At 41.0% G+C, this 246,004-nt stretch overlaps 1 protein-coding gene and 2 long non-coding RNA genes across 8 annotated transcripts; 2 read left to right on the top strand and 1 right to left on the bottom strand.

Moving 5' to 3' along the window:
• The first annotated feature begins 7,779 nt into the window (after positions 1-7,779).
• Positions 7,780-14,116, top strand: LOC139084497 (uncharacterized). The gene is made up of 4 exons (XR_011541918.1): positions 7,780-7,911; positions 8,374-8,860; positions 9,030-9,147; positions 12,357-14,116. It is a non-coding gene; the product is annotated as an uncharacterized lncRNA (long non-coding RNA).
• Positions 14,117-29,856: 15,740 nt separating this feature from the next.
• Positions 29,857-216,139, bottom strand: ARHGAP28 (Rho GTPase activating protein 28). 6 transcript variants are annotated; one of them, XM_070629464.1, is made up of 18 exons: positions 215,679-216,139; positions 114,408-114,610; positions 103,166-103,383; positions 95,174-95,266; positions 88,417-88,506; positions 80,432-80,516; positions 78,264-78,406; positions 73,679-73,844; positions 73,483-73,574; positions 71,067-71,144; positions 65,039-65,201; positions 60,303-60,385; positions 57,220-57,417; positions 56,777-56,890; positions 46,475-46,531; positions 44,274-44,398; positions 35,628-35,692; positions 29,857-33,513 (listed from the first exon to the last, which is right to left on the bottom strand). In XM_070629464.1, the coding sequence occupies exons 1-18, from the start codon at positions 215,849-215,851 to the stop codon at positions 33,419-33,421; spliced, it is 2,241 nt and encodes a 746-aa protein (XP_070485565.1). In that variant the 5' UTR covers positions 215,852-216,139; the 3' UTR covers positions 29,857-33,418. The 6 variants fall into 6 exon arrangements, with proteins under 6 accessions (XP_070485565.1, XP_070485560.1, XP_070485564.1 ...); XM_070629459.1 differs by lacking the exon at positions 215,679-216,139 and adding an exon at positions 187,852-188,041; XM_070629463.1 differs by lacking the exon at positions 44,274-44,398 and having other exon boundaries at positions 215,679-215,976.
• A 2,661-nt stretch (positions 216,140-218,800) lies between these two features.
• On the top strand, positions 218,801-228,699 carry LOC139084794 (uncharacterized). The gene is made up of 7 exons (XR_011542547.1): positions 218,801-220,278; positions 221,102-221,273; positions 223,713-223,836; positions 225,586-225,771; positions 226,537-226,675; positions 227,188-227,253; positions 228,477-228,699. It is a non-coding gene; the product is annotated as an uncharacterized lncRNA (long non-coding RNA).
• The last annotated feature ends 17,305 nt before the right edge of the window (positions 228,700-246,004 follow it).

Below are 246,004 nucleotides of genomic sequence, written 5' to 3'. Positions count from 1 at the left end.
CACTATAGAAAACAGTATGGAGATTTCTCAAAAAGTTAAAAATAGAAATACCCTATGACCCAGCCATCCCATTACTGGGTATCTATCCTAAGAACCTGATATCAGAAATCTCAAGAGTCCGTTGCACCCCTATGTTCATCACAGCATTATTTACAATAGCCAAGACGTGGAACCAGCCTACATGCCCAGAAACTGATGATTGGATAAAGAAGATGTGGTATATATACACAATGGAATACTACTCAGCCATAAAAAAAGACAAAATTGGCCCATTCACAACAACGTGGATGGACCTCGAGGGTATTATGTTAAGCGAAATAAGCCAGTCAGACAAAGACGAACTCTATATGACTCCACTCATAGGTGGAATTTAGTATATTGATATGGAGATCTGATCGGTGGTTACCAGGGAAAAGGGGGGGTGGGGGGAGGGCACCGAGGGGGAAGTGGTGTACCCACAACATGACTAACAAAAATGTACAACTGAAATCTCACAAGGTTGTAATCTATCATAACATTAATAAAAAAAAAAAAAAAGAACACTCTGGAAGGAAATTTTAAAAAATAAATACAATTCTTCCTGGACCTACCTCATAGGCCCACGCTGAAGCCAGGAGAACTGCCAGTGTGTGAATCTTGAGGATTTCAGAAGGGGTGGGGCTGGGAGAGAAGTGACAGAAGCCTGGCTTAAAGAGTGATTGTTGCTAAGTGGGCACTTTCCCACAGGAAAATAAAACATAGTTCTTGATAGCAGTTATATATTTTTTTTCTCTTACCAGTTTGATCTTAAATCACTGAGAACTTATTTCAGTCATTTCAGGTCATCAATCATTATCACTCTTAATATTATACATCTTTGATCATTATAGAATAGTCTTTAAATACCAAAATTCCATTTTTGCTGTGACTTAACACTCCACAGACATTTAGTGTTCTTCTCAAAGGAGTTTCAATATATTTCACTTCCAATCCCCTAAATGTGGATGCTCCCCAAATTTCCAACATTGACTTTGGTTTTCTGTTTTTCCTGCCTTAACTTAGATCCCATCTATGTCTAAGGTTTAAACCACAACCTAGGTGCAAAGGTTTCTAAAAGATTCAACAAATCAGTATTCACAGTCCTGACTTCTTCAAAATCCAGTTCGTGTGGTTCACCTGGCATTTCCACTCGGATGTGTCACCCAGCACCTCAAACTCACCTCGTCTAAATATGCGTATATCCTCCTCCCTCTAGCCCTCCTAACTGCCTTTGCCTCTGGATATCCCTATCTTTATTAGTGCCACCATCGTTCTCTCAATAGGTTATAAATTCTCCCACTGTTAGAAATGTTAGCATAATCTTGATACTCACATCCAATAGTCACTCAGTACTACTGCTTTTTCCTTCAAAATGTTTTTTGCATTCCCAACTTTATTTCCATTTGCTCATTTGTCTTTTTTCATTCATTCACTAAATAATTATTGAGCACCAACTATATGAAAGGCACTGTTCTTGGCTCTGGGCATAGGCGAGTGAACAAAAAAGACCAAGTCATGCCCTCCTGACTTCATCTGTCCTCTTACCTTGGTGCCAGTCTCTTTCCGCTTGAGGGCTCTCTGCACCATGCAGCCGGTTTGTACTACTAAAACACTCCTTTGATCCTATCAGTACACCTCTCTAGCCCCTCAGGAGGTTCTGTAAGATAAGTTCCACCCTCCTGGAGTTCCAGTCCCCTACACCTGGAGAGGACCATCTCAAACTCTTTATCTCCCCGAGCCCTTTGTCCCAGCCAAAATGGGCTCTTTGCTGTCCATAAATAGGTCTTGGCTCATTCCCACTTCATTACTCTTGCATGTTCTACTTTTCCATCCATAATTTATTCCTCTCATCTCTCTGCATGTGAAATTCTAAATTCCCTCTCTTCTGTGAATTCCCCCCAGCCCACATCAACCTTTCTCTTTCACGTCTGAATTATTTCATCACATACGCCTGGCAATTAACCATGGTTTACCTTAGGGCGTCTCTTTCATTGCAAAGAGCTCCTTATCGATTACACTGTTGTTTATCTTTAGATGTTTGTCTTTTCCTCAGTCTTAAGCAGTGCTTCTTAATTAGTGATAGTTGATGCAATATATTGCAAGAACTTGAAATGACTCCTTTGAGCAATCATTAGTTCTGGCGCAGTACTTGTGTTCTTTGTGTCTCTACTGTGCCTTTAACCACCACATGGTTAAAAAATAGAAGAGGCGGGAACACTTCCTAACACATTCTCTGAGGCCAGCATTACCCCAATATCAAAGCCAGGCAGAGACACCACAGACCAATAACCCTTATGAAGACTGGTGCAAAAATCCTCAACAAAATACTAACAAACCAAATTCAACAGCATATTAAAAGGTTTCTACAACATGACCAAGAGGGATTTATGGATTGCAAAGATAGTTCAACACATGAAAATCAGTCAATTTACCACACCACATTAACAGAATGAAGGGGAAAACCCACAGTCATCTCAAATTGATGTAGAAAAGCATTTGACAAAATTCAAACCCTGTCATGGTTAATTTTATGTGTCCATTTGACTGGGCAACAGTGTTCCCAGATATTTGCTCAAACGTGATCTTGGGTGTTTCTGTGAGTGTGTTCTTGGATGAGAATAACATTTAAATTGGGGAACTTCTGGGTTGGTCAACATATGGAGATTTGGGGAGCATGGCTTGCCTGGAAAGGGCATGGAAGCTCCAAGCTCCTTCCCACATACCTTGCCCTATGCATCTCTTCCATCTGGTTATTCTTGTTATATCCTTTGATAACAAACCAATAATCTAAATCATGAATCTCTGATGCCATCTCCACTGTTTATCAAATCTTACTTCAGTTCTTTCCTGAATGATGTAATTCCTCCGCTCACACTTAAGTGAGAGAAATCTGATGAAGATGAGAACATGGAAGGGGAGGCTTTAGAAGTAAAAGAAATTCTGGATACTTCAAGGCCAATATACACGTCATGCAACAGCAGCAGCCTTTGCTGGACTCAGAATTTTAACACGGCTGCTGAGATCGAGCCTCAGAATGCAGACGTTTATTACCACCAAAGACAGCTGAAAATGCTGCTTGATCAAGTGAAAAACAGTGGCAGATTTTGATGAATGTATTAGATTAAGACCTGAGTCTGCTCTGGCACAAGCTCAGAAGTGTTCTGCACTGTATCACCAGGCACATGTAGGAAACAGTTCTTGCCAAATCCAAGCAGATATGAAAGGGTTTGAAAAGGTCATAGTGAAATTTCCAAGATGTGCTGAAGACTGCATGCCCAGGCAATGACAGATCAATGACAGTTTGGTAAAGCTAGTGAAATGTATGATAAATGTATTGATTTGGAACTAGATAATGCCACAAAATATGTTCATAAAGGTTTACTCAACTTCAGTGGAAGCAAATTCTGAACAGAGGTTTGGAGCTTATAAGCAAAGCTACTGAAATTGACAACAAATGTGATTTTTGCATATAAAACCATGGGAGCTACTGAAGTGCAAAGAGGAAACACGGAGAAAGTCACTGACAGGTTGACCAAAGCTATTAACCTGGTCAAATCGGAAATGGAGGGCTCTTCTATCCTCACTCTGTGATGCTGCCCATGCCCAGAGAGAAGGTGCAATGAGATGGGGATTAAAACCACCACCATTATAAAACAGGGGAAAGGAAAATGACCCTCTTTTTAGAAGTTTACCCCCTCTTCAAGGACCCCTAAAGACACGGTCATGAGCTGTGCTCAATGGTGGAACTCAGTGTTCCCACTCGTGCCTTTGTCTTGCCCTATGCCTGTTTCATGTTCAGGTGGGCAAAGGGCTGTAGAAAAGCTGTAGTTTTTATTCCCTGTGCAACAAAAGCTTAGAACCTGTCAAAGGGATATTAAAATAAAGATGCACGCAGTACAAATGATGATTGGCCACACAAATAAAAACTTCGATTTGTTAAAAAAAAAATTTAATTGGTAGACAGTAAAGCAGATGGCCCTCCCTAATGTGGGTGACTACATCCACTCAGTGAGGCCTGACTACAACAGAAAGTCAAAACCTTTACAGCTTTTCTGAGGCTAGCATGCTTCGGGGCTGCTAATAAGATGTTACAGCAAGTTCTACTTCACTAGTCATTATAAGACTGAAGGAAAAGGTAAGAAAAACTCCATGAGCCAGTGAGCTAGATACAGGCGATGCCCATGCTCTTGGTCTCAGGAAAGAGCCAAGGTTGTTAACATTTTGTTAGAAAGCAGAGGAGGACTTCAGTCAAAGGGGAAACTATCCATTGAGGGTATACTCTAATAGCTTAGCTGATTTCTTAAGAAAAATAGAAAATACCCAATTCCCCCACTCTTTAAGACACAAACGCAAATAATAAAAATATTCTTTATTTCCTTATTGAGGTTTTATTGTTTAGAGAGAAGGGAGAGGAAGAAAAAGACTTGTAGGTTCCCAGAAATAGTGCGAAGATGACAGACACCAAGGGCCAGAAAAGGCCATCTCTTCAAGCCTAAGCCCAAAGATCATCCCTAGACTAGAGCTACCATAAAGAACACATTTCCTTCAACTATTCAAATTATAAATATTTAGTAACACTATCCACACAAGTTCCTTTGTACTTGTCCACAAGTTCTCACGTTTTTGTTAGGAAAATACTGTCACCTACTTTTACCCAGGCCTCAGATTAATGCCTATTTGTTCCAGTTTCTCCCACCTGCTGAATGGTTGCCAAAGTGACCCTTTGCTTACCTTTGCTCTTACCCCTATCCACCCTCCCCCACACTAGCCGAACAAACTCCCAGCCCTAACCTGTTCAGGCGATGCAGCTCCCACCCTCCCACCCCCTTTTCTCTGGGACATTAGCACTTTCCACCTGGCCAGTGTTCACCCTCCCTGCCTTGGATTAAGACGTTTATAGGCGTTAACTAACTTGCATTTACTTAGGTAGCAGAGTAAAACTTGTATAGAGGTCTTTACATCTGTACACCTCTCCCCGCTCCCTTGCTCTTCATTACCACATTAAGTACGATATTGATATATATATATCCATTTACAAAGGGAAATTATAAAGTAATGAAATGGATTTTTCTGTGTGGCTTGTGAAAAACCTATAGGTACCGGGTATATCACGTAAATGAGAATAGATACGTAATACTTATGCCTGATTAGAAAGATTTCTCATGGGTTTTGTCAGGTGAGCACTGGCCAGCATTCTGCTGAAACACTTCAACTTCTATGTGCTTTAAGATTTTGTGTTTTGACTAGTCAAGAATGGCACATTTTATACCTAAAGATTCCAATCCACAAATGAATTATTTTCTTGCCATTGAGTGGTAACTAGACAAAAGAAACGTGTGTTGCATTATATCTAATATAGTATTCAAATAAAACACTAGAGAGTTTAGCTCCTGTACAGACAATGAAAGGATTAATTGCATCTGTAAGTACCTTTAATAAGAAACCAAGTATCTTTAAGAAGAAACAAACTTAAAAGGGAGGAGAGCAAAGGAGTGTATTTTCATTGATCCATATGGGTAATGTGAGCTGTAAACGAACCACAAGGTGGAGAGGTGGGGCCTGGATCAATTAGTGGAAAGGAATAAATAACAAAAATATTTCTTTAAGTTTCTAGAGTTTTAGAGTTCTAGAAAGGGGTCTAAAATTTTCAAAGTCCTCTTACATACGTGATCATTTTACCATAATGATCCCATGCAGGAGGTAGATAAGTGTAAGTTTTCCCATCATACAGAGGAGGAAATTGAGGTGCAGTGTCAAAATTTTTTACAAAACATTTTGTACCTAATAACAGAGAGCACAAGTTACCAGAACGTCGTTGTGAAACCTTTGGAAACAGTTCCCTGGCTCCTGAACGGCAGCAGTGACCTGACAAGTGAAGTTTTCCCTGGATGATATAGACCAAAAGTGATTGACAGGGGAGTATTTTCAGGCCAAATTATTAATCACGACAATCCTGATGGGGTTTTGTATATTACATAAATAGCTCTCTGGGATCATATGTAGATAATGAACAAGAGAAAAAAAGAACGTAGCCACAAGATCTTATTATACTTCCAAGGGGTTAAAGACAATGTTCATGCATTGCACAAATATTTATTGAGCAACTTCCATATGCCAGCCACTGTGTTAGATGTCAGGGATCCCACGGTAAACAAAACAAGTATCTGCCCCCTCCTCACAGAGGTTACTATCCAGGGTGTAGGGAGTCGGGTGAGTAAGATATATACCAAGTTTTAAAAAGAAATCTCTATATGATTACAAACTTTGAAGAGCACTACGAAGAAGAGAGTGCTGCTATGGTCTGAATGTGCACCCCCCCCCCCCGTTCCTATCATTAAAGCTACCCCCTAAGGTGATAGTATTGGGAGGTGAGGCCTTTAGAAGGTGATTAGGTCATGAGAGAGGACTCTCATCAACGGGATTAGTACCTTATAAAAGAGGCCCCCGGAGAGTTCTCTTGTCCTCTTCCACCACGTGAGGATACAGGAAGTCTGCCGCCCCCCAGAAAAAGGACATCACCCAACCTAGCTGGCATCCTGATCTCGGACTTCCAGCCTCCAAGACTGTGAGAAATAAATGTTGTTTATACCCCACCCAGTCTATGGCATTTTTGTCATCGCAGCCTGAAGGGACTAAGGTGCTACAGAAGCCTGTGAAAGGAGCACCCGATCTAAGCTGGGGAAGAAGAGTAAGCCTCTTTGAGAAAGTGACGTTAAGTGCTGAGATCTGAAGGATGAGCAAGAAGTTGAGGGCAGGACGTAGGCGAAGGACTAAAAGGTTGTTAAGCAGAAGGAAGAGATTGTGCATAAATTCTGAAACGGCGGTGGGGGGGCGCGGGAGGCACAGCACATCCTAAGAAACGTGGAAGCTGTTTCTGGCAGCTGTCTCCACTTCCCTCCTCCCTTCTCCAGCTTACTTCGATTGAGTTTCCATCTTCACAGGTCCACGCCTTACGGTTACCAACGAAGGCCACGCTGCGCCAAAGCTCAAGGGCCACAGGCTGTGCGCTCTGGAGCAGACGTGCTCGCCGACGCGGACCATGACCCCAGGTGCCACGGGAGGCCCCGCGGCTCCCCCTGAGCGCCCTCTGCCAGCCCGCGCTGGGCGCTTGCGGCCCTGGGGTAGGCGCTGCTCCCCGCTTTCGGTCGCTGACCCCGAACCTCCCCTGAAGGCCCCCCGTCGCCCTGAGCCTGGTCTCTGCTCAGATCTCAGCCCTGGCCCAGCCTGGATCCCTGGACACGATTCCGGTCATTCCTATGGAGACCCGTGGGTATCAGTTTACCCAGGGGAGGAGGGGACAAATGGGAGGGAAGCACGGTGGTCGTCTGGCCCAGATGGCGGTCGGGGTGGCGGGCCGAAACGCCGCCAGCCTGGGCTTCCATTCAGCCCAAGCTCGGGGCCCCTGACCGGCCTGCCCGCGCCCCGGGGACTGGTCTCCAGAGTCCAGGGTCGCCGTTGTTACGACCGCCCTCTGCCATCAGGGGCGGCTTTCTGGGGCTGTAGGAGGAATCCCCAGCCCACTGGGTTCGCTGCCCCACGCGCACCCGCCCCTTCCGGCTCCTCGACCGGACAGAGCGCGAAGCTCCGGGCGCAGTTCCCCAAGGCCACGTGGCGGGGCGGTACCAACCGCGCGCAGGCGCAGAAAGCCTGCACTTTCAGGCCCACCGCGCGGTTGGCCGCGGGGAGGCTGCTCGCGGGCACTGCGGGACGGGCGGGGCGGGGCTGCGGCGCCGGGGGCGGGGCCTGAGGCGGGGCGGGGCGGGGCGGGGCGGGGCGGCCGGGGCGGCTGGGCCGGCTGCGTGGCGGTTGGGAAGCATCGGGCCGGGCGAGTTGCTCCTGTCGAGGCTGCGTCCAGCCTGGAGGAAGCAGAAACCCGCGGCTCCGCGGGCTAGAGTGAGCGTCTGCTCCTACGTGGGTTTTCCGTGCAGAGGCCGGGCCGCTGCGGGGCCGGAGGGGCGGGGAGACAGGCTGGGAGCGCTGGGTTGTCACCTAGAGACGCCGAAAGTGATTGCTGGGGAGCCGCGGGTGTTTGTGGTGCAGCTGGGTGGCCTCCTTTCGTGGTACCTCCCTTAGGAAATGGGAAGGCGGAGGACACTAGTTGTGGTTGTCCGGAGTGGGCTTGGGGCGCCGAGCCCAGCCGGAGGGTCGGCGAGCGTGTGCCTTCGCAAGGCCGCCGCAGCGTGCCCTCTGATGGGCTCCCTGGAGTCCCGGGGGCGGGGGCGCAGGGGCAGGTTGAGAACGGTGGGCGCCCGGCTGCGGCCCCGCCCGGGGGAGGCTCTGGCTTTTCCTGTGGGGTTGGGGCGGGCGGCTCTCTTCTAGACAAAGCATGTCGAATGCTCTTTTTTTGTCCTCCAGCTTCCCAGAGCATGGCCAAGCCCAACAGGTGGAAGCCACAGGGAGGCCCGTCTATACTTGATTGAAGGCGAGGGCCCGCTGCCGGAACGGTGGTTGGTGGACGCACGTCCCTGCGACCCGGCAGCCATCTGCCGAAAGGCTGAGCTTTGTAGGGTTAAGAGCGTGGGTCTGGAAATGAGCAGTCGCCCTGCTTAGGATTGGAAGAGGTCATTTAATTCTCCAAGCCTGTGTTTCCTCGTATTCAAAATGTTGATAAGGACATTCTCCCCGCTGCCTCATCGAGTGTGGCAGAAGTTCACTTTGATAGCAGCATGTGAAAGGAGTTGACAGCAGTGACTCCATTTTGTACCCTGGACTCCATCTTGTTAAAAACAGGAAACTGTGCTGACCTTGCTGACTTGCCAAAAGGGAATTATTTTCTGAGAAAGGACTTTCTGAAGAACCGTGCAAAAAATATACTTTTCTGGTAGCAGCAAGATGTCTTCGGGTAAGCCAATGAACTGTATGGTAAATTGACCCTCCCTAACAAACACCTGAGGGCGTTCTCACTTTTCAGGGCAAAACTTGTCTGGCTGCTGCCAGCACCTGTGTTCCCCGAATTGCAATTCTGAGACCCCAAATAAATGCTCTTCTTTTTTCGCTTGCCTCTGTTGTAGGTTGACAATGCTTTGCGCAGTAATGACAAGAAGCGCTAACAATTATTGACTCCATCCCAGTACTACCGAGGCACTTTCCATGTGCAGTTTCATTTAATCCTCACAGCAACTCTTTGTGGTAGGTGTTACTGTTATTATCCTCATTTTTCACATGAAGAGCATGGCAACTATGGCAGAACTGAAGTAATTTGTGCAAGGTCCTACTGTAGGTAGGAGCAGAATCGAGCTTGAATTTCCGCAGACTGACTCCAGAGTCTGTCCTCTCACCGCTGCACTGGAGAACCTGAGTCCAGCGTTCCTTTTCTATCAGTAGATTATAGAGCCAACTCGGAATTTGGGCAAGACGCTGAGCTGTCTTCTCAAGTCCAACAGATTTGCTGACTCTGATCATCGGCTCTACCTACAGGCCTTTCATAATTGCAGCTTAGTTTCTCTGAGCCTTCAGTCGCCTTTTTACCTATAAGAGAATCCTCGCAACACACAGATATCCCTTGAAGGGTCAAAAGATTAAGGGGAGGTGCCTAGCAACACACACACCCAGATGAGTACTTGACCTCAATGAAAGAACGTGGAGGAGAGCTGTGTGAGGAGGTAATAGGAAACAATTTGCCTGTCAACTAGTGCCTCTCAAATTGGCTATGGTGAAGGGCCGGTTTGGCTTTTTAAAAAAATATTTCTTATCCATTGTGGACTTAGGTTTCTGTAAAATACTATACAAGTGATTTACTAGAAAAATGAAATGAAAAAGTAGACATAATAGAAACTCAGTTTTTTAAGTGGTTTTTTTCCTTCTTTCCTCCAAAGCCCCCCAGTACATAGTTGTATATTCTAGTTGTAGGTCCTTCTGGTTGTGCTGTATTGGACGCCGCCTCAGCATGGCCTGATGAGCAGCCCTAGGTCCTCCCCCAAGATCTGAACCCGTGAAACCCCGGGCTGCCTGGGCTGAGCCCACAGGCTTAACCACTTGGCCACGGGGCCGGCCCCCCAGTTTTTTAAAGACAGCACAATGAAACTGCATTTTATTAACTACCATTAGCATAAATATAGGGGAAAAAAGAATTTTAAAATCAATACACATTCACTGAAAGTATGTATATAGGTGATGAATACAGAGAATCCCTATTTACATTTTGTCATTCCACAATTGTGCTTATTCTTGTTAATTTATCTAGTATAATTTGGGTTTATGATGCTACTTCTAGGGGGGTAAGCTATCTAAATGACTTCTATGTTTTCTTTTAAAAACTCAGAGAAACTAGTCTCATAGAGTTATATTGATTACAATGTAAAAGGAGATTTTAAAGTAGTTTCAGATAATAATTCATTTTTAACTTTGATCCAACGTAAAACAAGTGATGGTGTGCTTTCTAAATTCATTTTCAGTCCATCAACAGTAAGTTCCACAATTTATCTCGTATAGTTACATTTCAATTACTTTTTTCAAAATTACCTTTCAATAAAAGATAGAGCCATGATTTTTCTACATGTAGATCTTAATGAAAAATAAAATTTAAAGCATTGTCAAATTCCTAAGATGTTTATAACTTCAGACTGGCAATATTAAGATAATCATCTACTTGATTGAGAGTCATTGTGAAATTATGGAACATGCCAAAACCCTGTGAAACTCTGTTCTTCCAAGCTTCTAACTTTTGTTTTTGCCCTTTAATCATATATATATTCTTGGGCAAAAACATGTCGCCGTGCTTCTTGGCGTGGAAGTGTAGGAATCATTAGATGGTGGAGAGAAGAGACAGACAAGCAAGACTATCCAGTTTACATTTTACAAAGTTAGAACCAAGCTAGTTTCTTATTTTGTAGAAACATGAAGAATTTGCCTTGTACTTCAGACATTCTTGACACAACTTTTCCACTCCGTAAAGATCCTAACGCAGCCTGCAGTACGAGCCACGATTCAGCTTCCACGCTGTTACATTAGAAAAGGCATCTTCTGAGATTTCCCACAGGTTGGGCTGTGTCACTAAGCACCCTTTGTAGTTCAGTTGACCTTGGTTTCCTGACAAGAGTTTCTCCCTGAAGGAGTTTATAAGCTGATTACACTCAGTTGCGAGCTCGCAATCTGGGTGACTCGTGCACAGTTTTCTGCTCTCACTGCAGTTGTGCCGTTGGAGCATATTTCTACTCCAAATTCAATTCCAGATCAAACGTGCTGACGATGTGACCCTTCCCAGTTTATTCAGTTCAGAGGCAGTTGTGTTTGTCAGCAATAAGGCTGGAAAAAAATTATTTTCACTATCATGTTCAAATTACATAACACTAAAAATACTGTCATTGTAGCAATCTCTGTGAGTTGTCAGGTTGCGATGAAAAGTAGGTAGCTGTCTGTGTTCTATGAGCTGGTCCTCTGTCTTCTTGGCCAGTTCCTAAACACATCAGATTAGGAAGTGGTATTTGAGCCCTATTTATTCTGGGTTTCACCCAAGCTTTCTAAGCAAACATGTCCAGTGCAATCTTTTGCTAAGCTCTCAGCAGCTATAAATGGTTTTTAGTCTTAGCAATCTGAAGAGCAATTCTATGTGAAGCCCCCAAAAGCTTTAATGGTCACATGTATAATGCCAACATCTGCCTCTATCCGCCTTTTAATTCAAACTGTTTCTCAAAAGATCGTTCATTCTGAATTTATTTGGTAAGTAAATGTCACTTAAGTAACAGTTTCATTCATGACTTCATTAGTCAGTACTCTCCCACAAATTACACTGTGGTTTTAGCACTTTGCCATAGAAATTTATTTGCCTAATGTAGCTACCAATTATGTGTGTGCATTTATGTTAAAAGTCTTAAGTAAAAGCCCAAATGATTATAAAAATATATCATAAATGAATCAAAAATGTGTACAGATTATACAATGTTGGATTATAGCTGACTGACCCTTAAGTGGCACACACTGTGAGGAGGTCCTCCTGTGCACCAGCACACAGCTCATGCCACCTGGCCCTCTTCCTGCCAGTTCCACCACGTCCAAACTGCCCTGTGCCTTATTCCGTGGGACAAGTTCACTGTTCATGTGCTGGGGCTTTGGGGACGTGTCAGATTATTACATATGCATTTCTCAAAGCTTGCTCCTGTTCTTTCTGCCTATCTTGTCTTGGACCAGTAACAGCTGACCAGCTGGCCCAGTCCACAGACCACACTTTGAGTAGCATTGCTGTAGAACTTAAGATTGGCACTTGTTGAAACTGCAGACCTCTCCCAGGTACCAAATGCTTACCTGGCAGTGGATGAAAGGATGTGCCAGTTCTTGCTCTGCTCTGGCTTAACCCAGCTGATTATGAGTGTCTTCTTTAAAGACCACATTTTGTGTTACAGATGTGGAAGCTGAGGCTCAGAGGTTGGAGATGACTTGCTGATGGGGATGGAGCTAGAACTAGGTGTCCTGAACCTCAGTCGGGAGCCAGGATGCAGTCAGCCAGCCCCCATGGCCTCTCTGTTCCTGGGCCTTCCTGGGCCAGCAGGGCGTACCCCTTACTTGGGCTTATCCTTGTGTTTTCAGCCAAAGAAGGCTACAGAGTCGCCCTAAAGATTCTCCCTCCCCAGAGAGCTGTGTGCTCCTGGGGGTCAGCAGCGTCAAAGCGGATGCCACTGGATTAGAGTGTAAATGGAGCGGCAGCTGATGAGGAAACGCCTTTCAGTGACTTTGACAGTCCAGAGGCAGTGTCCTTCCCCTGCTCCTGCTGCAGCCCAGCCCCTGACTGGGTGCAGGCAGAAGGAGAATGTGCAGTGAGCCCTCGGGTAGGACAGGCTGGCCAGAGTGAATGTTAGTGAGCACCCTTCCAAGGAGTAAATCAGCAGTCCTCAAAGGAGGAGAGGGGGCCCAGACTAGATGTGCACGACCTCACCCCGTGCTTGGGGCTCCAGCTCCTGGAGGGAAGGAATAGGTTTCTCTTACTTGTTTCTACAGTGCACTGCAAGATGGTCATGAGGTCTCCAGACACTGAAGTTACCTTTTATTTCTAACATAGATCGCATCTCTCCTTTTGAGTTGCACAGTATTGATCTGTAGGACTTGCCCTTCATCTAATAGCTTCTGGAATTTTCATTCTTATAGCTGCTCACAAAGCCTTTGTAAAAAGTACTTTGCAAGTGTACTTTCCCTTTTAGCCTTTCTGGAAACACAGGGTAAAATGATCTGCCTTTACATTTTCTAGCCTAGTGGCAAAGGCTCTGAACTCAGGCAGACCCAGATTTCTTTTCTTTACTTTTCTTTCTTTTTGGCTGAGGAAAACTGGCCCTGAGCTAACATCTGTTGCCAATCCCTCTCTTTTTGCTTGAGGAAGCTAGTCCATAAGCTAACATCTGTGCTCTTCTTCCTGTATTTTGTATGTGGGACACCACCACAGCATTGCTTGATGAATGGTGTTTAGGTCTGCACCTGGGATCTAAACCCATTAACCCCAGACTGCTGAAGCGGAGGGTGTGAACTTAACTACTACGCCACTGGGCCACCCTGTTTTTTTTTTTCTTTTTTCTCCAAAGCTTAGAAGCTTTTGCTCCAGGATGCAAAATGATAACAGCAAGGAAAGTAATTTATATGGCTGTTCCTTTTCTGGAAACAAATAGAACATGAATGGAACGTTATAGCATCAAACAGATATAACATTCACAAAAGAGATGATATGTTTAGCTCAGGGGTTCTGAACCAGGGGCAGTTTTGCCCAGAGGAGACATTTGTCTGGAAGTTTCTGGTTGTCACAACTGAGGAGGAAGGGAATCTAGTGGGTAGAGGCCAGGGATGCTGCTAAACACCCCACCACACCCAGCACCGTACCCCTCCGCAAAGAATTATCAGGCCCCGAATGTCAATAGTGTTGGGTGAGAAACCACGATTTGGTTACATCTTTAAGTTTTCGTCTAAGGTAACCTTGTAGATTCACTTAGAAATTGTTAGATTTATAGAAATTGTTATAGAAATTTTTAAAAACCTGATATTTTACTTTCTGGAGTTTAGCTGTTCTATAAGTATTTACCAAAATCAATAAAACTTTTTCCCTTTTCCTGAAAAAAGTATATTTGTAAACTGTACAATTTAAAAAAGTTAAAAGATACATAAAACTACCAACTTGAGCGTGCTGATGCTTGTACTTTCGGTGTTTTTGGAGAAGGCGATGGCGGGGGGCGGGGTGGTGGTCTCAGTTTGCAGGCCTTGTGCTGGGAGGGAGCGGGCGGCACGGGGCTAGGTCCAACGGCGGTGAGGCTGCCGCTGGCCTCCGCCCTGGGTTCGCTGTGCCGCAGGCGGGGGGCGGGGCGCGCCTCTAGCAGTGGCGCAGAGCACGTAGGGCTCCTTGCTGTCCACGTGTCCAGTTTCCTTCCCCCTTGACACTGTGTAAGGCTGCATGTGGGAATTCGCTCTTCAAGTGTGTTCAGCTGGGCTTTCAGGTTTGTGCTAGGAGCGTTGGCCGGGATGACACATTCCTGTGGAGCTCCAGGGAAGTCTGCAGTCCTCTTTTTCCCTGCACGTCCCAACAGGCTGCGTGTCCAGGGAATCTGCGGGCCTCTCGAGATCAGCTCCACTGCCCCTCCCGCCCGGTCTTTGCGGTGACCCCCGTGACCCCACAGCTGTAGCTGCACGGTGCTGAGGAAACGTGGAGGGAGCCTGCTTCCCTTTGGCGCCCCTTGGAAGTGGCTGGCTAGAGGGGTCTTGGATTGTCTGAAATGCTGTGAAGGAGTGCCTAAAGATCCAGTCTCTTTCCAGAAATTGCTCCATGGAAGCTGTCCTACTGCACGGGAGACATTCTTGATTGTCCTTGACAGTCTAACGACCTTAATGTTTTCCTCTTGGTAACTCGTCTGGTGTTCTTTTCTCAGGTGATGGCAGTGGGCACAGGATGGTTCTCTCCCAGGGGCGGGTTGGCGTGGGAATTCAGGGCACTGCCACCACCCTTTGGAGCCCGAGCACAGAGCCCAGACCTAAGTTTCATTTCTGGGGGGTTTTATACAGCCTTACTGAGGTGTGATTGACAGTAAACGTCACATATTCGAAGTGCACGGTTTGATGAGTTGTAGCACGCATGGCTCCCTGCAGAGTCAAGGTAAGGAGCGTCTCTGTTGCCCCTAAGAGTTGCCTCGTGCCCCCGTGCAGGCGCTTCCTCCGGCTCTCCCTCCAACAGGCACCGCGCTGTTTCAAAGTGCGAGACAAACAGCAGCTGCTCGACCCGCTCGGCAAGGCCGCTATAACCGCGGCTCCAGAACGAGGCAAGGAGGTTCGAGGACAATCATGGACCAGTTTTACTTTTGGACCTAGGTGTGAAAATCTTCAGTAAAATGCTAGTTAATTGAATCCATCTGTTAGGGAAAAAATATGACCCATTACAACTGCATCCCATGAACACCCCTTTTTATTCTCCAATGTGTTGTATTTTTCACTAAATCTTGGTTCATTTTTCCAGTTTTTCTTCCACTTTCCCTACCATTTTAACGTTAGTTGATGTTCTCATTTGTCCTGACATTACAAAGCAGGTTGGCTGCTTTCTCCTAAGCTGCTGTGGGGGAAATGGGTCCTAGGTGAATACAGGATGCTAGGAAGTGGCAGTCACCCACATTTCAAAATGAAAGGATCAGAAAAATAAAAGACGTATTCAATTACAATTTTCTTCATTTTCTTAGGCCCTTCTAGTGTTTGTCCATCCCTCTAGTGGGGCCCAAGAAATCCCCCTAGAGGGCCGGGTTTAGCTTCACTTTGTGTCAGAGCTTCCGAAAACAAGAGAGCGGCTTGACGTGGAGGGCAGGTCTCCTGTGATGAGGCGGTCCTTTTCTGTGTGATGCGCCTCTGCAGCCGTCTCTGACACGACGACGGGTGGTATTCAGGAACAGTGCGTGCCTGAATGTTGACATCTACTTCCCCAGTGCTAACTTCACACCTCACTGGATGTTAAGGTGAAAAGGGGGACAGTGCTCTATTGAAATGACTAGGCGTCTGTGCTCGGGAGGCACTATAAAATCAAGGGCTAAGCTTGCTGCAGCTGGAGGGAGAGGGGTGGGAGGCGTTAAGAAGGGAGCTGCCGACTGGCTGGGCAGACGTTTAGTGGCAGCTTGTGCAGAGTAACAGCCCAATTTGCAAGTGCTTTCACTGTGGTAATGGGACTACTGGGGGTGGGGTGGGGGGCTTGCTAAAACAGTGTCCCTGGTGTGGAGTAATGGGAGAAGAAAGAATACAAAGTAGGTTGGGCCTGATTATGGCAAACCCAACAAAATTACCTCATGCCCATTTCCTCTCAATCCCTTCTATAAGAGGCAACCACTTTTCTGATGTCTATCATATAGATTAGTTTTTCCTGCTTTTAAATTTCATATAAATGGAATCATGTTGTATGTACTCTTTCATGTTTGATTTTTTTCACACAACATGGTTTTGAAATTCATATTGTTGCATGTCTTTTAATTATTATTTTTTTTTTTTGCTGAGAAAGATTAGCCCTGAACTAACACCTGTGTCAATCTTTGTCTATTTTATATGTGGGTTGCCACCACAGCAGGAATGATGAGCGGTGTAGGTCCTTGCCGGGGATCTGAACCCGTGAACCAGGCTGCCGAACAGGAATGCACAGAACTCAACCTCCACACCATGGGGCCAGCCCCTTAAATTCCATTTTACTGAGTAGTATTCCATTGAATGAATTAACCATGTTTATCTCTTTTCCAGGTTTTGTCTGTTATGAATAAAACTGCTAGAACATTCTGTACGAGTATTTGTATGAATATGTGCTTTCATTTCTCTTGGGTAAATCCCTGGGAGTTGAATTTCTAGGTTATAGGGTAGGTGTGTGATTAACTTCATACTATTCTGCCAGCTTTCCAACATTGTTATCTCACTTTACCTTCCCTCCAGCAATATACAAGAATGCCAGTTGCTCCATAGCCTTGCCAACACAGTATTGTTACTCTTGTCATTTGGGGTATTCTTGTGGTTAGGGAGTGCTGTCACATTGTGGTTTAATCAGCATTTCCCTGAGGGCTGATGATGTTCACTACCTTTTCATGTATATTAACCATTTCTATACTTTGGTGGGATGTTAGTTCAAATATTTTGCCTATTTGAAAAAATGAGTTGCCTTTTTTATTATTGAGCTGTTAGAGTTCTTTACATATTCTGATCTAATACACACACACTATTTCCTCCCAATCTGTGGCTTGCCTTTTCATTTTCTTAGTGGTAAATTGCCTAACAGAAGCCTTTAATTTTATAGATCCAGTTTATCAATTATTTCCTTCTATGGCTAAGTTTCTGTGGTCCTGTTGTAGTGTGATGTAGTGAGGACTGTGTGGTGGAGAAACCTGTTCCCACAGCAGAGTCCACTGCTGTACAGTGAGAAGGTGTTATACAAATGCAGAGCAACTACTGAGAATGAGCTGTTATACCATTAAAGTTCATAAGGAAGGTGACAACGTGAAGAGCATGCGTGCAATTGTTAGCTGATAAAACGCAGATGAACCTTTGAGGAGTGCCGCTTGCTCCCCTTCCTGACTTCAGTCTAGACTGTCAGGAAAGGTGTGACTCACTTCCGGGAAGATAAGAGAAACATGGCTTATGGGAGCCCCCAGCAACCCTGGAACTCCTGATTCTTTTCACTCGCTTGTAGGCTTTGCTGTCAACCACGTTTTGCGGGCATCTGTGGAAGTGAGAGAATGCCCTGCATCACTTGGTACAGCCAGCAGGTTTCCAGATTGATCTAGCAGAGGAGCCCGCAGCTGGGCTCACGATAGGAACCTGCCAGGATGGCCAGGAGGGGACAGCATGCACTCCGTAGTCAGGAACCACGGGATAGATAACCTAAACGTGCCCCTGAAGAGTGGGTGCCTAGGAATGACAGCCTCCTGAGCCCTGGGGCAGAAAAAATACCTCACTGGAACAGGGCAAGACACTGTACTGTAGGCTGACATTTTCCTTTAGTCTTCCAATGGATCAACCAGATCCAGCAAGAAAGAGAAAGGGTAGGGAAAATACATTCACTTGGTTATCAGCGCAGCTTCTCTGTGCCAAAGGCCAGGAGCTACATCCAGGGAATAAGTCATTTGGAATAAAGCATATTTGTGTAGGGCACAGAGAGAGACTCAAAAAGAGGCAGCCTACCCCCTCTCACCTCAAGACAAGCTGGTAAGGACCACGCAGCCCTTTGGACTGCAAGGGATAGACGGCACTTCCAGAAGCATGCAGTTTAGGACTTGAGTCTGGGAAGTGAGGCCACAGAGAGAGCGTCTACCCCACTCGGGCAACCGTCCACACCGGGGCCCGGAGCCCTCTGCCCAACCTAGGGGAGACCACAAAAAGCAGGTGGAGCGCCATATGCCAGCCGAGGCTGCACCCAAGCTGCGGGGGAAGGAGTGCCGGGCGCCCTTCTTGCAAGCCTCTCTCCTCATCACCCCAAGGCCCACAAAGGTGCTGCCCGCTGCAGGGTCACGGGACGCCTGATTTCCAGCACGGCCCTGAGTCACAGGGGCCAAGCTTTAAAGGCCCCTCACTCCCCAGTCCCCATGTAGGGAGACCATCTGAAGAACTGTCCGCTGGAGCATTCCAACAGAAGATGACGACAACCCCCCACTCTGCCATCACCCCGCCCCGCCCTGCGCAGCTCAGCCTGCACGAACCAATACTGGAGTCGAACCCCGATCCTCTGCTGCCCTCTAGTGACAAACACCGGGAAAGCCGAGCAAAGTCCTCATAATCAATGGCAGGCTATTTTAAGAGGTAAAAGTGACACAATCTAAATGTTTAAAGTTCAAGGCAGAAGGACCCAGGTCTACCTATGTTCTTTTATAACTGGGGTACGACTATGCTTTCACACTCGATCACCCCGACAGTTTGCCAATGGGTTAACGTGGGCTATGACGAGAAGAAAAGACGCAAGGGACTCCAAGAGCTTTGACTTGAGAAACTAAAACGTAAATTACTCTTAACTGAAATTTTTTAAAAAAGGAAAAAAAGAAACGTGGGTAGAATGGATTTTGGCATAACGATTTAAAGATTCACTTTGAGATATGCTAAGTTTGGAATGTTTAAAAGGGGACACTTGCTAAACTGGACAAAAATTATGCTGTACTCTGATTTGATTGTTAAACTGTCCTGCACTGTTATTGGATGTAAACATGCCCATAGCTTCTAGGATACAGATGTTGGAGTCCTATTAAGATTAACTGGACATATAGCAAACGGACTGGTCAAGAGACGAAAGGAATATGACTGTCCCATGGAAAAAGTGAAATCCTAATGATCATATGTATGTTACTTTGTATATTTGCATGTTAAGTGCGTTGAACATTCATCATGGGTGGAAGGATCGTAAAGAAAAGGTTGACATAACCTCTCATCTCTCTGGAAAGATGACCTTAGTTTAACCTTCTAGTTTCTTTCCCCTGGGAACCTGGTGAGAGAACACCATAGCTGTGCTGCTAGGGGAGCACTGCTTTTACTAAGAGAACAGCATATCTTATGGTGCATTTCTATGCTTTTAAATTGTGATTTTTGTAACCTTTCCCACCTGAAATAGAAAACCATTTCCTCATATGGATGGGTATTACAGTGTATTTACATGAGGTTCTGGCTCTAGTGGGCACAGAAAGACCGAAGAGAGTAATTCCTGAGACTCATCTGTCTGAATTGCTAAGGAAGATTTCAACCTCAGCAAGGGCCTGCCTCGCTCCTTCACGAGCTCTTTGAAATCTTTGATAAAAACACGGTGTCCAAAAGACGAACGAGTTACTGCTGTTTGGTGGTGTTATCAAGGGAACTCTTGAAATGTGCGAACTCCTACACTCCTTCAAGTAGAGATGGTAAGAGCAGCGCAGGCGTCCTGGGACGCTCTGTTGGCGAACTCTTGGCAAAATGGCACGGGGCAATGTTAACTTGCTAAATTGACATAAAGGACATTATTTTTATGTTCAGTATATTTTGTGCTTCCTGTCTGCATCACTAAATCATACTTAAATTATTGCATTGCTGAAATCAGAAGTTGTAGTGTTAGAGCTAATGTAACTGATAACAGAGAATAGAATAAGCGCTGATTGCTTGTTAGAACTGGATCACATTGTAACTATTCCAAAACATCTGTTATTTAAACCTAACTGATAAATTATTTCTCTAAAACAAGGAGTCGCAGCAATGAAAGATTTTTGAAACTATAAAATGGCTTCCACAACCCTGTTTGGCAATCATTTGATTGGTGAATTCACTTTGAGTGATAGGTATGTTCTTACTGATCTGGGTACTCAGATGTCCGGATTGTTATCATGTCATTGGGCTGGGGGCCCGGGCCAGCATGGAGTGGGAGCAAGCGAGGCTCACTGGCGGTGTCGAAGCCCCGCCATCTGAGGACGCGAGCTGTCCCCTGCACCGGCCCAGCGCTGCCCGGGGAGGAAACGCGCGCTGCGCTTGCAGAGCAAACAGAATGAACTGTCGTGAGCCAGAGGTTCATAAACAAATTGTGAGCGTGCCTGTGTATTCTTGCTAGTGTCTGGTATAAGTGTATAAACATACGTATCCTGGTATGCTTGCTGGTTGATACAGCTCAGGTAAAACTTTTCGAAAGCCTACTCCTCCCTTTCCACTTGCTCCTCGCCCCCACCCAACTTCTGTCTGGAGCTATTTAGAGAAAGTGTAATTTACTGTGGGGAAGAGAAAAGAAACATGAAAGGGGAACTCCAGCATGGCGAACTCCTGATTCTCCTTAATCTGATTTTGTTTTCTTATCTAATAAATCATATTTTGAGAAAACCTGTGGAATTGAGAAAATGTCCTGCAACATCGAGTAATCCTTGCTTACCCCAAAGTCATGAACAGATTCCCCTAAGTTTTCTTCTACAAGACTTATATTTTTAGCTTTCACATTTAGGTCTGTGATCCAACTTGAATTAATATTTTGTGTGTGAAGTTGAGGTGAAGCTTCATTTTTTACAAAAGGATATCTCATTTGTTATGAAAGACTTTCTATTCCCCACTGGATTGCTGGGCTGTTTGCCAGAAAGCAGCTGACTATATGTATATGCATCTATTTCTGAACTCTAGTCTGTTCCATTGATCTTTCTGCTTATCCTCATGCTAATAACACACCGTATTGATTACTGTAGCTTTGAAACAAGCCTTGAAACAAGTAAGGTAACTTTATTGTTCTTTCTCAACACTGTTGGACTATTCTAAGTCCTTTGAATTTCCATATACATTTTAAAACTTTTTAATTTCTGTATAAAAAAAGACAGCTGGGAGCTGGGGATTTATTTCTATCTCTAGGTCTACTTGGAGAGAATTTTCATCTTAACCGTGTTGAGTTCCAATCTATGGACATGGACTCTCTCCATTTGCTTAGCTCTTGCTTACTTTCTTTTGGCAATGTTTGTTGTTTTCAGTAATTAGGCCCTGCACATGCTTCATTAAATTTACCTTTAGGTATTTTATATTTGTTGATGCTTTTATAAATAGTATTGCTTTTATCATTTTACTTCCCTGTTTTCTTTGGCTAAAATGTAGAACACAATTGATTTTTGTGATTGACCTTTCTCCTGTGACCTTGCTAAATGTGCTTATTAATTCTAGTAATTTTAGCAATAAATTCCTTAGGATTTCCTTGACATAATCATGTAGTCATATCACCTGCAAATTAAACAGTGTTACTTCCTCCTTTCAAAACTTTTTGCCTCTTCTTTTTCTTAGTATACTTAGTATACTTACTTAGTACACTTAGTGAGTATACTAACTAGGGTCTCCTGGACAGTGTTGAACAGAAAAAGCAAAAGCAGACATCCTCTCCTTGTCTGTGGTCTGAGGGCAGGGTTTCTCAACCTTGGCTCTATGGAAATATGGGGCAAGGTAATTTTTTGTCATGGAGGCTGTCCTGTGCATGTAGCATGTTTAGCAGCATCCTGGCTCCCACCCACTAGAGGCTAATAGCACCCTCTCACTCCCCAGTGGTGACAACCAAAAATGTCCCCAGACATTGCCAAGTATCCCCTGAGGGACAAAAATCACCCCCAGTTGAGAACCACTGTGTTAGGAAGAAAATGTTAATATATCACCATTAAGTATGATATTAACTGTAAGGATTCTTTTTTTCAAAATTGTACTATGGGAAATTTCAAGCATATAGAATATTACATTGAATAATGGTGTGCTCACAACCATTCTACCATAAATATTTTACTATATTTGGCCTGGTGCATATCTATCCATCTATCGTCCTTCTATCCACTCAAACACATTTTAAAATAAGTTACAGATAGCAGTACACTACCCTACATACTTCAGTATGCATATCATTACCTAGAGTGCAAAATCTGAACATTATGTGCAGATTTTGTTTTCCTTTGGGGTAACATTTTCATATAATGAAATGTAGAAATTTTTAGTGAACATTCACTTAATGCCTAACAGCTATGTAACCCAAACTCTTATCAAAATATAAAACACTGTCCCATAGAAATATAACACAAGCCACATAAATAATTTAGAATTTCCTAGTAGCCACATTTAAAAAGTAAAAAGAAACTGCTAAAATTTATTTTACTAATATAATTAAGTCAATTATCTAAAATATTATAATTTAACATGTAATGGTAAAATATTACTAATGAGATATTTTACATTCTTTCTTTCCTACTAAGTCTTCAAAGTCTGATGTGTGATTTACACTTAGAATACATCTCAATGAAGACTAGTAACATTGCAAGTGCTCAATAGGCCCTGTGGCCAGTGTTCCTGCACAGCTAAAGAACATTTCCATTCCCCAGAAAGGCTCCCCAGACCCCTTCAGCCGATCTCCATACCCACTCCCATGGAGGCAACCATTGTTCTGGGTTTTTCCTTCCATCGTTGTTTAGCTTTGCCTGCCCCAGCATTTCCTGTAAATGGAATCGTACAGTATACGTTCTTCTCTGTCTGGCTTCTTTCACTCAGCATGTTTCTCAGATTCACTCATGTTGTTACTCCTACCAGTTTATTCCTTTTGATTGCTGAGTAATGTTGCATTGTATGCATATAACACAGTTTACCCATTTTCTATTGGGTACGGTCTCAGTTTTTGGATATTATAAATAATGCTGCTATGAAGCTAGCCCACCCACCAGAGTGCTCACAGCAATCGCGGCCCAGTGGCACAGGAGGGTGCACATAGCCCACAGAGGGAACACACCTGGAGAACCTGGCTCTGGTGAATAGGGGGATTGCACTGGGCCCCACAGAACACCTTCTACATAAGCCTGCTCCTTCAAAACCTGGAGTCATAGCTGGTCTACCTAGTATATAGAAATAATTACCGAGAGTTAGGCAAAATGAGGAAACAGAAAAACGTGTTCCAAATGAAAAACACAAGACAAAATCTTAGAAAAAGAACTAAATGAAATAGAGATAAGCAATCCACCAGATAAACAGGTCAAAGTAATGATCCAATAAAGATGCCTACCAAACTTGGGAGAAGAATACATGAACACAGTGAGAACTTCAATAAAGAGACAGAAAATTTAAAAAGAACCAATTGGAGCTGAAGAATAACTGAAATAAAAAATATGCTAGGGGGATTAAAGAGCAGATTTGATGATGCAGAAGGACATATCAGTGACCTAGAAGACGGGGTAGTGGAAATCACCCAGTTGGGACAGCAGAAAGAATAAAGAATTTTTTAAAAATGAAGATAATTTTTTAAGTACACTATAAAGTGTACTAACATTTGCATTATAGGGATTCCAGAAGGAGAGGAGAGAGAGAGAGAAAGGGACAGGAAACCTATATGAAGAAATAATGACTGAAAATTCCATAATCTGGTGAAGGAAATAGACATCTAAGTCCAGGAAACACAGAAGGTACCAAAGAAGACGAATCGAAAGAAATCTACAACCAAGACATATTATAATTAAAAATTTCAAAAATTAGGGGCCGGCCCCATGGTGAAGTGGTTAAGTTCACACACTCTGCTTCAGCAGCCCAGGGTTTTGCTGGTTCAGATCCTGGGAGCAGGCCTAGCACCGCTCATCAAGCCATGCTGAGGTGGCATCCCACATAGCACAACCAGAAGGACCTACAACTAGAATATATGACTATGTACTGGGGGGGGGGGGGGGGGCGGGGAGGTTGGGGAGAAGAAGAAGAAGAAAAAAAAAAGAAGAAGATTGGCAACAGACGTTAGCTCAGGTGGCAATCTTTAAAAAACAGATGTTAGCTCAAGGTCACTATTCCTCACCAAAATAAATAAATAAATCTTAAAAAATAAAAAATAAAACAAAGGCTGTAACAACAGACAAAGAAGGGCATTGCATAACAATAAAGGGATCAATCCAACAAGAGGATATGACACTGGTAAATATCTATGCACCCAACATAAGAACACCTAAATATATAAAGCAAACACAAGGGGAGACATTGACAGTAATACAACAATAGCAGGGGATTTTAACACCCCACTTACGTCAATGGATAGATCATCCAGAGAGAAAATCAATAAGGAAACATTGGCCTTAAATTACATGATAGAACAGATGGACTTAATAGATACATACAGAACATTTCATCCAAAAGCAGCAGAATACACGTTCTTTCAAGTGGAACATTTCCCAGGATAGATCACGTTAGGCCACAAAACAAGTCTCAATAAATTTAAGAAAATTGAAATCTTATCAAGCATCTTTTCTGACCACAGTAGCATGAAACTATAAATCAGTTACAAGAGGAAAACCAGAAAAAACACAAACACACGGAGGCTAACCAACAGACTACTAAACAACCAATGGGCCAATGGAGAAATCAAAGAAGATAATGGAAAATACCTTGAGACAAATGAACAAGGAAACACAACGTTCCAAAATCTATGGGACACAGCAAAAGAGTTCTAAGAGGGAAGTTTATAGCAATATAGGCCTCCCTCAGGAAAGAAGAAAAATCTCAAATAAGCAATCTAACATTATACTTAAAAGAACTAGAAAAAGAAGAAAAAACAAAGCCCAAAGTTAGTAGAAGAAAGGAAATAATAAATATCAGAGCAGAAATAAATGAAATAGTGACTAAAAAAAAATAGAAAAGATTAACAAAATTAAGAGCTAGTTTTTTGAAAAGATAAACCAAATTGATAAACTTTTAGCCAAACTCATCAAGAAATAGAGAGGGCCCAAATAAAATCAGAAATGAAAGAGGAGAAGTTACAACTGACATCACAGAAATCCAAAGGATCACAAAAGATTACTATTAACAATTAGATGTCAACAAACTGGACAACCTAGAAGAAATGGATAAATTCCTAGAAACATATAATCACTCAAGACTGAATCAGGAAGAAATAGAAAATCTGAATAGACTGATTACCAGTAATGAAATTTTACCAGTAATCAAAACTCCCCAAAAAACAAAGTCCAAGACCAGATGGCTTCAAAGTTGAATTCTCTCAAACATTTAAAGAAGAGTTAATACCTATTCTTCTCAAGCTATCCCAAAAAACTGAAGAGGAAGGAACACTTTCAAACTCATTCTATGAGGCCACCATCACTCTGATACCAAAACCAGACAAACGCACTACCAAAAAACCCCCAAAATTACATGGGGCCAGCCCTATGGCCAAGTGGTTAAATTCACGTGCTCTGCTTTGGTGGCCCAGGATTTCACTAGTTCAGATCCTGGGTGTGGACCTAGCACCACTCACCAAGCCATGCTGAGGTGGCATCCCACATAGCAGAGCGAGAAGGACCTACAACTAGAATATAAAAATATGTACTGGGGGGCTTTGGAGAAAAAAGAAGATTGGTAACAGATCTTAGCTCAGGGCCATTCTTTTAAAAAAAAATTACAGGCCAACATCCCTGATGAACATAGATGCAAAAATCCTTAATGAAATATTAGCAAATGGAATTCAACAATATATTAAAAGGATCATATACCACGATCAAATGGGATTTATTCCAGGGATGCTAGGATGGTTCAATATGCACAAATCAATCAGCATGATACACCACATGAACAAAATGAATGATAAAAATCATATGATCATCTCAATAGATGCAGAAAAAGCATTTCAGAAAATTCAACATCCATTTATGATAAAAACTCTCAACAAAGTGGGTATGGAGGGAATGTATTTCAGTGTAATAAAGGCCACATATGACAAACCCACAGCTAACATCATACTCAATGGTGAAAAGCTGAAAGCTTTTCCTCTAAGATCAGGAACAAGACGAGGATGTCCACTCTTGCCACTTTTATTTAACTTGGTATTGCAAGTCCTAGACACAGCAATCAGACAAGAAAAAGAAATAAAAGGCATCCAGATTGGAAAGAAAGAAGTAAAACTGTCACTGTTTGCAGATGACATGATACTATGTATAGAAAACCCTAAAGACTTTACCAAGAAAATATTAGAATAAATGAATTCAGTAAAGTTGCAGGATATCAAATCAATATAAAGAAATCTGTTGCATTACTATGCACTAAGAATGAACTATTAAAGAAATTAAGAAAACAATTCCATCAAAAAGAATAAAATACAAAATTTTATTTATTTTGTTTAAAAATAAATAAATTTATTTTATTTATTTTGTCAAAAAGAATAAACCTAATCAAGGAAGTAAAACACCTATACTCTGAAAACTATAGGACATTGATGAAAGCAATTGAAGATGACACAAATAAATGGAAGATATACCATGCTCATGAATTGGAAGAATTAACATTGTTAAAATTTCCATATTACCCAAAGCAATCTACAGACTTAATGCAATCCCTATCAAAATACCAATGGCATTTTTCACAGAACTAGAACAAAGAATCTTAAAATTTGTATGGAACCACAAAAGACCCCAAATAGTCAATGCAATCTTGAGAAAGAAGAACAAAGCTAGAAGTATCATGCTCCCTGATTTCAAACTATGCTACAAAGCTACACTAATCAAAACAGTATGGTAGTATCACAAAAACAGATATGTAGATCAATGGAATAGAATAGAGAGCCCAGAAATAAACCCACGCTTATGTGGTCAATTAATCTACAAGAAAGGAGGCAAGAATATCCACTGGAGAAGAACAGTTCCTTCAACAAACGGTGCTGGGAAAACTGGACCGCCACATGCAAAAGAGTGAAACTGGACTGCTTTCTCACACCATGTACAAAAATAAACTCAAAATGTATTAAAGACTTAAATGTAAGACCTCAACCCATAAAACTCCTAGAAGAAGACATATGCAAAAAACTCTCTGACATTGGTCTTAGCAATATATTTTTGGATCTATCTCCTCAGGAAAGGGCAACAAAAGCAAAAATAAGCAAATGTGTCTACATCAAACTAAAAAGCTTTCGCACAGAGAAGGGAACCAACAACAAAATGAAAAGGCAATCAACTGAATGGTAGAAGATATTTGCAAACGATACAGCCAATAAAGGGTTAATATCCAAACTATATGAAGAACTCATACAACTGAATATCAAAAAATACAATCTGACTAAAAAGTGAGAAGAAGACCTGAATAGTCATTTTTCCAGAGAAGACATACAGATGGCCAACAGACACATGAAAAGATGCTCCACGTCACTAAGCATCAGGGAAACGCAAATCAAAACCACAATGAGATATCATCTCACACCTGTCAGAATGGCTATGATCAAAAAGACAACAAAGTGTTGGCGAGAATGTGGAGAAAAGGGAACTGTTGGTGAGAATGTAAAATTGGTGCAGCCACTACAGAAAACGTTATGGAGCTTCCTCAAAAAGTTAAGAATAGAACTACTGTATGATCCAGCTATTCCACTTCTGGGTATTTATCTGAAGAAAATAAAAACATCCAGTTATAAAATAACATATATAGAACTGGTTATTTATAAAACTGGTACATTTCACATTACATATATTTATATTAAATATATATAATATATTTTACATATGAATATATATTTATATTTTATAACTGGTACAAATTTCCAGTTATAATAAATGAGTCACGGGGATGTAATATACAGCATAGGGAATGCAGTCAATAATACTGTGGTAAGTGTGTATGGTGACAGGCAGTTGCTAGACTCATCGTGGTGATCACTTTGTAGTCTGTATAGATGTTGAATCACTGTGTTGTGTACCTGACACTGAAGGAAATCTTTGCCTATTCCCAGGTCACCAAGCTATTCTCCTTTGTTTTCTTCTGAAGGCCTCACTGTTTCAGGTTTTATAATTAACTCTGTGATCTGTTTTGGATGAATTTTTGCATACCAGGGGTCACCTTTCATTTTCCATATGGACATCCAGTTGTTGCAGTACCATCTGTTGAAAGCTCCCTTTCTCCACAGGGTTCCTTTGGCACCTGTGCTGAAAATCAAATGACCACACAAGCGGGCACCTATTTCTGTGCTCTATTTTGCTGCGTTGATGTAGGCATTGATCTTTATTCTGAATCATATTGTCTTAATAGCTGTAGCTTTATAGTAAGTCTTGAAATCACTTGTGAATCCAACTTCAGTCTCTTTTTGGTAAAATTGCTTTAGATATTCTAGACTCTTTGCACTTGCATATGAATTTTATATTTTGTCAATTTCTACCTAAAAAGCCTACTGGTCTTCTGATTGGGGTTGTGTTGAATCTATTGATCTCTTTGTGCAGAACTGACATCTTGCCAATTTTCTTCATCCATCTCTTCCCATCCAGAAAGATGGTATATCTATACATTTATTTAGCTATTCTTTAATTTCTACCAAAAATATTTTGTAGTTTTTAGCATACATGTGCTGCACATATATATATCTATGTTTTTTTGGTTTTTTTTGGCTGAGGAAAATTTGGCCCGGGCTAACATCTGTGGCAATCTTCCTCTATGTTTTAGTTAGCACAGCATGGCTGCTAACAGAGCAGTGTAGGTCTGCACCTGGGAACGGAACCTGGGCCAGAAGTGGAGCGCGCTGAACTTAATCACTAGGTAACTGGGGCTGGCCTGGCATATATTTCGTTAAGTGTTTTCATAACTACTTTGTGTATTTTGATGCTGTAGTAAATGGAAGTTAAAAAATTTCTTTTCCAATTGTTTGCTGTTAATATAAAAAATACAATTGATTTTTATATAATAATCTTGTATGCTGGGACCTTGCTAAATTATCTTATTAGTTCTAATAGTTGAAGATACGTTAGGCTTTTCTAAATAAATAATCGTATCATTTGCAAATAGAGACCATTTTACTTCTCTTCTAACTTTTAGGCTTTTTATTTTTCTAGCCTTTTGTACAAGATATACTATATGTATCTATTATACATACATATTATGACATTAAAAAATCTTGCATTTTTTTTAAATCATGAATGGGAATTGAATTTTGTCGAATGTCTTTTCTGTATCTACTGAAAAGTTGTTTTTTTTAAGATTGGCCCTGAGCTAACATCTGTTGCCAATTTTTTTTTCTTCTTCTTCTTCTCCCCAAAGCCCCCCAGGGCAGAGTTGTATATTCTAGTTGCAGGTCCTTCTGGTTGTGGCATGTGGGACGCCACCTCCACATGGCCTGATGAGTGGTGCCATGTCCAAGCCCAGGATCCGAACCAGCAAAACCCCAGGCCGCAGAAGCAGAGCGCGCAAACTTAACCACTCGGCCACGGGCCCGCCCCAGAAAGTTTTTTTTTAAGTACATATTAAAAACCTGTCCAGACAAAGCATCAACTCAAACAGATGTAGGAAATAGTTTGTGCTCATTCAATCTACCCCTTACCAACAACCATCCATCATTACCACAGTGCCATGTGGCTTTTGCACAGGCCACCACCTGGCTAGTAAGTGACCGAGACTGAGCTCAGACAGAAACCCGCTGACTTTAAAGCTCCTTTTCTTTCACCAGCACTGGGGTGCTCTCGGACTAGGTCAACACAACAATTCCTGTGACAATGCTTTTTAGTTTTTTTCTCTTTATTTTTGTGGGTAAAATGCAACATACATATTATACTTAACAATGAAAGCGGATGGGACAAAAGAATCAATATTAACTTTTGAGATGGGAGATAACATAAAAGATGACATTTCTCGTGACATTTATGATTTTTCAATCAAATCACTTAGTTTTAGAAAATAGTTGGAAAATGCCCAAAAGATAAGATGTTATTTTCAAATTCAGGGGTGTGTGTGTAAAACTGTTGGAAATGCTTGAAACATTTTAATTCATGTCATATTATTTTTTATTAAGTGACATATTTATGGAAAAGAGTTGAACATGCCTGTCAGAAACTAGGAACTATTCAATTCCATAATATGTATTCTTTTCAGGCATGTAATACATTTGTGAAGAACAGTTGAAATGCCCTTGATAGAAAGAAGGGACATTTTAATCTCATGTTACTTTCTAGTCAAGTGCAATACGGGGAAAGCAGGTGCAAAGCGCCTCAGAGAAGAGATGAACAGTAATTCCTCCTCTCGAAAACATGCATCTCCACGTGGTTAAACACACAAGACAACGACTGAGGGACACGAACTCTCTCAGGGCGCACCACAGCTAACAGATACCGAGCAGTTTGGCTTTAAAGCTTTAGCTAAAAATATTTTACATCCTTAAATGTATATTATTAAATGTACACTGAAGGCTAACTGAAGTGACTTAAATAATAAGACTCAGGGACAGGTTGTAACAACAATTGTTAAAGTCCTTAATTTTTTTCCCAAGACAGGCAAGTGAGGTAGTTTATACTGTATATACATTGCAAAGAAATTAATATTCCAGTTTCGAAGACCATTGACTCCAAAAATCACATCCCCAAGTGAGCTGCTTAACAAAGGGATTCTCTTTTGCAAAATGGAGAAAAAAATGAGCTTGTTCTAGGGTTTTTTTCCTGAATAAGTGTTCCTAAAATGTGAACTTTCTCAATCCGTTCCTGGGTGTTATTTTCCTAACTGCAGCAAGAGCACTTGGACGAGGTGAGGAGGGAGCTATCAAGAAGAGAATTCAGAAGCCCAGTATCTATCTGACTCTTTTTTTTTTTGCAAACGTACTATTCTTTTTCACTGATTACTGTAACTATTTTAAAACAACTCGTGATAAGGCAAAGATAGTTTTTTCAATACTTAGTTGACAGGTATTTGTGAATTTTAATTGTAGGAGTTTTTTTTTCTTTACCAATAAAATTATTAACAAGAATCTCTTTAACCACACAAAAATTAGTCTGTGTGTCTACTGAAAATTCTTCTCTAATCAATTGGTTAACTGTGACTAAGAATAAAAGTTATATCCAATATATTGGTAGTGACATGGCCTTCCACATTGTATAGTTATTGGACAGTTGTCACACATCCTTGAATACACTGAAGTGATTAAAGTTATTGACTCAGCTAAATTTTTGACATCTGAAACCACACAGAAGTGGATAAGAAATTCAGGAACTTATTATTTTTTACCTGTCATCTGTTAGGCATTTATTTAACACTAACGACAAGTGGAGTAAATCTTAAAACCTTTAGAACTTATGTATAGGTTCTATATGTAAGAAATGAAAATTCCAAAATAAAAAATCAAATGAATAGATGTGTCAATTTTCTGTATAAACACAATAGAATTTAACTATTCTAAATGATATGAAATACAGTGACAAAAATCAGCCATTGTTTTTATACATGCATAGACGTGTAAGGTAGCTAATTTGAAGAATTTCTTCCACGTGTGTAGGCATAAATCATTGCCATCATATGTCTTGGAACTTAGAAACTACATAACATAAAACGTTTACTCCTATTCTTTGAATTGCAAAAATGATAAAAGCAATTTTTCAGACTCCTGAAATTCATTATGTAAACTCATGTGCCATCAGTTAACCATACATTGAAAACTGATGAAATGTAGGAATAAATATATACCTATAGAGCACATATTTATCTTCTAATGGGTTTTCAGGCAAAGGAAATGAAAATTCTCAAATAAACAAATAAAATGAATGGATATTTGAGTTTTCTATAAAAATATAACAAAATCCTAATGGCCAGAAACACAATTATCTATATGTTGAATTTAAGTAGTGTTTTTATAGGCATCAAGGCATACTGCAGAATGCAAAATATTTCTTCCACATATGGGCTTAAATTATTATCTCATTATGTTTTCTGCATTTGTGAGCAACTTCATCTATCGTGTGAATTGTTTGAACTGCAAAAGAGAGTCATTTGGGCATTAAATCTCATTAAAACCGACATAAATTCATCAAAATCTCAATCTGTGGATTCTATCCAAAGCACACATGTGGGGTAAATGAGACCTCTGTCCTTATTTCTAGCTCACCCTAGAAGGACTAGGTCTGCAGTCTCAAGGTGGAAGGCAGAGCTGTCTGACCGCTCAGCGCATTTTAGATTTGCTTTCCGTTAGAATCGTGGAGAAGTGCGTGTCTGGCCAATTGCAAGTCTGGAAAACGGTCTGCAGGGTCTTGACAGAGAGAGAGCTTTCCGCTTAGCAAATATGCATCAGATTTTAAAGCCTGATGCTAATCCACAGTGGCTGGCCACATCTATGATTGATGAACAGAAACAAAATCTGCTTTTACGGCATGTAAAATCTGGATATAACAGTATTTTTCAGCACTCTTGGATAAAGAGCAATTGGATAAAGGCAGTCCTGTATTTTTATGTTGGGGCTGCAGAAGTAACTATCTACAGATGTGAAATATAAAAAGTGATATGTCTGGTCAGGGAAGGAAATCTGTGCCTGGCACATGGACAGCTATACAGTGAGCACCATAATCACGATGAGAAAATAGAGGCTCTGTGACTATTAACGACACAGAAGGTGAGGAAAGCATAAGAACACCCTTTGTCAAACTAACCTTTGCCATGGGGACCTGTAATCACAAGAGAATAAGCTTTAAAAAATATCAGTTTTCAACAGTCCATGATAGAGAAGTGTTCATTTGCACCAGAGTGCTGATACAGTATGACATACATAACAACACAGTGTTCTTTAAATGGAAGTTCCTCCTTCTCCAATTCAGGAGGAAATCAGAGCATAAATATTGTATGTGTAACTTTGGAAACTGACTCCCTTTGCAAAGTAGAGCTGAATTATTTTGCAGAGCAGAAATTATTGATATTTCTGGTATTCTTGCTCAAAAAGGTATCGATATATGTATATAAGTATAAAAAAAGAGTCTTCCATCTCTTGTGTTTGGTAGCATTTGCTACATAAAGAAGTATTTCTTATCCCCAGGTATGGGACAAGTTCATTTCTGCTGTGAAGTCAAAGTAGAAATGATTAAAGTTCACATCCTCTTGTCTTCACTCTCAGCAGGGAACCGTCAGGAGAAACCCTCAGCTCAAATGATCAACCAGCTCCTCTTCCATAATTCATATTGACAATGCTGGGAAACACCAACCAAGAGGGTTATAGGAACAGACATGTTAAAAGCAGTCTTGTTTTTTCCCCTACCAAATGTAGGATCTTCTTGACATATAATACATGATAGCTGCCATCTTGGGGGGTATTTCAAAAACTTGGTTGGGGTTTAATAACCCATTCTGCTTGAGGATTTACATGATATACATCCAACATATAAGCATCTGGATCCAAGCAATGCTGTCCTAAAGGAAAGAGAAAATCAGAGAATGTTTTCAAGAGTGCACACTTCAGTGTGGTGTGTGTGCATTTGTATGTGTGTGTGTAAGGTTCGAACAAGGCCAATATAGTTCTCTCAGTCAAAAGAAAGTAGACACATTTTAGTTTCTTAGCAAAGGCTGCCTTCCTTCCTTTCTGACTGTGAAGTACTTCAAACAAATCCCATGTAGAAAAAACAGACACGCCATCCACAGGCAGACTGCTCTCTCGACGTACCACGTCCATTAGGAGAACACGGCAGGAACTGATTTCAGGTGTAAACCGATCACTTGCATGACAACATGTGTCCTCTAATGGTTTTACAGATAGTAACTTGACCAGGACTAGAAAGATTAAGCCAAGATCATTTTAGGAATGGTCATTTCATTTCTTGCCTATGAATGCAAATGCCCATAGGCAGGAGATCTGGAAAGGATAACAACCAAAAGATCATTCTGCGGGGCAAATACATTTAAAAATGTTTATGTACAGTATGTTTGAAATGTATACTAAAATCTCAGCAAAACTACCAGGATTTGATTGCTTACTTGACTCATTCACTTATCAAATATTTCTTGAGAGTTATTATGTGCCAGGCATTATTCTAGGGGCCAGGGCTATAGCAATGCATCAGACAGTCAAAAATACTTGCCCTCAGGGCGCTTACATTCTAAAAGCGGTAAAAGGCAACTAACAAATAAGCAAGTATAATATAAAGTAAGTCTAATGGTGATAAGAACATTAGAGAACAGCAAAGCAGAGAAGGCACAGAGAGAGAGTATGATCCAGGAAGGTCTCATTGAGAAGGTGATATAGCGGCAAACACCTGAAAGAGGCGAGGGAGTGAGAAATGAGCAATGCGAAGGAGAGCATTCTGGGCAGAAGTACGAGCACATGCAAAGGCCCCAAGGCAAAATGTGCCTGGGGACTGGATATGCAAAGTTGGTGTTCGAGGCGAAGTCTGGATATAAGTTCAAGAGACATCAACATACAGGTCTAGTTAAAGCAATGAGATGGGTTGAGCTCACCAAGGAAGTTACGTGTAGAGGGGAGCTCCAAGGACCGAGCCCTCCAGCTCTCCAGTGTTAAGAGGTTGAGAGGATAAGAGGTCACAGGCAAAAAGGACTCAGAAGGAACAGCCAGGGAAGTGGCAGGAAAGCCAGAAGCTCAGGGTGTCCTTGAAACCAGGTGAAGAAAGTGCTTTTTCAAAGAAGGGAAAGATCAACTCAGGCAGTTATCAAGACAGGATGAATATTGGATTTGACAACATAAGAGTTCTCTGGTGACCTCAACAAGGGAGCAATTTTGGTGAAGTGTTGGGGATAAAGCTTAACTGAAGTTGTTTCAAGAGAGAACAAGAGGAAGAAATTGGAGTATACACAACTGACGCAAGGAGTTTTTACTGTAAAGCGGTACAGAGAAATGGAGGACACTTGAACGGGGTCAAGAGAGAGTTTTGTAAAGATGAGAGAAATTACCAAAATTTTTATCCATGTAGAAATGACATAGTTGGGAGGGAAAAGCTGACCATGAAGCAGAGAATGGAGAAATGACTGGATCAATGCCCTTACTGGGTGGTAGGGGACACAAAGTGAGCCGTGAGCAGAGGAGCTGGCCTTAAACAGGAGCATGGGTACTTCATCTGGACTGTGAGGAGGGCAAGCAGAAGATATGGACACAGACGCAAGCAGAGGGAATTTTCTTTTGATTCCTTTTTTCCCACCTCAGAGAAATACGGAGACTGAACTTGCGCTGAGAGTGAAAATAGGGACGTTAAACACAAAGGGTGTCACAGTTCCGAAAGTTCCACGAGGCTCTTTGCTTTGTTTTGCATCAATTCCAGAAAGAGATTTTCCAACTTTGAGTCACATTTAAAAGACCCAAAAGTGGAGTTCATGTCAACTAAAATATTCACGTTTAAATTTTGAAAATATTTTAGGAAAGTCATACTGTTCTCACACGAAATTTAAAAAGTCAACAACTTACTGACTTTGAATTTATATCTAAGAAACTTGTAAAATATACTTTTACAATAATAGCGTTATACTTCTTTTAGAGTAATCAGAAAATTTAGGAGTAAAAATTGTTAAAGAATGCTTACCTATATTTCCTCCAATTTCATATAATCTTTGGTTCTGAATCTTAATGCATTCTGACGAACCATGACTGTGAAAAGGAGAATGCAATGTAATTTTAACCCTCTTTCACAATCTGAGGTAAATCTATAGATTAAATAACCATGGCAACAAAGAATTCATTTTGCCTTGTATGAAATACACCCCACAAATCATTATTATGACCAAAGTTATGCTAAAAGTTTTTTCCCTGTTTTACTCAGGCAAGCATCTCAGGCACAGAGCGGATGGGGCTATTCTGAACCAAGATGGATGCTGCCACACTCGACAGCAAGCCAGAGCTCATTCTAGCCACAACTGTTGGCTCCATTTTAGAGAGAAAACTGTCACTGACACATCAAGCCATCCAAGGAGCAGCTGGATGTTTAACATTGCTCTGTCATTGTCACATTATCAGTTCAAAAGAAGTCAGGTTTCATTTCTGTATTTGCCAAAAGTTAAACAGAATTCTCTCTTCAACCCATGTCACATTTCTAAGCTTGCCCAACGCTCTGCAAACTAACATTGGCTTCATTGCGTGTCTCTGCTCTATAATAAAAGCAAGTCAAAGAAAACAATTGCCCAATTTCATTTTTCAACCCCAGATCAGAATGCTGGGGTGGAAGAGTCTGGAAAGACCATTGTTGATCTCCATCCCACTCAGGAATGACTTTCAGCTTCATTACTTCAAAAAGATTGCGCTCAGCTCTCTATTGTGAGGAAGAAGAATGTGTGCCCTCTTTTCTTTCTTTTTTGGTTAATTAAACTTTTTATTTGAGGTAAGTGTAGATTTGCATGTAGTTGTAAGAAACTATACAGGCAGATCCTGTGTACCCAGTGTCCCCCAATAGTAAAATCTTGCAAAACTCTAGTGCAATGTCAAAACCACAATGTTGGCATTGATTTGGCCAAGATACAGAACATTTCCATCAGCACAAGGTCCCTCTTGTTTTCCTGTTACAGCCTCATCTATGTCTCTATCCCTACCCCCATCCTCCATTCTACATTTTCAGGAGTTTGTCATGTTAAAAATGCTACGTAAGTGGAAAAATATAGTACAGAACTTTTTTGATACTGGCTTTTTTTTAATTAGCATAAATCCATGGAGATTCACCCAAGTTGTTGCATTTTTACTGCTCATTACCATACCATCCATGGTATGGATGTACCACAGTTCGTTTAGTCATTTACCTGTTGAAGAACATCTGGGGTTTTTTCCAGATTTTGACTATTATAGATAAAGCTGCTATAAGCCTTTGTGTGCAGGTTTTTGTGGGAACATGATCTTCATTTCTTTTGATAAATGCCAAGGAGTGTGAAGGCTGGGTCACATGGTACCTGCATATTTAGTTTTATAACAAACTGTCGAACGGTTTTACAGAGTGACTGTACCATTTTACATTCATACCAGCAATGTATGTGTGGTACAGTTTCTCTGTCTGTTTGCTAGTATGTGGTATTGTCACTATTTTTCATATTAACCGTTCCCATAGGTGTTTAATGATATGTCACTGTGGTTTTGCATTTCCCTAATGGTTAAAGATATTGAACAGGTTTTCCTGTGCGTGTTTGTCATCTGCAGATCCTCTTCTAGAAATATCTGTTCATGTCTTTTGCCCATTTTCAAATTGGATTGTTTGTTCTTTTTATTGCTGAGTTATGAGTGTTCTTTATATATTCTAGATACTAGTCCTTTGTTTGATATGTGGCTTGTAAATATTTTCTCTGAGTCTCCAACTTGTCTTTTCATCCTTTTCATACGGTCTTTCAATGTATACGTTTTCAATTTTGATGAAGTCAGATTTATCAGTTTTTCTCTCTTATGGATCATGATTTGATCTCAAGTCTAAGAACTCTTCATCGGCCCTACATCACAAAGGTTCCTCCTATGCTATTTTCTAAAAGTCTTAGTTTCACATTTACATTTAAGTCTGTGATCTATTTTGGGTTAATTTTTGTATAAGATGTGAGGTATCGATCTAGCTTCGTTTCTCATTCTTTGCTGATGAATGCCCAATTGCTACAGCACTATTTGTTGAAAAGGCTATCTTTCCTCATTGAACTGCTTTTGTACCTTTATCAAAAGTCAGTTCCTAGCACAGTCAAACTCATAGAGACAGAGGGCACAAGAGTGACCACTCTGGCTGGGGAGGGGGAGTATTGTGTAATGGTGATAAGGTTTCAGAATGGGGGCATAAAAACCTTCTGGAGATGCATGGTGGTGATGACTGCATAACAGTGTGAATGTACTTAATGCCACTGAACCATGCACTTAAAATAGTTAAAATGGTAAATTTTATGTTATGTATAGTTTACAATAAAAATTTTTTCAAACTCAGCTGGGCATATGCTGTGGTTCTGTTTCTGGATCCTCTATTCTGTTCCATTGACCTAAATGTCTATCCCTCCACCAATGCCACACTGTCTTCATTACTGTAGCTCTACAGTTGGCTTTAACATCTAGTAAAGTGATTCTCCTACTTTATTCTTTTTCTCAAGACTGTTTTAGCTATTCTAGGGCCCATGCCTTTCCATACAAATTTTTATTTTTTTAATTTTTTTGGTGAGGAAGATTGGCTCTGAGCTAACACCTGTGCCAATCTTCCTCTATTTTGTATGTGGGACACCACCACAGCATGGCTTGATGAGTGGTGCATAGGTCCACACCCGGGATCTGAACCTGCAAACCCCATGCTGCCAAAGCGGAGCACGCAAACCTAACCAGTACGCCACCAGGATGGCCCCCATACAAATTTTTAAAATAAGCTTGTGCACATTTACAAACTATCTTGCTGGGATTTTGATATGAGCTGCATTAAACCTATAGATCAAAGCAATATACTAAAAACACTATAAATAAATCAAGATAGAATCCTAAAGGATAGAACATATCCTGGGCCACAAAACAAACCTCAAAAAATTTAAAATAATTGAAATCATACAGAGTATCTTTTCTGACCATAAAGGAATCAAACTAGATGTCAGTAACAGAAAGACAAACTAAAAATCTCCAAATACTTGAAAATTAAACCACACACTTCTAAATAATCCATGGTCAAAGAGGAAGTCCATAAAGAAAGTTTGGAAAATAAATAGAATGAAAATAAAACTAAAACATCAAATTTGGTGGGATGCAGCTAAAGCAGTGCTTAGGGAAAAATTTATAGCAGTAAACATTCACATTAGGAAAGAGGAAAATATCTTAAACCAATTATTTAAGTTGCTATCTCCAGAAATAGAAAAATAATAGTAAAATAAACACAAAGCAAGCAGAAAGAAGGAAAAGATCAAGACAAGAGTAGAAATTAACAAAATTGAAAACAGGAAGATGATAGAGAAGCTGGTTGTTTTTAAAAAACAATAAAATTGATAAACTTCTAGAAAGACTGACAAAGATGAGAAGAAAGAGGGTACAAATCATCAATACTAATAATGAAAGAGGATATCACTGTATATAATGTTTCCCTCAAAAGGATAATAAGGAGATACTATGAACAACTTTATGCTCAAAATCAAAATCTTAGAAGAAATGAACCAATTCCTCAAAACCACAAATTGCCAAAACACAACCAAGATGAAATAGTCATAGCCATTAAAGAAATTGAATCAGTGCTTTAAAAGTTTCCCCAGGGGCAGGCCTGGTGGCGCATCGGTTAAGTGTGCACGTTCCACTTCTCGGCAGCCTGGAGTTGCCCGGTTTGGATCCCGGGTGCAGACATGGCACCGTGTGGCATGCCATGCTGTGGTAGGCGTCCCACATATAAAGTAGAGGAGGATGGGCACAGATGTTAGCTCAGGGCTAGTCTTCCTCAAAAAAAAAAAGTTTCCCCCAGAAAAGGAGTCTCTAAGCCCAGATGGTTTCACTGGAGAATTCTAGGAAACTTTTAAAGAATTAACACAATCTTTTCCAGAAAATAGAACAGGGACACTGTCAACTCATTTTATGAAACCAGGATCGTCCTGATACCAAAACCAGACAAAGCCAATAGAAAAAACAAGAACCACAGACTAATATCTCTTATGAACTTAGACAAAAAAATCCTCAACAACATATTAGCAAATCTAATCCAATATATATTAAAAGAATTATACACTTTACCAAGTGGAATTTATTTCAGGTATGCATGGTTAGTTCACCATTCAAAAATCTATGTAATCCACCATATCAACACAAGAAAAATCATACGATCATGTCAAGTGCTCCAGAAAAAGCATCTGACAAAATCTAACACCCATTCACGATAAAAACTCTTAGCAAACCAGGAAAAGAGAACTTCCTCAACTTGATAAAGATCATCTATAAAAACCTACAGCTAACATCATATTTAATGATGAAAGACTGAATACTTTCCCTCCAAGATTAAAAGTAAGGATGTCCCATTCGACATAGTGCGGGAAGATCAAAGCACTGCGGTAAAGCAAGGAAAAGAAAGCAAAGGCATACAGATTGGAAAGAAAGAAAGAACATTGTCTCTATCTGCAGTCTCTATTTCTCACACTTGCTTGGTTTTTGATGACCTGGACAGTTTTGAGGACTGGACAGGTATTTTGCACAATGTTTCCCATTTGGGACTCATTTACGTTTTTCTAGTCTGGAGTTAACACGTTCTTGGATGAAAGCGACAGAGGTAAATTGCCATTTTCACCATATCTTATCAAGGGTACATACTATCAACGTGACATCACCTTAACCACCTGACTGAGGTCAAATTTCTTGATATTCTTTTTACCTCTTTACATACTGTACGCTTTGGAAGGAAGTCACTATGCATAGACCACATTTAAGGAGTGGTGACCTTCCACCCTTTTTAAATATAATTGCCTTAAGCATGTCCTCTACATACGTTGAGCACCACACGAGATGGTGCTTCAACCATCAAATGTGATTTAAGAAATGCATGAGGAGCAGGCCAATCTATTATATTTACTCCTATTTGTACCTATTCTGATGTTTTCCTTTCCTTTCTGATGCTCCAAACCTTCTGTTCTCATTTCCTTTCTGTTTAGAGAACTTCCTTTAGCCATTCTTTATGGGCAGGTTTGCTAGCCAAAAAATCTCTTAGTATTCCTTCGTTCAAGAATGTCTTTATTTCCTCTCTCCTCTAGAAGGATATTTCTGCTAGATACAGGGTTTGTAGTTGACAGTTCTTTTCTTTCCGTACTTGAAAAATGTTACCCACTTCCATCTGGCCTCCCCTGGTTTCAGATGAGAAATCCACTGTAATTCGAATCAGTGTTCCCTATAAGAAATGCATTTCTTCTCTCTGGATGCTTCCAAGGTTTCTTGTCTTTAATTTTCACAAATTGAATTATGACGTTTCGGCATGGGTTTTTTTGGGTTGTCCTATTTGGGTTCATTTAGCTTCTTGAATATGTAGGTTTACGCCTTTTGCTAATTTGGGAAGTTTTCAGTCCTTATTTATTCAAATACTTTTTCAGTCCCACTGTTTTGTCTCCTTTTGGCACTCCAGCGATACAAATGTTAGCTCTCATTACCGTCCCATGAATCCCTGGGGATGTATTTATTTTTACTTTTTGGTCTATTTTCTATTTGTTGTTCAAAATAAATAATGCTATTGATATGTCCTCACATTTACTGATTATTATCTTCTGTCATCTCCACTCTACTAGTGAGCCCATCCAGGAAGTTTTTTTATTTCAGTTTTTTATCTTTTGTTCTATAATTTCCACTTGGTGCTTTTTTATAACTTCCATTTCTTTGCTGAGATTTTCTGTTTGTTTCAAGAGAACTCGTAATTGTTTTTCGAAGCATTTTTTATGATGGCTGCTCTAAAATCCTTGTCAGATAATTCTAACATCTGATTCAGTTAAGTGCTGGCATCTGTTGTCTTTTCTCATTTCGGTTGTGATCTTCCTGGTTTTAGGTATAATGAGTTTTGTATCATACAGTGGCCATTTTGATATTACATTATGAGACTCTGGATCTAATTTACCTTCAATTTTTGGCAGGCAATCCTCCTGTTGAGGTTTAGCACAAGGTCTGGCTGGGTGTGTATGTTCAGCTTTTTGCTGGGCCCCACTGACGCCTGCTCAGTGAAAGTGGGACACCAACCGGCACTGCCTCATTGCCTTCAATCAGGAGTGCAAGATCAGCTCCCTGCTGGGCTCTGCCACCACCGGCAGTGGGGAAACGGAGGGCTGACTCACACTGCTGTGTCGCTGCTCGGTGAGGGGGACGGTCAGCTCCCCTCGGGGCCTTTCGGACACTGAGGGTGAGGAGAGGCCTGGTGCTCAGTGGCCTGCCCACCTTGTGAGGTCTCGCTGCTGCTGCGGGGAGGTGGGGGCTCAGCTCTGGCAGGACCCTGCTGACACACCCCGGGTGGGAACTGGACGCCTCGGCTTGTGGGGCGGGGTACTGCAGACGGCTGCCTGCTCACCCCAGGCCGCGGGGCAGTCTGTTTGTTCATGTTTGGTGGGAGTAGGCCAGATGTTATTGCCAAGATGGATTTCTGGCCACTCTCTCCTCAATCTTTGGCTATGGGAACAGCTTTTCCTGGAGCTTTTTCTGTCTGTGCCTGTGCCAGGGTGGAGGTTTCCGCAGCACCCTGCCTGGGGTGCACGCGAGGAGATAAGGAAGCCCAGGAACTCACCACCCGTGTCGTTGCACAAGGCCCCGTGTCCCCGGCAGCGAGCCCCCTTCCTTCCCTCTCACAGCCTTCCTATGCTTGCTGTTGTCTCGTGTCCAGGGCTTCTGAGTTGCGAGAGGAAGGATCTGGGAGGAATAGGACTCCTCTCCTCTTTTTTACTTAAACACAAGAGGTGCTGAGTAGTCAGTCAGAAAATAAACTTCTGGTGAATATGCAAAAATGGGCCTGCGTACAACTTTTCAACTAAAATAGGCCACAGTTCTAACCGTGGAGAGAATGGATAGGACAAGATCTTCAGAGAAAAAGCCGGTACAAAAGATTTGAGTCTATCCACAGCCATCGAGTCCACCTTATTTTTATCAGAAACATTCTCTTTCCATGAAAGGTCTGCATGAGACTACAGAGGCAGCTTTGTACACATATAAGTAGGAATCTACTGGATGCTCAGATCCCTCCAGTGGGATTTTGAGTCTCTCCATTACTGCCGAGTGGTAACTCTTCACAGCTTCTTAGGTGTTGGGCCAGTAGCAGAGAGGAGTAAATGCTCAGGGCTCTCCCATTGGCCTCTGACTACTTTTCTTCTCTTTCTTATGTTAGTGTATATGTTTACATATATATGTATATATCATACATAAAGTACACGTCAAAAATGTATGACTTGAAGAATTTTCACAAGTGAACACACCACGTAACCAGCCCCAGATCTAAAAAAGGAGCTTAGAAGCCACCGTCATGCCTTCTTAGACACCATCCCTTCCACTCTCACAGAACTCCACCATCCTGACTCCTAACACCATGGGTTACTTTTACTGGCTACTCCTGTTTTTCTTTTAACTGAATTTTTTCTTGAGATAATTGTACACTCACATGTATTTGTGAGACATGATACAGAGAGGCTCTCCACCCAGATCTCCCAATGGAAACAGGGTGACATTTTGCAAATCTAGACTTTGATGTCACAATCCAAATACTGACATTGATACAATCCACGCATCTTACTCAGATATCCCATTTCACTAGCACTAATTTGTGTATGTTCAATACACAATAAATAAAGTTCAATAAAATTCAATAAAGTATTGAGTTCAATAAAGTTTCATAGAGGCTCATTTATTCACCACCACAGTCAAGATACTGACCAATACCACAAGGGTCCTTCATGTCACCCTCTTATAACAACACCCATCTCCTCCCCCATGATCACCCCTCCTCAACCTCTGGCAATCAGTAATCTATCCTCTGTTTCTAAAATTTTATCATTTCAAAAATGTTGTATAAATGGAATATTGCAGTGTGTAATCTTTTGCAATCGGTTTTTCTTCGCTCAACATAGCTACTCCTTTTTGATATGATTGAAACGTTTCTTTTAAAGGATATCCTCAGTTTACTAGAGACCATTAAATGGTGCCTGCTCGCTAATGAGTAGATGTAAACCAGTGCGTCTCATCTTTTGAAAAGCTCAGGGTAAATGTTTATCCCTGAATAAGCATGCTAGACAAAAGGTACCATGATTAATCTCTTTAAGGTGACTTACGGCAGATATCAAAAAGCTTTTTTGTAAATATCATTCTGATCCTAAGGTTTGTTGCTGGTACATTTTAAGGAAAGCAACGGCTATGATGTTCACTTAATTACCTAAACTCTACCTGATATAGGCATGTTCAAGCCCAAGCAAGCCTGGAAGAATGATACTCCTGGAAATCTATCAAGATATCTACACAATTAACTTGCTATATATTTTCCTAACAAGAAGTAAAACTCATTGAGTAAATGAAGCCACCAAGACAGAAGATACCTATTAAAAATCCCAACTGTAGAAATTCCTTAAAAAAAACCCACTTCTGTTATTGACAATGCTTTTGTTTACTTAACTTCTTTCTCTACTTTTATTCTTCATTCACTGGGAAGGTCCCTAAGTAACAGGTTCTAATTTTTCAAAAAGGCCCAATCTGTAAATGCCTGGAAAGTTACTCATCAGATAAAGGTCCCCTTCCTCTACAGAGAACTGCATTCACTTGCACTCACCTGTTCTCACACTGGAATTTTGCGAGTATGTCTTTGGCTTTGGTTTGACTACTGAGTTGAATGGCCATTGACACCTTCGAGAGAAGTGGCGCGTGGACCCTTATGACTCCTTCCGGCACGTCAGACTGCCAACGAAGAAAATTCAGTACATTCTGTCAAACTAGGATGACTACCAGCTCAATGACTGCACTTAAGAGAGATGAAAATCAGTAGCACTCTGAATGAGAAAAACATGTAAACAGGACCAGTATTTAACCTGAATGAAACACTGCTTTCTTTTTTTTCAAGATTGGCACCTGGGCTAACATCTGTTGCCAATCTTTTTCTTCTTCTTCTTCTTCTTCTTCTTCTTCTTCTTCTTCTTCTCCCCAAAGCCCCCCGGGACATAGCTGTATATTCTAGTTGTGAGTGCCTCTGGTTGTGCTATGTGGGACACCGCCTCAGCAAGGCCTGATGAGCAGTGCCATGTCCGCGCCCAGGATCTGAACCCATGAAACCCTGGGCCACCGAGGTGGAGCGCACGAACTTAACCACTCGGCCACGGGGCTGGCCCCATTGTGTTCTTTTTAACAGGAGATTCACGAATGACTAAACTTTAGCTGAGATTTCACTTTTGCTACACGCTTGGGTCTTACTTATAATGCCTTAAAATCATGAGAGGAGTAAAACTGGGTTATGACAAAAATCTAATGTTTCTATCAGGTCGTTTCCTTGACCAATGTCTTAAATAAGCCTACTTTAAGCAGAATTTGGTATTTCAACTTATTTCAGGAAGATCAACCTTCTGAAAACTGTAAGGATCAATTAGAAAACATGGCTTTTGAAAAATCCTTTTTCTTTCATCAGTGGACTTGAATGGCCAGCCCAAGTTGAATTCCAGATGGGCACCTGAAACCTGAGCCTCTGAGTGTCCTGGCAGCACTGTGAAGAGCAGCGGGTGCTGCTGGGGAAGGGTCCCTCTGCTCTGATGAGACACCACCAGTCGGGACTGAGTGCTTGCCTAAATGAAACCATCAAAGAATGGCACTGTCGAATTAACAGAAATTTCTGCTTTGTCAGGACTGAAGGGAAAATCCCTTTGTTTCAAAATTTTGAATGTTTTAAAAATTAAGTCTCTATCTAGAGGTAAACAGAAATAAATTTCCATTTAAGGATCTGGTTACTCCTCAGGCAATCATTTTAAATCTGTACATTCTTGAAGGATGGTGGTGTTAATGTAGAAGGTTTATGTGAATTGACTCGACATATCCCCTAGGAGAAATATATAATAGGTCGAATTGTGTTCCACTCCAAAATACGTTGAAGTTCTAAGCCTAGCACCTCAAAATATGACCTTATTTGAAAACAGGGTCCTTGCAGATGTAATTAGCTAAGAGAAGGTCATACTGGAGTAGGGTGGGCCCTTAATCCAATGTGACTGGTGTCCTTATACGAGGAGAAGAAACACAGACACACACACAGGGTGAATGCCACATAAACAAGGAGGCAGAGGGTGGACTCATGCATCTACAAGCCAGGGAATGCCACAGATCGCTGGCATCGCCAAACCTGGGAGTGAGGTCAGGAACAAATCCCTCCCTCACAGCCTTCAGAAGCAACCAACCAAACTAACACCTTGATTTCAGACTTTTAGCCTCCACAACTCTGAGAGAGTAAATTTCTATTGTTTTAAGCTACACAGTTTGTGGCACTTTGTTATACCAGGACTAGGAAACTAACAGCAAATATTGTTTTAAATGGTCAGCTCCTATAGCATGTTTCCACTATGACCAGCAAGAGCACGACAGGGGATGGCTGTGAGAGATTTGGAGTGGGGAGGGGGTAGAATGCCCCAGGTTCACTGCAGCCAAGATTATGCTCCTAAAACACTCTTGGGTCATCTCATGTCCCTCCACGTCCTCCCAGAAGCCTCTGTAAGATAAATTCCTCACTCCTGACTTCACTGAACCTGTGATCATGACCGTCACATTTTCCTTATAGCTTCCTCTAGTATTCACGCCTGGGCACAGGATGCCTAACCACACATTTTGACTCATCAGCTAGTTGAGTCCCTAGATGAATCCTTCATATGCCACACTGAAAATGTCAAGTTTGAAGGATATAGCATGACCCAAATCATACCCAGATAGGGCAGATGTAGCCAGAGAACACTGTGTAGGGGTGAATAATTAGGGAGGAATGGAGATTAGTTGTTTTCTTACCATTCTTCTTGAAGAGGATGATTTTTGTAGTACCTTCGAAGTCTTGGGGCTTGTAACCTAAACAAAACACATTTAGTCTTTAGGATGGGAAAACAAGCATATGCTGCAGTTAAAAGTGTTAAAACTGGTACAGTCTTTATGGAAAACATTTTGGTGATATTTATCAAATTATAAAATTTACATGCACTTTGACCCAACAATTCCACACCTATAAATTTATCCTACAAATTACTTTATCTGTGAGAAACGGCATATATACAAGTTTATTCACTGATGAATAAATTTTAATAGCAAAATGTTGGACACAATCTAACTGTTCAATAATATGGAAACGCTTAAATAAGTTATGGTGTGTCTATAGAATATCAGGCAAAAGAAGCAAAGAAGAAGGCTTTCTGGACCGCTGGGGAATAATCCCTGTGATTTCATAAGTCAACACAGCACTGCGCGGACCAGCTTCATGCACGTTATCATTCCTGTCGAAAAGGAGGAAGAACATACGTTCGTATTTGCTGGTATGTGCACAGTGCCTCTCTGGAAGTATACGCACCTGCACGTTCCTGCCAGCACACACCCTGTCATGGTGACATTATTTGCCTCCAGGAGGGGAAGTCAGAGGTGGCCAATTTTTATTCTATAGTTTTTCCCTTTTCAATGTTTTGAATTTTGTAACCTGTTAATGAACTGTCTATTCCAATCAAAATTAAATAAAAACACGGCAGAGTACAACAGGACTGAAGAAAGACTATGTCTTCATCTTTAAGAGCTTGCTTCCATGGTACTTATAACCTTTAAGTTCTACTTGGTTTGGTTTACAATTAAACCATGCAAATAACTGAAATTCCTATGGCATCATATAGTTTACACAGTGCTTTCCACTCACATTCTGTGAGTTGATGCTCATGACAACTGTGAAAAGGATATCATTACTTTTCCCTCCAATTTATAATATAAGGAAACTGAGGCTCAGAGAAAGACTTTAATTCACCCAGGCATATATAGTAGCAGTTGGCAAAGTGACCGGACCTCAACTCCAGCTCCACAGATAGCAAACTTACACCATTAACATTTTCCAGAATGAAAATGGCAGAATGAGGACTCCAGCAGTCTGTCCCTCCATCAAACCAACGAAAAAACTGGCAAAAACGGGCAGTATCAACTTTTTCAGAACCTGGACCCTAACTCAAAAGTTGCAACCACGGGAGTGCTTAAGAAAAGCTGTTGAATCTTGATAAGAACAGTGAACTTTGTGGCATTTTAACGTACAGTTTCCCATCTCAGTTTTCTTGCTCAGAGATGGGCTTGAAAATAACAGCCTGTATTCCTAGCATAGGTACTGGAGTGAGCAGAATAGACCACATTTCAAAGAATTCTATGTATCTGCTCTGACCTATCTGGTGGTTCCCTGGAAGCCTGGCTCAAAAGGCTCACCTTTATCTTGACTAACTTGGAACTTGACCAGTGCAAAAGTGGCATAACGTTGAAAACATTTACAGGCAAGTGTTTTAGCCACTGCTGCCTGGTGCAGTGGACAAGGGTTGGGGGAAATCACATATTAACTAAAAAGCTTGGGAGGTAAGCCTAGAGCTTGAGATGCTTTGGGTAATAAAGTCTTTGAAAAGCTCCAACGTATTCCAGAGAATCCAGAAGGCCATGTGCATGCCCAGGACCACGCACATATTCAGGAAAGACCTGAAAAGAACTTAAGCTCTCACCTCTGGCTGACCTTCAGGCTCTGTTCAAGCAGGAAGTGAAGGCTCAGATAGAGCTGTAAACTGCCTGGCTGAATGGTGAAGGTGTGTCCCAGCAAACACACGGAGCTCATCTGCAAAGACTGGGAGACTTTTTTTGGTTCCAGGTATTTAAGAAAAAATCTCTGAAAACATTAGCTAACCACTAAACTAATGGAACAGAGACTTCAGTAGCCACACAAAACAAAGAATGCAAACTTTACAAAATTAGTTCAGCAGATGGGGCCAGCCCTGTGGCCGAGTGGTTAAGTTCACACGCTCCACTTTGGTGGCCCAGGGTTTCACTGGTTCGGATCCTGGGCGCGGACATGGCACCGCTCATCAGGTCATGTTGAGGCGGTGTCCCATATAACACAACCAGAGGCACTCACAACTAGAATATACAACTATGTACTGGGGGCTTTGGGGAGAAGGAGAAGAAATAAAAGACTGGCCACAGATGTCAGTGCAGGTGCCAATCTTTAAAAAAAATTAGTTCAGCAGAAAAATCACTAAAAAAATGAACAACAGCTACATCAAGCAGCAACAACCATCCCTGGGGAAGGGGAAAATCTTATTTCCAAAGCTGTCACATTATAACATTCAAAATGGCTATCCTTCAAGAAACAATTATGAGGCAGGCAAAAAATGGAAGAAAATATGTCCCATATACAGGGAAAAAAGTAGTTTCAAAAGAAACTCTTTAAGGAAGTGACAAATAAAAATGGCAAGCAATAGGATATATTGGAGTATATGAGGAAGCCATTTGGTATAAATCTAATTCGGCCTGACTTTGTTTTTTCCCAAAAGGGCCTCACTGTGGCTGTTGAGCACGCATTGTATATCTGCTTAGACATTTCCTATGGCCAGAACAAAGGCCCTTGAGATAAACGTGCAACTTCCCCCAACATTGGCATTTCCTTAGGGATAAGCATCTTTCCTTAGGCTAGGAACTGATTGCTGCACTCACCTTTGACCACCCAGCTCACCTGTGACCACCCAGCTCAAGACAACAGACTGCCACCCTGCTGTGTTCACTGAGACAGAAGACCTCCCTGCTGTTTCCATCAATCGCAGTGCCGACAGAGCAGTCTCGCGACTATTGTAAAAGGGACATTTCAATCCTATGTGAAACATCCTCTCTGGGGGTATATAACCGCTCTGTGCACCCCACTTCTTTGGTGCCCTTTTTTCCTTCAGGAAGAAAGGCCCCAGGCCATGGTCCTCAGATTTCAGCTCAGAATAAACTCACCCAAATTGTCATTTATAGATTGGTTATGGATTATTTTCATGGACAGAAGCATAGACATTGGACTTACTAGAAAAAGCCTTCAAATCAGCTATTTTAAATACATTCTAAGAACTAATGGAAAACACGTCTAAAGAACTAAACAACACCATGAGACTGATATCTCATCAAATAGAAAATATCAATAAAGAGGTATAAATTATAAAAAGGAACCAAATAGAAATTCTGGAGCTGAAAAGTCAAATTGAAATAAAAACGAGGCTCAACAGCAGACTCAAGGAGGCAGGAGAAAAAATCAGCAATTTGAAGACAGGTCAATCGAAACTTCCAGTGTGAGGAACAGGAAGAAAAAAGAATGGAAAAAAGTGAATAGACCCTAAGGAGAACTGTGGAGCAACATCAAGTGCACCAACATACACATAACGAGGGTTTCAGAAGGAGAGGAGAAAAAGGGACAGGAAGAATATCTGAAGTAGCAATAGCTGAAACTCCCAAAATTTGCTGAAAGACATTGATCTACCTATCCAAAAAGCTCAACAAACTCCAAATAGGATAAACTCAAAGAGATCCAGACCAAGAATCTTCATAATCAAACTGTCTAAAGACAGATACAAAGAGATAGTCTTGAAAACGGCAAAAGAGAAAGCAACTCATCAGGCACGAGAGACCCTCAGTAAGATTAACAGTTGATTTTCCAGCATATAGAAGCAGGAAGACAGATGACATATTCAAAGTGCTGAAAGGGAAAAAGTGACAACCAAAATTTGATCTGGCAAAATAGTCTTTAAAAAATGAAGGTGAAATTAAGACATTCCCAGATAAACAAAAGCTGACACGGTTCATTTCTAGCAAACCTACCCTATGAGAAATACTAAAGAGAGTCCTCTAGGCTGAAATGAAAGGATAACAGACAGTAGGTGAAATCCACATGAAGAAATAAAGAATACCAGTACAGGTTACTATATAGATAAATATAAAAGACAGTATTAATGTATTTTTTGTTTATAACTCCACTTTTTCCCTATCTTACTTAAAACACAAGTGCATAAAGCAATAATTATAAATCTATGAGGATGGGCACACAATTTATAAAGCCATAATTTGTGGCAATAACAGAATAAAGTGGGGGGGGGGGCAGATGTATACAGGCAGAAAATTTTTATATACTTTTGAATTCAAGGTGGTATTAAAATGAACTAGATTGTTATAAATTAAGATGTTACTTATAATCCCCAAAGCAACCACTAAGGAGATAATTCAAAAATAATTAAAGTGGTACATTAGAAAATACTTATTTTATGTAAATGAAGGCATTAATGGAGGAATTGAGGAACTAAGACAGATAGCCAAAAAAAAAAAAAAAAAAAAAGAAAGAATTGAAGGGAGAAACAGTTCTACAATAGTTGGAGACTTCAATATCTCACTTTCAACAATGGAGAGAAGAAGCAGATAGAAGATCAGAAAGGACACAGAAGACTTAAACAACATAGTAAACCAACTAGGCCTAACAGACATCTCTGGAACATTCCACCCAACAACACCACAGTCCACTCTTCTTAAGTACACATAGACGGTTATTCAGGATAGATAATATGTTAGACCTCAAAACAAGTCTCAGTGAATTTTAAAATATCGAAATAATACAAAGTATGTTCTCCAAACACAACGGAATGAAATGAGACATCAGGAACAGAAGGAAATTTGGAAAATTCACAAATATGTGGAAATTGAATAGCATACTCCTAAATAACCAATGGGTCAAAGGGAAATTAGAAAATACTTTGAAATGGACCACAGCATACCAAAACTTATGGGATGGAGCAGAAGTAGTGCTCAGAGGAAAGTTTATAGACGTAAATGCCTACATTAAAAAAAGACATCTCTCAAATTAATAACCTAAACTTCCACCCTAAGAAACTAAAAATGGTCAGCTAAACTCAAAACAAGCATAAGGAAGGAAATAATAAAGATTAGAGTCTTAATAAGGACCAGAGAGTAAAAAACAAAAGAGAAAATCAATGAAAGAAAAATTGGCTGTTCAAAAAGATCGACAAAATAGACAAAACTTTAGTTAGACTGATCAAGAAAAAAGAGAGAAGATTCAAATTATTAATCAGGAATATAAATGGGGACATTACCACCAACCTTACAGAAATAAAAAGAATTATAAGAGAATATAGATGCTCCTTGACTTACAATGAGGTTACATCCCATTAAATCCATCATAAATCAAACATATCACAAGTTGAAAATGCACTTAATACACCTAACCTACTGAACATCAGAGCTTAGCCTAGCCTACCTTAAACGTGCTCAGAACACTTACTTTAGCCTACAACTGGGCAAAATCATCTAATGCAAAGCCTATTTTATAATAAAGTATTGAATATCTCATGTAATTTATTGAATACTGTGCTGACAGTGAAAAACAGGATGGTTGTATGGGTACTCATCCAAAAACCACTGGCAACACAGTGCACTGTAGAGCTTCGGTTGTTTACCCTCAGGATCACACGGCTGACTGAGAGCTGGGGCTGGCTGCTGCTGCCCAGCATCATGAGAGAGGATCGGGTTGCATATTCTTGGCCCAGGAAAAGATCAAAATTCGAATTTCGAAGCATGGTTTCTACTGAATGTGTATTGTTTTCTCACTATCATAAAGCTGAAAAATTGTAAGTCAAACCATTCTAAGTTGGGGACCATCTGTACTATGACCAATTGATATGCCAACAAATTAGATAACCTAAATGGAATAGACAAAATCTTAGAAACATACAAACTATCAATATTGACTCAAGAAGAAATAGAAAATGTGAATAGAGCTATAACAAGTAAAGAGATTGAGTCAGTAATCAAAAAAAAATTTGCTGCAAAGAGAAGTCCAGGACCAGATGGTTTCATTGGTGAATTCTACCACATGTTTAAAGAAGAATTAACGTTAATCTTTCACAAACTGTTGCAAAAAGTGAAGAGAAGGGAACACTTCCTAACTCATACTATAAGGCCAGTATTGCCCTGATAGCAAAGTCACAGACATGACAAGAAGTGAAAACCATAGACCAATACCCCTTATGAATGTTGATGCAAAAATCTTCAACAAAATACTAGCAACCTCTCCAGCAGCATATTAAAAAGATTATACACCTTGGCCAAATAGAATTTATCCTAAGAATGCAGGGTTAGTTCAACATATGAAAACCCATCAAGGTAATACATCATAATGATAGAATGAAGGAAAAAACCCCTATGGTCATCTCAATAGGTGGAGAAAAAGTATTTGATGAAGTTCAACACCCTTTCATGGTAAAAACACCCAACAAACTAAGAACAGAAGGGAGCTTTCTCAATCTGATAAAGGAAATCTATGAAAAACCCACATATAACATCATACTTAATGGTGAAAGACTGAAAGCTTCCCCCTTAAAATCAGGAATAAGATAAGCATCTCTGTGCTTACCTTCTTATCTGATATTCTACTGGAGTTCTAGCCAGGGCAGTTAAGCTAGAAAAAGAAATAAAAGGCATCCAGACTGGAAAGGAAGACGGAAAACTAACTCTATGCACAGATAACATGACCTTATATAGAGAAAATCCTCAAGAATTTACACACACAAAACCAAACGTTTAGTGCTAATAAATGATTTCAGTAAAATTTCAGGATGTAAGATCAATAGACAAAAAATCAGCTGTATTTCCATACACCAACAGCTAACCATCCGAGAAAAAGAAATTAAGAAAACAATTCCATTTATGATAGTATTAAAAAGAACAGAGGCCGGCCCTGTGGCCAAGTGGTTAAGTTCGCATGCTCCACTTCAGCAGCCCAAGGTTTCACTGGTTTGGATCCTGGGTGTGGACGTGGTACCGCTCATCAGGCCAGGCTGAGGTGGCGTCCCACATAGCACAACCAGAAGGAGCTACAAGTAGAATATACAACTATGTACTGGGGGGCTTTGGGGAGAAGAAGAAGAAAACAATGATTGGCAACAGATGTTAGCTCAGGTGCCAATCTTTTAAAAAATAAAAAGAATAAGATTCTTAGGAATAAACGTAATCAAGGAAGTACAAGACTTGTCCATTGAAAACTATACAACATTGCTGAAAGAAATTACAGAAAACCTAAATAAATGGAAAGATATACTTGCATGGACTAGAAAACTTAGTATTATTAGGAAGGCAATATTTCCCAAATCAATCTACATATTCAATGCAATTTCTATCAAAATTCCAACTACCTTTTTGCAGAAATGGAAAAGTTGATTCTAAAATTCATATGGAAATGCATAAGACCCAAAATAACCAAAGTTATTTGGGGAAAAAAAAGTTGGAAGACTCAGATTTTCAATTTCAAAACTTACAACAAAGCTACAGTAATCAAAACAGTGTTGTACTGGCATGAGGACAGACATATAGACCAATGGAATAGAATTAAGAGTCTAGAAATAACTCATACATCTATGGTCAATTAACTTTTGACAAGAGTGCCAGGACCATTAATTGAGGAAAGAGGTCTTTTCAACAAATGGTGCTGGGACAACTGGATAACCACATGCGAAAAAGTGTGGGATTAAATCTTTACGATCTTGGATTTGACAAAGGATTCTCAGATATGAAAATAAAAACATGATCAACAAAAGAAATAGTAGATAAATTATACTTCATCCTAATTAAAAACCTTTGTGCATCAAAGGACATAATCAAGAAACTGAAAACACAATACATAGAATGGGAAAAAAATATTTTCAAATCATACATCTGATATCTGATAATTGTATCTAGGATATATGAAGAATTCTTACAACTTAATAATAAAAAACAACCCAACCAAAAATTGGGCAAAAGAGGTGAACAGACATTTCTCCAAAGAAGGTATGCAAATGGCCAATAAGATGATGAGAAGATGCTTGACAACATCAGTCATCAGAGAAACGCAAATCAAAACCACAAGGAGATACCACTTCATACCCGCTAGGATGGCTAGAATGAAAAATTCTGATAATAGCAAGTGTTGGTGAGGACACAGAGAATTCTGAGTCCTCACAGTACATTACTGGTGGAAATACAACATGGTGCAGCTGCTATGGAAGACAGCTTGGCAGTTCCTCAATGATTCAACACAGAGTTGCCATAGGATCCAACATACATCCAAGAGAAATGAAATATATGTCCACACAGAAACTTGTATGTGGATGTTTATGGCAGCATTATTCATAACAACCAAAGGAGGAATCAACCCAAATGTCCATCAATGGATGAATGGTTAAACAACATGTGGTATATCCATATAATGAAATATTATTCAGCCATAAGAAAGAAGGAAGTACTGATACATACTACAACCTGGATGAATCATGAAAATATAATGTAAGTGAAATAAGCCAGTCACAAAAGACCACACATTACATGATTTCATTCTTTAAAAGTCCAGAATAGGGAACTCCATAGAGACAGAAAGTAGATCAGCTGTTGCTTGGGGCCGGTGGGAGGAAATGAGGTGGGAGGGGGCAGTTTAAGAGGATGATAGCCAAAGGGTATGGGGTTTTTTGAAGTGATGAAAATGTTCTAAACTTGATTGCATTAATGGTTGCAAATATCTGTGAATATACTAAAAAACACTGCATCATACACTTTAAATAGATGAACTGTATGATATGTGGATTATATCTCAATAAGGTTGTTAAAAAAAGAGAGGAAGGGCTGGCCCCGTGGCCGAGTGGTTAAGTTCACACGCTCCGGCTGTGGCAGCCCAGGGTTTCGCTGGTTCAGATCCTGGGCGTGGACATGGCATGGCTCATCAGGCCACGTTGAGGTGGCGTCCCACATGCCACAACTACAAGGACCTGCAACTAAGATATACAACTATGTACCGGGGGGATTTGGGGAGATAAAGCAGAAAGGGAAAAAAAAAAAAAAAGATTGGCAACAGTTGTTAGCTCAGGTGCCAATCTTAAAAAAACAAAGAGATGCAAAAACAAATGAAAAAAAGAAATGCAGTGCTGATCCATGCTACAACATGGATGAACCTTGAAAACATTATGCTAAGTGGAAGATGTCAGACACAAAAGACCACACATCACGTGCAATTCCATTTATATGAAATGTCCAGAATAGGTAATTTCATAAAGACAGAAAGTAGATTAGCATTTATCAGGGGCTATGGGGAGGGGGAAATAGGGTGTGAGTTCTTAATTGGTATGAGGTTTCTTTTGGGGATGGTGAAAATATTCTGAAACTAGATAGTGGTGATGGCTGTACAACATTGTGAATATACTAAAGCCAGTGAATTTTGAAATAGTTAGAATAAAAAATAATAACTAAAAATAATAACTAAATTAAAAATGGTGAATTTTATGTTGTGTGATTTTTTTCTCAATTAAAACAAACTAAAAGCATTTCTTTTCCCAGATTTAGAGTGCTGGTTCTATTGATCTGAAGTGCCTTTGCCCGTCATCAGTAAGGGAGTGCAGCCATTCACCGTGACTGTGACAGTCACAACACTTCCGCCTCACTGCCTTGGCATTTCCTGTTCCTTTCCCGGTCGAACATTCCCGTTTTCTTCAAAATGCTATCCATCCTTCAAGATGCAGCTCAAATGCCATTTCCTCCGTGAAGTCATCCAGTTTCCCATGTTGGAGCACAGTTCTTTCTCTTTTGCATGGTCCTGGCACATTGCACAACTGGTCTGGCATTTAACGCATATTCATGGCTCTTGTCTACATTTCTCTCCCACATTAGGTATAAGTTCCTTTCAGGGCAAAGTGAATTTTATGTATTTCTGCATCTATCTATCATGATCATCCTCAGATTAAATTAAAAAATAAAGATAATTCTAAAAGCTGTTTCCGTTATGCACCTCCCAAAACAACCTTGCTAAGGCAAAAGTTCTTTGGAATGCAACGAATTTACACAAAACAGCTTGAGGATTAGATATTCTTTTAGAATCCAATCGCTAAAGAAATCTCTTTCTCTATTTATTAGATATACTGGATTGCCCTTAAATCTAGTTCACAGGGACTAAAACATCGAATTCCAGCTTTTGTGAGAACCATTTTAGCCTTAAATACCTAACAGAATGTTAAACAATCTTTACAATAAGAGATATTTAAAGGACTTCAATCAAAAAGCACATAATTCAACAAAATGGAAAGGTCACAGTACTCTGTCATGGACACAATTTCCAGAATGTTTACAGTCACAGGACTGTTTGATACTTTGTGAGAATACAAAATGTTTGGTTCTAAATTGCACGCTATTTTGTGCCTCACTTTGAGAAATAAAAGCCAGGGTGGTACCAACATTTGCACGTCCATTCACTGCCGTTACCTCTCGTTCTATGGTCTTCCTCCTGAGCAGCTTTTTGACACTTGGGAGCTGCCTCTTGAACAGCATGGTGGCTTCATTCATTCTTCTGACTTGAGTGATCAAGAAAGATGGAACCTGGAGAGAAAGCACAGCTTGACTAGAAGGAAAACACTTGAATTCAATCCCCCTAATAGATTCGGTCTTCAGTAATGGTAACCAGGAACCACGGCATCTGTCCTAATAAAGATTAGAAAAATCTACTAGGATTCCTGCTTAAAAGGGAGAATGTGTTCAGGAGCAGCCCTAAAGAGTGGATAAAGATGCCACAAGCAACCTGGGATTATTTTGTCATATTTCCTCCCTGTGACTGCAGGCACTGCTTGCTCAAGGAGCCCTGACATTTCCTGGGTGCTTGTGGACTTCTGAGGAGAGGAGAACATCACAGGCATCGCATTGTTACTCACCTTCCACAAAATGTTCTGGTACTTAAGCGTCAGGCGGATGATGTGGGCTGCAGTGTTTGCTAACAGTAATTCTTCATAATCAGAATGTTTGCTTCTACTGAAGAAAAGGTTTGGCGCCATTACAGTAGAAATGTTCCATATACTCATTCGGTTTTTTGATTCGTTGGCAATCACTTTATTGAAGAATGTCATAAGGGCCTAACAAGAAACAGCACTGTGTCACACTATTGTAAATTATCAAAAGGCACCACTGGTTGCTGTCATTCATTTCTACACCCATTGACGGCACCTCTGGAAAACTGTCAGAAGTATAGAACGGTTAAATGTGTCACGTTTCCCTTTCATTGCTCAAAAACGCTAGTAAGAAATGTGAACAGCTTCTCCAATTGTCTGCTGCACAGAAGTAGCTCCATTTTTATGGAGTTCATTATACTGGAGTCTCTATAAATAAGAGTCTGCATTTCTCGGGGCTGGCCCCGTGGCCGAGTGGTTAAGTTCGCGTGCTCCACTGCAGGCGGGCCAGAGTTTCGTTGGTTTGAATCCTGGGTGTGGACATGGCACTGCTCATCGACCCATGCTGAGGTGGCGTCCCACATGCCACAACTAGAAGGACCCACAACTAAGAATATACAGCTCTGTACCGGGGGGCTTTGGGAAGAAAAAGGAAAAAAAATAAAATCTTAAAAAAAAAAAAGGGGCTGGCCCCGTGGCTGAGTGGTTAAGTTCTCGCGCTCTGCTGCAGGCGGCCCAGTGTTTCGTTGGTTTGCATCCTGGGAACGGACATGGCACTGCTCATCAAACTTTGATGAGGCAGCGTCGCACATGCCACAACTAGAAGGACCCACAATGAAGAATATACAAGTATGTACTGGGGGGCTTTGGGGAGAAAAAGGAAAAAAATAAAATAAGGAAAAAAAAAAAGAAGGAAGAGTCTGCATTACTTTATTTTCCTTTATCCTGAATAAATGTGATAAATATTAAAATTAAATAATAAACTCAGAAGAGAAAACCCTGCAGCTCCAATAAATATGAAATGCAGTGTTGTTGTGAAGGAAGAAAAGTAACTCTAAAAACACCCTTAATTTAAAGCACAACTATTGAGAACTATTTACTATTTCCTTGGGAAAGGAAAACTCTTTTTAAAAAACCTGAGTATCTCATTCCTTAGCCCAAAGGTAAACTCAAATGAGAATTTTTAAAAATTTTATTTTTGGGATATCATCTTTCTATTGCTTTTCAATTGTGGAATCTTCAACAGACCAAAGGAAAACGCTCACATGCAGCTGTTCTCAGCCTTAAAAAAACAAAAACAAAAAACATTTGAGAGAGCTTGATCAAAGTTTGGCTGAGCCACCAAAATATAGATGCTTATCAGAACGTTTTGAAATTCACCAAGAGGACTGAAATCCTAAAAGGAAAGGAAATGCTGTTCGGTTTTCCAAGATTGAATTGTGCTACAGTATTTGTAATGAGAATATGGGCAGCACATAATAGTAATAATAGGTAACGTTTATTCCAGGGTTTATTTTAAGCTGGGCATTATCCTTAGTACTTTATATAAATCCATTCATTTTATCATCATTCTAGACCCTGTGAGGTATTTCACAGGGGCTAAAATGTTGAGTTTCTTAATTATTATTAGTATGGTTTTATTAATGTCACTGAGGAAAGTAAGGTGGCAAGGGACTGAGCACTTTGCCCAGCATCAGTTAATTAAGTGGGAGAGCCAGGCTTTGACCCAAGGAAACCTGATTCCTGAGCCAGAGCTCTTCATCCGTACACCATGCTAGCTTCAATCTTCCTTCCAGCCACAATTTAGAATGGAAGAGAGAGAGCGAGAGAGCGTGTGTGTGTATCATCTTCACCAGTCCCGTGTTGTTTCTTGAGGATCTTCTATTAGAAATGCATCGAATTTGATAATTGCTGCATGCTAAGTTATACGAAAGGGTAGATGACATTTTGATCCACATATCTGATCCAGACAGTCTTTTGTTTTAGTCTTTTTTTTATAAAAGAACACTGTTCAGACAAAGCCAAAAACCAAGCAAATAAGTTTCCAGCTTTTGAAAAGTTACCAAATTGTATTAAAAACGGACATTCTTATGCCATAGGCAATCCCCATCCTTGGGCTGAGGGTACACTATAATTGACATAGACGTTTTCTCTATGTAGGAGGAAAGGTCCTCACCAAATTGAATGTCTGATAAGAGGAAGCACTAAGAATCATATTTGTTTTCAGCATTATGTTTACTGGCCTCAAAATGACAGGCTCTTTTCAATTCATCCTTACCTCAATTTCATTTCAAAGATTCCAAACACCTGTTGTACTTATGCAAATTTCCCATGTACACAGAGTCAATATCAAAATAGCAAGAGAAACTGATTTTTATCAACATATGGCAAAGAAATGAATTTGAAATAAAGGGAGAGATATTTGGGATGAAGAACTACGGAATATGATTCTATCAAATGTTCTATTTTATGTTAATGGAGAAGTCACTTTTCTGAGTGTAATTTTACTAATCCACAAAATGACAAGATCCTATTAGGTGACCTCTAAAATTCTGAGATTCTAGAATTCTTTAAATTGAATTATCTTCATAAATTGTAAGGCACGAACATTTTAGAAATTCATTTAAATCAGTGATTTCAAATTTCCTCGCCAAAGATACTGCTCGGATCTCAGCCACCAGACCCAAGTGAGCAGCTGAGGACCAACGACGACAGAGCTTTAACTCTACAACTGACATAATGGTCTCATTGATTTCTGACATCATTCAATTCAAGTCTTCCATTTGTACTTCTCCTGCTCCTAACCCCAGCCCGGTGCCTGGGATGTCAGAGACACTCAATATCTCCTAATAGATTGAATGAATGAAGCGAAAGTGTTCAAAGAAGATTCTAGGATTTAGATTCTTTCCTGTCTTCCTCAGGAGAACAGCAGTGGGAACACGGAAAGGCAAAAGGTTTGCAGCATGCTAAGCTGGCTTAGTAAATTGTCATCTCGGTTCTCATTTTTCCATCCGAGCCATCTCCTCTGATCAGTAAGAGCCAATGACAGAGCATGAGGTTGATCAACGTACCTGGGCTGTGTCCCTGTTGGCATCAGGCAGCGCCATGACCATGAGGTGTACGGCTTGGAACTGCACTTTGATGGGAGGCTCTCCTAACAAGAAAACAGAAATAACCACTCATTTGGAACAACACTGACGCATTCTGACAGCGTTTCTTGCTAACAGCTGGCAGCATAGGAGGGCTCCTGACAGCTTTCCGTGGTAAAGACTCAGGTTTTGTGCCCGACAACGTAAATTTGTTGGTTGCACAGCAGTCTCAGTCTATCAACTCCTCTTTTACAACCCACGATGCCATTGTAGAGGCAGGTAGCCAACGAGACCTTCTAAATAACTCCAGATTTGTCCAACGTTTCCCTTTTCAAAGTACTGTTACAGACCTTGCTTTACTTTTATGCTATACACAGAAGGCCTGATGCTGAATTCAAGAGAAAAGAAATCTTGCTTTCACATAATGAGGAGCAAAGTATAATTATCAGGAGCACAGATGCCAGAATCAGGCTCAAATCTTGCATCTACTACTGAGTCACTGAGTGACATGGGCAGACTATTTACGTAACACCTCATAGCTTCCATTTTATCACCTGTAAAATGGGAGTAGTCACCACACCCACCTCCCGGGGCTGTTATGCAGATTAAATGAGTTAGCCTGTGTGGAGTGTTCTCATCAGTACCTGCACAGATGTTGAAGGAAGATCTGTCTAGATCTGAGATGGACATTTGGGGAAGGTGACTGTAGTTTGATCTTTGGGGATTCTTGAGTATTTTATTCCTGACAATGACGGAAGATGGCGCCATTGGGTGGGTTTATACTTGTGTTCTCAACGCTGGCTCTTTTCCCAGTTTAAGGAAAGGATTTTAGGGATTCCAGCCACAAATGGATAATCCACAACTAGCTGTGCTGAAAATGTGAGTATAGCAGGGCATCCAGGCCTCGCTCTGTCTGTACTCTCCTCACAATGGCCTCGCAGTGGGGAGTTCCGGGCGGAAGCAGTATGTTCCAATCCTGGGGGAGTTCTCCAGTTGACAAAGCTCTATCTACTTAAATTCAAAGGATAAAAGGCAGGCAGCTGCCTGTAAAGTTACTTAGCTTTACGGTAGTGGAAACACTCTCGTGACAGGCTACTAGGTTACACGAGGCTGTGTGCACCTGAGTTAGCAGTACTTGACTGATGTATATGGCCAAGAAATGAAGAAACAGTTGGAAGGAGTATTTATAGAATCGTATCATATTGCCTCAGTACAATCCCTATGTGGATTTTTAGAAATTTATGTCAACTTTGTAAACAAAAACGACACAGGTCCAGGATGTTCTTGAAAATAGCTAATGCACATTGACATAAATTTGCCCGAATAACAGGAGTTATCAGGAGAACATCTCGGTACAAAGCATTTAGGGACAAATAAGGCATTATTTTAAAATATAAAGTGCTGGCGAAGGGCTATCTATAATCTTCCAATGCAACCCAAAAAAAACCTCTGTTGGGGGTGGACCACAGATGCAGATGCAGGCTCTGTCTTTCCACCAGTTTCAGAGGAATTATGAAGTTCTCTTTAAGATTAAAAAATCTAAACTAGCAAATAATCCATTTTCATTTTCCTTAGGAAACCTGGCTCTCCCTTGTTTTCTGGTTAATAGTTGGTAGTTAATTCATTTACTGCATCCTAGTTAAGAGTGTTTATTTTCCTGAGGTCATTATATTATTATAGTCAGGCGTTGCTTACCGATGGGGACACATTCTGAGAAATGTGTCGTTAGTAGATTTTGTCACTGTGTGAACATCATAGGGTGTACTTACACAAACCTAGAGGGTAGAGCCTACTACATGCCTAGGCCGCATGGTACTAATTTTATGGGACCACCATAAATGTCATTGACCAAAATGTTGTTATACGGCACATGACTGTATTTTTCCAGAGAGCTACTAAACTTTCATGAAAGTATCTTAAGATATGATTGATGAACTGTCCTTTAATTTTATGGGCAGTTTTTGGGCCACGTTTAAAAAGAAGAAAGAGAAAGTAATTACACGAGTGGAAATGACTCTACATTCTCCGAATTCCATTTTGGAGTACAAAGAAGGGCAGCTTAAACACACACACACACACACACACACACACACACACACGTCCACAGTTCTCCTTTCAGAAAATCTCCTTACAACTAGCGCTTACTCTAGGCGGCAAAAAGGCCATTTCCCTGCTGGGAGCAGCCCAGAACTCTGGGCTTCCTGCAGGCTTGGTGCTATCACATCAATCATTGCAATATAGTAGTTTCCACTTTCAAAATCATACAAAGAAATGTGGACTGCTCTGTGAACCTTTTCAGACTATCTTCCAGAGCCTCTCCCTTCAAGGGAATGCAGTCAGATAGGGAACAATGATGTTAAGGGGAACTAATTTCTTTGCACACTTTTCTTAAATATGATTCTCTGAACAGGTCTGGCATTAGAGGTTTGACTCCTCCTTGCATGATTTCACAACACCAAACAAAAACAATCCTCTGTGGCGGTTCGTACTGATGAATTGTTTAGTATATAAACCAGAGGCCAAGGCAAAGCTAGTAACCCGGGAGCCCATTCTCCAGGGCAGCAAAAACCTTTCTTTACAGAAAACCCTGTGTCTTTCAGACTTACAAATAAAGGAGGCAATTCTGTTTCTGGCACAACTGAGTAAGCTCCTCCACGATCAAACTCCCGAAGACAACAAACTGGACAAAGTACAAAAAACAACTACCTGAGGCAGTGAAGGATGGACAAAAGCAGGCAGACCTAGGAGAGGACTGGACGTTTCAAATTAGGGAATGGCACAGGGAGAATGTCCCATTTTTCTAGCTTTTAGTTTGAGGTCAATGCTGCATGAGGTGGCTAAAGCTCCCAAGGAAACCCCAGTCTTTCTGGCCTGAACAACTAGACGACAGAGGTCAGAGCAACAACAGCCACTGGGAAGTTATGGGAGAAGCCCAGGAAGGAGAGGTCAAGAGATGGAAGATCCTGATTCTGCACAAAATTCACCGAAATCTTAGCTGACCCATGAACCATGCATGTGTGGAGTAGCACAAGTAAGAACTGTATAACTGAAATGGGAGTGAATTGAGCTGCCGTGCAAAAGACCGTTGTTCATTTGAGTTCAGCCATGCAAACTGTCTGCTTAAAGATAAACAAGCAAGAACAAAAACAACACAAAACCCTCACTCTGTGGTGAAATATTACAGAATGCAGAGTCTCCAAAACACAGTGTTCACAATGGTCAGAATGTAATTGAAACTTACTTGACATATAAGAGTGACCCATTCTCAAGGGATAAGACAATCAACAGAGACAAACCCTGAGACGACTCAGATGTGAGAACCAGTAGACAAAGATTTTGAAGCAGCTATCATAACTATGTTCAATAATGTGAAGACAAATATGCTTATAATGAATGAAAAGATAGGCCATCTCAGCAGATAAATAGAAAATCCTTAAAAAGCACCAACAGAAAATTGTAGAACTAAAAAAATACAGTATCTGAATTAAAAAAAAAATGAAGGGAACTAGCTCCTCTCTCTTTCTCTGAAAGTTTCTCTCATAAAACAAAAATGCTACATCTTACAAAGAAAAGAGATATTGGTCACAGACAAAGCCTAGAAAAGAACTGCCTCGCTTCTTGCATTCTATTCTCTGAAGACACAAAGGATTATTTTATGAATCTGGATTAGTTAAAAATTTTAACGATTTGGAACCTACTAATTTTTAGGACAAATTTTGTCATACAACTCAGGATCTGATTCTCATTTTGTCTCACTGTGGTGTGAGGACTTCACAGTTCTGGCTGTACACAGGCAGGTGCAGTTGCACTTGTTAGGTTCACATAGTGTTTAAAATTTGCATTTGTAGCTAACATTTTCAAAAGCTGAGCAGTGGTCAACCCATTTTTTATGGGGTGTATTCTCTCAATCTGGCCACAGCCCTTTTCTGCCAATGTAGAATCACCATTTACTTAACATGCTTGTACATATTTTGGTTTGACTACTCAAGTTAGTAGTCAAAGCCCCCACTATCTAGCTCATTCTACTTTTCTAAATTTCTTTCTTGTCGCACCCTCCATAATACTCAACAGTTAGGCTGAAGCCATGCCCAATTATTCCCCTACTGCCAAACACAATACACACATTCCAGTCTCTATGATATTATACAAGTACTTCACTTAAGGCCTAATCTATATGACTTTGTAATTTTCAGAAACACTTTGATATTGTAATTTTCAGAGACAAAACACCTTCTTGCAGCATTTATTGTGTGCTATACCATCAGACTCAGGACCTTAGATTTGAAAAAGAGAGATATACTTTATTTCTTGAAGGACTGTTACACATCAGGCACATTCTAGATGTCTTCATTCAATATGCACAACCCTGAGAAGTAGTTATTATTTGTAATTTACAGGTGCAGCAATGAAGCTCAGAAAGGTTGACTGCATGGTTAACAGATGATTGAGCAGAAATTCAAACCTCAAGAGCCTGGTCTTTCTGCAAACCTCTCTACCTTTTAAGGATTATAAAACCCTCTAACTCATCTCTACCAGACTTAGATATATGAATACGGTAGAGAGATGACTGTTTACCATCGCACTCAATATTTCACCGAGCGCTGCCAGGAAATAGCAAATCTATGCCTCTATGATCACATTGGATTATGAGTCTTTCTTCTGCTCTGTGTCACTGTGTTGACCTTTTATCTTAGTCCATTCACATTTCTTCCACCTACTTTCCATTAGAGTGATGAAGGCAGGTATATATTCCACAGGGAAGAGAGAGGTGGGTAGTTCTCTGAAAAACGCTTTCAACATTACTGCAGCTTCTCTATGGCACATTTTGTCCCATTTAAATTTATCAGCATTAAACTTGGCATCCAGTTCTTCACGGTATTGCTGAAAATCAAGGAAAACAGTCAATGTTCAATGAATTTTTAGTACCAGACCCCCCTTTTCCCCTTTGAAAACTGAATTACATAAACTATTTTTGTAAATAGATTGAAAAGCCAATATCTAACTAACTTTTTTCAGCACAAGAATTAAAATAGCTCATTCTGATTGAATTTTTAAAAACTGTCTTCTAAAATCCTTTTAGAATAATGTTAATCTTGAAATAACTTGCTAATTCAACTCAAATATAAAAGTTCTTTACTCAGATCATAGTTTCACTAATGTGGTTTGGCAGAATATAACCTATCCCCACGTGATGAATGCACTGCTGGATTCTGACAAAGCCATTTCCCTTCTTTCCTGATCCTTTCCATCTGCCATCCCGTCAGCTATTTCTAAATTAGACCACGAATGCATGCCTCTCAGCTCGTGCACACACAGAATGAGAACCATCCCAGTAAGAGAACTCTGACCTCACTGCAACACGCGGACCGATGACACCCCCCAAGAGCAGGTGCAGCAAAGCTGGATGCCAAGACGTACGCGTTTCCCACGTTTGCACGCTTGCCTAATCCTTCATAAGGTTTGGAATACTGTGTGAACACTTCAAAAAATTCTCTAGGCCTCCATAAGTAGTACTTGAGTTATACATTTTACATTGTCAATTCATCTGATTATCAGTCCACCCGTTCTCCATCTCTCTTTTTCAAAGTCAAACTCCTTTTCTACCACTCCCTTGATTGACAGAGTTTACCTTTAACACCAGGCAGTCATAGTCAGTTTGACTCCCGACTGACACTAACTGCTCCAAAAAGGATACTTAAAAAGAGAACTGTGAAACCCTCAGTTTCCTTCAGGCCTCTACTTGATTCTCACGAGAACCCTAATTCTTCCAGCCTTGAACATGCACAGCCACAGTCAATTCGCACCTCTGACCTTTTCCTTCCAAGGAGTGGCCCATCCACCAGCCCACACACAAATGTTCTCATGGCTCCCAGAGCCTGCCAAACAGTGGGCTCCCTGGCAGGATGTATCTCTTACTGAAAAACGGACATGATTCTGAGCCACCCTCTAGCCCCTACTGATGATAATGAAAGGGGATTTTCTTCTTGCCCTTGAGAAGCTCTCAATCTAACAGCACTAATGCAGCTAATCAAGCAACCCTTTGCTGATAAGTACACTTTGTAATGCATTGAAGCATATATATAAAGCCCCTCCTAGAATAAAAGAGAGAGAGCATAGGCCCGGCTCTGGGAAGAGAAGGATGCATGAGATCCATTCTTTGCCTTTAGGCATCTTGTAGTCCAGTGGATGCAACTATTTCATGAACTCATAATGCTAATTCAGGGTGTCAAATGCTATAAGAAAGGTCACCGATTGGGTGTTATGCAGTCATGAAAGAGGAGAACTGAACTCTGCTGGGGCCAAGTGCTGAAAACTGGTGAGGAGCTTGCCAGGGCAAGAGGAAATAGAAGGATACTCTGGATAGAAGAAAGTGCTCAAGCAGTGACACAAACGCAAGGAGACCCAGTGGGTCTGGGAACTCCAGTTAGCTCGTGTTGCTGGAGCGTCGTGTACATGGAGGAGAGGGGAGAGAGAGAGACGGGGGAGCGGACCAGAGCACATCCTAAGGGGACTGGACTTCATTCTGAAAGCAATGAGGTAACATGGAACATTTCTAAGCAAAAGAATAAGAAGGTGGGATTTATCTTTTCTGACAGGCAAATGGAAAAGTGATTTGGAGGAGTATGGAGCTCGACGCTGGTTGGGGAGCAGGCTGGAGGCAAGGAAACCAGTTATCAGGCCAAGGCACCATTTCTGGTGACAGACAATCGAGGACTAACCTGGATAAACAGTTGTAAGATACAAAAGAGAGGTGGCATTTAAGAAATGCCCATGATGGAAAATTCTCAAGAATCAGTGATGTATTGAATTTGAGACTTAGAGGGAGAAATAACAGTCCAAGATGCTTCTCAGATTGCTGGCTGTGGTCACGGGCAGACGGAGGGGTTGTGATAGGAGACAGGAGGAGGAGCAAATGCTTTCCAGCCACTGCCTGGAACCACCGCGGGGAAGCAAAGGAAAGTTGTTTTTCAAGTGGGCAGGAAGCACCAGCGAGAGCAGAATAATCCCAGCTCATTTCCCACATCCCTCTGCCAGAAGAAGCTATCTGAAACACTAACGTGACCATCATTTGAACTGTCAGAGGTTCCCTGTCACTCAAGAGGCAACATGGCTCCAGTGACAGGAGTAGGCTCCATAACGAGGGGCTCTGAGTTTTTATCCCAATTCCACAACTGACTAGTTGAATGGTCTGTACCTCTAGTTTCTCACTGTGTAATAGGGACATTAAAATGACCACACAGAGATTAAATCGGATAATATAACTAACACTAGGGTGCAGTACCTGCCGTACAGTAAGCGCTCAGTAAATGCCGGCTGCTCTTTACTCCCCCCTCCTCTTGGTCTCTTAGAACCTTTAGTATTATTACTGTGGGAACCCCATGCGTATGTGGTGTGGATATCTGGGTAATGATAGCACTTCATCTTGTCTAGATGGCCAGTATAAAACAAGACTGAGAGAAAGAATGTCCTCTCTTGGTTTCGACCAGAGCAGATTGTGCACCGTAGGAGCAGAGCTGACATTTCCATGGTCCCAAATGTGAAACCACATAAACCAGGCATTGACTTTACCTGGCCAAAGACAGGGAGCATTTAAAGATTAAAGAAGTCACGTTTTCTGTCCAGTATTAATGAGAACACTAGGCAAGGGTCAGAAGCCATGTCCTTAAATCTCCTGTGAGCAAATATACAGCCTGCTTCTATTTCTGAGGTAGTTTTATAAAAATGACCCACCTTCAGCTTCCAAAGCCGGTTCAGGAAGGGAAACCAGCAGAGCAGGTAACGTAATTATAAAATGTTTAACGTGGCCTCAGAATAATTGAAACAAGTCAAAAAAGAAACTCTCGCACGGCAAACAGTCTGCCTTCCTCCGTAAAATACATTCCCTAGTGTTGACTCAAATTTCTGTCATTTTGGAAAAGAAAATTACTGAAAACACCAAAGCGCTGAATTGCTTCCAAATGGTCTGCGGCCTCGCACACAGGAATGGGCTCCGCTGCTGTGCGCCCCGTTGGCGAAACCAGCAGCGTCCCCTCAGGCTGCTGCCCTGCCGTCCTTCCAGGCCCCGAGCACAGACCCGGCCGGACTGTGCACAACGAGACACTAATGTCAGTGTCATCCACTTGGCACAGTTTGAGGATGACTATAATGGAGGGTTTTTTTTAACTTTCTTTCCCTAACCACATTCCTTGAAAAAATAGTCTAACAGATCAAATTACAGAAAACGAAAAAAGTTTAAAGTTTGAACAACGGAGAAAAAATAAAGACCCCTTTAATATATCAAGTTACAACATCTTTCTAACGGCAATATCCCCTGTTTCTATTCACTGGCCCAGATTCCTTTCACACTGGCTTGCTGGGGCTCCCACCATGAAAACATCTGGATTACATTTTTTGCACTAACAAGAGATGGAATAAATAGGCTGAAACTATAGAAATCTGATAGGGGAGGAAAGGGCCTTTCCCAATACGTGGTGCAGGAGCGCACGTGCCTAGAAGAACACTTGGAAGGAGTTATTAGCCTTTGATAAGCATTTTCAGTCGAAGATTAGCTAAAGAAAAGTAACTTCTGCTATGATTTTAAATTTCATGCAACAAGATATGTCGTGTGATGTTTTCTCCTTTTGATAATTTTGAAAAAGAGAATTTTACATCATACTCATTATGCTTTTCACACACACAGAAGCCAGTAAAAATACATGCACATACAGCTTGCCGACTATGGAAGGACGTTCAGAGGGATGGAGTCTAATTCTGCTCAGGAAATTCATTTCTCTGACTTCATTTTGGTTCTCTGACTCTACAGATTTAACCCAAGATTTAACCAAAACTAGCGAGAGCTTCCACCCTCAGATTTAGGCCACATCTACTCAGAAGTATATACAGCAACCATACCTACGAGAACCTGAGACAAAAAGCAGATTCATTTTAGAAAGTAAGAGTCTAAAGGAGGCATTAGAGTTTTCCTCCCTTCCAAACGAACTTATGCCAGCGTGAGCGATGTCGGCTCCCAGGGAAGTCACAGCCCCTCAGTGCCCCAATCCTTCTGCCTCTGCAGGGCGGTGCACTGCTCAGATCTCCCTTCAAAAGAGGGCGTGCTGTCCATCCGCAGACAACCCAGGTAGCTGAGTGCATGTCAGCACCTTCTCTTCTGCCTCATCACCTCTTCACAGGAAGCCCCAGCAATGACTCGTGCCGCGTGGAGGCCTGGGCCGGCCCACCCCGCCCAGGGCAGGGCTGCTCCCCAGGGCTACCCAGCAGTCCTGCCTGTGGTCTGAGGCTCGGCCTGCCCAGTCCTGCTTCCTCTCCTTTATCCTTCAGAAGCCCTATCCCCCAGCGACCCTTTCTCCTAACCCCGTTCCAGCATCTGCTTTCTGAGGATTCCAATACACACAACCTATCTATCCTGTTTCCACCTAGAAAAACACCCCATCCCACTGCTATCTAAAAACTCTGAGACTTCTGATACAAATAGAATTTCCCAAAACATGTGCCAAAATGAATTAATGAAGAGATGCTTTTCTGCCTCCACACATCTCCTTTTAATAATTCTAAATACAACCAAGTGCACTTTTCCCTTACTCTGAGACTTGTTTCTCAAAGATGCCTCATTTAGAACTGCTCAGGTTTTCATGTCTGCCAGGGAAGAACTCTTCATCGTGGATACCCACCAGTGGTATCTTAGAGAAATTTATGAGAAAGCTTTTCTTTCTAAAGATTCTTTCCTTACTGTGCTGTAGAGTTTGCCACCACATAGAAGTAAGAAAGCAAAGTAAAAGGATCACATTGCACGGGTGGTTTTACACGTAGAAACCAACATTACCTTAAATGGAACTGCTTAGAACTGCTGAGTGAGTATTCTAGTGGTTACGGCCATTCCTACAAATCCGCATAAGGCCTTTCAGTAAAAGTGGGGCCAAAAAATGTTTCTAAGTTTAAAGCAACTGATAATGGAAAAAAGGGCTCAGCTAATATTGGCTTAGTGAATTCCATGACTGAGAGGAACACAGCAAACAAAAGTGTTTAACCCCAAGACAATGATGGGACATTTTAACTTTTCCAAACTAAAGACAAGCAGCAGGGTTTTTTGTTTGTTTGTTTCTTTTGGTGAGGAAGATTGGCCCTGAGCTAACATCTGTGCCAATCTTCCTCTATTTTGTATGTGGGATGCTGCCACAGCATGGCTGGTGAGTTGTGTGTAGGTCTGTGCTCAGGATCTGAATCTGTGAATCCCAGGCCACCGAAGCGGAGGGTGCAAATCCAACCACTACGCCACCAAGCCAGCCCCCACAAGCAGCAGTTTTGTGGGTTTTTTGTTTTTTGTTTTGGTGAGGAGCTTACATTGGTCCCCATCTTCCTCACTTTGGTATATGGGACACTGCCATGGCATGGCTGGACGGGTGGTGCGTAGGTCTGTCTGCACCTGGGATCCGAACCTGCAAACCCCAGGCCACTGAAGCAGAGCTTGCAAACTCAACCACTACCCCACCGGACCAGCCCCAAGCAGCAGTTTTTGATGGTGAATCGATGTGTTATTTTGTTGTTGTCTTTTTTATTTATGTTGTTTCAATTTAAAAGGATACACGATTCAGGATCACGGAACACCATTTAATCATAGGTATTGAGGAATACTGACAAGACCAAGTGATAATACCTACAACGACAACAAAGGATTCGATACCCGAGGCTGACGTGGACTGGGTCTAGCTGGCTTAGAACTCTAACGAGGAAGAGAGAAGCGTTCGGTACCTTGACTTTGGCAGTACATCCTGAAAGTCGAAAAATTCCTTCAGATTCCAGACCCGACTCCTCAACTTTCTCAAAAAACTAGAAAGCAATGATATATTACAAAAATAAATAGTTCCTTATGATCACAAACATCTGAAATAACACTGATGATGACCACAATTGATAAATTACCAAGCATGTCTACGTGCCTGGTACTGGAACACTGTGGGAAAGGCTCACAGCCACCCGACGAGGTTCGCATTGGCCTCCAGTTTGCAAATGAGGAAGTGGGGCCTCAGAGCTGTTATATCACTTTCCCAGGACCAAGCTCAAAAGTAACGGCCCCAACTCTCCCGAGCTGTGCTCACACCATACTCCCCACTTAACTGTTTTAAGAGTGGGTTACTACGTCTCTCTCTGCAGACCGACCAGTAGGAAAAGATTCTAAATTTACTACCATTAGTTGCAACCTCTCTGGTTAAGAAACTAAAGGAATTCTAGAAATCTGACCAAGGAATTAGAAATTGTAAATGTTTCTAGCTCTCGTGAGCTCTCATGGTGGTGATAATGGTGTTAAAATAATAATAAACACTAACACGTATTGTGCACTTATTGTGCTTCAGATCTGAGCCTCAGCACTTCACATACATGTACTCAATCAACCCTCACAATAACCCTATGAGGCAGGTGCTCTCAGTACCCTCACTCCACTGCCAAGGAGACTAAGGCGTGGAAAGGAGAAATGACTTGCCCAGTTCACACAGCAAGAGCAGGATCCAGAGTTCTTGGTATTTTCCCTTCAAGAAATGATTTTCCCTTCAAGAAATGATGGAACTAAGATAGTTCTTGTAGGTATGAAGAGAAATAGATATTTAGGAGGAAGAAAAGCTTCTCCCACAGGAGAGGAGAGTAATACTTCAAGCTGTCTTAAACGAGGAACGCTTCACGTTGGCAGTAACAATGGACAGCACTTACTGAGTTGCTTGCATATATACATCCAGATGCGGTTTAACCAGCACTTACTGTGCACCTTCCATTTGCTGAGTTCTGTGCTAGGTTTTTGCATCTATATAATAATATAAATTCACGTGTTGCATCTTCTTAGTCTTAGATTTTCATGCATTTTCTTCAAACTCTGTCTTTTCCATACAGGACAAAGGGCATAATTCTGGTTCTAATTGAAGGAAGGGAAGAACCTAAGAGTCACCACAAACGTTGTCACTGGATTGCGACTCTGCTCCTTTTGGCATTACCTCTTGCGGCTACATGTCTTGGGTAAGTGATCTCATCCTGCCACGCCTCAGTGGCCTCATCCATGGACAGGAGATGATAACACTGACCTCCTTGGGCTGCTCAGGGCTGACTACAAGTGAGAGGAGATGGCTGGCCCTGGCCGGCGCAGCCCTGAGCGGGGAGATGCCCTACAGAAGCCTCCTGTGCACACTGGCCCGTCGCCGGCATGCTCTGGGTCTCTGGGGCCATCCTCCCTGCTCCCATGGGCAGCCAAACTAATCCCTGATTTGAGGAGCTCAATCTGAGGTACTGGTAGCAAAATTTAGGAAGACAGTAAAGAGAGGTAGAATTGTTACTGTGAATAAGTGAGTACATGTTTTGAATAAGTAAGTACATGTTTCCTCAGTCAATATTTTTACGTAACATTTAAAATTCAGCAAGATTTGTAGTTAGGGCTTGAAATTTTAATTGTGCCACTGGATGTCACTGTTGAATAAATGCGTATTTAGGTAAACCAGTGTAAATTGTTGGCAATAAAAATGTGACATAAAAGCAAATGAGCCGTTCCCTAGTGGTGGTCACAGAGATATTAGCATACGATAATTCAGATTATATCACTGTCAAAACTTCCCAAACAAAAAAATCTTCTTTGTCTGAATGTGTCCTATCTTCCTAATTATGCCTAAAAAACCACCAGAATAAGCTGAGTTTTAGAATTTATTAAGCTTGTTTTTGGAAAATTCATTTAAATGATTGCACATACACATTTTAAAACTCCCAACCTATTATATATCTCAGCAAATACTTGTATGATCAGTAAGTGGATTGCTGAGAATTAATAGTCATCTTTTACCCCAGATAGAATAAACAAAAACACATACAAACACAGACATACACATAAGTAACATTTTTAAAAAGTTGGAGAAAATCTAACTGAAGGGAGCCATGCAGTAGAGCATCGGTGCCCCATCACGGGATGCTTGTGGTGAGACAGTGCACCGGGCCCCAAAAGTTCACAGCAAGGCAACTGGTGCATGTGCTTGTCCGGTATTACAGGGATGCAAGGAGGAAAACTGAAAATGGCCAAGGGCCTGAGTCCTAACAGGGCTGTAGCATCTTTAAATCAAGAGGAAATTCCTCAGCCGGTTTACAAATAGCAAATTGCAGGCTCTGCTAATTCCCCATTCATTTGCATTCTACTCACTTTTTGTAATACAAGGGGAACTTTCACTCCAGGGTCTTTCTTTCGGTCATTGTCCAGTAGGATTGTAAGTGGAACTCCAAAAATCCCATTGTCTTCATTGGAAAATAGTCGAGATAGAAAAAAGAATCAGAAAAGCACTATCTTATTCCAATATGTCAAAGGGTTAAAATCAGAGGAAATCACTCTTCTTAATTACCTCGCCCTTTTACTTTCTCTGATTTGTTTCTTTTCAGTTGAATTCCAAAGGCATCAAAAAAGGCCGTCAATTCAATGAGAGAGAGATGGCGGATTTTCTTCATGTCTTCAGTAGACAGATCTCCTGCTTCAGTTAGGCCAAATCTGGTTTTCTGAACAATAAATTTCTAAAATACATATTGAGGATATTTATTTGTTATGGCAAAGGAAAATTATTATACCTTCATTCACATGCCACCTGGACATTCTAAACCTGTACAGCAAGACATGCTATTTGCAAAAAATCTCTGAGGAACATGCTTCATCGTAGAAAGATTATGAATACGATTCTTAGAACATCTGCAGATCACTACTATCTGAATTAGAACCAAACCGTGGTCTGAAGCATACTGGACATTGCCATCACAACTGTGAAAACTGCTTTCTTCCAAGGAACACTCTGTATTGTCAGAAACACACCTCCCAGGCATCACACGGAATGGACATACCACGGCATGCATGAGACACGCATACACGGCACATCATCCAAGGACTCCCAGGAGAACTTCTGACATAGCTTTTTTGGGGGAGATGTCAATCCTTATACCAGGCCTCATCTACTCTCTTCTGCCTACGTCAAAAGACTGTAAGTAACGTCCAGTTGAAATGGATTGCACATGCTTGCGGAGACAGCAGTCAGTCTACCTTAAAAATCAAATTTAGATGATGCCAAATATTCTTAAAGAAGGAAAATGCACAGAACAGGCCAAAAAACCCTACTATCATTTTGAAGACAATGATATTACTATTCTACATTTCCACACTAGAAAACAAAATATACTAAAACGACAAAAAACCCTCAACAATCCTAAAATATTGTGAAGACTATAAGAAGTAAGACCTTTTAAAAGCAAGAGCTGGTTCTTATATAATACTCAATTATTAATATAAGTACTATATATAATAATAGTAGAATATAAGTACTATACAAGCGTAATATATAATTAACATATAAGTAAAACAAAAAATATAAGTAGTATATATAAATATATATATACATAAAGTATATAACAAATACTTTGTTTTCAGAAAACCTAGTATTTTGGAAAGGAAAACTGTCACCGTTTGCAGACGATATGATTTTATATATAGAAAACCCTAAACAATCCATCAAAAATCTATTAGAAATAATAAATGAAAACAGTAAAGTTGAAGCATACAAAAGCAACATACAAAAATCAGTTGCATTTCTATACACTAACAACAAAGTAGCAGAAAAAGAAATTGAGAATATATCTCATTTACAATTGCAACAAAAAGAATAAAATGCCTAAGAATAAATCTAACCAAAGAGGTGAAAGATCTGTATACTGAAGACTTTGTTCAAAGAAATTGAGGAAGAACAAAGAAATGGAAAGACATTCCGTGCTCTTGGATTGGAAGAATTAACATAGTTAGAATCCATACTTCCTAAAGCAATCTACAGATTCAACGCAATCCCTACCAAAGTCCCAAGGACCTTTTTCACAGAAATAGAACAAAGAGTCCTAAAATTTATATAGAACAACAAAAGACTCCAAGTAGCCAAAGGAATTCTAAGAAAAAAGAACAAAGCTGGAAGTATCACACTCCCTGATTTCAAAATATACTACAAAGCCATAGTAACCAAAACAGCATGGTACTGGCACAAAAACAGACACACAGATCAATGGAACAGAATCGAGAGCCCAGAAAGAAACCCACACCTTTATGGACAGCTAATATTCGACAAGGGAGCCAAGAGCATACGATGGAGAAAGGAGAGTCTCTTCAATAAATGGTGCTGGGAAAACTGGACAGCGACATGCAAAAGAATGAGGTAGACCATTATCTTACACCACGCACAAAAATCAACTCAAAATGGATTAAAGACTTGAATATAAGACCTGAAACCATGAAACTTCTAGAAGAAAACACAGGCAGTACGCTCTTTGACATTGGTCCTAGCAGCATATTTTCAAGTACCATGTCTGACTGGGCAAGGGAAACAAAAGAAAAAATGAACAAGTGGGACTACATCAAACTAAAAAGCTTCTGCACAGCAAAGGAAACCATCAACAAAACAAAAAGACAACCTAACAATTGGGAGAAGACATTTGCAAACCATATATCAGATAAGAGGTTAATATCCAAAATATACAGAGAACTCATACATCTCATTAACAAAAAAAGTAACAACCCAATTAAGAAATGGGCAAAAGATCTGAACATTTTTTCCAAAGAAGATACACAGAAGGCCAACAGGCACATGAAAAGATGTTCAACATCACTAATTATTAGGGAAATACAAATCAAAACTACAGTGCGATATCACCTCATGCACATAGGAACGGCTATTATTAATGAGACAAGAAACAAGAAATGATGGAGAGGATGTGGAGAGACGGGAACTCTCGTACACTGCTGGGGGGAATGTAAACTGATGCAGACACTATGGGAAATAATATGGAGAGTCCTCAAAAAATTAAGAATAGATCTACCATATGATCCAGCTATTCCACTGCTGGGTATTTACCCAAAGAACACGAAAACACAAATGCATGAAGATATATGCACCCCTGTGCTCACTGCAGCATTATTCACAAAGACTTGGAAACAACCTAAATGCCCATCAAGGGACGAATGGGTAAAGAAGATGTGGGATAGATATACAACGGAATACTACTCAGCCATAAGAAACGATGAAATCCAGCCATTTGTGACAACATGGATGGACCTTAGGGTATTATGCCAAATGAAATAAGTCAGAGGGAGAAAGTCAAAGACCATATGATTTCACTCATAAGTAGAAGATAAAAACAACAACAACAAACAAACCCACACAGAGAGTAGACTCGTGGTTACCAGAGGGGAAGAGGGGAGGGAGGGGGGAGAAAGGGGTGATAGGGCACATGTATATGGTGATGGATGGTAGTTAGTCTTTGGGTGGTGAACATGATGTAGTCCACACAGAAATCAAAATATAATGATGTATGGCTCAAATTTACATAATGATATAAACCAGTGTTACCTTGATAACAAAAGAAAGAAAATCTAGTACTGAAAAAAGGCTAAAGTAGAAAAATCCCATAGTTATTTAAATTACAAAGCTGTAAGTACACATTCTCCAGAGGGGTCCCCTAAGTTAGAGCTTCCTTGGGGTTTTTAAACCATCCACCAATTCACTCATTCATTCATTCATTCATTCATTCAACAATTGTTCCTTGGAACTCCAAGTATTTAAAAGTAAAACAGCAAAATGTAGGATGTGGTTTGGGACATACCTTGTGCTGTTAAACAATTAATTTTATCTTCTTTCTCAGACCAAGGTCCCACATAACAGTAACACTTAACAACAACAATATAAACAAAAACTGCCATCATTTATTGAGCACTTACCGTGTGCTAAACGCTACGCAAAATCCTCCATGGGAGTCTGACCTGCACCCCTGCTGAGCCAAACCTTGGGGGTGGGGGCAGCATCCGCTCTTGGACAGCTCTCTCTACAGATCCAGAGGGACTCCCCCTGAAGACAGAGGCCCACTGCACTCCCTCTTCTGCCCCAGAATGCCATTGTGGTCCCCAACACAGACGCTGCTCAGGGCCCAGAAGGGGTTTGGAGACTGACGCACACGTAGGTTAGTCCTGTTTCTGCCTCTTGCTGGCAGGAGCTTCGGATATGGGGCTGTGGACACATTACTTGGCTTCTTTGGGCCTCAGTTTTCTCAGCCGTGAAATGCGAGCAATCACTAGGGTGATTAGAACCAGAACTCCCAGTGCAGCGTCAGGCCCCTGGAAGACACTCAGCGAGTGACGGGGTTCTTGCCCTGGCCTCCTCTTCTGCTCCATCATGGGGTGTTTGCCCGGGAACAGTCCAGGCCACCTGGGACAAAGACTCTGTCTGGTTCTCAATGACTTGTTCCTTTAGCTCTGAAACTGTCTAAGCCCCCAGCGCTGATCAGCACAGAATACTCAGGGCTCCACAGCATGAACGCCTCGCAAAGGCGTTTATTGAGTAGCAAAGAGGTCAATGTGACAGAGTCGCTGCAGTGGGCTTTCAGGGTGCAACATCCTGGATATATATAATGAGGCCTTCAGGGTCATCAAGTATGGAGCTCTACTTGCACAGTCCATAATAATATTATAAATTCTTAAATTTGTTTCTGATGAATTTTTAGTGTCTGTTTTATAAGCTCTCGCTTCTCCTTGTTATGCCTGTAACTTTCTGCGGTATCCCATTCTCATATGTGGCTTCTAGAGCACAAGGAGTTAGACAGAGTCTGCACCAAGTAAAGTAAGGATATAAAGTGCATGACAGCACACGAGCCAGGTGGAAATCCTATTTCATCTATAAGACAGTATTCAAGCATACACCCTCTCAACTCTTCCTCAACCAAGGGCTGCCAGGTACAGCCAGGCAGACCGTGCACGGCACACGAAATGGTGCCCCCATCAGTGTTATGCAACACTGATGCCTGGCCTCTCCCCATCCCCTTGTGTACACATAAAAAAATTTTTTTTAAATCCTAGTTCGTCCCATGGAGAAGTCACAGAAAGACAGTAGAATAATCATGAAAGGTTTTACTCACAGTTAAAACATAGTCTTCTTTCTTAAAATCTGACTTCTTAAGTTTATTCCTTTTTGAAGCCTCTGTAACCATTTCTGAATAAGATACTTCAAAGGACAGCTCTTCAGCTTCTGGTGGAATGCTCTTTTCCAGATAATCATCATCTAAAAAACAAGGGATATAGAATATTTAATATGCCATTTAATCAGTCAAAACTATTTACTATAAAATAAGTACAAAATATTTACCAGTTAATCCATAAGCACATTAGAATTTTTCCGTGCAAGGAAAAGCATCAGACCCCCCAGAATGATTTCAACTAGACAATAATGTGGTATCATCAGACTGCCTAAGAACAAATCTCTACCATCGTTACCCAAACTTTCTATTTAAACTGATGTTTTAATTTTAGATTTTTATGTCTCATGAACAGCACTGAGGATTCTTAAAGGAAAGTCTAAAAAAGGGATATTTCTATATATTCTTATCATATTAACATTAAGTCCATCTAGACCCACTGTTGCTGCTCCTTGGGAAGCAGAAGCTTAAAGCAGAGGAAGAAAAGGTGGAGTCGACACTAGGATTCCTGCCGACTTTCACTCCTCTTGGTTTTTCCCCCAAACTGCAGAACTGCACCTCCTAAGATTTGTTCAAATTCAATTTGGACTTCATCACTAGGTTTGTTCGAGCAAATAAATGCAAATTCCTGTGAGTTGGTATTGTTACTGCTCTAGGATGACAGACATCAGGAAAGAGCTGACTAGGTGACAAGGGACGTCTCCCATAAATGTTTTCCTCAAATAGTTTGAAATTAAGGCAATTCAGATTCTTTGACCAAAAAACAAGTGACATCATTTGAGTAATCCTAAAATGTGACTTCTCACTACGATTTTGGCTTGCCATCTTGTTTCATTGCCTGGCAAAATTATGCATATGTTGTGAAAAGAGCTATTTGATTACAAAGAAAACAACTTCATCTCTTTAACCTCTTCTGTAGACTGTGACTAAAGAACAACCACATAGAACAAAAGGAACAAAAGACAGACATAATAGAGACCTAATTAATCTTACCTTAAAAGGTAAATGGAGAAATCTGTAAAGCAACAAATTTAAAATTCCAAACAGTAATGCTAATCAAAAACACCGTAAGTGGACACAGCAAGAACTGAGAGAATAGGAGGGCAGAGCGATGCCTTTCACTCACACACAGGCTCGCACTCGAGGCAGAGGAAGGTTAATCGTTGAATAATCCTCCAACTTCTGAAGGGGCTACGGACAGATTCTTGGAGAGTAGTGATTACATAGGCAGATGCCAAACCACCAGACTACTCCAAGTAGACTTCAGTCTTTTAGGGGCATGATTGGAACTGAATAACAGTGTGGCAGCAAATAGAATGATGTGGAATAACTTCTGGCAAATCCTTTCTCTTTGACTTTCTTTTTTTTTTTTTTTTTGGTTTATTAAGATGTAATCCACATGCCTACAATTCACTATTTAAAAGTGTACAAGTCAACAGTTTTTGGCATGTTCCCAGAGTTGTGAAACCATTAATCAATTTTAGAACATTTTCATCACCCCAACTTATTTGAATTTTGAAGCTAAGGCTGAAAGTATGGGGTTCTGTTGCATATGAGAAGGGTGCACATATTTAGAGGAAACTTTGAAGAATCACAAAAGTGTGGCCTTAAGAGGTCTGTTTCCTACAAGGAGGATTCGAGACGCCATACTGAGCCCATGTAGAGCGCCAACTTCTCAAGTGGAAGAGGTCCAGTTAACAGCCACCCCTGTCACCTTGTATGTCACAATCTCATCTGCTTCTGCATCTACTTGAGCACGATTAGAGATTCGAGGAAGTGGCCTACTTCCTGGCCTGCTGCAACTTTTAAGCAGATCCAGATTACTTGTGAAAGAGGCCCCACGTCAAAGACAAGTGAATAGGTTCTAAATGACATGGCAGTGGTGAAGGAGGAAAAGATTCTGCTTCCAGTTTGGCTCAATTAATTGTGTCTGGTGTGACAGAATGGGGTGTTTGGAGGTGAGTGGGCAGAGTGAGTGCTGGAGTGATGGAATCAAATGTGGAGAAAAACACACTTACGCTCTGCTTTTAGAAATTCACTGCTAACTGTATCTAGTGCCAGCACAAAAGCGAGACAACCCAGCTTAAGTTCTAGGAGGCTGTGTCACTCACCACTCAGTGCATTCTGAACGGACTGTCCAGGGTCCACCAAACCATTGGCATGAGCTCGTATATCTGGAATAGTCTCAAGGATAGACTATGAAACAAAGGAAGATGAACACAAAACATTTTACTATAAATACAGTCCACCTGACATTTGAAGCTGATTTATGTTCTGCAGGGCACAAGAATTCATTTCACTGAAAAGCAATTCTTGACGTCATAAAGGACCTGCATCTGATTTCTTTGTTTCTTCATTCAGTTCAGACCTGTACACTCACACAGGTTTCTCAAAAGAGAACTAAGTCAAGTTCAAAATAACCATGTCTTCTTGGCTCTTAAATATTTGTTGCTCATCCCTTTCCTAATATGTAGAATGACGATGCTTGACAAGACATAGTTCGACAGTTACGGTAACTGTCATTCTCGATGCGGTTGGTCCCACATTTTGGTTATGAACTCGAAGTCATGATATAGCTAGATGGTTAACACAGGAACGCTGGAGCCAGACTGCTTGGATTCGAATCCTGCCTCTACCACTTACTGTGCAACTTTAAGCAAATTACTAGAACTCTCTAGTGCTTAGTCTCCTAATCTGTCAAAAGAAGAAGATAATAGAGCATATTTCAAAGAATGATTATGAATTTTAAATGACTTACCCCGTATAGTCACATGGAACAATATCTGGTAGACAGTGAGAACTATGTAAGAGTTAGCTACTATTATGTTAACATATTAATTCCTTCACTACAAAATACAGTGTGATAATAACTACTGAAAAATTATGTTTTCTAGTTCAGTTTCCTCTCTTAATTAGTTCCCTACTTTCTTCACTGAGATCCTGCCGTAGCACTGCAATCCCCTGTAGTATTATCAGAAGCTGAGGGGGCTGGCCTGGTGGCGCAGCAGTTAAGTTTGTGTGCTCTGCTTTGGTGGCCCAGCGTTCACCAGATCAGATCCTGGGCATGGACCTACACACCGCTTATCAGGCCATGCTGTGACAGCCTCCTACATATAAAGTAGAGGACGATGGGCATGGATGTTAGGTTAGGGCTAATCTTCCTCAAAAAAAAAAAAAGTTGAGTATCTACTTTTGTGGAGCCCTGTGAAGCAAGTTACTGCTTCAGGTTGGATGGGTACTAGTGAAAAATTTACACACAAATCATGCCATTTCTTCTAACATAAATTTTAATGTGGGAGTTATCATCTGGGAATATGTGTGAGGGTGAAAACCTGATATTCCATCATTCATCTTTTATATGTTCTTCACACATAAAGTCTGTTCTTTTTTCCCCAGAGCTTGACGTTTTTTCTTTTATTCTCATATTTATTTAGCAATCACTGAACACCTGCTTCATGAACATCCTTTATCACGTGCTATTGAAACTGGCAAACAGCCATTGAGGATTAAGTATCTAGGTACTGAAGTTTTTTCCTTTTTGCAATTACTGATTATAGGTTTCAGCTGTTTAACCCACCCGTCGATAACTGTGCTGTGTAGGTAATATGCTATCTGACTCCCACTTGGTTCCTATAGACAACATCTCCCCGGAGCCTGGGTCACCTCGGTAGTGGGTGTGTGAGCTGTTTTTCAGGAATTAGAACTCCTTGTCCACTTCGGACTGGTTGAGACCACCAGCTCATCAACCGGGCCCACGCAGATGTCTGATAGGCGACCTTTTGACATCGAGGCTAAAAACTCCACCCTCAGATCATGCTAATGTGCCATTTTGTGAACGTGGGTCCTATGAGGAGGCGTGGAGTCTGACTACACTTGCGCAGATCATCACTTACCTCACCTCTCCTCACCTCCAATCACCTCTCTCCACATTTCAGACCACCTTGCCTCCATCCCATAAATATCCCTGAGTCCCTATTTTTGGGGAAGCAGACTTGAGACTCATGCTTTCGCTTCCTCACATGGCTGCCCTGTGTGTAACTCTCTCTGCTGCAGTCTCGTCGTCTTGGTGTTTGGCTTTCCAGCAAGCAGGCAAAAACAAAGCTGGTGCGGTAACATTATCAATTGCACAAGGAAGTCTCGAATTCTGAGCCCGTGTTTTCTTCCTATTTTGTCTCAAAGGAGATGACATACTTCTTCTTGTATAAATGACATGTGACTATACGGCCAATTATTAAAACATAGATGCCCAATTATGTAATCGGTGGAAGAATGAAAAGACAAAATTAGTCTAGGGCCCTATCGTTCACTGCCAGTCAGATTTTGGGTGGCTCTAAAAACTAAGGCTATAGAATAAAGATTACGCATACACTTAAAAAGATGTGGACTACTTTTTAGTGGTTTCCTTAAGTTTCCCACAAATAAATGCTTTATCAAACTTTGAAATAACTCACTTATGGGAGAGAATCCTCCTGAAAATTGAAAGATATTTATGTACGGCTTCAAGCTGATCGTTTGGGATGCTTAAACCTACTACATGTCAATTTCTTAATCTGTACGTGCAGAAGTGTCCATCTGCTACACTGGTTTAACTGGCCTCCAGCCAGCCTATCGTACTGAATGAGTGCCTGCTCTTTGCAATGTAAATTACTCCAGGACTTTCTTCCGGGAAGCAGAAGTTTAAATTGTGATCTCTGCTCTGGAGCTATATATAATGAGGAGAACAGAGTACCAGTTATGGAACACTCTTAAAAGACAAGCAATCCACGGGTAAGAGCTAATTTCTACAATTCTAAGAGTTTATTGGAGAGTAACGGAGAGGAAAGAGGTGCTGCCCAGAAGGTTTCACTGAAGAGGTGGTTGAACCTCCGCTGGAACTCCAGGAACGATGAAAAGGACTTAGGAAGGCAGGGGAGGCGGGCCAAAGCATTCAGGCCAGAAATGGAAGTATAAATTTCAGGTATGGAAATATCTGAAGCATTTCCGCTCCCAAGGATTATGGAGAGACTGGTTTGCCAGGAGTTGAGGCAAGGTATTCAAAAAATATGAGAAATACACATTAGTCAAGAGGGTCAGCTCAAATTACGGAAGGTTTCAAAAGCAAGGTAGAGGAGTTGAGACTCAGACTCATAAGGGTGAAAACAAACAAGACCATTGATGCGTTAAAGCAGAGGAATGACACGGTAAAAGTGAAAAAGGAAGATCAGCCTGCCAATAAATGGACCTTGGGGTTTGAAGTCGGTTCAGTGAAGAGGCTAGGTGTTGGCATTCATAGTTTTAAAACATCCATTCACCCATTGAACACATTAACACTAGCATCATTTTTACTAAGGATTTTAATATATTTCAAACATAATGCCACTCCCACTGGTAGGACCTGCGGTGGATCCCGCCATTTCCCTGTGTGTCGCAGCACAAGAGCTTCACCCTGGGGCTCCAACAGGAAGGAGCTGGCTCTGCAGCCCAAATCACACTGCGCTGCGATTGGAGAGGAGGATGGGGATGATTATTTTAAGTTCCAAACTATAGAAGGTTAGCACTATCTGTATGAGTTCTCTTAAAACTGGACTTTGACTATTTGATATTTCTTTCACATTAAAGAAACACCACACCAAACATTTTTCCCTGTTCGTTACTTCCAGGAGAACTTCACTGACTCAGAAGATGCCCCTGATCTTCCTGACGGGCCGCTTGGTCTTTTCTCATGGCGTGAGTCTATGTGTTCTAATTCTCTGAACTAAAGCTGCCTGTGCTGGAGCTAATGCAGACAATGACGTTCCCCATTTTCTTCTTCTACACCTGAGATCACTGTGCCAAATTCCCCAGAGATGAACTTCAATAAGCCACATTCACTGACAAATGCAAAATCAATTTTGAAATAAAAAATATAATAACAATTACAAAATCTATCCAAATGTGAATGTAAAGGCATTCCAATGACATCTTGGATTAAAAATTAAATCACACCTGAAATGAGAAACTAAATGTTAAAGACAATGAGAGCATTGAATTCCAAAAATCCACAATAACCAAAGTATTATTCAGAGATTAATTCTTAAGATTAAAAATAAATGAAATATGTTTATAAACTAAGAGACTAGAAAAAATTATCCAGAATGAATAAAAAAATTAGTAAAGATTAAGTAAATTAATACAATAGAAAAATTAGCCTTAATTAATTAAAGGTAGTGACTTAAAAAATACTGCCGATATAGACAAGTATTTACAGTTCTGATTGAGATAAAAAACATACATCTTAGGAATGAAAAAGGAATAATAGCTACCTTCATAGAAAATCTAAAAATTACACACCTAAATAACTGTGTGTATATATTTGTATATATGTGTGTGTGTCTACACACACACATAACAACATATATTGAAAGTGTACATGAAACGGATGTTTTGCTAGAACAAATACACATTACCAAAATTCATACAGGTTTGGATTGAAAGGAATACAACCCCTAAACCATAGCCGTTGAAAAATTAACCAAAGCATTATGCCTACAATGATGCCAGGACTTGGAGGATTCATAAACAAATGCCAATAAAAATTTATATATGAGATTTTATAGAAGATATATTTACATCAAAGTTTAATAAATGGCTCCAAACTAAGAAAAAGATTCAATGAAGATTCAAAGTTCTCAACAAATTTGTGTCAAGATTAGCATAACTCTGGTAACAACAAAAAGAAATTATATATATATGCTAACATCAGTTATTAGAATAGTAGTTAAAAGTGCTAAAATAGTAGCAAATCATATTCCATAATGTAATAAAAGAATAATATAACATAAGGAGGGGTTATCTAAGCATTGAAATTATAGTTCAATATGGGAAAAACCTGTCAATGCAATTTCCTAAAGTAATTGCTTAAAGAAGAAAAACGATATATTCATTTTAATAGATGATGAACAATCATTTGATATACTTGAACTTCCACTCCAGATAAATGCAACTATAAGCTTCAGAAACCTAGAACAAATATTCCACTTAATGATGAAGCTTAGAAGAATTCATGAGAAAATCAAGAATTTATCCAAAGATCCTCATAATTACTATTCAATGTTACAAGTGATTGCAGTCAGTCTAATACGACATGCAAAAAAAAAACAGATGAAAACTATTTTAAAGATTGGGTAAATAAATCTTCAGTATTTCAGATGATATCTGCACAAAATACAAAATCAAATGAAAAATTCTTAGAAGTAAAAAAGAATTTTCAGAAAGTAAAGTATAAAACATACTTCTGTGTTTTGTGAAAAAGAAAAATACTTAGTTTCCTTACATATATGCAAAAATTTCTAAGAGGAAAGGAAATTTTGATTCAGAACAATGAGGGTGAACTTTAATAGATTCTAAAACACAAATGATAGGGTCATCACAGTAATTAAGATAGACTCCGTATATATAAAGATTTCACTTATCATAAAGGTGCATTTCAAATGTGTAGAAAAGATGAAAGATTGAAAAAAAAAAAAAACGGTATTGGACAAGCCAAGGTTACCCCTTTGGAAAACATAAAGTTAGATGATCTAGTTTACACCATTCTACAATGTAAATTCCAATAAGCCACGTTGCTGGGAGCCTCTGAAGTCTTAGGGACCACATAAAGTGCCCTGAGAATGTACCCCGGCAGGCAAGATTTACCCTTCCAGGCACCATGGCCAGGACTCCTGAAGCCCTTGTCACCGCTTCACTGGATTCCTGGAAGTCCCACCATCTAGAAGAGACTAGGGAACCAAATTGGGATGCCTGTGGTTCCTTATAACCAAGAAGCAGGGAAGTTAAAACGTATCTCCCTCATGGTAAGAAGGTCTAGAATGATTTCAGTACAGGTGCAGGAGGGGTTCAGTTGGCATCTCTCGGCTACTCTAGCAACTAACTAATTTGTTTAACATTTTTAAGTCAAGATATTCTGAGGAACAAACAATCCAAAGTAAGTCATGTTGGAGACTGGTGCCAATGAGATTTTTCTTAGTCTCAATCCTGCTCAAACTGTTGTTTACCAGCATTCAATCGGTTTTCAGAAAAATAAAAAGAAAACAAAAACAAAATCGGAGTGATCAACTTACCCCAGGAAGCTCTATCTATAACTGCCACATGAGATCATTTTCTTTCTCTTACACTCTTAAACTTTAAAGAATTGTGTTTGTAGACAATACATACTCAGTAAAGATGTGCTGAATCAACAAATCAGTGAACTAATGATGTGGAGAGGCTGGCAGCAAAGAATGAAGAAATAGAAAACCATGACTAGCATTGGTCTATTGGAAGTAAAATTGTGGTCCTGGAACTGCCATGGAAAAGCCTAGAAAACAGGCCTACCTGACCTCCTCTTCTTTGGCAACTCAATTGTGTAACTATCCTGCTTCAAGTTCTTCTTGGTGTGTGTATGAAACCACACGCAGTCCTTTGTCGTTGGCTCATACCATATGCCTAGGTGGTAAATCAGCTAGAGAGGCAGACAAGGGGTCAGCCATGTCAGGAGCTTTCACCTTAACTACAACGTATGGGGGAACCGCCGTGGGCAGTAAGCAAGACTTGCATTCTAAATCAGTGTTTGCAGCTGTGGGGAGGATGAGTTTGAGGGGCGTAAGCTAAAGTTAGGGAGGTCACCTAGGGGGCTCCTTCAGCAATACAGAAAGATGACAACGAGTTTCTGTTTTAAGGACGTAGTTGTAGGAAAAGAGGGAACTAGAAATAGTCTAGAACTATTTACAAGATAAAGTCCACAGAGCTCAGAGACGAGCATATAGAGGGAAGAGGGTAGATAGAGTTAAGATTAAAATTTAGGGACCCATCTTGGGCACATGGGTACCACCAGCTGAGAAGGAAAATAAAGGATCCTATGCAAGGCCTTAGAGCAGGAGTCCCCGGTCATAGGGTACAGCACAACCATGAGGGGCCTTTGCAGGTGACTCCTCACTTCCAGTACTTACCAGAGTTTGTGAATGACTTACTTGTTTTCATCAATAAGTTGGTTGGACAGGAGATAATCTCTAAAAGATAGACTTTCCCACTCATTTGCAGTCCAATGCATGGTCTTCAATGAGAAAGTAACAGTTGAGCTTATAGCCAGTAGGTCAGGCATTGTGGGTAACCCTTTGCCTATCTGTGCCATAACCTGTAGTGCTATTGATAAGTGACTCATTGGCAAAAGTCACTCACATTACTTTATGTTTCTTATATGATCACAGTGAAACAAAACAAGACAACCCCATAAACAAAAATCTAAAAACACAAGAGAAAACCTCATTTACATGGGGCTAATAGCATTATCTCCCTGAACAATGGGGATATCCTGGGAATGTGTTATGCACGTGAATGTCGACTACCCTTTGTCTCAAAATTGACAACAGACAAGAAACTACTGTGCCAAAATGACATTTGAATATGTCCCCTCCGTCTGCCTGAAGTGCTATCTTGTGCTGTCCACCAAGTTGCCATCAGAGAACCACTGCTTCATCTAACAGGGTCTCTTGCTTCTTCTGGTCCATCACGACCCTCCCTGCCAGGGCACCTGCACAGACACACCCCATGAGGATTCCAAGCAGAGACGGTGAGACAGGGAATGACGACAGTATCTGACAAAGAAAAGTACAGGTTCTGTTACTCAAGGCCAAGTAGTGAATTTGGATGAAGTGAAAGCCATACGGCTGAGTCGTGAGAACTGAGGCTGGAAATACAGGCAATAGTGGAAAGACTTCAATATCATGATGAGGGGTTGTTCATGGATCCTGCTGGTAAAAGGACTCTGGGTTAAGATAGCAGAGTTAGGCCAGCTCATCTGTGTGAACTCAGCCAATGGGACCCAAGTTAACAAATTCCTTCATACTTGATACACGTAGAGAACAACCTTTGGTCTCTGGCCACAGTGGTATCAATTTATGGAGTCCTCTTTTAAACTGAGATCTATTCACTCCTCTCCTTCTTCCTAATTGTTACAAGGTTGGGAGGCCTATTGGTAGCTGTGGTTTCCCTGCAATCTTAGTTCAAGTTTTTCCTAGCTGTTTTGAAGAAATTGCTTATTCTTGCCTTCAACTTGCACTTTTGCCCTAACATGCAGTTGTCTTGGCATGCGATGACTTACCATGGAGCCACTTCTGGGAACTGCAAAGCTCCCTTCTTCATCCTGGGACCCAACTGACAGGGTAGTACTGTTGAGAGAAGCATCATCTGGCTAAATGGAGAAACGAAAGCACCATTCTTATTCAGGCAAATACTTTCTAACGTGTTGGTGTATTCTACTATGTGTACATAGTTAGAGACACGTGGTGATCTACAAAGTTATGACTGCCTGGGCATGGACCATTGCATCCAGCCCCTCAGGGATCATTACTGTGAGCCACCTAAATGCCAGGTCCTCTCACAGATGCCTCGATTGCCTGCCACACACTCCATTTTCCTTAACGATATCTTCGTTTTGTTTCAGGGAGTTCGATGTTAAACCAAAGAACTTGATTTCCAGGGTTTTTGCAGCTAAGAGTGATCATACAACAAGTGTGGCCAAGGATGTGTAAGGGCAATTTTATCAAGAGTGCTTCCAGAAAAGCAAAGGCTTTCCTGACCAAAAAGAACAAGGTCAGCTGATATGTACTCATGATAGCACCACAGACGACGCCTGGCAATTCTAGGCAATCCAGACATCTCGGACGAATCAGGATGATCGTGGCCACAGGAAAGCATGGCAGAGACAGATGATCAAACGTGGCTGGATCCATGCTAAGGGGCATCACGTGGCAGCCCTGTCAGACTTGGCCCATGTCTGTTAAGCTTCTCCATGTGAAGCAGAACGACTCCGACTTTTCCATTTCACACAGCGAAACACAAACTTAACTCGTCTAATCTTATTTTTTTAACAGACTCTAAAACTATCTATCTTTTGCAGTGAATAGAATTCAGTAGCAATAGCACCAAGCTTTTTGCCTTTATAAAGCTGGAACTCAGAGTTTTTGCTTTAGTGTACAACGGTTTCTCTGAAATTTAAGTAACAAATGTTCCTTCCGTCACTGAAGGAACCTTATTACAAAATTGAATATAGTTGATAGTTATGAAAACATACACTGTTTTATCTTTTAAAAAACTGTCATTCATCTTGCTTGAGCATATTTTCTAAATTTTCTGTAGATAGTGTGCATTACTTTATAAAATGAACAAGGAACTTTTTTTAAAAGAAACGAATAAAACACAAGAACCAGTACAAGAAATTTAAGTGAAGATGGTGAACTGATAATTGCCTACCTCCTCTCCCAGCCCAAATCACTAAAAATGGCAGAAAACATCTATCTTTTAAAGGAACCGATTTTTAACAGCATTGGAAACCACTGAAGAATTCTGTAGCAGATCAACTGGTAGAAATCTTTAGATGACAAGCAAAAGGAAGCGGTTTGGTAAAATGAAAAGCTCTACCTAAAAGCAGAATTTAAAAGAAAATTTTAAAAGAAATGTCTAGGGAGGGAATAGAAAAACAAATAACATAGAATGTACAAAGACTAGGAAAAACTACAGGCAAATAATTAAGAAATGCTTACAAAATAGACCTACCCCCCTTACGTATGTAGACAGCTCTGAAATACAACCCTAGGAAAAACCCAAGACATACAGTCTAAATAAAATGAACTAACTGCCTTGGTGGGTGGGTGGGTGGGGGCTCCTAGTGTGAACGTAGGAGTCTAAGAGAGAGGGAACTCAGGAGGTCACAACAAAAGACACGAGACTGAAAAATGAAATCAGCTTTGCCCAGAAGTAATACATTTGAGTTCTTCATCTCCTTCGTTGGTTTTGCATTTGCAGAGAGTGTTTACTAGTCTACTTGCCCCCTCTGTGCACCTTTAAGATAAGCACACCCCACTCACTCACAACACACAATCAACAATTTTGGCCTTTGGGGAAAATCGATCTACTCAATTACAGAAGAAATATACAGAATTTCCTGTACTAATAAAGTCCTATACCATGACTCAGCAGAGAACTTCAGGGGCCCAGAAAGCTGCACTTCCACCTACAAGTGTGCTGATATCTTCTGCCTTCCGGAGCATTTTCCACCCTGCGTTACCTTGGATGGACTCTTTGGTGGGTCATCTCAGCCTCCTGCTGTGACAGCATTCTGACAGACAGGGTGTAGGGGGAGGACTAGGAAGCTGGACAGGAAAAAACACCCAGGATCCATAGTCTTGGTCAGAAGTTCTCCATGCACTGGAGGCAAAACCTACAGCCCAAGGACACTTGCTGCCACCCAAAGGGAGGTGTGCACGTCCTGACCCGATGGTACTCACACTCGGGCAGACACGTCACTGTTTGCATCACTTATTGCTACACACTACAAAAGCTTACATTCTCCACACAAGATGTTTACGTATAACTGCAATGCAACATAACTGACAAAACTAAACATTTATATCTCAGTTGATGCTGAAAATATTGAAAAAAATATTTATGTGATAGTCTGCCATTTTACTGTATGAGCTCACTCATACGCACCAAGCTTTAGTTACAATATCTCCACTTAGGTTACACATAAAAAACCAAGTTTTGTTGTTGTTGTTTCTGCCTGTAGAAACTTTTTTTTAAAGATAGAATTTAGTTATTTTTTATTTACCTATTATTTCCAGCTGAGTTTAAGAGCTATGAGTGTGGGGTTGTGGGTGGCTGTGTTTTGCCAACAATCTGAATTATGTTGCATCTTTACCCAAGAGAAGTGAACATACACATCATTTATACTATATGAATGTTCATGGCTGCATTATTCATAATAGCTCAAAACTGGAAACAATCCAAATATCCACCATTAAGGTGAATGTATTTACCAATAGTAGTGTATATATGCAGTGGATTATCATTAGTAATAGAAGGACCAAACTTTTAACACTGGTGAAAAGTGGATGAATCTAAAAATTATTATTGAGTGAAAAAAAAAACGGATACAAAAGTGCATATTATATATGTAATTCCACTCATAGGAAAGGCAAAGCCGCCCGCAGTGGTGAGAAATCACAGCAGGCTTGCTCTGCAGGAGTCAAGGACAGCTGACTGGAAAGGCCGGAGAGAAATTTCCGCGGTGATGGAAATGTTCTCTATTTTGACTGACTATGGTTATATGGCTGAAAACATTCATTAAAACTAACTGAATTATACATCTAAAATACATACTTTTATTGTTTCTAAATTAAACCGCCATTAAAAACAAATAATAATTTGATTCTTTAAAAATAGTTCTTATCTTCAGAGTGATTTAAGGGGCTATTGCTTCTATGAATCAAGAACGTACAGCTAACATAATGTGTAAATCAGAGAGAAAAACGTTCCTGGGAAATAAGGAAATGCTGAAATTCACAAAAAGAGTGAGATAAGCTAAAAAACAATGCAATCATGACCAAGAAAAAGATTACTAATCTGGGACACAAAGTTGAAGAAATCAAAGCAAACAGACTAATATGAGAGAAAATGGAGGGATATTGAAATTCAGTTCAAGCAAAGCAACCACCATCTATATATGTTCTAGAAGAGTGGGGACACAGAAGATGGGGAGAAAAAATAATTTAAGACACAACAGAAGACAAAGTCCAGAAAATGAAGCAGTGGCAAAGGTGAGTGAAATAAAGGGCAGATCCTTGTGAAAGTTCAGAACTCCAGCACTAAATTCAAAATTCAAAAATTCACAAAAGTTGCAGAGAAGATAACCAAAAAAAGATTATTTATAAAGGAATGAGATTCAGGCAACCAAAATAAGAAAAGAAAAACAAATAATGTCGTAAAAGAGTGCAACATTCGGTCAGTGGATAGGAAGAAAAATTCTACTGTGCAGGTTTTCCAGGAAAGCTAAGGTGTGCTGTTAAGGACAGTAGGTTGGCACAAGGAGGAAGATCAACACGGTATCAGGAGTTTGCTAACCATCCTGTAAGTATAAGGATTAAACTTGCATGCCTGGGTGGCAGCACGAAAGGAAAGAAGTCCGTGCTAAGATTGGCATTGCATTCTATCACAGCTGCACCAGTCTTCGTTTACCCACCATTCGTTACTTGTTTTGTGATGAAAACAAACTCCTACTTGTTTAAATCAAGGTTCCTTAGATTTTCTTTTCTATGAAGCAAACACAGATGTAACTGATAATTTTTAACAGATGGTATGATAGTATTTTTCAGTGAATTATGAATCAATAGCAAGTGTAGCTATTTGATTTTCACTTCAGACACTGGAAATAAACTAGATCAACTGCTTTGTCTCTTGAATAAACTAACATCTCACATGACATTCATTTATGTTGACCGCACATAAGGAAAATGTCCTCTCTTATCTACACAAGATGTGATTTGTAGAATAGGTTTGTGATGATTGTACATTGGGTTGCAAGCCTTCTGTAAACGCCTGAATTTAGTGGCATTAGTGATTTAGTCAAGGGTCAACCACATGTAATACACGAATAGACTATTCCTTTATTGTAAGCAGCTTATTGCAAAATAAACACATTGAATATTAATAAAATCATAAAACATTATATGGACTCTTTTTTAAAGATTTATTGTGGTATAAGTGACATACAATTAACTGCACATACTTAAAAAGTATAAAGTATACAATCTGATGAGTTTTGACGAACATAGTGATCTTTGAAACCATCACCACAGTCAAGACAATGAACAAATCCAGCACCCCTGAAAGTGTCCTCATGTCACTTTGTCATCCCTCCTTGCCCACCTCCAGGTCCCCAAGTAATCCCTAATCTTCTTTTCTCCCCTATAGGTTAGTTTACATTTCCTATAATATCATATAAATTGAATCTTTGTCTGGCTTCTTTTACATGACACAATTATTCTGAGATCCATCTATGTTGTGTATGGCGAAAATTCATTGCTTTTTATTGTTGAGCAATATTTCATTGTAGGAATATACCACAATTTGTTCATCCATTTACCTGTAGATAAAACTGAGTTGCTTCCAGTTTGGGGCTATTATGCTATAAACACTTATGGATAAGTCTTTGTGTGAATATATATTATCTATGAGTAGAATGGCTGGGTCTATGGTAGGTATATGCTTAACTTTTTAAGAAGCTACCAAATTATTTTCCAAAGTAGATGGATGATTTTACATTCCCATCAGCACTCTATGAGAGTTCCAGTTGCTCCACATCCGTGGCACCAGTTGATATGGTCAGTCTTTTTAATTTTAGTCATTCTACAGGGTAGGAAGAGATCTCATTATGGCTTTATTTGCCTTTCCATGATCGTTAATGATACTGAGCAGCTTTCATGAGATTATTTGCCATCAATAATCTTCTTTGGTGAAGTGTCTTTTCAAGTCTTTAGCCCATTTTAAAAGATGAGAAAAGACCAAACAAAATTTTACCACTGGAAAACTCAGGGTATGATCTTAAAAGAGAAAGTTGATTTGTTTTCAAAGATAGAGGATTTGTGTGAAGTTAAGGGAACTAAGGGTTGGAAATACCAGCAGGGAGCATATTGTAGATAATTTTTAATATCAAAAAAATGAGTTTACTTTATATATAAATATATATATTTATATATTTTTTTGCTGAGGAAGATTTGCCCTGAGGTAACATCTGTGCCAATCTTCCTCTATTTTGTATGTGGGTTGCCACCACAGAATGGCTGATGAGTGGTGTAGGTCCACACCTGGGATCCGGACCAGTGAACCCAGGCCAACAAAGCAGAGGGCATGAACTTAACCACTACTCCATGGAGCCAGGCCCTTATATATATATTTTAAACAACAGGGATTCTATTCTTGGATAAAATGGGAGAGTTAAGTCACATGATCAAACCTCTCTCTCCTAAAACCTAGTAGAGTCAACAAAACATAACTAAAGTTTTGGAAAAAAGAATCCCAGCAGCATTCACGTAAGTGGTGGACAGACAGAGATATTCCAGGAACAATGTGGGTTCTTTTCTAAAATCCACCTCACTCTCCATTACAACAGCACCAAGGAAGAAAGTAAATGGAGAAAATTTTGGAAATAACTACTTCTATCTCCTCCAAAGTACCAGGGAAAATGACTGAAGGTGTGAGTAACCACATCTGGGTTCAATATGTACCCCTTCAAACTAAGTCTCTCCCCAACAGCATCTCAGCAAAAGGGAGAGAACCTATTGGAATGTACCATTTTGCTTTGTTCTATCTGGGAAGAAGTTAGGAGAGGGACTATGAGGATAGAAAAACAAAAGGGAAAATAGATTAACCTAAGCTCCACCAAAGGAGAGAAAAAGATGGCTTCAGACAGGAGTACAAGCAGAAACAATGTGAAGAAAGGCTCTGGGCTAACCACAAATAAAGCAAGTTGCTGGGAGCTCTGTCCTCAGGCTCGCCAGACTTTGCCCTCCTCTGGGTGAGTGGGGACAGTGGCTCTGCGGAAAGGCAGGGGATGGGAGGGGCGGGGCACTGGACACCTAGGGTTAAAAGGATGCTCAGAGGCAAGCTGCCCAGGGTTCACCTACACTGGGGAAACTGTAGACAACCTGAGGACTCCTACGGCTCCAACGCACAGACCTGTGACTCCGTGGAACTAACGCTCTTATGAGAATTTTTTTAAATAAAAGAAAAAATGTAAAGGAACTAAAATCTGTCAAAAAGTTATGCCTACAATCATTGGTTTTGTGGGTGTGTATCTGTTTTTATAGAGCGCGCAGTTATTTGTGGATTTAACTATTAAGCTTGGGTTCATTTACTGCTAAATGTTTTCCTACAAATCAATGAGAGGCAGATATATCTGTTGACAGCTGTGGCTGTCCAGCCATCTTAATTATGTGGCACTGTTTTGATGCTGTGCATGACTGTCTTGAAGAAATGGCTCTTTCTTTCAGCCCTTCCCCAGTTCTCCTGCCGTAACTTACCAAGGAACCACTTGTTTTGGTAACTCCTGGTGGCTCTTTTTCCTCCTGAGTGCCATCCAACTGAGAAGAACAGTTGTCACAGGGATCCCCTGGCTAACGAGAGAAATGAAAGTCATCTTTATGGAGGCATATCTTTCCCAGCATGATTGTCGATTCAGTTATGCCTTACTTAGAATCTGTATAAATGTACAGTCCTGTGGAGACATACAGAGTTAATGACTACCTGTGAAATGGTCATAGGACCCACCAATTTGTCCACAATTATATTATTGATCCTCATAAATGGCGTGCACTATAATAGAAATTGGTCTCAGAAACAGACACTGCTAAATGCCTGCCAAAACCCACTTTTCTTTTCCTCTTTAACTTATGAATAAACTTATGATTTTGCTCCAATATGCTGTGTGTCTAACTAAAAAGACTAAGTGTGATCGCGTAATGGTCACATCCAAGGAGACACAAGCGGAATTCTATTTGGCAGAGCATCCAGACAGGCTAATGTTTTCTTGTTAAAGTGGATGGAATCAGCCGGTCGACACTTCTTCTAGAATATGAACATGATGCCTTTGATGCCCAGACATCCTATAAGCATTAAATATTAGCCTGTATGCTGAGTGAAGCTGGAGGGAAACATGAAGTTAGTAGAGCCATGGGAGGCATGCCAGTCATACCAGCCTCAGACTCCTTATGTTGTAAGGAAAATAATGCTCAAATTGTCTAAGTCATGTAGTTGAGCGGTAAAACTACATTACTTAAAATAAGGCTTTATGAGTGTATTTTGCAATGATTTATAAATCAATAGCAAGAATAGTCAGTTTTTTTCAATTATAACATTGGATATACAATAGATTGATTATCTCATGAGCATATATGGCTGAACCAAGTAGTTCATTCCCATTCACTGAACAGTGGAAAAGCTTGGATTTTCACGATGCAGGAAGTGTATTTGGAGACTATTCTGATCATGACGGACTGCACTGCAGGCCTCATGCATATGTTCGAAGACTTTTAGCAGCATTTGTGATACAATGGCATTCCCCAAAATAAGATACAAAATTCTATTTTATGATTGAAGCAACTTTTTGCAAAATTAAACATACGAGATATTAATGAAATAAACTTTTACATGTGATCTTAGAAACTATCTTTCATCTCCCTTTTCCATATTTCCTAGCACTTTTCCTACAAGTGTATGTATTATATTAATACAAAACACACACATCTATTTTGAAGCGGAAACAATGCTAAAGAGGTAGTACAAGAAAACAGGTTAGGATGGAGGACTGAGAGCACACACCACTCCCAATCACTCAGAATTAGAGAAAGTGCATTTGTGTGTGTGTGTGAGAGGAAGGCTGGCCCTGAGCTAACATCTGTGTTAATCTTCCCCTATTTCGTATGCGGGACGCCACCATAGCATGGCTCGATGAGAGGCTCTTGCAACAGCAAATCCAGACTAACTCTAACAATAAAGGGGAGATGAGTGGAAGAGCAGGGGTTATGAGGAATTAACAGTAGGACCACTCAACTGAAAAATCAATATGGGCTAAATTATAACTACTCACGACAAAAATTGGAATCAGGCTCTACAAAATGATGTAAAAAAATCTACTAGCATGCAGAACAAACAGAAAAAAGACATGGAAAATACGAGACAAGTTAAGAGATATGTGAGTTAAATGGAGATAATGAAATAAAGAAATAATGGGAAGACGATGTTCAGAACTGAAAGGAAAGGAACACTTTTCAGAAACAAAAAGCTGAGTGCGGTTCATGATAAAAAAAAGATTTCATATCCTGATGACAGTTCAGGCCTCCAACAATAAAGATAAAACTAAAAAGCTTCCAGAGATATAAAAATGAGAGCAGGATATAAATAAAGGAATAAGATTTAGAGAGGCATCGGACTTCTCAAAATTAACGCTATATGAAAAAGCACATAGATTAATACTTACAAATTGCTGAAAGAAAGTGATTTAGGGCCTAGCATTTTGACACTCACCAATTTAGGATTTAAGCTTTTTGGATATGAAAATGTAGTATGCAGAGCTATTTGTTGCGAGAATTGCTCAAAGGATAAAGGGTGCGGTCTGCTAAGAAGGTGTAACATTTCGCAACATATGTGATTATGCAAATTAATGCTTTTACTATTCTCCGCAGTCATTCTATTCTGCTGGCCCTCCTCCGCCTCCTGTGAGAGAACAGTCCTTGCTCTCTCATTCTATGAACTGTGGAGCAGTTGAGGGTGTGGCTGGAGTGAAACTTACATGTTCTCCTCCATCTCGGTAAGAGGTTTGCTCTCCGGTTTGGGACCACACCTGCCCCTTGATTAACCTTTAAAAGGTGATAAGACTTTCAAACAGTTGAAATAAAAGGGATCTTGATAAAAGAGAAAAGAAACAAAAGATGCCTAGACCAATCAGGAGAGGCCATGGCGAGGTGTAGGAGTCTCAGTGTGGCAGAAGGCCTAAAACAAGGCGCACTATCGTGCTGCCCTGAGATCTGGTAAAATGGGGAGAGCCATAAGCACTCTCCCCACAAGTTCCTCTCCCACTCTGCTCCCTCAGTGAAGGTCCCAAAGCCAGACAATGCTCCTCATCTACGGGACCAGACAGTCCTCACTTATCCCTGAGTAGTGGGTTCCCTGCCAGCCTGTGGAATTATTTAAACAAGCCGATCACATCCTCCCATGGCAACCAAGGGGCACCTCACCCTCTTTTTTCTTTTTTGAGGAAGATTTGCCCTGAGCTAACTGCTGCCAGTTGTCCTCTTTTTGCTGAGGAAGCCTGGCCCTGAGCTAACATCCATGCCCATCTTCCTCTATTTTATATGTGGGATGCGTACCACAGCATGGTGTGCCAAGCAGTGCCATGTCCGACCCGGGACCCAAACTGGCGAACCCCGGGCCGCCGAGAAGCAGAACGTGCGAACTTAATGAACTTAACCGCTGCGCCACTGGGCTGGCCCCTCACCCTCTTGATACTACAAAGCCTGCCTCCCACAGTCCCTGGTTGCTCACTGTGTTTCCAAGTGCATCCCAGATGTGGCTCTGTGGGATGTGTGGTGTCCTCCCTCCCAGGCCACGAGAATACGTGACTAATAAATCACTGCCAATCTTATCCGTCTGGTGTCAGGGGTCGTGTGCTGAGCCATCCCTTTAGCCCAGGGGTGGGAATCCCCCCCTCACCTACAGGGTGAAGAGAAGGTGAGTCAGGTAGGGTCAGGGGGTAAAAGGCTCATGAAAATCCATCATTTGAAAACACTGACGTGCCCCTTCTCCGGCTGCGGGGCGACGTAGCAGCTGCTGTGAAGGGAAACACCGCAGGCAGTGAGGAAGGAAGCCCTCAGGTCCAGCGTCTTGGCTGGACACAAGGTACATAGGACGCCCCGCCTGAGAGAACAACCTAAACCCTGAGGACACCTGCGGCCAACTCAACAGAAAACGCAAGACCTCCGACCAGGCGGAGTTAGCGCTCCTAGGAAGAATATAATGAAATTAGAAAAAAAATTAGAGAGAGAATCTGCAAAACAGCATTGCTCACAGCCCCAGCAGACCACACTCCACCTCCAGACCTTGACCTACCCTCAGGCAGCAGAGGCACAGCCAGAACACAAACTGACCACATCCAAACTCTCAAGCAGAATTTTGGAAGGGATCATGGGCTGGCCTGTGTTAGGACAATTCTAAGATCCAGGTAAAATATACGTAAGATGAAAATAAACTGTATAGAAACTAAACATCATCATCTTCTCCATCAGATCCAGGACGGCACAGCGATTGTTCTTAGAACAGGAAAGAATCCCTCTTCCTCTACTAGGAAGGAAAAGGAGAGCTAAAGAGAAGGAAACACACTGAAGGGAAACAGGAAAGCCCTCTTGGCGAACGTTCTGCTGCTGGGAGTGCACGTGGATGCATGCGGACGTCAGCACACGGCACCCTGCACGCCTCCTGCTCAGGGCACACCCAGGCTCACGCCAAATGGTACAGATCGTGGCGTGGGTTCATCTCACACAAATAAAGCCTTCTACTGAGATAGCTTCATTGGCACTTAAGCACTCAGATTAGCAGTCTTTGAAAGTCTGTACTAAAACGGCAAGGTGGACTCTGATGCAATGTGTTTACCTCCTGGGCTAGACAGTACACTTTCCCCCACTTACTGCTACAAATCGAAGATGCTGTGGCACTTCTCCCCACAAGATATTTACATTTAGAAAATAAGTGAAATGTCAAAATATTTCCCTTGGTGAGAATTAAATTAATATTGAAAGCTACATGGATAGTAACGAAAAGTTTTCCATTACGCGCTCAGCAAAGAGAACAAAAGTTTAACTGACAACCTTCCCCGCATTTTGATTTCTGGCTGGGGCTGTAGCTACAGCTGTGGTTGTTTTTGTTATTGTGGGTCCAGGGAGGCCATGTGGTTATCTGTGAATGTAACTATTTAATTATTCATTCCTGAGGTTAGCAGTCTCCTTTTTCTTCACTGTTACAAGGTAACTAGGCATTTTTTTCCAAGTTTTCCTGACTGTCTTCAAATAATTTCTTTTTCCAACTTCTTTAATCTCAATTCCCCTTGCTCTATTCACCAGTTGACCATTTCTGGAGGGAACTGCTGACATCCCTTCTTCATCCAGGGTTGCATCCAAAAGAGGAGTTGGGGTACGAGAAAAATCATCTGGCTATTGAGAAAAATGAAAGTGCATTTTTATTCAGGCATATTCTCCCAAAGGTCATTGCGCATTCAGTTATGTGTTGTGCATGATATGAGGACACTCGTACGTCTTTGTGGAGACATATGTAGATGTGACTGCCTGTGCACTGCTCGTGGCACTGAGCCACTTCTCAGCCAATACTTGCTGGGCGCCATGAGAGTACTGCTCTCTGCGAAAGACACTGCCAACCGCCGACCTCAAACTCAGGGGCTTGTCTTCCTTAACAGGATCTTGATTTGTTTTTCAAGAACTTTTTTGCCCAACTTAAAAAAAATAAATATCAATTTCCCAAGCTTCCTTGCAGCTAAGGAGGATCATATAACAGTCTGGACAATAAGTGTGGAATTCTACCAAGTAACATTTCCAGGAAAGTAAGGTCAGAGGGACAGAGTCAGTGGGTACAAGTTTCAAGAACTGCCAGTAACATGGATATGGTGCATAGAATAGCCCAAAAAACTTGGGCAAAGGAATGAAGGCCACTTATGAAAGAGAAAATAGAAGCTGGATCTATGCTATGGAAAAGGAATACCTATCTTCAACTTCTTCTTAAAGAGAGAAAAACAAATCTACATTTGTATAACTCGTGATTTCTTGGGTTCTCTATTCCATGCAGTCAAATGTACACATAAGCGATATAATCATGTTTTTTAAAACAGACCGTATGACTATACTTATACAGTCAATTATAAATCAGTCCCACCTTTAACTAAGTGTTTATCAATTATGAAATTGGAAATAAATTAGATTGACTATTTTGCTCAGTTAAATGCGTTACTGAAAGGAATATTTGATTCATATCTCCTGACTACTGAAACACTGGAATTCCGTTCATGAGGAACAGGACTGTAGAGTTTGTTACGTATCCAGAGGTGGATTTGTTTCTGATATTTAGTCATATAATGGCTCTACTAAAACAAGGGTTAAATATTCTATTCCTTTATGGTAAGAACTCCATTGAAAATTAAGTTTATGGTATATTTAATGAAATCATAAAATTTTATTTGGGCCCATAGAAATAGTCATTTTCCACCTTGCTTGTCCATATTTTCTAAGTTTCCAAAACATTCTGCATTACTATAATAAGGAAAAAAAAACCCACTTTTTGGAAAGGAACAAATGCTCTTGAACAATTAGCACAAGGAAACTGGATCAAGAGAGCAAAGTGCACAAACGCCTTCTCCTGCCTCTGCAAATCACACAAGTGTCAACAGAAATACCTTTTTCATAGAGTAGATCTAGAAACCACTAGACATTTCCATTAGCAGAACAGAAATTGTTGGATGTCCCTGGAAGACAAAAAGCAAGCAAGAATGGTTTGATAAAGGTAGAGGAAAACCTCAGCATGAAAAAATGTACAAGAGAAAAATGTGTGGAAGGTAAATGCTGATCCAGAAAAAGCACACAACCGGAATGAAAATAAAAAGCAGGAAGACATCTCCCAAGTAAGAAGACAATGACCAGAGTAATTGAAGAATGTTTTTCTGAACAAAGAGGCCAGGAGACCTTTCCTCCCTCTAATACTGAACAGCAGGCAGCAGCTAACTGTGATTCCAGCATAAAACCCAAGTGTCCTCTTGGTGGCAGAGTAACACCTGCCTTGGGTGGGAGTGGCTGTCCTAGGATGGGTGTGGCGGTCCTGGACAGAAAGAAAGTTGAATTGTACTTCACTGAGGCCTCTAAAAGGGCATGGACAGGAGTATAAAAAGGGAAGTTACATTTGCCTGAAAAGGAAATAAATTACAATTCTTCAGGACTCTTGTTCCTTTGGCATTGATGCCATATTATTTGTCAAAGTGAAGTGTAACAGTTGACACTGGCACACTTCACCACTCACACAGGCCCAGACTCCTATTCAAGAGAGTTTTTGGGAGAAAACAGGTGTACATAACTGCGTAGGAAATATATAGCCATTACCTATACTAATCAATCAATCACTCAATCTAGTCCTCCATTAACAAATATGAATCAACACCCAAGGATCAAAATCAATTAAACAACAGCAACGTAATGATGTCAAAAATAAGGAAGGCAAAAATAAACAGATGACCCTGAAGGAAGCAGAGAGGCCAAGGCCAAGAAGAGCGCCTTGGGATTTCAGGGTTAATTTACACCCTCAGAGCGCCGAGAGGCCACTGCAGCCAAGAAACCAGCACGGGTCGCCAAAACAAAGGGGCGCTGAGGAAAGGCGAGGCTTTCAAAAACCAACAGTGTGACTGTTAAATTATTAAAAATTAATGAAAGGCAGAAGTATGAATACAGCTATGGCCAATGTCATTAATATGTCTAAGAGAAGATATGACTTACAGGCAACCGAAAGAAACTCAAACTGGAGACTGTCTTCAACCATGCTTGCTAGCTAATATCCTTGAAGTTTCCATTTGCGTCATTGTTGACATTACAATTAAAGAGATGAGAAACCTAAATCAGAGTGATTAACTAACTTGTCCCAGGCAACTTTATCCGTAACTGCAGCAGAATATCATTTCCTTTTTTCTGTATAGTAATGACGCCCAAAGTTCCAGGAAGCTTATCCACGTAAAGCCTAATATAGGACCTTGCACAGAGAATGCATCCAGTAAGCATTTGTTGCATCAATGATGCGATTATTGCAATGATGCAATGAATGAACGAATGAATGAGTTGTAAGGCAGAGCTAGCAGTTAAACAAACAGAAACAGGAGAACATGAGTAATAACCTCAGAAGCAAAATTGTGGTCAAGGAGCTGCGAAGGGTAAGCTGGAATTTCAACCAGCCATTTCTCAGAAAACATGTGATCCTTCTCTTATGGTTTTTGAGTCATTCTCTTGCCCACTTAATTAATGCTGGGATCTCTCACTTTTTACCATTTTAATTTATTTGAACATAAAGACTACCCTACCCACTCTCCCTCCACCACATTTAGAACAAACCATCCGGACTTGCTTATAATACTACGGCCCACTCCTCCGGGACTCCTTTGCCTGTCCACAGTTCCGTTCAGCACTTACACTTAAGTAAAGGCTCTGCGGACCCTATCCACAAAGACTTGCTCCAATACCAAAGATGTTATTCTCCAGCTACAACAAAGAAGGGAATAAATTTAGTGTTGAGGGAGATTGCCATATGGGAGATAAGGAAGGATCACTTAAGTGTCATATTTGTAAAATTGCACACTGAGCTGTCTGCTTTAGTTTTCTCTAAAACCTAGAGGGTAACCAGCCTTTGCTGACGTTACTGCCACATCCCCTCCCCCTCCCCCACAATCAAATGAAACCTTGGGAGCCATGTTCATTACTCACAGGAGATTCGCTGACTCCAAAGATGTCTCTGACATCCCTGACAGATTGCTTGTTCTTTTTTCTCATGGTCTGAGTGTAAGTATTATATCTCTTTTTCACTGCAGCTGCTTGGGTTCGGGTCAGTGTAGAGAGCAAGGCTTTCCCATCCTCCTCTTCATCACCGGAGATCAGGGTTGATAAACCCACATCTTGCAACCACTCTGCCTCAAGTTCTCCTTCTGTAAAATAACATTACCAAGAAAAGCTTAGAACATTCTCTACAGGAATGGGGGACATCTGTATCTGTAGGTCTGTGCGTATCAGTGAACAAGAAATATCAGTGAACAATACACTAAGATTGTTCTTTTTTCCTTGAGGGTATTATGTTAAGTGAAATAAGCCAGATGGAGAAGGACAATCTCTGTATGACTCCACTCATATGTGGAAGTTAAACACGTAGACAAAGAGAACAGATTAGTGGTTAGCAGAAGAAAGGGGGGGTAGGGGGTGGGCACAAAGGGTGAAGGGGTTCACCTACAACATGACTGACAAACAATAATGTACAACTGAAATTTCACAGGGTTGTAAACTATTATAATCTCAATAAAAATTAAGAAAAGGTTGTCCTTTTCCCCACAGTAATTATGGGAAAGGCCTATAAGAATGAATGAAAAGTCTATATTATATTTTTTAAATAAGTCAAATTTTAAAGTATTTTCTAGTAAAGTTAATTGACAAATTTGGTAAGGTAGTTTCCCTTGCCAGAGTTAAGTATAAGCCATATCTTTACTACCGATTTCAAAAAATTATAAAATATGAATATGTAAACTAAAACCATAATAGAAAAAGAGTGGTTTAATGGTACAACAAAAGGATTTTTAAACCCCTCAAAAGCAAGTTCAAATCCCAATGCCACCATTTACTAGCTGAAGAACTTTATAAAATTTTAGGATATCTCTAGGCCGCAGTGTACTCTTGGCAAAATAGAATTAGTAATAACAAAAGTATGAGGTGGCCACGAGCATGGCTGTATCAATGTATTGGTGACAGACAGCAAAGAATCTGGAGCAGTAGTGCTCAACAGATATTCCTTATTCTGAAGATTAGGTAATCTTTCCTGTTTTCAGAAGGCAATTAAAAAACTTATAATTCATTGTAATGAAAATCAATCACTAACGTAAATTAGATGTGCAGAATCACAAAGAATTAAGAATAACAACATCTTATAACAGAAAATCCACTGCACATACATTTCTTGGGAACTATGCTAAACGGCATGGTCTGAATGAGGTTTGTTTGAAGACCGGGTTAGACTCATTTGTAAACAGCCTGTCAAACATCAGTGTGGGAGTCTCCGACTTTGCCTACACTGTTGCATCATTGGTCCCGGAACAAAGCCGTCTAAGACGCTTTACAGGCTCAATGTCTTAGCCACGTGACACTTTTATTTGCTATCTGTTTTCATTATTCATTTGCTTTAGGAGTTGTCCCTTTAACAGAAAACGCAAAAGTAAGCTTAGCAGCCCTAATCTAAAATAATAAACCTTTTAAATTAGTAAGTTATGACTTTGAAGTCTTCCTTTACTTAAGTCTTAGATAAGATTTTTCACTCCTGAAGACAAAATTTACAAATACAGACATACCTCAAAGATATTGCGGGCTTGGTTCCAGACCACCATAATAAAGCAAATAGCACAATAGAGCAAGTCACGTGAGTTTTTTGGTTCCCAGTGCACACAAAACCCACATTTATGATTTTATATATAGAAAACCCTTAAGAATCCACTAAAAAACTTTTAGAAATAATAAATGAAAACGGTCAAGTTGCAGGATACAAAACCAACATACAAAAATCAGTTGTGTTTCTCTACACTAACAATGAAGTAGCTGAAAGAGAAATCAAGAATACGATCCCATTTACAATTGCAACAAAAGGAATAAAATACCTAGGAATAAACTTAACCAAAAGGTCAAAGATCTGTACACAGAAAACTATAAAACATTGTCCAAAGAAACTGAAGAAGATACAAAGAAATGGAAAGATATTCCATGCTCTTGGATTGGAAGAATTAACATCGTTAGAATGTCCATACTTCTTTTTTTTTTTTTTTTTAAAGATTTTATTTTTTCCTTTTTCTCCCCAAAGCCCCCCGGTACATAGTTGTGTATTCTTCGTTGTGGGTTCCTCTAGTTGTGGCATGTGGGATGCTGCCTCAGCGTGGTCTGACGAGCAGTGCCATGTCCGCGCCCAGGATTCGAACCGACGAAACACTGGGCCGCCTGCAGCAGAGCGCGCGAACTTAACCACTCGGCCACGGGGCCAGCCCCAGAATGTCCATACTTCTTAAAGCAATCTACAGATTCAACGCAATCCCTATCAAAGTTCCAACATTTTTCACAGAAATGGAACAAAGAATCCTAAAATTTATATGGAACAACAAAAGACCCCAAATAGCCAAAGGATTCCTGAGAAAAAAGAACAAAGTTGGAGGTATCACACTCCCTGATTTCAAAATACACTACAAAGCTATAGTAACCAAAACAGCATGGTTCTGGCACAAAAAGAGACACACAGATCAATGGAACAGAATCGAGAGCCCAGAAATAAACCCACATATGTATGGACAGCTAATTTCCAACGAGGGAGCCAAGAACGTACAATGGAGAAAGGAAAGTCTCTTCAATAAATGGTGTTGGGAAAACTGGGCAGCCACATGCAAAAGAATGAGGTAGACCGTTATCTTACACCATGCACAAAAATCAACTCAAAATGGATTAAAGACTTGAATGTAAGACCTGAAACCATGAAACTTCTAGAAGAAAACATAGGCAGCACGCTCTTCGACATCAGTCTTAGCAGCATATTTTCAAGTACCATGTCTGACCAGGCAAGGGAAACAAAAGAAAAAATAAACAAATGGGACTTCATCAAACTAAAAAGCTTCTGCACAGCAAAGGAAACCGTCAACAAAACGAAAAGACAACCTAACAATTGGGAGAAGATATTTGCAAACCATATATCCGATAACGGGTTAAAATCCAAAATACACAAAGCACTCATATGTCTCAACAACAAAAAAACCAACAAACCAATTAAAACATGGGCAAAAGATCTGAACAGAGATTTCTCCATAGAAGATACACGGATGGCCAACAGGCACGTGAAAAGATGCTCAACATCACTATCAGGGAAATGCAAATCAAAACTACAATGAGCTATCACATCACTCTGGTCAGAATGGCTATAATCAAGAAGACAGGAAACAACAAGTGTTGGAGAGGATGTGGAGAGAAGGGAGCCCTCGTACACTGCTGGTGGGAGTGTAAACTGATGCAGCCACTATGGAAAGCAGTATGGAGCATCCTCAGAAAATTAAGAATAGATCTACCATACGATCCAGCTACCCCACTGCTGGGTATTTATCCAAAGAACTTGAAAACACAAAGGCATAAAGATACATGCACCCCTATGTTCATTGCAGCATTATTCACGATAGCAAAGACTTGGAAGCAACCTAGGTGCCCATCAAGGGACGAATGGATAAAGAAGATGTGGTATTTATACACAATGGAATGCTATTCAGCCATAAGAAATGATGAAATCCGGCCATTTGTGACAACATGGATGGACCTTGAGGGTATAATGCTGAGTGAAATAAGTCAGAGGGAGAAAGTCAAATACCACATGATCTCACTCATAAGTAGAAGATAAAAATAATGACAAACAATCACAAAGCAACAGAGATTGGATTGGTGGTTACCAGAGGGGAAGCGGGGAAAGGTGGAGGGCGAAAGGGGTGATAGGGCACACGTGTGTGTGGATGGATTGTAATTACTCTTTGGGTGGTGTTCCTAGTGTAATCTACACAGAAATCAAAATATAACAATGTACACCCGAAATTTATATAATGTTATAAACAATGTCACTGCAATAAAAAAAACAAATAATGCTAAAAAAAAAGTAAGCAAACTTACTTAAGGTATGAGAAATAGAAAGTAATAAATAATTTAAAAGAAAAACTGGAAAGTGAATTAAAAAATTAAAACCCCTATGAAAAATGTTTTTAAAAAGATAAAATGCATTAAAAAATAAAGTAAAATCAAACGTTAAAAAAGCTATGTTTATACTATACTGTAGTATATTAAGTGTGCAACCGCATTATATCTAAAATAACAATGTATATACCTTAATTAAAAGATGCTAAAAATATGCTAACCATCATCTGAGGCTTCAGTGAGTCATAATCTTTTGGCTGGGGGAGGGTCTTGTAAAAAATGCAGTATCTTGGAAGCACAATAAAACAAAGTACCATAAAATGAGGCGTGCCTGTAAAGTTTAACATGAAAGTTTTAAAAATTGGATTTTGGGGGAGCCAGCCCAGTGGCATAGTGGTGAAGTTCATGCTCCACTTTGGCAGCCCGGGGTTCGAGGGTTTGGGTCCTGGGCTCAGACCTATGCACCGCTCATCAAGCCAAGCTTCAGTGGCGTTCCACATACAAAATAGAGGACTTGGCACAGATATTAGCTTAGGGACAGTCTTCCTCGAGCAAAAAGAGGAAGATTGGCAACAGATGTTGGCTCAGGGCCAATCTTCTTCAACAACAATCAAGACTTTCCCCCTTCCTTTCTCTCTCCTGCCGCGACGCTGGCCCAGTGTCCCTCACCTGAACGGCTGCAGTTCCCTCCCAGAAGTTCTTCCCATCCCCAACTCGCCTTCCAATCCATTCCCAGACTGTAAATAAATTAGTCCTTTCAAAATGCAATATAAACCCATTACCCCTTTCTAAAATAATGCAACAATTTTTCCTTGCTCTTATGATTAAGAATAAAACCTTTACATGGCCCACAAGATACGAAGCTGCTTACCCTTCTGGCCACAACTTGTAGCACGTTCTCTTCACTCTCTCTTCCGTAGCAATACTAGCCTGCTTTGGGTTCCTCATAAGCTTCCTGCTTTATTTTGTTACAAGGCCTTTGGACATGCCAGTCCTTCTATCTGAATCCCTAATTATCAGCCATTGAATCATTCAGTTCTCAGTTTATACATTCCTTCCTCAATGAAGTCTTCTTTTCCTGAACCCCGCAGAAAGGTCAGGTCCTACTGCTACTTATCCCAATACTGTTGTATTTCTTTTTCCTTCAAATAATTTTTCCCAAAATAATATATCTAGTTATATTATTTGATTAATTACTTTCTCTCCCACTAGATTACAAATTCCATTAGAGAAGAAAACATTTTTGTTTTTGCTTATACCCCTAACACCACCATCTTGCACAGTGCCTTCACAGAGTGGGGATGCATATTTTTTAATTATTAACTAATTAAATTTCAGTTGAAATATATAATTAAGAAATTTCTATGTCATAAAATGATGAATACAAAACATCAACTTTTAAAAATGAGTAGCTATCATATGTACCATTCCATACTGAAAATCTACCACCTTAGTGAGTTTGTTGGGGAAACATATCAAAAAGGGAATAAAATCTTCCAGTAAAGGTAAAGTAGCTTGTGTAGAAATAACAGTCCGCGTACAACAATTATGGACTCTGAACTAAGTACGGAAACTAACCACTTTGACGGTAACAGAGAGGAACCAAGTGCAGGTAGGAAGTGACAAACAATTTAATTTTGATAAAAGGAAATGTACTAGGTGAGATTCACATTTATACAACTTTTCACCCGAGGTCATTGTCCAATCCCTACAGTACAGGGTGGCAAGAACCCAAACTGAAAGCCCTGCAGGGTCTGACTTATTGGAAGGGTCGGAGGACAGAGTATGGGACTGCCAGAACAGCTGGAGAGTGAGGGACACATTCCTGTTAGGAGGAGCCACACAGGAGAAAGCTGCGTATAAACTCCGACCAAACCCTTGCATAAACTTTGAACTAAAAAGCTTTATGAGAGACTCCAAGTATCCCATTGAAAACAGCAGTGACCAAAGTTACAGATGCTGCAGAGAGCAGGGAAGACAGAGTTGGGAGTGTGAGTCCAGCCAAGTTCACTGCTAGAACGGAACTTAACTCCCTTTAGAGGAAGACAATGGAATACAGAGTCTCTGAATATATCAATAATGCTACAATACTACTATATCAATGTTACAATAAAAAATAAAACAAACAAAGGACTAATTTATCAAGAGAAAAGGTAGTCAGTAATGACTCTGAGATGACTCTGATGTATGACAAGGTCTTTAAGCACCTATTATATCTATGCTCAAGGACTTACAGGAACAGATACTCATGATAAGTGAACAGAGAATCTCAGCAAACAAATGAAAAGTATGACTAAAAGAAACTAAAAGAAGTAAAATGCAAATTATAGAACTGGAAATTAAAATATAGTAAATGAAAATTTGCTGGAAGGGCTTAACAGCACAAAAAAAGAGGAAAGATTGGCAGCAGCTGTTAGCTCAGGGCAAATCTTCCTCAGCAAATAAATAAAAACAAATAAATAAATATATAAGAAGTACACACACACAATGCTGTATTGATGCATGTATAACATATGTAGATGTTATACCTATGGTGATAGTACAAAGTGCTGGACAGGAAAGGAAATGGAATTATACTGCTGCAAGATTCTTACATTTTATATGAAGTATAATAGTTACTCTAAGTAAACTGTGATAAATAAAGGATGAATATTATAATACCTAAACAGTCACTAAAAAGAAAAGAATCAAAGTAGTATAGCTAACATGTGAACAGAGAAATTATAAAGAAATACGAAAAAAGAGACAGATAGGTAGAGAGTAAAGAGATGGAAGAAGAAATACCCTGCAGAGATTAACCTTCAGAAAGCCAGAGCAACCACATTAACTTTAGACAAAGCCAACTTCAAAACAAGGAGTATTACTAGAAGCATGGAGGAGCATCATTTTTAACAACAAAAATCAATAAAATGGGCCAATTCAATAAGGAGGAATAACAATCATAAATTTAGGTGCACCTAATAACAGAATTTCAAAATACAAAAAGCAAAAACTGAAAGATTCAAAGGGGAAAAGAGACAAATCCACAATCATACTTGGAGATTTTAACAACCTTCTCTCAGTAATTGATAGAAAAATTAGACAAAAATTAGTAAGGACACAATAGATGTGATCAAATGTACAAACTGCCTCAATCTGATGGGAATTTACAGAGTAGCACAGCAGCCAACAGTGGCAGCACACATCCTTTTTACGTGCACTGGAGCCTTGACTAAGACAGAGCATATGCTGGCCATAAAACAAGTCTAAATAAATCCCAGAGAGTGAAACTTACAGACTATGTTACCTAACCATGACACAGTTAACTTAGAAACCAGTGACAATGAGACGTCTAGAAAATCCCCAAATATTTGGAAATTTAAAAATGCAGAAGAAAAACGAGAAAATACCTAAAACTGAATGATAATGAAAATATGATATATCAAGATTTGTGGGACAGAGTAAAAGCAGTGCTTCAGGGAGCCGTTCATATTCGAACAGATAAAAGATTTAAAATCAATGGTTTAGGTCTCCACATTAAGAAAGCAGAAAAAGCAAGAAAATTAAACACAAAAAAAGTAGACAAAGAAGTACAGATCTTATTCATCTTTTCAAGGAACCAAAATTCTAGAAAAGCATGTAACAAAATTCAACATCTATTCACAATATTCCCAGAAAACTAGGAATCCATGGCCCTCTGATAAAGAGCATCTATGAAAAATTTACAGTTACCACCACATTTAATAGGGAATATTGAACCTTTTCCTTACAAAATTGGAATATGGCAAAAAAAATGCGCTGTTGCCACTTCTATTCAACTTATATTGGAGGCCCTAGCCAGTACCATAAGGCAAGATAAAGAAATAAAAGCATAAAAATCAGACAAGAAAAAGTAAAACTGTCTCTATTCACAAATGACCTCTTTGTTTACATGGGACATCCTAAGAAATCTAGAAGCTGTCTGGAAAAGCTGTCCTAGAAAAGGAATTTAGGGAGGTAATGGGATATAAGGTCAAGGTATAAAAGTCAATTGTATTTCTATATACTAGCTGCAAATAATTGAAAAATGAGAGAAAGAAAGAATGAGAGAGAAAGAGAAATACTCAACTAAAAGACCCCATTAAGAATACGAATAGGTAAGCCACAGACAGTGAGAATATATTCACAATATACATATCTGACAAAAGCCTTTTATCCAAAATATATAAAGAACTCATACAACTCATTAACAAAAATACAGTTTTTAAAAATAGTCCAAGGACCGGCCTGGTGGCCTAGTGGTTGCATTCAATGCGCTCCACTTTGGTGGTGCGGGTTTGCAGGTTCAGACCCCAGGCACAGACCTACACCATTCATCAGCCATGCTGTGGCAGCAGCCCACATATAAAATGGAGGAAGACTGGCACAGATGTTGGCTTGGGGCTAATCTTCCTCCAGCAAAAAAAGAGGAAGATTGGCAACAGATGTTAGCTCAGAGCAAATCTTCCTCCCTTCCCCCACCAAAAAAAGTCCCAAAGATTTCACAAAGCAAGATATATGAGTGGACAATAAGCACAGAAAAAAATGTTCAACATCTTTAGTCATCAGTGAAATGTAATGACAACCACAATGAGATACTGCCACACATCCAGTAGAATTGTTCATTCACAAGTCTGATAATACCAAATGTCGCATGGATGAGAAGCAAGTGCACTTTGTCATACATTGCTGGAGGGCATATGAAATGGCACAACTACTTTGGAAAAATGCTGGCAGTTTCTTACGTAGTTAAACACATTCTATGAAAAATCCTATGTATCCAAGAGAATTAGAAACATATCTCCACAAAAAAGACTTTTACAAGATTGTTCACAGCAGCCTTATTCATAACAGCCAACGCTATAAACAGCCCATAAGTCTGTTAACAAGCCAATGGATAAACAAATTGTGGCATATTCATAAAACGAACTACTGCCGTTAGGGGTTGTATTGTGTCCCCTAGAAAGATATGCTGAAGCCCTAACCACCAGCCCCTGTGAATGTCACCTTATTTGGAAACAGTGTCTTTGCAGATGTCACTAAGATGTAAGTTGATATGCGGTCAAGGAGTAGGCTAGGTCCTTAATCCAGGACGACCGCTGTCTTTACAAGAGGAAGAGAGACACAGAAACAAACACAGGGAGTGGGCCGTGTGAGTACAAAGGCAGAGAATGGCATGTCGTGTCGCCTACAAGGTATGGAACACCAAGGATTGCCAGCAACCCCAGAAGCTAAGAGAAAGCGTGGAACAGACTCCCCTAGGACCTCCAGAGAGAGCACGGCCCTGCCGACACCCTGAGTTGGGATTCCAGCCTCCAGAAGCGTGAGAGAATAGATTCCCATCGTTTCGTGCCACCTAGTGTTGTGGTGCTTTGGTACAGCAGCCCTAGTAAACCAGGACAAACCACCTGATAATAAATGGGGAGGGACTTGTGGGCCACCAGATGAATCTCCAAAACATTATGATCAGTGACAGAAGCCAAACCTGAAACTAATTCATGATGTAAAAACGTGAGAACTGTGGTTGCCTCTGGCCAGGGACAGCGCATCTAGGGGAGTGACGAGATAGGGGAAAAGCACGAAAAATTTTTCTGAGTCGATTGAAATGTTCTCTCTCTTGATTAGTGTGAAACTGCAAGAAAGCACGCATTTGTCAACCCTCATTGAATTGTACACTTAAGATCTGTGCATATACTCCAAGGGAAAATGTCTGTAAATAAATATTAAACTCTAGTTAGTAGGTTTGCTTTTTGTAGTAGTTTGTTAGCAAACCTGAAAATATTGTCTGTGTCCCCCAGGCTTCAGCAAATGAGTAAAGATACTGAGGCTATGGAAGCTGGGTTTCTTACTAGGGTGGAGGGAGCTATAAATACAGAAAGAGATGACAGCAAACCCTGTGCTGTTGGATTGGAGTTAGAGGGTCTCAGTATGAACTCATGGTTTTTAGTATGGAAAGCCAGCCAGCTAGTAAGAAAAGGGGTGGAAAACAGGAGATATTTTCCTTTTCGTGTCTTTCCGTCTCTCTGGATTTGAAATGGCAAAATGTAAGGAAGTAAGTAAAAGGACTAAGAATGCACGTCACTGACAGCGGACGGTTCCCTTGAACGGATTCTCATTAAATGTGTGCTGGGACTTTTTCTTTCTAATGGTATGTGAACTATACTAATTGTGGTGCATCTAAACTATTATTTCTTAGTCCTAAGAAAGACAGACTGGTAGAAAAGGGAATAAAGAATGAAAGGGTTTTTTAAGGTTTCATTTATTTTGGTAGTTGTCTTGAGGCTAATCACTGGCTAATGAAAACATTCTTAGGTGTATAGTTACTAAACTTACCTTCAATCTTTCTTCGATATCTTATGTATTTACTTATTTATAGGCAGGACCTGGAGGAGATGACCTATATTTTTAACCCCAGATGAGTAAGTTTGGTTTTTTTAAAACTAAGGACAGGGGCCGGCCCTGTGGCTGAGTGGTTAAGTTCACGCGCTCCACTTTGGGGGCCCAGGGTTTCACTGGTTCGGATCCTGGGCGCAGACATGGTGCCACTCATCAGGCCACGCTGAGGTGGTATCCCTCATACCACAACCAGAAGGACCCACAACTATGTACTGGAGGGGTGCTTTGGGGAGAAGAAGGGAAAAAGAACCAAAAAAAAAAAATAAAAATGGGGCAGGATAAGAATATATATATTAAAAAAAAAAAACTAAGGAAAATTATACTCTTTTATTTATTTATTTTGGTCCTCAACTTTCCATTTAGTTTCACTGAAAATTAGTATATTTTCTATGGGTTTTATTTTGTAGAATACAAAACAATCCATTCTCTAAATACATTAACACTAGTAAATACTTCAAAGTCAAAATTTTTTTTCTCCAAAATTATACTGGCAGTTTTTTTTCCCGTCTCTCACTCTTTTCTTCTGGTAATTAATAGTCAAGTATACTGATGTAAAAGCCACCAATATTAGAATGTGCAGTCTGCTAGATGATGGCAAATAAAATCAGTAGGAAGGCACAGCATCCCTAGGTAGAGACAGGTGAGGGATCAGTTTGGATTTTGTTGACAGCCCTCCTTCAGGTCACGTCACCTTGGACAGACACCACCCTGAATGAGTCTAGTAGATATAAGTCAGTGGGAGCAGGTAGCTGATAGGCCGAATTCTAGTAATTAATCTGTCAAACTACTAGTAGGATGATTCCTACCTGCCAACATAACAAGAGAGGGCAGGCATACAAAGAAAGCACACAGGAGAGCAAATGCAGCACCTTACCGTCCACAGGCTTGACCTCCACCGGCACCTGCTCCTCTCGCCCCCCCATGCTGTTCTCTTTGACACTGTCTGTCTCCTGCCAGAAATCTCCCACCGAGGCACTGTCCACGGAGGCCTGCGAGTTGGAGCGGCTGACAGCAGGCGAACGTAGGGATTCACTGGAAAGCATCCTGCTAATTCTCTGGCAGCGAGGAATGGATTTTCTGAGGAAAGAATAATATCTGTGAATGAGAATCAGTCCCTTTTATGCTATAAATCGTAAAATTAAATTTATGTTGGAAATCAACAGAGAAATGGAGTTAGTGTGGTAGAGAAGGGTTTGAGGAAATAATCTCCATTCAGTGGCAGCCCATCTTTTTTATTCTCTATAATTCATAATGACTCTGTGGCCATATAGGAATTACCACGAAAATACTTTTCATAATTTTCACACACTCATAATGTGGGAAGTTATCTGTATTAGTCAAAATACATAGAGTAAAAGTTTGCCTCTGTAAAGTATCTAAGATGATGACAGAGGGGGGCGTAAAAAGTCGACTGCTCACACCTATCAGGATGGCTACTATCAAAACCCAGAAAACAAGTGTTGGAGAGGATGTGGAGAAACTGAAATGCTTGTACGCTGTTGGTGGGAATGCAAAATGGTACAGCTATTGTGGAAAATAGCATGGAGGTTCCTCAAAAAATTAAACACGGAATTAGCATGTGATCCAGAAATTTCACTTCTAGGTGTACAGTCAAAAGAATTGAAAGCAGGTTCGCCAAGAGAGTTGCACATCCATGTTCATAGCAGCATTATTCACAAAAGCCACAAGAGGGAAACAACCCAAATGTCTGCTGACAGATGAATGAGAAACAAAATATGGTGTATACATACAGCGGAATATTATTCATCCTTAAAAAGGAAGAAAATTCTGACACACGCTCCAACATGATTGAACCTTGAAGACACTATGCTAAGTGAAAAATGCCAGGCACAAAAAGACAAATGCTGTATGATTTCACTTACACTAAACACCTGGAGGAGTCAGATTCATAGAGGCAGACAGTAGAATGGTGGTTGCCAGGGGCTGGGGAGGAGGGAGTGGGTGCAGAGTTTGAGTTTTACAAGATGAAGAGAGTTCTGGAGCTGGATGGTGGAGATGGTTGTGCAAGAACGTGGATGTACTTAATACCACGGTATTGTACACTTAAAAATGGTTAAGATGGTAAATTTTATCTTATGTGTATTTCATCATAATTTTTTAAACGGAAAAAAATTTTTCAATTGGCTTTTGAGCTAATGAGAAGAAATAACCTATAACATTATATAGAAAACCCTACATTAGGATGGGGAAGTGGGGCATCAACCTTGAGCACAGAGCCCGCCGTTGAGAAGGGCAGTGTGGGCTCCTGTTATCACTGCTCCATCTAGGAGACAGACAGCTGAGTAAGGCATGAAGCAGCTTCAGGGGGCACACTCCTCGTGGGGCTGCTGCAAGGACTAAACGGATTAGCACATGCAGAGCATTTAGAACACAAGAACATTCAACAAATGTTAGTTTAAAAAACAACAGACACAGTAGGAGAGATAGATGCCAAAATGCTGAAATTCTGAGATTTTGGTGATTTATGTAAAACTAAAACAAAATATTTTTATGTAAAGTGATGGATGTGTTAACTAACCTTACTGTGGCAATCATTTCACAATATATATGTGAATCAAATCATAGCACACACCTTAAACTTACACAGTGTTACATGTCAATTATATCTCAATAAAACTGGAAAAACTTTTTCTAAATATTTGAATTCCATGATACATGACCGACAAATATTATGTTTCCTAGGAACAGAATATTTGATTAACTGGAACACTTTGGTCTCCAATCAAGAAGAATAACTGAGTTACTTTATGTAATAAAATCTTGTGTTCTTGTTCCTAACATGATGTTTTTCTTTTTGATTTTCCAACTTGGTGTGGGTACGCAACTCCTTTCAAAGAACTCCTCCACGCTTGTCTTCTCTTTGGGTTCAGGTAGAACTGGACCCAAAGACTGAGACCACCTCTTAACCAATGTGTGGTCTGAGAGGTTTCACCCAAAACAAGGACTCCTGGCTAGAAAGAGGTAACCAGAGTGATGGCACAGAAACATCCAGCAGTGGACATGATGACTCAGTGAGGACAATTAAATTTTGATGTGCACCACTGGACTGCTATCAAACTGAGCCATGTCCACAGCATATGTAAAGCACCGACATGCATGAGAGTACAAAAAGAGAGGGCAATAAGAAATAAAATCCTATGTGCTCATATTGTCTACACCTCTAGGAATCCTAGATTTCTAAATCACCTTTGGTAGAAATTTCTGGATTTTTATCATTGATCCTTTCATGGTACCGGACTGTACGTAGTTCTAGTTTTGAACATTAACTGGCAGTGAGTTAGCCAATTTATTTTTAAAATTCAAAGCATTTCAGCGGACTGGTTCAGTGGCGTAGTGGTTAAGTTCACACTCTCCACTTCAGTGGCCCGGGGTTTTGCTGGTTTGGATCCTGGGCCACCCCACTCATCAAGCTATGCTGTGTTGGCATCCCACATACAAAGCAGAGGAAGACTGGCACAGATATTAGCTCAGGGACAATCTTCCTGAAGCCAAAAAAAAAAAAAAATGAAAGAAAATCTCAGGAAAATATGAAATATCCATTTTTATTTTGTATGCTGTGCTGTATGATACAAATAATGTTAGGCAGCTTTGTTTGATAATTGAGTGATAAGAGTTTTTCACTGAATTCTTTATAGTTTGAGAAGACAGACACATTCTAGTGGTTGAATACATACAAAATCAACAAAGGTATCAAGACAGTTACTGTTCTCTTTATTATTTTTAGGCTTTTAAGCCTTTTCCCTTTAGCAACAAGACCTATACTAAAATCCACTGACAAACTCATACAATACTAGCGCAAACATCTACTGCTTATAAAATTGTGGTTAACCACCACTGCTCACACAGCTGCTGCCCTCCATGCACCATTCTCAGAAGAGCTATAGAGATGCCCCAAACTTCTTTAATTCTGGATTTTTTCAGGTTTATTTCTTTAAAAAATAATATGCTTGACTTGTAAAAAATTTACAGTCTCCATAGCAGACAAGAAGCAAGTTTTTAAAAATTATAATCAGGCATATTCTAAGTATAAAAGTTTAAATAATATGCAATTGTACAAAGCAAAAACTGAAGGGGTCCTGCCATCTGTATCACATCAACATGATTCTACAAGCTGCTCTGTTTTCCCCCCTCAAAAACATGTCATAGACATCTTTCCCATGCCAATACAAAGGGAACATCTCAATGGCTGCATGGAGTAGCATAATTGATCTTAGAAATTAAGCAAACATGCAGATATGCCCAAGCACTGAAAATGTTTGAAGAAGCGAGAAATTTGGGAAATAATAAGTGAATCTTAGATAGATGAGGAGCAGAAACATTTGGGGCTAATAATGATAATTTCAGTAGGAGCACACAATTTCTTACTCATGCAAAGGGTACAGTGATGGAATCTCAGAGAAGAGATCATCATAAAACTCTGCTGGGGGCAGGAGGATCAGACATGAAATACATGTCATGAGCATCTGACTAACACACTGGTCAGACACAATCCGCCCAAAGAATCCTTTCATGGCAGTGGTCAACTATGTTTTTTGGCAAAGAAGTCAGACAGCATTTTTGGGACAAGCACAGTTGGCAGAGTTCTTACTTTTTTAGTTAGGGATCCAATATGTCCCCCTTCACCCAGGGTGGGGTAGGGACCATGACCTTGCAGTCTCGAAGCATCACACAACTGAGATCCTCAGGCTTATCCAACACTTCGATGAGCCTTAACCTGCATCTTCATACCTTTCCATATTAGGACAAATAGGGCTTAAGCTTCGTCAGCTGTTTGTATTTTTTTATTCCAAAACAATAGCAGGAAAATGTTACATGAAAAGCAGAAGGCAATTGTATTTCACAGCAATTTTTGTTGGGAAAACAACATTAGGTTTAAAATTAGATTTTAAGTGCATGGTAATTACCATAAATTCTGGAGTGGCATTAAAAGAAGATTTTATTATTCCATTTTTTCCCTCTATTATCTTTCTAGAAATAACTTGTATTCTATTTTAATGATTACTGGAGATCTATAATTTATTACCGTCAACCTTGAATTCGATTTTACAACTTCAGACAATGTAAACACCTTACAGGAGTGTAATTTGCCCTCCACTCTTTCTGTTCCCATCGTCACATTTGCTGCTTCTTCACAGGTTTACAGCCCACAATAGTGATTATAGTTGTTGCTTTAAAAAAAGTCAATGATCTTTTAAAAAATTAAATAGTCTTTTTTTTTTTTTAAAGATTTTATTTTTTCCTTTTTCTCCCCAAAGCCCCCCTGGTACATAGTTGTATATTCTTCGTTGTGGGTCCTTCTAGTTGTGGCATGTGGGACGCCGCCACAGCGTGGTTTGATGAGCAGTGTCATGTCCGCGCCCAGTATTCGAACCAATGAAACACTGGGCCGCCTGCAGCGGAGCACGTGAACTTAACCACTCGGCCACGGGGCCAGCCCCTAAATAAGTAGTCTTTTATATTTATCTTTCATGGTACTTTTTTTCCTTCATGTATGTCCCTGTGTCCGTCACAGATCAGCTCCAACCAGCTTTGAGAACTTCCTTTAGGGTTTCCTCTCTCTTTCCTCAGCACTTCCTTGTGTGTGTGTGTATGTGAGGAAGATTAGCCCTGAGCTCACATCTGTGCCTGTCTTCCTCTTCTTTGTATGTCTGTGAACCAGAGAACCTGGGCCACCGGAGTGGAGTACACGGAACTTTAACCACTCAGCCTTGAGCTGGCCCCTCCTCAGCACTTCTTGTACTGTGGATCTGCTGGCAACAAATTTCCTATGGTTTTTTAATGAATATGTCTTTAACTCACTTTCATTGTTGACAAATGTGTTTACTGGGCATAGAACTCCAGGCCAGCGGTCTGTCTGTCTGTCTGTCTGTCTTGCAGGGAAGATGTGCCCTGAGCTAACGTCTGTTGCCAATCTTCTTCTTTTTTCCTCCCCAAGCCCCAGTGTGTGGTTGTGTATCTCAGCCATAAGTCCTTCTAGGCTTCTACGTGAGCCGCCACCACAGCATGGACACTGACAGATGGGTGGGGGGTTCCGTGACCAGGAAACAAACCCGGGCCGCCAAAGTGGTGAGAGCGCGAAACTCTAACCACTAGGGCACCGGGGCTGGCTCGAGGCCGGCAGTTTTTACTGTTGTTTTGGAAATCTTTGAAAGATGTGGTTCCATTGTCATCCAGGCTCTTTAATTCTGATGAGAAGTCAAGTATAATTCTTATTGACATTCTTGTAAACATAATGTCTTTTTTTCTCTACCTGCTTGTAATAGATTTTCTCTTTATCTTTTGTTTTTATCAGTTTACTTAGGAAATACCAGGACTGTGACTTTCTTTGAATTTATTCTGCTCAAGGTTTGCTGAGCTTCTTGAATCTGTGGGTTGATCTTTTTCACCAATTTGGGGATATCAATTTTCTCTTCAAATATTCCTTCTGTCCCAGTCGCTCTCTACTCTTCTTCTCAAACTCCAATAACATGACTGTTGGACCATCTCATACTGTCCCAAATGTCATTCACATTTGCTGTCCCCTCACTCTATATGCTTCAGTTTAGGGAACTGCTATCACTCCGCCTTCAGGTCACTCTTCCTTTCTTCTACGTGTCTGTCCAGTTTGCCGTTGGTCCATCCAATGAATGCTTTAATTCTCATACTGTTTTTTCATATCAAGAATGTCCAACTAGTTCTTTATAGAGATTCTATTTCTCTGTTGACATTATTCATCCTTTAACCATTTTGTCCATCTTTTCCTCTAGTCTCTTGAACGTATTTATCACTGTCATTTGAAAGTTCCTGTCTCTTACTGCCAACATCTGTGTTGTCAGTGTGTCTGCTAATATTGATAAAAACAGTCAATTTTTTATGGGTCACACTTTCCTTTTCTTTTACAAATCTCATAACTTTTGGTTGTGTGGCAGATATAAGTTTTTAAAAGAACTCTAGAAAACTAGAGTAAATAGTAATTTCCCCCAGAAGGGCAAGACTTTTTCTCTGGTAGTTGGAGGAAACACACATCACTTCAGGCCAATCAAGAGTCGAGCTGGGTCTGGGCTGGGTAGCAACTTTAATTTAGTTTAGGTTACTGCAGGTTTCAAACGCTGTGAGGGAGAGATCTGTCCTATTTGTATTAAAGGTCCCTCCCTCTAGGAGGGCTTGGGATAGACGCATGGGACCACAGAAATCGCTCTCTGCCTTGTACTGAAGGTCCTGCCTCTAGGAGGGCTTGGGATAGACGCATGGGACTACAGAAATCGCTCCCTGCTTTGTTCCTAAGGTGCTCCCTCTAGGAGGGCTTGGGATAGACACATGGGACCACAGAAATGGCTCTCTGCTTTGTACTGAAGGTCCTCCCTGTAGGAGGGCTTGGGATAAACACCATGGGACCACAGGAATCGCTCTCTGCCTTGGAGCCTAGCCCCAGCCTCCTGTGTTGCTGGGCTCTCAGCAGAAATCCCAAAGGAAAGAACTGTCAGGTATAGCGAACCTGCTCTGCTTTTGGGGCTTCAACTGATTTCAGTTTGCTGTGCCCATACAGGCAGCCATTAACAGCTCCGTGGTGTCTCCCCGCCCCAGCAGCGTCCCTCTGCACAGCAGGCACCCTTTTTCCCAGCAGTGCACAGACTCAGGGAGAGAGCCACAGCCAGAGAGGGAAATGAACCCCGAGCTCTGCTCACCTAGCAAGGGCTCTTCCCTCCCTGAAATTTAGTTCCTTTAGATTTCTGTGTGTCCGCAGCACTCCGCTGTCGTTTTTAAAACAATGATTTTTACATTTATTCTTTTTTCGCTAGTTGTTACAGTGGGAAAAACAGTTGGCCACCACCTAGTCTCTGCCCTAACCAGAAGTGGAACTCCCACAGAACACTGTAAACATATCACACTTTTTAACATTGTATTTGCTAATGAACTGCTTGCTCTGTCTAATCACAAGTTCAATTGTTCTAGTATATTCCATAGCATATTTTAAAAAGACATTCTTCCTGCTAAGAAATACTCTTGAGCCTTTACTGTCTCTTATATTAAGAAGAATTTCACATACAACAATTTACTATCATACACATTACATCATTTGGTACTTACATTAACCCCCCGAAGTAGCCAAAGCAAGCATTACACATCTCATTATACAATGAAGGAAACAGTTACTGGGAGGAAAGTGGAGACTTGTAACTTCCCATTGCAAGCACAATAAGATGCAAATTCTTTTCGATAATGTCATGGCCCAGAATGTGGACATTCTGTCCTCAAATCTCTTCTCCAGTTGCATCTTATACACATCACTCTCCCTGGCATTAGCATGAGCCATGCTAATCTTCTCTCAGTTTCTCGAAAAAGTCAAGCTCTTTCTTCATCAGGAAATTTTGTTTTTTCCGCCTGGAACATTCTCTTGCTATTTCCACGGCAAGATGCTTCTCATCATGCTGCTCCCGACGGAAATGTCACCTCCTCAGGGACTCTTTCCTATCCCCTAACGCAGCACTCCTCCGGTTACCTGCTGCTCAGCTCTCTGCACCTCCTTCTCCCCATTCATCAACCATATTCACTTCATCTATTTGCCTACTTCAGTTTTGGGGGACGATTTTCCCCAATAGAATATAAAGGAACCATGGCTGTCTTATTTTCACAGTATCCAGCCAATCTACTCAGAAATATGACTGAATGAGTAGCGACACTGGAGCCAGGCTATGAATTCAAACCTTTTCAATCCTGTCCAAACGCTTTCCCTATACTAATCTTCCTTACTTTCAAAGGCCCGCTCAGGCCTTTGTGCATCTGTGTATAGCTATGTATGTTTTTATACCACAGAAAGACTATAATGTAGTGATTTAGAGAAAAACTCTGAAGTCAGTCAGCCCAGGTTTAAAGGTGCACTCTGACACTTTCTGGATCTACGATCTTGAGCAAGCTATTGAACCTCTGTGCCTCCATTTCCTAATCTATAAAATGGGAGTAGTAATTATATATACATCCTGGGGCGATTATGAGGATTAAATGAGGTATATATGTAAAATGCATGGCATGTGGTAAGCCCACGTGTTAAGCGGTTACTATAATTTAACTAACTTGTTGGCATGCCCACAGCTAGATCTAGGGTCAGGCAATAATGGGTGGTAAAATACGACAGGGGCACTAAAATATCACTAGAAATGTAATGAGATAAATAAAACTGCATTTATCAGAACTCCTCTCTGACTCAACTCCATTCCCGATGCTTGTTTTCCTAACTCCCTTATACTGGAAGTAACTATCTGACACAACCTGGCCAACGACACATAAGAAAAATTGCTCTCCGTGGTTTCAGTGAAATCTTTTGTGTTAGCCCTTTCTCTTCCTCCTTCTCTCTTCTCAGAATGTAGACAAGATGACTGGTGCTTCAGCAGCCATCCTGCAACCATGAGAGAAAAGCCAAGAAAACTGCAGTGCTCAGCCTTGATATTTCTGAGAGTCAGAAATAACAGCAGACGCTGCCTATCTCTGGGCTTCCAGAAATGTGAGAAAAATACACTTCTGTTTTTAACAACTACTCTAATCTGTGTTCTTGTTGTTGTTATTGTTACTTGCAATCCAAATTATTTCTAACTTATAATTGGAAGGAATGCTTTAATAAGCCACTTGAGGTGGGGTGAGATGTGACACCCCCTCCACCCCACCAATGGGAATATTCAAGTAAGAAGAGATAGTCAACATCCTGCCTCCTAAAGGAAGGTGGGGTCTAACGCAATGATTTTCCGTTGTAAGGGTTGCCAGATTACTAGCCTAGCCCCATGTCTCAGTCGGGCCTGGATCAGCATGCGCACTACAAAGTTAAACTTCATTCCCGCTGAAGGTTTCCCTGTAAATGTACAGGGAATGCGTTCGCATTGCTCTCAAATTCAACACATTCCAAGAGCTTTGCGAGGAAGACACCAACACCAAAGCTCTCCCACTCTCCTTCTGAGAGAGAAGGGTGGAACCCCAGGGCGCTGTCTTGGAGGGAAGCTCGTGGCAGCACAGCGTGGCCGTCTGGAGAAATGGTCTGGGACGCTGAGTGCAGGGGGCCTTTGCAGCAGGGCTCTTGCGAGAGAAGTCGCTCCCATCTGCGACAGACCCTGGGCACAGCCCCAGAGAGGCAGCTGTCTGCCCTCCTAGCTTCCTCAGGAGGCCGTTCTGATAAAGCAAGATGACAAATCCCTTGTTTTTATGCTCTGGTTTCTCAGTAATCCTTGGATTCAAACACACTTATAAACAAGCTCAACTTGGATGTCTTGCAAAAAGCACTTGAAAGGCACTGGTGATAAAAGGAAGCTATAGTTTCAGAGTAATGGAAGTAAGAACACAGAGGAGGTGCCTGCCCTCCTTCTCAGGCTCCCTGGCTCTTTCCACAGCATTGCAGCGTCCTCTCATCCCCCTCCCGCCTTCCCAGTCCTCTCCATTCCGCTCCTGGCCTGCCTCACCCCTGTTAGGGGCACAAGGAGAAAGCTGATGAAGCCCTTCTGTCAAATGTAAACAGGGCTGCCTGAGCCTCTCTTTGGGCAGTAAAGGATACAGAAAAATGTGTTTGTAGATTAGGGGGAGTCTTAAAACAGCAAGCAAATCTTAGTCACTCAGCAGGGAACATTTGAAAACTGGATTTTTTTTTTTTTAACCAACTGAAGTTCACACCGACAATTAAATTCTTTTGCACTTATCTATCACTTCTGAGTACATGCCGTGTGCTAGGAATGGGAAGCGTGGCCGTGAGGAATGGGCAACTTCAAGCCATTAAACACAGAATCCCAGTGATTTCCACAGGAGGAGGCTTAAACGCGGCCAGAAGCTCTCTTGCAAGAGGGAAGGACAGAGTCTTTTTCTGAGGTTGGGGAGGACAGCATATTCTTCTCTACTTCTTGCTATGAAAGAAACGCAACTCCATATACTTGACTTTGAAAATAATCAATGCTATCTTCTGTCTACTATATTACCAAAAAAAGGCCACTAAACAGAATCAATGCTTGTATAGTTGCCACCTAATTAAAATACATCAATTATATAGGTATATATAGACATACACATGAAAAAATCAAAATACCATGTTTCTTAAATTTCCCCTCCTTTGGCTGAGAGGAGGGGGAAATGGAGACCGACTGCTAATGGGTACGGACTTTCTTTTCGGAATGATGAAAACGTTCTGGAATTAGATAGTGGCAATGGTATCACAACTTTGTCAATATACTAGAACCTAGTGAAATGTACACTTGAAAAGGGTGAATTTTATGTTATGTGAATTACATCTCAATAAACAATCGTATGAGAAAAAATTAGCTTCCTACAATTTTTTTTTTTAATTTTGATAATTAAAAGCACTTTGACAACACCAAACGCTGGTGAGGATATGGAGCAAGAAGAATTCTCATTCACTGATGGTAGGAATGCAAAATGGTACAGCCACTTTGGAAGACAGTTTGGCGACTTCTTATAAAACTAAACATACTTATCATATAACCCAGCAAACACTCTTCTTGATATTTACCCAAAGGAGCTGAAAACTTACGTACACACAAAAACCTGCACATTGATATTTATAGCAGCTTTATTCATAATTGCAAAACTTGGAAGTAACCAAGAAGTCCTTCAGTAGGTGATGGATAGATAAACTGTGGCACATGCAGACAATGGAATATTATCCAGAGCTAAAAGAAATGAGCTACCAAGTCATGAAGAGACATGGAGGGACTTAAACACATATCACTAAGTGAAGAAGCCAATCTGAAAGGCTATGTACTGTATGATTCCAACTATATGACTCTGTGGAAAAGACAAAACTATGCAGACAGTGAAAAGATCAGTGGTTGCCGGGGTTGGGGGGTAGGTGGAAGGGGAGGAGGAGGGATGAACACATGGAACACAGAGGATTTTTAGGACAATGCAACTATTCTGTATGATACCATACTGATAGATATGTGTCATTATACATTTGTCCAAACCCATAGAATGTACCACACCAACAATGGACTCTAATGTAAATTACAGACTTCGGATGATTATGATGTGACAGTGTAGGGTCATCAAAGTAACAAATATACCACTCCGGTGGGAGATGTTGCTAATGGGGTAGTCTCTGGGGGCAGGAGGTATACGGGAAATCTCTGGACCTTCCTCTCAATTTGCTGTGAACCTAAAACCGTTTGGAAAGAAAAGAATCTTTTTCTAAAAAAGCACTTTGCGATTTCAAATAACTTAGGAAAAGGCAAAAAAGAATCAAATTTTCAAAGAGGGCCATGGGTTTAGAAAGATGGAAAGATACTTTTATGAAAGGCTACTGGCTACTTTGAGCAAAGGGTAGGAGTCACAGGTGGGAAACGGTCTTACCTGTTCAATTAATCATCTAAATAAATGACAGGCTAACATGTCAGCTTTGCAGGCAAAGGAAGTCACCATGTGTGAATGTTTTATGTTCTGTCTGTTTTCAAACTAACATGCAGTTTTTGAGCTTAATGTATATATTGATTCTGGTGAAGCTCAGTCAATCCCACAAGTGACTCTTACCACATTATCCTCAAAGATAAGCTAAAATTATGAGTGGAAAACTGGTTTGGTGACACCTAACCATGGCTCAGAGGCTCATATTTTTATTCAAGTAGGAGATACCCAGGAAAGAATCTATAAAACAGAATGTGAGCGAAAAAAGCTTTTTCTTGCTTTTAAATAGAATTCTATCCTTTACCCATTCAGCAACATACACTATTATAAGAATCTTGGTGGTCTATATGTTTTGTGCTTCTGAAACTACTCTGCTCCAAGTAATCTGGATAAGCAGTTTTTAAAAGATTGACTTTTATTTCAAAAGTAAGTGACATATTCTCTCTATTGTTTAGCACCAAATTTCAGTGTACATTTTTATCACATGGTTTTGAGGGGCCCTGCTGTGGCTGGTACTGCTATGCATGACTTTCAACGTGACTGGCCCCATCCTGGCACCATCTGAGGGTCTACCTCGGTTTTCCAGCTCCCATCGCCTCTTGGGTGCTGTGAGGATTTGCTGGAAAGCAACCGTGTCACTTCTGTTTCCTCCACATCTCATTTTCTACTTATTTTCGTTATTACACAGTCATTAAATGCTCAGCCACAAACATGAAAACTATTCTATTGTATCCTTGTACTGTTTTTCAATTTCTTTTGTCTGTTGCCCCTCTTTGGCTCCAAAAATCCGATAATAGCAGGACAGAATACAAAAAGGTCAAAGGGATTATCAGGCAGTCTCTCTGTCTGGTGTCCAAGAGGGTCATTCTCACATAGATGAGCCTTAAAAAGCTCTGTGGTCCATCCTGCCAAGGCTTTCCACTGGCCTTCTTCCTCCCGGGACAATAGCATCAGCTCAGCTTTAAACTCTTCAGTATAAAATCCCAAGTGAAATGTAAATCCAACTTATTAAATTCTGGCAGGAGTAAGTTGGCCATTTGAGGATTATCAACATTCCTTGATTTCTCTCCTCTCACAATATACGTTTCCATGCTCAGACGTTCTCCATGACGGCCTTAGTTGTTCAGGGTCTGCTTGAGCAACAACCACTTTGGATTTCATTTGTCAACACTGGCTAACTTTGAGATGGCTGCTTCCAAAATTCAATATAAATAATTTCGCATTGGAAAGCCACAAATAGCGTTTACAATGAAACAGGAGATCCCAGAATCGTAGAGCTGAGAGGAAATTTGAGAAATGAGGCTACTCTAGAATGCACTCACTCCACTAAAAATCCACAAATAAGTGTCTGCCAAAATAAATCTGGAGACCCTTTAAAAAAAATACAACAGGAGAGTAATGTCAGCATCACGGTGGAATGAACTTGCCTAGGACTCTCTCCCTTCCAATATACAACAAAAAGGGGCATCCATACTCCAGGAGAGGATATCCTAACATAACACAAAAATGTTAGAGAGACACACAGCCACAGGACAGAGGGTGGAGAGGCTGGAACCCCCCTTGGAGGAGCTGGAATGGGGTAAGAAAGATCTTTGCTCCCTCTCCTAAAGACTGCGACTGAGGGAGGATCCCTGAGGGAAGGAGAGGGTGAGGGGAATGCTCATTCATGGGAACAAGGACTCCCTAGGGCCCTTGCAGCCAAGAGGCAAGCCCTCCTATAGGGCAAAAGCTTTCACAGGGGTGGGGCGTTGACCTCATCAAGCCAACACCCCAGGAGACAAAATAGCGAGAGTGAGAAGGCCCCCAAAGCATGCAGGAGAAAGCACCCTGCCCTGCTCCACCACCTGGGATCTCAGCGGAAGGCAGAGGGATCAGAATATAAGGCTCTCGAGCCCAACCCAGTGGCAATAGGCAGAAACTGCCACCAAATAATATCAGAATGTGTAAGACCTACCCTACTTCTAGCAATATCAGACACGACATCAAATCTCCAGACCAGAGAGAAAACAACAAAGACCCAGAATTCAGTCCTGAAGAGACAGAAATATGTCATCTAAATGACAATGAATTCAAATTAGCCAGCATCAAAAAACTCAACGAGGTAAAAGACAACGTAGAGAAACGTTCAATGAGTTCAGAAGCTACTTCACAAAAGAGATTGAAACTATAAATAAGAATCAATCAGAATTATTAGAGATGAAATGCAATAGAAGAGATAAAACAAAATACGGATTCCATGAATGCTGGAGTGGATATCATAGAGGAGCATATCAGCATAACCGAAGAGAAACATGTTAAAATGCTCCAGACAGAGGAGGAGAGAGAACTAAGACTAAAAAGAAATGAAAAAAGTCTCCAAGAAATACCTGACTCAATGAGGAAATGCAACATAAGAATTATAGGTATTTAAGAAGGAGAATGGAGCAGAAAGCGTGCTCAAAGAAATAATAGCAGAGAACTTCCCAAACCTAGGGAAAGAGAGGGAAATCCGTGTGGAAGAGGCTTCCAGATCGCCTAGATTTGTCAATGTAAAAAGACCTACTGCAAGGCAGATAGTAGTGAAATTGGCAAAAGTGAATGACAAAGAAAGAACACTCAGGGCAGCAAGGAAGAAGAAAATAACCTACAAAGGAACCCCTATCAGGCTATCAGTGGATTTCTCTACAGAAACTTTACAAGCTAGGAGAGAGTGGAATGACATATTCAAATCTTTAAAAGACAAAAATCTTCAGCCAAGAATATTCTATCCAGGAAAAATATCCTTTAGATATGAGGGAGAAATTTAAACTTTCTTAGACAAACAAAAGCTAATGGACTTCGTAGGCATGTGACCCTTGTCTACAAGAAATCCTCAAGAAGGACCACATACCTGAAAAAAAAAGGGGTGTGGGGAGAAAGGAGTCAAAAAACACAGAGTAAGGAGATAAACAGGTAGACAGAATCAGAATAGGATAGCAAATATTCAACTATAGCATTAAGCTAAAGTGAAGGAAAACACCAAAAACAAAGATAAGCCTGTCATTTTAACCACAAACTCACAACACAAGTTGGAATAAGATATGAGAAAAACAACTTCAGAAGGGAGGAGGAAAGGGACTGAATCAGTTTAGACTAAGGAAATAAGAGCCCATTAGAAAAGGGACCATCTTATACACAAGATTCTGAATACAAACCTTATGGTAATCACTAAAAAAAAAAACCCAGAACAGAGACACAAAGAATAAATAAGGAAAAAAATATGAAGCACATCATAAAAAACTGCATAATTAAATGGGTGACCAAAACACACAGGAAAAGAATCAAAGGAAATGCAGGAAAACTGGAAAATGAGTGACAAAATGACAGCATTAAGCCCTCATACATCAATAATCACCCTAAACATAAGTGGAATGAATTCTCCAATAAAAAGACACAGAGTGGCAAGGTGAATTAAAGAACAAGACCCAACAATTGGCTGCCTGCAGGAAACACATCTCAGCTCCAATGACAAACACAGGCTCAGGGTGAAGGGGTAGAAGAAGATATTCCAAACTAATGGCAAACAAAAGAAAGCAGGTGTCGCAATACTTACATCAGACAAAGTAGACTTCAAGATAAGACAGGTAAAGAGAGACAAAGGGGGCAGTATATAATGATCAAAGGTATACTCCATCAAGAAGAAATAATGCTTATATATAAATATCTATGCACCCATACGGGAGCACCAAAGTTCATAAAGCAACTATTAAAAAACCTACAAAAAGATATTAATAATAACACAATAATAGTAGGGGACCTCAACACTCCACTCACATCAATGGATAGATCATCGACACAGAAAGTTAACAAGGAAACAGTGGAATTAAATGAAAAGCCAGACCAGTTGGACTTTAATAGACATATATAGAACACTCCATCCAAAAACAGCAGGTTACAGAGTCTTCTCAACTGCACGTGGAACATTCTCAAGGATAGACCATATGTTGGGAAACAAGGCAAGCCTCAATAAATTTAAGAAAATTGAAATGATAACAAGCATCTTTTCTGATCATAATGCTATAAAGCTAGAAATTAATTACAAGAAAAAAGCTGAGAAAAGGACAAAGATGTGGAGACTAAACAACATGCTATTGAACAAGCAATGGATCATTGAAGAAATTAAAGGAGAAGAGAAAAAATATCTGGAGACAAATGAAAATGATAACATACCATTCCAACTCATATGTATGCAGCAACAGCCGTATTAAGGGGGAAATTCACGGCAATACAGGTACACCTTAACAAACAAGCAAAATCCTAAATAGCAATCTCAAACTACACCTAACTGAATTAGAAAAAGAACAGACAAAGCCCAAAGTTAGCAGGAGAGAAATAATAAAAATCAGAGCAGAAATAAATGCTATTGAAACAAAAAGGTAGTAGAAATGATCAATGAAACAAAGAGCTGGGTCCTTGAGAAGATAAATAAAATTGACAACCCCCTAAACAGACTTACAAAGAAAAAAAGGGAGAAAGCTCAAATAAACAAGATCAGAAATGAAAGAGGAGAAATAACAACAAATTCCACAGATATACAATGGATTATAAGAGAATACTACGAAAAACTATATGCCAACAAAATGGACAATCTAGAGGACATGGATAAATTCTTAGATTCTTACAACCTTCCAAAGCTGAATAAAGCAGAAATAGACAATCTGAATAAACCAACCACAAGGAAAGAGATTGAAACAGCAATCAAAAGCATCCCAAAGAATAAAACCCCAGGACCAGATGGCTTTCCTGGGGAATTCTACCAAACCTTCAGAGAGGATTTCATAACTATCCTTCTCAAGCTATTTAAAAAAATTAGAGAAGATGAAACACTTCCTAACACATTCTATGAAGTGAACATCACTCTAATACCAAAGTCTGACAAAGAGAGCACAAAAGAGGAAAATTACAGGTCAATATCACTGATGAACATAGATGCAAAAATCCTCAACAAAATTTTGGCAACCCAAATTCAGCAATACATCAAAAAGATTACACATCATGATCAAGTGGAATTCATACCAGAGACACAAGGATGGTTCAATCAACGTGATACAGCACATCAACAAATTGAGGAGTAAAAACCACATAATCATCTCAATAGATGCAGAGAAAGCATTTGATGAGATCCAACAGCCAGTTAGGACAAAAACTCTTAATAAAATGGGGATAGAAGGAAATTACCTCAACATAATAAAGGCTACATATGACAAACCCACAGCCAACATCATACTCAATGGGCAGAAACTGAACACCATCCCTCTGAGAACAGGAACAAGACAAGGATGCCCCTATCACCACTCTTATTCAACACAGTACTAGAGGGTTTTGCCACAGCAAAGAGGGAGGAGAAAGGAATAAACGGAATCCATACAGGAAGTGAAGAAATGAAACTCTCACTGTTTGCAGACGACACGATCTTATATATAGAAAACCCCAAAGAATCCATGGAAGACTATTAGAAATAATTAACAACTACAGTAAAGTTACAGGGTACAAAATCAACTTACAAAAATCAGTTGCATTTCTATACTCCAATAGCAAATTTACAGAAAGAGAACTCAAGAATACAATTCCATTTACAATCTCAACAAAAAGAATAAAGTACCTAGGAATAAATTTAACTAAGGAGGTGAAGGACTTATACAATAAAAACTATAAGACATTACTGAAAGAAATTGATAATGACATAAAGAGATGGAAAGAGATTCCATGCTCATGGATTGGAAGAATAAACATAGTTAAAATGTCCATGCTACCCAAAGCAATCTACAGATTCAACACAATCTCAATCAGAATCTGAATGACATTCAGCAGGGAAATAGAACAAAGAATCCTAAAATTCATATGGGGCAACCAAAGACCCCAGACTGCTAAGACAATCCTGAGAAAAAAGAACAAAGCTGGAAGCATCACAATCCTTGACTCCAAAATGTACTACAAAGCCATAGTGATCAATACAGCATGGTACTGGTACAAAAACACACACACAGATCAATGGAGCAGAACCGAAAGGCCAGAAATAAAACCACACATAGACGGACAGCTAATCTTCAACAAAGGTGCCAAGAATATACAATGGAGAAAAGATAGTCTCTTCAATAAATGGTATTAGGAAAACTGGACAGCTACAAGCAAAAGAATGAAGGTAGACCACTATCTCACACCATACACAAAAATAAACTCAAAATGGATCAAAGACTTGAAGACACGTCCTGAAACTGTAAAACTCCTAGAAGGTAATATAGGTAGTACACTCTTTGACGTTGAACTAAAAAGGATCTTTTCAGATACCATGTCTTCTCAGACAAGGGAAACAAAAGAAAAAATAAACAAGTGGGAGGTCATCAAACTAAAGAGCTTCTACAAGGCAAAAGAAACTAGGATCAAAACAAAGAGACAGCCCATTAACTGGGAGAAAATATTTGCAAATCATATATCTGACAAGGGGTTAATCTCCATTAACATATAAGGAACTCACACAACTGAACAATAAAAAACAAACAACCTGATCAAAAAATGGGCAGAGGATATGAACAGACATTTTTCCAAAGAAGATATACAGATTGCCAATAAACACATGAAAAGACGTTCAACATCACTAATTATCAGGGAAATGCAAATCAAAACTACACTAAGATACCTTATGCCCGTTAAAATGGCTATAATCACTAAGGCTAAAAATCACAAATGTTGGAGAGGGTGTGAAGAGAAGGGAACCCTCAACCTGCTGGTAGGAATGCAAACTGGTGCAGCCACTATGGAAAACAGTACAGAGATTCCTCAAAAAACTAAAAATAAAAATACCATACGACCCAGCTATCCCACTACTGGGTATCTATGCAAACAATTTGATATCAACAATCCAAAGTAACATATGCACCCCTATGTTCACTGCAGCACTATTCACAATAGCAAGACATGGAAACAATCCAAGTGCCCATCGACTGATGATTGGATAAAGAAGATGTGGTATGTATATACAATGGAATACTACTCAGCCATACAAAAAGACACATTCATCCCATTTGCAATAAGATGGAAGGACCTGGAGGGAATTATGCTAAGCGAAATAAGCCAGACTGAGAAAGACAAACATCAGATGATTTCACCCATATGTGGAAGATAAACAAACACATGGACAAAGAGAACAGTTCAGTGGTCACCAGGGGAAGGGGGTGAGGGGTGGGTGCAGGGGGTGAAGGGGAGCACTTATGTGGTGATGGACAAGAAATAATGTACAACTGAAATCTCACATTGATGAAAACTATTATGAACTCAATAAAAATAAATAAATAAATGAATTGAGATTTTCCTGGTTAAAAACAACAATAACAACAAGAAAATCTACCAATCTACAACCTAAAATTTACAAGTAAAGTAGCCAATGAAAATTAATAGATATATGAAGAAAGGAAGAAAAGGTGAGCCACAACCAAAAGAAATCAGTTAGTAGAGAGAAACAGAGATGATGGAATTAGCAGGAAAAAAATGTTAAAAATTATAATAAAAAAATACTTAAGGCCAAAATAAAACATGAACATAACAGAGAAAGAAATAAAAGATATAAAAAATAAAATTTCCACACATAGAAAAATACAATATGTGAAATAAAACATTCCCTGGATGGAATTAACAACAGATTAGACACTGGAGAAAAAAAGATAAGCAGTGAATTTGAAGACATACCTATAGAAACAACACAAAGAAAAGCACAGAAAGAAAAAACAGTAAAAAATAATAATAAACAGAGCCCCTGTGAACCAATAGGAGGACATCAGGGGGTCTAAGAAACGTGTCACCTGCCAGCCAAGATGAAGTAACTGGAACCAGATTTACCTCCTACCTGAGATAAAGAAACCATAGAAAATGTATTAAACAAGTCTCAAAATATGGAATGTCAGGAATCTAAAAACAGTGATCCTTCAGTGACAAAAAACAAGCTGAGTCCCACAATGGCCCCAGCTTAAGGCCAAGAGAGAGCTTCTCGGCCATGGTGCAGGGACTGGAAGCCCAGGTCCGCCTGCTGGTATCTTTGTGTTTTGGGGATGGAGTTGTAACTCAAGGAGGTTAGAGAGCTCACAGAGCAACGTACTGGAGAGGAGAGATCTCCAAAGAGAAAACTCTGGAGATCCTCAGAGGATCCTCGTCGAGTAGTGATAGCAAACTCATGTATGGAAACTGCCCCGGGTCAGGGGGAGAGCACCGGAAGGATTAGAAAAAAGTATCCCCAGTAATGACAGAGGGCCAGTGATAATTTGTGTTTCCACCATGGACAAGCTCATGATTTACAGGACTTTGAAGAGAGTACTCAGAAGCATTTCACCTCTAGAGGAGGGAAAATTTTTCGTAAGACTAACTGCTACTCTAATCCCACCCAACAAATCTTAAAAGCAAGATACAACAGGACAAAACAACGTTCAAGTCCCAGAAAAACACTCAAAAATATTTATATCAATATAAAAATATCCAACAAGATAAAATGCACAATATTAATTCCAACAAAAAATTACCAGGCAAGCAAAGAAGTAAAAGAATATAGGCTGTGATGAGGAGAACACTCAATCAATACAGAGACTGAGAAATGACACAGACGATAGAATCAACAAACAAGGATACTAAAGCAGTTTTTATAACTTGATTCCGTATGTTCAAGAAGCTAGAAGAAAAAGTACCATCTTAAGTAAACACATGGAAGATTTTGAAAAGACCCAAGTAGAAAGTTCAAATTTGATGAAAACTTTAAAGCCATAGATCCAAGAAACTCAGTAAACTCTGAGCATAAAAGCCACATAGAAAACTCTATCATGGGCATCATAATCAAATTGTTTAAAGCACTGATAAGGAAAACAAGTCGCAAAATCATTCAGAGTAAAACATAAAAACATTTACAGAGAAACAAAGCAAAGTATATTAGCAGAGTTCACGTCAGAAACAATGAACCTCAAAAGATGGTCGAGCGACATCTTTTAAACACTTCACGAAAAAACTACCAACCTAGAATTAACACTCAGTGAAAATATCTTTCAAAAATAAAAAAAAATGAAGGTTTTTTTAGACTTAAAATTAGAAAGATTCATTAGCAGCAGAACTTTTCTACAAGAAATGCTAAAGGAAACCCTTCAAGCAGAAGGAAATGATACCAGATGGAAATATGAATCTATACAAAGGAATGAAGAGCATAAGAAATGATAACTACAGGGGTAAATATAAAACTTTTTACCTTATTACTTAAATCTCCTTAAAGGCTAATTGATTGTTTAAAACAAAAATAATACAATATTATTTCATATTAATAATATTAATGTTAATCTATAATATCAAGTAATAATATATATTAATTGAAAGTAGTCTATAAGTTAAAGATTATAATATATAGCTTAAAGTAATCACAAAAATAACACAACAAAGCTATTAAGTAAAAATATTCAATTTATCCAAAAGAAGCCAAAAAAAGGAGGAAAAAAGAGGATTAATAAGACAAATACAAAAAAATATAAAATAGTAGGTTAACACCCAACCATATCACATTAAAGCGTAAATAGTCTAAACCTCCCAATTAAAAGGCAGAGATTGTCGGATTATATTAAAAAGCCAAAAAGAAAAAAAAACCACTGTTGACAAGAAATCCACTTTAAATGTAAAGACACAAATAAGTTAAAAGTAAAAGAAAAAATACCATGCTAACAAAATTAATGAAAGCTGGTTGGCTATATTAATATAAGAAAAAGTTGATTATGGAGCAAAAAATATTATTAGAGATTAATAAATTATTTTACAATAACAAAAAGGTCAATCAAGAAGAAATAACAATCTTAAACTTTTATGCACCCAATTAACAGAGCTTCAAAACACTAACGCACAAACTGATAGAACACCAAGAAAAAATAGACAAAAATCACGATGATAGTAAGCAATTTCAAAACCCTTCTTTCAACAATTTATAAACAAGTAGACAATAAATCAGTAAGCGTATAAAAGACAACTTAGTTGATATCTACAGAATACTCCATTCACCAATAGTAGAATACATATTCTTTTTAAGTGTACACAGAACATTTACCAATATAGATATTAGGTCCATACAGCATGTCAATAAATTTAAAAGAATTCAAGTCATAGAATCATGTTTTTTGATGATAATTGAATTAAATTAGAAATCTACAATAAAAATACATGTAGAAAATCCTGGAAAAATTTGAAACTAAGTAACATACTTCCAGACAACAGATGGGTCAAAAAAGAAAGCAAGATGAAATTAGAGAGCAAGAAAGTACTAAAAACACAGCATTACAAAAGTTGTGGGATACAGCTAAAGCAGTGGTTAGAGAGAAATTTATAGCACTAAACACCTGTATTAGAAAAGAAGAAAGCTATACAACCAATGACTTCAACTGCCACCTTGAGAAACCAGAAAAAGAACAAATTAAACCCAAAGTAACAGAAAGCAGCAAATAACAAATATGAGAACTAAAAACAATGAAATAGAAAACAGAAAAATAATAAAGCAAATCAATGAAACCAAATGCTTATTCTCTAAAAGATCAATAAAATTAATAAATCTCCATCTAGACAGGTTAGGGAGAAAAGAGAGAAGACATAAACGAGCAATATCAGGAATGAAAGACATCACATCACTACAAATTCCAGAGAGTAAAAGGATAAAATAACAATATTATAAACAACTTTATGCTAATAAGAGCAACAACACAGAGGTAAAGGACAAATTTCTTAGGACACAACCTACCAAAGCTGGCTCAAGAAGAAACAGATAACCTGAGTTGCCCTATACCTATAAAGAAATTGAGTTTGTAGTTAAACATCTTCCCACAAAGAAAACTCCAGGCCCAGATGGCATCACCAGAGAATACCACCAAAAATTTAAAGAAGAAATAATACCAATTCTACACAAACTCTTCCAGAAAATTAAAGAGGAAGGAACATTTACTAACTCGCTCTATGAGGCCAGCACTACCCAAATCCCAAAACGAGACAGACACCACAAGGAAAGGAAACCGCAGACCAATAACCCCCATGTACATAGATGCAAGCATTCTTTTTCTTGTTTGAGGAACATTGGCCCTGAGCTAACATCTGATGCCAGTCTTCCTCTTTTTGCTTGAGGAAAATTGTCTCTGAGCTAACATCCGTGTCAACCTTTCTCTAATTTATGTGGGATGCTGCCCCAGCATGGCCTGATGAGCCCTGCCAGGTCCACATCGGGATCCGAACCTGCAAACCCTGGGCTGCCAAAGTGGAGTGCACAAACTTAACCACGAAGCCACCGGGCCAGCTGAGATACAAGCATTCTTAACAAAATTTTAGCAAATTAAATCCAAGAATGTATAAAAAGGATAATATCATGACCAAGTGGTGTTTGCTCTGGGACGGCAAGGATAACTTAACATTTGACAATTATTAATTCATTTAATTCATCATATTTAGTCATCATTTAATTCATCATATTAACAGAGTAAAAAATAAAAACCACATGATCATTGTTATAGATGTAGAAAAAATTATTTGACAAAATCCAGCATCCATTCCTGTAAAAAAACTTAGCAAATTAGTAATAGAGGAGAACCACTTCAACTTGTAAAGGGCATCCAGGAAACACAGCTAATAGCATACTTAATGGTGAGAGATTGAATGCTTCCCCCTAGGATCAAGGACAAGACCCGGATGATTGCTCTCAGCACTTTTATTCAAGACTGTACTAGATAGTCTAACCAGCACAATCAGGTAAGGAAAACAGAAAAGGCATCTAGACTGCAAAGAAAGAAGAACACTGTCTTTCTATACAGATACTGTAATCATCTATGTAGAAAATCCCTTAGAATACAGAAAAAAGCTACTAAAACTCATCAGTAAGTTGAGCAAGGTTACAAGATAAAGATCAATATACAAAAAGCAGTTGTATTTTTATATACTAATAGCGAGAAATCAGCATTTAAACATAATACCATTTACAACAGCATTAAAAATGTGAACTACTTAGGAGAATAAATCTGACAAAAGACACACAAGACCCGTACACCGAAAGCTACAAAGATTCCCAAGAGAAATTAAAGAGGACCTAAATAAATGGAGCAGGATAACTTGTATACGGATTGGAAGATTCAGTAATTTAAGACGACAGTTCTCCCCAAATTGATCTACAGAGTTAATGCAATCCCAATGGAAACCTAAGCAGGCTTTTTTTGTCGAAATTGACCAGCTTTCTAAAGTTCATACAGAAATACAAAGAACTTAGAATAGCCAAAACAGCTGTGAAAAAAAAAGAAAATTAGAACACTTTTATTATCTACATTCAAGACTTACTATAAAGCTATAGTAGAAAGCAATATAGTATTGCCATCAAATAGACACACAGATAATGGCACAGAACAGAGTTCAAAAATATACTCACACATATGTTGACAACTGGTTTTCAAGAAAGGTGCAAAGGCAATTCACTGGAAAAAGAACAACCTCTTCAATAAACAGTGCCGGAGCGCCTGAAGGTCCACATGCAAAAAGAGCCACTTCCATCCGCCCATCCATCCCTTCTACAAAGAGTAACTCAAAAGGCATCGTAGACCTAAACGTTAAACGTGAAACCTTTTAAAACTTCTAGAAGAAAACATAGGAGAAATTCTTTGTGACCTTGGGTTAGGTGAAGATGTTAAAGACAGAACACAAAAAGCATCATCCATAAACTAAAACATTTATAAAATGGATTTAAAATCTGCTGTTCAAAGACAGCGTTAAAAGAAGGAGAAGACAAACCACATACTACAAGAAAACATTTGCAAACCGCATAGCTGATAAGGTACTTGTATCCAGAATACGTAAAGAACTTTCAGAATTCAATGATAATAAAACAAACAACTGAATTTTAAAAATGGGCTAAAGAACATTTTACCAAAGGAGAAAACTGGACACATTGTTGAGAGAAAAATGAGATGTTATATAAAGCAAGAATTAAAGTAAGTACCATCTTCTCTGAGATATTGTCCCTGATCTTACCAGATGAAAATTATCTGCCAACGTATGCCACTCACCGTCTGGTATTACTCTGACTTGAAGATATGACTCACCTCAACTATTTGATTTTAAACAACTTGAAATTATAAACTACATTAGATTTGTTTTGACATCCCTAAGTCTATCACGGGTCCTGGCCCGATGCCTGCTTCACACGACTAAACATTAAATGCAGAAAGATGGATGAATTACAGACAGATATGGAAATCCTTTCTAAGTGAATGTTGTATTGAAGAAACATTTTAATAAAATTATTTTATAGGTTTAATCATTTTATAATTTTTTTATTTGTTCTAAAAAACTTTGAAGTTTATTAAACAAAATAAAAATCTGTCTCCTTCCTTCTTCTAAATTTAACACCTTTCCTTTAAACTCAAGGTTTCATTTTAAAAAAAAACAACTTGTTTTTAAAAACCGTTATCAGAAGTTAATCATCGTTCTCTACTTTCCTTTCCGCCAGAGACGTCTAAATTCTAGAAATCGGTTCCAGGCAGTGCCAGCTCCAAAAAGATAACAAAGCTATGCTACAATGGAGGAGAAAAGGAAACACAAAACTGGAGAGAGGGAGCGAGAATAAATACACATAAACGTTTGTGGAAATCCAGGGTCCTTAAGTCATATGTACTGTCCCAGAGGCAAGTGCCAGGACGATTCTGGCTCAGACGACATTCTGAAGCAAGGGCAGCTGCCTCAGGTACGAGAGCGCCCAAAGGCAGAGATCTGGGAGCTGACAGCCATCTTTTCTCTTCCAGTCTCAAAGTGACAGAGAACAAACTCCAAAAGCATCAAACTGATCTAGGTTTTTTCCATTTCTAATGTCTTCCTTCAGGTAGGGCATGCTGATGCCAAAGGGAAAAAAAAGCCTGTCTTCCAAGAAGCAGGACAGATTTTGAAAGTGGACACACCTTACCACAGAAAGGTAACCTTACATAACGCCTGAATGGTAACAAACACACACGCAGGGACCACGCAGGCCCCCAGGGTCTATTCACTTTCCACAAGTGTTTATTAGACATAGACATATAAATTTTTTTCCCTCTGGTGAGCTTTGAAGTCCGCCTAGAGAAACCTGATTTTATTGTCAGCATCACTTGCCAGAGCTCTCTACCAAGCAGCATCCAGCTAACGTTCGTTTCTCATTTTCCATTTGTTAATCTAAATTAATTCTGAATGACATCAAATCACGGAAGAGTGCGTGTGTGCATATACCTGACAAGGAGAAAGAAACACAAACAGGGAGTTCAGACTGGCATGGCACTTTGCTCCTTTTGCTCACCAAAGGTCTGCTGGATGGGACTTTGTTAAACAAGCTAACTTGCCAATCTCATTATTTACAAGACATATAGGATGTTGTAATGATGTAATTTTGGAAGCAACAACAAAGCTGAACTTAGAATTCAGAGGGAAAAAAAGGAGAGAGAAAAATTCACTTTAAAAAGTGTGCAGTGAATTGGTTACCACTGAAATTCCTAGCCTGTGTGACTACCTACCTTTTCTGAAGAAAATAACTAATACGTCAAATAGAAAATGTTGTATTCAAATAAGTGGCTATTGATTTCCAAAATGAGGAAGATCTGAGCATCTCTGGAGGCAGGGGGCAGGAAGCTTTTAGAAAAGGAGAGACTGATCTCTAAGGGGGCCTATAGGGACTGGCAAGGCTGCCAAGAGGGCAGGCACACATCGGTTCAAGCTTAGCTGAAATCCTGTGTTTCTCAAGCAGGAAGAAAGAGAGGAAAGAGGAAGATTTGTCATGGAGAAATGAAAGCCCATGTGGTCTCAATATTCTCTGAAAAAATGTCTGTATATATGTAGGCATGTGTGTATATTTCTACCTATACCCAGCTCTCGGTGTGTACGCCTGCATACTCTGCCACTGTTGGTCGGGAACTTCTTCCAGGCAGCCCTCCACTAGAGCCTTGCTGGCTGTCCACCACGGGGGCCTGCTGCTAGTGGTAGGTAGCTGGGCCTTTCTAAGAGTCATTAAGTATTTGGAACCTTACCCTTGCATGTTCTATACATTTTGTTAAGCACGTCTATCCATCCATTTACCAGATTGTCCCCAAACGCAGGAAAAGCCTGCAGGCCTTAGACCTGACAGTCCGACTTGTGCCGCATGCTGTAGTTTGAGTTTAGACTCCAACATTACACATGAACTGCAAGCATATCACTGCCACTTGGCTGTGTTTAAAACTTTCCTTGGGATGTCCCAGGTGGTGGCCTGGATTCCACAAGCGCTTGGGAAAGCCCAACCTCTAAATAGCTGGTCACCCTTCACATGAAAGGGAACTTGGCCCCCAAATGTCTCCTCTCACCTTAAGGGTTGGGCTACACCCAGCTGGCCCAGTGAGAAGGGAGGACGTGCCCTAGAGCAGGGGCAGTAGCTGCATGTGGACAAGTTCAGCCTGCTGCTGGCTCTGTGAAAAGCTGGATTTCCTGATGTCCAGCTGCACCCTGGGTTTAAGTACGCCTATGGTTGCGTACCTTCTGCCATGGCAGAGCTGAGTGGTTGCAAGAGAGAGCGTGTGGACCACAAAGCTGAAAATACTTACATCTGGCCTTTTGCGGGAAGTTTGCTGACCGCCCCCCAACTCTGAGCAAAAGAATGGGTATGGGGCACAGGCAACTGTTGTGTGCCTCCCTGAGACACCTTGAGAGAAATCCTCTCCATTCTCCAGATGAAGAGCACAGACTGTTTCCCAGGTTACTGTGGCTACAGAACACCCTCCCCGTTTTTCCACGAGGGGCACAAGCTGTGCCCTGGGGCAGTGCTGGGAGACTCCAAGACAGGGCTCTCCCGGCTGCGTCTCAGGAAGAATGGCAGTCTCAGTTAAAACTTGCTTGTGCTTTTTTCATACTCCGAGTCTGAACGTTTGTATAAAGGGCCACACATCTAGAAAGAAGAGCGCTCTAAGTTCCACTCTTGGATGTAGAAAATTAGCCTTTAATAAAACAAATATGCAAGGAAATACTCTAATGGCAATCTGTGAAAATGGAATTTCAATGCTTCAGTTGATTTCTCCAGAAAGCCTGTTTAACCCTGTTTAATCTTCCTTCACGCATGTAGGAAAAACCGTAATTGAGAAATTAAATTGGTTATGTGATTTTAGAATTCAGAGGCTCAAGTTCTGTTAAATGAACAAAAAGCAAGATCTGGAATAAAGCCTTTAAAACATTGAAGTGAATCTAAAGAATGTACAAGAAAAACTGAAAACCACTGTGAGTTGCTCATGTCGCAAGTTAAGGAAGACAATGCACTCTAAGACAAAATTAGTGGAGCACAGCTGCGTCCTGTGATGGACAGAACAGCAACCCGATGGCACTAGTCAGCGGAGCGCTAAGCCTTCCCGGCAGGACTGGGCAGTTCCCAGACCCCTCCGCAAACCATGGGACTGTCGCCTTTTTCCTGTTAAACGCTGAAGGTCAATGAGCCAATTTTAAAAAGTGACAATTTCTCTAGTGGTTTTAAAGTCAGGCAAAAACAATAAGCAAAAGCTACTGTGATTTACTTATGGCACTATGAAGGAAAAAATGGACTTGAACAGAACTTGCTAGTCTATTATGAAACTGAATTTGTGGGGAGGATCAGAAGGAGCTGGGAGAGGAGTATTCCATAGGTATAGGGAGACACCCTGCAGAAAACAACAAACTGGGCACCTACTTTAAGCACAAATGTCTGTGTCCCTATTTTGCAACACCTTAAATCTAGAATTGCACACCGTACACATTCTATTAGAGAAATATTGTGGGTTTTTAAGTGGAAAAACAGCTTAACACTGTTTGTTTTCTAATATTTTTATTTTTAAAGGTATGTGCTTTGGGGGGCAGGGAGGGGTAGTGAGGAAGATTGGCCCTGAGATAATATCTGTTGCCAATCTTTCTCTTTTTTTTCTCCTCAAAGCCCCAGTACATAGTTGTATATCCTGGTTGTAAGTCCTTCTAGTTCTTCTATGTGGGACGCCACCACAGCATGGCTTGCTGAGCGGTATGTGGGTCCACGCCCAGGATTAGAACTGGGAAACCCTGGGCCACCGAAGCAGAGTGCACCAACTTAATTAACCACTATGCCACTGGGCCAGCCCCTAATATTTTTCTTTTTTCTGCCTGAAAATGAATAAAGAAGTAATATAATTAATTTTATTACTGTACAGAATTTACGAAGTATAACCTCTCTTTCCCCTTCATATCCATTGCATGAATGATCTAATAGAGACAAGCAAGTAACCCAGGACACTCTCATATTGACGAATGAGTTTGTGCGTAAAATTTTCCACTCACATCGTGAAGTATATTTTCTGCTGTCCTTCTTGAATTGCCCTTAAACTTCATGGGTCCCTCTGAACAAACGGCAAGTCTAAATCAAACCCTCTGCATGTTGGAAACCAATATACATCTTTTACCAACGAAGGTGACCTACCTTTTTTTAAATGTTGCTGCCAAGAAACACATACTGTGTTTCACAATTCCCAGCATGGCTTCACTTGGAAGTGAGGCGGGGGAAGAAAGGAGAGCAGGCAAAGACATTTAACAGACCCCTGAAAATCAAATGCAATTCTTTGATTCTCTTCCACTCAGCACACAACCTTCAGAGCCCTAAATTTAATTCTCTTCTTCCACACTGTTCCTATCCGTCCCGAACTGCCCATTCCCTTTAGGCAGAGGAAAACAGAAGAGGAAAAACTAAAGCTGAAATGAAACAGAGACGTATGTGAGAAGAGCATCCACGGTCTGCATACTTAAAGTAACAGTTCAAAGAAATACTGGAGGAACAGCTTTCCTCATTTGTCATTATTTTGAGCATGAAAAGACCTTAACCTACTCTTACATACCAAGCTCTTCTATATTCAATTGTGGTCCATAACAACTGTGGACGTTATACTCTACAGCATTTTAGAGTTTCACCTTTATCACCTCTCATAAGTATTTTAATTATGAAGAAATGGAAGCTCCAGGTGTTAAGTGACTTGTCCAAGGTCACATGACTTAAAGTAGAACGGTCTGCTGGGAAGAAATGCAGAAAGCTTTTGCACTCAATATGATCAGTATAAACACCACACAAATCACCCAGAATAATTAAAGCATTTCTTTTAAGATCCTTATTTTGTTCTGCTTAATGTTTACAATACAAGTTTGAACCAGGCAAACGTAAGTATCAAGCTGGAAGCAGCTTTAGAGAACAGATTTCGTTTGTAAGTGGGCTAGAAACTGGCTAGATGAGAGCCACTGCTAAGGGAAACGGCAACATTTGTGTGTCTAAGGAATTAACCTAAGAACCTATAGTTGACAGAGGAAGGAAGGATAGGAGCAATCCATGCAGAAACAGTGGGAAAATTCTATCATCTGACGAGGGAGGGAGAAGCGCAGAGTTCTAGAAAGGTCATGATTACTACACCATTATGCTATTTCCCCTCCATTTCTTGCTTAGCCAGCACACTAAAAGACTAAGACCTAAGGAAGGGCATTGACACTTCAAACCCATACTTCTCTCTTGGACTGTGTCACTCCAAAGGGAGTGCTCTGGAATGCTGTGGGAGAGCTTTCTGATGGTTGCAACGACCAGGGGCCTTCCCGGCTTAATCAGCAGAGCCAAGAAAGCTAAGAGTCCTACAATGCAGTGGACACCCCTGCACCGAGCGGAACTGTCCTGTGTCACACATGACTTTCAAATACCCTCCTGGACATTCACCACAGGCGAAAGACCTGTTGATGATCATCTGAACAGAGAAGTTGATTCTGTTTTAGACAAATACAAAGTATTTTTCACATACAGAACTTTCCAGCAACACAATTATAGTGTAAGTTGAGGGAAAACTGTACTTTGTTTTGTTCCAATATTCGCCATTCTGGAAATTCAGGTCACGTACAGCAATACGGCTCGTGTGGACCAGTCTCCATCTGTAGCACCCCCACCCATGGTAATGCTGCTCATCAGAGCACCCATCTGACTCCTTCCTCCTGTCAGCTCCTTTAGGCAAGTCCCGATGTCTACATATTGAAATACTTATTCTATAAAGTATGCTACTCTTTTATCTTTTCCTTTATATTACAGTTGGGGCATTATATTGATTTTTTAAATTATATGCATAGGTAGATTATATGATCTATAAATTTCATTTGGGGATGGTAAAGGAGACAATGCGTCTGATAGGGTTGACAGCCAGGGCTACAGGCCATTCTTTCCCTTCCAGAAAATCTCGCACTCCTGGCTTTGATGGCAGTGCTATCTCCTGGTTTCCTGAATGCTCTTTCTTAGCCTATTTCACTGGCTTTTTGTATCCAGTTCCTAAATGTGGCAGCGTATGCCAGAGTTTCGTCCTCTACCCCTTTATAGTTGCTGATTTCTCTCTCCCACTTACTTGCACAACTTGGACTAACACTTATTTGCCAAATTTCTTTCAAATCTAGCCCTTGAGTTTCCCACATCTTTTGCTGAAGTCCATACCGCATTTTCACTTGTTCACTGTGTACTACTACTTGGATTTTCTCCCAGTGCAGTGTCTCAAAAGCAGCAAGTCCAAAACACAGCTCATCATCGTCCCTGCCGAGGCCGCTTGTCTGGTACTCCTGTTTCTCTTGGTTACTTGTGCTATAATTTATCAAGTCTGCCATTAGAAAACTGGAATGCATTTTAGACCAATTCATCATCTTTGACTCTCCCAAAGCCATTGTTCACCAAATCCAACCCAAATTATGCTATATCTTGAATATTTCTAAAATCCAAAGCATAAGTTTTTACACTTTTTCTGAAATGCAATACAGAAGCATTAAAGTCTTAATGTTAAACGTGGTTTAACTCATTAATTCTACTTAAGTTATACAGCCTATGAAAGTAATAGTTTTAGGCAACTTTATGCACAAAAATGTTAAATATAAGGTTATTTATAAAAGTTTGGAAACAACCAATTAGCGGAATGGTTTGATTTTTTTTTAACTTTTTATTAAGATTATGATAGTTTACAACCTCATGAAATTTCAGTTGTACATTATTGTTAGTCCTCTTGTAGGTGCACCACTTCACCCTTTGTGCCCTCCCCCTACCCCCCTTTCCCCTGGTAACCACCAATCAGTTCTCTTTGTGTCTATGTTTAACTTCCACCTATGAGTGGAGTCATACAGAGTTCGTCTTTCTCTATCTGGCTTATTTCACTTAACATAATACCCTCAAGGTCCATCCATGTTGCTGTAAATGGGATGACTGTATCCTTTTTTATGGCTGAGTAGTATTCCATTGTGTGTGTGTGTGTGTGTGTGTGTGTGTGTATATACATACATATATATATATATATATATATATGTATGTATATACACCATATCTTCTTTATCCAATCATCAGTTGCTGGGCACTTAGGTTGCTTCCACATCTTGGCTATTGTAAATAATGCTGCGATGAACATAGGGGTACATGGGACTTTTGGAATTGCTGACTTCAAGTTCTTTGGATAGATACCCAGTAGTAGGATGGCTGGGTCATATGGTATTACTATTTTTAATTTTTTGAGAAATCTCCATACTGTTTTCCATAGTGGCTACACCAGTTTGCATTCCCACCAACAGTGTATGAGGGTTCCTTTTTCTTCACAACCTCTCCAACATTTGTCACTTTTTGTTTTGGTTATTTTTGCCATTCTAACAGGTGTGAGGTGATATCTTAGTGTTGTTTTGATTTGCATTTCCCTGATGATTAGTGATGATGACCATCTTTTCATGTGTCTGTTGGCCATCCGTATATCTTCTTTGGAGAAATGTATGTTCATGTCCCCTGCCCATTTTTTGATCGGGTTATTTGATTTTTTGTTGTTGAGCTGTGTGAGTTCTTTATATATTATGGAGATTATCCCTTTCTCAGATAAATAACTTATAAATATTTTTTCCCAACTAGTGGGTTGTTTTATTGTTTCAATCCTGTTTTCTCTTGCCTTGAGGAAGCTCTTTAGTCTGACGAATCCCATTTGTTTATTTTTTCTATCGTTTCCCTCATCTGAGGAGTTATGGTGTCCAAAAAGATCCCTTTGATACTGATGTCAAAGAGTGTACTGCCTATATTTTCTTCTAGAAGACTTATTGTTTCAGGTCTAATCTTTAGGTCTTTGATCCATTTTGAGTTTATTTTTGTGAATGGTTAAAAAGAATGCTCAATTTTCACTCTTTTACATGTGGCTGTCCAGTTTTGCCAGCACCATTTGTTGAAGAGACTTCCTTTTCTCCATTGTAGGCCCTCAGCTCCTTCATCAAAGATTAGCTGTCCACAGATGTGTGGTTTTACTTCTGGGCTTTCACTTCTGTTCCATTGATCCGTGCACCTGTTTTTGTACCAGTACCATGCTGTTTTGATCACTATGGCTTTGTAGTACGTTTTGAAGTCAGGGATTGTGATGCCTGCTGCTTTGTTCTTTTTTCTCAGGATTGCTTTAGCAATTCGCGGTCTTTTGTTGCCCCATATGAATTTTAGGATTCTTTGTTCAATTTCTGTAAAGAATGTCATTGGGATTCTGATTGGGATAGCACTGAATCTGTAGATTGCTTCAGGTAGTATGGACGTTTTAACTATGTTTATTCTTCCAATCCATGTGCGTGGAATGTCTTTCCATCTCTTTATGTCGTCATCCATTTCTTTCAGGAAAGTCTTGTAGTTTTCGTTGTATAGGTCTTTCACTTCTTTGGTTAAATTTACCCGAAGGTATTTTATTCTTTTCATTGCGATTGTGAATGGGATTGAGTTCTTGAGTTCTTTTTCTGTTAGTTCATTGTTAGTGTATAGAAATGCTACTGATTTATGTATGTTGATTTTATACCCTGCAACTTTGCTGTAGTTGTTGATTGTTTCTAATAGTTTTCCTATGGATTCTTTGGGGTTTTCTCTATATAAGATCATGTCGTCTGCAAACAGTGAGAGTTTCACTTCTTCATTTCCCATTTGGATTCTTTTTATTTCTTTTTCCTGCCGAATTGCTCTGGTCAAACCTCCAGTACTATGTTGAATAAGAGTGGTGAAGGTGGGCACCCTTGTCTTGTTCCTGTTCTCAGAGGGATGGCTTTCAGTTTTTGCCCATTGAGTAAGATGTTTGCTGTGGGTTTGTCATACATGGCCTTTATTATGTTGAGGTACTTTCCTTCTATACCCATTTTCTTGAGAGTTTTTATCATAAATGGATGTTGAATCTTGTCGAATGCTTTCTCTGCATCTCTTAAGATGATCATGTGGTTTTTGTTTCTCATTTTGTTGATGTAGTGTATCACGTTGATTGACTTGCGGATGTTGAACCATCCCTGTGTCCCTGGTATAAATCCGACTTGATCATGGTGTATAATCTTTTTAATGTATTGCTGTATTCGGTTTGCCAAAATTTTGTTGAGAATTTTTGCATCTATGTTCATCAGTGATATTGGCCTGTAGTTTTCCTTCTTTGTGTTGTCCTTGTCTGGTTTGGGGAGCAGGGTGATTTAGCCTCATAGAATGTGTTAGGGAGTGCTCCATCTTCCTCAATTTTCTGAAATAGTTTGAGAAGGATAGGTATTAAATCTTCTTTGAATGTTTGGTAGAATTCTCCAGAGAAGCCGTCTGGTTCTGGACTTTTATTTTTGGGGAGGTTTTTGATTACTGTTTCGATTTCTTTACTTGTGATTGGTCTATTCAGATTCTCTATTTCTTCCTGCTTCAGTTTTGGGAGGTTGTAATGAAATGGTTTGATATTTTTAATGTACATCCATACAAAAGTGATTTTTTTTAGCCATTAAAATCATGCTAATGGAGTCTCTTCGTTATAATAAGAAATGCTTTTCATAGTGTTAAATGAAAAATCAGAATCCAAAATTATCTTAACCATATAAAATATCAGGAAAAATGGTGGTTATCCCTGGTGAAAGGATTATAGATTATTTATATTTTCCTCTTAATATTTCTCCTATCTTCCAGATTTTCTACAATGCTCATGCTTTTCCAGTAAGTGACCATTTTAAGTCATTTTCAAATCTCGCCAGCAGTACCCGTACCATATTTCAGTCTCCTAATGCACTTTCCTTGCTTCCTGTATCTTCTCTCTTCAGTCTTTCGTCCATGCTGCTATGAGAGGAGTCTTTTTCAAGTGTAGATGTGTTCATGGAGTTCCCTACGGTGCAAAGGGCGAGGAGCAAACCCGTCGGCGTGTCATAAAAAGGTCCGACAGCCTCTGTCCAAGTCTGTTCTCCCAGCCTCGCCCTGCAATTCCTCACCAACAAACAGACCTTCCCGCCTTTGCCTGAACAAGCCACGGACTGTGGCTTTTTTGCAAGGCTGTTTTCTTTGACAAGAACGTCCTTTTTCCCCTTTGCTGCCAGGTCAAGTAATATAGTTATCCTTTAAGACTCAATTCAAATGTCATTACCTCTCTGAAGCTCTTGCTGACAGAGTCCGGAGCCACTTACTTCTCCTTGCAAACCCTGTTGTGCTAATTTTGCTCTCATCTCTTGGTATAAGAGAGAACCGGCCACGGGAATTCCTCTACCTGGGAAAATACTGTGTCTTAGTCATCTTTGTACCCCAACCCTGATACAAAGTTTGGCACACAACAGGCCCTGGGAAAGTGTTTGATGAACCACCAGATTAGTGTATGTAGCCAAAAGCTGTAGGAGGAAAAGCAGCAAGCACCTCGGATACGCAGCTGCCTGGAGAAAGTAAACCCGAGCTGTAGTTTCTGACTAGACAAAAGGCAAAAGGAACCAGAATGTGTTAAGAGAAGCAGAATGACTCAAGTTAGTTAAAGAGGAAATGACAGTTAAACAGTGATTGATGACTGTTGGAGATTGTTAGATGAATCAAACTTTTACATTAAAAGTCTCTTGTGCCTGTGTATTTAAAATACAGAATTCTTTGAGAGTTGTGCCTAACACTTTTAATAAAGAATCATAACTTTGCTGAAAACTGTGTTTTTGAGGAGTAAAAAAAACACCCATGAGAAGCCAAGACACCAAATTAATATTCAAGGAACCGTCACTTTTTGACTACATATCACAACTTTTTAAAATCTTAAAGCCTGGTTCACATTCCAGATCAGCTGAATCAGAATCTCAGGGGCTGAAGGCCCAGATGCCAGTATTTTTTAAGAGCTCCCACTGGTGAGAACCATTAATCTACATGACAATAGTTTTCCCCAATTGCAGACAGCATCGCTAGAAGGAAATGCGTATCATCATGATTATTTTCCCTGCTAACCTCATTCTTAAAAAGAGACAGCAAATGATACACTCAGTATCAAAGAAAAGTAAATAACACTGATGTAGCTTAAAGAATTTTTTTCACTCAAAAGATGCTAATTTTCATTGTAGGTGATTTTTTTCCTATTTTCAATACAAAATTCAAATCTGAATAAATGATCATATTCAAGCATTTCAGCATTTTTAGGACAAAGGAAAAAGCTTGGAGAATACAAAATTTTATGACAAGAAATTGAGCTCTAAAAAGACAATTTAAGGGATTTTTTTCCCCATAGCAAAGTTCTAATAGCTTTGAATGGCAGTCCTTGCTATGGGAAGAATTTGTTTTGATCTTTTCAATCAAATTTTAAATGGTACAATCTTACATCATTTTTCAGGGATTCACCTACCAATAGCAATAACGGTTTTGAAGAACGAAGAGAAGAGAACTAAGGGGTCAGTCGCCCCAGAAAGGCATTCTGGGGAGCATGTGGTGGGAATGCCACAGTGCGACACTGGGCTCCAACCTCCCGAGGCTGCTTTCCTCCTTTGGGTTCTTTATCCTCATTATTGCCAATTTTTTCTGACTTGGGTCTACCCTTCCCCCTTTCTGGCATAGTTAGGAAAATTCTCTTAAATTTTTCTGTAAGTATATATGACAGGATAATTTTTCAAAAACTTGTTTCCTAAAAGCTAAAGACAGGAGGAGGAAAGAAAATGAAGTGGTAAAAAAATGAGGAACTTACACTACCTAAGCTTGTGACGAATAGTGGCTAATAGATAATGCAGTTTAGCTGGCACAAATTAACAACTCTAGAAATCATGATCTTGGTCACTTGATCTCAAAATGCTGTCTTGTTTAAGTGACCTTTTCCAATACCAATACCCAATACTGCCCCCCACCAATAAAACTTCTCCTTATTTCAAACATTGTATATCTCTTAGGGGAGTGTTTTTCAAAAACTTTTTAACTTTAGCCCATATCAAGAAATGCAATTTTTAATAATTTATAATAATACTGTATCATATATTTGAAAGTTGCTAAAAATCTTACAAGTCCTCATCATAAGGCAAAAACTTTTTGTAACTATGTGTGGTGACATGTTAACTAGACTTACTGTGGTGATCATTTCACAATATATACAAATATCAAATCATTATGTTGTACACCTGAAACTAACATAATGTTATAAGGCAATTATACCTCAATAAAAAAATTTTAAAAGAAATATAATTTATATCTCTGTCCAATGCACACATACATCATATATACAACAAATATCATGAAAGTCTCATCGCGTGTGAGGTACTCTGACGTATTTTCTCTTCTATTCCACTTTTTCAAAAGCTGAGAGTGACTGACTAAGTTGATTCCATAACCTGCCACTGGGCAGTATCAGTAGCTGGAAAACCAAGTAAAGCCTGCAGATTTCCATCTCAGTCAAGCGCTCACATCGACATGGAAGCTCACCTGTAGACCACAGACACAGTAATGCCCCTTTCCCAGCTTCTCAACCCCGCCCGCTTTTTGGAATTCTCAGAATCTGCTGGTTGGTTCAGTCATTTCCCATGTAAGGACCAACACACCAGGGGCGTAAGAATAAGTGTCACAATCAGGGCATTGACTCCTGTAAGCGTTGACAGAAGTCCCTCCAAGTTCCGCTGCTTACCAGCAGGGGAGGTAGAGAGGAGGGAGCGACATGTGCTGATCTAAGGTATCAGCTGGACCAAAGAAGGGCGAGTTGAAGCTCAAGAAGCCACAATGATGAAGACGCCTTTTCTCTACCCCTCAGTTCTGGTGCCCGGAAGAGGGAGCAAAACTGTGGGTAAAGAGGATGTTTTCAGCTACATCTCTGGTCCTCTTGATGAATGAATGAATGAATGAATGGTTAAATCAATATTCATAGCCCCAAGCTAATACTTCTCTTTAAAAAATTCATAATGGTATGAAAAAGTGTCCCCCCATTTTGCTTGGGTAATTTGTAATCTGTTATTTCATTTACATAAATTACACAGAGACTTGAATGAGAGTGTTGCTTATAGGTGGCAAAAGATGGAGCCTAATTAGGAACTCCTATGAAAACCCTTATGAAAGGTGGATTTAGATTCTTTAACAAGCACTGGAATTAATTCCAAAGACAGCTTATGAGGTAATCAGCTGGCTTTTCCCTCCATGAATTTCCTTTGGAAAGAACCAGCTCCTTAATCTCTCCAGGGCTCGGGCAGCCCACAGGCCTCTGCCTCTCAGCAGCCGCCTCACTGCAGGCTGACTCCACAGACGACCGTTCCTGGGAGAGACACTGCCATTTGTCAATGGGACATTAGGATGAAGTCTGAGGACAGGCAATTACAATCAGATGTCTTTACTCAAGATTTTCAAATGTGACTAAAATTAGAGAACACAATGCTTTTCACAGGATTTTACAGAGGGACTTCCTCACATTCATCAAAAAAAAATAACTTTAATTTTGATAACTTTGGCCCTTGTTTCCCCCTCATTTTGTTCCTGCCTCTTTTACAGCATATACCTCCTGCTGTCTTGACATCTCTCTGAACAGGTCCTCATTCCTTCACTGAATGCAGCTGAGGGCAAGGATGTGTTGCCTCATTCTTCCTTGTACCCCTAACACCTATGGCAGTACCTGGAGCTTAGAATGGAGAGGGTAAGAGGGATGCTAGCTTTGCCCCCGGGGAAGGAGGGGGGAAGGCTGGAGCAGGGCAGGAGAAGCACAGGGAGTGTTGGGCTTTCCCCAGAAACTAAAAGGATTACATTTGGAGTAGCAAGCTGAAACCCAACAGGGCTGCAGCCACGCACTCTCTAAAAAAGCTGCCCTCCAGAGCAGGGCTTCTCGATCTTTAAGGTGCATAGAAGTCAGCTGGGAATCTTGTTACAACACAGCTTCTGATGCAGGAAGTCCGGGGCAGAACCTGAGTCTGCGTTTCTAGCAAAGCTGCGAAGGATTACAAATACTGCTGGCCCACAGTTTATTTTTATTTTTTTATTTTATTTAATTAATTTATTTATTTGAGGAAGACTAGCCCTGAGCTAACATCTGCCAACCCTCCTCTTTTTGCTGAGGAAGACTGGCCCTGAGCTAACATCCGTGCCCATCTTCCTCCACTTTATATGTGGGACGCCTGCCACAGCATGGCATGCCAAGCAGTGCCATGTCCGCACCCGGGATCCAAACCAGCGGAACTCCGGGACACCAAGAAGCGGAACATGTACATTTAACCGCTGAACCACCGGGTCAGTCCCTGGTCCACAGTTTAGACAGCTCGAGTAGCAAGGCAGCCCCAGGCCCTGTGCTGTCAGGATATGTGACTGCCTGGATTCAGTCGGGGTCCTTGGTGGGAAGTAGATAGCAAAGTTGCACAGGATAACTGAGGAGACTTTACTAAGATATGAGCAGCAGTAGAGATGCCACGTGAAAAAGTTAAGGGCCTCAAGGCTAGCAATGGGAGGATGAGCCATCACCAGACCCAGGCCAAAAGGGCCAAAGGGAGGGAGAGGTTATCAGAACCAAAGGACTTTGAGGCTGGAACAGGAACAGCAGGACAGGGTCATGAAAAGAGCTGTGTTCTTGGTCTCTTGGGTAGAGGAACACAGGCACTTCCCAGGGAGGGGGAGTGACAATAAAGACCCCAGGCTCACTCCCTTCCTACTTTGGATCCCCTCCTGTGCCTCCCATTGGCCAGACTCAACTGGGACCTAGAAGGATGGGAGGCTTGTAGATGAAGCCCTCAGAGCGGCCCAGAGCACAGAACGAGAAGAAGGGAGAGTGGACTGGAGGGCACAGGGAGCCATCCAACACAGGCACTTGTGACCAGTTCAGCAGTTTACTATCTCCTGTGTTTAAAAGTAAATATTCTTCAAGCGTAAAGAGTCTGGACTTGTCTAAGGGGGCTACATGAAAAAGAGACTGTTTCTGTAGGCCATCTTTAGGAAGAAACGAACCCAAAGGGGCTTGGTAAGGAGGGGCAGCTTTAAAGATAAAAGAGGAACAAGCCGAATGCCTGAGGCAAAGGCATAAAGAAGTGTTGGGAAGCCATTAAAAACCAGTCAAGAAGTTAAGATAGAGTGGCCCCCAGGGATATTTTGGAGAAACAGGACTGGCAGGTTGGGGCTGGGACAGGCAAGGAAGATCAGCCCTCACGTTGGTCTCAGAGGCACTTCGTCTAAAACCCTCCAACTCCTTTTTAGAATTTAGATGCAATATCACTGGTGGATTTCCAAGATTTGGGGAAGAAAGCAGACCCAAGGAAAATCAGAACCAGTAAGCACCATGACTAAATAGCCAGCCCCTAAAAAAGCCAACCAGAAGTTTGTTAAAGAAATATGATTTTAATTATATATGTGTGGGTATGTACATATATATCTGTACACACACACATATATACATAAATATATATATCTCTATCTATCTCCAGTCATACGTTGCTTAACAATGGGGACATGTTGTGAGAAATGTTTCGTTAGGCGATTTCATCGTTGTGTGAACATCATGGAGTGCACTTACACAAACCTAGATGGTACAGCCTACCACACACCGAGCCTGTATGGTATTAATCTTCTTGTCTATGCGGTCCATCACTGACCGAAACATCACTATGCAGCACGTGACTGTGTACATATACAGAGAGATTCCCCACTGGAGCTCTAATCACGGCTCTTAGGAAAGCATTAAAAAATGGAAAGAGCAACATCCTCATATTTGGATTTTCAGCATGTTAAAAATCAGTGTCTTTCACCCTAAAAAACAGCGTCATCTCACACCCTTGAGGAAGATGCCACGCTCCCCATCAGTAACAGTGGGGACAGTTCTAAGCATAGCACTCCTTCCCAGGTGTAGAGGGCAGCCCAAATGGCTGGAATCTCGAGGAGGTGAGAACCCAATCTGGATCTTGACTGATGAGTCAGATTTGGGTGCCCTTTGCCAGGATGATATGATATAACGTTGACAGATGCATGCCGTCGTCACCATCTTCACTCCCTTCCCTAAGCCCCTATTCCAGGAGATATGGGGTGGCCAGTTCACTACTTGCCCCGGGGGAGACTGTCAGGACGGAAAAAAACCCCCAGCAAATTCTTGGCTCTAGTTCAAATGAGAGACAAAAATAATTTTGAAAAGAGATATAAACTGACAGAACAAGTTTTTTTACCCCTCGACTCCAAACTGGGAAGAAGGGAAAAATCTGGAGAGGAAAAAGAACATTACAAGCAATTAGAGGCTATGCACTCAGTGTCCCACTCCTAGAATAAAGGCCTGATGTGTCAGGGTGGGAGTTGGGGTCAGGACAGGCTTCCCCAAGAAGTTTGGAAGGACCGGGCAGATGCTTGCTTCCTGCTTCTCTTAATTCTTAAGGGAGGCAGCTGCAGAGACGTCCCACATCACAAGGGCAAGAACGGGCAGTGATGAGCTTGGTGGGCTAGGGCAGACGAGGTCAGAGGTTCCCTGCACTGCCTAATGGGTGCTGATTTTAACTGAGAGAGACAGACAACACAGACTGACTGAGTCGCAGTCTAACTGACACTCCTGGCTAGAGATAAGGGTCCTGATGGCAGGGGCTGCCACGTGGGTAGGTAGTTCATAACAAGAAGCCAGGTGGGAGCCACACCTGTGCCCACAGATCCATGTTTGCATCTCAAGAGCCCTGCATCCAATTCCATTGGGGTCAGCAGGGTCACTTGGGGCTCTGAGAAGTCATGGGAGGGGAGGCTGAGTCTAGAACACCGATCCCCGACCACCTCCATGGAGGCACTCCTTAAAGCAACAACGGGGAGGGAAGGGTCCTGAATATTCCTGAATCTTAACCAGAACCAACCTAGTGCTAAATTGGATGAAGCAGACTGGCTGTGGCTGTAACTACATAAATTTTTCTGCTATCTGTCAGAAATGGGGGATTAGAGTTAGAATATAAATCTTGTTGCCAGAAATAAAGAAAATTATATTCTGTGGCTCTACAGTTCACGTGCATTACAAGACTGATTGATTTTTCTCATTCTCCACTGCTTAAATATTATATGTGAATATTCAGTTAAAGTCGAATTCTATCCAGAAGCAGCAGCCCTGTGGTCTGACTTCTGCAAATGATGGAGAAGTGAACGCTGGTCAGCCACCTGGACCCTGATCTTACCTGAGCTCTGATTCAGAGCAGCAGCCCTGCCTGGAAGCACCTGCGTCTATCCAGGTCCTAGTCCCACCTGAGAGGTGAAATGCGCAGTCTAGCCCTGCTCACACCCATCAACACGGCTGCCAGCTCCGCTGCTCACAGGAAGGGCCTGACCCTTATGCTTGCCTCTCCGCGCCAAGGTCTTGCTGCAGCCTCATATTTCCCCCGCAGTTTTCCAAACTATTCCAGTTCATACGGGTCTCTTCTATACAAGCTGGGGGCTCCCGGGTTCCGCGTCAGTCACATTTTGGATTCTCTTTGATTTACTTTTGCCGCAGGATTGTTGAATCTCTCCCAGAGGTTTGTTAGAAAGATGCACCCATTAGAATGAACTGCTGTGACAGTCCAGCATCCCCCAGAGGACCTATTATTCACAGTACCATCTAGCTAGGAACTGTACTACATTCAGGAAAGGTGGATAAAAACATTTCCAGATAAAAGAGAGAAACTGACTTTCGTCAATGTACATTAACACTCAGTAATGACATACAACAACCCCAGTGCCCAACACCGGGCAAAATACCTGTTGAACATCCTCAACAATTCTGCGCAAAATATTATAGGCAGTCTTATAATTTCTTCTTACACGTAAGGAAACAAAGGCTTAAAGAGAGTTTGTCACCAGTCTGAGTACCCACAGCTGGTAGGACAAAGATCCAGGATTGGAACCCAGGCAGCAGGACCTCACAGCCAGAACTCTTTGCCCTGCGCCTCGAGAATTTTCCACAGGCTACTTGCACTGTTGTTACTTCTCATGCAGAAGTCACTGCTAAACAGCTGTCTATGAACGGACAATAGGGCCAATTTTGAGAAAGTTTTCAGCTCATTGCTGACAGAACACTCTACAGTAAAATCAAAGCACTCATCCATTTTTAGGACCTAGGAAGCTGCCAGTAAAATTTCCAAGACATTTCACAAGAAACCTGGAGCTCATTAAGGGATTGCCAATCATTTCATGTGGATTCCAACATTGCACTAATTTATTTTAAAACTAGAAATGTGACATGCAAATTTTATGGAAAAAAAACTCCTAAAGAAAAACTGGAACATCTAATAAGCGATTTATGAGTGAGTCGTACATAGCTCCAGACTATACCAATCCTTAGTCACTTTACAGAGTGCAAACTATTTCCCAAGTTTGGAGTCAATCCTCTTGAGAGCGATACTAGTAAAACAACAGCTAATGGCTTAGCTACTGTCTAAGAGAGCTACCCTGAAGGACAGCTTGTAATCGTGTTGACAGAGGCTTCGGAAACACCTACGTGCAATCATAGAGTCTTTAGAGCAGACATCAGATTGGAACGCTGCTAAGGACAGTCATACCTGCAATATCGGGTAGTGTTCCTGGGTTTTGTCCTTCATCCTGTTTCAGTATCTCTCTACTTGCGGCACCTGTAGCTTTTCCCCATGACCTTATCCAAAGCCATGGCTTCACTTACAGGCTGAGGATTCACTAATCTTTGGCCTGATTGCTCTTGAGCTCTGACTCTTCAGGATGTCAAACTGCCTTCAGTATCTTCTCCTTCACCTGAAACTCATGTCCAAAACTCAGCGCCCGCCTAACTGTAATCACTCCTTTTTCCCAACCTCAGGCATGGCATCACTCCACACCCTGCCATTTTCACTCCTCCCTTTTCTTTGCCCTCCATATTGGGCAGGTCCATACATCTGGATAACTCCACCTCAGACACATCTCTCAAATCCACCTTTCTTGATTTTGTTGTATTTCCAGAGTACAAATTTATGATATATCTAGGCTATTGCACCCCCTAACTTGTTTCCCAATATCTTATCTGCTTCTACTTTAATACCCTTTACAAACACTTTCAAGAGTTATGTTGCTAAAACAAAAATTATATAATGCCATTCTCTTGTTGATGAGGTTTCCCCACTTGTTGATAGGATGTTCCAAACTCATTAGGTTCTATAAAAGTTTCTTTACAAACTGCCTTAGTTTACCTTTCAAACTCATCTCTATCCCCCACTCCAATCATATACACCAAACTTTGTCCATAATGATCTACTCACGGATCCCTTAATTAGGCTGCTGAATAGGAGGCAATGGGGACAAGATATTACAACGGTGAAGAAAAGGGGCTTTTCAGTTGGACTAATGTTGAATTAGTTGAATTGAATCAATGTTGAACTGAATAACGTTGAACTGAATCACAGATTTACCTCTTACTGATGTAATAAACTATGTGTCCACTCTGAAACCTGATTTCCTTGTCTCAAAAAATGGAATAATAACGTAAGGTTATCATCAGAACTAATTAAGATAATGTGTTAGCTCTTAGAATCCTCCTCCTCATCAGGTACACCTATATTTACTATTTAATGGAGAGCAAATTTTCAAAGAAGAAACACTTTGTACAAATATATTATAGTTAGTTAATTGATGATGACCTCAAGACTTGTATTCTTTAGTCTCTAGAGGTTCTTGAAGTGATAGTTTGGAAAGAAAATAGACAAAGGTTTCTAGCAATTAAGAACTATCCTGTTAAGGCTCTTACAATACCCACTTTTCTAGACCGTTGACTTAGTAATTCACTGAGGACAGAACTTCCATATAATATGCCTCACATTATTATTTTATTCATTGTGTGTTATATCTCCAAGTAAACTTGAGTATAGAAATTTCATCTTAGACCTCTTAACATCTCAACACTACCTAGCCCAACACAAGACTCTTGTTAGACTTTCAATACATATTGAGGTCAGAGTGAGTTCTCAGGCTAAAGATTGCTAATCCCCATGATAAATGCCAACAGTTAAATGCATGAGTTTCTGATGTCACTTAACCATGATTTTTTTCAAGGGAATAAAGATTATACTTCATAAAAGGAGGAAAAATGTTTTAGAATGTCTTTTGTTATTCTGTACCAAGCAAAATGCAAATCAGCAAGAGCCCAAGGGCACACAAGTTAAAATTAGGCTTAAGTGATTAAGTATTTTAATTACAATGCTGCTAAGCACAGTTCATAACATGGACGCCGCATTTCTCCACATTACCTGGACTACTTGACACCAGTAAATATGCACAGTGCTTATAAAAATGTTCACTAAGATTTGACTGCAAGTGAAAAAGTCTGTGAGTCTGGCCTCTAGTTGGAGATCACCTCACAGAGCCTCCTTGGGAAAATGTTGTTCCTCTCCAATATTCTGCCTCCATAAATTCATAAATGCTTTGTCTGATAGCTGTGTTTTCAGGATTCCAAAAATCATCCATAAGTTATTCTGAGCTTTTTCAGTAAAATTCACATTGAGTACCTATAGATACTAACAATTATTAACAGTTACTATGTGCCAGGCACCATTCTAAGCACTTTACACTTACTAACTAGTTCAATCCTCACAATAACCCTGTAAGGTAAGTGCTACTACCTCCATTTTACAGATGTGACAAGACGTGCCAAGACGTGGCCATGATTATACCATGACTAAGGGTTACCACCTGGCTTTCCACACAAGTTGTCCATTCTCGGAGCCTCTCTTCTCAACCACCACGCCAGACTGCTCACATAAAGGAGAATACAATGAGTGCTAAGAGTTCTAGACAACGCTTTGGGAACTGCAAGGAAGGAGAAATTACTCCGTATTAAAGTTCAGCAAAGACCTCAGGGAGAAAGATGTGCAGGATTCTGACTGGCAGAGATGGCACGGGCACGACTCGCTTTCTAGGCCTGGGGTGAACAGAGCCACACAGCCAGGGAGGTGCAGGGAACAGGGTGGGATGGACAAGGAGTCTAGTTTGGCTCGTGATGCAGGAGAAAGCACAGCTGTAAAGACTCTTCAGATGCCCCAGGAAGACATTTCAGGACTTCAACCACCAGGCTACGAAAAGGCTCTAAACTTTTCTCAACAAGGTAACAGGAGGAGAGAGATTCTTTGGTAAGATTTATTAGAATTTTTTAAAAGCTTAAGAATATTTTTTCTCAGAAGATCATTTTTCTTACTAGTTTAATAGACTATTTTTGATAATAATCCAAAAATCAAGAACTTCTCCATTGGGAAGACTAATGGATTGAACCAAACAGGATGAAACTTAATGGGAATGAGCATGAAGTTCAGAAACGTCAGCTGGATATGTTTAGGATGATTGCTTCCTGGCATGAGTACAGTTCATGTGAAAAAGATGAAGAGATTTTGGCCAAATGCAAGGTCAGTACAAGCCAACAGCGTCACATGGACGCCAAGAAAACTAACTGGATCTTAAGAGGCATAGCAGTAGAATTACGTCATATAGAAAGAAAGGGGAGATGGTTATTCTAAACGAGCAGACCTGGAATTCAGCTCCGGGCATCACGTTAAGGAAGGATGTTGACACCAGCACTAAATTCAGAGCAAGATGGATGAAGAGGGACTGTCAAGAAGCCGCGCCACATGTGAAAGCACTGGAGAGATTTAGAAGGCTCCAGGGAAGCCTGACGACTGTCCTCAAATATCTCAAGAACCGTCTTGGGAAGAACAATCTGTGTAGACTCACAACACAAAAATAGAACCAACGGGAGGATAACATAAGCAATGAATCAAGGACCACTAAAGGACAGCTCTCCATCAGCTATGGGAAGAGGAACGCCACCCAGGTGAAGGAAGCTATCAGTATCCATCGGGGGCCCACAAGGCAGCCAGAGAGACGGGAGAATGCTCTTAAACAGAACACTCACCTTGCTGAGTATGGGACTATATACAGATTAAAGGAAAGATGCCAACAACCGAGCCTTTAGGAATGTGGAGAAGGGGTCAGTGTGACGGGAGTGGGGAGACATGCTTTAAGAAGAAGGGGGAAGTGTGGAATTTGAGCTGGACTTTGACAGATGAATTGGTTTACAAATCCAAAGTGTTCAAAAAAGCCAAAAAAGCCAAATCTTCAGTAAACAGAACTGTAAATAGATTACTGAAAATACTCAGTGAATTCACTTAGGGTTTAAGAACATATAATAACTCTCTGCAATATATTCCTTCTCAAACTTTTCCAGTTCGTAAGGGGTAATGTGATTCCATTCCCTTTTCTCACAACAGTACCTCCGACACACACAGAGACACACACACACACACACAAGCACAAGCACCAAGATTTATATACTACTGGGGAAAAGGAATAGATTCAATCTTCTCCTTCCACAGCGTAAGCCAGAAAAGAACGCAAAAACGGTCTGAGGACAGAGAACACGGAAGCCCCGTTAACGAGGAGAAACAGCCTCCCTAGATTGCTCAAAGTCCTGCAGCGACTTCCACCAGAACCGCAAAGCGGACATGGCACTGCTTGGCACGCCATGCTGTAGCAGGCGTCCCATGTATAAAGCAGAGGAAGATGGGCATGGATGTTAGCTCAGGGCCAGTCTTCCACAGCAAAAAGAGGAGGATTGGCAGCAGGTGTTAGCTCAGGGCTAATCTTCCTCAAAAAGAAAAAGAGTTCTCCTACTGCCTCCAGACTGAAAACACAGACAGCGAACAGATCCTGTCCACTCAGCATTGTGTAGGAGCATGCGCCCAGGCCTCAGAGTCAGACTTTGGTTCACATTTTTGCCCTGATTTTTAACAGCTGCATAAACCCAGGCAAGATGCTCAGGCTCACTGTGCCTCGGTTTCCTGAGGTAAACTGCAGATAACCACTTCTGCATGGAGTTTTTATGAAGATTAACGAAACAGTATTTGTAAAATGCCTGACACATTCTCTAGTTCCACTCCTACCATTACCTCCAAAACCTACAGGGGTCTAGGTAGGCATCTCGAAAGATCCGGCGGGCACTTCTGATACCATGAAAATCACACCACATCTTGAAAAAATTTAAGATGGGTTTATCTAACATTGATTTGTGATTTCCTCTATTTCATAGATTAGAAAGCAGTTTTGAAGAGACTGCAATCTCTTATTGGTAAAGGATAGCCACACACACGCCTAATTCAAAAAGAAACCATTTTTGGGGGTGTTTCGTGCGTTAGAAAAAGAAAGAGGAGGAACACAGCAGCAGCAGCCAGGGAGGGATCAAGTGATAAATCCTATTTTAATGAAAATGTACTAGAAGATTCATACCTACAGATAATTTGAGGTTGGCAAAGAACGAAATGAAAGGCAATTAGTATATATATGCTATGATACAAAAAGACTCTTCTGAAGTGAGTGAACGTCTGTTGGCCCCCATTTTAATTAGACTGCCACAACCCCCTGTCCTGAATATGCATATGGTCCTGGGGCTGTCGCACACCAGGGCGAAGGCACCTGGGCACCCCCTTCAGGCTCCCCTGTGAACTCCTGCCTTCAGCAGGCAGGACTGCGTGTGGTTACTGCCTGCACAACCGGCAAAGGCAAAATCATGGACCTCTCACGTGGCTAATAGTGATTTCTGCGAAGCACCAGGTCGGTTTCCTGGAAAGTCTAAACCAGGGTGATCCGCAGCTAAGCAGAAATATCTTTTACATATCTGGCCCCGATTTCACTATATGCATAAGAGAAGGAAAAACGTTTAAATCTTCATGTTCATTTAATTAACTCCGTCTAACAAATGGAGAATTACTTACACTAATCTTCATAGCTAACAGAGACAAGCCCTGTTTGCTCTGCTCACTTCCAAACCCCGAGTTTGTGTGGTACCTGAGCTTTGTGAACCTATCATTTATTCATCACTAAAGGCACCTAGCAATGGATGGCCATCTGATCGGCACTTACGTTGTCCAAACACTCCTCTCAATCGGGGTTTTCTCCCGTTAAATAATCCACAGGCTTTTCTATCACTAAGAAACAATTCCCTTTTTCTCCATCCCTCCTTCCTTTGTTGAGATAAGCACTTTGGGGCGATTGTTCCTGCTGCAGCCTCCCCTCCGGGAGCGGGGTTATCCCCAGGTCGCACCAGCCCTTCGGAGGGAGCTGTGCGGCTCGTCCACGCCCCCAGGACGCCGCGCCTCACTGTGACGACACTGCGCATCTCCGGGGAGCTGCTTTCTCCTCTGCTTTTGGGAAACCTCCAGGCAGGGTCTGCGTTTACGTCAGCAAGACTGATTCAAAACACACCACTGGAGTTTTAAACAGGCTTTGAAACACATTCCTGCACTCAGCTCGACTGGAGTCAGTAGGAAGCCTACCAGTAAATCTGTGACTTCGCGTTGTCATTCTGCTTATTGCAGAGGGGCACTGATTTCCCTTTAGCTCACCTCATAAGCAATTTTGTTATTTTTCCCAATATTTCTGCCAGAACCTTGGCTAACAGAGCCTGTTAAGATTATGCCCATTGTCTGCAGAATTCTTTATCTGTAAAGGTTTGGCTTGCTTAGGTAAGCGAAGTGTAGTGGTTCTGTTTTCCACCTGATTTTTTTTTTCAGCTTTAGGATCATAAAAATAAAGTCCTTTCAAATCTAAACACACGTTTTACCTTGTTAAACTTGCCTTTGATTAGCACAGTTGCTGTTCAATTAATCCCTTGACTTAGAGTTTAACAAGGGCCTTACAAACTCTGAACAGGATAGAAGAGACAGTGGGCGGCCAGGGGCAGTGATCACATGCAGAGCCGCGGGGCTATCAAAGCCAAACTGTGGAATGTGAAACTTAAAGACAATTTCTAAACATAATGCAAATTCCTTATCACTTACAAGGCTTAAAGAAATCTCCCTATTTAGTAACAACCATCAAAGCACAAAAGAAATTATTTTCACAAACCAATGACCACATTAAGCTATTGCCACATCCTAGACAGACATCATGCTAGAAATTTATACCCTGTCACAGACCTTGGTTTTGCTTACCACCCTCTGAAACCTGAGGAAAAGTTAAAAAAAAAAAAAAAAAATCCCTTACCCCTCCCTCACACTCTACAAAAAAGCAGTATTTCACCTAGGCTTTCTTACCACACTTACCACATTGTAATCTAAAGAAAAGTCTCAATGGGGCCAAAGTGCACTACAAAATATTACAAAATACACTGGTAAAACAATCTAAAAACAATAAAGAAACTATAAACACACTTGCAAAATATAAAGATGATGCTACTTAACCAAAAAGAACCAAGAACACTGTGAAGCAAATGATTCTAAGGTAATTTAAAGGAAATGAAATTCAAATAAACAAAAAGCCACCCTTCCTCAAACTTCCCCTTCCCTCCGAAAGACAATGCAAACGACAAGAAGAGCAATAAAAAGAAAGTAAATGACAAATAAGGAGTCGCCGACAAAGCGGCTGTATGATAACAGTGCTCCAGAAATTAAACACGAAAGCAGGTTAACTGATATCATGGAAACGGTGCTGGAAGAGCACGCATTTGTGTTTCTTGAAGTAGACCCTCTGCTTGTTACTAATCAGACTAATCGTTGGCTTCAAGACACTCTGACACAGGTGCCAGCATCTCAAAGAAGGTACGTAAGGGAGGAGGAGGCAGAGGCCGGGAAAAGATCAGAAGAAATGGCCAGGCAGAATCACAGAAATGCCCAGAGGAACACTTTTCTGCAGGGCAGGCACACAGTGAGAATGCCTTTCCCACTCCCTTTCTTCTCCAGGACTGGGCAACAAACACGGCTGCTCCATCTGGCACCCTTTGTCCCAGCACTGTAAACAGGAGGAAAGGCTGGGCAGCTGCACCGAAGAAAGACATTGCTTCCTTTCAGGCGTGGAAGAGTTTGCCTGAGCAATGGAAGTGGACCTGAGCAGAGGTGCCTAAAGTTAGATAACTGCCTGGAAAGATGGGATAACACAGTGTAAAGCCTCCTGCTCCAAAGCAAGAATCGGAATCCAAAGCCCCCAAGCTGCTCATCGTGCCGCATCTATTAGGACCCACTGTCACAGGTCCTCCCACATCAGCACCAGGCCTGTCTGCACCCCTTCTGTGTCTGAGCTTGAGAAACTTACATTGACGTCATAACAAAACTCTGCTTTGAAAGGTTAAAAAATGATAGTTTACTATCACTTAACATATGTCCCTAAAACCTACTAATAAAACTATAAGCCCCACTTACACATCCACTAAAAAGTGGATTAAAAAAAGCTACAGCAACTTATTTGCTCTCTTCTTTCCTCTTTTAAATGAAAGAAAGAAGCAGCCTGCAGAAAGAAGTCTGTACCCCAAGTTATTGATTTAGGAAGGGCTCTGAACCTCACCTTTCAGCAGGTGAAAAGTCTGCTGGACGATATTTTTAAGGGAGAAGCACAAAACATCCCTGCGTGTCCTCATGGCCCCGAGGCTGGGGGGCCATCCTCCAGCCCACATCCACCAGCCCACACCCGCTGGGGACTGCCCCCTCTCCAGGACAGGACAGCACCCGCTGCCTCCAGCGCTGCAGGGCCAAGAAGCAAAGGGGAACGAGTGTCTGTCTTAGTGGAGAGCTCATTCCCACTACAAGGCTGCTATTTAAAGAGGTGGTGCCTGTGGGACAAATGCCGCCTCCAGGCCTTCCTGTTTGTGTCCCAGCTCAAGCTTTCACCCACTTCCTAAGACAGACTGCAGTGTCATCAGCAGCAAGAAGGCTGAGACTCACGGACCCACGTCGTGCACAAGGGCAATGTTTAGAAACAGGTCTTCCCTCTCCTTCTTGTCTCCACTAAGCAGATACGATGCTTTGTTAAAAGCATTTTCAAAGTCAAAAGCAAAAACGGTATCTGACTTCATTTGGTAAAAATTTCTACTCCTGAAAAATTTTTAACCTGAAATGTGGAAAGAAAAGAATTTGTGGATGATTAATCCAATATATATCAAGTAATAATGCAGAGAAAAAACATGCAACTTATGGTCAAAAGGCAAGGGTTTGATTAAAAAACGCTTTGCCATTTTACTAGCTTTAAGCAAAGAAATTCACCCAATCTCTCTGGGCCTTGGTTAAGAAATTCACCCAATCTCTCTGGGCCTCGGTTTCTTTGTCTGAATAAATGGGACTAATAACACGTATATTCCTGTCTATTGTGAGAATTGCATAAGATGACTATAAAGACCGCATACTTTGCCCTATATAAAAGTCAGACCCTGCTGTCATTACACTGTGCTCTCCAGTTCCCCAGCTGCCATTACACAGTGGCTGCGGACATTAGTAGCTGGATGGAAAGAGCTAACGTATCTCATCTCTTCTCTCCGAAACAATATGAGGTATGCATCTGTCTGCTTGTGTGTCGTCTGACTTCCCCATTGGCACCAAGACTGCAGGAGGGCCGGAGACCCCACAGATAAGGGTGATTTAACAATATTCCCAGGACCAAGAGCAGCTCTTAGCATATGTTAACATGCAATAAATATTTGTTAAATAAATGAAGAGAATAATGCATAATTTCAGACAAAATCGAGCACAATGCTCTACACAGAGTAAGTCCGTAACAAATACTTATTCAATTAATAAATGGACCATAACTTTTTCCTATAGAGAAACATCCCAGGAATAATGCTATATAACAGAATTTAGACAAGTTGGAGCTCTTAAAAACATCTGAGATAAATACGACTGTATGTTTTGTGACAATCTTGTTCAAATATGCTATTAAGATAGTTAATGTACAAACTTCTTACAGCATGGATATTAGGTACAATATTTAATATGAATTAATTTGCTGAAAAATGTTTACCTTAGTGCAGACGGTACCTAAAATCTTTCCCCAGGCCTATTTCTGTTAAAAATAGAAACTCTTTCCTCCGTTGCCCTTTCAAGTCCAGGTTTGGTGGCACTGGGATTTGGAAACAACTCTTCGATTTTTTAAGAGCATTACTCTGACAAGAAGGATAAAGACGCGTGGTCCCTTGTGGTTCTTATGATCCAACTACTGATGTTCAATATAACATAACAACATGCCAGGAGACAGGCGAGTCTCAGGCATCTGAAACAAGAGATTTAGTTCTGAGCCTTCACAAATTGCCTAAATCCAGTTCAGGCCAGTTCAGGCCAGTTCAGGCCACAAGAGACCAAAAATCATTTCTTTGATGGCTGCTTACTAATCTATTACGTGTAAAGAAAGAAAGTGACTTTAGTGGATATTTGTCCATTTTACAAAATTACCAAGAGGAAAGACCCTGAATCTTAAAGATCATGTGAGACATAATTCCCTCTTACTTCTAAGGGTCTCTCGCTTTGCTTGAGAAATAGGACTCTCCATGTCTCTTCTTCTTTCCTCTCTGCCCTCTCTCTTGGCTCCCACTTTACGGATAGAATAACAGCTATCCTACTACAGATCTTTTCACAAATGTTAAAATGGAAAATAAAGATTTAAAGTTGCTCATTCTGAACGAAGTCATTTTAGTTCTGAAATATGAGGAAGCATTTCATAATCATTGAACCTGAAAGTTCTATAGCTTTTGGCCAACATAGAAGAATCCCTGAAGAACACAGAGTGGTAGTCAAATAAAAAAATTGTACTGCCTCGAACAGGTATGTATTCTCTGTTTTTCTGAGCTCAAAGTTTCAGACCTGGTGAGGATGCTGTTTGCTACACCCCTCCTCCTCCTCTCACACAGCTTCCCAGTGCTAGAGGCATTTTTAACTGAGGAATTACAGAGTCTAAAGAAGTTTTATAATAGATTTTTAACAGCTTCCAGCAGCAAAGCTTTCTCACTTTACATGTAGCCTCTGGCCTGACAAATAGCAGTCTACAGGAGCTTGTGAGCTCAGCTCCGAGGGTTATCAGATGTGGCTTAAATGCCTCCGGGAACATGGACATTTGACCCTGGAGGAGGGGCATGAATTGTGGAAACTGCCAACCAATAGTCAAGCTGCTTCTCCAACTGATGTAAGGAGAACTCTTGGAAGCGCCCGCCCAGAAGCTCTGCCATCCTCCACTGGGGATGCTGATGCACCCACCAGCAATTTCCTGAAGAATAGCTTCATCGCCCTGGTTACTGAGATATCTTTATCTCAGATATCACTGAGTACTTGGTTAGCAAAAAAAAAAGATAACTTAAAGTGACTGATTACAGGGTCTCTTTGTGCTATTTCTATCATTATTTGATACATATATGTATCTTATTTTAATAAACAGTTATCTGATGCTACAGAGAACATAAAAATCAATTTTGTAAGGGAAGATAACTTATGGGCATGATTAAAAGGAACAAATACCATAGCACACATTATCCCAGAGTCTATCATTACTAGGTATGTACACTGCACAACAGAACAATAGTGAATTTTTCCTTTATGCCATCTGTTGTTTTATAGAAGGACAGCTGATTTCCTGTCAGCTGACTCTAGTAACTATGATTAGTGGGAAATAAGTAAAACAAAGTTACATTGAAAGATTAATCTTATCAATAAGGAAGTATTTTGATACGTTAACTCTAAGAGTTAGGGCTGTTCTTTTCCAAAATGAGAAATAAAGGAGATAATATTTCTCCCTCCTTTTCTTTCTCTCACCTTGCCGTGGGCACGGGCCCTGCTAGGTGCGAGATGTGTAAGTACAGGCTCCTGTTCTCAGTCAATTCAGGAACTGGTAAGACGGGTAGAGAGTAAGTCTAGTACAAGGGTCGTGTACAACAGAGGAGAAGGACAGGCTAATAGCAAGAGTGCAGGGCATGAAGGGAGAAAAACAGGGGCTCATATTCGGGCTTTGCCTCTTCCACACTGTGTGATCTTGGGTAAACTTCTTAATCTCTCTAAGTGTCGCTTTCCTCATAGGTGAAACAGAGACTATACCTGTACTTGCCTCAGAGGTATGACCGCAGGAATGCAAATCCCTTAACACAGGGCCTGGCTTTTGGAAGTCCTCAGTAAACCTCATTGATGCAGAACAAAAAATTAAAAGAAATACTTAAATTGACATGGACGTTCAAAGGAGAAAGAAAATTCCATCCATAAGTAAAATAAGAGATACAGATTTTTCCAGCCAGAAAACAGCTCTCTTCAATAGTTTGAAGTCAGTGTGAAAGAAGACTGGGCAGAGAGTATCTGGAAAGAAGAGGGCCATAGCCATCCGTCATCTTCTAGATACCATACTCCCTTCTTTTCTGGGAGATGGATGGCCGGCCATGGTCCCATGTCTAATCTCAGCCTGCACCAACATAGGGCACAGCAAATGGGCTTGGAGCCTCTTCTCTCCATCCCCCCAAATTCCTTCTCTCTCAACACCAGAGACAATCTCAAAGGTTACCTTACTGTCTAGGAGAAAACATCCAGAATAATCATAAAAATTGAAACTTCTGTTTCTGGACATGATGGATTATTAACATGGACTGGATTAACCTTCTCATCATGAACAACTGGAAAACTGGATAAAATATGTGAAAAACTATTTACAGATATTAGACAAAAGGAAGCATGAGATGTGACCCCTGAGAGAAGGGGAACCACTGAGGGGGTCCTAGCTATCCCAGCTCTCGGCCTGGAGGCACATTGCCAATGGGCGGTGCAGGGAGAGGAAACCCAAGAATGCTGGGGTCTCACTGAGTTCACGGCACACAGAACAGAGTTCACAGAGGCTAAGGCAGACAGAATTTGCTAGGAAAAGTACCAGACAGGAAGGAGCTATACAGACAAAGAGCTGAAGACATCCATATGGGCTCTTCTGGAGTATGTTGCTGATTATTAAGTTGCACATGCGCAGGGTCAATTTCATAATGCTGGGCAAAAAGCAAATGAGGATCTGCAAGTTAAACAATTCCCAGATCTCACGAAGAGCAGGAGACACTTGAGTTTTTATTAGTCAGAACAGAAAGCCTTTGCTGAGCACCTGTGTAGGTTACGACCCCAGAAGATTCTTTAGTAGTACGATACTTCCAAGCATCAGTTTGTTGTAGTTTACTGGTAGGATGGCGACATCAGTCCTAAGACTACTCTCGATCTGCCTGAATAGACCTCTGAAGAGAAAGACTACAAAACTTTGCATGGAACCGAAAAAACAGAAACAAACGTAAAAATCACAAGTCTAGCATTCAATAAAAATTACTACACATGCAACGAAGCAGGAAAATGAGACATAGAAACAGAATCAGAAATGACAGAGCTGAGGAATTAGCACACAAGGCCAATTATAAATATGCTCAATATGCTTAAGAATGTAAAATACTTGAGGAGACAAAGTGAAGATTAAAAAGCAATGAGACTTTATAGAAATGAAAAAAATACTAGACAGTATTATCAAGACACTGATTAACTGCAGAAGAAACCAGTAAACTCAAAGACAATATAGAAAATATTCAAACTGAAACGCACAGAGGAAAAAAAGCCTGAAAAAACCTGAGAGACAATATCAGGTGGTTTAACATATGCGTTATTAGAGTCCTGGGATGGGGGTCAGTGGATAAAAATGATATAAAGAAATAATGGCAGAAATGTTTCCAAATTTGATGAAAACTACAAACCAGAAGTCCAAGAAACTCGATGAACCCCCAACAAAGATAATACAAAGAAAATCACAGCTAGGCATATCATGATGTAATGGCTGAAAACCAGAGATGAAGAGAAAATATGAAAAGCAGCAGAGTGGAAAAACAGACAAATTGTGTACAGAAGAACAAGAATAAGAACGATGGCAAACTTCTCATTAGAAACAACACAAGCAAAAAGTAGTACAAAGACATCTTTAAAGTGCTGAAAAAAAGAAACAGTCAACCTAGAATTCTATATTTAGTGAAAATATCCTTCAAAAACAAAGACTAAATAAATGCTATTGTAGGGGCTGGCCTGGTCGCATAGCAGTTAGGTTCGCACATTCTACTTCAGTGGCCCACGCTTCGCAGGTTCAGATCCTGGGTGCGTACATGGCACCGCTTGGCAAGCCATGCTGTGGTAGGCATCCCACATATGAAGTAGAGGAAGATGGGCATGGATGTTAGCTCAAGGCCAGTCTTCCTCAGCAAAAAGAGGAGGATTGACGGCAGCAGTTAGCTCAGGGCTAATCTTCCTCAATAAATAAATAAATGCTATCTTAGACAAACAAAAGCACAAAGAATTCATGGCCAGAAGATCTGCATTACAAGAAATGGTAGAGCAAGTTTTCCAAGAAGAAAGAAAATAATACCAGATGGAAACTTGGACCTGCACAAAAGAATACAAAGTGTGGGAATTTGTAAATATGTAGGCACTTGTAAAAGAAAGTATTTCCTTATTTTTTTATTTGTTTAAAATAAAACTGTTTAAAACAAAAAATAATAATATATTATAAGGTTTTTGACATATGTAATAAAATGTATGACAACAGTATCACAAAAGGCAGAAAGGAGAAATTGGAAGCATACAGTCAGACGATTGTTACATTTTACATGAAGTGACAATATTATTTGAAGGTGGAATGTGATAAGATAAAGTGGCATATTGTAAACTCTGGAGTGACCACTAAAACTAATGAATGAAGAGATATAAAACAAGAGTGGAGACAAAACGGAATACTAAAAACATACTAAAGTAATCCAGAAGGAGGCCAGGAAAGAGGAAGAAAAGAGGAACAGAACAGATGGGATAAATAGGAAACATACAGCAAGACAGCAGACTCAACCCAACCATATATGCTGACTATAAGAAACACAAGTTAATTATGAAGACACAGAGTAAAAAAGGATGGACTAAGTTTGCCACGCAAACACTGATCATAAGAATGCCTGGATGGCCATATTAATTTAGACAGAGCACACTTCTGTGTCAGTTTAGGTCCCGAGGGAAGCAGACGTCAAGACTGAATCAGAGGTTCAGGAGATTTACTGCGGGAAACACTTGTGAAAGATCAAGGTGAGAGGCAGCAGGATTGGGCAGGCAAAGGGCTTCAGACATGAATGCAGATCTGACACCTGTGAAAAGAGAAGAGGAGAAAGAAGATTTGGGTCAGAAGAGCCTCTGACTGCAGTGCAGGTCTGAGAAAGTCCCAGCCAGGCTGACCGGCAGTCCCCAGCAGATTTCATCCATTAGAAGACCTGGCATTGGGCAGAAATGGCCCAGCTGTAGTAGCACATTGTGCTCAGTCACCGGACGGCAGCATCCTGGGGAGAGCACAGCCACAGCAGGAATATGTGGCAGATCCCAAACGTGTGGCAGCTGAGGGTATGGGTTAAGCATACTACTTTTGGGAAAGGAGGTCGAATAGCACAACTCTATGGCTTCCACAACTTTAGAACAAGAGAGATGATCAATGACAAAGAGTAATATTTCTTCATGATAAAAGGCTAATTTCATAAAAAAGAACCTAACAACCCTAAATGTGTATGCATTTAACAACAAGGCTTCAAAATGGTTGAAATAAAATTCTCAGAACTGAAAGAAGTAAACAAATCCCAGTTACAGATAGAAATGTCAACACTCCTCTCTCAGTACCAGCCAGAATAAGTAGACAGAAAATCAGGGAAAATATAGAAAACTTACGCAACAGCATCAACCAAATTACCTTAATGGATCTTTATAGAATACTCCCACCCAAAACAGCAAAATACACACTTTTTTTAAGTTCACAGAGAATATCACCAAGATAAATCATATGCCTGGCCATAGAACAAATCTCGATAAATTTTAAAGGATTTAACTCATATAAAGTATGTTCTTTGAGCACAACGGAACTCATTTAGAAATCAGTAAAAGAAAGATATCTAGAAAATCCCCAAATATTGGAAATTAAACAACACACTTTTAAAGAACCCAGAGATCAAAGAAGGAATCCTAAGGGAAATTAGAAAATATTTTTAACTGAATAATAAGAAAACTACAACATATCAATATTTGCGGGGGGCCGCTCAAGCAATCCTTAGAGGGAATTTATTGCATTAAATGCTTCTAGTACAACAGAAGAGAGGTCAATAATCAGTGATCTGAGCTTCCATCTTAGAAAGCTAGTAAAAGAAGAACAGATTAAGCCCAAAATAAATCAAAGCAAAGAAATAATTAAGAATGAAAATTAATGAAAGAAAGAGTAAGCAGGTGAAAGATAGAGAATATGACTTTTTTAAAACACGGGTTTTGGAAGAGATGAATAAAACTGATAAATTTGTAACTATTTGATCAAGAAAAGAGGAGAGAAGACAAAAATTACCAGTATCAGGAAGGAAAAAGAAAATTGTCCCTAAAAATCCTACAGATAGCAAATGGATAATAATGGAATATGATAAACAATCGTATGTCAAGAAATTGAACAGTTGACGTGAAATTGACAAATTCCTTGAAAGATATAAACTACTAAAACTGACAGCAGAAGAAACAGAATCTACCCATATCTATTAAAGAAACTGAATTCATAATTTAAAACCTTGCCACAAAGAAAACTCCAGGCCCAGATGACCTCACTGATATGCTATCAAACATTTAAGGATGAAAAAACACCAAACCTGAACAGAAGAGTGAAGTGGAGGGAACTCCTCCCATTTCATTGTAAGAAATTAGAATCACCCTCATATAAAAACCATACAAAGACATCACAAGAACAAAAACCTACAGACCAACAATGTTCATGAACATAAACACAGAAATCCTCAACAAAATGTTAGCAAATCAAATCCAGTACTAACTGATGACATCTTGTGTCAGCCTGTTAAAACCTATAGCAATACTTACTATTGAGTCCTGTTTTTCCTTATGTCACCGTAAGTCCTCCGCTGGAGATGAAGACTTTAATTAGGACTGGTCATTTGATTTCAACTCAATAGCACAAGCTTTCCTGGCTAAGCACATTGTTATACTATCTAAAGTGATGCAATAAAACGGCTGGTACACAGCAACTACCTAGAATTTCTAATGTTACCACTTTTTTAGCACCTAGGTCAGGGTATAACATGTAGTGAGTCAAAAAATTGTTTGCAGACTTGAATTGGTAAGCATAAAGATCCTATTAAAGGGAACTCTCTAAATAGCCCTGTTGATAACACAGAAAAACTGATGAGATAGATGCAGAATGACCTTATAAGGAGTTATGATTGACCTGAATTCGAAAGCAGGCTTAGAATGAAATCTAAGGGTCTCTGCTTGTCTCCTGGGCCAGCATATAGCTCATATCCAACTGTTCAGAGAGCAGACTGCAGCCTCAGAAGGGGAAGCCTCTAAGCTGCTGAAGACAGGCGGCTGCAAGGATGTCAGTCCTGGGCTGAGGCCCACCTCGACGACGGCAGGCAGAGCAGACCTCTCCCTCTGCACTCTCACAGCACTCGAGGCCTCTCTTACAACATGCAGTTTATTGTCCTGAGCTATTCTTGTGGTGGTCAGGACCAGTTTGAAGACAAAGATTACCGCTTCTTTACTATATTTGTGTATATGGCTGAAGTCTTGCCATTATTTTTGATTTTCCCTTAGCACAGTGGTAAGCATTGCTATTGCAGTGGGTCAAACTCACTTTATGACTAATTATAATCAGTATTAGCTTTACTTGCTTTCCTTTCCAGTTGACAAAGCAGTGGGTCATTGTACACATAGTAGACTCTTCTTCAGACATATTCTGGAGATCTACCTGAATACCCAAATTTGCCAATATAAACACGTTTTTACTGGCTGACGGCTGTCTTACAAATTACACTTCTTCTTACCCTCATATCACGAATGAACTGTCTTTTCAAGCTTCACTCAATTTTTTTCACTTAATGAAAAAGTTACTGAAACGATTAAGCATCACTTTGTTCATTAAAAACAAAAATTCACAGTAGGCCTGTTCACAACGCGTACATACAAACCAACCGGAATTTGACTGGACAGTTCTTCATTCATCCAAAATATTTTCCGACTAAGAACAACTTTGCTTCCTTTTTACCTTTACCCTTCTCACATGCAGAAAGTTTCTGTGTACTCAGAAAGGAGAGAAAAGTATAAAGACATGCTGAAATTCAGATCCTGGCCAATAGTTAGTCACCCTTAGCTAAGCGACTCCCCGTCAACTCCTGAACACCGTCCGCGCAGAGCGCAGGATGCACACACCCTGCGAGTGAAAGAAACACCTCATTTCATAGAACTTCCCACAAACAGGAAAGCCAAAATGGATTACGTCCATAAATGCCAATTTAGATGTCTACACAATGGGTATTTTAAGAGGAAAAATGCTGAAAGAGACGACGTAATGTATTGATCCTGTTGAATATTAAGGTAAAACCAATCACCATTTCAACTATTTTGATACATCGGCAGGATGTCTTTATGCAAATGAGGGATCTTCCTGTAGCAGCAGCAATTCCGGGACGGCGAAGTTCCACGAGGGCCTTCATCTGCGTAGGTAACAGCCGTATCGGGAGGTTTCATCTCACCATCAGGAAGGTGTCCTTGTTTGTCCCATGAGGCCAAGGCTCAAAACGGTAAACACAAAACACGAGTCTTTTATTTATTGTGTCTTTCTTCAGAAACATCAGATTATTTGATTTCCATATTTTCTGCTTTATTTGTATTAAATGGTAATAATAGCTTCATAAGTGATAACTAAGGCAATTTTTCAGCAAGCTTTATGTGGTGGGGGTAGGGATAGAAGAGGGCAGAGGGAGAGGCTAAGGAGAAGGATGCATGACTAGCACCTGCCAGCATATGGCAAGCTTTGTTTGGACTCAGGCTGGTGCTGACACATAAGAAACGATTCCTTCATTCAACAAATGTTTTTGAGACCCTCCCTGGTACCAGGCAGACAAGGTGTCAGAGACAAGAAGCACAATAGGGAGCAAAGACAGACACATTCTCTGCCCGTGTCAAGATTACTGTCTAAAGGGAGACCAAACATATAGTACCAAGTAGAAGATGGCGCCGGATGCTGCCAGTGAAGCCTCCCAAGGAGGAGCTGCTTGAGCCGGGACTGGACAGGTGAGGAGGACTCAGCGCGCTGCAGAGGGCGGTGAGGCTGGCGGCCAGAAGAATACTGCAGGCCGGCCAACTGGGGCAAGAGGGGTGTGGGCATTTGAGAAGCCTGACAAAAGGGCAGGAACACAGATGGCGCTGGAGAGGTGGATGTGGCCAGGAGATGCTGGACCTTGCAGCTGAGTGAAAGACTTTGGTCCTCTCGCTAACAATGGGATGCCATTAAAGGTTATTGTAAGCAGAATTCTACTAGTGTCACTTCAAAATTATATTTGTACAAAATATACTAAGAGGAAACATGGAAATCTTAATGAAAATAGTTCCCATGGAGTCTTCCAGGGTGGTATATGTACAATACGGTCCCTTTTAACGTGGAGTAAAAATGACCTGATTTGATGCAAAGAGAAAACTTAGTCACAATTTTCATTCATCAAACAAATATTTGTTGAGTACTTTACTGTATGTCAGACACGATTCTAGGTACTTGAGATTCATCAGAGAGAAAGTCAAGGACCTTTCCTTTGTGAAGTGTAATTCTAGTGATAAAGAGATAATACAGATAATAAGTAAGCAAGGTATTCAGTATTAAGGAAGATGAGTGTCACGGAAATGAGAAAAGATGAGTAGGGTTAAGGAGTATGAGAATGGCGGGGGGAGCGGGGGAGAGAGCCAGCAAGGGACCCTATTAAACAAGGTCGTTAAGGCCTCAATTGGAAGATGAAATTTGAGGATTTTGGTTGTCTTTTTAAAACTTTGACAGTTTCTGCTGAAATAAAAGAATTATTCTAGTACCATTTCTAGATAAACTTCAAGTTTAATGTCTGAGACAAAGAGATCAAAGGAAATATTATCTGTTGCTCAACTTACTGCTTCTGTATTTTCTGTCTTCTTGTAATGGTCCTTCCATTAACAACAACATTTTGAATACTGACTGATGATTTTATCGTACTTTCCATGTGGCAGTAATTTATTCATGGACAAAAGAAAACCAGCGTCAGCAGTGTTATATCTTTGGTTTCCTTCAGCTAGAAAATGCTGACAGATTTTTATTTTCAAAAGTCCTTATGCCAGAAAAGGTAAAAAGCCCAAAAGATATCTCGCAGTAACAGACAACAGCAGGAGGAGAAAATGAAGGGGGAGAGCACTTTACTAAAGTAATGGAACTTACATAATTGGGGCAAAATTAGTATTAGCTAATAGCCTTAATTACAAGTAAGCTTGTTTTTTTTTTTTGAGGAAGATTAGCCCTGAGCTAACTACTGCCAATCCTCCTCTTTTTGCTGAGGAAGACTGGCCCTGAGCTAACATCCATGCCCATGTTCCTCTACTTGATACGTGGGACGCCTACCACAGCATGGCTTTTGTCAAGCGGTGCCATGTCCGCATCCAGGATCCAAACTGGTGAACCCCGGGCCAAGAGAAGTGGAACGTGTGAACTTAACCGCTGGGCCACCGGGCCGGCCCCACAAGTAAGTTTCAAAAACAAGTTTTAAGGGGCCAGCCCCGTGGCCAAGTGGTTAAGTTTGCGCGCTCCGCTTTGGCAGGCCAGGATTTCGCCGGTTCGGATCCTGGGCATGGACATGGCACCATTCATTAAGCCATGCTGAGGTGGCATCCCACATGCCACAACTAGAAGGACCCACAACTAAAAATACACAACTATGTACCAGGGGGCCTTTAGAGAGAAAAAGCAGTAACAAAAAAAAAAAGATTGGCAACAGTTGTTAGCTCAGCAGCCAATCTTTAAAAAAAAAGAGTAATTCCCCAGGGTGCCAGTGACAACCTCTGCCTTCACATTGCAGGAATTTACATTTTTACAAGCCTTCTACTTCCCGGAATGACATTTTTCTTGTCTCTATGGTTATAATAAACTGAACCAGGAAAAATAGAGCACGAGGAGACAATATGGTTCTCCTGTAAAATATAAATGCTCCTTTTCTACAAAGCTACTAACTTTGTATGGAAGTTAAACTGGAATTTCAATTCCTGTATTGCATCGTGTTCGTGGAAAGCAGAGGAAGTTAGCCCCGTTTTAATGGGAAACGAAAAGAGACCAGTCTTTCACAAACACACATGGTAAGTAGATACTATTAAGCTTTCTGTTTGCCTGAAACTTAGGCTGACTCTGCATTTCACCTGTTAAATGTGTTTTTGTTTGCTGGTTTGTTTGTTTGTTTGTTTTTAAAGATTTTATTTTTTCCTTTTTCTCCCCAAAGCCCCCCGGTTCATAGTTGTATATTCTTCGTTGTGGGTCCTTCTAGTTGTGGCATGTGGGACGCTGCCTCAGCGTGGTTTGATGAGCAGTGCCATGTCCGCGCCCAGGATTCGAACCAACGAAACACTGGGCCACCTGCAGCGGAGCACGTGAACTTAACCACTCGGCCACGGGGCCAGCCCCTGCTTGTTTGTTTTTGAATCAGCAAAAGCATGATACTCTATCAGGGCTTTCTACTCCTAAATTCCTACTAGGAGGAATACAAAACTTTCTGTGTCCTGACCAGGTGCTACCAAAACTCAGTGCAGCAACGGTCACCAGGAACGCTTGAGCAGAGACGGCACGCACTCCCACCCCTCAGGAAACGGAAAAATCTTACTTTTCTTTCCTAGATTGTGATTTTATTAATATGGATATAAAAGGATTAAGTTGTTATAGACCATATTAATAAACTACACTTTTTTGCAGATTCTTTATAAACATAAAATGGGTCTAAATATGCAGGTATGTTGTAGTATACATAAGTACAGTAGGTCAGTCCATGCACTTATTAGTCATACTTGATATTATACGTAGAAAATCCTCCAAACACATTGCATTTAAAAGTTAACATCCAGTTTTATTTCACGTTCTTTTAAAAACTCCAAATCTTTTCCAGCTTTCAAAACCCTATCCAAACATTTCTAGCTCCAAGAAAACTTACCAGCTTCCTTCACTACTCTTCTTGCTGGGGCAGTTAACACCTGTGTTCTAAAGGACCTATCTGCATATGTGTCTCCCTGTGAGATTAGGAACTGGAGGGCAAGACACTGACCTCTGCAGCCCAGAGCCTAGGACAGCGCTGGCACAAAGCCCACGTTCAGCAAATGTTGAACTGAATTTCTGAACATAGATTCCAAACAAATGCAGTTAATAAAATGAAATCACACCAAGTATAAAGGAAAAATGAACTCCAGAGTTAAAAAGCATGTGTACTTGGATTATGGTTGTGTCTACTTTTTGAAAGAAACTTTTGATGATGATCCTGTACTTAGAAAAGTTTTATGTAATACGTCAAAAGAATTGTCTGAGGTTTTTTTCTTGTTGCTTCTTAAAACATCTGTGAGGGAGGGGCTGGCCCCGTGGCCGAGTGGTTAAGTTCGCGCGCTCCGCTGCAGGCGGCCCAGTGCTTCGTTAGTTCGAATCCTGGGCGCGGACATGGCACTGCTCATCAGACCACGCTGAGGCAGCGTCCCACATGCCACAACTAGAAGAATCCACAGCGAAGAATACACAACTATGTACCGGGGGTCTTTGGGGAGAAAAAGTAAAAAATAAAATCTTTAAAAAAAAAAAAAAAACATCTGTGAGGGAGTGACATCAGCATCAAGGCAGAGTAAGTTCTCCCGGTCATTTCTCCCCTCCAGCACACAATGAAAGGGACATTCATAATCCAACAGAGGACATACTAACACAACACAAAAAACGTCAGAGAGACCCACGCAGGCATACAATGGAGAGCGGAGAGGCTCTAGGCCCCCTCAGAGGAGATCGCATGGGGTAAGAGAAAACTTCACTCCCTCCCCTAAAGACTGAGCTGGGACCGCAGGTGGCCTCCGAGAGGGAAGAGACAGGGAAGGGGACACTCGTCGGCAGGAATATCAAGGATCCCTGAGGGCCCTTGCAATCTAGAGGGAAGCCCTCTACTGGAGCAAAAGCTTTGGCAGGGTGTGACCTTATAAAGCCAACAGGAGAGCAGATAGCAAGAGCAGAGCAAGAAAACCCCAAGAGCACCCAGGAGAAAGCACCCCTCCTGCCAACCGCCCAGCATGGCTCCAGTGCCTGGGACCTCAGCTGAAGGCAGAGGGCTCAGAATACATGGGGTCTTCCAGTGGCGATAGGCAGTAAGTGCAACCAAATAACACCTGGATGTGAAAAAACAGAGGCATTCCCATTAGCAATATCAAACATTATATTAGATCACCAGATCAGAGAGAAAATGAAAAGTAACCAGAAATCAGCCCTGAGGACACACAATATGTAATCTAAATGACAAAGAATTCAAAATAACTATCATCAAAAAACTCAATGAGTTCAAAGAGAATGTAGAGAAACAATTAAATGAGTTCAGGAGCTACTTCACAAAAGAGATTAAAACTATAAAGAAGAATCAATCAGAAATTTTAGAGATGAAAGACGCAATGGAAGAAATAAAACAAAATATGGATTCCCTGAATGCCTGTACTGACATCATAGAGGAGCGTATCAGCATAATCGAAGACAGACATATTGAAATGCTCCAGATAGAGGAGGAGAGAGAACTAAGACTAAAGATAAATGAGGAAAGTCTCTGAGAAATAGCTGACTCAATGAGGAAATGCAACATAAGAATTATAGGTATTCAAGAAGGAGGAGAGAAGGAGAATGGAGCAGAAAGCATGCTCAAAGAAAGAATAGCAGAGAACTTCCCAAACCGAGGGAAATCTGTGTGCAAGAGGCTTCTAGATCTCCTAGATTTGTCAATGTAAAAAGACCCACTGCAAGGCATATAGTAGTGAAACTGGCTAAAGTGGATGACAGAGAAAGAATACCAACGGCAGCAAGGCAGAAGAAAATAACCCACAAAGGAACCCCTATCAGGCTTTCAGCAGATTTCTCTGCAGAAACCTTACAGGCTATGAGAGACTGGAATGACATATTCAAATATTTGAAGAACAAAAACTTTCAGCCAAGAATACCCTATCCAGCAAACATATCCTTCAGATATGAGGGAGAAATAAAAGCTTTCCCACACAAACATAAGCTAAGGGAGTTCATAGCCATGAGACACCTCCCTACAGGAAACCCTCAAGAAGGCCCTCATACCTGAAAAAAAGAAAAGAGAAAGGGGTTACAAAGCACAGAGTAAGGAGATAAATAGGTAGACAGAATCAAGACAGGACAGCAAATACTCAAGTATAGGATTAAAGACAAAGGGAAGGAAAACACCAAAAACAAAGATAATCTTGTCATTTTAACCACAAACTCATAAAACAAAGTGGAATAGATGTGAGAAAAACAACTTAGGAGGGGAAGAGAAAAGGGACTGAAGAGAAAAGGGACTGATCAGTTTAGTCTAAGGAAATAAGAGGCCATCAGAAAAGGGACGATCTTCTACACTAAACAAAGAAGCAGAACAGAGACACAAAGAATAAATAAGGAGAAAACAAAGACACACAAAATAAAAAACTACATTAATTGACTGGTAGACCAAAATACACAGGACAAGAAACTAAGGAAATGCAGGAGAACCGGAAAACGAGTGATAAAACGGAGCATTAAGCCCTCATATATCGATAATCACCAAAAACACAAATGGACTGAATTCTCCAATAAAAAGACACAGAGTGGCAAGATGGATTAAAGAACAAGACCCAATAATTGGCTGCCTGCAGTAAACACATCTCAGCTCCAATGACAAGCACAGGCTCAGAGTGAAGGGATGGAAGACGATACTCCAAGCTACTGGCAAACAAAAGAAAGCAGGTGTGGCAAGACTTATATCAGACAAAGTAGGCTTCAAGATAAGACAGGTAAAGACAGACAAAGAGGGGAAGCATATAATGATCAAAGGGACATTCCATCAAGAAGAAATCACACTTATAAATATCTATGAACCCAACACAAAGGCACCAAAGTACACAGAAAATATTAACAAACCTAAAGAAGATATTAATAACAACACAACAATAGTAGGGGACCTCAACACTCCACTCAAATCAATGGATAGATCATCCAGACAGAAAATCAACAAGGAAACAGTGGAATTAAATGAAAAGCTAGACCAGTTGGACTTAACAGACATATATAGAACACTCCATCCAAAAATAGTAGATTACATATTCTTCTCAAGTGCTCATGAAACATTCCCAAGGACAGACCATATGTTGGGAAACAAAGCAAGCCTCTATAAATTTAAGAAGATTGAAATAATAACAAGCATCTTTTCCAATCACAATGCTATAAAGCTAGAAATTACTTACAAGAAAACAGCTGAGAAAGGGACAAAGATGTGGAGACTAAACAACATGCTATTGAACAAGCAATGGATCATTGAAGAAATTAAAGGAGAAATCAAAAAATATCTGGAAACAAATGAAAATGAAAACACTCCATACCAACTCATAAGGGATGCAACAAAAGCCATACTAAGAGGGAAATTCATCGTAATACAAGCTCACCTTAACAAACAAGCAAAATCCCCAATAAGCAATCTCAAATTAAACCTAATTGAATTAGAAAGAGAAGAACAAACAAAGCCCAAAGTCAGCAGAAGGACATAAATAATAAAAATCAGAGCAGAAATAAATGCTATTGAAACAAAAAAGGCAGTAGGAAAGATCAATGAAACGAAGAGCTGGTTCTTTGAGAAGATAAATAAAATTGACAACCCCCTACCTAGACTTACAAAGAAAAAAGAGAGAAAGCTCAGATAAATAAAATTAGAGATGAAAGAGGAGAAATATCAATGGACACCACAGAAATACAACAGATTATAAGAGAATACTACAAAAAACTATATGCCAACAAAACGGACAATCTAGAGGACATGGATAAATTCTTAGACTCTTACAACCTCCCAAAGCTGACTCCAGAAGAAACAGAGAATGTGAATAGATCAATCAGAAGTAAAGAGATTGAAACAGTAATCAAAAGCATCCCAAAGAATAAAACCCCAGGACCAGATGGCTTCCCTGGGGAATTCTACCAAACTTTCAGCTATTCCAAAAACTTAGGGAAGATGGAACACTTCTAACACATTCTATGAGGCCAATATCACTCTGATACCAAAGTCTGACAAGCACAACACAAAAAGGGAAAACTACAGGCCAATATCGCTGTTGAACATAGATGCAAAAATCCTCAACAAAATATTGGCAACCCAAATACAGCAATACATCAGAAAGATCATACATCATAGTCAAGTGGGATTCATACCAGGGACACAGGGATGGTTCAATATCCACAAATCAATCAATGTGGTACAGCACATCAACAAAATGAGGAATAAAAACCACACGATCATCTCAATAGATGCAGAGAAAGCATTTGATGAGATCCAACAGCCATTCATGATAAAAACTCCTAACAAAATGGGGATAGAAGGAAATCACCTCAACATAATAAAGGCCATATATGACAAACCCACAGCCAACAATATACTTAATGGGGAAAAACTGAACACCATCCCTCTAAGAACAGGAACAAGACAAGGATGCCCACTATCACCACTTTTATTCAACATGGTACTGGAAGTTTTGCCAGAGCAATTAGGCAAGAGAAAGGGATCAAAGGAATCCAAATAGGGAGGGAAGAAGTGAAACTCTCACTGTTTGCAGACGACATGATCTTACATATAGAAAACCCTAAAGAATCCATCGGAAAACTATTAGAAATAATTAACAACTGCAGTAAAGTTGCAGGGTACAAAATGAACTTACAAAAATCAGTCACATTTCTGTACTCTAATAACGAACTTACAGAAAGAGAACTCAAGAATACAATTCCATTTACAATCGCAACAAAAAGAATAAAGTACTTAGGAATAAATTAACTAAGGAGGTAAAGGACTTATACAATGAAAACTATAAAACATTATTCAAAGAAATAGATAATGATGGGAAGAGAGTCTATGTATGTGGATAGGAAGAATAAACATAGTTAAAATGTCCATACTACCCAAAACAATCTACAGATTCAGTGCCATCCCACTCAGAATCCCAACGACATTCTTCATGGAAATAGAGCAAAGAATCCTAAAATTCATGAGGCAACCAAAGACCCCGAATTGCTAAAGCAATCCTGAGAAAAAAGAACAAAGCTGGAAGCATCACAATCCCTGGCTTCAAAATGTACTACAAAGCCATAGTGATCAAAACAGCGTGGTACTCGTACAAAAACAGGCACACAGATCGATGGAACAGAACTGAAAGCCCAGAAATAAAACCACACATATACAGACAGCTAATCTTCAACAAAGGAGCCAAGAACATACAATGGAGAAAGGCAATTCTCTTCAATAAATGGTGTTGGGAAAACTGGACAGCCACATGCAAAAGAATGAAAGTAGACCATTATCTCATACCACACACAAAAATAAACTCAAAATGGATCAAAGACTTGAAGGTAAGTCCTGAAACCATAAAACTCCTGGAAGATAATATAGGTAGTACACTCTTTGACATCGAACTTAAAAGGATCTTTTCAAATACCATGTCTTCTCAGGCCAGGGAAACAAAAGAAAAAATAAACAAGTGGGAGTTCATCAGACTAAAGAGCTTCTGCAAGGCAAAAGAAACTAGGATCAAAATAAAAAGACAACCCACCAATTGGGAGAATATATTTGCAAATCATATATCTGATAAGGGATTAATCTCCATAAAATATAAGGAGCTCACACAACTGAACAACAAACAAACAAACAGCCCAATCAAAAATGGGCAGAGGAGGGGCTGGCCCGGTGGCGCAGCACTTAAGTTTGCACATTCTGCTTTGGCGGCCTGGGGTTTGCGGGTCTGGATCCCAGGTGGGGACCTATACACCACTCGGCAAGCCATGCTGTGGTTGGCGTCCCACATATAAAGTAGAGGAAGATGGGCACGGATGTTAGCTCAGGGCCAGTTTTCCTCAGCAAAAAGAGGAGGATTGGCAGCAGATGTTAGCTCAGGGCTAATCTTCCTAAAAATAAATAAATAAAAAAATTTTAAACTGGGCAGAGGATATGAACAGACATTTTTCCAAAGAAGATATACAGATGGCCAATAAACACATGAAAAGATGTTCAACATCACTAATCATCAGGGAAATGCAAATCAAAACCACACTAAGATACCACCTTACCCCTGTTAAATTGGCTATAATCACTAAGACTAAAAATAAATGTTGGAGAGAGTGTGGAGAAAAGGGAACCCTCATACCTGCTGGTGGGAATGCAAACTGGTGCAGCCACTATGGAAAACAGTACGGAGATTCCTCAAAAAGCTAAAAATAGAACTACCATATCCAAAGTAACATATGCACCCCTATGTTCATTGCAGCACTATTCACAATAGCCAAGACATGGAAACTATCCAAGTGCCCATCAACTGATGACTGGATAAACAAGATGTGGTATATATATATACACAATGGAATACTGCTCAGCCATAAAAAAAAGAAAAAATCATCCCATTTGCAATAACACGGAAGGACCTGGAGGGAATTATGTTAAGTGAAATAAGCCAGATTGAGAAAGACAAACACCAGATGATTTCACTCGTATGTGGAATATAAACAAGCACATGGACAAAGAAAACAGTTCAGTGGTTACCTGGGGAAGGCGGGTGGGGGGAGGGGAGGAGACAAGGGGTGAAGGGGCGCACCTCTGTGGTGACAGACAAGAAATTGCACAACTGAACGGGAGTGAATTCACTGGGGACATCTTCGTTTGCTCCGGCTGTCGTAACAATGGACCACAGGCTGGGTCGCTTCAACACAGAAATTTATTTTCTCACAGTTCTGGAGGCCAGAAGTCCAAGATCAAGGTGTCAGCAGGGTTGGTTTCATTCTGAGGCCTCTCTCCGTGGCTTGAAGATGGCCGTCTTCTCACTGTCCTCACATGGTCTTCCCTCTGTGTGTATCTGTGTCCTAACTTCTTCTTCTTCTAAGATCAGTCAGACTGGATTAGGGCCTACCCTAATGACCCTCATTTTAACTCAATTACCTCTGTAAAGGCCTTATCTCCAAACACAGGCCTGTGGTGATGTACTGGGTGTTAGGACTTCAACATACGAATTTTGGGGAGACACAGTTCAGCCGAAAACATCAGGGAAGGCAGGGAGGGGCACAGAGAAGAGGACTCTTTCTAACAGAAGAGATAACATGTGTGAATTGAAAGAGGATGGTGTAGCATGTTGAAGAGAAATTGCATGAAACTAAACCCTTTTGCAGTACAGATTATAAAGGAAGAATAGCAAAAGGTGAAACCAGAGAGGGAAGTAGAGGCAAATCAAGCCAGGTAAGGCCTTATATGATAGTCTAAATACTAAGCAATTAGAGTTTATCCTAAGGGAATGGGAAACCATTGTAGAATTTCAAGCAGGATGTACATGCAGCAAGATTGAACTCCATTTTAGAAAATTCACTCTGTCCACATTATAAGGAGATTTTTGGAGGCAGAGTGAGCACTTGGATGGTGTGTGAAGTAAGACAAGTGAGAAAGGCTGATGGCTTGAGTCCTGCCATGAGGATGCAAGAAACCAATACACAATGGAAAGCTAATCAATGGACTTGGTCAAGCGACTGATGGGGGCAAGAAGGAAAAGGATTCCCATGTTACCAGTAAATGCGTAGATAATGGTGAGGGAAGATGACAAAGTCAGAATGGACCTCTTGAATTTGAGGAACCTGCGGGACCGCCGGTACACCTTGGTTACTGCTAGTACTTATTGCCTATGAAACTCTTACTATACATCACAGAGTGTGCCGAGAACTCTACAGACGTTATCATACACCCTTCTACAGACGTGGAAGCTAAGCCTTAATGAGATAATATAACTTGGCTGTGACCCCATGTCCCTTCCACACTCTAACCGCCCCCACTCCTAACCCTAGGGGCACCACTATCCTGACCTCTGATACCATAGATTAGTTTTGCCTATTTTTGACAGGAATCAAAATCGTATATGAATGAAATCATACAGTGTATGCACTCTTTTGTGTATGTCTACATGCACTTTAAAGTCTGCAATTTAGTTTAGGGGGGAAAAAGTCTGTTGCAGACAGAGACATAAATATAATCTCATGAACTCATTATCCTATACTCTAAGGACTCCTAACATGGATACATAGTACTTGCATGTTTGTATTCGGACTTACACCCAGGTAAAATCAGCCATGCGAAATGCATCCAGGGAAGGATGAGGTTCACCTTCGTGTTGCATCCTTTTGAAGAGACTGAGTCACCCACCCAGACTGACTGTAACAGATCTCCTCATGGGCATTATAGATTAGGATGTAAATAGCATGGCGAGAGAGGTTTTAAAGCGAAAGTTCTATTGCAGTAGCTTAAAGTAAATTGAGATAAGCTTTGCATAATAATAAATTTGACGTTGACTCTAATTATCGTTTCTCAAAGTAATCCCTTTTTCTAGATAGCAATCTTTCACAGGGCTAGGGAACTGAAAGTGACTTTAGAAAGTGTTTTGAATGTGTTGTAAAAACAATAGAAATGTCAGTAGGAAATAGGCTTTTTAACTAGTTTTAAAAACTCTTTTCTAAAACAATTTTATAGAAGTTGTGCATTTAACTCCAATATTTGACTGCATGTTCATTATACTATATAATTTTACCTTGTACTCGTGTAACTCTGAGTTCTTTTCTTACCTGGACCTAAGAATTTCTTGGTGGGGTGGGGATGAGTCTTATTTTTAGGATAAGAGGGTTTCGGCCCTGACGGCTGTCTCCCTGTGAGTTACCCCACTGTTGCTTTCAATCACAGTACAGCATACGCTCCCAGACCCCCAGTGGATGCTTGAAACCGCAGAGTACCAAACACTGTTTATATACTATGCTTTTTTCCTATACATACATACCTATGATAAAGTTTAATTTATAAATTAGGCACAGAAAGAGATTAACGGTGCTTTGGGGCCATTATTAAGTAAAATAAGGGTGACCTGAACACAAGCACTGCAATACCTGGACAACTAACCTGATAACCGAGGCAGATCTGACTAACGGGCCGGTGGTGTGTACAGCATGGATCCGCTGGGCAGAAGGAAGAGTCGTGTCGCAAGGAGGATGGAGTGGGACGACAAGAGATTTCATCATGCCACTCAGAATGGCGCACAATTTAAAACTTGTTATTTCTGGAACTTTCCATTTAATATTTTCAAACCTGGGTTGCCTGCGGGTAACCGAAAGCACAGAAAGTGAAGCTGCGGATGATGGGGGGGCTACTACATAAAAAACGATAAAAAATATTTTACTTGGAAAATGAAAACAATCATATTTGCAAATTTACTGTCATCAAACTTTTAAAGTTGCCCAATGCTTGAAAAGGGGCCAGGGTGGGGGGCAACTTATCTATTCACTGGAGTTCTCCAAAAGAGGAAGTTCTATTTGTTTGTTTAGAATAGTTAAGATATAACTCCATTCCAGAGAAGATGCACATCCTTTTTTAGCATAATGAATTCTTTTTTTTTTTTCAATAGTTTTTGGTGAGGAAGATTGACCCTGAGCCAACTTCTGTTGCCAATCTTCCTCCTTTTTTCTTTTCTCCCCAAAGCCCCAGTACATAGTGTATATCCTAGTTGTAGGTCATTCTAGTTCCTCTCTGTGGGATGCCACCACAGCAGGGCTTGACGAGCAGTATGTAGGTCTGCACCCAGGATCTGAACCGGCGAACCCTGGGCCACCAAAGTACAGTGTGCAAACTTAACCACTCGGCCACAGGGCTGGCCCCAGCATAGTGAATTCTTTGTGCAAACTCCTACTGCAAATCTTTTGATCACAAGTTCCTCTTAAATCTCTAACATTCCTCATTATATTTTGATGTCTGTCTCCTAGAAAAGAGCCAACAATTAGCAATGGCCTTCTTGTTGAACCAAACAAGCTTCTGATTACAATCTTAAAGAATCCACTTTTGAGAAAAGAATCAAACACCTGTGACCAAAATTTTGACTGCAGGACGCCATGCCTCTAAGCGGGTGGGAAGCAGCAACCCCGGGGGAGAGGTGAAGTCAGGTTATTTTTCAGCGGGGGAACTCTGCAGCCGATGTGACAGCTGAGTTTCTCTGTTATATGTTTAATTTTCTTTTTCAAAGTCAGATAGGAATCTATAAAAGTACTCAGATTTTAGCTACTTTTTACTTTGCTCTTGCTCCAGTCATTTCCATATTTATTTCCTGTCATAAGTGACGTGTATATTTCAGTCCCTTCACTCATTTAAGACTGGAGTTCCATAAGCATCTCGGGCTTATTTAGAACTCTTAAACTTGTTAGGTGCAGAGCTCAAGTTCTAAGTATATATTGTTTAATTAACCAACCATTCTTTAAGCAGGATAACTGGATAAACATTAGTAACATTTCAATAATAAATTAGAGAATCACAGACCTGAAGATCATCATTGACTGCAACTTTATATACAGTACAGAAAAGGGATAAAACAATAAAGACTACACCCAAACTAGGGCTTTTATTGATCACTATTAGGATATTCTAAATGCAAACTAGAATTTTCTTATTCATTTCTAAGCTTTTCTTTTTGAAAAATCTGATTTATTCCAAATTTGCCAACCAACACTTTAATAAAACTTCCTGATACTTGAGTAACTATGTCTAAAAGGATTAGACTGAGAACTAAATCCCCATCTGCCAGCATGTCTGAATTTGCCTCCTTCCAAATTATATGTCAGGCACCAGTGGTGAAGCAAAGATGAGAAGAAAAGAGTACACATTTGAAAGGAAAAGCCCGTTCCATGCTTCCTAAGCAACAAATCGGAACTGACTTTAACTAGTATTTTATTGTGTGAAATGAGGATGATAAAAAGTCTCATTAATAAGAACCCATTTAGTAAAGCACAAGTTCCCTGTTATTTTAGAACAAATCTCTTTGCCTGACTCTTACACACAATAAATAAATCATTATTTCCTGTTTTGCCTTTGATCTTCTCTGATTAAAAACCACAACACTCATTTATCTAAAATATTAGGTGGACAGATACGGAGTGAAAAAAAATTCACAAATACCATAAAATCTCATTTTCGGTCTGGCTGCCTACAAATCTTTAACCAGACCAACCAACTCGGAGGAAAATTGGGTAATTTGCATTTCCCTGCCTGCTTTCTGGTGCAATATTAAAAGGCAAGCCAGCAACAGACCCTAGAGGAGAATCTAAGCCCTAAACCAATGAAGAAAAGAGCAATCTTATTTGTGCTCTATGGATATTAAGCCGCTTCTCCCCATTTCTCATCTGATGTAATTATAGTATGTTTGCCACAGGAAGTCCTTACTTTGAATCTTCTAAATACTATTTCTAGCAAACCTACAATTCCATGCAGTGACATGTATAAAGAAGAGTTCACTACCTTCAGTTTTTGCTCAACCCCTTCCGTAATTAACCTGGGAAACAGCTCTCTAACACAGCACAAAGAGAGGACTCAAGGACACTTGGAAAATGGTCCCCAAAGTGAAAAATCTACAGCTCGCTCATTGACCTGCTGAGGCCGGGTCCCGGGAAGCATCCTCAAAGCCTCTTGACCTGACAGGTAATCTGAGGGGCAGAGCTCATTAGTTCTCTACTGGGGCGGTCCAGTGTGACAGCCTGACATCCAGTCCTGCTCATGTAGGTGAACAGCTCTGCGTCCAACGCTCTAGTCTACTCGACTCTGGAAAGATCCTTGACACCAGTTGTTAAAGAGTTTACTTAAGTTGCCAAAAACATTGGATATCATGTCTGTTCCTGTGTCTCTAGTGTCACAGTTCTCATTAACTTTGGAATGATAGAGGGAAGGACATAAAGAGAGAAAGAGATCACAAAATTTTGGAAAATTCTATATACCTTTGTCATTGCTTAATTCTGCATCTCTCTAGAGACATTTTACCTCCTTAGATTTCACTTCATCTGTTTCCCTTCCTATCTTTCAGTCCTGCTCTGCCCCTATTCTCCACTACACATCTCTACAAAATACGTAATAGGGCTTCTCCTGTCTCCTAAACCTCACCACGTTCAAGAATAGCTTATTCTAGGGGCTGGCCCTGTGGCACAGCAGTTAAGTTCACATATTCCGCTTCTTGGCAGTCCAGGGTTCGCCGTTTCAGATCCCGGGTGCGGACATGGCACCGCTTGGCAAAAAGCCATGCTGTGGTAGCATCCCACGTATAAAGTAGAGGAAGATGGCGTGGATGTTAGCTCAGGGCCAGTCTTCCTCAGCAAAAAGAGGAGGATTGGCAGTAGTTAGCTCAGGACTGATCTTCCTCAAAAAAAAAAAAAAGAAAAGAATAGCTTATTCTACTAATCAGTTTCCATGTCTCCAAAAAGTACTGCTATTTCCCATTTGTGATAACTATTAAACAGGCCATACTCTCTGCAAAGAGTCAGAAAGGATATATTATGCTAGGTCTTTCTGTGAGAATTATTTTCATTACTCATCTTAGTTTTTCACCACTTTAAGGTGGCAGAGGTGGAGCAGGGAGCGGGGAAGGCAAGGAGGGCAGGAAATGATGATTCAAAGGACTGAGCAAAAACTGACGGTGCTTCTGAAGGATGCACAGGAAGAACAGTTAATTCCGACACAGAGCTCAATATGTGCAGTCATTGTTCTAAGGTCCTTACTCATCCTGATGTCTTTAAGCCTCACAGTAAGGCATGAGATACACTATGACGGTTCCCAGTGAGGAAATCAAGTCGCTGGGAGGCTAACTTACCTGCCCAGAGTCCCACAGTCGGTAGGAGAGCTGGCATTCCAGCCCAGGCAGTCTGGGCCAGAAATCCTGCCCTGCACCACCGATTTGTTTCTTTCAAAGTTAACAGAGTTGATTAGTTCGATATTGGTAAGGCTGAAAGTGAAATAAATTCACAGTGACTTATGACAAAAATGCCCTAATTCTTTTGTGATCAATATATGAACTGTAACAGTTGAGACACATACTAATTTAACCGATATTTTTGACATTTATTGCTAATACAAAGCAATCGCTCAATGTTGTCCAGGATGATGTTCATTTTAGAAAACATGGAATATATTTTATAGTTTTTGGATTTGGGGTCAGGATGACCGTATGCCCTGGTTTGTTCAGAAAAATCTGTTTTTACCTGCTGTTCAGGCATGATTGTTAATAGCACTTCCTTTCACTTTCAAAAGTGTCCCATTTTTTAAAATAAAGTACATAGTTGTCCTACCTATGCACAACTATGCACGAGTCAAATTGCATTAAATTCTGCTCTGATCTCTTCATCATATTATTTTTCAGGTCATTCTTTAGAGCAACTCCAGAAGCCATGATCTATGTCAACAACCACCAATGGCTGTTTGCTGTCCAGCATGTATTCTGCTATTTTTATGTACATATTTTTCTTGTTATATGGTCTCATCCTCAAGCTTTCTACTTAACAAGAATCTTTCACTTACTTTTTTCTACCTATGAAATTTATTAGGACTAATAATTAACTCTAAAACCTACAAAAGACAACAATCAATATAAAACAAACACCCTCCTCCTCCACCTCAAAAAATACATAATAATAAAATTTCTGTGCAACTAAACCTACAGAAAGTTATCTCTGTAAACGCTATTTTATAATCACACATGCTTATAAAAGGGAGCCTTCTTCTGACCTTGTCTTCTCAAACATTTTCCAGGACTTGGTACATCACCACGTGAACTTTAAAGGATGTTTTATTCATCTTCTTAGAAACAACATCTGCATAAAAGCTGGCAAATGCTGCATTTGGTTTTGATAATTCTGACTCTTTCATTTCCTCATCCTAAAATCAGTTGTTTTCACCATCGTGAGCCCAGGTATGCCTTTTCCCATTTCTCTTTTTTCTGCCTCTTCCCACCTTCAAACACTTCATTTCCTACTAGTCCTTTTGCCAGATCACTGCTTCTCCTCTCCCAGTACTTTCTAGTCTATAATAGCTACCCCAATGACATTTCTATCCTGAAAGATCCCATCGTCACTCTTTGGTAACAAGCCACTATCAATTTCACTCTCAGATCATGCTCCCCAAAATGCCTCTGACTCAGCGATTGCCTTAGTAGGCCTATGCTGTCTCTGTATCCCTTTATAATTCTCTGAAGAATTACTTTCTTTCGGTCCGCTTCCACAAACTCCTGCCCTCCCTGCCCTCGGACCGAATTCATCTGTCCAATCAGAAGGAGAGTCTACCTGGGAACCTCAACTGGCGCATTAGGCTTCCCAGCCCCTGGGCTTCATTCATCCTATTGCTGACGAGCATCTCTGGGAAACAGACCTACAGAAGGAAGGGAGGAGATTCTTGCCCTCTCTGTAGGTTAGTTTACACCGGCCCTGAAGCATTGGATTTTATTACTTCACCCTTAGCTCAGTCTACATAATTACAGACCTTGGAGGGGACAGTTGATCGCTAGTCCTGGAAAGTCGCTCATGACAGTGGTGAATTAGCATGAGAGAGACAACTGTCCACTGTATCCTGCTTAGGGATTTCAAAGTTTTGACAATATTGTCTCTTTCCTAGACAGCATGGGTTCTTCAGATCTTAGTATTTAAACTTATCTTGATTACGATACCCAATACAGAACGGTATTCAGCCTTAATTTCCCTATAATATACCTTCTCCTACCATATTTTAGCACCACTAAATGGCCTCAGTTATCCAAAGATAGGTTTAATCTCACTATGATAATTCCACATCATTAGAGTTCTCTATAAAAGTTGCTTGGATGTATGGCACCTTTTTGGGAGAACTCGTAATAAAGTCTGAAGATCACGTTTAATAGAAAGAAGTGGATTTCATTAAAGAAATAAGGAAAGTAATTACAGCTTCAGAGTCACATGGCCAAAAAGAAATTATATATTCCATCCTATAACGACGTTTTAAACAGTCATTTCTTCCTAATTACCTGTTACCTTGTTCCTTCATGAAAATGGTCTTATTTGAGATAAGAAAAAAGATGAAATCATTGCAAGCAGAGAATGGATTGTATCATATATTTTAAAGCTATTGATGTGATACTGAAGACAAGCACATGTTCGCTAATGTAGACCAGAAGTGGACCAAATCTTAACCAGGAAAAGGGAGTGTAGCTCTGTGTGTCAGCTTTACAATTAGGCTTCTGTCAGAATTTCAGCATCCTCTCTGTCTTTTATGGACAGAGACCGTATTTCATAAGACAAAAATCGGTATGCTTGGGGTAAAACATTTCAAGATGAAACTCTACTCAAGAGTCAGAAATATGCAGTAGCCAGGCCTCTGGGAAGACCACGAGAACTCAAAAACAGCAACAAAAGTAAGACGCCTCGACTAATTCAATTCCATTTCCCCAAATACTAGCCTTTCATTTAATTTAGAAAATATCTATTTTATTAAGAATAATTTTTAAAAAGCAGTCTTAGGCCAAACCACATACTACATGAGGTTTTATACATTATGCTTTTCCAGCTGTGGTCTGCATTTGTAGAATAAGCTGAAACTTTATCGTATGCCATAGAGTAAATCATAAGACTGCATTATCCCCATGAGTCACAAATACAGACAGAGGACAAAGAAGGAAAAAATACAGTTGATCTCAGTTTGGTCTCACTGAAAACAATACTTGTTCTTACTGTCACTTTGCGTTAGGTAAAATAGGAATGTCTAAAAAACATTTTTAAAGGAATTTATTTTTAAGTAGACACAAGCAGAGGCTCTCATATCAAATAAACTTTTTTACTTTAAGCTTTTCGAATTGCAATATTGTACTGAAAGTCAGTAGAAATATTTAATAGCCTCTCTCAAGGACTCTTTCCTTAAAAGAAAACAAACTACAAAACAAGCTCACTGGCACCACTTCAAACTGGGCAGCTAGATATTACAATCTCTCTGTCCCCGCCCAAATTATAGCCTCAACTCAGGGTCACTTGACTAAGCGACATTTCTGTAAGACACAAAAGCTACTGATTCATCAGGAAAGGCCTGGGCTCTATTTTTACCTCCTATGTCCACTCCTGCGCATAGTGTTTGTAGTAACAACAGAGAGAAATCATCATCGATCAGCAGGTGAGAGACAAAAGAAAACAGAATCATTATGAGCATATAAAGAGGAAAACAACAAACCCAGAACTTGGTGTGATGCTACTGACCACATTCCTTAGGGGCCTAACCTCTGCGCTCCTGAAACAGAGCAGAGACGATGAGGTGCTGGGAGGAGCCAGCGACCTCACTGTTACCTGTCTGTGCTCTAGCCAAGAGGAGGCCAAGCCTGCTGTCATCACACAGCCACTCAGGCTAAGAATTGACTTCACACCTGATGAGAAGCTTCCAGAGCCCATTGCACAGCAGCCCTTTCTGTTTAGACATGGTCCTCTTTGTGCAGCGGCCGGAATGGATTTAGCAATTGGTTTTGTTGAGCCTGGAACCTTTGTTATACTGCATGAGGACTATGTTAACTAAAGACACAAAGGGCCTCAAATATAGACAGAAAAGATTGTGGGAGACCGAGTTAGAGAGGGTCAAGAGAAAGCTCATCAGGAAATTTTAAAATTTAGCACTAGTCCTTTATTACCTTGTGATGCCAATGATGCAATCAGAATTGGTAGGAAGGTCTAGTCTGCTCCGTTGTTTGAATTTGGGTCTGAGGACCCAATAATTCATAACAAGGCTCATATTCTTTTGAAACAGTTCCAGAAGCTGTGGTTGTTGAACTCAGTAGGGGAAGGAATTCCATCTGGCCCTACTCATGATTTTCCTCCAAGAGTAGTAATGAGGATTAATAAAAAGCATGGCTGGGTAGAAATCTTATTAGTCTACCAAGGGTGAATGGGCACTGGCCAATTTGTGAAGGAAGCTAAAATTAAATTCTTAATATAATTAATGTCAATTAAATGCATATAATAAAGAATGACCACCCTGGAATTAATCTATTTAATAGTTAAAATATAATCAAATTGGTCTGTTCTACAAATGGAGCTCTCCTTCCTTTCTAATTAAACACTTTTTTATGAAGCTGGATTTCCCAGATGCCTGGAATTTTTTTCAAGTTTTGTAGGTATGTCTTCAAAACGAAAGGGACTTGGCTATTTCTTATAATAGGAAAATTGGTTTCTTATCTTAGTAATTGCCAATTAAGTTCATAACCCTAGAGAATTTCAAGGACAGAAGATCAAACTAAAATCAGAAAGGAAAATTAACCAATATTAGGGTTCCCGCAATTATAGAGAGAGAGCACTATAGTGTTTTGTAATCTATGCTGCTGCTGCTGGCCTGACTGGATCTGGCAGTGCCATCTGGGGGTGGAACACCCCAGTAGAGAACCAGTAGATACTCCAGTCACCCCAGCCACCCAAGAAGAGTGTGTGTGTGCCCACCAGCTGCGTATCTCTTCTCGTTTGCCTTGCTATGCTCCAGCCCCAATGACCTCAACTTCCATGTACATTCCTCATCGCCATCATTTTCCAGTCTTTAAAATTACATTCTCCGATATCCTCTGAATTGTCCTGAGTTACTGAGCCCTAAATTAGAAGCTGCACTTTCACAGGAGACACACTATCTCCAAGAAGAGGGATTGCCTCACAATGAGGTCATGGAAACTCTAGCTTTACAGTTTGAAAAACAAAAGTATTTCCTTTCTCTTTCACCTCTCGGGGATTTTTTCTTTAGAAGAGATAAAATCTGACAAAGTGAAAATAGAAGCAACTGACAGGGCAGAACCTGACCCTGATTAGCATTTCTCTGTGCTTCTTCAATGCTTCCGTTTCTATTTCTTATTGTAAGAAACTGTCTTGTGTGATAAGGTTTAACCAGAGTCAATTATTTTGTTTCCCAGTTTTGGAAAAGAAAGTTTACCCACTGCTGCCTTCCCTCCTCCCATGAACATTTATAGGGCGTGTGCTGGGCACTGAGGGCATGAAGATGAGCCGCCCGTGGGCTCTGGGGAGGCTGCAGTCCAGTGTGGGGCGGGGGAGGCAACAGAGTAGCAGCGTCACCATCCCGGGGAATAAACGGAGGGCTGCAACAGGCCCAGGGTTTACAGGGAGCACAGAGAACATAAACTGGGGAGCCAGACTGGAAGAGAAGAGAAAGGGTATCAGGGCAGGCTTTCCAGACAATGTAACCAGCGGCCCAATCCCCAAGCAGATAGGACTCAACCAGCTGAAGGCTGGGGAGAAGGCTCTTCAGGCACAGGAAGTAGGATGTGTACAAAGAGGGCAGCGTGGCGGTGAAGAAGGAAGGGCTCTGTTAGGTTATGCACATTTTACCACATCTTAAAAAAAGCAGCAGCAGCATGGATCTTGGAGTGAGGCCACTATTTTTCACTTGGGCAAATTACTTTCTCTCTGTGTCTCAGTCTCCAAATCTGTAATATGAGAAGCAGAACAGTACCTCCTTGTAGGAGTAAACGCTTGGGTGTAATCCACGTCAAGCACTCAGCCGAGCTGGCTTTCGAGGAAGCACCCGATAAACGTTAGCCGTTATTATTGTGCACAGACCCAGGGACAAGTGAGGGCAGTGTACCTCCAAGGGCAGAGTGAGTGTAGGTTCCCTTCTCCAAAGGAAAAGTCCAGGAGGCAGGAGAAGGAACCCAGAAGAGAGAACTGAGCTGAAGGTTATCAAAAATGACATTTTGAAGGGGACAGCTGGTGGCGCAGCAGTTCGGCTCCCACTGCACTTCAGCGGCCCGGGACTCGCCAGTGGGGATCTCAGGTGTGGACCCATGCACAGCTCGTCGGGCCATGCTGTGGCAGGCATCTCACATATAAAGCAAAGGAAGATGGGCACGGATGTTAGTTCAGGGCCAGTCTTCCTCAGCAAAAAGAGGAGGATTGGCGGCAGATGTTGGCTCAGGGCTAATCTTCCTCAACAAAAAGAAAATGGCATTTGAAGATACCACTTTTTCCTTCCTGAGGCCTCACTGAGCTGTAAGTGTGCACTGACGGTGCGTCCTGAAAGCTACCTACACTTTAACTTGGGAACAACTTGTTGGTGCAAATGGCCCTGTCTTCCAGAGCAGAAATGCGCCTTCTGAAGGGCAGACTGATCACACTGCTCTCAGTGTGCCTTCCATAACCAGGCCTGAGAAGGAGTGCAGTCCTAAACCCACGGATGCCAAACATCCCCATGAAACCTGGGTCTGTTACACGCACGCCACCGGACGGTCTGTGGATGGAGGGATGTTATATTGTGATGCTACATGCCGTATGGGAAGGAATGACAAGACGACAGTCTAAGGAAATATGAGGACGAGTCCTTCCCATAAGAAAATGGTACAGAAATGTTAGAACATTGGAGACTTGAGTTGCCTTATGTCTTAGTTTCCTCGTTGGAAAAATCAGGCTGGATGTTTCCTAAAGACCCTTGGGACCTCGACTGTCCTGTGAATTGACTGATGAGTAGGCGGTATGGAATCAGGCAGAACACACACGCCTGGGTGAGGGGAAATTTCTGTCCAGTCCACACAGGTGTCAGACACACCACTAGGGATGTTGCAGAAGAGAGTAGTATTTGTTTGCCTTTTGCATTTCTAACTTTCCTATAAAGATATGCTACTAATTTGCCACTCATGACTTCAGCTGACCCTTCCTGAATCTCTGGCTCAGTGCACTCCGGCCTGCTGAAAGGATAAGGTGCTAACACCTCACATCAGTTCCTTGCTCTGACTGACTAGTAGCCCAAACGTTTTTGCCTTCTATTGGTCAAAGATGTGCTAGAAGCTTTAATCCTAATCTCAGAAATGCTTCGGGCCGGCCCCGTTGCCGAGTGGTTGAGCTCACGCACTCCGCTGCGGCGGCCCAGGGTTTCGCCTGTTCGGATCCTGGGTGTGGACATGGCACCGCTCATCAGGCCATGCTGAGGCGGCATCCCACATGCCACAACTAGAAGGACCCACAACTAAAACATAGAACTATGTACTGTGGGGATTTGGGGAGAAAAAGCAGAAAAAAAAAAGATTGGCAACAGTTGTTAGCTCAGGTGCCAATCTTTAAAAAGAAAAAAAGAAATGCTTCATTTGTATAAACAAACATTTTTCTCTCTGTCTAGGCACACAAGACTAGGGACTGTTGGTCTCACTGCAGATCACACACCTGCATAGGACCCAAGGAAAGCACTAGAAACACCAAGCAGAATCCCATTCAGAAAACCAGCCATGGACTGTGGATATGAGGATCAAAAAGGATTAATTTCCCCTGTCTTCCCATTAAACAACAGTAGATATAATTTCCACCCCTCATGTGAAATACTGAAAGACTTCTGTTTCCCCCATGCCCTCCTTGAGAAGAGGCTAGGGGGCCAGCCTGGTGGCTCAGCAGTTAAGTGTGCATGTTCCACTTCAGTGGCCCAGGGTTCACCGGTTCAGATCCTGGGTGTGGACATGGCACCGCTTGGCAAGCCATGCTGTGGTAGGCATCCCACGTATAAAGTAGAGGAAGATGGGCACAGATGTTAGCTCAGGGCCACTCTTCTTCAAGCAAAAAGAGGAAGATTGGCCATGGTGATAGCTCAGGGCCAATCTTCCTCACCATTAAAAAAAAAGAGAGGAAATTTTAAATACTAATTTGACCAACATCTTCTTAACTTATGGTCCATGAATCATCTGAAAATGCACACAAGTTTGTACAGTATATATATGTGTACTTTTCACAGGGGCCTAAAACTTTTATTAGATTCTCAAAGAGTTCTATGACTTGAAAGAGCTAAGAACTACATGATAAAAAAGAATTCGTTTTATTTATGTATGTAAAAATACAACTCAGGGCCCCAAGCTAGGAGTAATAAGAAAGCATAAAATACATCACTTTTTGTTTTCACTTGAATATCTTTGAGTAATGAATGTAAATTCCACATTAAAAGACAGTATCTGCCATACATGTTCTGTTTGTGAAAATTTACCATGTTTCAATAGTTCATCAAATAATTTTGACAATACAGTTTGTAATTTGGCTTTAAATAAGTTCATCCTAACACTAGGGGAAAAAAAAAGATATCCTGGATATAAAATGGCTCCCTAAAATAGGTATTAATGCAGTAAATGGGTCACTTAATTGAATACTTGCTGAATTTGAGGTCTAGTCGTGCTTGGGTACGTGAAGAATTCCATTCTAGGGGTGGCGTCACTCCAGGAAGGCAGAAAATCTGTAACTGAATGTCTTTCACCACTTTCCCAAAACAAACTGAGGTGCATTCCATCCCCAACAATCCTGGGCCCGACTGCAGCTGACCAAGTTTGAGATGACCTCCAAAATCTGCTCTGTTCCTAGCCATGTTTTTGCCCTCACGGAATTATCAGAATGCCTTTGGGGGTCAGGGTTCCGTTTGTGTTGAGTTGAAGTCTTCTCCCCGCGCCTGCCCTGTATCCCTCTGGTGCACAACATTAAGAAAACTGTCATCAGCAACTCCCAGCTGTGTCATCCAACCCCAAGCCAAGCTAACTGGGGATCAGAGCTATGTATGTCTCTGCCAAATGTGAATTCTGGAGACTGGGACTCTGGCTGCACCAGATTCCAGCATCTGTTTTTGATCACTATCAAACCAGCTACTCCCAGCATGTAAGCTAGTCTGTATCTGTTATTTGACTGTGGCAGCATAAACTCTTCAATAATTCTAAAAGAATTAAGTTTATGCCTGAGTCCGATTCTTTCCAAATTAATTTTATTAATTTTGAAAAAAATCTACAAAACGTTGAAGACCCCCTCCAAGGTGAGGTACATTTCTTAATTTATTTTCATTGGCTGCTTTGACAGTTCACTCACTGAGCCAAGCCCATCCTGCAAATACATGCATAGAATGTCCACTCCTTCCCTCCATGCATCCGATCCCTCCGCACGCCCACGCCGAACTATTAGCCCCTTTACACCCGCTCTGCCCCACCCCCATCCATACACCAACATCCACGTCACCCATGACATCCATAAGTCCAACTAAAACACCACATCCTCTATGAAGCAAAGCCTGTGTTCCCTCTAGAGGCCTCAAAGCGAGACAAGACACGGCCCCCAGCTGTCCTGGGCCCCCTGACAAGCCCCTCAACCACAGGAGCTCCGTTTCTTTAGCTGTGACCCTTCACAATGTCTTGAAAAGAAGACACACAGTGGATACTTGCTAAGAAAAATTTTCAAAAAAGAATAAATGGATGAATGAACTGAATGACAGACAATCTAGAGGTCTCTATTTTCTCAGTCAAAATTATTTATTTCTCTCACACACAATGTTACAACAATTATTTGGAAAAAGTGTTCAATATATTGGGGGACTTTTCATTAATTAATCTGTTTGCTAAATGTATAACTCTCATTCTTTTTTGGCCAACCCTTGGTTCAGTTTGCAGGATGCTACCACCTGAATTCCTATTTCTGTTTCTTTCTCTCTCTCTTATTCTTTTAAAATACATGAACTAAAGTAGTTTTCCCAATGTTGATCCGATAGCATATTTGAGGTAATATGACTCATCTCCACCCCAAACTGAACAGGGCGAAAAGCACTACTTAAAGACTCGGGAGTCCTGAATTATCTGGGCTCTTCCTCCACTGACTCTTTGCGGCCTTGAAAAGTTACTACTCTGAGGTTCAGTGTCCTTGTTGAAAAATAAGCCGTACCTAGTACAACCTCTGGTTCCTTTCAGCTTTATGTATTCTAGAAAACAAATTCTCTGTATTTTGCTATGATACGCTTACTCTACATACCTCACAAATAGGCAGAACAGGAAGCTGTCCACACCAGAGGACTGAGTTCTGTGGCCCATAGGCCACTTCCAGCCCACTGCTTGTTTCTGTAAATAGAGTTTTATTATAACACAGTGACACTGATTTACCTACTGCTGCTTTCGTGCTAAGGCTAGCAGAGTTGCAACAGAGACCATATGGCCAACAAAGCCCAAAATATTGGTCTTTTGCAGAAAACTTTGCCAATCCCAGGTCTAAATGATGTGCACTGAGGTGTGTGACTTCCTGCCAAAAGTACTCTCCTCTGTTCCTTGAATGAGACCTGGAATTTCACCATTAGAGGTTAAAAATGCATATATGCTTTGGGAAGGCAAACGCCTTGTGTTCCTTGGGACAAGAGGAAAATGGAAGGGCTCCAGGAAGCCAAAGCTAACTGAACAGCCACCAAGAATAAAACTGCTTACATCCCACTTTTGCCTGGGTCCACCACGGAGAATTGAGTCTCTAGGTTCTGATACTGTGATGGGTTTTAACCTAACCCTGCACCCTTGCCTAGCCCCTCGTATACGCAACAAACAATACCTGTAGGACAGCTGGGTGGCAATGAGGTATGACAATAAAATAGAACTATCAAAAGGTCTACATACATTTTTATCACGCTCAGGCTCTGATGAATGACGTGTTCGAGTCTCAAAAGCCATTACTCTTGAGTAAAGGAAGGCAGACACAAAATAATATATACTGGAATATTCTGTCTATATGACTTCCAAGAATAGGTAATAGTAATCTGTGGTGACAGAAGTCAGAAATGGGCAGAGAGGGGTAAGTGACGAAAAAGGGGCATGAAGGAAATTTCTGGGGTAAAGGAAATGTTCCATGTCTTGTTTTGGATGGTAGTTACGTGGGTAAAAAAATCATCTAATTGAATAATTAACTGTGCATTTTATGTATATGGAGTATATCTTAAAGGATTTTTGTTTATTTGTTTGGGGATATGTCTTCAGAAATCTTGGAGATCCTTAGGATCATGGTCATTATATAATTTCCCCTCTATAGTATGATGAGAGGGTAAGGTGAAAGAGAAAGGAGAAGAGGGAGAAAGGGGAGGTTTCTTGGTAGAGACAATTCCTGGGACGCCTCGAAGCCCCTGCCCTTCACAGGCACATTCCTGCGTTATGTCATCAGATAGCTGTTTTAGGACCTAGTCTTTCAGAAGAAACTCAAAAGCAGAAAACGAGGAAACAAGTGAAAGAGGTGTTTCCCCTTAAATTGTGTGTGTGCATGTGTTTTCTTGGACTCAAAAAACAGAGAAAATATTCAACAACATTCTCACATGTTTCCTGGAAGGCTCTGCTTTGTTTAAATTGTATTAAATTTATTCTAATTTTGTATCAATATAAATAGAGGCATTAAATTAGCACATATGATATTAATAAAATTCTTCTTTCAAAAAAGTAAGTTATGGGGGCCGGCCCCACGGCCAAGTGGTTGGGTTCACGCACTCTGCTTTGGCAGCCCAGGGTTTTGCCTGTTCAGATCCTGGGCGTGGACATGGCACCGCTCACCAGGCCATGCTGAGGCAGCATCCCACATGCCACAACTAGACGGACCCACAACTACAAATATGCAACTATGTACCGGGGGGCTTTGGGAAGAAAAAGGAAAAAATAAAATCTTTAAAAAAAAAAAAAAAGTAAGTTATTAATGAATGCTCTCTTTTAAACCTGAACAAAAAATAATTAGTCATGGCATTCTTAAACAGTATCCAACATTCCTATTAATTTGGCTACCAATTTAAAATCATCTGAAAAACAAAAATCACTTCTGCTTGTTGGACAAGCTATATTTTTCAAAGAAAAGCTGAAAGACAAATATCTTACAGCTATATTATCTTGACTTGGGTAGCTTGGTCGAAATAAAACAAACTCTACTTAGAGTAATTGAAGGTACTAAAAATTAAACAACATAAGTACTCAAGAAATCAATTAAAAAAGCAAAGTTAAATGAGAAGGGGAAAGGTGTTATTATAAAATAAGTACAGGTCTGAAACCATGTTTTGGTTAAAAATCTAGGATTATCTAATTAGCTTCATGCCCAACTTAATAATAGAGAAAAGTAGAACTTAAGAGTCAGAAGAGACCCCATAGGTCAACTAATGGAACCCCTTCATGATCCAAATGAAGAAACTAGGCATGCAACCGCGTTCAGTGGACCCTAACCATCCTACCCAGCTGCACAGTAAGAGGTCTCTACCCTCCCTCGCGTTACCCAGCGCTGGCGATGCCAGCCACTGTGTCTGCATGCTGCTGTCCTTTTACCTCAGCCTGGTTCTTCGGCCAAAAAACACTCTTTCCACTTTCATTCCTCCTCCTAACTCATGTTTGTTTTTTGTTTCTGTTTTTGCTTTTTTGCTTGAGGAAGATTGGCCCTGAGCTAACATCTGTGCCAATCTTCCTCTGTTTTCTAAGTGGGATGCCACCACAGCACGGCTTGATGAGCAGTGTGTAGGTCCACACCCAGGATCCAAACCCACAAACCCTGGGCCGCCAAAGTAGAGTGCACAGACTTAACCACCATGCCATCAGGCTGGCCCCACATGCACATTCTTTAAGTCTTAACTTAGTTACAACTCCTCCAAGAAGATTTCCTTAAGTCCTCTCTCACTCTCACCAACAAGAGCCCCGAGTGTCAGTTCCACCCACTCTCCCAGAGCACCTCATGCCTTTTTGCTCAGTCATTCTTTCCATCATCCAAATATGAGGGTCCACTCTGGGTCAGTGGACTAAAGTGAGGGATATAGAGAGAGAGGTCCTTTCTGCCCTCAAAGAGCTACAGTTTGGATGCAGCTAAGATTGCCTGTTAATGAGTCCATCTCTTCTCACTGAAGCACTGACCATTAACCACCTTTGTAGCCCAGAACCTGAATAGTATGTGGCATACAGAGGCTCAACAGATGCTTCTTCAATTTCACTTGTGAGAATCGGTTTAAATTTTTCTTGTTTTAATGAATGAAATGACCCTTAAGCAAAATTTAATCTTTAATACAGTGCTCAGAGTTTGGAAGAAATTTTAATACAGTGCTCAGAGTTTGGAAGACTTTCCTGATGGTCTCCCAACACAAGGACAAGTCACATGTCCACATTTCAGCTGTGCTGCGTTCATGCAGCGACCATTTGCTAAGACTCTGCTGAGGGCCAGGCCCTTTGGAGGGGGAGGGGAGGGAAGGTAGTTAAAGATTCAGCAATGAAGAAAATAGAATGTTCCTGTCCTAACAGTACTCACACATTATTGTGGGGCTAGGGATAAAGTTTCATCCTATATGCAACAATGTTATTAACAAAGGATTTTAAGTAGCAGACAAAATGTGTTTAAGTCTTGCATTTTAGAATCGCTAGGTTTCTTTTCCGGACTTTTACCAGAGTTTCGGCTCGTTTTGGTAAGTTTTAAAAGCTCCCCCCTCAGTCTGCCTTTTCTCTCTCTTCACCTTCCCATAAGCTAAGCTTTTATAGTAAGTTCTACCTGCTGCCTCTGCTTTCTTACCTCACACTCACTCTCCAACCTGCAGCAAACCGGCTTCCACCTCTCTGATTCATTATACCCACTCTAGCAAAGATCTTCCTTGCTATCCACACTACAAATGCAGTGGACAGCTTTCCGTTTGACTTTACTGGTCATTTAGCTGCTTTTGACATGGCTGTCCGCTCATTCTGAATCTAAGGCCTTGGCTGCCAGAGGCTCCTGTCCTTTGGTCTCCATCGGAGGCCCCCGATGCCCTGCCCTGCCCTCTTTGGCCCTGCTCCTCGGGCCTCCCTGCTTATTCTAATGCTGTCTCCACCGACACGCTATTCTCTCCCGCCAGATCTCATCGGCCCCAGTTTTAACTATGTCCCAAAAGCTCAAGACTCCCAGGAAGGAACAGCTGAGAACTTTCAGCCTGGATCTTCCTCCCACGCTTCCAACGCGTACGGCCAACTATCAGCCAGGCAAATACAGCCTGGTCCCCACGATGCATTTAATCACCAAATCATACCGACTTCACCGCTTGTTTTCCCCACAGAATCCGTCGCTCCCTTTCATCAGCATTCCCGCCACGCTCGGCTAGGCCCTTGTCCTGTTGACTTGAACACCAACATTAGCTTTCTAAAGTACTTCTCTACCCCTAGTCATGGTCTTCCTTAAAACCATCTTTTATACTGCAGAGAAATGAACAGTTGGGGGATCCTGGAACAGAATAAACAAAGAGTTACAAGATTACAATTTTGATTTTATGGATTTTAATCCAATAGCTCTGAAACCAATTTAAAATAGTAAAGATCTGAAGCGGGTATGGGCAGGGCGGGGCAGGGGGAGTAAAACAGACGGAAGAGAGACTACAGCAGGGTAAATTTGGTTAAGTGAAGAGAGCTCCTTCTTGAGACACATACAAAAGTCCTCTGAATAGCAAGGTACTTCCATGAACTCTAAAGAGAATTGGTGCTAACTGTTTTAACTCTCACAATAGGAACCCTGTTGGAGTCTGGATAAGAGGAGTATCATGTTTGTTTAGGCTTGGTATAATCGAAATCAGCTTCACTCGGGCTTCTTCTAAGCAATGACTAATGTTGTTTTAGCTGATGTTGACTCATTGCCCCACAAAGGATGACACAGCTCTCAACAGGCAGAGTTCGGCCTGCTTTTTTCCAGTTGCATGCTTCCAGCAACTGAAAGAGGTAGGGGTCGGCCTCCAGAGTGGAGCTTCGTGCAACTAAGCACAATTCAGACTTTACCAAAACAGCTGCCAAGTCGACCTGGTGATCAGCGAGCTTCACAAACGAGGAGGGAGAGGAGGCAAGTTGTGGTATGTAAAACTCGCACAGGCCAGCATCCTCTGTTTTTCAAAACAGAATCTGCGGAAACTTACAGTCAGCTCTTTTCCCATTTAATTGCTTGCTCTATTGAGGTCAGCAAATGTTTTTCTTTAAGATGCCAATGAAAAGTCGCAGCAAATGTGTTTTCGAGACTCTCCAAGTTCCACTTAGTGAGATAACATGCATGGGGAGTTGTAAGCGTGTTTGAAAGGAAGCTAAGGAAATGCCATTCTCATAATGGTCACCACCTTTTCTCTAGTTCTATACCTTACGTTGCCCAGGCAGGGAGTTTTTCCCCTCCTCCAGGATTTCCTTGCTGTTGGCCTGACTCTTCCCCGAACACATTGGACCATGTTGTGGGCCTGAGTGAGTGACCGGGGGTCAGCAGAATGGATTCAGAGCCTGGCTCAACAAGGTGGTTACTCCTTACGAGGCCCTTGGCGAGACACTGTTCCATACTTTGCTTCCCAGTTGTCCCGCAGATTGATCCTTGCCATCCTCACTCATGACTGGTCTTCATGAGGCTTAGTTCCTGTTAGTCACACACTGTGAACAACCTGGCTGGGTAAGAATAGTTAGGGAAGTCTTCTAAAGACACAGCAGGTAGCATAGAAGCCCAGCCACACTGTTTACATACAACTAAAACGACTATCCAATCTCTGCAGCTCCAGTGTCCTGAGAACCAACAGTTGACCAAAATGAACACCATGCAAAGCACCCAGAGCCTGGAGGCCATTCTAACTCTGACCTCGCCGGAGGGTTCAAGTCCAGACTACGATGGGCCCACAATTAGTTTTCCAAAGGGAAATCCCTGAAGCCCAGTTTAGGTCAGCATTATCCATGGCTCCAAGGTCAGTGATGGATGAGGGCTGTGCTTAGGTTTATGAGAGACTAGGGATGGCTCGGGGTGGGGACTGCCACACCCATCTTATCTTATCCTAAATTTCTGAGCAAGACTTGGAACAGAACTGACCTTCATAAAGGCATAGATTAGGACCTAGCTTGGTCCCTTGGTTAGCTTCCATTCAGGATAAGGTGAAAACCTGACTGAATATTGGGAGAGAAGAGAGGGAGCATTGTTTCTCAACTCGCATTAAGAATTCTTATAAGTCATATTGCAAAGAATGAAGTGAAAAATGTTTTTCACTATAGAAGTCTATCTTACTAAAGAAAACAATTAATAAAACGGAAATCGGGGCCGGCCCAGTGGCGCAGGGGTTAAGTTCACATGTTCCGATTCTTGGTGGCCCGGGGTTTGCCAGTTCGGATCCCGGGTGCAGACATGGCACCGCTTGGCAAATGCCATGCTGTGGTAGGTGTCCCACATATAAAGTAGAGGAAGATGGGCATGGATGTTAGCTCAGGGCCAGGCTTCCTCAGTGAAAAGAGGAGGATTGGCAGCAGTTAGCTCAGGGCTAACCTTCCTCAAAATAAAAATAAAACGACAATGAAAAATTCTAAGAGCTAGTTACTAAGAACATGAACCCAAGGATTAAAGGATTAAAAATTGCCCTCCCCACCTTTCTGCCCCCAAAAAGCCACAGGAAGATGTCTTGTTACTGATTGCTTGGATCTCACTTTCTTGGTCAAACTGAATTACTTCTCTAGCACATTTTGTCTATTTAAAAATATTGTTACCTTAAAAAAATAAAGTAAAAAATATTGTTACCTAAAAAAACAAAATAAAAAATATTGTTACCTAAGTAAGGCTGCATGAAGAGCAAGAATATAGCTTTTAAATAAATAAAAAAAAAATTCTATTATTGCACTTTCTTCAAGTGATAACAAAATTTCTCAAACTATTTATATCCATTCATATTTAACCCACTCCATGCTTATTCCATTAAAACAGAATAGAAATGACTGCAAAAGGAAAGACTAAATCAAAATTGAGTCTTCACGGCATCTACAAGTTGCTACTGCTCGTTGCACAGGGCAATGCAATGATACTGTTCCTGCTCTCAGTAAACCTATAACCTAACCGAGGCAGAAAAACACTACAGCCAGAAGATATTAATGTTTCAAGATTTTAGAAACAGCTTAAAAGCACCAGTTTGGGAAGGACTGGGTGGGAGTCCTGCCGCTATCCTTACCTCCCTGTGTGACCTGGGGCTACTCCTCTGTGCCTCAGTTTCTTCCTAGGGCCTAGGACTGCTGTAAGGATTGAATGAGATAATGTAAGGCTCATGTAAAGCTCAGAAAGCCATCGATAAAACTAGGACTTTTTTTGAAGAATTGATATCACAGGATGGTGCGTGATTAATTACCAATGATTGTCATTGTTATGGCAGGTGAAAACTTCTGGCTGCTATCATCAAGGCAATCTTCAGAAAAGAAGTTCAGTCCTTATTTCTTTGACCATGTTAATTCTTTTTTGTTTTGCTCTTCATCTCCTGCCATTTAAATATGGGTTTAGTCCCACCACCGACACGTTAACTTCGGCCACTGTGTGAATTTTTCACTGTGGTAATGAAGGTAGGGAAAAGCAGGGAAGAAAGAGATCAAATATCATATTATTAGTTATAATGTCATTTTAGTATGTTTAACATTTTTTTCTGAGCACCTGGCAGCCTTCTTTACAGATCTTTAAAAATATAAAGCCATTGATGGACCGTCGTGTAAAGGCTAATGCATTGGCCCCTGATTTCTAAATTGATTTTCATAAATGAATACTGAACAGGAAACTTCAAAAGGAATTCTTTTCCCTACACATTACAGATGTACAAGAGATAAAGATTGGAAGATTTATCTCTTATACATAAAAGATAATCAGCACCACAACTTAGAATTACCAAAATAGTACCAATAAATATCAAAAGTTTGACAATTTAAAAAATACTACATACTACTCTGTCACTGGTTTCCAGTTTCTCCGTCCCGCCCTCCTCTATTCATCTCTGGGATGAGAAGTGGAACGCAAAGGGTTAATTCCTTTGAAGGGTAACATGAAACCTAGCAGCTGGTTCTGTAAGTGACAGTGGTGTGTGTTCTCCCACCTTGGAATTACTTTGCAACTAATGCCTGTCAAATGGATAGTTTTATCTATAACATTCATTTACTGAAGAGTGACGTAACACATTTGATACTCAGAGAATGTGTCCTAAACCCCAGATATTTAAGAAGATGAATGCGTAGTAGAACATCTCCTGCCTTCTTTTGTTCCCACTTTAGAGAAGGACGCAACTGGAGGCTTTTGGACACAGCATTATTACTTTGTTCTGATGTGCATTCTCTAGTAATCACAAAGAAATGGACACATGAAACTTCATGTGATCAAGAATGATATATTATACAAAACTGACTAACTCAAGTAACCAGAACACAGCAAGAAATTGAAAGCAAACAAGCCAAAACACTCTCAAAGAAACTGAAATAAATGCTATCAAAATCTTTTGTTAGATTATACATTTCAGTCCTGTGAACAGTATTTTCTTTACACAGTTCTAACAAGCTGGATTATCTAATTGAAAATGAATTACAAAGCATGTTAAAGATAACAATATTAGGAAAAACAGACTGCTAAAGGCTTTCAAGGCTGCCTGAAAATAAGGGGGAAAATAACGACGACGATAAGTAATATTTAAATTATATAAGAAATAAAACAATGCACCACTAGAAGCTATTTACTATTAAGGTGAGCAAACTTGCGCATCTCAGGAGGTGCCTTACAGCACTATAAATCAGACTGTCTTAACGATGAGAGTCATTAAGAAAAAGATTTTTTCTGCACTATTTAGGGGTATGCTTGACTTCATATTTTCATCCAAAGAGGTTTAAAAAACAGAACAAGCTCTACTGTTTAAAGGGATAAACTTTATTTCCCAAATTTTCTTCTGAGAAACATTTTATTCCCTTCCTCTGCTTTGCTACATAACATTTTACTTTTATTCTTTGCTGGAACTGATATCTAGAGACCATAGATTGAGAAAACAGAGAATGGGAATTACTTCAGAAATGCAATAGTTTGGTTTAAGGATGGAATGAGAAGAAATTTTTATTTTATGCAAATTAGAATATTTACTCCAGTTATGATACATTTGCAAATGCTCAAGTAACATCTCAGGGACACCGATAAGGGAAAAAGGTTTTCCACTAGATACGGAGTTTTAAGAAGACAGAAAGACAGCCTCAGCGCCATGCTCCAGGCAAAGTGGGGTTTAACAACTATCCTCTCTTAACACAGCAACATTTAATTAAGCAACTTTCTGATTATTTTTCTCTTAAGCCTACAATGAAGTTTTGCTTCCAAAAAATCATGCAACTTTGAAAATTAGGGAATTTATTATCTTCATAGGTTTCATGAACTCAGATCAGATAAAATTAAACCATTTTACTGTACTTTGTGGCAAAACTGTGAAAAGAACAGTAGGTGAAATGACTATTGATGTCTATTTATATTTTGGTTGACTTTTTAAAAGTGAAAGAGGTAAAAACGATAAAATCAGAGAGAAGACTGAATGTGGATTTTATAGTATGTAAAAGAAGTCAAATGTAGAAGGAAAGAGAAAAACAGAAAATCACCACTAGAACATCACGGCAATAAATGTTCCTAGCAAGATCCAAAGATGGATGCTACAACCAGTAGGGGAAAGTCTGAAGAGAAACAGGATATTTGCATAGTTGCAAAGTATCTCCCCAAGATATTAATTAATAATATATAAATTTATTATAATTAATGATAATTCTATTAACTAACATAGGGGAAAGTAGCAACTTTACAGTAGGGAAACTTGGCAGACAACACCTTAATCAGGTGATCAAAGCTAACATCAATTTAATGAGAAATACCTACATCGTGTACCCCTGACGTCATGCTCTGAGAAGGGGCTGACATCATTCTGCGGAATCCTCACCCAAAAGCATAACTTCAATCTAATCTTGAGAAGACGTCAGATCAGGTTGAGGGACTTCCTACAAAACCAGCAACCGGTACTGTGAGAGTGCCGCAGTCGTAGAAGACAAGGACAGCCTGCCACAGATTGGAGGAGATTTGGGAAGCACGACTAACTTCAGTGTGGGATCCCGGATTCAATTCTACAACAGAAAAATCCCAGTTCTAGTGGGAAAACTAGTGAAATCAGAATAAAGTCTATAATTTAGTTAACAGAATTGTACTAGTGCTAATTTTTCAGTTTTGATAATGGAACTATGGTTATGCAAGATGTTACCATCAGGGAAGCTGGGGGAAGGTTACACGGGAACGCACTGTTCTACTTTTGCAAGTTTCCTATAAGTCTAAAATTCCATCAAAATAAAAAGTTAAGGGAAAGTTATCTTCACATGAACGTGATTCTACACCATTCCGAGTTCCTTGCATTTTTGTGGATACATTAAGGATTAATGATCAGGGAGAAGTGAGCCAGTTATAAATGGACACAGCAACTGGCCAAATGTTTAGCCAAAGGACTCGATCAAAGGAAATGTGCCAGATGTTTTCCAACAGCTCCACACATGAAGGCACCTACACCCAGCAGGGACCCTACTGTAAAAGGAAACCAGAGGCCAACGTGGGTTCAACCAGAACATAAAGAAGGACCCATAAATACCTTATTCTCTTGTAAGAATCCTATTTCCATTACTACTTCTGAATCCTCTATTAAAAGTACGATACTACGCCCCGGAATTTGGGGTATCTGTGGATACATCCATAACTCACACAGACCTACATCAATGCTTAATTGAACAAGAATTGGCACGTTGAAATAAGTGCCTTTTTAACTAATTAATTTCAATCCTGGAGTTACCAATAAAGTCGCTAAAAGTTGCTAAATTTCATCTTTTCCACCAAATAAAATATTTACTTTGCAATCATCATCAATTCCATTTTAATCAAATCATCCCCATTATAATGAAGAGTTACGACATTAGGAAACAGCATCCCCTTTACAGAAGCCTGACCACTGCTGCAGAATCAGCATTCCTCGCATAACCTTGGTTAGCTTCTATATTTGTTTCTGAGGAAAAGTTGATTCTTTTCCTCTTCTATTTGTGTCCTCTCTCAGGAAGTTTATGGTATAATGAGATAAACATCAGAAACATTCATGGCTATTTCATACCACATCTTCACCAAAAAAGGTTGTATACATTACTTGTATATCACTTACAAAATCTTTGAAAAACAAGATAAGCAGCTTTATCTTCAGCTACCTTTCATTTTCCAGGTCAAATTATTCTGTGTGTATGTCAACATTTTCACCCTGGATTCTCAAAAAGCATCTAGAAGCTTAGTCTCTCTAAAAATCACACGATTCTAAAGACAATTCCAGCCATTTGTTTTAACAGAACTGAGAATTGATAATCCTTCATTCTCGTGTATCCTTCACAATAGAATGCAAACAGAATATCTGTGAAATAAGGAATCAGGTTCCCTCTTCCCAACAAATACTTATACTCTTGAGTCTCTTTCCTGCATGAATAAGTTTTGGGGATAGATACCAAAAACATTTTACTCTCCTTTTTACATCAACAACTGTGATGAAAAGTAATAACAGTAATGATACAGCTTACAATTATTAAATGCTTCCTTGGTGTCGTACACTATCGTAAGCAGCTGACGCAAGATGCCCAAGGCCACATGGTAGTAAATGGAGGTGACATGTGAAGTCTGGAGTCTGACCCCAAGCCTGAGTAACTGGCTAGCACACTTTATACTGGCTACTTACTTTAACAAAATAAAATGGGGAGGCCCCAGAAGAAATTGCGATGGACAGCCAGCTCCAGTGAAGAGGAACAGAAAGAGAGGCGTGTGAGAGAGTAGCCAGTATTCACTTCAGCCAGTCCTGGGAGGCAGCAGTGAAAGCCTGAGCTGTTGGAGCCTTTGATTTTTTTTTTATGGGAAGCTAGAAGTCCAGATTCATATCTGAAGCCTCTTGATTTTGAAACGCTGCCACTTATTTCAAGCTTTTTCTAAAAATCCCATTGGTCTGAAAAGGAAAGGGCCCTATTCTCAAGGCAGGGACACCGTGTCACTCATCTCATTCCATTTGTGTCCCTGATGCCTACTAGGTTGCTGGCACACAGTAGGTGCAAACAGTCTGCCTTCAGCTGTGAACCACCCTGCCCTTTTATCAGGCCAGTTTCTAATCTTGGTTGGAATCCATTAATTTATTCAACAAATATTCACTGAGCGACTACAATGTGCCAGACACTGCCCTAGGCCCTTGGGACACAACAGCGAAGAGAAGAGTGAAGAGAGAGAGTTTATATTTTAGTGGGAGAAACAGGCCAAAAAAGAAACAAACAAAAGCGCATAAAATCAGACGGAGTGGAGGCTTGGAAAATAAGATGATTTGCTTTGAATTGAACCTATGCTACCCAGAGCTAAAGAAGCAAGCTCCTTAAAAAGTCAGATGCAATAGCCCATGATTCCTAGTGCCATACTGGTCACTGCTCCACAAATATGTTACACATATGCAAGCAATTTAAAGGAAAGGGTATTCCTGAAAGAGAGAGTGCTTTTCTCCTAAGTAGAACAATACGATCTTGCTCCTTGGCTTGAAAGGAAGTATTGATCAGGAGTTAGTGAGTCAAAGGTTAATAACTCGGGCCTGATTATCTCTGTTATCAGACTCATGATTGATGGTGTCCTCCAGCTCCTGGTAAATACAGGAACCTTTTTGATTGCCGTTACTGGGAACCAAGGAATTAAGCTATTCTCTCCCGAGTTAGCTGTAGAGGGTGGGGGTCGTCTATCTCCGGCATCAGAGGGTGGGCAGCACAAAGGCTCTATGGAGAGGGTGCTGGGCAGAATGCAAACTGAAATGCAAACTTGGGGCGACATCAATCTCATTGGCAACCCTACAGTAAAACACTAGCTCTGACACGCACCTCTTTGGCTCTCTTGTATCATCATTCCACAAGACCACATGCTGAGTTAATGGAACTCCTCCAGTTTGCTTTGGAAACGGATGTAGTTTCGGATAGCCCAAATGGCACAATCTGGCTATCGCTGCTAGACAGCTGCTGGGAGTTTCAGACAGGACAGCTAAACCAGGATCAGCTAAAAATGCACAAACCTGGCCCCTGCTTCTCATCAAACTACTTCTATCTATCTAGTTACTTATAATCTGAGTAATTACAGCCAATGATTATGCTCAGAAAACACCCTAAAGATAAATGCAAGTTTGTATCTTCAAGTAGCCTTTGAAATACAACAGTGCACAGCTGCTAAAGCTCCTATAGTGTTATTTTCCCATTGTTTTTATACAAAAAAAAGTAGATTCCCTTCAACTTGCTCTTTTGGGAAGAAACAATATTTTCTTTGTTAGCCAAGCCCAACATAGATGTCACGCCAATGCAGTCTGTTCTTCTCGTGGGTACTAGCCAAAAGGATATTCCTGGAACTAACGTCACAATTTGCTGAAAGCCTCGCAAATCAATTAAATTAGGAAACAAGTAATCATTATCACAAAACTAACGATAAAAGTATGAGAAAAAATAAACATGTAAAAAAGCACATCATTCAAACTCTCCCCTTTAAAGAAAAACCATTCCTCAATGGAGCCCTAGCAGATAAACAGCCACATTTAAACAAATAAAACCTCCCCTCAATATGTCAGATATCAAACATCTCACTTATTAGCGTCATTTTGTCTACCTAAGGAAACTTTCTGAGAGCCTAACATTTTTGGTTTAGGTATGGAAGTCTCATTGGCCTTGATCTTGCATCAAACAGAGGAACACTGACAGTAACTGAACACTGATCCCTGATTTATTAAATCTAAAATGCAAATAGTGAGATGGTCATAGACCTCTTTTGACCCAAAGCAAATAAATTATAATTGCATTTACAGCATAGAGTCAACATTAGCAATAATAAAACGATACCAATGTATACAACTGAAAGGTTTTTCAAATCCAGAAGTAAAATTGTTTTTAAAAGTCTACTGAGATCTCTTTTTGGAGAATCTCTCCACCGGTGCCTTAGCTCAGGCGGCACGCAGTTATTAAAGAAGCTCTCGATAGTATTGGAGGATTTAGGATAATATATTCTAATTTTTTTCATTTACTGTTTGTGTTTCATTTTAAATGTTTTTTAAAAATTCTCCAAAACTTCAGTAGGTGAGTTTGGCAGAAGTGAGGCATGTGCCTGTGATCGCCGAGCAGTATCAAGAGCACGACTCCGCCGCTGACCGCCGCCAGCCAAGGACTCCAGCCTCCGCGGGCTGAGCCTCCGCGCGCTTCCCGCTTCCAATCGGGACAACGCAAAGGACAGCAGGCTCTCTCCTCCCGTCCCCCCGGACGCGAACAAGAAGCAAGTGAAGGTGGTCGTCCGCTCTGGCGGAAACCCCGGCTGCAAGACGAAACCCCCAAGCCCCGGAGCCCTCTGCTCCCTCCGGCGCGCCTCGGGTACCTGCTGCCCGGGTGGCCGGCGGCCCGGGGCGCGCGGCGCGGCTCGGCGCTGGGCGGCTGGGGGCGCGCGTGCGAGTGGTAGGCGGTCAGCACCACGCCGCCCGAGTCCTCCACCTCCATCGTCAGCGGCGCATGTCTCCGCTCCGGCCCAAGAACAAAGGCGGGGACCGGCATGGACCGGCGCCCCGGGACCGGCCGGCGGCGGCGAGGCGCGGCGCGGCCTGCTCCTGGGGGCCCCCTCCCGCGGCTGTCAGGGGCGCGGGGATGCCGGCCCCGCCCGCCCGCCTGCGGGGCAGCCGGAGGAGCATCGATTGAAAAACACGCCCACGGGCCCCGCTGGGGGCGGGGAGGACCGGGTCCGGTGGGATCGCTGTTTCTAGGAAACTGGAAACCGGCCGGGATCCTGGCGCGCGGGCTGGCTGCTCTAGCGAAGTTTGTCTTGCTTTGTTTCTTTTCCTTTTCCTTTTCTCGCCCCTATCCCTCCCACCCCCACCCCCACCCCCACCCCCCATCAAACAGGAGGCTTATCCCGTAGCCAGGAGCGTTTCCTGCCTGGCAGCCAGAAGGGAGAGAGAGAAACCCTGCCTTGGGAGCCCGGGCCGGGAAGGGGAGGGGCAGGTCTAAACGTGTGGCCCGGGGAAGTGAGGAAGACGGTGTGACACTCTCCCACTTGAGCATCCGCATCAAAAATTGAAGGACCGGATTACGTTGCTGTTTACTTAGTCAAATTACAATAAACTTGATTTCCTTTCGAGCAGGTAATTCCGTCTTACAGCAAGCGGATCACTTCCCTCCCCGCTCTCAGTGCCACAACAACCAGACTCTGACCTCACTCCCACATCCCTTTCCTCCTCCCAGGCCTGATCAAATTAACAGATACCGCTTTCAGCTTGTCTGAGAATTCGACGATTATTATGGGCTGAATGCATGTTACTTCCAGAGGTGGGCGGAGGTGGGTCAGGGAGGCAGATAAAAGGGGGCGTGGCCAGAAATTTGGAGTCCGAAGCCGTCTTTTCCTGTAGCACAAATGGAAAGAGCACATTCTTTTAACCGATTACACAGGGAAGCGGAAGTGTGCTAGGCAGAGGCCCCCAATGACTGTCTCCCACACCCGGATGAGCTGGTTCACCTGCTGTCTCTCACACTCCCTTGGGAGGTAGGTGCGGTGGAAAGAAAAGTTAGTTCACCCCTCACTGCTAACTTAACATCTGGGAATCTTGTCTGCCTCTGTGAAACGGGGAAACTAGTATCTGCTCCTGGGGGCAAAAGCACCAGGTACAGGCCAGATCTCAAGAAACGCGGGCTCTCTCTGCTGCTGCCTCACCTCCGGCAAGAAGGGGACATTTGCTGTCACTGCACTTTCAGGGTTTGGGAAAACAAAAATATTTTCGTCCAAAATGCTGTTTAGAAAACTTTTTGTTGATTAAAGGGGTAGGATAATAATGACTAACATTTACTAAAATACTCAGTATGTGTTGGATCCTGTACATTAGCTCTTTAAACAACTCTTATGAGCTAGGCAATATTATTATCCCAATTTTATGAATGAACTTATCAAACATCAGTGTATGGAATTCAAACATATTATTTATTCATACAAAGAATGTTTCATTCTCCAAAAATTTCAGATACAAAGAGGCATCTGTTTACCTACTGTTTAATGCCAAATACATTAAAACTAAGATACTTTCTTAAAATGTGAAATAAAGAAATAGTATAAGTGTTGATGATACATGTCGACAATGCCTCATCTAAAACCTTGGGACTAGATAGATTTCAGAACTTATAAGTATTGTTTAGTGTTAAAGGCGATTTGGAGCCTGTACCATTTCACATGGAGCACTCTCCATGCGGTGCAGGTTGGGACAGCACCCTGTAATCACACGTATTATTCACTCAGCAAAAAGAACTGACCCTAATGGGACAAATAGAGTCTATTAATAGCCTCACATTTATTCAGGTCAGGTTTGTCACCAAATAAGTTTTGGCAGCAAGCTTTTTAAAGGTGTGTCATTTTCGCAGTTTTGAATTTGGGGGTTACCATAAGGAACCGAGGTGGCGCAACTTTTTCTGGGCCTGGAATCGTTCCGTGGCGTTTCTCTTTTTCTCAACTACAGACTCACAATTTTAAACACCTGCAGGGTACGTCCTTGAAAGTACTTTGGCCTCCAGACGTCCAGCACTGCAGAGTGGCCCCTCATGGCCGCTCTCCTCTTTCTCTTGTGTGTGTGTGTGTGTGTGTTCGCAGTTTAGACACCCTGGAGTCACGGTGACTCCTGCCTCCAGTCGATTCTCAAATCTGTCGTTTCCTTCTCAAAATGTCTCCCTTCCGTGTCACTGCTGCTGACTCTGTTCCGCATCACCTTCTCCGGCCTGGGTGATGGCGCTCCTCCCTTGACTTAGATGACTTTCAAGCACCTTCCTCTTAAACCCTCGTCCACTTCCAAGTGCTGGTAGCGGGATTTTCCTGGAACGTGGGGCTCCGCCTTCTCCAGGGCCTCCGCTGTGACCCACTTGCTGGAAAATTATGTGCAAACTCCTTGGAAGAGCTTCTCATTCGTCTATCTTGATCACTGAATACTTTCTCTCTCCCCACCCTGTGCTGCTCTGACCAGCCTGTCCACTCGGACTTTGCCTTTGCTCCTGGCTGTCATTTTCCATCCGGAAATCCTTAGAAACCCTGTACCTACCCCACAAAGACTTCTCAGGTGTTCCTAATTCAGAGTAACACCACCTGCTGCCCTGCTGTGGACATTACTCTTCCCTGTGTTATAGAAACAATCTCATTGGGCTGTGTAGTTAAAGCTCAGTCAGCCAGAACTGTGCGCCGTGCTCGCACTCCGCTCCCGTGCCCACGTCACACACAGAATAGATCATAGGGGTTATTTCCACTGAGCCCAGATGTGGCCACAAAATCCTTCTCAAAGCACAACCCCCAGGAGCAAGATAACTTTCAGAGAAAACTATTTCCTAACCCAGGATTGTATTACTATTTTCCAACAAGTTAGCGTCTTCTCCTAAATTTTAAGCTACTAGAAAGGCTGGTGTCATGGTTTTGTCTTCATATCCCAGAGCCTGTAGAGTTTTGCAACGTAGCCAATCAATAAGGAATATTTGTTGAATGAAGGAACAAATGAATCAATGAGTGAGCCAGCACTTGTCAGTGCAGTAGTTCCAACCTTTCGGGGAGCCAAGGAATTATGATAAATGTTTCATGAGTCTATGTGACACTGCAAACTACAAAAAATGTTTCACATATATGTATTAATATTTTTCACGTGTGTGTTAATGCTGTTGACTTAGCAAAATATAACTCTTTAAGCATTCTTGAGTTTTCAGGTTTCAGAAAGATGGTAGAGTGCATATATTGGATATAATAGAATATGATGTGCGGGGAGGGTGTTTGCCTCTTGCCCTCCAGATCCACTTGTCACCCCCACTGCCCTGCTTGGTGCCCAGTGGCTCACCTTCTGATCTGCATCTGTGAGCTCCCTTGTCTCTGGGCTCAGGTAAGAGGTGACCAAAGAGAGGTGCCAGCAGGAGCCAGAGGGCAGGGGGGCAGGTTGGGTGTTATTTCCCAGGCGTCTTCTCTGCTGTTTGCTGCTGGCTGGTTCCTTCTACCTAAAGCCACCGCTCCTGACTGCAGCCATCTCCCTTGCTGCTCTCTCTGGGTTCCAGAATCTCGACCTCTGCCAGGCCCTTCAGACCTGGGGGTAGTGGCAGCTTCTGTTCATCAAGTAACCCTTCTTTGGCCCTCCTGCACCGCGCCTGCCGGCCCCTCAGCCCGTCCACACCTTGCAGACGGTCCCTTTAGTCAACTCTCCTCGTTCACCTGCGCTGAGTGCCCAGCTCTCCTGCCGAGCCCCTGACTGAGGCGGACCCCCCTGAGGCCTGGGCAGGGTTCTGTAAATAAACACGCTGGTGGACTTCAGTGAACGGTACAAACATGCACAACACGAGGGAGGAATGCTCACAATAAAGGGCTTCGTGGCAGTTCAGGCGTTTTGTCACCAAATAGGTTCAGATCTGAACAAGTTTTGCAGTCAAATGAGTTCTGAAAAGTCCTTGAGCTCTGAGAGCTTTTTGGACTTTGGAAGTATAGATATGGGACTGTGGACCTGATAGAGTCTGCTAACTTTTTTGGCATGCTGGGAACCACCAGGCAGGGGGTGACAGCACAAGACGGTGACAGCTAGCTGGGCAGCAGAGTAACTGGGGACCCTGGGAAAGAGCCTCCATCTGGAAACTGGGTTGATAAATTGCCCCTATGGTGGACAGTGGATATTCAGGGCACAGAAATAGCATTTTCAGTTTATTTAGAGTAGGAGCAACGGTGGAGGGAAAATTCTGGTTTCCTGCTCTGTACTGCTCTGATGTCACTGCAGCGCCGAGCACAGGACTGAGAACGGGAGGCCTGGCTGTCAGCACCAACTCTGCCACCAATAGAACACGGGGCCAAACAAGTGACTGCACTGCAAACCTGTTTCTTCACCCGTGAAAGAACTGAGACAGTCTGCATTTGTTGACAACTTACCACGTGCCTGGTCCTGTTCCAGGCGTCAGAACCTCAACTCATGAAATGCTCACAGTGGCCTTCTGAGGTAAGCATTACTGTTAGCATCTTCATCTGACAGTGGGAGAAATTGGCTGTAGCAACTTGCCCAAGGCCACCCACGCTAGGGTGTGGCAAAGCTGGGATTCAAACCCTGGCCCTATAAATATTATATTTCTCCTTCATAAAAGGTTTGCTGAGATTAAACATATATTCCACCTTTACAATGTAATGAAATGGGTAGGAATTACGTTTCTTTGTCGCAGCCTCCTGTAAACCTGTTTAGCCTATTGGAAGATAGATATCATTAGCAGATAATACCGATGAAGAAAACAGTAATAAATGAAGGAGTTACATGTATTCTAAGTGCACAATACTAAGGTAGTTCAAAATTTATATATATATTTATTATTTATATAATAATATATATGATCATGTATATTATATATAAGAGCAGTTCATTAATTGCTCTTAGAACACGTTGAAGGTTGATTAGTATTTCGTTCCGCCTTGTACAGTTGTCAGCGGCCACACGTAAAGAAGGTCTCAGAAAGCAGTGACGTGAGTGAAGCATGGGTGCACGAGGACCCCACAGACAGAGGAGGCGGAGCCAGAGGCCAGACAGTCAGGCAGAGCTGAGTGTGAATTTGAATTAGGAACGTGCTGCTTACTCTCTGTGTTACATTAATCTCTCTCCGTTTCAGTTTCCTAATTTGAAAAGTGGGGAATTTCCTCAAAGAGTTGATGGGAAGATAAAATGAGATAGCATCTTAAAACACCAATCACAGTGCTAGGCATATTGAAGACACTCAAAAGATGTTGGTTTCCTTCTCTCGTTTTTACTATCCCCTGACACCTGTCCTCTACCTCAGCCTCTCTAGAAGCATCATTTGAGTTCAACCTTCAAGAGCAAACAACCGGACCTTAGGAATTCCAAAGGCATTTGATAACCTTTACTGAGAGATGAGTCAGACTCAATTCACAAAATGAAACTTACCCGGGAAAGTCTCACAAACTCTGGCCCCTGAGTGTAAGTGACCCGCAGTAAGTATCAGGAAGTGTGGAGATAGTTCAACGTATTCAACCCCACCAGCAAAGGCAAGAAAACAGAGCATTTGTGCAAAACCTCTACATGGAGCAAAGTGCCTCTTGTGGCCTTGGCTGCTTATATGGCAGAGCCGCTGCCAGGGTAATTGTTTAATACCGAACGGGGACAGCTGCAGCTGCAGGAGCCTTTGCAGCCGCTGACGCTCTTCTCTCAGCGAGAGGGTTTGAAGTTACATGGTCACTGGCCCTGTCTTGCAGGAAATGAAGGCACGGTTCTTACCTACCAAGAGGAATATGTTAATTCTGTCAAAACTCCTCTTTACATATATTTACCACTTCCCCCAAAACCCTCTAGAAAGATTGGGTAAAATTAGAGGGGATTAGTGCAAAACTGCATCTTAAAGAGGAAATACTTTAATGAGACAAGTACTTTAAAAGGTAATGTATAAATCCTTCAGCATTGGGTCAGCTGATAGATCTTGAATTGCTACCCTGAATATTTTTCAAAACTTATTGGCACTAATTAAATTTTATACATTTATTTTCTGAGCACTTTCATGATGACACAGAATTTTTAGATTACTCTGATTTTCCTATTTCTTTCTCAGCATCCATTTTTAAAGAGATACCAGGGCCTGTTTGTCTCCAGTCACTGTTCTGTGCGCTGTGGTCAATTCGGTAATCAGGTTAAGCAGACCATGTCACCACGAGGGCCTGTCAGGCAGGTCAAGACATGTTATTCATGTGATGGACGTAATTGAGTCACTCGAACGACTTAGCTGAGTGACTTCTACAAATAAATTGAATCATTACTGACTGGAAATGAATCACTGCTAACAGGCTCCAGACGCGTGGGGAAATGGACAGACCAGCCACGGATGTGAAGCCCAGCATTTCAGAATACTTTCTGTAGTGCCGGGATTTGCAGTTAGACAAAGGCTTTGTTTACTCCTCCATCCACCCATCCAGCCATCCATCCCCAGAACCTGGCCATGAGTACCCACAACGCTAAGCTCCAGGAACATAGAAATGAATAAGGGCTTAAAAGCACAGTCTCTGCGAGGGGTAGAGGTAGGGGGTGGGCGTAGGAGGTCGTGGAAGAGCACGTCCCAGAGGAGGGAATGCTAGAGATGGGGCTTAAAAGATGAATAACGATTGGCCAGCTTGGGCCTGGGGGTGGGCAGCGGTTGGGGGATGAGAAGAAGGGCATTCCAGAGAGAGATAATAGACTGCAGAAAAGGGCCTAAAGAAAAGAAACAACGCAGCACGTACAGGGAGGCAGCTTCACGTCAGCTTTGCTGGAGAATAAGGTGGAAAGAAGGGAATGCTGGAGGTGAAGCTGGAGACAGAGGCAGTGGGGGGTCTGAACGGTAGGTGAGGAGTTTAATTCAGGTGGGAAATCCACTGTAGGTGTCAAACAGGCAAGCACCAGAATCTACCTGTGCTTTCAGATGGTCCCCCGGGCTCTGCACAACCTAGTCTTCACTCAACTCTGCTCACCTCCTTCTCCTGTGCTCCCCAGCGTCCTCTGCAGAGGAGGGGACACTGGAGTCCAGGAAAGGAGAAAGCCAATTATAAATGGCCAGATGCTAAGCCCCAAATAGAATCCTAAGACAAAGTCCAAGATGGATTTTAACTTTTAAAACATTTTTTTGGTGAGGAAGATTGGCCCTGAGCTAACACCTGTTGCCCATCTTCCTCTTTTTGCTTGAGGGAGAGTAGCCCTGAGCTAACATCTGTTGCCAATCTTCCTTTTTTTGCTTGAGGAAGACTGTCCCTGAGCTAACACCCATGCCAATCTTCCTCTATTTTTGTTTGTGGGATGCCACCACAGCCAGTGAGCGGTATGTAGGTCCGCACCCAGGAGTCAAATTCTCAAGCGCGAACTTAACCACTGTGCCACTGGGCAGCCCCGAGATGGATTTTAAACAGCTGTTGAGAAGAAGTTTAGCTTAATGAATTACCTAAGTGCCTCTGAGGGGAAGCTGATAAAAGGACGCCATGAATCCCCTCTCTCTGTCACCAGCTCATTATTACAGATCAGTTACCTGGATCGTTAACAGTCAGCCTGGGCAGTCCAGACCGCCTGACCTGGAACGTGAGGCAATGAGCACAGTAGGTTCCCGCTGAGGTGATGAGGGGAACACACAACAGTGAGACGTTGGGGAGAGATGTGGCATGCAGGGCTACCAGCGAGGAGGGAAGATTTATTGTGAGGGGTCTCCGGTTGCAAACCACAGAAACATTTCTGATTCTGAAACAAGGAAGAATGTTTCAGAAAGATGGTGGGCATATCAGAGGCTGGAAGGTCAAAGCTGAGGAACAAGGCTTAGAGGAGGAATGAGAACACAACTTGCCAGAATAGTCTCGCCAGGGTGCTTCTTATAAAATTAACCAATTTTAACTTTTCTCCCATCCTTGCTTCATTCTTCCTAGGATACAGAATGCCAGAAGATTGCATCAGATTCACGTATGCTTGTTTTCCACTGGGCAGTCCCTGGGTGTTAAAAGAGATGATCTAGCCGACATGGCTTTCAGGGACCCCTTGCCTTCTGTAATGGTAAGGCCGGCCCCCAAATCAGGCACCATAAGGGGGAAAGTCCCTAAATTAACATCTGGGTGCTTTTAGGTAGCAGGAGTGGTTGCTGAGATGCAACAAATGATCAGTGTTCACTAGAGCAAGATTTGGTGAAGGCTCAGGGAGGCAGAGCTGGCCTGAAAGCACTGACCAAGAAGCACACTGGGGTCAAGGGTGGCAAAGATATCCAAGAGCTGAGAAGGGCAGGCGTCTCTCAGAGAGTGAGATGAAGAACAGATACCCAGAGAAAGAATACGCTTGCCCGCCTTGTAGTTTTGGATGTGCCCTGAATAAGGAGGGTCTTGTTTCCTGAAGTTTACAAATCAAATGGATCTGTGCTTTTGTGATGAGACTAGGAGGTTCAAATCCATATCAGCTAATCAGCCCTTCAACATGCTCAGACTCACCATTCAATAAGACTTACACGACCTGAACTGAGTCAGCCGGGGCTGGCGATGTATAATTGAAAGCATACTTTTAAAGCAAGTTTATGCAATGGCTGGCTAAAGTGGTGTGGTAGGAGGAAGGAAGGGTTTGCAGGACAGACGCAGGAGTAAAGTCAGTCTCTTCCATTTAGTGCCGTAGGACTATGAGCCTTTACTTCATCTCTCTGGCATCTGATTTTTTTCATCTATAAAGTAAGATGATATTATCTACCATACAGAGTTGTTGGCCAGGATTTAAAAAGGATAATTGTAAAACGCTGTGTACAGAACGCTCGACAAACATGTGTTCCTTTTATTATGCTATGTGTTCAAGAAATCGTTATTTTACCTTCTACTTTGTTAACAATACCTATTTGAAGTTCCAAGGGAATTCAATAAACTCAACCATTATTAGTTAGCTAAGAAAGATATTTCAGTACACTCCAAAGACTATAAATATTTCTACAAAAAGGATCACGATTGTGTTAACAGAGCTACGCTTTGAAACTGAGCGGGCGTAGGTAGATAGCAGGAAATCAATGCTTGTCAGTTGAAACATTAATCAGTGATGTGTCTAGTTATTACTGATAATTATCCAGCTCAAAAAAGTTTCAGTAACCCTGAATGCCTTGGCGTCAACGGGCCGGAATATTGGCAGGCCCTGCGGAGGAAGGCTTACGCACGGCACTGTTAGCACACTCACATAGCATCTATACAAAGTAGGCTTAAACGATGAGTTCATGAATAAGGAGTCCACTCCTTCTCAGTCCCTCTTCTGCTCAGGTCTCAGTTTCTACATCTGCAAGTGTAAAATGAAACTACAGGGTGCTTTCTCAAAAAAAGTAGGAGGACTTGAACGTCATGGGAGAGGGATGCCCATGGGCCTCAGAACTAGAGAACAGGACACTGAGTCAATTATGCCCCTGGGGCTGTGCATGCAGCCCTGTCGGAATGGCTTTGAGGACGGGAGTGTAAGGCGAAATTAAACAATAGCTGTAGTAATAAGACGAGCTAGAGGGAGAGGACAGTCCTGATCTCTGTAGGTCACCTGCTGGCCATGAGACTATATACGTATATAACATTTATTTATACTTTCTCCTGCTCCCTTCCTCTGGGGCCTCCACTGAGTGCCTTTGCACAGGAACCCTCCTTAGGCCATGTGGTTTGGATTGGCCACACCCAGCCTCCTGCCTCAGTGCTTGTCACATGACTCGGGTCTGGGTGCAGGAATGAGTATTTGACCAAAGCCGGGCCACTTCACTGGGACCTCTGCCATATCTTCATCACAAAAACTTGTCTTTCTCAGTAAGGGTAGTGGAGCCCTGAAGCTGCAAGCAGCCATCTTGCTACCATGAAGCTTGCATGATGCATCTTGAAGCCAAAGCGAAGCAAGCTGAGATGCTGGGGAGCCTGCTGAAAGCATCATTTGAATCTCTCTCTAGGCGTGTCTGAAGCAAGGACTACCGCTGCTTCTTTTGCTGCTTCAGCTAGTGTGAGTTGGGTTCTTGTTATTTGCAACTGCAGAATAATAACAATAGCCAGCAATCACATGGCATTTACCAGGTGTCACATGTTGTTCTAAGCACTTGACTCACTTAATTCTCACAACAACCCCATGAGGTGGGTAGCATTATTATCATTCTTTCCACATTGCAGAGGGGAAATGGGAGGCCAGAGAGGTTAACTCATCCTAGGCCACAGACCTAGAAAGGAGTGTAGGTGGGATTTAACATGGGTAATCTGGCACCAGGGTCCAGGATCTTAGCAACTACACCAGGCTGCCTCTTAATCTCCCAGACTAATACTGTGAACCTGGGCGAGTAACTCAACACCTCTGAACCTCCAGGGTGAGGAGTAAATATACACCATCAGAGTAAGCTCGCAGCGAATGGTGCTGATTGCCATGTGTGTAATTATTTCCCAGCTTTATCCCATTTCCCTCGTTCGGAGCGGCGCGTGGTGCCTGGACAAACGAGTTTACGTTTGCAGACAGCTTTGAGGATCTGGGATGGAAGCTGGTTCTAAGAATCATGATGTCTGTTCCCTAAAGACGGGGAACAGTTTTGTTCCTTCTCCGGAGAAAGAATGAACCAGTTTAGACCTGATGACTTGATTGTGTCTGTCCCTGTTGCCAGCACATGTAGGAATAATCGGTCACTTGAGGCTTGGCTGTTCTTAAAAAATCGTCTCAAAGTGACTGAAAAGAGGCCTAAGATGATGAGATACTTGAGAAAGAATTATTATCCCTTAACCACAGGCTTCAAAGGATTTGGAATCCCTTTGTTCTGAGTTCATTTCAACTACTAATGGTGGGAAAGGAGAACATTTCCTAAATTGGATGAATTCCTGTTATCTACAAATCACAGATTGGATCGAAATGAAACATAATTCTAAAGGTAATTTGATTAGTAGCAATTTACCTTCGGGGAACTGCTGTCATTTAGAGTCTGCTTTTTTTATGATTTTTTTCCCTGCAGCTTCCCCACTCTTACTTGGATCTGTTCTCTGCAGACACAGGACAAATGAGCCACTTCCCTCCTTTTGGCTAGTTTGCTCCTCCGGGTCCCCCTGGGGACGAGAACGTGCTCAGTGCTGAGGCTGTCCCTGGGGGAGTCGCTTGACTGTGCTAAATGGAAAAAGCACCCCAACTAGCTCCCTAACTATAAACTACAGTATCAGGGGTTGGTGAGGTGTTCTGTTCATTCATGTATCTATTTGCTCCTTGATTCACTTTTTAAACATAAGTTTGTGATGTTGATAACAAGAAATGTGTTATACATTTCTTGAAAGCACATATGCCAGACACCATTCTGGGTTCTGAGAATACAATTGTAGTGAAACAACATTATGAAATTTATTCATATGCTTTCTTTTTTGTGTTTCTCATTGTGATATTCTTCCTATTCAGCCAGATATTACAGCTGCTTTCGTGTGGATTCTCCAGAGGAAGGGATCGTGAACAGACAGAAGTGAGGTAAGGTCTCGTGGCCAGCAGGTGACAGAGCAGAGATCAGGACTGTCCTCTCCCTCCAACACAAGTTTTATTATTACAGCTATTGTTTAATTTCGCCTTACACTCCTGTCCTCAAAGCCATTCCGACAGGGCTGCATGCAGACACAGCTCCAGGGGTAGCATGTACATGGCATCCTATACTGTAGTTTCGAGGCCCATTGGCATCCCTCTCCTGTGACTTTCAAGTCCTTCCTCTTTTTAGAGGAAGTCGCAGATGGTAACAGCCCTGTAGTCACATTGTACATTTGCAGATGTAAAAACTCAGATGTTGTTATAGCTGGAATGGAGAAACGGCCAAAGCTTTAAAGTTCAGATTTTCACTTTCGAGATTGGCTCTTGAAGGACATTCCAGATATATTAGTTAAGAAAACTAGGCTTTCCATGACTAGAGCTTGGCAGTTGAGTTTCCTCAGTTCTAAAAACTTCCCATTAATATCAAAACCAAAATTTGGAAGACTGAGTGTGGAGATTTTTAAACTATGACAAGTAAGGCTGCAGACAGTAAAGTAAAGAGAAGGGCAGCATTACTTCTACACAGAGGGGACTTGAAAACTCTCAGAGCTTGGGAGAGACAGCAAAGGAGACGAGAATTATCCTCGAGTGGGTCTCTCTGAGGGAAAGAGGGGCTATCAAGTCTGCCACCTCCTGGTTAAATCTCTGGGATGCAAGGAAGCATGGGTGGTGGACTTGAGTACTGGAGGACAGAGAAGCTTATGTGCATTCCCAGCTGAAACTCTGGGATGACACAGTCCTGCAGAGAACCTAAAATGACCTACGTCTCCCAGAAACCTTCATGGAAGGCAAGCACGGGATCAACAATTTCCCATGTTCCCAGAGAGAACCAACTGGCAAGCTCTCAGAGGGATCCCTGTAGCTGAGATGAAATGACCTTGTGGCGGAGAGGCTCAGAGTTGACAGCCCAAGCTGGGGAGTCAAAGAGTAGTAGGTCTAGCCAGGCCATAGGAGGTCCTCAGGGCCAGTGAGATCTGAGTAGCGTCCAAATAAGCAGGGGGAAGAATCGGAGCTCCTGAAGAGCACCGCCCGTGCCGACAGAGTAAATAAGGGGCTCCACCAGCAGTGGGGACGACGTGGACAGCCACCCCGCACCAAAGACTAGAGCAGGTGAGCAAAGTCTGGAGGGCAGCACCAGCCTCACAATGTTACATAATGTCTCTTGTGCCCAGACAAATACCAGGATATTTATCTTCTTCAAGCAGAAGATAAAAACCCACCACAGAAAACAAGAATGATGGGGAGTTGGAGCTTTGAGTGACTGAGCTTAAATCCTGAATTTGGTGATTTCCTGGAAAAGACTTCTTGAAATCAGAAGACTCTGAGTGCCTTTGAAGTGGCAGACTACAGCTAGCTTGAGTCCAAGCATAGATGAATAAAGGTACTCTTTTTGTACATCTGACTTCTGACTGTTGTTGTAAACCCAGTGTGTGAAGATGGGTAAGATGTAATTCCTGCCTGAAGAAGTTTCTAATCTAGGGTGTTATAAGGTGAGGCACTGAAGCCAGGAGTTTTCTGCCGTATAATTTTGCGGCTGACTGGTCTTGACGTTTTATGAATAGAAACATTTTATGCTTATAAATTGGGCTTATGGGGGCTAAAGTGAGACTAGATAAAGACAAGGGCCAGAAGAGCTAATATTCTACTGCAGAAATATGATGCCAACTGAGAAAAACATAATAGAGCTGGATGAAAGCCCAGTAAAGGACAATCTAAATAATCACCAAGTGAGGAAGATGCTTTCTGAAGAGATATACTAAGATCATACACTAGTCAAGAAATGCAAATGTTGACAGGGAACAAACTGAAGGCTTTCCGTTTTTTAAAAAATAGTAAAATCATCATAAGCTATCACCCAGTGACGCTCCAAAAAAATTAAAAATGAGTTGGATGACTCTGAGGTCTGATTCACTGTGGCAAACTTGTTTGACTGCAGTAAAAACGCACATGACATCACAACTAACATGCTACTCGGTATTTATATTTTACGTGCCAGGGAGGTGGCCCAGGGAAGGTCCCAACAATGGAGGCTCTGTCTTTAGAACAGACTTCAGGTAAGAAGGGATTTTTTCCTCCAAAAGACTTTAACACCAGACACTGGGCAAACCCAGATGCGATGTCAAAGAATGCTCACTCCCCAGTGAGATCCCCAGCACAGAGATGTTCACACAGAGCGCCCTCAGGAAAGGCTCAATGACTTGTAGACCTGCGGGTCCACCCATAAGACAGACAAGACAAGGCTCACAGCTCAGAGAGGATTTTGGTAAATGTTTAAGAAGTGCCTTGACTTTGTACCCAAGACTTTGAAGCCAGAAGCAGACATCTCAGCACAGAGGAGATTCTGATTTATAGCAGCAGTTTGGGGCATGTAGCCGAAGAGGTGGCTGGGGCCAGTGAGGCCATTCAATCACAATAGATAGCGCACTGTCATCAATTCCTCAGCCAAGAAGAACCAGACACCTGTATAAAAACACACCGCTGCCTCTATAGTTACCTTTACAAGTTCTAAATCATAGAGATCTTATTACAGAGTGTGGGTTTAGTCATTCTCGACAAATGCTTTTGATGTTTCCATAAAAATCTAAGTTAAATATCCCCCTCTGCATGGATCCTGACTGGTTATTAAAGTCAAGATTCTGGTGAAGAGTGGCACAGACTTTTTTTTTAATAAGTATGCTAAATGAGCTATACTTATTTGTGCTTCTGCAGCTCCTGTTCCCTATCATCTTTCCAAGTCGTACATTCTCATGGTGGCTTTGAATCTCCTGTGTATCTAGGCTGGGGGGTGTGATTTCCTCTGTGCACTTCTTCTAAGTCAACATATGACACGTAAGTCACCGCTCTCGCCAGTCACGTGCTGGAGTGATTTGTACTGGCTCATAAGAGCCAGTTATTAAATTTTTAGAAATTTTTGTAAGGTAGTTGTTAGACACAGCTGTTACTAAAATTAAATTATATAAACTTACAATTAAATAAATCATCTAAGACGAAGGTAAGAAACACTTTCTAATTATTTTACTGCATTGTACTATTTTTTATGCCTTTGAGGCTATTTACATGTGTTGTTCCTGTAGAGTGAAAATACAATATAACAATGTACTGTTGTGGATCTCTTCCCAACTCTGCGTCCAGTGACATGGTGTCAGGAGCCTAAAACTGGCCTTGATGGGAGTATTTACACCAAGGAGATCAGCAAACTACGACAAATGAGGGCTGGGTTGTTTTGTTGGCTGTCTAGACTTTAAAAAGTGAAGGAGAAAGTATTGTTGTGTCTGTAGCATTTGCACTGCAAATGACACAAATAAATGAGGAAATATTCTTCCATTATTCAAAAACTATGTTCTGATTCAGCAAAGAAGTGACTCATGTCGCTGCGAGAGAGAGACATTCTGACACATGTCTTGATTGTTTCACTGTTGTCTCCCTGGTTAACATACACACAAATATCAACAACACTCATGTCTGAACTCCACTCATTCATCAATTGCCACCAGAGGTAACCAACAGAGGCAAGGGTTCAGCAAAAAAACCACCAAAAGTATTTTATGAGAATCAGGTTGCTGTACGGAGTTGAGAGTAAAAGATATATTTATTATTATTTGTAAATTGTGTAGTACACATCCTATATATAAAATTTATAATAAGCTTATATAGAGAACACAGACATTTGTTTCCAGAGAGACAGTTGTAAACATTTGTCAGCCCACGCCTGCTTGAGCCTCACTCTCACATAGGGCACTGGGGGATTCCCTCCAGTTTTCATTTCATTGTTAGTTTTGGTTTTACTCTTAGAGAAGATAGTTATCTCTTTTTAGTGAGAAATATCCAATTTCAGCTTTCTGCTTATTGGCCCTTTGTTGTTTTCGATAGTGTCGAAAGGAGCCTATCTTAGGGGCTGCTACAAGGAAAGACAGGGCAGTGATTACCTTTCTGTTTTCCTCACAATTAAAAGTGGCTTTCAAGGACAAGTATGGACACACTGCATTATCTGTGCTGATGAAGCCGACTCAAAATGTATTCACTATTTTGGCTAATTGGCTTTGAAATTATTTTTATGAGTTTGAAAAAGATTTAAGTTTGCGATGTTTGAAAGATATTAACAGCCTTAATTTTGCTTTATTTTTTTCTACTTTTTAAGAAAGCAGTGGTTAAAGGCATGGTCCTGAGAACCAGATCACCTGTATTTTAAACCCAAATCTGCAAGCGATCTGCTCTATTATCTGTTTAGATGACCTCTCTGTACTTCAGTTTCCCATCTGTGAAATGAATATGATGATAGAATCTACTGCACAGGCCTGTTGTGATAATTAGATTAGCTAATACGTGTCAAGCCTTTAAAATGGTGCCTGGCACGCAGCAGCAGGTTTGCCGTCGTCACTACCACTGCTGCTATTAGAACCACGGCCGCTGCGCGAAGTAGTCGGTTCACTGACTTACGGACAGTAAAAGTAAAGTGCACAAAGAGTCCTGACCTTGGATCACCCCGGTGCAGAAAAATTCCCTTACCAAAGATCACACAACTTTCAGTATTAAAACCCAAAGTAGAAGTCACATCTCCTCATACGCTATTCTCTTGTTAAGCTGAACGGCTCCTTTCTGAGCCGTCCTTGCGTATTTCTCTTGACTATTTGATTAGTCAATTTCCAGGAGCTATATAATTCTTTTATCAAAAAGAACGTTTTGATCTAAGTATATCAGGATGCTCTACAGGTGCCTTGGCCACTGTGGTAGCCACCAGCTACCTGTGGCTGCTGAGAATGTGACTTGTGACGAGGGTAGCCTGGGATGTTCTGTAAGCACAAAACACACACCAGATTTTGAAGACTTCGTATGAAAATAAAATGTAAAATGCTCGTTAATAATTTTTATTGGTTACAAGTTTAAATCATTATACCTTGAATATATTGGGTTAAATAAAATGTTATTAAAATTAATTTCACTTGTTTCTTTTTACTTAATGTGGTTTCCAGAAAACTGAAAATTACATATGTGGATCAGATTTGGGACTTGCATTATGTTTATATTGGACAGTGCTGCTCTGTATAAGATTAATCTTCATGTCCAACTTTGAAAGCTGAAAATGCTGCTTTGTTGCGTAAATCAGGAATGTTCTTTGTTTCAGTTAAGGGCACTATCATCCGCTTAGTCATCCAAGCCAGAAACCTAAGGGATATTTTGGCTCTTCCCTCTTCCTGTACCTCACACACAATAATGGCTGAATCATTCTCAGATCTATCCCTCTGGCTCCATCCTTTCGACCAGTGCAGTTCTCACCATTCCTTATGTGGACATTGCAGGAGTCTTCACACCACTTTACCTGGCCACCAGCCCTGGCTCCCAAAATCCATGCCCCGCATTGCTCCCAGAATAACACACATCTAAAAGACAAATCAGAACATGCCACTCTCCTGAGAAAGACCCTTCCATTGGTCCTAAAGTTCACTGGCATAGCGCATGCATCTCCCCTCCCACATGGCTTGGACACTGCTTATGTGTCCTGCCTCATCTCATCTCCTTTCACATGCTATCTTTTGAAGTAATATAAAGAAATTCTTAAGTATGCACATTTTGTTAGGTTGTTAGCTTATGGTGGGGGCATCGGGAGAGGAGGAGAATGTAGCTGAAGCCCTGCGCAGAGGAATGAAATGATCATTTATTATATTTATAAACTCCTTAGTAATTTTTTGGAATGAAACAAGATACAGAGTCAACATTTTACAAGAGGAGAAAACAATCTTTATGGCTTTATCAGACACATCTTAATATGATTCCTCTGATTTCTTCAAGACTGTGACCTCCTTAAATGAAATCATACATGAAAAGAGTTTAACATAGTGCCAAGGACGTAGTCCATGTTTAACTCATAATCGCTTTCTGTCCCTTTGCTTGGATCTGAGCTCCACCAGCCCTACCTCCCATTACCACAAATCTTTAGGTGGAAACCCAGGAAGTGAAATCCAGACTTTCAAAAATAACAGATCGTTGAAGCAAGAGATCACTGTCAAGGCCTTTATCTAGGTCACAGACCACTGATCACTGAGGAGCCTAAATCTATCTTATCTCACGGAAAACCCTTATTTGTTGAGTATAGTGAAGAGAGAAAAAGACACTAGAGCCCAGGAGGCAAAGTAAGCAATAAATGGGAAAAAGGGAAAACATGTTTCATGCCTGCTTCTTTCCTGACACATTAAACAAACAAGGAAAAAGAAATGATGTGAATGACTAAGTTACTTATCTCTGTATTTCAAAAAGCACATATCCTGGGGCTGGCCCCGTGGCCGAGTGGTTAAGTTTGCACGCTCCGCTGCAGGCGGCCCAGTGTTTCGGTGGTTCGAATCCTGGGCGCGGACATGGCACTGCTCATCAGACCACGCTGAGGCAGCGTCCCACATGCCACAACTAGAAGGACCCACAACGAAGAATATACAACTATGTACTGGGGGGCTTTGGGGAGAAAAAGGAAAAAATAAAATCTTTAAAAAAGAAAAAGCACATATCATAATGTGTGGAGATACACTGGAGAATTTCACTACATATTAACATGAAACTCTGTTGAAAGGTAATTTGCTTCCAGCTAACATTCTCAATAACTATCCTGCTCAATAACTATCTTCAGTCTCTCTAGTGAATTCTAAAAATCAGAAAGTAATTATATAATGACTGACTTAAACACTTATGTAAACCAATAATTATGGAAATATCACTGGCTCCTTGTTGAAAGTTGCCATTTTCACTTTAATAATTCTTAGATTTTTCCTTCAGAAGTGTACAGTCAAATTTTTTTCATCTTTAAGATTATAAGAATTTTTGAATAGTCATCACCCTGTGACTTAATAAGATTTGTACTCAGACTGATAGATTATTTGAAATAGACAATGAATCGTTATTTGTACTGTTACCAAAATCAAGATGTGTTTACACAATTGAACTTCTCCATTATTTGACAGCTGGTCAAAAACAAACATTCTGATAGGCTCTGTTATTAGGCTGCCTATATTTGTGGAATCTGTCAGTCTGAGGAATATTTAGAGCCCATCTAATCCACCTTCAGACCCAATTTAGACATTCCATTCAATTCAGCAAGAGGTTTTCCCTTTTACTCTCAGATCTAATTCATCACACTTTTATATAATGGTTGAATAGCCTTTAAGCTTTCTGTAAGTTTAACATCAAAATGATACCCCAGGCTAATTACCACACTGAGGCTGATTTCCAACATCAAAATTCCTCACTTTGAGAGACTTCTGGCACAGGGTGGTACTTGCTTGTAACTGGATTAAGATTGCCCAAGTTTCTGGAAGACAGCTTTTACTGCTCCCAGTTGGGCAAGGCAAAATGAGATCATCGTTCTTTTCTGCTTCCCACAACTCATGTTTTTCACCACAGAAGGTCAAGAGGATTCCAGTCTAAAATTTACATACCATTTCTGTAAAATTACATAGTGATAGCAGCCACACTATGTCTTAGCTCTTTGAGGATGCTAAAATAAGGAGACAATGATGTTGCTTTGACTTTCTTTCCTATACTTCCTAGGCCTTGCTGTGTTTCCAACACCCCAGATCCCCACTTTTGCTCTGTTATCCCAATTTTGTTTTTAAAGATTGTATTTTTTTCCTTTTTCTCCCCAAAGCCCCCAGTACATAGTTGTATATTCTTCGTTGTGGGTCCTTCTAGCCGTGGCATGTGGCACACCGCCCCAGGGTGGTTCGATGAGCAGTGCCATGTCTATGCCCAGGATCCAAACCACCGAAACACTGGGCCACCTGCAGCAGAGCACGCGAACTTAACCACTCGGCCACGGGGCCAGCCCCGTCTGATCCCAAATTTTTAATCCAGGGAAAGGAAAACCATGGCACATGGTCTAAATCCAAACTGCCACCTGGTTTTGTTAATAAAATTCTATTGGAACACAGCTGCACTCATTTGTTTACATATTGTCTATGGCTGCTTTTATGCTACAACAGGAGAACTGAGTAATTGTGACAGAGATCATATGGTCTGCAAGCCTAAAGTACTACAATCTGGCCCTTTAAGAAAACATTTCCTGACCTTTGGTCTAGCAGGATCACTGAGCCCTCTCTACCATCTCTTCTTCCTCACAACACATAGATGGTGGGTGACCCACTCAAGGGAACTCTTCCACTTTTTCAAGAACGTGGCAAGTGTTTCCATGCCATGCAAATGCTCCCTTTGCTAAGAATACCCTCCTTCTTTACCTTCACTCTGTTGAATTCTTACTCATCCTTTAAAACTCAGCTCTAGTGTCATTTAACTGGAGATTCTTTTCTTGACTATCCCATGAAATAAAACTCTTTTGCATCATCTTATTCTACAAATGTATTTGTCAGAATTTAGCTCATTCTGTTTTAAGAATATCTTCGTGTCCTCAAGGAAATCAATAAATCCATTTGGAGAGAAGTGAATTCTTCATTATCTTACCATACAGACTCACAGTATCCATTTATTCAAGGCTTCTTAAGAGTTGTTTTGATTCTGCTTCTGGTAATAGCACTTTGATGCAGAGATGTTATCTTACACAACTTTGTATTTCATTGCCCCCAAATCCCCACCTCAATCCACCCTTGCCACTCCCCAAAAGCCAGCCCAAAGCACAGAGCCTGGCTTACAGTTTAGGATAAATTCCAAAAGGATGAGAGATTAAATGTAAAGAATTAAGCCACACAAGTACTTGAAAAAAACAGGGGTGAATTTCTTTATAACTTGGTAGTGTTAAAAACTTTCCTAATTAGAATTCAAAATTCAGAAGGAATAAGAGAAGAAAATTGATAAATCTGATTACAAAAAACCTTAAAAATAAAAACTTTTACACAGGAAAGGTACCATGGGTGAAGTGAAAGGGCAAATGACAAATGGAAAGAAAAATATTTGCCATTTCTATCACAGAAAAAAAGACAATATTCTAAATATAAAAAGAGTTTCTAAACACAGAGAAGAAATAAGACAACACCTTATTGAAAAATGAGCTAAAGATATTAACAGATAAATCACAGAAAGAAATGCAAATAGTTTTTAACAATATAAAAAGAGGCTCGACCTCACTCATAATAAGAGAAATGCAAATTAAACTGTGGTCAGATATTTCTCACCTAATAGGCTGACAACAATAAAAAACCCTGAAACGTGTTGACAAGACCTTGGGGGAACAAGCATTCAGATATTGCTGGTGAGAATTCAAAATGGTACCACCCTTATGGAGGAGAGTTTGGCAATTTCTAGCAAAACTACATATGCATTTATCTTCTAACCCAGCAACTTGACGTCTAACAATCTAACCAAAGATACACTGGCAAAGGAATGAAAAGATAAATGCAGAAGACTATTATTTACATCACTATTTGTAATAGCAACAGACAGGAACAGCCCAAGTGTCCATCAGTAGCAGACCAATTGAGACCACAACGGAGGGCCATGTGGCTACAAGAAGGAAGGAGGAACACCTCTACATGCTACCATGGAGAGAGCTCCAGCATGTACTGCTAACTGAAAACAGCAGAGCTGAGAAAAGCGCACATGGTACGTCTCTGCTATTCTTCAGAAATAGTTTTTCTTGTATCCACCTCCCCACCCCGTGTACACACGTGCCAACAACAGCACGTAACGTCCGGGGAAGTACAGCTTGATGCCTCGATTCGCTTTGAGTCACAAAAGCAGAAATGAAACGTTCTCGTCCCGCTGCCGCTCATTCAGAGTTCTCCCAGGAACTCTCAGAAACCTCAGGCAACGAGGGTCTGCAGCACTCAGGCCCTGTCTGAGACCTGACCTGGCGAATATGCGGGGCTTTTCTGCCCAAATGGGTTTAGTTATTTTCACCACTCTGATTGACCAGGTCCAAAAATAAGATCCAGAGTTTTTCATAATAAGGATCCACATGATAATGTAGTTAATTAATACTTATCCAAAGAAATGCACAGCTGAAATTCCACCAAAAATATTTTTATTGCTACTTATAGGAAGAATTTTACTTAACATTTATTTTATACCTCCTGTGAACTAGGCACTGTTCTCATTACTTTATAAATATTAACTAATTTAACTTCATAAACCAATAAGGTAGCTCCTATTACCACAGTTTCATTAAAGAAGAAACTGAGGCACAGAGAGATTAAATAATTTGCCCAAGGTCGCACAGCCAGTAATTGGCAGAGCTGAGATTTGAACCCAAGCTTCAGCTATTCGACTACTAAGCTCTGACGCGTCTCTATGGAACTCCTCCACCACTTCAGCTGTGCTACGGCTCACGACGCCAGCTCCCTTGTTCTCTACAGCCAGATGCCACGTTTTAAACATGTCAATCGATATAAGCATATGGCAGTTTTTAAAATATCTTTGAACATGTTTTTAAAATTCACGTAAAAGAAGGCAGGCTTCAGAGCATGGCCGAGGGGAATTAAGAATAATAAGCACATTGAGCTAAATACACAGCTCCTTCCAATGGCTCACAGGTGGGTCCCTGTTTGTTTACTAAAAAAAATAGGGGGAAAAGGGAGAAATATTACACATTATAGTGGTAAAAACTCATTAGCTAAAAGAAAGTTGGAGGTTTATTGGCTTTTTTCTTTCACTAAGGTAACTGTGTACCATTTTATTTGCCCGAAGCTGACCTGTCCTCAGGACAGCACATAAGCTGGCTCCTGGAAGAGCGCTGCTCGCACACAGAATGTGGGAAGTGCGTGAGTGGAAGCAGAAGCCCCCTTCCTGCGTGTGCCCGTGGGAGACACGTGTGAAAGCCGGCGAGTGCGCCGCAGCAAAAATTTTGTAAAATGTAACACTACTGTTGTCTATACATTTGAAGGCAGATTATGTCAGAGACAATGGTATACTGCTATATAATTCACACTTATGGGTAGCCCATTTTACAATAGGTTTGAGAAAACGGCACAATGACAGGGACAGTACCTTATAAGATATATAGTAAAGTAAGTATACTTCTTTGTGGCTGACCCACATTCCACCTCCTCTCAACTGTGTGCCCTACCCCTGACAGCCAGCACTCCCTGAAAATAAAAACGGACAGGGAAACTCAAGGGACTGGTAACATGGGTATTCTTCTGCTAGGTGGAAGGATTCAATGAAGACAACGTCTTTGCGAGTCCTGTTCGTTTAGACGTTATAAGAATAACGGAAGAAGTGAGAAAAATTCCTTAAGCCGTTGAGGAATCCCCATGCAAAGCAGAAATTCTCTTCATCTTGGGAAATAATAAAAGGGAATTTAAACTGTCTTGTAAGGAGATCTTAGAGCAAGGGGGGAAATTTTAAGCAGTAGTAAAAAAAAAAAATCCATCAAGGGCTATTGACAACCAATAATTTAATCAGCATTTCAAGAAGATCAATTCACCTGCTCTAAAGACAAAAAACGTAATAAAAATGTATTGCAATTCAGTATTCAGGATAAGCAAGAGGAAAAGATGACAGAAACTAAGAGAAAGAAAAGACTATCACTTTAGGCCAACTCCAGCTATCATTTCTGTAACAATAGTGACCACATATGGTACATTTTCTTGAATCATTCCCATTTCAAATAGTTGGTATTATTGTCCAGATACACTCATTTGTATTTATCGCATGTTCTGATTTTTGGTTTGGAAAATGTTGCCATCAAACCTACTTGTACCCAGGCCTCAGTCTCACCCCTGTTACAGTCCCGGCTCCTCCCTCCTGATCAGGAGCTGGGCAGAAACAACCCTTTGGTTTCCCTCTTACCCTCCCCCGCCACCTGACCAACCTCCAGCCCTACCCTGTTTGGGCATCGGAACCTTACCTTCCTTCTCGCTGTGACAGCCAAGATTTCCCACCTGCCCGACCTCCAGACTTCCAGTCCTGAACTGCTCTCAAGCCTGGACAGCCAAGCTCACCCCCTACCTCAACTAGACAAAATCAGTTTGCTCGGCTCTGTGCCCTGAACTCCCCAGTATGCCCTGGCTGCTTTTCGGCCACAAGTTCCCTTTCCACAAACCTCAGCAAAAGCCATATTTTAGGTACTTACCTTTGGTTGTCCAACCAACTCTAGTTCTTCCCTTTCTGAAAGGTTCCTTCACAGTGCAGTTAAGATGAGGAAAGGCTGATGGGAAAATCAGTTCAATCTCTCAAATATTTGCTGAGTGTCCACTATGTGTTCCAGGCAAGCATCGTACTCTGCACTCACTGATGGGGATTGACTGACACACCCCAAATGAGTGAGACATGCCTTGCTCTCAATACCCTTAGAATGGAATGGGTACGGGCCGGGGTGAAAAATAACTGGGCTACCAGGTGATTCTTAAGTATAATCCAGCTTCACTGGCGGAATGAATTGTAGAGGGAAGGAGGAACTGGGGAATTATGCTTGCCTCTCTCTGGTGTGAACACAAAAGGGGAAGCCACAGCTTCTGACCAAAACTGGGCAAGTCTTTGTGGTGCAAACGGAACGAGAAGCAGGATTTCAGTAGCGGACACCGAGAGACAGTACAGGACATCGCTCTCGGTGCCTCTGCTTAGGTGTTGCCCCCTAAAATCTCCCTGACTCCTCTCCCTCATTGTCCAGTGGGGAAGTGCGGTAGTTTGCTAGGGCTGTCCTACACAGTGCCACACACTGAGCCGCTTAAACAACAGAAACCTACTGTCTCACAGTTCTGGAGGCCAGAAGTCCCAGACCAAGGCTCCTGGCAGGGCTAGTTCCTTCTGAAGGCTGTGAGGGAGAATCTGTTCATGCCCTCTCCTAGTTTCTGGTGGTTTGCTAGAAATCTTGTCATTCCTTGGCTTCCAGAATCACCACCCTGATCTCTACCTTCATCTTCACACGGCTTTCTCCCTGTGTGCATGTCATTCTTCAAATTTCTCCTTTTTATAGAGACACCAGTCATGGTGGATTGGAGCCCTAATGACCTCCTTTTAACTTGATTGCCTCTGTAAAGACCGTATCTCCAAATAATGTCACATCCTGAGCAACTGAGTGTTAAGAACTGGGAAGAGAGAACACGATTCAACCCATAATGGGAAGATACTAAAAATATATAATAATATGTGACTATTAATTATACTATTAATTAACACTAAAATACAATATGTATTATATTAATTGATATAATTATATATGACTAATATAATTATATTAATACTAACTATATTATAAGTATGTTATAATTAAACATATAATATAGGTATGATGATAACATGAATCTTTATTCACCACTTACCATGAACTAAATTATTTTTCCCATCTTATTTCACTTATTCCTCACACCATCCTATGAGAAAATTCCCATTCAAAGGTGAGGAAATTGAGATTTAGAGAGAGTAATAACTTGCCCATAGCCACACGTTTGCAGGCAGCAAAGCTGACACTCACACCAAGGTCCTTGTACCTCCACACTCTGCGCTCTCATCACTGCACTAAGTGTGGGGTTAACGTAGTAGATACACGTTTACAAACGGACAGCTGTAAAGTAACGAAACGCGTTCTTCGGTAGGGTTCGTGAAAATCACTCTATATTCACTGTAAATATTATGCAGATAAATTAGAAGGATTTCTTGTAGCACAGTCAAAGCCATTTTCATATTTACAGATTTTTGTTAGGTGAAATATTGGTCTTTCTCAAATTCTTCACCTCAAATCCCACAGCATCTTGAAGAAACACCTCAAGTTTCATGTTTTTAGATTTTCTGTTTGTGAATAGACAAGAAGGGCACATTTCATGCTTACAGATTCCAAGACCGCAAATGACTTGTTTTCTTCCCAAGAGAGGTAAACGAACAAAAGGAACAGATAACATATTATAGTACAAATAGAATCCAAATAAAAACATTAGCAAGCTTGGCTCCTGAACAGGTGATAAAAGGTTTAATGCCATCTCCTCTTACTGTGAGCACCATTAAGAGAATACCGGGTTTAAAGGGGAGAAAAGCAAATGAAGATATTTTCATCCTTCCATTTTGGTAACAGGAGTTGTATAGAAAAGGAATCATAACGGTAATAATACTTTAGATTTTCTTAGTGTTTTAGAATTTTCAAACCATTCTCACATATTTTTTTCATTTGACTATAACAACCGGGTTTGGTGGGCAAAATAAGGGCAATGACCTCCATCATCCAGATACAGACATGGAGGCCCAGAGAGTTTGAGTAGTCTCCAGTGTGACCCAGCTAATACACGAGAAACACAAAGAATGTATTGCAGACCTTTAACACAGCTTTCTGTTAGCCTTCGGGATGCTGGCCGTGGGAAGAGCGTGTAGCTCCTCAGTGTCAAAACTGAATTGACTTAGGAATTTCTTCACCAAGAAGTTGTTGCAAAAGATGCTGAATGGTTTTTCAGGCAAAAATGTTTATTAGCTCTTAATGAAAGTGTTCCTGATAGAGTTTTGTATTATTTCATGAATGGCTGCCAAACATCGCATGTAAACAATGAACTATGGAAAAAATAAAACACTACAAGACCATATCATTCATCCAAGACATTAAAAGATAGCATTAATTTATTCACTGATCCAATGAATGAGTTGAATGTTGAGCAACTAGTATGTGCTAGACATTGGGCTACATACTGAGGATACAGTAATGACTCAAAGTGAAACCATCCCATCTTAATGAAGCTTACTGTCTGGTGTGTGTGTGTATGTGTGTGTGTGAGGGGTCCCATAACTATATAATTATAAAATCTGAAGTATACTATGAAATAAAATTGTGACAGGAAAACCTCTTCCATATAGGTAGACTGGGATAATCAGGAAAGCTCTTTCTAAGGAAGCAACGTAAGAGCTGAGATTCAAAGCATGTGGATGAGTTAACAAGGACCAATGGTGTGGTGGGAGGGCAGAGTAAAGAGGAAAGAGATGCCACGCAGAGGAATTAGAGTGTGCAATGGCCTCAAATTGGGATGGAGTACAGCACATCCCAGAACACGGAAGAATAGTCTATAACAGCCACCTCAACTTTCCCACCTGTTTCTCTCTTTTAACACTCTTCAGCCAGGTTTGCATCTCCACCACTCCACTCAAACTGTTCTTAAGGTCAGCAGCAACCACCATATTGTAAATCCCACAGGCACTTCTCTGTCTTCTCATTCAATCTCTCACTGCATTCAAACTGCTAATAAATCCCTCTCCCTCTTGAAAAAGCTTGAAACACGTCTTGGCTCACCTTCTCAGTCTTCTTTGCTGCCTTCTCTTCTTTTGCTTGACTTCTTAACAATGGAGCCCTAGGGTTTGATCCTAGGCCCTTTATTTTTCTGTATCTGTATCTTTAAGAGATGTCACCAGGTCCCATGGCCTTAATCCCACTTGTGTTGTGACTCTCAAATATGTACCTCTAGTTCCACTGAGATTCAGACTCTTACATATAACTGCCTTCTTGGTCTCCGCTTGAACACAACATTAACATAGAGATAGCAGTAATTCCCCTCCCCTCAAATCTGCTGATCGTCTCACTCTCTCCATGTTAGTAAATGAGGGACTCAGCCCTCATTCTTTTCTTCCCTTTACCTCCATATAAACATTTTTGTAAGTTTCTATCTCCAAAATGCATCCTATAATCATCCACTTCTCTCCCCCTTTATTGCTGTCACCCTAATCCAACTAACCAAGTGCAGACAAATTCACATATTCCCTAACTAGTCTCCGTGCTGCCACTCTTTCCCTCTTTAAATCAAATTCCATGTGGCAAACAGAATGTTCCTTTTTAAGTGCAATTCAGAGGTAGCCCTGATGGCCTAGTGTTACAATTCATCTCTCTTACTGCTTTGGTGGCCTGGGTTCATCTCCCAGGTGCGGAACCACACCACCCATCTGTCAGTTGCAATGTTGTGGTGGCAGCTCACATAGAAGAACCAGAAGGACTTACACCCAGGATATACGACCATGCACTGGGGCTGTGGGGAGGGGAAAAAAGAGGAAAGTTGGGACATCAGCAACATGGCAGAGTGAGCAGTTTTCTTTGTCTCTCCTGCTTCGAATTACAACTAAATGGACATTCACTGATCAATGGAGGATACTCACAGAGCAGCTCAGGATGCCTGAGAGACCCACACTGCTATACCTTGGAAGGTGGATGGACTACCCCCAGAGAGGAGGTGGAGATAGGTGAGAACTCTCTGGGCCCTAGACAGCCCAGTGCCCTCAAGCGACTCTCTCCCAGCTGAAGCGCTCACAGCACTACCGCAGCCCTGAGAGTGGGCGTGCACATTGGTGCAACTGTGGAAACCATGACTACAGCCCTAAGCCCCCTGTAATTGCTCTTTGGGCCAGTGGGAAAGTCCACAGTCCCACTGTGGCCCCAGGGAGTGACGTAGGCTCAGACTCAGTAGGGAGGCCCCGCCCACCAAGCACAAAGGCTGGTGTGACCTAGAAGCAGACACAGTACAGCTGGGTGAGCAAACCACTGGCTGCCTTAAACACACATAGCTCTGCTGTGGCCCTGAGGGGCAAGTGAGATCCAGAGGGACTGTGGGAGTGGGTGGTGACAATCTGGAGTCCCAGTATGATCACTCCTCGATCCAGTGGGAAAATCCACAGTCCCTCAGTGGCCCCAGGGATAGTCTCAGGTCAGCCATAGGGGAGACACTCTGCCCACCAAGCACAAGGGCTGGTGTGACCTAGAAGCAGATGCGGGGCAGCTGGGTGAGCAAACTGCCAGCTGCCTTAAATACCCACAGCTCTGCTGCAGCCCTGAGGGAGCAACTGAGATCCAGTGGGACCAGATGGTGGCAGAGCTGCAAGTCTGGGCAAATAAACTCCTGGCTGCCTTGAAAGCCCATAACACCACTGCAGTCCCTAAAGGGGGAGTGTGTCTAGGTGGGTCTGTGGGAGCAGGGGGAAGCAACATGAAGACCCCTTGTGATTGTTCCCACAGTTGATAGGAGAACCTTCAGGGACACTGTGATCCCAAGGAGTGGCCCAGGCTTGGTCAGGAACAGCTGATGGGGATCCTGGTGGGTGCAGATTACACAGCTCTTCTCCCCTACCCCCAATAGCAGCAAGTGGAAGCAGTAACCAAACTCTATGTCTATGTGGAGGCACAAATACACACACCAAGCAGTATGAAAAAATATATTAAATCTCCAGAACAGAAGGAAAATGACAAGTACCCAGAAAACAATCCTGAAGACACAGAAATCTATGACCTAAATGACAAATAATTCAAGATAGCTATCATTAAAAAATCCAACAAGTTAAAAGAGAATACAGATACACAACTCAAGGAGTTCAGGAGCTACATCACAAAAGAGCTTGAAACTATAAAGAAGAACCAATCAGAAATGTTGGAGATGAAAAACACAATGGAGGAGATTAAGAAAAATCTGGACTCCCTGAATGGTAGGGCTGAGAACATGGAGGACAGAATTAGCAGTCTGGAGGATAGGAATATAGAAATGCTTCAGATAGAGGAGGAGAGAGAACTAAGACTAAAAAGAAAGGAAGAAACTCTGAGAAATATCCGACTCAATTAGGAAACGTAACAAAACGATAATAGGTATTCCAGAGGGAGAAGGGAGGGAGAAAGAAGCAGAGAGCTTGTTCAAAGAAATAATAGCTGAGAACTTTCCAAACCTGGGGAGAGAGATGGAAATCCATGTGACAGAAGCCAATAGATCTCCAAAGCTTATCAACGTGAAAAGACTAACTCCAAGGCATATAGTAGTAAAGCTGGCAAAAGTCAATGACAAACAAAAAACATTAAGGGCAGCAAGGCAGAAGAAAATAACCTACAAAGGAACCCCTATCAGGCTGTAAGCAGATTTTTCAGCAGAAACTTTACAGGCTATGCGAGAGAGTGGAATGATATATTAAAATTCTGAAAGACAAAAACTTTCAGCCAAGAATACTATATCCAGTGAAAATATCCTTCAGATGTGATGGAGAAATAAAAACTTTCCTAGGTAAACAAAAGTCAAGGGAGTTCATCACCACAAGATCCCCCTACAAGATATGATCAAGAAGGCCTTCATACCTGGAAAAAAAAAAAAAAGAAAAGAAAAGGGGTTACAAAACCCTGAGCAAGAAGATAAGCAGAAAGAAAAAATCAAAAAATTGCAGCTCTTGATCAGAACAGGTAAGCAAATGCTTAAGTTTAACATCAAAGATAAAGGGAAGGGAAACACCAAGAATAAATATAATAGAGTCATTTTAACACTCGTTGTGAGTACAAACTCACAACACAAGAAGAGAAAAGATGTGACAATAACAACTTAGAAGGGGAAGAGGAGAGGGATGAAACCGGCGTAGTCTAAGGAAATAAGAGGCCATCAGAATACAGACTGTCTCATCTATGAGACGTTTTATACAAATCACATGGTAACCACTAAAAAATAATTACAACAGAGGCACAAATTACAAATAAGAAGAAAACTAAGAAAGCCAGCATAGAAAACTACCTAAGTGTATTGGTAGTACAAAATACATGGGATGAGAAACAAAGGAAATGCAGGAGAACCGGGAAACAAGAAATAAAATGGCAGCATTAGGCCCCCACACTTCAATAATCACTCTAAATGTAAATGGGTTGAATTCTCCAATAAAGGACACAGAGTGATGAGATGGATTAAAAACAAGACCCAACAATATGCTGCCTCCAGGAAACACACCTCAGCCCCAAAGACAAACCCATTCTCAGAGTGAAGGGATGGAAGAAGGGACGGGAGATACTCCAAGCTAATAGCAAACAAAAGAAAGCAGGTGTTGCCATACTTATATCAGACAAAGTAGACTT

Source organism: Equus przewalskii, chromosome 7 (assembly GCF_037783145.1).
Source record: "Equus przewalskii isolate Varuska chromosome 7, EquPr2, whole genome shotgun sequence".
Lineage (NCBI taxonomy): Eukaryota > Metazoa > Chordata > Mammalia > Perissodactyla > Equidae > Equus > Equus przewalskii.
Note: the sequence above shows the minus strand (reverse complement) of the source record. Positions and strands in the feature narration are given on the sequence as shown.

Excerpts from the sequence above, each read along its gene's own strand:
- ARHGAP28 (XM_070629464.1), bottom strand. The coding sequence starts at position 215,851 with ATGCCGGTCCCCGCCTTTGTTCTTGGGCCGGAGCGGAGACATGCGCCG. Across the intron at positions 103,384-114,407 it reads GGAGGTCAAGCCTGTGGACG|AAGGAGAACTTGAGGCAGAG; the intron begins GTAAGGTGCTGC and ends GTTATTTTACAG. Across the intron at positions 56,891-57,219 it reads ACCAGAACATTTTGTGGAAG|GTTCCATCTTTCTTGATCAC; the intron begins GTGAGTAACAAT and ends CTTTCTCTCCAG.